Below are 287,599 nucleotides of genomic sequence, written 5' to 3' on the forward strand. Positions count from 1 at the left end.
ATGTGCCTTAATGGTGCAAGATCAAACCCTACCCACCGATTTAACTGTAATAGAAAGAATTCACTCAGGCATAGGTGCCAACTCCGTGAGTGCTCCGGGGCTGGAGCACTCATGGAAAAATAATAGAGGGTGCTCAGCACCCTTGCACAGCCCCACCGATCAGCTCCTCCCCATCCCCCTCAGTGCCTCCCACCTGCCAGCAGATCCCAATCAGTTTCTCCCCCCAATGCCTCCCTCCCACCAGTGATCAGCTGTTCAACGACATGCAGGAGGTGCTGGGGGCTGGGCGCACTTGGGGGAGTGGGCAGAATGGAGTGGGAAGAGGTGGGGTGGGAATAGGAAAGAGGCGGGGGTTTGGGGCAGGTGGTGGAGTGGGGGCGAGGCCTGGGGTGGAGTGGGAGTTGAGCACGCCCCCGGGAAATCACAAAATCGGCACTCAGGTTCCTTTTCTGACTGAATGGTCAGGAGCCTGGTGCAGGCAAGCAATTCCTCCTTGGGGATCACTGGAGCGGGATTAACTGTCCTCTCCCTTCTGGAACTGTGTTGACAGTCTTTAAAGCTTGGAACTCAGGGCTTCAGATGCAAGTGAGTTGAGTCAATGGAAGCCAAATCCTGGATCCAATATGCAGCGGTGGATTAGCCCCGGCCAGTTGGGCGCCCCCTTGCCCCAACCCACTCTACTCACCCAGTGCTCCTGCCAGGGAGGTGGGCAAGCCCCTGTGCCCTGACCCTGCTCTCTGGCAGGAGCACCGGGTGGGCAGAGCTGGCAAGCCCCTGCGCCCTGACCCCGCTCCCCAGGCGGGCAGGAGCATGGGGGGGGAGAGTGGGGGCAACTACAGGTGGAAGGGTGGGGTGGGGCCCCCACTTGCTCTGGCCCAGAGCCCCACAAAACTGTAATCCGCCTCTGCCAATAAGGACAGCTGCATGGTACATAGGTGCCAACTTTTCCTGGTGTCGGTGGGTGCTTGCCCCCGCCCCACCCTGAATCCACACCTGCTCCGCCTCCTCCCGCCCCGCCCCATCCCCGTTCCAACCCCTTCCCCAAAGTCCCCGCCCCAACTCTGCCCCCTCCCTGCCCCTATTGGATTCCTACCCAAATCCCCACCCCAGCCCCGCTCTTCCCAGAGCGTGTCGCATTCCCCCTCCTCCCCCTCCCTCCCAGCACTTGCCGTCGTGAAACGGGGAGAAGCGGGAACATGGCGTGCTCAGGAGAGGATGCAGAGGCGGACATGGAGGTGAGCTGGGGTGGGGCAGGGAGCTGCCAGATTTTTCCCCGTGGGTGCTCCAGCCCCGAAGCCCATGGAGTCGGCGCCTATAGGCTGGCAAGCAGGCTACAGGCAGCAGGAGAAATGAGGGGCTGTTTCCTCTGAGGCTTTTCTGCAGCTATACAGGGAGACCGTCTCTCTCCTTTGCTTCCAGCTGGTCTCTGCCACGTGGAGGGAACCTGGGCTAGCCACAGCCTCTCTCCTGGGACTCTGCATGGTGGGGTCAGAAACTGCTTCCATTCTGCCTGACTGTTTTCAGTCCTCTAATTGGCTGCTGGTGACAGCTGTGGTCTCCCCAAATCCGACTGGTTGTCAGGGTGACTGGGTGGGAGTCACAGCCCCATCCTCTTCCCTTCAGCTGCCAGGGGAAATCAACAGTGCAGGACTCTGTCAACCCCATGGGGCCCAAAAGGGGTGTCTTTTCTCTAGTGACACAGTCCCTTTGCTAAGGGGGGGGTGGGAGACTACTCATAGACTATTCATAAACTTTAAGGTCAGAAGGGACCATTATGATAATCTAGTCTGACCTCCTGCACAACAGGCCACAGAATCTCACCCACCCACTCCTGTATCAAACCCCTAACCTACGTCTGAATTATTGAAGTCCTCAAATTGTGGTTTGAAGACCTCAAGCTGCAGAGAATCCTCCAGCAAATGACCCATGACCCATGCTGCAGAGGAAGGCAAAAAACCTCCAGGGCCTCTGCCAATCTGCCCTGGAGGAAAATTCCTTCCCGACCCCAAATATGGCGATCAGCTAACCTGAGCATGTGGGCAAGACTCACCAGCCAGCACCCAGGAAAGAATTCTCTGTAGTAACTCAGATCCCACCCCAGCTAACGTTCAATCACAGACCACTGGGCATACTTACCTGCAGATAATCAAAGATCAGTTGCCAAATTAATTGCCAAAATTAGGCTATCCCATCATACCATCCCCTCCATATGCTTAGTTTCAAAGCCAGATATGTCTTTTGCCCCCACTACTCCCCTTGGAAGGCTGTTCCAGAACTTCACTCTTCTAATGGTTAGAAACCTTTGTCTAATTTCAAGTCTAAACTTCCTAGTGTTCAGTTTATATCCATTGGTTCTTGTGCCCACATTGGTACTTAAATAATTCCTCTCCCTCCCTAATATTTATCCCTCTGATATATTTATAAAGAGCAATCATATCCCCCCCTCAACATTCTTTTGGTTAGGCTAAACAAGCCAAGCTCTTTGAGTCTCCTTTCATGTGACAGGTTTTCCATTCCTCGGATCATCCTAGTAGCCCTTCTCTGCAGCTGTTCCAGTCGGGTGGCAAGTCCGTGCTGTGTAGTTACACAGCTGTTTCAGTGTGCTGGCTCAATCCAAGCACGTGCATGTAAGTCCATCTGGCTGGAAATTACACCTCCAGCTTCCATCTGCTGGGGCAAACAAGGAGGCTGTGGTGACACGGTGGCGTACTGCCTGGCGCAGCAGTGACAACCCCAAGTGCTCCAAAAGGGTGTGTGCCAGACCCAATTCCTGGGGCTGCTTTGACAATCAGCTAAACTGCCAAGTCCTGGGGCTGCAGAGCCTCTCCCCAAAGCCCAGCTCGCCACACGCCTGCCCAGCCTCACACCCACTCTGCAGGCCTTGGCCTGGTGACGTCACGTCGCTGGAATGAGGCCAAGGCGTAGTGACGTCACCCGCGGAGCCCGGGGCGCGCAGCGCTGCCCTCTGCCGGGGGCTCGGCGGCGCGCTGCTCCGAACGCAGTGCAGCAGGGCCGCAGTGCGCATGCGCATGCGCGGCCGCCTTACGCGCTGGCATTCGGCTGCCGGGTGGTGTCTGTAGGGCGGCGCGGCGAGATGGCGGGGCGGGTGAGTGCGCGTGAGGGGCGTCCCCCGAGCCCCGGTTCCGGGTCCCCTCCCCCCGGGCCGTGTCCCCCGTTCCTCCCCCTCCTCCCCACTCACCCCGGTTCCGGGTCCCCTCCCCCCCTGCTGTGTCCCCCCTCCCCCCGAGCCGTGTCCCTCTTTCCTCCTCTTCCCCCCCGCTCACCCCTTCCCCCCCCCCCCGGGCCGTGTCCCCCGTTCCTCTCCCCACTCACCCCTCGCCCCGGTTCCGGGTCCCCCCTCCCCCCGGGCCGTGTCCCCCGTTCCTCCTCTTCCCCCCCGCTCACCCCGGTTCCGGGTCCCCTCCCCCCCTGCTGTGTCCCCCCTCGCTCCGGGCCGGGTCCCCCTTTCCTCCTCTTCCCCTCCCCGCTCACCACTTCCCCCTGCGGGCCGGGCCGAGTCCTCCCTTCCCGCCCCGGGTCCCCCTCTTCTTCCCCTCCTCCCCACTCACCCCTCGCCCCGGGCCGAGTCCTCCCTTCCTCCTGGGTCGGGTCCCCCTCTCCTCCCTCTTCCCCCTCCGCTCACCCCTTCCCCCGGGCTGAATCCCCCGTTCCTCTCCCTGCTCCCCACTCACTGCTTCCCCCCCCGAACCGGGTCCTCCAGGTCACCCCTCCTCCCCCTATGTCATGTCCCGCTTTCCTACCAGTCACCCCTCCTTCCCTGTACCCCCAGTCACCCCCCTTTCCCCCCAGGGTGTCTCCTCCTTCACCTCACGCTGGGTCCCCCTTTCTCTCCAATCATCCCCCCTTCCCCCTGGGCTGCGTCCCACACACAGGAGGGGAACATGGGACTGACAGGTGCCCCTGTCCTCCCCTAGTCCCCCAACACTCATCCCTCATGTCCCCCTTCTCAGAGTCCCACCTCTCCCCTTCCCATCAGCGGATCCCCCAGCCCCTACCCCTTGTTCCCACTGGATCTTCCAATGCGAATCACCTTCCCCTCCCGGCGAGCACTTGCTTTTATAGTTTATTTTCTGTTCAGAAAAAAATTTCAGCGTGAATATTCTGTTGTCCTTAGATTATATTTTCCCATAATAAAGATCTCCCTTGATAGAGGCAGATTGGAGCAATATGCTTGCTTTTAATTTCAGATTCTTGTCCTGGTTGGGATTTGAACTCAGGTTTGATCATCCCTTAGAAATTAGATTGACCTAGTTTTGTCAAGGTTGTGAAAAATTAAACATGTTGAACCCTCTAGTTAGGTTTACCTAGCCTCTGCTGTAGAAGTGGGTAGGTCAGTGGAAGAATTTTTCTGTTGATTTAGCTATCACCTCTCGGAGAGATGGATTAGCTGCATTGGTGGAAGAAACCTCTTCTGTTCATGTAGGAATCCTCTACGCTATGACATTAGGTACAGCAGCAGAGTTGCAGTGATGCAGCTGTGCACTGTAGTGTAAATGTAGTTTTACAAGGCCTGGGTTAGAGCTGGGATTAGAATTTGATGGTTGTGATATTCCCAGATTTTATAATAAAGAGGTAACTTTCTCAATAGCTTCTTGGTCTGCACGTGCTCAGTTTAATTCTTTAGCTCATAATTCAGTGCAAGAGGCTTCTGACAGACTAGAGTAACAAAACCTTTTTCAAAGTTAAGTTTTAGTTTGATTTTTCCTTGGAGGGCTGGTGGGTGGCATGCACTCTGTGAGGATAACCTTCAAATACTGGAGACCCTGGTGCAATGGAGCACTTGTTTGATCTCTCCCTGTAAGCAACATTTGGGTGCCAGAATCTCTTAACATTAAGAAAATCTATTTTGTTCAGGTGCTGTATCTTGGGAGCTCCTTGTTCAAATGTCCTCAAATTTGGATCCCTAACAGAACCCTGTGCTGCCATAAGGCATACCAGATTTCAAGGCAACCTGTGCAACTGTGTAGATATCAAGCACTTAGATTCAAGCTTTAAACAGAAATCTGGTCTGAACTTTTACTGTAGTAATGTCAAACTTAACAGCTAGGTCATGAAGTAGAACACACAGTAGGTCGTTGGTGCCAAGGGGTTCAATTTTAAGAGAGTACTGAAGCAGTATGTAGGAATATGCAAGAGTTCAGCAGTAGGCACAGCTTCATGGTCATGTTTTCCATGGTGTTACATCCCTTATATTAGATGTGAATTTGGCTCTCAGTCAGCAGGCATCAGTAACTGAAGCCTGATTGTTCTCTAGGTTGTCTATTTGTGCGTATAGATCTTGGTACAATAGTGTCATGGAAAAATATTGTGCAGTACCCTTTAGTTTACTGAATAAGATTGTATTTGTAACAGGAAAATAAATCTGATGATCATTCAGGACCGGGTGTGCTGGTATTGTGGATAGTTCCTGGTGCTTTGATAAAACTAAGAATGGAGAGCAGTTGGTGAGCAGATACCTCATATGTTGCATACTGAGGGCTTGTCTACACTGCTGCCTAAGTTGATGTAAGTTATGTCGCTCAGGGGTGTGAAAAAAACTTACTTTGACTTAATGCGGTGTCTACACCATGCTGTGTCGGCAGGAGAGCTTCCGCTGCTCATTGAGATAGATTAATTACGTCGAGGTTGAGGATGATCTTTCTCAGGTTTTATTTTTTATGGGTCCTTTGGTGATTGAGGTGTCCAATCCTTGAGCCACAGGCTTGTTGGCAGAAGTTGCAGGTGGTTGGAAGTCAGGGTTGGGCCAGGATTGCTGCATGACAGTCATCTGACCTTTCTTTTCTGGTGTTTTTCTGCAAGCAGGGCAATGCAATTTTCCTCAAAAGTAGACCTTCCTTCTCGGAGACATCTTCGCCAGTTATCCCTATCCTGGGTTACTGTTTCCCAGTGTGTGGTGCTGATGCCACATCTCTTGATGTTTATTTTGAAGGAGTCTTTAAAGCCTTTCTTTTGGCTTCCCCATTTTCTTTCTCGTTTGGTGAGCTGGGCGTACAGCAATTGTTTTGGTAAATGTATGTCAGGCATGCGCACACAGTGCCAGCTCCACCTCAGCTGCTGCTGGATAATCAGGGCCTCAACACTGATGTTGGTCCCTGTGAGGACACTGACAGTGTGGCCATCCTCCCATTTTATGTTGGGGATTGTCCAAAGAAAGTGCTGGTGCTAATGTTCCAGGTTTTTCCGGTGTTTTCTATAGGTCACCCAAGTGTCTCAGCCATAGAGGAGAGTTGGCATTACCACTAGTTTATAAACTAAAAGTTTAGTGTGTGTTCTGTTGTAATTGTTAAACATCTAGTGAGACAGACTGCCACAGGCAAGCCTGGCACAACAGATTCTGTGCTGAATCTCAATGTCTGTGTTTGCTCTCTGTGAGAGATGGCTGCCAAGATAGGCAAAATATCCTACATTTTTCCAGTTCTTCTTTGTCAGTGGAAATCTTCCTTGCTGAGTATGATGATTGACCAGGAGCTGGCTGGAGGAGAACTTTTTTTTTGTTGCTGATGTTCAGAGGTAGCCCTAGGCTATTAAGCAAAGCAGTTGAACAAATGAACAATACAGAATCAGGCCTTTCCATATTTATCTGATATCGCGATAGAAGGGCAAGATGCACAGGAAGTGTTGTGGATTCTTTGCTAGGTTAGAATCCTGCTGGAGGCCCCTTGCTTGCTTAGTCACCTAATTTCAGGATACCTCTAGAACCTTGGAAGTGGTGGGGTCCTGTATATGATTGGAAGAATCAGTCTGCTTTATGGGCTGTTGTGCTTTTGGGGCAGGGGGAAGCACCTTTGTAGGTATTGCCTCCTATGCAGGTTTTAAATGTAATGGCCAGTTCTTCAAAATCTCTGTCCTTTTTAGCATTTAAAATCAAGTCAACAAATAGTGTCCTGTCATGCTTCAAGGGTTATATGACACAACAGATTTTACTGAAATCCATGCAGGACAACTGTTGTATTAATAAACTGCTTTAGTCAGGAGAATGAAGACTGTTCTGACCTTTAAATGAAAGATATCACTTGGATAGAAAAAAGAAAAATCTTGATGCCCTACCCTGCATCCAGGAAGGAGTACATCATAATTGTCTAGGACAGCGAGGCCTGGTATAAACTTTGTGCACTCAGAGTTCATCCCTAAAGTAACATTAACATCCGAGAGTGGACACAACTGCTTGTAGAAAAAAGGGTTGGCTTGTTCTTCTGCTGTTTTAATATTGTGATGTAGTGATGATGGGTTAGGTGTCAAACTCAGACTTTATTAACTGCTCAGTATCTGCGGGCCAGGGCTCAAAAATCTATTCACCTGCAAAACAAACTTTGGGATCTGAACCTACCCCTTAGAGAACCTCATGTAAAATATACCCACAGTGCAACTGGATAGCCTTTGAAACAGTTGTCAGTCTCTTCTTCTAGCAGTTTGGTATGGCTAGTTAAACCAGTGATGATGTAAATTATAGGTAAGATGTGGATGGTAGAGTCTCTCGGCTTTGGCAATAATGACCCTGGTCAATATTTTCAGTCTTGTTCCATGTGCTATTTATTGGGAATGATGAGTCTCTTGCGTAGACAGGAAGGACTTTGTATACAATATGTGTACTAGTAGCCTAAAAGTTCTCTGGGATGAAGAAATATTCCAGATTGTTACAAAAGTACACCCTTGAATATAGGGTAAAGTCTTAGTTTGGCCGTGCAATGGCTTGCTCCTATTTAAAGCTTTTCCTCTTGATGTGATGTTTCATCTGAATTGCCTTTAAAGTAGCAATTTGTTACTTTGTAACTAAATTATCAGAAATGGATAATCTTGGCTAGTGGGAGGAACGAGAAGTGATATTGTTTCAAAAGATGGATAAATTAAATGGTGATTCTTTGAGCTTTGCTGCTTTCGTTGGTGGGGTAAGACTAACAATAAGGGAGGAGTATAGGGTTATTTGATTCAATCTTGTAAAATGATGTTAGGAAATCCTTGCTTTCTAATTGGTATCATGGCACAGTACTATAGGTAGAAACTATTTTTGGTTGATCAAACTACAGTATTGTAGAGACCTGGCTGGTATGTATGCTGCACTTCCCTGCTAGGTAGAATCAAACCTGATCAGGTGGATCATAGACCCTATAATGCTAACAGCTGATGGAGATTATCCATTAGCTCAAGTGGTAGTGGTCTGTGCTTTTGTGTCAGAGGGACCTTAGTTCTGTTAGTGCCTTGAAATTCTTAATGGCTCTGATGTGCAGCTGTAGTGATAACCTTGCAATTACTAGATAGCTATAGACTTGTTACAAGATAATTATCCCTTCATTAAGAACTACTTTTTTTCTGGTTTTATCCATTGTGTTGTAATCATTTATGCAGAATCATGGCAAGGATTGCTTTGTAAATAAATCTATTGATTGACTATTATGTGGGCTTTTATGGCAACTTTACATTTATTTTTAAAAGTTTAATTAAATTTGAGCAAGAAATATTTGAATCACAAATTCTAAAACTTTTTAGGGAGGACATTTCAGATAGCTTTGCAAAATAATCATGAAAATCTTGGAGCCAAGCCCCCAAAATCTACTTGTGTGTCTTTACTACAATGAGAGGCAGAGGGGTAAATTATTATTTGAATTATGATTGGGGTCCTTTAGACACTATTGCGATGTGGACCCTGTTGTGCTTAGCATGGGGCATATGCATGTTAAGTGACAGTCCCTGCCCTAGAGTTTACAGTTCAAATAAGTAAGACAGGGAAATTGTGGGAGGGGAAAGAGAAGCACATCTCAGTGTTATAATGGTCATCAGAAAAATCACTTATCCTAGTGGCATAGTGATAACCAGTCCAGACCGAGCTGGAATGGAGCACTTCAGCTACGGCAAATACATACAGAACAAGTTTTAACCACAGCTTATGTAGTATGTAAAGAGAGGCTTATTAGGGTATGTCTGCACAGCATTGTGGAGTAAGTGGGAGTGAGTCTCTCAGCCCGTGTTGACACTCAAATTAGTGAGGCTTGCGCTAGCACTCTAAAAATAGCTGTATAGACAGTGCTTTGAAGTTGCAGCTCAGGCTGGAGCTTGGGCTCTGAAGCCCATTCCCCTCCCTAGGCTTCAGAGCCCGAACTGCAGCCTGCATTGCAACTTCAAAGCACTGTCTACACAGCTATTTTTAGAGCACTAACACGAGCCCCTCTAGCCCGGGTCCGTCGACCTGATCTGGGAGGTTGGCTCCGTCTGGGTAGATATATCCCTAGGGTCAACTATCGGTAATAATGTTATGTGGAGGAAACCCATCAACAAGGCTGATCCAGTTCATTTCACACAGACCTCAGTACTGATGTCCGATGGTAACAACTTTCAATCTGTGCTATCTTGATGCGGATTTGAAATAGTGATGTAGACATGGAAGGCCCCACACACAGGTACCAATTCCTGAGACATTCAGCTCCTCACCATTTGCTTTCTTGAATTGGAAAAAGAATGTACTCTTTCCCCCTTGTTATGCTCGCTGATTTTCTGCTCTGCTCTCTGGCTAGGGTAAACACGGGTAGCCAGTCCTGCTCATCTCTGAAGTTCAAATTTTGTTTGCTTTTGAAAATACAAGCAGAGGCTTTATGGCAGTGGAAGCACCTGGGTCAAGGGAGGAGTGAAGAGGAGTGTATACCACTCTATTTCTTGCCTGGAGTCTATTTTTTTATCTAAGGACAATCTCAGCAGCCCACTTAAGACACTTCACTTTCATGAAAATTAACAGTTATTCAAGTTTTTTTTAAAAGCTTGCTATTCAAACTCAGTGTAACTTAAAACCACTAAAAATCTCATTGTGATAGGAGTTAATATTTTTAGGATAATCAGGTAAAGACCTCAACTGTTCACCTTCAAAGGCACTAAATTTGACTTGATATTGTTGAACTTGTTACACATGCTTAAGGAGCACAACTCCTTCCAAACCAGAAGAATTTAATTTGCAAAACCTTTTTGAAGGATAAACAAAGCAGATGGAAATGGAGGCTTCCCAGCTGGAAATGAGGGTCACCTACCTGTGATGTTACACACACTAAACACTTCATGTCCTTTATATTGCTGATCTTTCAATAAAACTAAACTATTACAGATCTTGAGGGAAATCCTGATGATTTAGTGTCTTGGAAAAGCATTTGTGGTCAGGTTTGTCTTTTTCTTGGACAACAGGTGTATGATGTACCCCATGAAAACACAAACATTGCAGAGCACTTGCTAAACTCATATTTGTGATTTTTTTAATTCTTTGTTGCTTTTTAAAATAAGCATTTTGACTATTAAAATGTTTTTTAAAAGTTCAAAACCGTACATGATTAAAAACAGAAATATTTTTAGACAAGTGACAGAATAAAGTAGTACTATGAAACCCTTGGTACTGGTGGTTAGTTTCCCTCACTTGCCAGCAATGGGACCTACAGGAGAAAATTTCAATTCACTATATTTTGCATCTAGATCTATACATGTGATGTCATGTTTATGTATATGACCATACTGAGGCAGTGAAAAATTAAATTGGATACTTATTTTCTGAGGTCTTTTGTAAAGAAAGAGTCTTGACTATGTTAGTGACACAATTTGATTTTTTTAAAAAAAGTCTGAAGAGCTTACATCATGGTTTGATGGTCTGAACACAGAACTGGGTGTCAGAAACATAATTTTTATCCTAGCTCCAACATCAGCTCAGTCTTGGCCTCTGTTAACTCACTGGACTTCTTTTTTTCCCATCTGTAAAGTGGGGCTAATACTTTCCTACCTTCCTCTTAGTGATTTTGAGTTTTAATGAGTTGATGGATATAAAGTAATATGAAGATGAAGCTACTTAGGATATATTTGATTCTCCTGGCAATACCATGTTTGTTCTGGTTTGCTGATTTCCAAAAACTGAGCTACTGGAGATAGAAGGTGTCATGTACTAATATAGAAAAAAGAATGCATTATGTTATTGTTTCTAAACACCGTTCCCAAAGGATGGCTGTAGAGAAAATGTCTTCATATTTTTAAACTTCTAAAATGATTTTATTGATCTTAACACAAGGTCTGTCACAAGGCACTTGACAGGGTGGTTTTGATTTAAATCAAACTAGTCGAGAAGACTTGATTTAATCATGGTTTTCTACATAAAAGTGCATTCTTGCTGATTGTTATAACCTTAATACATATTCTTCACAGCTCAGAGATAGATGTAGGTTTCATTTTTAGAAGGTACACACTATACATTTTAAAATAGTGATTTATTTTGAAAACTTTTCAGATTAGTTTTACAGCTATATCAGAAAATGATTGGTTATTTCATTTACCAAAGATATTTGAAGCAGATATTTGTGAAGTCATTGGGAGATGAACTATCTCCAGTTCAACAGGTTAATCATTAATATTTGGAGAATTTTCTGGCCATGCTGTATAAGGAGGAGAACATCACCAGACTGACATTTAAATTGTTTTACTTAACTAAAACAACAATGTTAAGGGGGGAGGGATAGCTCAGTGGTTTGAGCATTGGCCTGTTGAACCCAGGGTTGTGAGTTCAATCCTTGAGGGGGCCATCGGGGGGGGAACAACTGTACTTGTTCCTGCTAGTGAAGGCAGGGGGCTGGACTCATTGACCTTTCAAGGTCTCTTCCCTTCCAGTTCTGTGAGATAGGTATATCTCCATATAAGTGTTCTGGATTTTTTTTCTTCAACAGCAAACTTATAATATTTTAACAAAACAAGCATATGTCCCATCACATCTCACATTTATCTCCAGACTTCTCCTTGTCCAGATCTGTTCTGCCCCCAACAATCTTCTATTCATTGAACTTTTTGAAACTTTGCACTTTTAGAGAGAGGTAAGGGATTGACTCTGTGTACACAAATTTGCAGAGGGACAACAGAGTTGAGGTCTGCTATTTCTCACCTTTATATATTATTTATTTATTTAAAACATTTTTGCTGTTAACAAGCATGTTACCTCTGGAGGCACAAATCCACAGTTCGAGAACTGGAAAACTAAGCATCTCTGATGGTATCTTCTAGACTGAGCACTGAGTCCCATTGGGTGGATTAACCTCAATAATCTATACAGAACCCCAGAAGAATAATCTGTGGAACCCCATAAGATTGGGTCCCTAATCCATGAACTATTGGAACTCATTTACAAAACTTTTCTTAAACATGACATGAATATGTTGTCTCATACTATGGAATTTGAATTTATAATCCCTATTCCAGGATGAGATATCTATGAGCTATAATGTATCTTAATTAAAACTATCTTTAGATAGGTTTTTTCCTCAAAAAGCATTTTATTAAAAAAATCCAATTTAAATTAAAAAAATCATTGATTTTTATCCACCCTGATAAGGCTTCATGTAAGGTGTGTTGTGACTGCAACATCACATGGTCACAACACACTGGTTCTTACTAGTTCCTTTCTTGTGCACCAACAGGTTGGAAAAACAGTCAGTTTCAACTCCCTGCTGGGTCACAAGCATCAAGTAAGGAGAGCACAGTATCATTACATCATAATTGCAATAGAAGCCTAGCCCTTTGTGCTTAAGACTGCTTCAGACCTACTTAAGGAGACTCAATAGCTTGCCATCAGGAATATAAATGAAAATAAAAAGGTAGTGAGGAAATAGGGGAATCTAGTTTTGCGGTTTCAAGGTACATTTTCAGAGTCATGTAAAGGAGACAGGAATAGGACTAAAATGCACAGGAAGAGGAACAGTTTTACTTTTGAAAGATCATAATTTTTTTCTGGTAAATTACAATATTTAATATTAATCTAGTTCAGGGAGCCTAGCATCAGGTTTTAACATCCAGTTCTCAGTGTAAGGAACAAAATCTCTCCCAGATTTAGATGCTCTTGCATAACCTGCTGTCAGGATCAGCAAGTTAAGCTTTCCTCTGTCAAATGAGGAGCGGCTTTGTCTATAAATACAAAAGTAGTGCTGATTCTCATATTCAGTAGAGAACTGACCATTAGTAACTAATTTCTTCTATGAATAACAAACTTGTCCCCGCTTAGGACTCCAAAAATGGAAAACACCATATCCAAGAATTCTTTTAATACCCTCAAGTTCTCTGTCTCTATAGAAATTTGACTTCAGATTTGTGGATGGTAACAACTAGGGCTGTCAGGCAATTAAAAAAATTAAGCGTGTGATTAATTGCACTGTTTAAATGGTATTCTATTATTGTTTTAAAAATATTTTTGGATGTTTTCTACGTTTTCAAATGTAATATATGGCAGAATGCAGGTAAAACAGACCAGGTGACATGCGATTCTCCTCCAAGGAGTTCAATCACAAATTTAATTAATGTGTTTCTTTTTTAATGAGCGTCGTCAGCATGGTAGCATGTCCTCTGGAATGGTATACAAACATTTAGCACATCTGGCATGTAAATACCTTGCAATGCTGGCTACAAAAGTGCCATACAATTGCCTGGTCTCACTTTCTGTTGACATTGTAAATAAGAAGAGGACAGCATTATCTCCTGTAAGTGTAAAACTTGCTTGTCTTAGCAATTTGCTGAGGAAGAAGTAGGGCTGAATGGACTTGTAGGCTCTGAAGTTTTATATTGGTTTGTTTTTGAGTGCAGTTACATAACCAAATAAAATCTACACTTGTAAATTTCACTTTCCTAACAAAGAGATTACACTACAGTACTTGTATGAGGTGAATTGAAAAATACTATTTCTTTTATAATTTTTACAGTGCAAAAATTAATAAATATACACTTTGATTTCAATTACAACACCAGTACAATAAATATGAAAATGTAGAAAAACATCCAAAATATTTAATAAATTTCAATTGGTATTCTATTGTTTAACAGTGCAATTAAAACTGACTAATTTTTTTGTTAATCGCGTGAGTTAACTGAGATTAATTGACAGCCCTAGTAACAATTTAATTGTTTTGAGTTTCCTTTATAACTTGGAGTTCACATTGTATTAAAATCCCAAGCAATAGCCTAGAAAGCTTATTCCAAGCTAAATTCGCGCTACTTCACAAGCACTGATGATTTTATTTTTATCACAAGCACCTAACCTTTGTTCTGGACCCTTATGCTGGCTTTCAGAGGGGAATAATAGATGTACCAATTTATATATAGGCTATATCTGAAAATGGTTGGAAGGTGATGCTTAACTATTTAAGTCCTTGGTTTGAAATACCTAGACTCCCTAGTATCACAGGTTCAGATCCTGGTAGGGTTGACTCAAAATTCCATCATTCTGTCGTGGAGAAATTGGGATCCTTACAGTTTCTGTTAGGATCTTTCAGGCAAGACATGAAGGGATTATTATTTATTATGAAGGCTTGTCTGTTCTGTATGGACCCTGACGTAATTCTTGTAAGATTACCATGCTGTCCTTATTTAAAGTAATAAAAAATGCCTTTCCAATTGCTGTGCAGTATGATGTGCACAGATTAGTTGCTGCCCTCTGTCCTGGTGGTGGCAAAATCTAAATGGTGCTGTATTTAGATGCACAGTGTCACAATTCTGGATTCTCCAGAATGAAAACTGCTGCATAAATGTTACGTGTTATCAACATCAATGAGCCTTCTGCCCCCTGTGTTGCTCTTTTATAGTTGCTTTTGTGTCTCCGATAATGGTTTGTTAATGTTTGGATTTGAAGTAGTACATTGTAAGGTAAGGGAGAGCACAGCAATTATCTTGCAGCATGAGAAACATCAGTGTTACCTGTAGTCATATTTATCTCCTGTCAAATTGGAGGGAGAATACAGAATTAGCCTTACATTAATGTAGTTCTTAACATAAGGGCTTTGGTCACTGCAGAAGAGGGGAAGGGAAGGCTTGCCGCTGAATGAACCTCAGTAACATCTCTTTGGAGAAGCTCATGCCCTGCCCCATCCACATACCCCTGTTCCCTGACTGCCTCTGGACTCCTGCCACCCCCTTCCAACCCCTCCTCTCATTCTTGATGGCCCCCTGGAACCCCTGCCCCATTCAACCCCTCCTCTCATTCCTGATGGCCCCCCGGAACCCCTGCCCTATCCAACCACCCCTTCTCCCTGTCCCCTGACTGCCTCAGGAACCCCTGCCCCTGACTGCCCCCTGCCACCTCATCCCAACCCCCCCCCTTCCTGACTGCCCCCCCGGGACCCCTGCCGCCATTCAACCCCCTTTCCCCCTCTATCCACCCCCTCCCCCGCTCCCTGCCCCCTTACCGCACTGCCTGGAGCACTGGTGGCTGACGGCGCTACAGCTGTGCCACCCGGCTGGAGTTGGGCCACGCTGCTGCCCCCACCACCACCACGCAGCACAGAGATCGGGTCAGGCCAGGCTCTGCAGTTGCGCTGCCCCAGGAGCTCACAGCCCCGTCGCCCAGAGCATTGCGCTGGCGGCGGAGCAAGTGAGCTGAGGCTGTGGGCGAGGCAGAACAGCGGGGGTGGGACCAGGGGAGAGGCTCAGGGGCCAGGCAGGACAGTCCCACAGGCTGTATGTGGCCTGCATGCCAGTAGTTTGCCCATCCCAATGTAGAGTATAGTTAGTGTTAGTTACAGGTTTCAGTTTTAGGTCTTTTATGGACCAAGTTTGAATCTTGGTACTGGTACCATAGTCATGCCTTACTCTCCAGAGTTTTAGTCTTGCTAGTCATGTGCCGGGCTCATGTTAGCAATAAGAAGGTGGTCAAGGAAAGTGTGGGCCACTTACGGAATGGGAGAGGCAGCCTAGTGACAGAGGATGTGGAAAAAGCTGAAGTACTCAATGCTTTTTTTGCCTCTGTCTTCACAGACAAGGTCAGCTCCCAGACTGCTGCAATGGGCAGCACAGTATGGGGAGGAAGTGAGCAGCCCTCTGTGGTGAAGGAACAGGTTAAGGACTATTTAGAAAATCTGGACATGCACAAGTCCATGAGGCCGGATGCGCTGCGTCCGAGGGTGCTGCAGGAGTTGGCTGATGTGACTGCAGAGCCATTGGCCATTATCTTTGAAAACTTGTGGCGATCGGTGGAGATCCCGGATGACTAGAAAAAGGCCAATGTAGTGCCCATCTTTAAAAAAGGGAAGAAAGACAACCCGGGGAACTACAGACTAGTCAGCCTCACTTTAGTCCCCAGCAAAATCCTGGAGCAGGTACTCAAGGAATCCATTTTGAAGCACTTGGAGGAGAGGAGGGTGATCAGGAACAGTCAGCATGGATTCACCAAGAGCAAGTCCTGCCTGACCAACTTGATTGCCTTCTACAATGAGATAACTGGCACTGTGGATATGGGGAAGATGGTGGATATATCTTGACTTTAGCAAAGCCTTTGATACAGTTTCCCACAGTATTCTTATATGAAGATATACCTATCTCACAGAACTGGAAGGGACCCCGAAACCACTGAGTTATCCCTCCCCCCCGCCCAGATTAAAAAAGTATGGATTGGATGAATGGACTATAAGGTGGATAGAAAGCTGGCTAGATTGTCGGGCTCAACAGGTAGTGACCAACGGCTCGATGTCTATTTGGCAGCTGGTATCAAGCGGAGTGCCCCAGGGGTCAGATTTGTTCAACATCTTCATTAATGATCTGGATGATGAGATGGATTGCACCCTCAGCAAGTTTGCGGATAATGCTAAGCTAGGGGGACAGGTAGATATGCTGGAGGGTAGGGATAGGGTCCAGAGTGACCTAGACAAATTGGAGGATTGAGTCAAAAGAAATCTGATGAGGTTCAACAAGGACAATTGCAGACTCCTGCACTTAGGAAGAAAGAATCCCATACGCTGCTACAGCCTGGGAACCGATGGGCTAAGCAGCAGTTTTGCTGAAAAGGACCTGGGAATTACAGTGGACAAGAAGCTGGATATGAGTCAGCAGTGTGCCCTTGTTGCCAAGAAGGTCAATGGCATTTTGGGCTGTATTAGTAGGAGCGTTTCTAGTGGGAGGGATAGCTCAGTGGTTTGAGCATTGGCCTGTTAAACCCAGGGTTGTGCATTCAATCCTTGAGGGGGCCACTTAGGGATCTGGGGCAAAATCAATACTTGGTCCTGCTAGGGGGCTGGACTCGATGACCTTGCAGGGTGTCTTCCAGTTCTATGAGATAGATATATCTCCATATATCAGATCAAGGGAAGTGATATCACATCTGGAGTACTGTGTCCAGTTTCTCCGCCCTCCCCCCCACTACAGAAAGGGTGTGGACAAATTGGAGAGAGTCCAGCAGAGGAAAATGAAAATGATTAGGGGGCCAGGTCACATGATTTATGAGGAGAGGCTAAGGGAACTGGGATTATTTAGTCTGCAGAAGAGAAGAGTGAGGGGGGATTTGATAGCAGCCTTCAACTACCTGAAGGGGGCTTCCAAAGAGGATGGATCTAGACTGTTCTCAGTGGTGGCAGATGACAGAACAAGAAGCAATGATCTCAAGTTGCAGTGGGGGAGGTCTAGTTTGGATATTAGGAATCACTGTTTCACTAGAATAGGTTACCTTGGGAGATGGTGGAATCTCCATCCTTAGAGGTTTTTAAGGCCTGGCTTAATAAAGCCTTGACTGGGATGATTTAGTTGGTGTTGGTCATGCTTTGAGCAGGGGATTAGACTGAATGACCTCCTGAGGTCTCTCCCAACCCTAATATTCTATGATTCTATTATTTCAGTCCTCGGGAGACTAAAATCCTTGGCGTCAATATAATGGTATCTGGGTGAAATTTAATGACCTGTGTATGCAGAAGGTCAGACTGTATAATCTAATGGTCCTGTCTGGCCTTAAACTCTGTGAAATTATAAAGAGAAGTTTCCCAGTAACTTTCAGTTAATAAAATTCACCCATTTTGGTCTCTGGCTTGGTTGAAAACATCAGAACTATTCATTGAACCATAATCTTTTTCCACTGCACAATCTTAAACCTTTCGTGGCACAGTAGGAGAGGGGTGGATATTCAGGTATTAGAATCCCAAACAGTGTAGAGTTTTACATTTTCCTGCCAACACCTCAGAAATAAATATGATGAAATATGGTGTAATAGTGCCAAGCAGATATATTCTTTACCAGTTGAGCCTAGGGCAGTCTTCTGTAGAGTGTACTGCAGTTGTCAGAACTAGAGGTTTCAGGGTGTAGAATGTGGCAATGTCTGCTTTAAAGAAAGAAACAAGGATAAGATGGTAATATCTTTAATTGGACCAACTTCTGTGATTTCTTCGGATTACTGAAGAAGAGCTCTGTGAAACTAGAAAGCATGTCTGTTTCACCAACAGAAAAGTTGTTCCAAATAAAGATATTACCTCACTTGCCTTGTCTCTCTCATATACTGGGACTTAGGAGGCTATAATCAACTGCAGACTTATTTTAGAGAGAAGCTGTGTAAGTGCCTTAGAAACTGTAAATGTAGAAAGGTGCTTTTTGCCACTGATGGCAAACTATGCATCCAAATGGCACATCAATGCTAATGTGATCTCAAGGAACCAATTTGCATTTCATTTAATTAATAAAGTTTAAGAAATGCATAGTTTATTAAAAAAAGATGCTTGTATTTTCTTGTGGCTCATTACTGATTTTTTTTTTTCTGCTCGTTTGTGTCACCTCCAATAGTCTATGCAAGCAGCAAGATGTCCTACAGATGAACTGTCATTAAGCAATTGTGCTGTGGTGAATGAGAAGGACTTCCAGGCTGGCTTGTAAGTATCCACTGTTATTCTTCTGTCTAACAAGACCTAGAGAGAGTGTCATTTTAGACCTGGAAGCAGTCAGCTAAATTTCTGAAACTGACTTGTTCCCAGAACTCACCCTGCCTGAGTTACTTGTATCTCTCTTCTTTGAGAATGTGAATGTGGCTTTGAGGTTAAAAGTGAGGGTGTGGCTTTATCCCCAAAGATGAGAATAAGGTAGGGGCCATGCTTGGACAAAGAGCAGGCCTTCTTTGCATGGATGCATATTTAGAGTATTTCAGTTAAGTCTTTTTTAAGTGTAATGCATGGAAGCAGAAAACATGTCATTTTTATCTACAGGAAACTTTTGTTACTAGGCTAGTCCATAAAATTCAGTTTGAGGAGATTTAAATGTTTGCCTCCTTGTCCTCTTAGCCCCACCTATACAGTTGCTAGACATGATCTCAGTTTTTGAGATTGCAAAATATTTTGCAGTTCAAAAATGTGAACCTAATGAAGCATACATATGCACTATACTTACTACTCACAAGTAGTAAGGAAATCACACATTCAAGGTTGTCCTGAGCAGTGTGTGTGCGTGCGCATGCGTGTGCATGTGTGTAGTGCTCGGGACAACCTTGAGTGTGGGATTTTCTTCCTATTTGTGAGAGCTTTCTTTTGCAACCTTAATGTACTTTTAACGTATAGGATTTTTTTGTGTGTGCAATGGGGTGGATTGATTATCTCAGAGTGATTTTAAGCAGGAAAACACAATTTAAATAATTGATTTTTGTATTGTTTCCTCAAGAGAGGTTAATTCTTATTGGTTGGTAACCATTAAAACATATTGATTTGCAACCAAATATAGCTCTTACATTAAATTTGGTACTTTTTTGGCTAGTCACAGGGATACACTGTATCTATATGCATTCATTGAAGCAATTATATAATTAACATATATTTATCCATATGCTTAATTTTTCCATTGTTAGAAAACAGTGGATGATGCATTTCTTGTTTACTGGATGATGATTTCTTATGCAGGATTTTTGTCAAACTGCATTTGGATGGAAATTGGAATTCAGTTAAAAATGTAAAAAAAATTATTTTTATTTAACTAAATAATAAATTATGCTGGATACGTAAGAAATATGTTTGTTAAAACATTTTGCATTTAAGGAAGTATTAATTGTACTTAGTGACTTCACTGTTGCTGGGCTAGATGTTCAAAGGTATTTAGGTGCCTGAAGATGCAGATACACACCTAGTGTCAAGTATCAGAGGTGTAGCTGTGTTAGTCTGAATCTGTATAAAGTGGCAGAGTCCTGTGGCACTTTATAGACTAACAGACATATTGGAGCATGAACTTTCATGGGTGAATACTTTGTTGGATGCATGTAGTGGAAATTTCCAGAGGCAGGTACAAATACGCAAGCAAGAATCAGGCTAGAGATAACGAGGTTGTTGTCAGATGCTACCGATGTGGTGCTCTGCTCTGTTCAATGTTGATATCAATCGGTTGCATGTGTGTGTGTTCCCTCTGTGTGCTGCCCAGCTCTGTGCAGATAGCTGACACAGCAGACCCTGAGAGAACCCCCCGTGACCACAGACTGTAGTAAGGTACAAAGGCACGTCGGCCAGGTTTATTGTCGAAGAGAAACACAGTCTCCAGCTCCCTGGCAAACAAGTCTAAGGTGCCGCTAGCCAGTGCTTATGTGCTCCCTGGCAATGGACTCAGCTCAGTCAGTGGCAGGACTTTCCGCTGCCCACTAGGCTGGACAAAGACACCGCCCCAGGGATGCATTCTTATGCACAGGTAGAAACAAGTTACACATCACTCCTGACGTAGCAAGGTACAACCCCTCTACGTAGCAAGGTGCCACCTCTCACCTTGTACATATTGGTTCAAACAAAACAACTCTATCCATCATATTACCCTTTTGGCCCTGTCATTGGGATGGGTCAGCCTGTTCCTTGTTATCTGTATGGAGTGTACAAGTATGCTAATGTTCTGATATCTGGTGTCCAATACCTTTTAGGTATGTCTCTTTTTGCAGCATCAGCCTTTTCTTGCCGGCTTCTGAGAGGTGGGCCTGCCTCTCGCTCACAGCTTAACTTTGCTTTATGTTAGCAAAGTCTTGACCATTACTTTAGTTCAGGCCTTAGGCCTCATACTGGGCCTTGATACCAAGGTTTATATGTCAGGGCCGCCTCTTACTACAGAGGTTAGTTCAATCAGGGAGGATGAGGCCCTCTTCTAGCAGCTGAGGTGTGATCACCAAGGGAGGAGAAACTGCTTTTGTAGTTGGCTAGCCATTCACAGTCTTTTTTTAATCCTGAGCTGATGGTGTCAAATTTGCAGATGAACTGAAGCTCAGTGGTTTCTCTTTCAAATCTGGTCCTGAAGTTTTTTTGCTGCAGGATGGCTGTCTATAAATAACCTAGTGTGATTTACAAAAGTGCCTAAGCATGTTAGGTGCCTAACTCCCTTTGAAATCAGTGAATCACTGTACATTTTGTATGGCCAGTGTCACGGGGTGTGCCTGCTCTATAGTGCTCCCTGGTGGCCAAGTGTGGCACTGCAGATACTCCCTGTTTCAATTTCCTGCTCCTCGGGGTTTTTGGTCTCTCCTAGGGTTCACATGGCTCAATCCTGTGGTTGCGTCATTCTCGTTTCTGTCCCCTTTCAGGGTAACAAAAGTCTAGACCAAACCAAAAATACTTTTGCCCCACTTAGGATCCTCTTCAGCCTGCTCTTCGGTTCAGTTCCCAGTCCCTTCTGGGTTACCTTTCAGTCCCTCTCTGGCTGTGTCAGAGAGCCCTGACTCCCCGACTACTTTCCCGGAGTCCTCTGACACAGTTATTTCCTTTGGCTCTGAGATAGAGCCCTGACTTCTAGGCTTCTCCCATAGAGTCCCCTCACAATCTCTTGCAGGCCTTTGCTCAGGGCCTTCCACAGAAACCTGCTGACTCTGTGTGGTTCTGTTCTCTTTAAAAGGGGTCAGAACTACTTGGAAATAACCCAGCTGGTCCTGATGGGGGGGCCAGCTAATCTGTCCCAAGTGTGGCTGAGCACAGCTACCCTAAAGGGCCAGCCAACCTGTGACAGGCAGGGCTCATCTTGAGAATCTGTTCATGAAAGTCAGATTTAAAGCTGTAGTGATTCCTATAGTTAATAATTGGCGTTTTCAGTGGAACATGCTGTTTTCTTCATAGATCTCTGGTTCCCGATCATGCTTGCTGTTGTCAGATGTTGGCTGCGTGTGTGTTCTCTCTGCATGCTGCACTGGCTCTGGTCATATAGCCCATACAGGAGGCTCCGATTGAGCAGTCCAATAACTACAGACCCATTAGTAGCAAAGGCACTTGGTCAGGTTTATTGTCGATGAAGCACAGTAATAGCACCCGGCAGACTCTGGGGGATACTAAGATGTCTATGCCCATGACAATGGACTCAGCTCAGTCAGTGGCGAGACTTTCCACTGCCCCCTAGGCTGGCCAAAGATGCACTCTCTGAGACTCCATTTTGTACACCAGTACATCCAAGTTATGTATTGCCCCTCTTATGTAGTTAGTTACTGCCCCTGACATGTTTTGTTACCACCCATTACCTTGCACGTGTTGGTGTGATCAAAACATCTCTATCCATCACACTGTCATCCTGACCTCATCTTTAGGAGGGGTCAGTCTGTGCTCGTTATCTGTGGGTATGGGTGTGTGTACACACACTAGACTTGGTATTGAGTGTTCTGGTACCACCCTTTTGGAATGTGTTTGCATGAGTTTACTGTGCCTAGTACTACTTAGGAATGTTTTTTTTGCAATACCAGCCCTGTTCTTGCCGGCTTCTGTGAACTTGCAAGTAGGCATGTTTTATAGCAGGGCCTGCCTTTTGCTCACAGCCTGCCTTTTGTTAACTTTGCTTTATATCAGCAAAACTTGCCCACTACTTTAGCTCAGGCCTCATACCAGGCCTCTTGTCTCAGGCTCTCTCTTTCTACTACATTTTCTCTCTCTGGCTACATGAGAGTAAGAGTGCCTCTAACCACTGTTTATGTGGCTACTGATGTTCTAGAGCCCCCAGCTGTCTGCTGACTTAAACACCTCCTGCAGCTCAGGCACTATCTGCCATGGCCCTTCTACCACTACCAGCCTGACCTTTTCCTGCTGCCCTGGAGCAACTTTGTCAGCAGTCGTCATTCCTCACCCTGTTTGTCCTTCCACTCGTACTTCCAGGAAAACAGTGCAGTACTTTTTGTTAGAAAAACAAGTCTTACTGCTTGCCGCATTTTGTATTGCACTAGTCTGCCAAATGAAAAATGTGAATGAGCTGTCTTGAGACTTCCAGCTGGTACATTAATGTTCACTTATGTCTTTGAGAGTTAGAGCTCTGGGGACTGGATGCTGGCACTCTGGAATTTTAGTCATCGTTTTGCCACTGTCTTGCTGTGTAACCATGTGCAAGTCCTTTCACTGCAGTGTGCCTTGTCTTGCCCTCTGTAAAATGGGAATAATGCCTGGATAACTTGCAGTGGAGAATGGAGTCTGATGAACTGTTTGATCCCCCGATGGAAAACATGCTGTAGAAGAGCACTGTAATATAGATCCATTTTAATTTTATACACTCCTGTTGAAATTATCACTTTAGACACTTATGAAGACTGTATTCATGTCTACTTAAATTTCAATATATCAAATGCAAGATTAGCTGCTTCCATTGCCTGATGTTTAGGAACAAGTATTTCTAGGTTATTGTGTTGTTTCCTCCATTACTGAATTTCTGTCTGAGAACAAATGCTAACAGGGCTCCTTTCAGTTTAGCCTGCTGTAGCTGCTTCAGCATCAGAACCTACACAGTTTTTGTCTAAGGCTTCTCTTCGCAACATGGCCACCTGGTGCTGCTCTGATGGTGCAGGAAAATGTGAAACGAGAGGCCTTGAAGAAAAACAGTATTTTTCATATCAGTCTTAAAAAAAATACTCCTTTAATATTTTGATTCCTACCATCTTTCCAGCAGGATAAAGGCTGTCTTCCTTTTCTGTAATGCATCTTCCTCTATTGTACTGCACAGAAGAAATAATAATGGTGATACTCATTGCTGAAGTGATGTGTATTGGGCCATAATATGTACAGGGCTTTTATATATTGTGCTACCAAACTGTTTTAAATTATACCACTGTGGTGCACTGTTTCTTGCTCCTGGGGAAATTCTGCACAACTACATTGCAGCAGAAGAATGCCACCCCCACTCCCGCAGATTCCCTTTGCTTCTTTGTAGAAAATGGTTTCTGTGAGAAAGCAAAGAGAAGCTGCACCAGTAATCACTTACCCTTCCTCAGCATCTCGGTGGCATAGATGCATCTGTTCAGCACCCGAGGGGGAGAGGTAAATCACTGTGGGGAGGGGAGTCTGGGGATGCCCTGGCCACGCAGGGACATTAGTTCCAGGTGGTGATGAGGGGGAGGAGATGGAGACAGAGTTCCCCCTGCCCCCCATCCCTAAATGGAGTAGCCAGGGCTGGATCAGATCAAGCCCCAGAAATGTCCCCTGGCTGCAGGAAGCCCTGCACCACAGGAGTGGTGGTAGTTGTGTCTGGGTTGGGGCGTGGCTCGAGGGAGGGGTTTTCAGGTGTGTGTGTGGAGTTCGGGTGCCGGGGGTCTGGATGCACAGGGTTGGGCTGACAGGAGCAGCTCCCTGTACAGCGACCCCACTCCATCCGCACACCCAGACCCCCCTCCACGGAGCCCCAGAACCCCCCCCACGAGCCTCCCAAACCCCCACCCCGTCGAGCCTCGCCCCCTGCCTCAGGCGCCCCCCATATCCGGACCCCTACCCCACTGAGCCGCAACCAGCTGCACCCTGACCCCCGCCCCACCGAGCCCCACTCCCCCCCAACCACCTTCACCCGGACTCCCCTGCAGAGTCCTGTACCCACTGCACCGAGCCCTTGTGGATCCAGATTCCCCCCTGCACCCAGACCCCCACCGAGCTGCCCACACCCTGATTGCGCCTCCCAGAACCCTGGTACTCTGGAGGGAATTCTGCACCAAACAATTAAAAAGTTCTGCAAAGTTTTGCATATTTTAATTGTCAAAATAACTCAGAAGCACAGTAACAATACAATCACACCATTTTCAATGATTTTGTTAATTTATTTCAAAATACTTGTCAGCAAATAATTGAAAATGGTGTGATTATATTGTGTTATTTTGACAATTAAAATTTGCAGAATTTTAAAATATTGTGCTCAGAATATTTAATTTTTTGGCACAGAATTCCCTCAGGAGTAGTTTCTGTTCACCGGCGTATGTGCTTATCACTAACAGATATGTACAAGCGGGGGGGACAGAATCACCTGAAAACTTGACAGTTACAGCTATATGAGTCAGGGATGGAAGCCCCTCCTGCCCACTAAATGATAGGAGATGGGATGTAGGTTCATACCTACATCATTAAAAGGGGGCTGTCACTCAGAGAAAATGCTTATAGTGGTGCTTCTGACTTCCTTTGTCCAGGGGTGCACACATTTCAAGTCTTGTCTGTCTGACCGTGTGCTGTGAGCTAGTCAATTTCTCCAGGTTTGTTTAGTTCTTCTCTACCATGGAGAGCTCCTGTCACAGAAGGAGCTGTCCCAGCCCTCTAGCAACTGCCTCTACTTGAATTGGATTGTGAATTTTTTTTTAATGGCTTTTGCAATTGTGCTAATACAAGCTAAACTGTGAGCAGGAGGTGGAGCCCTGGGTGAAGTGGCAAACCCTATGAATGGTATTAAGAAGTAATTAACAGCAGGTTTGCAGTGGCCAGTTGCCCAACCTCTGGGGAGAAAGTGTGTCAGGAAAAACATCTCTCCAGATGACTTCAGAGAACTGCTCCAAAATATTGTCTAGTTGAGGTTTTGGTGCAGTTTTGGTGCAGTGTGAGAGATTCAAAGAGGAAGTATAGTCCAGTGGTTATGGTGGTAGCTGGTCTCTTGGGAGATCCAGGTGTTTCTATCTCTTTCACAGACTTCCTGTGGGTACTCCGTTAAACCACTGAGCTGCTTTGTGCCTAAGTTCCCAACCTGTGAAATGAGGATAATGCTGCAGTCCTTTACAGGGGTGTTGATATCTTAAAAAGACTGAGGCACTCAGCTATTGCGGTAATGAACACTATACAACAGACAGATATTTGTTGGTAGGTTGTCATAGAATTATGTAAGATTAGGGTTGGAAGAGACCTCAGGAAAACATCTAGTCCACCCCCCGGCTCAAGGCAGGGCCAACCCCAACTAAATCATCCCAGCCAGGGCTTTGTCAAGCCAGACCTTAAAAACCTCTAAGGAAGAAGATTTCACCGCCTCCCTAGCTAACCCCTTCCAGTGCTTTACCACCCTTCTAATGAAAAAGTTTTTCCTAATATCCAACCTAAACCTCCCCCACTGCAACTTGAGACCATTACTCCTTGTTCTGTCATCTGCCACCACTGAGAACAGCCGAGCTCCATCCTCTTTGGAACCCCCCTTCAGGTAGCTGAAGGCTGCTACCAAATCCCCCCCCCCCAGTCTTCTCTTCTGCAGATTAAATGCCCCCAGTTCCCTCAGCCTCTTCTTGTTAGTCATATGCCCCAGTCTCCTAATCATTTTTGTTGCCCTCTGCTGGACTCTCTCCAATCTGTCCACATCCTTTCTGTAGTGGTGGGCCCCAAAACTGGACACAGTATTCCAGATGTGGCCTCACCAGTGCCAAATAAAGGGGAGTAATCACTTCCCTCGATCTGCTGGCAGTGCTCCTACTAATACAGCCCAATATGTCATTGGCCTTCTTGGCAACAAGGACACACTGCTGACTCATATCCAGCTTCTTGTCCACTGTAATCCCCAGATCCTTTTCTGCAGAACTGCTGCTTAGGCAATTGGTTCTGAGCCTGTAGCGGTGCATGGAATTCTTCTTCCCTAAGTGCAGAACTCTGCATTTGTCCTTGTTGAACCTCATCAGATTTCTTTTGTCCCAATCCTCCAATTTGTCTAGTTCACTCTGGACCTGATCCTTACTCTCCATCGTATCAACCTCTCCCTCCAGCTTAGTGTCATCCACGAACTTGCTGAGAGTGAAATTAATCCCATCATCCAGATCATTAATAAAGATGTTGAGCAAAACCGGCCAAGGACCAGCCGCTGGGGCACTCTGCTTGATACCGGCTGCCAACTAGACATGGAGCCATTGATCACTACCCATTGAGCCCGACGATCTAGCCAGGTTTCTATTCACCTTATAGTCCATTCATCCAGCCCATACTTTTATAACTTGCTGGCAAGAATACTGTGGAAAACCATATCAAAAGCTTTGCCAGTTATCTCATCATAGAAGGGAATCAGGTTGGTCAGGCATGACTTGCCCTGGGTGAATCCATGTTAATTATTCCTGATCACCTTCCTCTTCTCCAAGTGCTTCAGAATGGATTCCTTGAGGACCTTCTCCAGGACTTTTTCAGGGATTGAGGTGAGTCTGACTGGTCTGTAGTTCCCCAGATTCTCCTTCTTCCCATTTTAAAATATGAGCACTGTATTTGCCTTTTTCCAGTCATCTGGTGCCTCCCCCGGTCATCATTAGTTTTCAAAGATAATGGCCAATGGCTCTGCAATCACATCAACCAACTCCCTCAGCACTCTCGGATGCAGTGCGTCCAGCCCCATGGATTTGTGCATGTCCATATTTTCTAAATAGTCCTTAATCTGGTCTTTAATGACTGAGGGCTGCTCACCTCCTCCCCATACTGTGCTGCCCATTGCAGCAGTCTGGGAGCTGACATTGTCTGTGAAGACCAAGGCAAAAAAGCATTGAGTACTTCAGCTTTTTCCACATCCTCTGTCACTAGGTTGCCTCCCCCATTCAGTAAGGGGCCCACACTTTCCCTGACCACTTTCTTGTTGCTGACATACCTATAAAAACCCTTCTTGTTACCCATCACATCCCTTGCTAGCTGCAACTCCAGTTGTGCCTTGACCTTCCAGAGTACACCCCTGCATGCTCTAGCAATATTTTTATACTCCTCCCTAGTCATCTGTCCAAATTTCCATTTCTTGTAAGCTTCCTTTTTGTATTTAAGCATCGGCCCCATGGACTTACGCATGTCCTGCTTTTTCAAGCAGATGCTAGTAATGAAGTGACATGGCATTGCAAAAAATGCGATGCCGAACTGTGAGTGTTTAATCTGAAATCCTTGCCTCTTGCATTTTAAAAACTAGCACCTTCTCCTAAGGTTTCCTGAATTAAATAATGGTAGAGCCTAAGCGTTAGACCTGTAAGAGCTAACTGTGTTCACTTATGGCTGTGTGTAAGTAATAGTAACCGCTTGGTTGTAACCTTCTATGAGTTATGAAAGTATGCAGGAAACAACAACTGTAGATGTGTTGTAACCAAAAAAGCCCTGGACATTCTGCTATATAAATAATCCTGAGAAGGTTGCTTGTTTTGTAGAATTAAGGTTTACATAGAAATTAGCGTGTATGTTGGTTATGGAAAGAAACTGCAGATTGCTCTTTAAAGTATATACACCGGAAGTGTAAAGAAGTATTTCAGTATCAAATCAGAGCTGTAGGCTATGGTAATCTTGCTGCACTGCAGATAAACTTAGCCAGGCCATCCATACTGCTGCCTTGCAGTAAAGTGCATATGACAATAATCACCTGTCCTCTTCTGTTCTTTTAAAATCAGTATTTACCGTTCTGTTCTAGGCTTGATTAACTGTAAGGGAGAATTTATTGGATGTATAGCTTATAAGTGGCTTCCTTTTAATGTTCACATTTTCATGTGCACATATATGTGGATTTGATATTCAGATTCCTTCATGAAATCACCTTCAGACATGGGACTGGGAATCAGACTTTGGATCTGTTCCCAGCTGATTCACTGTGACAACTTCGGACAAGTCACTTCCTCTCCAATGCCTTTAGTTTTGACATCTGTAGAAGTTAGCACGAGTCTCATCTTTGCACTGATGTAGTGCATTGGATCACAGGATCTCAAAGCACTTTACCAAGTATTTACTAATAGACAGCGATAATAACTTACATTTCTGTTGTACGTTACATCCTGGGGGGATCCCAAATCATTTAAAAAACAATAAACGTGCAAAAAGCAGATAGCCAGCTTCAGGGAGGACATGACAATGGCCTGGTGGGTGTGAAGGGTGTGAGGAGGAAACACTTCTATTCTTTGGGACACCCTCCTTCTCTTGGAGAAAGTTCCACAAGGGATCGCTAAAATTCTTATGGTTTTAAAAAATGGTTTTAATCTTGGATGCTTTGCTGTTTTATCAAATTCAAACTAAAAGCTGCTTATGCCATTTAAATATCTCCAGATGACCATTTTATCACCTTTTACTGGCTAAAGTGTAGGAATAAAGTGGGGAAATTGTTCCATTTATAGTGCTAAAGCTTTTACAGTGCGTTTTGGAATCGTTTCTTGCCAAGCTGTGCCAGTGGTTAAGTACTACGGTTCCTTATTTTAAAAGGCTAATTAAATCATGGATGCTATCAATGAATGACAGTATATGGATGCTTACACAAAAGTTACTGTAAGAATAAGTTGACATTAAACATAATTGAGGTCAGGGAGCTTTAGCGTGATAAGCAGAGGCACCTCATGGGGGCACCACGTTCCCTCGCTCTGAGATTTCTGCAAGGGTTTGCTGGCCAATCCCCCTCCCTGTGTTGGCAGCTCCTGGAGCTGGTGAGCTGTGGCATGGGGAGAGGCAGCAGCAAAAAGCTGGGAGCTGCAGGGAGGGGCCACTGAGGGTGACTCAAGTTATCGTGGGGGAGGGAGGTGAACCTTTAAATTGTGCCCCTTCACTGTAAGCAGGTACCCACTTGTCTCTGGTGACAAGGTGGCTGAAGTAATATCTTTCATTGGAGGGAGGGGAGAGAGAGACTTTTGAGCTACACAGAGCTCTTCTTCAGGTCTGGGAAAGGTAGTGTCACAGCTAAATCCGAGTAGTTAACACATATTTCAAGAGACCGTTCTCGGTGGAGTGGCGCATTAACACCCCTCCAGTCCTGGGAGTGGGAGAAGGCAGTTGAGAGTGGTGGTTAGTGGGTTGTAGATCAGGGTGGCCAAACAATGGTTCAGCTTTTACAGTTAAAATGCAGCTCGTGGAGCCCTCCACATTTTCCACCTACAAGACAGGGGAAGTGGGGAGCTCGGAACCTCTGCCTTGCTGCAAGTTGGTGAGGCAGGGGCTTCTGCCTGGTGGGGAGGGGAGTCTTGGGGCTTCAGCCATCTGGGGCACGCATGCTGGGGCTTGGGGCTTCAGCAGGAGCAGGGCTGAAACCCCAAGCCCTGGCAGGCACCTCCCGAGGGGCCAAAGCCCCCACCCCCGGCAGATGTGCCCTGTCTCTCGGATGTCTGAAGATTGTCATATTCAGCTCGGCAGGTCAGTAAGTTTGCCCTCCCTTGTTATACATTGTTGTAATAAGCCACAAATCCAGCGTCTCTATTCAGTCCACATTTTTAGTGTCTAGCAGACTGATGAATTTAAGCTCCCAGGCTCATCTTTTGAAAGTGTTGTGCAGATTTCCTTTCCTCAGTCTCAAAGGGGCCCTCACCCATGTGGAGCCTGATTGAAGTCAGTGACTTCAGTGCACTTCTGCACAGACATCCTCCTGTTTACAGTGTGTTGCAGGATGGCGCCTTAGTTTTTCCATCACAGAAATTGAATGAAATCTAAGAATTGTTACACATGATTTCTCATAACATTGGAATCAAAATAAAATGCTGCTCTTTCTCTTCTAGGCATGTAGTTGTGAGGACTTCTCCAAACCACAGATACATTTTCACGTTGAGAACCCATCCGTCTGTTGTTCCAGGCAGCATTGCGTTCAGCCTGCCCCAGGTATTGTGTGGTCTCACTTTTCCGCCGGGAAGCAGGTGAAAGGGCTTTTAAACAGAAGAAGGCATTTGTATCATGTCAGTTTTTTAAAGTTAACAATTTCAGTGGGAAAAAAAATCCTGTGGATAAATATAAGTAGTGTGAATTAATGCTGCAAGTTTGGGTTTTTGCAATCAGAATTTCAAGAGAGTTTTTTCTGATAGACTGGACACATTTTCTATAAAATAAAATGTAAGAGGCATTTTTGGGGAAAAGCAGATAAGCAAATTATTTTTCATAATCTGAATGTGCTGAATCTGAAAATAATTACCAAGCTGAATTTTGAATATTTCACCACCTAAATTAGAACTCAAAATTTATGTAAAATTTGAAAAATTAGTAAATTTTCTATTTTTATTCTACTGCAAAGAGTTACTGTATATCTTGCACATTGCTAGACAAGTATAATTTAACTGTTCCTACATGTGCCGACACACCCCTTGCATTTATAGGCCCCAGTGCATGCCAATGTGATATTTCTGCAGCTACAGTGTTGTGATATGCACTTTTTGATACATACACAGGTTACAGTTTCTGCACAGCTGTCAAGGATTGGCTCTAGTGGCATTAGCTTGGGTAACATTTCTTCATTATGTTTGGTCCAACCCATCTTCTCTAGTGAGTGTAGTGTGGAATTGTTGCAGTTTGCCTGCCTACACTCCATAACTTGCAAGTGAGCTCTTTGAGTGCAGCGCAGTGCATTGCTTGCTGGGAGCAGTGCCTCTGGTGTCGACACTTGGAGAACAATATCACTCGGCCCTTGTCGCAGCCGTCCTCATCAGATAAATTGTACATGTTGCAGATGAACTTTTCTGCTGAAACGATCATTCTGTAGATCATCCTTCCTCCAGTTTCTTGGCAGTACGTTTCTCCATGAATATTGTCCAAGCAGTTTTCTTGCTGTTCCCAACAATATAGGAAACAGTATCACTGACTGTCTGTGCATGGCAGGAGAGTACTGTTTCTCTGTCTGCTTGAGGAATGCGTTTGGGTTTTTTTGATATTCCAACCTTCATCCACAACTTGCTGCAATGCATTTTGTCGTAGTGTTCCACTAACAGAAGATCAGTGTCTTGTGTTGACACAACGACACAGTCAACATCTGTTTGTATACAGTGCAGTACAATCCTGATGTCGCCGCCTTCGTGATCAGCTTGCAACTCATTTGTGTCCAGAGCTGGGTTTGATGATTTAACCGAACTGTGTTCTTTGAACTCTCTGGGTATGACAATTTTATGGAGCATTGACTAGGAGTTCTTCAGATAAGAAGCAAGCCAGATCAGCCTCATTTTTGGGATGGACCAAGAAGTCTGGCAAGCTGTTAGGAAGCGGAACAGATCTGTCCTCAATGATTTTCCAAATTTGCTTAGAATTTTTGGAGCCCTTCGGTCACGTCATTCCTTTAATAGAATTCTGTTTGTGTCTTTCAAAGACTACATCAGTCCTGCTGAAGTGCTGTCTGGAATGAAGAACTAACTCTACTAAAATCTTTGCAAGGTCGCCAGTGCCATTTCATGTGCTTGGCTGTAAATCACTGGACAGAATCATAGAATATCAGGGTTGGAAGGGACCTCAGGCCGTTATCTAGTCCAACCCCCTGCTCAAAACAGGACCAATCCCCAGAAAGATTTTTGCCCCAGATTCCTATAATGGCACTCTCAAGGATTGAACTCGCAGCCCTGGGTTTAGTAGGCCAGTGCTCAAACCACTGAGCTATCCCTCCACCAGGATGGATGTACTATCAAGATTATCTCAGGAAGAAACTGACTGTTCGTTAAAAACATCTGTTAGACTTATTTCCACTTCTGAAATGCCTGTTTACCTCAGCAAAAGCAAGAGGAACTGGCATTAGCTCATTATTTGATATTTTGTGCACATCCACTATCCTTCCTACATTATAGGCAGTAATGAGGCGCTGTAATATGAGATGATCAGCCATTGATATGACTACCTTGTCTTTGATTTTCTTTACTTTTGCAGCTGCATAGAGGGAGGAAAATGTCAGAGCCCTTGTCCTTTACAGTGGGTCATGGAATCTGGTATGGATACTTCATTCCTTTGGCATCATGAGCCTTTCCTGAATAAAGGTATTCAGCTGCTCCTGGCCAAATATTTCTGAATCACTTGCATAACCAGATCCTCCAATGAAATGTTTTACAGTTGGATGCTGGCTCACTAGTGAGTAATTTGAATCTTAAAAGTGTGATTAACACTTTATTTTCATTAATATAATCTCACTGCTTTTATGCTGATGTGGATTCATTGCAAGTTATTTGGTTATCAGGTCCAAGCCTGAACAATTTTCTGGTTTGGGCTGCACCTTGGGCACACAGATTGTATGGGAGAGAGCCCATCTGCTGAGGTCTGAGGACATTCTTACGATACTTTAATTCCTCCTCTTCCTCTTTTCACCAGTGGTATCAGGCCACTCTTGGAAGTGGTTCGGATCTATCTGATTGACAGAGACAAACACCTACAAGAGCTCTATCAAGCATTCTTAAAACTACAGTACCCACCTGCTGAAGTGAAAAAACAGATTGACAGAGCCAGAAGGGACCCAGAAGTCACCTATTACAGGACAGGCCCAACAAAGAAAATAACAGAACGCCACTAGCTGTCACCTTCAGCCCCCAACTAAAACCTCTCCAGCACATCATCAAATATCTACTACCTATCCTGAAAGACGATCAATCCCTCACTCTCTCAGATCTTGGGAGACAGGCTAGTCCTTGCTTACAGACAGCCCCACAACCTGAAGCAAATACTCACCAGCAACTACACACACACAACAAAAACACTAACCCAGGAACCTATCCTTGCAACAAAGCCCAATGCCAACTCTGTTCACATATCTATTCAAGTGACACCATCATAAGACCTAATCACATCAGCCACACCATCAGAGGCTCGTTCACCTGCATATCTACCAATCTGATATATGCCAGCAATGCCCCTCTGCCATGTATATTGACCAAACGCAGTCTCTACAGTCTCTATGCAAAAGAATAAATGGACACACATCTGACATCAGGAATCATACCATTCTAAAACCAGTAGGAGACCACTTCAACCTCTCTGGTCACTCAGTAACAGACTTAAAGGTGGCAATTTTGCAACAGAAAAGCTTCAAAAACAGACTCCAAGAAACTGCTGAACTAAAATTAATTTGCAAACTAGATACCATTAACTCGGGCTTGAACAGAGACTGGGAGTGGCTGGGTCGTTACACAAATTGACTCTATTTCCCCATGTTAAGTATCCTCATACCTTCTTGTCAACTGTCTGGAATGGGCTATCTTGATTATCACTAAAAAAGTTTTTTTCTCCTGCTGAGAACAGCTCATCTTAATTAATTAGCCTCTTAGAGTTGGTATGGCAACTTCCACCTTTTCATGTTCTCTGTATGTATAGATGTGTTCTTACTGTATGTTCCATTCTATGCATCTAATGAAGTGGTCTGTAGCCCATGAAAGCTTATGTTCAAATAAATTTGTTAGTTTCAAAGGTGCCTGTTCTTTTTGCTGATTGAATCTATGGTTGGAACCTTTCGTAACCCAGTTGCCTCTATGGAACTTTTCAGATACCTCAGAGGGAGCTGGTTCATTTCTGCTAAGTGCACTGATCCCCATCAAGCATAATTTGTGTGGTTATATTGGTGAAAAAAGAGAAGTATTCTTTGGAAGGTATGCAGCTGAAGCTCCCAAATTCCAGCCTGTTGAGCTCTGGTAAAGAGTAGGAGGATACACGCCATATCCATGTACTGCCACCAGTACAGGAAATGGCAACAAATTAATTATTTAGTACCTCTCCTTTACTGTCTGTCATTTTTTTCTAAGTTACAAATGTTAGCATTAAAGTTCAGAATTCAGCTTGGTAAACATCTTCAGATTCAGCACATTCAAATTATGAAAGAAAACAAGTTCGCCAACTTTTCTCCAGAAATGCTTTCTTTCTCATTAATATCAGATTATTTGGAGATTTGGCTTACTCTGAGATAGGTGCAGCGAAGCTCCCGTTTGCTCTTGACTACTTTGTCTTTATTTTTTTTAAAGAAGTTTTAATGGAATAAGCATACATTGTAGCTGCTTATTACTATCCTCTGTTATAGAGTCTAAATGTGAGAGCAAGAAAAGATCTATTATAAATCATGCAGTTCTTCTGGTTCATCTCCTATTCTCTGCAGTATGTTAGCCTCATGTCATAAATATATCGGTGTATGCACAAAAACTAATTTCTCACTCTTACCATGCTGATGAAAAAGTTAATATATGCTTGAGCAGGTGAGTGGGTGTACAGAATTTTGTAAGGTTGTCATATGTTCCATTATGTCTTAATTGGGTAAAACACTCCTTTCCTGCTGATGCTCCATATACTTCTTCTATCACAGCAGCCTGGAAAATAATTAGAAGTGTAAGATGCTTGGCAGCAGTGGGTTGCAGTATGTACATCATACTGTTCTGTAAGAATCCTTCAGACCTACTGAAATTCACTTAAATATCTTTTTTTACAGTACCTAATTTCTCGTTCACAGAAAGATCTCAAAAGGACATAAGCTATAATACAATGCATTATAAATATTATCCCCAATGAGAGTTTTCACACAAAGTTTTACATTGTTTTGAGAGCAGTTATGTAACAAAAAAACCCTACATTTGTAAGTTGCACTTTCATCATAGAGAGATTGCTCTACAGTACTTGTATGAGGTGAATTGAATAAAAAAAAATTCTTATCATTTTTACAGTGCAAATATTTGTAATAAAAATAATATAAAGTGAGCGCTGTACCCTTTATATTCTGTGTTATAACTGAAATCAGTGTAGTTGAAAATGAAGAAAAACATCCAAAATATTTAATAGATTTCAATTGGTATTCAATTGTTTGTGATTCATCACAATTAATTTTTTAAATCACAGTTAATTTTTTTGAGTTAACCGTGTGAGGTAACTGCAATTAATCGACAGCCCTAATTTTATTCTATCTGCTTTGCTGTTCAAACTGCGTTCCTACGTTTCCTAAAGCTCACCGTGAGGAAGTAGGCTCTCTTGTGAGCTGGTATCTATAATTTGGATGAGTGATTGCCTCTCTGCAACTTTTGTTTTTGTTTTTTACAGAGAAAATGGGCCGGCCTCTCCATTGGACAAGAGATAGATGGTAGGTCAAGAACTTAACATAAACTTATCAAAGCTGATTCTTTATGTGGTTTACAGACTAAAGCTGAACTGGCCTGGAACATGCCAGATTTTCAGCCTGACGCCTTATCTATAGTTATGGGGTAATTTCACCAATTACTCGCTCTGTGGTGTGGGTTTACACTTACATTAATCTGTGAGATTTAAGACCCCAAGGCTGACTACAGTAGAGAGGTTATCAGTAGAAGGGGGACCCCATGGGGCACGAAAGAATACATAATGCTTTTTCTGTAATAGTTATTTTATTAGCCAACCAAACAATCTGGTAAAGGAGAGACCAACCAATAGAGAACGTAAAGCATTTGTGTTAGTCTCACCATGCCTGTGGAAGAATCCAAAGTGTTAGTCATCATAGTCATCCTTCTCCTCACTATAATCACCACCAATGTTTGTCACACTGGTGTCACCCCTGCCCATGTGCACAGACCAGGATACAGCTTTTATAATGATGCCCATTGAACATCATGCATATTTAGGAAGGTTTTAACTCCTTTTGCTTACGTGAACTTCCATACCCCTCGTTTCTCACAGGCTAACTCATTAGTTCTCCTTATACTCATTAATACTTACTTCACTTCATCACCATAGTAACCAGCAGTTACCTGAAGGAAGTCTCTAACGTTTCATGAAGCTCTACCAATGGTCATCTTGTGATGTCTACTGATCTCATAGACATTATTATCCAAACACAGCAGTTATTTTCAAAACATTAGCATAACACAAACATTGACACAAGCTCAGAGGCTTATTATTAACTAACTTATCCTAAATACTAAGGCCTAATTTGGCTAAGCTAAATATCTTGCAGGCCTCCTGATGGCCTGTAGGCCCTATGTTAGAAGATTAATTAGTACTTATATTTCACTTATATCCTGAATATACCTGATACTTTTTGTCCTTGGCTAGAATCCTTCTGTTATCAGGCTTCAAGCCTTCTGCTCCCCCATCACTCTTAAAATTTGATTTCATGTCTGAGACTGTCCTGTTCAAACCTCATAGTGGTTGAAGATGAGGTTTCTTGACGTGACATATTGATACAAAATACAGCAACATCATAAAATAACCTGTTTGCTCCACGTGAGTGTCTTCAGGAAGCAGGAATGTATTTGCTAGGTAGATCATCGTCTAGGTAACTAGGTGGTTAGCTGTGAATATTACCTATGTCTAATGCCTCTGCATGCTGGTGCTGGGATACTTTTGGTGTCATGGATTGATACAATGTATCAGCGTATGTGGATTGCTGGAGTCCAGGTCTTTGTGAATGGCACAATTTTGGCAAATGTCCATCTAAAATACCTGTTGTTTAAATAGCCCCGGTCACCATAGCACATATTCATGAATCCAGATGATGCTTAGCCTATTCTTGAAAAGCCTTTTGTTATACTGGTGCATTGTGCAGTATGTGCACTTACGGGGCTTTGAGCCTGCTTACTACAGATATTAAATCGAACATTGAACATTGAAAAGGCATTTTTTTGGCCACTATTTCCCCCCGCCACCACCTGCTTTTTTTTTCTATTGTGCAAACTTGGGGCAAAAATGACTGGTGCATGCATGGCTCAAGGGCAAGAATGAATTGTTCCCGGTTTCAGCAGTGGCACAAAATGTTTCGCATCATCCCCATCAGGACCAGGGAATTAGTGTCAAGAAACTCTGATTACAAATCCCATTGTTAAGGTTCGTTATTAGGAGTTTGCTTTCTGTTCAGCCAGGTAGTTTTTCTGACTAATTTTTGGATCACCTGTCAAAGGCATACTCCTACAGTCTATGTCTGGGGAAGACAGCTCTCACAGATTAACAGGGCATCAAAATTGGGAGCAGTTAAAAAGTATCTGGTTTGTAAGCCAAGATTTTCAAACTAAATTTAGGCATCTAAATCCGCATTGGGGCACATAAGAGGCCTGATCTTTGGAAATGCTGAACACACATGTCTGGATGACTTGAGATGCAGATTGGGGATGAAATGGGAAGGTGAGTGTTGGCAGGGATTGGAGGTTTTGAGCCTTTGCAGCCTCTAGCATTTAACAACGTGTTGTCTTGTCCATAGGTGCTCACTGGTGCTTTACTAACTAGCACAAAGGAAAGGTTCTTCCTTCAAGAGGTTATAAACAGAGGTTCTGGTCCTGTAGTGGGATCCATTATTTCAGATTCTAAACACCTACATACTGTCTCATTGTCTTCAGTGGAAATCTTTTCAGGTGTATGGGTCTGTGTTAGCAGATCTCATTACAGAATTAGGTTTTAAGTTGATCTGAGCAATTAGGATTTGGCCTGGGAGTTCAGGCAGACTGGAGAAGAACAAGTAAGCCTTCCAAGGTGCACCAATCATAGTAAGTTTTAGTGGGGGAAGTGGCATAGTACAGGGGAGGAGGAAGCATAGGCAGCTTAATTTAATTTTAAATTGAGTAAGTATCAGGAGAAAAAGCCCTGACTGTCTATCTTCTCCTGTTCTCCCCCATTCCCAGGCAACATAGATCTGAATCTGACATTTTAAGTTCCATTCAATCTCTTGCCCATAATAATGTGGGTTAGATACTTCATTAGCAAATCTAAATGCTTACTCCACTTCTCCATTGAATAGGGTGAAAGATTCTGTTGCTCACAAATAAGCAAGGTGGGAACTGATGATTGATTCCCTTTCTCACCTCAATGCAGTGTCTTTTAAAAAGCAATGCTGTTATGGATAAATCACACGATTGTACTCTCTAAGCCAGCTAGAATTCACCCAGTAGAGAATATGGGAGCAGCGAGTGCTCTGCACATCTAAGGAGTGGGCCAAAAATGAGCATTTTATGTGACATGCATCAGAGAAAATGATTCAGACAATGTTAATCTTCTGGCATAACAGAAATAAAATGTCAGTAACTGAACACTGTCACAGAGATAATGACTTTGCGGCTACGTTAAATGTAGACGTCTATTCTGCATCCAGATTATTGCTTGATTAGACCAGGGTGTTTAGTCAGCACATATTTAGATTGATGGGTAGCTGGCCCTTATTCACTGATAAATTACAAAAAAAAAAAAATCCTTTTCAGCCAGTCAAAAAATAGTTTGTGTATAAAAATGCCTTGGGACAAGTTCATCTCTGGAGTCGCTCTGTTTGAATCAATGGCATTATCTTTAGGATTATCTTTAGGATCATCTGTAAACTGGACTTGTATTAACAGAACCACATAATGGTCTGCATTCTAAATCAGTGATTCTTCAGCATTTTCATTTTTGGGATTACTCAGTAAGAGACTCTGATGAATATTGTCCTGCCTGTTTGCATTTTGTATTAGACACCTGGTTGGTTGCTCAGACTACTGAGTACATCTCTCCACCTCTGCCTCACACTATTGCCAAGGTTTTCTCCCATAGTCTCATAAATATTTTGTTAAATATAACATGGGGTTGTGATCTTGGGGATTTTTTGTCTGCCGCTTCCTACCTATTCCACAGACAGTGCCATCTCCCTTTCAAATGGCTAAATGCACACTCCACTCCCATTCTTCAACCACTGAGCGAGTAGTTAAAGAGGTCCATCTTTCCGTCCAAGCAGGCTGTGAATGCCTCATTAACCAGGGAAATGGAGCGTAAACCAAGTGTCCCAGCATACCTGAGCCATGTCCACATTATTAATGACATAGGACTGTTGCCCCCAGGATAACTTCCTCCATTAATTCCAAAAGATCCTAGCATAGTGTAGACTCTTCCAGACCACTCTGCATTTATATCTGTGAATCTGCCATGGTAGTCTACAAATCCAGGAGCACGATAGAGAAAAACCTCTTTCTGTTTATGAATTCTGTGCCTTAAAGGTGGGAAAGGGCAAATGCTAGGCACCTAGGTCCCACAGTTGTCCATTACAGTTTAGGAATCCTACGTGTGCAAAATCATAGATAACACTGAGCTTTACCAAGCTTTATAACGTGGTGCGACAGTACCTTTTTCATGGCGTCACACACCTGCCTGACAGTGGCCCCAACTGTCAATCTCTCCACGCAGAGTTCGTTTGCAATGGACCAATAGCATTCATGGGTGTCCAGTCCCCAGATGGCAGTTCTGACCTACTTCTCCATTGCTATGAGGCGCTGCATGTTAGTAGGCTGCTGCTGTAGGTGCCGGTCAGTTCAGCAGATATGTCTAGGAGGGTTGCGTTCCCAATCTTGAAATTCTCTTGACACTGCTGGTCATCCCAGGTGTGAAGAACAATCCTTTCCCACCAATCTGTGTTGGTTTCCCAAGCCGAGAGACAGCGCTGCACATGGTGAAGCTGCTCCAGGAACAGGTTCTCTGTTGTCAGCTGCTCTGTGTGTTCCTCCTCTTCCTCGTCCTGCTTCCACTGTTGCTAGAGATCCTCTTGCAGCTGGAGGAGCTGCTGCCACATCATCTATTGGTGGTGCAGCTGGTGAAGTCCAAAGCCAAACTCCTCTGGCTTTGAGTGCTGAAAGACAGCTTTAACAGCCTCTGCACGTTTGCAGTTGCCAGCATAGCAATGCGGAGCATTGTTGGGTCCATGCTGGCCAACAGCAATTTGAAGATGGTGCTAGCTTACCCCTAAAGGAAGTATGGAGACAGCTGAATCATGGGATTATTCAAAATTTTGAACTAGCCTGGTTTCCACTAAGTATCCCACAATGCACAGCAAGAAAAATCCCAGAATGCACGCTGCTCGGTAGCAAAGCAAAGGAGCATGGTACACCCTTGGTCTGCAGCAAACTGCCAGCGTGTATATGCAGTGATGTGCATTGACAGAGGGTATATCGTCCAGTATGCATCCTGTCACTGCAGCTTGTGTAATGCAGTGTGCACCCCTCTGTGTTGACAAGCCCTCAGATACAAATCTGCCTCACACCATAGACTAACTGACTATCTATTAAGTAGTACACTGGCTTGCTATGCATGTTTCGATGAGTTTTGTTAGTTTTAATGTCAGGATAGATTAAAATTACTCGCTGCATTGCAAGAATGTTGATCAGTTTTTATAGCTAACTTCAGTTGCAAAGTGTTTCTTCCTTATGGTAGGTGTCTGGCTCTGCCCAGGTTTTCCTGTGTGGTGAAGGGGAAGGCTCCCCTTATGTACAAACACAAGGAGCCCAAGCTAAGATTTACGCAAACTAACTTAATTCTGGCATTTCCTATTGTTTGAATGCCTGACTACAGCTTCACCGTTCTTTTACATAATGTTTTGGGTGTAGTTATATAGAATACTGAGGCCTGGTCTGAAGTAAATAGGATGAAATTCAGTGAAGACATATGCAAAGTACTGTATTTAGGAAGGTACAGTCAGTTGCACACATACAAAGTGGAAAATGACTGCAAAGGAAGAAGTACTGCGGAAAGAGATCTGGGGGTCATAGTGTAACACTGTTGCAAAAATATGCAAACATCATTCTGGGATGTATTAGCAGGAGTGTTGTAAACCAGACACAAGAATTAATACTTCTGCTGTACTCTGTGCTGATTCAGCCTCAACTGGAGTATTAAAGGTCTAAAAAACATGATGTATGAGGGAAGATTGAAAAAATTGAGTTTGTTTAGTATGAAGAAGACTGACGGGGACATAAGTTTTCGGATACATAAAAGATTGTTACAAGGACAAGGGAGCTAAATTATTCTCTTTGACCTCTGAGGATAGGACAAGAAACAGTGGGCTTAAATTGCAGCAAGAGCATTTTCGGTTGGACATTAGGAAAAACTTCCTAATTGTCAGGGTGGTTAAGCACTGGAATAAATTGCCTAGAGAGGTGATGGAATCTCCATCATCAGAGATTTTTAAGCACAGGTTAAACAAACACCTGTCAGAGATGGTCTAGATAATACTTAGTCCTGCTTTGAGTGCAGGGGACTGGACTAGCAGACTTCTCGAGGTCCCTTCCAAAACTCCAATTCTGTGAAGGTCGCCTTCCTGGTAGCTATTAGTTCTGTAAGGAGGTAAGTGAACTGGGGGCCATGATAGAGGGGCCATGATGATGGACTCCTCTTTCACCATATTCCATAAGGACAAAGTTTCCCTGTCCCTGCACCCCAAGATTCTCCTAAAGGTTGTATCTTGCTTTCGTCTTACCCAACCTACACACTTATCTGTGTTCTTCCCAAAGCCGCACCCCTCTGTGGAAGAGCGGTGTCTTCACTCCCTCGACGTCCACAGGGCCTTGGCCTTCTGTCTGCAGAGGATGAGACCTTTCGGGAAGTCCCTAGACTGGTTATTGCTATAGCTGAAAGGATTAAGGGGCCAGGCTATCCCCACACAGAGGATTTTTAAGTGGATTCGGGATACATTGTGCTTTTCTATTGGTTATCGGGACTGCCTCTACCCCTTGGAATTGAGAGTCCATTGTACAAAGGAGCAAGCATTGACTACAGCTGCCCTTCACTATGTTCCGCTTCCTAACATGTACAGAGCAACTGCATGGAGTTTGGTACATTCCTTTGCTGCACGTTAGTCCTTGGTGTGCACGACTTTGCGACAGATGCCTCATTTGGGGCGCTGTCCTCCGTTCCACTGTTCCATCCTCATCCTTGCACCCTCCTCCAAATTAGTACTGCTTGCTAATCACCCTCAATGAAATGCAACAGGGACCACGCAGAGAAGAAGATGTTACTTACTTGTAACTGAAGGCTTTTTGGGATGTGTGGTCCCTATCTGTATTCTGCTTGCCCCCCTCCTTCCCTTCTTCTGTGGATTTGTTTGATTTGTGGTGGTGAAGGAACTGAAGGCGTGGTCAGTCTGCCCCACCCTTTATTGCCTCAAACAAAACCATGTGGCAAAGCAAGGGTGCATGCACAGATCAACGGACACTATTACTTTCAAATTCTCTGGCTCTAGACTCATGGCATCCACGTGTAAGCCCCTATTAGAATACAGATAGGGACCACAGATCTCGAAAAACTTCCAGTTACAGGTAAGTAACCTCATCCTGCTGAATCCCATGGACAAACCTATCTTCCCAAGCTATAGCTTCCTATGTGGTTGTATTTTCCTGTAAGATTGTTTTTTGGCTGCTTAACACAATATCATAGAATCATAGAACTGGAAGGGACCTCGAGAGGTCTCTAGTCCAGTCCCCTGCACTCAAAGCAGGATTAAGGCGCTCTTAAAAATCCCCAATGATGGAGATTCCACAATCTCCCTAGGCTGTTTATTCCGATGCTTAATCACCCTAACAGTTAGGAAGTTTTTCCTAATGTCCAACTTAAACCTCCCTTGCTGCAATTTAAGCCCATTGTTTCTTGTCCTATCCTCAGAGGTTAAGAACAACAATTTTTCTCCCTCCTCCTTCTAGCAACCTTTTACATACTTGAAATATGACACCTCAAATGCTCTAAAAATGCTTGTTTTGGTGTAACTCCCCTTTTCTCCCCATTTTCTTTTAACTTATAATAGGAAATATTGCACAGAGTTGTGGTAGGTTATTAATTAGGTGATTCCCTAGTCAACGGTTGCCATCCTCCAAGGCTAATATTTCCTGCAGAGGGTGATTGCTCACATAAAATACAAGTTTTATAGTGTCGCAGATTTTACCTATCTCTGAAAACTTGAGATTTTAAAAAATTGGCTACTCCATAAGAGGAAAAATGTGATTTTTTTACTATCCTGTCATTTCTCTCCAAAATTACTATTGTTCTCCAAACTTGTGATGGCTGTATTACCTGTTTCTTCAACCTTTGATATGGAAGACCCTGCCTCCGCTTAATTATTCTGCAACTACATCTTGTAGTTGCAAGAGTCGGCTTAGCTGTCATAAGGTGGCATCTTTGTTTCTTGAGTTTAAAAGGGTATTGTGTGGTTTGAAAACCCTTTTAAGTGCCTTGTGACAGCTGAAATTATTAAATGAGAGAATTTTAACAAACATTTCATAATTATGTTTATTTTTTGCCTTTAACCTAATCAACATAGCCAGAAGACTGATCAGATTTACTTTCTAGTTTGTATGCCCTGGCATAAAGTTAAACATTACAGAACAGTGTTTTGAATTGAGGCAAAACCTTATTGGTAATTGAATTAAAAGAAATCCAACACTAATGTTAAAATTTTTTAACTGTTATTACAAGCACTAGATTATGGACTTAAGATAGTTGACTTCTATGGGCTCAGATTCCATGTGAATGGGCTGGATATAAGAGCCTAAATAGAACAGATGGTTTTGTTTTTAATTTAAAAATTCTAAAAATATAATAATTTCCATCGATTCCAAGGCCAGAAGAGTCCACTGTGATCATCTAGTCTGACCTTCTGTGTAACAGAGGCCATAGCACTTCCCTGAAATAATTCCTGTTTGAACTGGGGCAGATCTTTTAGATCCAGTGTTGACTTAATTGTCAGTGATGGAAAATCCACCCTGCTTTTTGATAAACTGTTCCAATGGTTAATTACGCTTGCTGTTAAAAATTATATCCAGTCTGAATTTGTGTAGCTTCAACTTCAAGCCATTGGACCTTGTTAAACCTTTGTCTGATAGACTGAAGAACCAATTATCAAATATTTGGTTGTCATGTAGATGAGTACTTACAGACTCATCAAATCACCCCATAACCTTCTCTTTGTTAGACTTAAGGAGCTGAATCTATTTAGTTTATCACTAGTCAGCAGCATGTTTTCTAATATTTTTAATAGCGCTACCCTGAACACACTCTAATTTTATTTTTCCCTTTTTAAAATCTCCTTTGTGGATGTTAACCCATTTTAAAAACAAAACTCAAAGGAACACAGATATTCTACATAGGAGTCACACACACATTGTAGCGATGATCAATTTCACTCATTCCTTTGACCAAAGCACAGGACCATTTAGAGGTCATTGCCTGTTGTAGACTAACTCTCCAATTGACCATGTCGCCAGCTATTCAGAATTTAGCGGCTCTAATATGTAAGTTAAGATGTTTATTTCATGTCTGTAGAAGGCGTGGGTATTGTCTGGTTTTGTAGGTGCGAGAAATCAGGTACGAAAACCTGATTAGACTAGCTTTGCTTAAAAAAAAAGGTCTGTCTCAACATCTGGTTTTGTGTAGTTTAGTGGCCTAGAGAGATGTGAAGCACCATGTAGCAATTTCTTTGCCACTCACAGTTCAGTGGTCATGAGTGGACCCCCACTCATGTCTTTCAAGGGAGGATGGTAGCTTTGCCTCGTCTCAGATTCCCGTGCCCATTAGAATGTTGTGTACTGTGATTAGCTGAGCATTAAACTTACTTGTTTGCAATGGCCTAGCTGCCTGAAATAAAATTCTGGAGGGTACATATGTTGGGTATTTAAAGAAAATAACACTTGCGATTGAATTTGTTTCCATTGAAAAGTTAAGCTGGTAGTAACAGAATCATCTGCTGGTCAGTAACGTCTCTGACCATGGTGGTTTAGCAATGGCGAATGTATTCAGTTTTCTGTTTTTATACCTAAATTATATGCTTGAAGGAGTTTGGACTAAAAGTCAATTTTTTACAGTATGGGTGCTTTTTGTAAAAGGGTTCTTTACAGTTCTACAGCAGTTTAACATGGTCCCCTGTTTCATAAAGACAAACAGAGGTGTGACTACATAGCAGAAAACATATCCAGGAGCTCAAATGAAAATCTGTGGGATTGCATAGCTATTAGAAGGAAGAAAATAGCTTCTGTTTCTGAAGCATCCAGTTTGTACTGCTGGATCATTGGGTTTTTGCAGGAGTGTATTTTGTAGAGTCAGAGAATATCAGAGTTGGAAGGGACCTCAGGAGGTCATGTAGTCCAACCCTCTGCTCAAAGCAGGACCAATCCCCAGACAGATTTTTACCCCAAATGGCCCCCCTCAAGGATTGAACTCACAACCTGGGTTTAGCAGGCCAATGCTCTAACCACTGAGCTATTCCTCTCCCCCCCCCCCCCCCCCCCGTGACTGTCTTTGTGGAAGGACTGTCAGAATATTTATTTGTTATTGCACAGCATTCCATGGGATTTCATTAGGAAAGGTACACTAGATAATTTTTAAAGTCAGATGAATCTCTTCACAGAAAGAGAATTTTGCTCTGTGTAACTGATCCTGCTATACCTTCCCCTCAAATAATATAAGCAACTTATGCTTTAGATTTTAAAGCTTTCTCCATTTGAATGTTGGCCTGCACGCAGTCCTTAAAAACAAAACTCAGACTGGGTCAGTGTTGTGAATATGATATAAAAACTTAGATGACTGCCCTAAGGGGCTGGGACAGGTCAGAATTGCTTATTTATATTACATACAAAACAAAATCACTAGTTTATGTGATCTAAAAATCAGCAAAACAAGAGCGTTCTGTGCCTTACCCTCTACATTCTGGCTCTTGGGATAAATTCAGGAAGAGGAGGATGTTGGAAAGTTGGGACAAAAATGGGTTCCTGTGTAGCAAGAGGAGGACTAGCAGTAGGGAGCTAGAGCGTGTTTGGGATGTGTGGGAGTAAGGAAGTGAGGTATGGCATTAATAGGCAGCTGTTGGCAGAGAGGTAGATAGGTGGGGAGCAGAGACAGCACTGGAATCTCGTGGGGAGAGATGTCACCTGGTTATTGAGAGGACCTGTGCTGGGTTGATGTGGTTGCTTGTTGCATGCTGCTCCTGCTATGGAGGAGCTATGTCTTTTCAGCTGGCGGGGGAGGCAGAGCTGAGAGATGTTTGAGGAGGAGGAGCCCAGAAGAATTCTTTAATAAAAGTGTTTGTAGGGCACGGTCAGAACTGAAGGATTAGTACTGAGAATCGGGTATGGAATAGGTAGATTTCCTGGAACCACTAATTGTTATCTAGGCAAGGCCATTTCACTTCTTTGTACCTAGGGTGACCAGACAGCAAGTGTGAAAAATCGGGACAAAGGGTGGAGGGTAATAGGAGCCTATATAAGAAAAAACCCCAAATATCAGGACTGTCCCTATAAAATTGGGACATCTGGTCACCCTATTTGTATTGCTTTAATGTAGGTAACTTGGATTCCCCGCAGTTTGCAGGGTGTTCCTGTGTTTGTGTGTGGGAAGGGTTTCTTGATAATACCTCAAGCACAACTGCCAGCTCTGTTATTTCAAGGTGGTGGTGGGAGAAGTGGGGGAGGAAGGATGCATGTGCTTTTAGGTTCAGTGAGCCCCAGTCTCAAACCGATTCCTCCCATTGGAGACAGGAAGGCAACTGTGGCCCTTGTGGACTGAGCACATGGTTGGCAGTTATGCAGACTGTAAAATCAGAATGACTGTACGTAATGCCCTCCTTCAAACACTGTGGTTTAAAGGCATTATCTAAGTACGAAGTGTTAGCCAGTTGTACTACCATGTTAGCCCAGTGGTTTAGATGGCTTTTGTAGATATAATGCAGATCTTTTACACAGGTGTCTCTCTTGTGTTGTAAGCATTTCCAGTGATTTGTTTGAGAGTATTTAAATACCATTCTGGAAGCACGAGATTTATAATGTAAACCTATCATGCAATCACAAATGATTCTTCAGCATTAAACTGTGCATTTTAACCTTGATGAAGTTGTAAAATGGGATACTTGATCACATACAGTAGGGATTCTGGGGACTCTGATTCCAAATTCTAAACATATTGTAGTACTTTTCAATGTAAAGATCCGTTTACTTTGTTTTTTTTCTCTTATCTTCTACCATCAGATCAATGAAGAACTTTTATCTGAACAAGAAGACTCAATTTTTGCAAAGAATCAGATGATTATTATAGTAGAAATAAATTCATATACTGTAACTGGGATTTTTCAAGTGTTGGGTGAAATGTTTTCTATGAATCACACTTGCTAGGCTATAATAGTGGTATTCCTGTATATAGCTGGGAGAGTCTACAATCCAGTCTACAGCATGTTAGGTGCATTGTCAAGGTTATATTGGGATTTCAACATGCTGAAATATGTGGGTTTTTTCCAGTCTCCTCATACACTTTCGACAAGACCAAGCAATGCATCGGCACTATGACAATTGAGATAGACTTTTTGCAGAAGAAGAGCATTGATGCCAACCCGTATGACACAGACAAGATGGCAGCTGAATTCATTCAGCAGTTCAACAGCCTGGCTTTCTCAGTAGGACAACAGGTGTGTGAATTCATTGCTGTAGTTTCCATCACTTCCATCCAACTCTAGTGCTTGAGAAGACAAGTATTATATTGTTGGTAGGTTCTGTATTATGAAATATTAAGGAATGTTTAACCAAACTGTTTGTATTGCTGAGCATTCCCATCACTTTGAGAAGAGAGCGTGTTGCACTGTCAGAGACTGTATATAACAATAAGTGCTTCATTGTCTGTAGGGACAACGTGAGTGAAGTGGTACAAAACCTGACTTTTCCATAGCCCTCCCCATAAAGAAAATCAAAGCCTTATGAGATCTGGGTTCTGATGCCAACTTGGCCACAGATTTTTGGTCAAATTCAGACAATGTAACTGGTTGTAATTCTTGTATGAATCTGGGCAAGTCACTTAATTGCTTTGTGCCTCAATTTCCCAGATGTAAAATAGGAACATTTGCAGGTCTTGGAAGGTGGTTTAGACTTAATCTATTGCTTTTAAAGCACTTTGAGATCCTTGGGTGTAAGGTTCCATAGAGTTGCAAACATTTATTATTTTAAGATGGTTTAAATGTTATCTGTTATAAGTGTTTGATCACGGGTCTGTTACATCCTTGAGGAGATAATGACTTTTACGAATCCTTATTGTTTGCTAAGTACTATCACTGTGCTCAACTCCATGCCGAAGAGAGGACAGTGGGTCACAACCTCAGAGAACTTCTGTAATAAACTAATCTGCAGATAAAGATATTCTAAACTATCTGTTCCACAAAATATAGGTCAGTGGTTTTCTGCAGTTTCCCCCAAACCGTTGCCTGTGATGTTTTATTAGACACGTAACTGTTGGCCAGTTTTAAATTTGTCCATCTTTGAAGAATTTAATTGCAAAAGGTGAAATGTAGTTTTGTGTTGTATAGTAGGGTTTTAATTCTCTTGACTAGTTGTAGTCTAGGAGCAGAGTAATTCTTTTTCAGTCAACTATTTGCTTAAGATTTTGTCCTCCCCTCAAATCCTGTTCCTGTCCCTCCTACCCTACTCCCGCTGAAGTTCTAGCATCTTTTGAACAAGTTAAATTAATGTCAAGTATCAGAGGGTAGCCGTGTTAGTCTGGATCTGTAAAAGCAGCAAAGAGTCCTGTGGCACCTTATAGACTAACAGACGTATTGGAGCATGAGCTTTCGTGGGTGAATACCCACTTCGTCGGATGCATCCCTGGATGCATGCACCCATGAAAGCTCATTCTCCTAAATGTCTGTTAGTCTATAAGGTGCCACAGGACTCCTTGTTAAATTAATGGTTTTCTTCTTTATCTCCTTCCACAGCTTGTATTCAGTTTCAACGATAAACTTTTTGGCCTGTTGGTGAAGGATATTGAAGGCATGGATCCCAGCATTCTCAAAGGGGAGCCTGGCACAAGCAAGAAACAAAAGGTAGGGCAGATGGAATCCATGCTAGAAATGAAGCCCAAAGGACATGGGTCTTATTCTCTTCTCATGCTCATCAATTTTACTGACATGCTCGGAATGGAAATGCACAATCAATGTTCCCAAACAACTTAACTCTTATTTATAGTGGTACCAGGAGGGGGAAAAAAAGAAACAATCATTCTTCTTGGAATTCTCATCCATATGTTACTCCTGGTGGAATTTCGTGCCGCTGCGCGTGCAGTGAAAAATTAATAAATTACTTCTGATGGGGAAGCGAAGGGAAACTGCAAGAGCTATCACATGCCCCTCCCCAGCAGCGCGGGTGCATCATTTCAGGTGCTAGGAGGAGCTGGCGGAGAGGCAAATGACTGCATTGGGGGTGGGGAGCTGGGGATGCCCTGGCCAGTGGCTTCTACCCTGCGCCAGACTCAGCTGCTAGTCTTGGTTGGGCTGGGGCAGGGGAGGATGGGACTTGCTCTTCCCCTGCAAGGAGCAGCTGGGGCTGGGTCAGACCCACCCCCAGAAACCTCCTCGGCTATGCACCTCTCCTCCCCACTTCCTGCCCCCATTGCGCCTCAGCCGCAGGGGGATCACTGTAGGGACAGCTGCTCCCGCATCTGCCCAACCCCCATGCATCCAGACCCCCATGACAGGGTTCCCGGGGTGCAACCTGGATTGTGGTACCGCTGAATCCTCTCTCCCACCAGCCTGGGCTCCCTTTCACACTATGATGCTGTTTGCAAGCTACAAACCTCTGGCAGGTACTGCACATACACAGACATCCATAGGCAGAGACACACCCAACTGAATTACATGAATGCTTCTCTCAGCCACTCATGAAGCAACAATAGAGAGGCTCCAGCCAATTCCCCTTAGCTACGCAGCTTTGCACCCCAGAGCTGTGCCAGCTTGCCCTGGTCAGAAGCCTGGCCAGTGTAAGTTCATCATCCAGTCCGCCCCTCCTTCGATGTGGAGAGGACACACACTAGCCTTTGTAACTGAGCTGAGATTTCCCAAGTACTTCCACAAAAACACACTGTTTTAGGTAAAATATAAAACAGATTTATTAACTACAGAAAGATAGATTTTAAGTGATAATAAGTAGTAAGCATGGAGATCAGAGTTGGTTACCAAAGAAATAAAAGTAAATTTTCAATCTGAGTACTGTAAACTAAACAGGATTTGAGTCTAGCAGTGTCTCACCTGAATAGATGATACATACAGGTCACAGATCTTCAATACACAAGCTGAAACTGCCGTCCAGCCTGGTACCACCCTCCCCCGGTTCAAAGTCTTTGTCCTCCAGACATGTTTCCAGGTGTTGAGTTGTGGAGGGAGGGGAATGAGGCCAAATCATGTCACTTCCCTTCTTCATAGTTTTTTCCAGCTTGCTGGAAAGATCTTTTACAACGTGAGTTAAGCAGTCTCCATTGTATACATGCTCTTTTTGAGATGATCGTTGGGAGAGTGGATTCCCTTCAGTGGGCCATCAGTGCATCTGGCTATTCCATTATTGTGCCTGAAATGCTGGTTGTGGGTGTTCCCAACCTCACAACATATTTTAGTAGCACACACACACAGCAAAACTTTGTAACTTCATATACAATGATACAATCCAACAGGATATTAATGTTCAACAGATTGACTTTTAAAATGATACCTCACAAGGCGTACTCTGTACAAAACATATAATTATATGACAGTGATGAATATGGGGCTTCCAGTGTGCTGCTTTGAGTTACAGAGTGCCACGTATCCCCATACATAGATCCTCACCCTGCCAAGCTTCACCTCTTGCATCCAGAGTCACCCTGCCCCCAGATTCCCCCACTGAGCCCCACCCCTCCTGCATCCAGACCCCTTCCGAGCATCTCCCCCATGCATCTGGATTCCCACCCATGCACCCAGACTGCCTCCCGCACTCAAACACCCCCCCGCACCTCTCCAAGGAACCCTCCTTCACCTGGACCCCCACTCCACTGAGCCCCTACCAGCTACACCCAGACCCCCACCCCACCAATTCCCACTCCCCCAATCTCAGCTCAGTTACAAAGGCTAGTGTGCGTCCTCTCTTCTTGTTGTGAAGGCCAAGACTATAACAGGGTTTAAAACAAAAAACTAGATAAATTCATGGAGGGATAGGTCCATCAATGGCTATTAGCTAGGATAGGCAGGGATGGTGTCCCCAGCCTCTGTTTGCCAGAAGCTGGGAATGAGCAACAGGGGATGGATCAGTGACAAGCATTATCTGCTCAAAGGCTCTCTAAGTGAATTTCTGGATGTGTCCTCCTTTGCTACCAGTTGGGTCATCTCCCTTCCCCAGAAAAGGTAAATCCCTTCCCCAGTCCACTAGAACACAGGCAGCTTCAGCAGCGTCACTTTAAGATGCACCTATTTTAGATATTGCTAAAGCAGCTACCTGGAATTCCATCTACACCTTCACAAAACATTACGTATGATCCAGGCCTAATCTGCAAATGCAACAGCTGGGATGGTGGTGTTACAGTCATTTATACCAACTGCATCCTTGTACCCTCCTCCTCTCTGAGTGCTGCTTTCTAATCTCCCATGTTGGAATATACCTCGGGACCAGCACGTGAAGAAATGGAGGTTACTCACCTGTAACTGGAATTTCTTTGAGATGTGTGATCCTTATCTGTATGCCATTCTCCTCCCTCCTTCCTCTCTGATTCAGACCTTGTCTGATTTTCAGCAAGAGGAGAAACAGGAGAGGTGCTGCTATTTGTGCCTTTGGGTTAGAACATGGTGAGAATAAATGCAGGTGTGGATCAAAAAACGCTGCTTACTACAAATCTCTGGTCTCAAGCTCATGGAGTGCATGCATACCCACGTGTAGTGTACAGATAGAGACTACATATCTCGAAGAACCTGCAAGCTATAGGTCAGTAACCTCCATATGCAAGTTATCTGGACCTGCTGATTTAAAAATGTCATAAGTTTAGTAGCTTCTGTTTAACATCCTCCAGAGGTATTAGTGGAATGGAAAGAGTGTTATTACTATATGATGAGACTATATCACAATGGAAAGAGGTAAGTAGTGGGGTCCCTCAAGATTCTGTACTGAGAATTATGCTATTCAACATATTCATAAATGATCTGGAAAAAGGAGTAGACAGTGAGGTGGCAGAGTTTGAGATGATATTAAATTATTCAAGATAGTTAAGTCCAGAGTTGACTGTGAAGAATTACAAAGGGATTTCGCTAAACTTGGTGACTCAGCAACAAAATGGCTGATAAAATTAAATGTTAGTAAGAGTAAAGTAGTGCACATTGGAAAACATAATCCCAACTATACGTACAGAATGATTGGTTCTAAATCAGCTATTACCAACATCTTGTAGTCATCATGGATAGTTCTTCGTAAGCATCTGCTGAATCTGCAGCAGAAGCCAAAAATGCTAACAGAATGTTAGGAACTATTAGGAAAGAGATCACTGATAACACAGAAAATATCATAATGCCACTATATAAATCCATGATACTCCCACACCTTGAATATTGCATGTACTTCTGGTCACCTCATCTCAAAAAAGATATATTAGAATTGGAAAAAGTACATAGAAAGTCAGCAAAAATGATTAGGGGTATGGAACAGCTTTCAAGTGAGGAGAGGTTAAAAAGACTGGAGCTGTTCAATTAAGAAACGAGACTAAGGGTGCGGGGGATATGATAAAGGTCTATAAAATCATGAATGTTATGGAGAAAGTGAATAAGGAAGTGTTAGGTACCCATTCACATAACACAAGAATCCGGGATCACCCAGTGAAATTAATAGGTAACAGGTTTAAAACAAGCAAAAGAAAGCGCCGTGGAATTCGTTGCCATGGGATGTTGTGAAGGCTAAAAGTATAAGTGGATTAAAAAAAAAAAGAATTAGATACATTCATGGAGGATTGGTCCATTAATGTCTATTTGCCAGAATGGTCAAAGATGCAGACCCATGCTCCAGGTGTCCCTAAATCTCTGACTACCAGAAGCTGGGATTGGATGACAGGGGATGGGTCACTCAATTATTGTCCTGTTCTGTTGGAAGACAGGACACTGGGCGAAATGGACCCTTGGTCTTACCCACTATGGTCATTCTTATCTTTTTTTTTTTCCCCCCCAAGTACAGAACAGAAATATTTATTGATTACCTCTGCCTGTTCTGCATTAGTGATAATTCTACTGTTCTCATCTAATCAATACCATTGTTAAGAGTCTTTTTATTCCTAAAGTATTTAAAAATCTCCTTATAGTCCTTAACTCTGCTGGATATAGATTTTTCCTTGTATCCCTTTGCTTCCCTAATCTATTTTCTACAATTCCTAACTTCAGCTTTATATTTATTACTATCCTTTTGTTACATATAATTTTTTTTAAAAATTATAGCTACATTCACTTTCCCTCTAAACCAGGTTGATTTTTTAACTAGTACAACCTCCTTTCTCGATTGTGGGATGGTGGTTTTTTGGGCATCTATTAAGGTGTTCTTAAATGACTCAAATTATTGTTCACATTTTTCTGATTGAATTCTTCCTTCAAGATGATTTGGCTCATAATTGTTTTCAGTTTTGGGTAATTGGCCCTATTAAAGCACCAAGTTTATATGTTACTGGTATAGACTTTATTCTGTTTGCATGTTATGAATGTAAAAGATACTGCTACAGGGTGTCACTGAGAATAGTGTTAAGGAAGAATGAGAGATGCCTCTTAACATGACTTAGCTAATATTTACTTCCAAACATATCCCTTTGCAATGGAGCTTGTTTGCTACAATCTCTTGCCTTTGTTCAGAGACTTGCTAGGGAGCATCCAGAGAGGAATAATTTTAAGTTGAGTCTGATATTAAGGTTTAATTATTTTTGTTTCCTTCCACACAGATTGATGTGGGTCTGGTTGTTGGGAATAGTCAAGTTGCATTTGAAAAGGCTGAGAACTCCTCTCTCAATCTGATTGGTGAGTTCTTCCAAATCCAAGAAGCCGTTCTGAACTGATCCCAGGAATGTAAAGGGAACAGAATAACAACTGATCCAGTGTAGTATTGAAAGCGACTATTACTTTCCAGGGTAGTCATACAAGTCTTTATATCATGGTAGTTGTAATACCTACAGTAGAAGAAAGCCAAAGGTCTTTAATAATAATTTAAGATATACCTATCTCCTAGAACTGGAAGGGACCTTGAAAGGTCATTGAGTCCAGCCCCCTGCTTTCACTAGCAGGACCAAGTACTGATTTTTGCCCCAGATCCCTAAGTGACCCCCCTCAAGGATTGAACTCACAACCCTGGGTTTAGCAGGCCATTGCTCAAACCACTGAGTTATCACTCCCTCGTCTGTGGGACTCTAAATGGTAATAGATGATTTAACTTCCCGGCTGTGGTAGCCTTCTAACCACACTACGCTTGTAGGCCTAATTATCAGCTGTAACAACAGCAGGTGCTGGCATTCAGCTCAAAAAATGAAACCCAGATATGTAAACACTGAAGCTAAGAAGCCTAACTAGTATTTTTTTATTTTAACCTTAAATAATCTTCAATTAACTTTTCTCTATTCACAACCAGAGGGGAGCAATTTTAATGAAAGTGACTTAAATCACTTAAAAAAAATCATTGATTTAAATCTGATTGAGAGTTTATAAAAGCTAATCTGAAAAAACTGTGCTATTGAAACTTCAGATTAAAATTTATAATGAATTTAATTGTAAAAGCTATTATTTTTATATGCCATGACTGATAGGGTAACTTATATGAACTTTACAGAACTGCTATAGATAAAAACCAAAATATTGAAAATTAAGGTCCCTGAATCTGCAAATACTTAAGAAGGTATGTAGCTTTTCTCATGTGAATAGTCCCACTGACTTCAACGGGGATACTGATGTGCTAGAAGTTAAGCATGTGCATGAGTGTTTTTAGCACAAGGCGCTAAAATTGTATTTTATTAACAAGTCTCTTAGTGATATAAAATGTGACTTCAAAGCAAAATTGCTTAAGCATTAACAGTGAAGAATGATTTGGACTCTGAATTCATTAACAGTTATTGTGTTTATACACACAGGCTAAAATTTTCAAAACCAAAAGCCGAAAGTTAGGTTCCTAATGGCTTTTGAAAATCCCATCCTGTAGTGCAGGGATTGGCAATCTTTGGCACGTGGTTTGCCAGGGTAAGCACCCTGGCAGGCCGGGCAGGTTTGTTTACCTGCTACGTCGGCAGGTTCGGGCGATTGCGGCTCCCAGTGGCCGCGGTTCGCCGCTCCAGGACAATGAGGGCTGCAGGAAGCGGCGCAGGACGAGGGATATGCTGGCCACTGCTTTCTGCAGCCCCCATTGGCTTGGAGCGGTGAGCCGCGGCCAGTGAGAGCTGCGATTGGCCGAACCTGCAGATGCGGCAGGTAAACAAACCAGCCCGGCCTGCCAGGGTGATTACCCTGGTGAACCGTGTGTCAAAAGTTGCTGATCCCAGCTATAGTGCCTTTGGAGCACAAGTCCTATTGAGTTTGGAGCAAAAGTCCCGTTGTCTTCAAATTGCAAACCCTAAGAGGAGTATGATTGAAGCATTTCAGCTTTCTTGACTCGTGAAAGTGGTGGTGTTAGTTGCAAATATAGTGCAGGATATTTGCCTGTCAATTTTATACTGAGTTGTAAACACAGTAAAGATGTTAATGAGGCTCACGACTTGTCTTTTAAAGCATTGTTGAGCATTTTAAGTATGAAATTTATTGGCAGAAAAAATCTATGTAAAATCTGAAATTCTGCTAGCAATTAGGAAACTAAACGAGTTCAAAACAGCCATTTTTACAATCTTAAATTACTGAATGGGAAGAAAGTAAAGAACTAGGAACGTATAAATAAAACATCTGAATTAAATGTATTTTTGTGTCATGTGGATGAAGGAGGTGCACTTAGTTTGGCTGAAGTTCTGAAGCATCTAATTTTAACCTTAGTGATTGAGGAAAACAAAAACCTATGAATTCCGATATTTTTTAATTAATATTCAAAATTTGAATTAATAGGAGGTAATATTTTTGAAAATGTGAATTCACACACTAATCAGTGTTTGCTGCATTGGCCAATGGACTGTTGGTGCCTCGATTCTATGGTGAGGGTACCTTATACTTCCAAGAGTCAATAAATAAATGCATTTCTCTCTAATGTATCAGCTGATGTGTTAACTAGCTGGGACTAAAAATTCAAACAAACAGAAGTGTCTCTGAAAATGAAAGAGGAGATCCCGGAATGTATATTAAATTACAAAAGGAAAAAAAATCTGTGTTTAAAAGAACATTCATGTTGCAAGGTCAAACACTCAAAAGTTAGGAAATGCAAGAATTAAGTCTGCACATGCCCTTAATTTGGCCCCCTTGTGTGTATGCGTTCTTGGAATCCTTCATTACATATCACATGCTTCTTCCTCTCTACAGGATGCTTAGTGCACAGGGTAGACAGTATTCACTGAATGTGTAGCTATTCAAAATTTCCTTTTATTCTCATCAGTGTGTGGCCTCAGGCCTTAATTACTGAGCTGCATAAAGGGTAATAAAGTTATTTTCACAGCACTCCTATGGAATTAGGTAGTGGTGATATGCTCATTTTACAGATGGGGAACTGATGCACAGAAGTTAAAGCCAAGCTTTTGAAGTGCCCATTAATTTTGGGTCCAGTTTGACACTCAGAGCCTGATTTTTCAGAACAGTTAGAATTGTTACAGTACATTATATTTTCAAAGCACAGGTCTCTCTGGCTTAAATTGGAACTTAGACTGCTCTGCACTTCTGCAAGCCAGGCACTACGTGTCTCGAATTGGGGGGCGGGGGTGAGACGAGACATCTAGAAAATGAATTACTGGCCACCTATGGAAAGTTTAGTTTGTGCTAGGCACTCTAGCAGAGGCAGGAGATAGAAACTAGTTCTCTGGGGCGACATCCAGCTCCCTTAACCATGAGACTATCCTTTTCTCTTGCAGTCTCCTGCTTCATTCACTGCACACATTCCAATTTCTGCAACAGATGAAGCAGAGGTATTCCACTTAGCCACCTCATACACTACAGAAGTTTGAATAATTCTCTGAGCACTGAATAACACAGGGGTCCTGTGGAGGGAAAAAACTATGTGACCATGTAATTAAAGACTGTCTCATAAAGAATACATTTAGGGTGGCTGAGTTAAAGTTGAGCAGGCACTTATTACATATGAAATGTAGGAGGAATGACATAAAATCCACTTGTTTCATAATACAGTTCCGTAGGAACAGCTTAAAGGGGAAATGTAAAAACTTTTCAAGTTACTGCAGCATGGCAAGCAGTGATATTTTGCTAGCGTAATGATTAGGATCACAGTTGATCAGTGACCTCCAATCTCTATCACAGCACATTTCTTTGTGGAGTGTGGTCTAGCAGAGCAGAAGACTAGAAATTGGGATTCTTGGCCCTGCCCCTACAAGTGCGCATGAATAAAGCTGCAAGCATGTCACAGAGGTCTCAGAAGTCACCGATTCCCTGACTTTCCGTGACCTCTGACTCCTGCAGCGGCCTGTTCAACTGGCTCAGGGGCAGGTCAGGCAGCCTATGTGCCAGTCGCACTGGCTGCTGCGGGGGCAGTCTCAGGTCACCACGTCTCTCCCCCGTTCCCACCCCGCAGCACCAATGGGGATCGCAAGCTGTGTGCCTCTGCCTGCCCCTCGCAGCACCAGTGGGAGTCCTGGGCCACGTGCTGCTGCCTGCCCCCCCCCCCCCCCAGCACCCGCGGTTCCCTTGGGCAGCTTCCCCCACCCCAAGTTTTAGTTGGGTATGTAGTAAAAGTCATGGACCGGTCACGGGCAGTGAATTTTTGTTTACTGCCTGTGACTAAAACATAGCCTTGCCTGTGAACAAATCACTCAATCTTTTTGTGCCTTAGTTTGCTTATCTGTCAAATTGACACCTCATTATTAGCACCTTAATTGGTATGTTATAATAGTTTAATGTGCTCTGAGAGCCACTGATAGCCACTCGCCACTCGCTGTTCAGAGTGTTATTAATAGTTATTACTGCTGGGTAAAACTGACCCAAGTGGCAGCTGAGCACTAGTTTTTGAAGTGGGATCTGCCTTTTTTAAAGTACCGTTGTTCTTTACTTCATTTGTTTTTTAATTCCAGTTATGTTGCCATTTCTCAGCAGAGGTGTGTTAGGGAACTTCATATGTCTTCATTCTGAAACCACACTGCAAGCCTATATCCAGGCTCTGTATCTTTGAGGGAGTTAGTTTCTTACTGCTACATAATGAACACCACATGTGGCCAGCAGGGGGTAGTCTAGGCTAAGGATAACTAAAGGAGCGAGCAGTTTGTCTGAGTGAGTCTGCAATCTTGCTGATAGGTACAAGTAATAAGAAAATATCTATACAGTCAGCCTATGGAAACAGTAACCAAGAGATCAAATTTTCACCATTAATCTTTTGCTTCTGGATATTGCAGTTATTAGACATACTGTATTAGACTTTTTTGGTATCAGAGGAATTGTTGTATTGATTCTCAGTGTGCTTGTAGATCATAAAAGTTAATGGTGGTGCCTAATAAGACTCTCATCAACTGCAGGATGATTTCCTAGAATATACTTGCTACTCTCTTGTCGGCCTAATTTTAAAGGGTGTATTCCAGTGTCTTCATTGGCCTCGTCCAGACTAGGGGGGGAAAATCGATCTTAGATACGCAACTTCAGCTACGTGAATAACGTAGCTGAAGTCGAATATCTAAGATCGAATTACTCACCCGTCCAGACGGCGCGGGACCGATGTCCGCGGCTCTCCGTGTCGATTCCGGAACTCCGTTCGGGTTGATGGAGTTCCGGAATCGATATACGCACGCTCGGGGATCGATATATCGCGTCTGGATTAGACGCGATATATCGATCCCCGAGCAATTGATTTTAACCCGCCGATACGGCGGGGTAGTCTGGACGAGGGCATTGTCTCTGCACTTGGCTCTCTCAGTGATTTCAGTTGCCTCTCTTACCTATCTCTACCTTCAAAATAGCTAAAATAAAAACACCCTGAATGCTGCAAAGGGCCCAGTCCTGTGAAGTGCTGGAAGTCTATAAGAAAGTGCGGAGAACCCTCGACGCACATTGAAATCCATGTGACTTGAGGGTGCTCGGTACCTCGCAGGATCTGTCTATGAACTCTTAGGATTGCTACCTCTAGATGTTCTCTGTGAAATTGCCAAGAAACACATTTGCAAGGCAGAGGTCTCCGAAGAGTGTGGTGTTCCATACAGTGGCTGCAAAGCCCATTACAAATTGAATGGAATGAGTTTAAAATGAAATTACATTGTTTTGGCAGCTGGCAGCTCAGCTGTACTACTATTTTTTATTATAGCTTTTAGAGCTTAATATAAGCAGTCCTCTAAAATGAAGGCAATTATTTAAATTAAACTATTAAATGCACAGTCTCCTCAGCCCTCATAATGGGAGTAGGAAGTGCTGTGTAGTTTGTCCCTGTGGTGCACATGGACTACAAAACCTGCATTTTCTCCAGTATATCAGTCTGTGGCTATAATTTGGCTGTGCTTAATTCCTGAACTGGCAATGTCTTTTCTACAGGTAAATCTAAGACCAAGGAGAACCGCCAGTCAATCATCAATCCTGATTGGAACTTTGAGAAGATGGGGATAGGAGGTCTCGACAGAGAATTTTCAGACATCTTCCGCCGAGCGTTTGCCTCTCGAGTTTTTCCACCAGAGCTTGTGGAGCAGATGGGTGAGTACAGCACAGCAGAAATACATCTGAGGTACAGGCATTCAGTTCTATTTATGATTCAACAGATCAAATAAGAAGTAATTGTTTGATAATACTTTGACTCTGAAATTATTTAAGCCTGGGAACCCTGGGGAGAAGGAAGGTGTCCTCTTCCCACTGCCCCCAAATCATAGTACTATATTTTTTGATGGGACTGTGCACACTTAAAAACAATTGATATCTAACTTTGGAGGCTATCTTGTCCTATTTGTTTTTTCCTTTTGGGATCTCTGAAATCTCCTTTATTCTCAATGTGGGAATGTAACTGATTAATACTGATGGAATCATATGCAGTTTTCTTGGATTATGAGCAGTGGGTTTTCTGCTCAAATCAGATAGGGTCATCTGTTCTTTTTATCAACCTTGACTTCTGCATCATATCCTGTTACCAATCTGTTAGTGGTTTCACTACAAAAACTACATTCTCTGGCCCCTATTTGAGCTCAACAAGTCCCGATGCTGAAGAATGCCCATTTCTTGAAACTGTAGTTGCTGATGATGCCATGACTAACTTTGGTTCCCTTTATGTTGCCAGACAGTTTTTAAACCCTGGATCTGCAGCTGCCTGTTTTTGATACCTGTTTGTCAGCTATGCAGTCTTTGTATACTTACTTTTCATGAATTTTTCCTTAAAAGCAATGGGATTTTAAACACAGAAATCTCTTTGTGGCCTAAAGAAGTGTCCTGTTCATCTGTTGCTGCATGTACAGTTTCTTTTTTATTTCCAACACTGATGAGATTTATACAGAACATCGAATCTAATTTCACAGTGAGAAGCATGATCTGTCTTGAATTGCTGTCATAGAAAACCTGACCTGACCGCTCAGCTTTCACAGCTAATCAGAAACTTATGTGATGTCAAACTGGGACATTCCTGTGTGGAAACGCGGTGAAAGCCATTAACCAGTACTCATTCTCACACAGGTACTGGTGTGAAGATCATGTACCAGATTTAGCAAAACATTTGGGACGCCAGCTCCTTTTAGCATGAGCCAAAGTGCTGACCTGTGAACCAGGTCAGAAGCCACTTAGATGTCAGTATAGGCCAGATGAAACAAGCGGTTAAATTCTTGTGCAGCTTAGCCAGAAACTGGAGTCCCCGTTGTCAACCATCCAGCTGCGATACCTGATTTTTGTGGATGACAGAGTCTCCTAAGGAGTGGCTTCATCCTACCATGCGCATCATGAGCAAAGACCTTTCCAGGGACTGATGTCAATGAGATCAGCCTGTAGCTGCCACACTTGGTGTCAGATCCTTGGACAGGCAAACTGATGTCTTTCCATTCGGAGGGAACTCTGCCTGATGCTCACACTTTTAAAAACAGTTGATGGAGACCAATGCTCCCTGGTTACAAGGCATCTTTGAGCAGCTGGAATGGAATACCATCAGGTCCAGCAGCATGTCCATTCCGTAAATTTTGGATGGTCTTCCGTACTGAGTGAGAGAAGATCAGCATTCGTCCCTGGGTCATGTAGCCCTGGACAGTGATCAGCAGGGGTGTGATTCAGCATGCTTTCAAAATTTGTTTTCCATCTGTCCAGGACTTCATCTGTTGATGAGCAAGGAGAGCCGTGTGGTTTCATGGGGATGTTGGAAGACTGTTTATGGCTGCCAGCCAGGAGCGTGATAGCTCTATAGGCGAGATGCAGATTGTTGTGCTTTAGGCTGTCCTCCGCTTTGTTGACCAGAATGTTGATGTAAATCTCATGGTCACGTTTTGCCATGGCCCAAAAAACGCCGGTTAACCTTTACGTTGTTGGACGTCTCCCTGCTTCTGTGCTTCTACCTTTTTTGCTTAATATTCAGCCATCTCTTCAGAAAGCCAAGGTTTCTTATGTTACTGTCTGAAGCAGCGGCTGATTGTTTCAAGTGGTGGTGTGTGATGTAGCATTACATATACCACTCCAGGTGATGGCCGCCTCATCCAACGGGATACTAAGGTTACGTATGTGATCTTTGATAGCCTATGATGTGTATTTCACAGCTTCAGCAGAGCCCTTGGAAAGTCGCTGGACACTGTACTGTCTGGCTTGTGAGGAGTTAGGAGATGCAGTTGGAACTGAATGACAACTAGTCTATGATCTGAGTTTACTGGTGCTTCTGCACAGCTGAAGACTTTGTAAGATTTCACTGTGGAGCGATTTCTGATGATGATGAAGTCAGTTTCTTTCGTGGCATGTCCATTGCTTGAAATCCCTGTCCAGGGATGGTTGCTGAGATGCCAAAGGCGCTTGGTACTACTAATATTTAGCTCTTCCATTTATGTTACTACGATCAGATTTCTAGAGAGTGGAAAGCAAAGAAACCTAATCAGTTAAGTATAACTCACCTCTTTGCTCCCACTGTGATTCAGACATGTAGTTGTTCACTGAATAAAGTTTAGGCTTTTAATGGAACAGAGAAAAAATGATGGACTCTGGCACTAATCACCTTAAACTTTTACTTTTTGAAATGACTACAATGCATCATCTTCACACCAGAGATGCAAAGCCCTTTAACCCATCGCGTTTGAATGATGAATTCAGCTGAGTTTTAACAGAAACCTCAGAAGTAAACTGGAAAGTTTCATCTTGGTTCCAGTACAACTCCACCCACGTACCTCTCCCAGCTGGATATTGAATGACCGCACACTAACCAGTGGAACACCAAGGTAGGATTATATTACCAGAATATTCTCATTGGCTGAGAGTACCCTGAGAGCAAGACACTGTTACTTAGCAACTACATGGAGCAGCTAGCTCTACCAGTGTAACCCTTTCATGGGCATCAGTGTATCTGGAAGAGGTCAGAAACCTGGCTGCTAAATCCAGAGACCGAGGTGCCTGTATACATAATGTGTAGTGTTCAGACCCTTCCTTTTCTTCTTATATTAAGTGAACTTAAATTAATAAAATGATAGGTCTTTGAAAGAGCAATAGTATATTGGAAGGCAGTGAGCTAAAGGGATCGCCAGGCCTTAAATAAATAAATATAGTTACCAGCGCAAGTTTATCCAGACTATTCAAAGAGGCATTTCACAGGTAAGTGGATGTTAAGACACCCAGCGGAACTCCCCTTCTATCTATGACGAACCCTAGGGCTAAAAAGCTTATCTGAAATTTGAAAAAATGCTTTCTGACATTTTTTTTTCTGCATTAGTCATAACTTGCTCTTCAACTATATTTCAGATCTCAAATGCCAGTGTGACATCTGTTCAGGTCTGCATGTAATTTATTAGGGAAAAAAAGAAAACAATTGCTCACTGTCTGGACTGCAAAACTTACCCTTTCCTGTTTTCTGCTAAGTGCTCACAGATTATGCCTTATATGCAAAATGCAATAAATATGCCAGTCGCAGCCCTGTAACTATATAGATGCGATCTAGACCATTTGCAGCATAAAATAAAATATAAATTTCCTGTAACTGTGTGTGGTTCCCATAACAAGCAAAGAATGTTCTGGAAGTGAAGCATATAAGTCAATATTAGTCAGTCATACCTGCAGAGCACACTGGCACTGCACTGACTTCAGAACTATCTGGTGTATGTGAGCTGAAATCTTAACAGACAAACATTTGCCATGGGTTTGATTGGAATTAAGAACACCAGTGCTAAAATAGTCCTTTGGTTACCACCTGACAATATGAGTTAAACAACCTCACATGATCACTTCCCAAAACAAAATGCAATACTGATCTGGATAGACCAAGGGATATGGAATTTATTGGGGTAAATGGAGGACTTTTCAGTGCAAGTGCACAGTGAGGGAAGTAATCTAATTCAGAATATATTGGGCGGTAGGACAATTTCTGATTGGCAAGGTTCTGCATTAGCCTGTAGCTTCATTATTTGTATTGTGATAGCGCCTGGGAGCCTCAGTCACGAACGAGGACAGCACTGTGCAAAATGCTATATGTGTTCATATTAGATTCTTACGTAACAATCCATTGTATTTGCAGAGATGTGTAGAACAGGGTAGATTAGCCATCCAAAGGCTACAACAGTTCTGTGCAGAAGTGTTTATTTCCTGCAGTTTACAAATAATCCAGAAACAGAATGCGTGTGAAGCTCTTTAAAATTATTCTACCCTAAATAAGTCAGTATGCTAGGAAAAAAAGAAGAATGCCTCTAAAAATGACATGCATCTGTCGAAGTGGGTATTCATCCACGGAAGCTCATGCTCCAATATGTCTGTTAGTCTATAAGGTGCCACAGGACTCTTTGCTGCTTCTGAAAATGCTGTAATTCAACAGGAATTAATTCAGGACAGTTCTGCAGCCTGTCTTATGCAGGAGTTGGATGATTGTAATGGCTCCTTCTGGCCTTGGAATCTGTGAATGAATCTCCAGGCAAGAGCCTGACAAGAGCACTGGTTCTAGGAAATGCTTGTCTAGTTCAGCCTCCTGCTGGTTCTCTGAGCTTCCCCAGGGAGCCTTTCGTTGCTGCAAGCAGAACCAAACAGCCTAAAGGTAAACAAAAGCCCAGCAAGAGCCCTTCAGACCTGGACCTGATTGCTCTCTCTGCTATGGCTCATGTGTGGTTACTCTGCCACAGTGTGGTATGGATTTTGAGAGAGGCACTATGTGTCCAAACTCCTATCTTATTTACCACCCTTCCTGGATCTCCTTTCCTACACCATCTGTGCATGTTCACATCTTATTTTTAATTAAAATAATCAGTGGGCAAAACTGTGCCTGTGCGTGAGCAGTTTCCATTGAAGACACTGTGAGCTTTTAAGCCCGTGTTTGTGAAACCAACACCAAGGTTACTGAAAGGACTCACGGCCATCTTAAGAAGAATGGAAACACTAGAAGGAGTAAGAGAATCCATAGGGTTATCAGGGAACTCTCTGGAATCATTAGAGTTTGTGACAAAAACTTAAACATTCTAGTTCAATCAAAGTAGTGGCCAGAGCCGAAGGGCCTTCGACAGTAGCTTAGATACAAACTTTGACAACAGCAAAGCTGATAATGAGATCAGAGAAAAACACTAGGAGGAAAACAAACTGAGAAACAAGTGCTTGGTCCTTGTATCAGCTCTAGAAAGGGATGCCGAAAATGAAATTAGAATGAAAAACCATAGGAAGTGCACAATTGGATAGATAGAAGTGCGACTTTGGTCTCCTCTTCTCCATTTCCTACCCCACTCCCCAGTAAAATGCTGTCCTATTGATATGAAGTGCTGTGGAAAGTTGACTTTGAAGATAGCCTGGATTGATCTGAAAGATTGACTTTTAAATCTAAGATATCTGGAGCAATCAAGGTAGGCTTTGCACACACTAGATACTCAGCACTCCCTGTGTGTGTGTGCAGGTGATCACTTAGTATCTTCTGTAGTGAGATTCAAGCTATGATTGAAGACCTGAAACTATCTCATAACCTTCACTGGTAACTAGTCAGGTAGCAGTAAGGATGATTGTCTTTTGTGTGTATTATTGGTAAATAGTTGGGGAAATATTAGCAGTTATGTAAATGACTGATGTAACTTCTCATACTGTAATGTGCTACTTTATTTGTCTTTCAGTTGTGAGCCTCCATTCAGCCATCTGAGGGCTTTCCCAGGATCTCTGAGAGTAGAGGTTTCCTATAATCATTTTGGGCATAAGCTTTTGTGGGCTAAATCCCACTTCATCAGATGCATGGAGTGGAAAATACAGTAGGAAGATGTATATGACAGTACATGAAAAGATGGGAGTTATATCTTCCTACTGTATTTTCCACTCCATGCATCTGATGAAGTGGGTTTTGGCCCATGAAAGCTTATGCCCAAATACATTTGTTAGTCTCTAAGGTGCCATAAGGACGACTCATTGTTTTTGCTGATACTGGCTAACACGGCTACCCCTCTGAAACCTGTAATTGTTGATACTGAATCAGTCTTGTCTACAGCCCCATTTTAACTGGCACCAGAGCAGCATTGTTGAAAGATTACCAGACCTTCCTTTTTTGAAGGGAGTGTGGCTTGTGGTAGAGCAGTGAATTGGAAGTCAGGAATCCATGGCTCGGTTCTAGCTCTGCTACTAGCTTTAATATTAACAAAAATAATGCTGTAAATTTGCTTTACATTTTATGGAGCATAGATAAGGCATGTTTCTTGCACCAAAGAACTTAAAAAAATTCCATCATCATTCTGCTAGCTGGATTGCAGGTTACTTGGTCTTGCACTTAGCTGTAAACTTCAGATTTCATGAGACCGTGGCAAGCAACTTGTCCTCTGTAATCCTCAGTCATCGCTTTGTTAGGCGGCTTTAAAACATGTATTAAAGTGACAGCCAAGATCTATTTACTTGGGAGGTAAACAATTACCTATTAACCAAAGCAAAGCTAAGCTGATGATATGATCACTTCAGTAGAAGTCCTGTGTTGTTAGATGCAGCTGCCACATCCCTAGGTGAGCTGAGAAAGGGCTAAACCACTCCATTAGGTGGAAGAGAGGAAGGTAGCACTGAAATTGTCTGCGCTATCAGACCGGGGTTGGAGAGCTGGTAGTGATTCCTTGCTAAGATGCTGGGAGTGGAACAGACAGCTTTGCCTCTTAAGTGGGGAAAGCTGTGAAATGAAATAAAGGCTTCCAAGAGGGGAGGAGGAGAGAAGGGCTGCTAAGAAGAGAAGAAGAACTGCTCTTTAGTGTCCTTTGGGGGGCGACTCCTGAATTCGGCCCCAGTAAGGTGGGCAAAAGGAGTCTATAACCACTTTTGTGAACTGAGGAAAGTTCTTGCGCTGTCAGAAGCTGTAATGATTGGAAGGACTGTTCCTTTCTCCCCAAAGGGACCCTTGGCTGATTTGTGTGGACAGCCAGTGGATGTGTTGCATCGATAATGTCCTGAGCACCTGGCGGCTCCTTGATATCAGGATTTGTTTTGTAGTACGTTTGTGTTCACCTATTTAAAAAGTATCCGTGCTATTTACAGACACTGCGGTTTAGACTGACCAAGCATCTAGCATTATTCTAAAGATTGCAGAAAATGGCTGCGGAAGGCCATGATGTTAACACCCAGTTGAGGTATGAAATGTATAGATAAATATAAGACCCTGAGATCTGGAAGCCATCCAGTGATATTACTTTAATCTTAACTTAGCTATCTGGCTTCATTTTTATTATTAAGCTGTTAAAAGATGAGGGCAGTCTCTGTCTCTTGATGATGCAATGATTATTAAAAGCCTGAGATTAGGCTGTTTCATATCAACTCTGAATTTGCTATCGCAGTCCCATTTGGGACCACGTGTTTTGATCATGTAGCCAAAGGCACTGTATGTTTTGGGAACTCATACTTTGGGCTGATTTATTTTCCATTTTATCGCATTCCATCAGAAAGAAACTGATAAATGTTCCGTCAGTGCCATAAATCTCATCAGTGCCTTCTGTATGCAATATACATGTACTTAAAAAAAAAACAACATGGCCACGCAGTGGATAATGGTGACGGGAAGGAGAAAATTAACAGAGGCCTAATAAGAAATGTTTGGAGAAATATGTGATTTGTTTTGTCAGTCTGTTCTGCAGGGTCCATTTAAATTAAAACCTCAGCTGGCTGCTTAAGATCTAGCCCTGTGCATGTTCCTACTTTCTGAGGAAGAAGCAGTTTAACTTCATGTCAGTAGCACTTAAATCTTATATGGGGTCAACTGAAGGCAGTGGATCTAGGCAGCAATAATGGAAGGCATACGTTACTTGGGAGTGGAGGGGGAGATTTGTGTGTTAATGGAAAATCTTTTCTGTATGGCAGGTAAAGTCTTGGAACCCTAATCATACACTAACTGGCTTGGAGATCAATATATAAATCATCTTTCTCCCACTGTACACGAGACCCGGTACATTGTCTGCAGATGTAGATTTCATGTAGATGCACCTGAATGGTAACCTCATACCAGAATTCTTTGATTTTAATTCAAGGAGGAATTATGCCATAAGTAGGAAAGCCCCTTACCCGCTAAGGCAATTTTGTGTTGATCTTTTGAGAAGAGGTAGTATTAAGAGAGATAAATACATGGTTATTAAACTTAGTCTCATTGTGGCTAAATGTCATTCTGGCTCGAGCCTCCATTTATGATTTCTGTCACAGTTCCATTACAGGGGTGGCTCTGCCATTGTCTTTTGGGATCTTCGTCATCAGTTTTCCCCAACTTCATTACCTGTGTAGTTTCCTTGCTTTGCAGTTCCCCATGGCATGCCTATTGCTAGTCTGAATAGGTAATTAAATTGCATGATAATCCAGTATCCATTACATGAATGACCTTAGATTTAGTGGTAGTCCTGATGCTAAGCCTAGCCAGTTAGAAATGCTTGGTCAGAGAATAATTTGAGTTTATAAGATCTGCTTAATAGTGTTGACATTTGGCCACGCTGGTCTGATCTGGATAAATTTCAAAATGGAGATGAAACTTAATCAAAACTCCTGCTTTGTGTGTGGAACTGAGTTGTGATTTAAGATGTAACATTTGTGGTCTGTCATCACCTGTCGATTTTAACCAGGGCCTGTTTGTTTTAAATGTTTTCAAATTTTGGCCAGGTGTAGCTGTAGTTGTGCAAGAAAATCTTCTGATTGTAACAGCAGGTAGCATTTCTGTTTGAAAGGAATTCATTGCTTTGACTTCCAGAAGAAATGTTCTCACTTCATAGGGAGAGAATTTAGCACTCACATAGTGCGATTCAGCAACACAAACATCCCTGTGAAGCAGATGATTAGTAATGTCCTCAGTTGTCAGATGGTGAAAGCAGAGGCAGAAATGTGAAGTGACTTGCCAAGGCCACAGAAGGAGTTAGTGTTGGAGTGGGGATCTAGCACTTAGAATCATAGAACCGGAAGGGACCTCGAGAGGTCATCTAGGTCAGTCCTCTGCACTCAGGACAGGACTAAGTACTTCCGGGTCCTGGGCTCATAATGCTCAGTAAATAGCTTTCTAGTTGTGTCCAGATGGAGTATGGTGTATTGGAACCTGCCACTCTGCAATAGTGGTGAGTGGCGATGGTCTGTGATGTAAAGCGTGATAGTGGCTAGGCAGCTGGTGTGCTGAGACCATGGCCTGTCATGCTGACCAGCACTGTCTTGTTGTTTCCTTGTGCTCCCCAGTCTGTCAGGAGCTATCTGGTGTCTCTTGTTGTATACTTAGGTTGTCAGCTCTTTAGGGCAGGGACTGTCTTTTTGGTGCGTGTTTGTACAGAGCCTGGCATAAAGGGACCCTGGTCCTTGACGGGGGTACCTAGGTGCCATGAAAACATAAATAACATGCCATGCGCCATCCCTGTGTCTAGAGACTTCACTTTTCCCTCTCAACTGCTCTCTGTGCGGTTAGCCCTTTACATGGGAAACGTGCCTATAAATCCCACATGACTAAACTAGTGCTGCCAAGTGACAGCTCAGGAGCTCTGATTTTTCCTATTTCCCTGATTCAAACAATGTCAAATGAGTCTTATGAAAAGTGAACTGTCTGTGGTTGCTTAAAGAGAGGAGGAAACTGCTCCCTTTGCTGAGCAGCTGTCTGATATCCCGCCACCCCAAACTAACTCTCCTGCAAACCTGTTGGAGTCCCTGAGTAGGTTTTGGCTCTTGGTTTTCCATAGAGAATAGTCTTTGTAGTATTTTCTCAGAACTCCAGCTTTGGGCAAGTAAAATTTCTTTTTGGTACATTTCCCCCACACACCCCCCACAACCCAGTGCCATTATTCCCGTCACAAAGGATGAGGTGAGATGAGCCCTTTATGTATAAATTTCATGGGGAACAAGAGGTTTCCCTTCCTTGTAGCTGCAGAAGAGAAATCATCAACCCATATCTAAAAGCATGTGACAGGTTTGTAGCAAGTATGATGATGATAGGTGGAACTGAGCTCAAAACTCCAGATGTCCCTAAAAGCTCTACAAAAAGCATATAAAATGACAACCTTAGAGAAACTGAATTGGTCCGAAGAGAGAGAACTTGGCTAGTATGAGAAGCTTGTCTCCTCTCGTCATGCCCCTTTTTGCAGGTATTCTACATAAAAATGTAAGCATTCAATACAGCTGTTGCAAGAAACTCTCAAATGTTTGTATACACGTGTCCTGACTTGCCAGTAGCCTTTTGTTTGCCTTCCTCAGCTCTGAGCACAGTGGAGCCATCTAAGTGTATTTGGTTTTTGTGCTTGGGATTCCCCTTCGAAGCATCATTCATCATCCAGATCCTGCCTCTCACTTCTTGGCTACACAGGAGATCATATTCTCCCACAGATGTGTTAACAGTTCCTCTCCTGACACTAATTGGACAGGAGTCACTTGTAATTTATCATTTGCCTTGCTGGTTCCTGTGTAAAATGGCCTTTGCTACCAGTATTTTGTTTTTTTCTGAATCCAGCTTTCTTGATAACATCTTTGTTGTGGCAAAACAGTTTCATTGTTTTCTCAGCCCAGAAAATTTGTTTTGTTGCTATGTGTAACAAAACTGAACGGTAGTTTTCTGAGGTTGCTTGAGAGGGTTGGATAGTCTTCATTTTGGTATTCTTCTGTTCTGAAGCTACAGAATTTTTTATTCACTGTAGTATAGGCACAACATGAAAACATAAGACAGGCGCAAGAAAAACACAGCAGAGAAACCAACTAACACAGATCAAGGACAATGCCTTGCAACGCACATTTATTCAAATTGAAATTAACACAACTTGCCCAAGATTGCTCAGTTTGTGGCAGCACTAGAAATTGAACTCAGATCCTGTGGGTGCCAGTTTGGCACCTTAAAAAGGTGACCACCTTACTTCTCTATTAACCAGTATATTAAATGCTGCAAGAGTTTTAATATGGGGTTTACACTAGAAAAAATAATCTAACAATAAAGCAGAAAGTCAACATGGATAAAAGGAAACTAATCTCTGAAAATAAACATGATCTGTGTAGTTAGCTATATCTGGCACTGAACTGGTTCCAATGACTAATGGCTTTTTCTCCATAGAACAATTAAACACTCAAAGGTTTCTAAATATGTTTTTAGACTGATCTAATCTACTGGGACTCAAACATAGTTCTGAAACGTGTTCAAATATATCAGTACCAATTTTCCCAAGTAGCTTTGGCCTCCCAATTTTCCACTGGAACGGTGCATGGAGTGGGGCTGGCTCCAGTGAATCCATGTGTTCAAGCATTCTCAAGCTCACAGCAGCCATTCTTGCTGCTAAAAGCTTCCCTGCCTATAGGTGGTGGGGGTGTCATTGCTGGGATTCCACGCTTGCTGTCAGTCTAACCCTATTGTTGTATGGGGTCCAGAAAGAACTTTCTTCTGCTGGGCAAGATTGGCAAGGTGTCCAGTGGGTTTTTCCTCTGAGCGTACGTCTACACAGCAACTAGACACCTGTCGCTGGCCCTTGGCAGTTCAGTCAGGCTTTCGGGACTCAGGCTGCAGGGCTGTTTCATTCCTGTGTAGACTCCCGGGCTCTAGGACCCTTAGCAGTGAAAGGCTCTCATAGCTTGGGCTCCTGCAAGGTACACAGCAATGAAACAGCACTGCAGCTCGAGCCGGAGCTGGCAGATATGAGCCAGCCGTGGGAGTCTAGCTGCTGTGTAGACATATCCCAAGGGTCTTGGAGACCTGGTGGATGGGGCTAATAAGCATGAGACAGGAGCACTGTTTTCAGGATAGAGAAGAGTAGGGAAGGTTTGGGGAGCAATACATGTCAAATGTCAAGTATGGGTGAGGGGCTGGAAGGGATTCTGTTAGCCTGTGAGGTCTTAAGTCTGCACGTTCTGAGCTCCTGATTGTTCGTGCCCCAGCCTCCCGCACATGGGGAGGGTGGTGAGATTCAGTAGTGGACTAAATCACAAATTGAATGGCTGGGGTTTAGCCAAGGAAGGCTCCTTCGTGCCTTAGTTTTATGGTGTGCGGCCATTTAACCCTTCGCTGGAGCTACTTAATGCCTGGTAGTTTGGAGAGTGTCAGTCTCTGTCTTTAATATTACAGTTCATAAAGTTGCATTCTGCTGTTTAAAACCCATTTGTGTGAGTCTTTCTCTTTGCCCCCCGTTTGTCATCATCAGCTGAAAATTCAGGCTCTTGCAGCAATCCCTAGTATATGTGTAGTTTTTCACAGTGCTGCGTATGATGGAGCTGCGATAGGTTTAATTTTCAATTACAATGACTGGAATAGCTAGCTGAGATTTTTGTGTTTTGACACTGAGTGCATCACCATGCCATCTGAGCCCCTAAATCCTGCATCTTTGCTGGAGTGCTGGTTTAGGGTTACTATGGGAAGCCTTGGGACGTGCTTGTGCATGTAAAATCTCATCCATAAATAGAAATAGATAGCTACTTTGGTTTATTTCTTGCCTGTCTGGTACCAATTTTATTCTGCTATATCTGTGCTGCCAAGATTGTTCATGTTTTCCTAAGTTGCAGCCGTGCTACATCTAAGGATTTTACTTCTTCCTTTAGGGCCTTTTTGAGAAGCCGCCTAATGTAATGAAATCTTCCTTTAATGTTCAGGGTCGATCAGTTTATGGCACATCACATCTCCCTAGGAAGGGCATCTTAATGACTTTGCAGGCCCCTCCAAATTTGGCACCCCTATTATATTACAGTAGAAAATAAATAGTAATTATTGTCTTTAAAATTTTATTGTGAACGAAAACACAACATAGGGGTAATAGAAGAAAATGTATATTTATTTTGCTGGTTTAAAAGCATCATTTTCTAGATTTGTGAGCAGTAAAGTCACAAATGATATCTGCAAATTCAGTTTCCTGAAGCACTTCAGACTCAGTTTTCATCAGAGCCTGGATAAAATACCTTTTCATACATCGCTGCTGTGGTCTCCTTTCTGCAGGGCCCTGGGCACACGGCCTGTTTGCCCCTGCGTATGCTGAACCTGAGTCTATCGTGGTTGCTCTTACTTAATGGCTCAGCTCCAGTTAATTCTTGAATTAATTTATGAGTGTTTGTTTAAGCCTCTTCCCTTGAGTGCTCTAGAACTAGCTGTTCTAAGCAATCATTTAACATTTCACACTGTTGCTACTGTCAACTTTGTCCCATTGTGCCATTTGGCCAGTTTATCTGGAGGTAGTTGAATTCTATTATCATTTTCTTAGACGATGCTGCCTATTTGATCTCTCTTGACATTTTGCAGTCAATTTCCTTTTCTTTGTTTCGAGGCAGTATTTATAGCCCTATGAATATTTTTGCAACTTGGTATTTGTATCTGTCCTGATTTAGCTTGGTGGGTCTCAACACTCAGAATGTTTCTCACTGTTCTGTAGAAACTTTTTCAACCCAACATTCCTCCCCCACTTCTTCAGCCTAGTCTATAGCCAGGTATTACAGTATCCCATAGATTTTTTTTTTTAATTCCGCCATCTTTCCGTAATGGATATATCATGGTCTTCCATTGCAAGGCTCTCTAATTCATCTATTTTTACTTTTAAGCTTTCCATATTTGTATATAAAAGTTTATAGTTTTATTTTGACCAGATGCCCATTTTTATTTACCTGTCTTAGGATTTATACTGTCACCGATCATCATAGTATTTTATTGCATACATATTTTTCTCTCATATGGGTCATTAGCTATGTTTGAACCAACTGTATTCAAATGCGTAGCACAGAGTGATAGATTTGCCATCACTTAAAAACAGGCAGTGACTGGCTTTCTAAACTCTGTGTTCTAGGCCCACCATAAGTTCTGGGCTTGATGCAGGAGTCACTGAGTGAAATTCTCTGGCCTGTGCAATGTAGGCAGTCAGACTAGATGGATCCAGTGCTGTTTCCTGCATGGATGTGCTCTTGGCCTAATGCTGTTAAATATCTTTATCAGTGACGTGAAAGAACATAGGAATAGTCCGACTGGATCAGACCCATGGACCATCTAGTGCCTTGACTCAGAATGTGGCCTTCACCAGATGCTTCAGAGGAAGGAGCAAGAAACTCTGTAGTATGTAGATGTAGGATAATCTGCCTAAACCTAACACCTAATAGAGGGCTTGAGCTCTGAAGCACTCACTCACTCACGCCCGTCACCCCAATCGGGGTATGGGCCGCCAACAACAGATCTCCAGAGTCCTCTATCCTAGGCCATTCGTTCTAACTGATTCCAGGTATAGCCCATTTTTTTGCTATCAGCCTAAAGGTCACATCACCAGGTGTTTCTTGGACGGCCTCTTTTCCACTTGCCTTGGGAGTTCCACTGCAGTGCCTGTCTAGTGATGTTAGTTGGCTGCTTGCGTAGTGTATGTCCTATCCAACCCCACCTTCTCCTTCTGATTTCTTCCTCTGCTGGGAGTTGACGGGTCCTCTCCAAGAGGTGGATGTTACTGATGGTGTCTGGCCAGTGGATCTGGAGAATCCTTCTGAGGCAGCTATTTATGAAGGTCTGGATCTTCCTGATGGTTGTTTTGGTTGTCCTCCAGGTTTCAGCTCCATACAGTAGCCTCCTCTTTGCTGTCATTAGTTGGAGCATAACACTGAACAACATTCATCTTAATCCTCTTCATTTTAGTTCTGAAGGATGCTGTGATGATCCTGGGACCATGTGCCTCCCAACCAATCAGTGCTCTCTGTGCCTGCTTGGACAACATGAAGCCAACTCCCTGTGTGTGGGGTGCGTCGCTCTCTTCATGTCCTGAATACAGCAACAGCTCTCCTGTCAACAGTCGTCTCTGTCCCGCTTGCGTCCATTTTGTCTCGCTAATGCCTAATAGGGTCAGGTTGTTGCTCCTCATCTCTGCTGCAACTTGCGCCGTCTTTCCTGACTCATACATCGTCCTCACGTTCCATGTGCCTATGATAATCCTCCTGGTTGCAAGAAGGGTAGTAGGCTTAGTGGCTTCCTCACGGCTTTTCCCACCCAGCGTCATGCATCTTCAAATTGAAGACCCTTCTTTTTCCAGGGTAAAAGTCTCTGTTGTCTCTATTGTTGGCGTTTCTGTAGCAGGTTGATTTTTTTACAGGGTGGAGTTACTAGCCCCACGCCCAACCCTCCTCCTTTATCCTGACTTGGGACAGGCAGATGGCCCCAAAGGACCTCTCTGGTGGAGTTTGAGCTCTGAAGCATTGGTTTTATATTCCTTCCAGAAATTACTATGTTAACTATAACACTGGATAGTGTTGGTATCCATAGAAATGTCCAACCCCACTTTTGAATATTACCAAATTCTTGGCCTGAGTGATATCTTGTGGCAATGTGTTCCACAGTCTAATTGTGCGTAGTGTGAAAATATCAAATAATTGCTAGTAAAGTTTACAGATGACACAAACTGTGGGATTGGTCCTGCTTTGAGCAGGGGGTTGGACTGGATGACCTCCTGAGGTCCCTTCCAACCCTGATATTCCATGATATATATTCTGTGACTGGTAAATGAGAAGTCAGTTGTACAAGCAATCGGGATCACATGGTAAACCAGACTTATTTGAGCAACATGCCTTACAGTTAGAGAAATTTTAAGACGCTCACTGTAATTCATCCAAAAGAAGATTAAGTGATGACTTGAAATATGTACCTGGGGAGAAGGAAAGTTGAAGGCTTTTTAATCTAGCACACAAAGGCTGAAATCTAAAGGTGGACAAATTCAAACTAAAACTTAAGACAATAACCAGTAGAACAACTTCCCCGGGACGTGTTGGATTCTCCATCAGCTGAAATCTTTAAGTCAAGAATAACAAAACAGTAACTCAACCAAAAGTTCTGGGCTTGATGCAGGAATCACTGTGTGAAATTCTGTGGCCTGCGTTATGCAGGAAGTCAGGCTAGAGGATTTAATGGTCCTCACTGACCTTAAAAATATATTCATCTATTAAGAGTTTCCAGAATCAGAACAAGGAAAGGCCTAGTGTGTCAGGTACAGGAGCCATTTTTAGCAACACATTTTCTCTTCTCCCTGCTCCTATTCAAACTGCATAGGTAAATGCAACGGCCTTGACTGGCTCAGGGTTATGCTCACAGAAAAACTTCCATTTCCCATGAACAGTCACTCTTTTTTATCTTTAAGTTACCCTGCTTCTTATGCTTCATTTTTTTTTCTAGGCTGCAAGCACGTGAAAGGCATCCTGCTATATGGACCGCCAGGCTGTGGTAAAACACTGATGGCTAGACAGATTGGCAAGATGCTGAATGCCAGAGAACCCAAGGTGGTCAACGGTCCAGAAATCCTCAACAAATATGTAGGAGAGTCTGAGGCCAACATTCGCAAGCTCTTTGCTGATGCAGAAGAGGAGCAAAGGAGGGTAATGCAAAAATAAATAAGTAGCAAAGTCAATATGCCAATGTATGAAGAATGACTGAAGGTTTACTTTTCAGTAAGTCTTGGAACAGCAGGGAAGTTCCAGAGGACTGGAAGAAAGCTAACGTTGTGCCAATATTTAAAAAGGGTAAACGGGTAAGATAATGGAGTGGTTGATAAGGGGACTTGATTAATAGAGAACTAAAGGAGGGTAATATAATTAATGCCAATCAACATGGTTTTATGAAAAATAAACCCTGTTAAACTAACTTGATTTCTTTTTTTTTGATGAGATTACAAGTTTGGTTGATAAAGTTAATAGTGTTAATGTAAAATACTTGAACTTTTATAAGGCATTTGACTTGGTACTGCGTGACATTTTGATTAAAATACTACAAGATAGGAAATTAACATGGCACACATGAAATGGATTAAAAGTTGGCTAACTGATAGGTCTCAAAATGTAGTTGTAAACAGGGAATGATCATCGAACAGGAGTGTTTCTAGTGCCCCCCCCAATTGGTTCTTGGCTATTTAGCATTTTTATTAATAACATGGAAGAAAACATAAAATCATCACAGATAAAGTTTGCAGGTGACCCAACAATTGGGGGAGTGATATATAATTAAGGGGCAGGTCATTGATACAGAACAATCTGATCACTTGTGGAAGCTCACAATGTGTTTTTAATATAAATGTCCATATCTGCCTTTGGAACAAAGACTGTAGGCTTTACTTACAGGATGGGAGACTCTATCTTGGGAAACAATGATTCTGAAAAAGATTTGGGGGTCATGGTAGACGTTCAGCTGAGCATTACCTCCCAGTGTGAAGCTGTGGCCCAAAGGGATGATGTGATCCTTGGATGCATACACAGATGAATCTCCAGTAGCAATAGAGAGGTTATTTTACCTCTGTATGTGGCACTGGTGTGACCGCTGCTGGAATCCTGTGTCCAGTTCTGGTGTCCATAATTCAAGAAGGAGGTTGACAAATTGGAGAGCATTCAGAGAAGAGAATGATTAAAGGATTAGAAAACATGCTGTACAGTGATAGACTCAAGGAACTCAACCTATTTAACAAAGAGAAGGTTCAGGGGTGATTTGGTTACAGTCTGTAAGTGCCAAAACGGGTAACAAATATATGGCAAAGGGCTCTTCAGTCTATCAAAGATTTAACATGCTCTAATGGCTGGAAGTTGAAACTAAACAAATTCAAGAGTAGAAATAAGGCATTGATTTTTTGAAGTGATTATAATTAATCAATGGAATAACTTACCAAGAGTCATGTTGGATTGTCCATCACTGACTGTTTTGAAATCAAGATTGGATGTTTGTCTGAAAGGTCTCTTTTAGGAATTATTTTGTGGACTTCCTATGGTCTGTGCTATGCAGGTCAGACTGGATGATCACAGTGGTCCCTTCTGGTCTTGGAATCTAGGACTAATTGGAAGATTATTACCCTGTGGATTGAGAGAGTGACTCACTGCTCAGCATGGGGTGTTATTACTCCTGGGAGTCACTTTGTGAATCTGAATGGCAATAGTTTCCCCTATTAACAATTAAACTATCCCCGTTCTGTCCCTTCCAGGCTGTCCCTGTATCCTAAAAGTACTGCAGTTTCACTTATGCGCTGTCATGATTTGATCTGTAAGTAGGGTTGCCAACTTTCTACTCACACAAAACTGAATACCCTTGCCCTGCCACTTCTCCGAGGCCCTGCCCCTGCTCATTCCATCCCCCTTCCCTCTGTGGCTTGCTCTCCCCACCCTCGCTCATTTTCACCAGGCTGGTTGAGGGGGCTGGGGTGCGGGGTGAGGGCTCCAACTCGGGGGGGGGGGGGTCTCTGCGCTTGAGGGTGGCACCAAGGAGTTCAGAATATGGGACTGGGCTCCAGGCTAAGGCAGAAGCTTGAGGTGCAGGAGGGAGCTCCAGGCTTGGAGAGTGGAGCCAAGGGCTTCGGAGTGTGAAAGGGGGCTCTGGGCTGAGGCAGAGAGTTGGGGTGTGGGAGGAGGTATGGGCTCTGGGCTGGGGGTGCAGGTTCTGGGGTGGGGCCAGAAATGAGGGGTTCAGGGTGTGGGAGAGGGCTCTGGGATGGGGAAAAGGGATTGGGGTGCAGGGGAGCTGAGGGCTCTGGTTAGGCATGTAGTCTTTAATGTGGGGCTGGGGATGAGGGATTTTGGGTGCAGAAGGGGGCTCTGGGCTGGCGCTGAAGGGTTCAGAGGCTGGGGCACGGAATTGGGGCACGAAGGGAGTGAGGGCTCCGGCTGGGGGTGCAGGCTCTGGAGTGGGGCTGGGGATGAGGGGTTTGGGTTACAAGAGTGTGCCCTGGGCTGACGCTGAGGTTTTCGGAGGGTGGGAGGGGGACCGGGGCTGGGGCAGGTGGTTGGGGCCCAGAAGGGGGTCAGGTGTAGGCTTCAGGTGGCCCTTACCTGAAGTAGCAGCATGTTCCCCTTCCTGCTCCTATGTGGCGGTGCGGCCAGGCTACTCTGCCCAGTCCACAGGCACCACCCCCGCAGCTCCCATTGGCCATGGTTCCTGGCTAATGGGAGCTGCGGTGGTGGTGCTTGAGGCAGGGGCAGTGTGTGGAGCCCCCTGGCTACCCCTATGCGTAGGAGCTGGAGGGGGGAGATGCCAGCTGCTTCCCGGGAGCCGCACAGTGTGGAGGCTAGCAGGGAGCCCGTCTTAGCCCTGCTGCACGGTGCTGCCAACGGGACAGTAAATGGCACAGTCAGCAGTGCTAACCGGAGCTGCCGGGATCCCTTTTCAACCAGATGTTACAGTTGATAACCAGACACCTGGTCATCCTGTCTGTAAGAGCTTACAACACTTAGCTCCTATGGTGAGAGGAGATAGCCCTCATCCAGTAGTAGCACTCAAACTGGAGTAGTGGTAGCCATCTTGGACAAGTAAAAGAAGCTTCCCTGTCCCAAGTTTTGTAGCCACGCTCAGTTAGGATGTTAATGGCAGCTTCCTGGTAAATGTGGGAGCATTTGGAAGTATTCTTGTGGGGTTTTTTTTACTGGTTTTGCATCATATTTTTCATGACTGCATTGTAGCATGCTGTCTGATATCTGCTTCAGACAGCATCAAGAGCAAGGAAATGGGTCCCAAATTTTGCCCTCGGACCCTTTGAAGTTGGTGGGAGCTTTGCCACTGACTTCAGCAGTCACAGGATAAAGACACAAACGCCCAGTAAGCATAAATGCCTCAAATTCACATTTCCCCTCAATATGCTGTACCGTCGAAGTTTGGGCTCTCCTATTCTTTGTCCAAAATTGTATGATACCTTCATCTGTCACTAGTTTTTCCCACCAAAAATCCTGCCTAGCAAGCAGGACTAAGCAATGCAAAATTAATTTTGGTAAATTGAATTGCCCCATTAGGATGGGGAGTGGATACAGGGGACAAGGGGGTGAGTTAACTTTTTCTGTACCTGTTAAATTTTCTGTTCAGCCACCACAGAAGGCAATTTTTAATAGCCAGCCATAGCTTAAAAGTGTAAATACTGTTTATGTGCGATGCAGCAGAAATAGATCGTTAGAGGAGGCTCTTGGTAGTTTGTTCCTGCTACAGGAAAAGTGTTCTCTGTGATTTTGACAAGATCCTTTGCTGAAGGCGAGGCAGAATTTGAAGTTTATAAGGATTTGTGCTTTCCTCTGGAAAATATACTGATCAGCTACAGCTGTAGGGGTATCAGGAGAGTGTTAATTTGAGCCCCTGCAAGTCCCTTCCTCTTCAGTTTATTGCTATAAAGTTGGTTTCTGTGAGCTCTTTCTCCTTTGAGGTACACACCTGTTAACATAGACCTTATGCTGGCTGGAGGAGGTGGTCCTGATGACAAGTTATGAGATTATGAAAGTCTTGGAAAGGTCACAATTGTAATGACTTGTGCTGGGGGCAGATTGCCAGCACGACAGCATATTCACTCATACTGTTCACATTGTCTCCAGCTCCTTGCTAGACACAAAAGATTGTCTTTTGAAGCAGGTTTGTAGAGGGGAGAAAATGGCTTGACAGTGTAAATATGTGCAGAAAAAAGATGCTGCCTTATTCTCTCCCACTGGCATCTGGTGGATGTTTAATGGTTTGAGGGTTAGATTGAGGTTTTTATTGTGTATTTAGAGTTTGGCCAAGTTGGTTTGAATTAATATTCTCCTTTTAAAATGTGCTTAAGAAGAGGTAATTGGGGACAGTGTCATGTGGAACAAACAGTTTATAGGCCTCATTTACCTTAGGGTGTTGCACATATCCGAGCTTCTATAGGCTGAGCGCATTGCACGCTCCAGGGGCTCCTTTCATCCGTCTGTTGCCCCATGAGTTCCCTGTGTGGCATCCTCTCTGTAACTCCACCCAACCCCATGCTGGGGCTCTGTGTCCCCAATTCCCCCTCGCCCCCATGCAAGACTGTATGTATCCCACGTTTCCCCCTCTGCAACATACGTGGGGCTCCCTCCCATTCTCCCCCTCCCCACCCCACATCACTGTTTCTCTTATCACCACTCCCCAAATGTAAAAGTTGAATACATCTAGGAACTCAGAATACAGACTCAACTTACAGAATGGGAGCTGCTATCCTGGGAATCAATGATTCTGAAAAGGTATTGCGAGGTCCTGGTGGATAACTCATAGATTCCAAGTCCAGAAGGGACCATTGTGATCATCTAGACTGGCCTCCTGGGTAGCACAGGCCATTAAACTTCCCAAAACAACCAGCTCAACATGAGCTGTGCCCAAAGGGTGAATGCAATCCTGGGATGCATAAATGGGAATATCGAGTAGGAATAGAGAGGTTCTGTTCCCTCTGTATTTGGCGCGTGTGTCCAGTTCTGGTGTCCACAGTTCAAGAAGGATGTTGATAAATTGGAGAGGGTTCAGAGCACAACCACAAAAATGATGAAAGGATTGGAAAACCTGCCTTATAAAGTTAGTCTTATGGAGCTTAATCTATTTAGCTTAACAAAAAGAAGATTAAGCAATGATATGACCAAAGTCTATAAATACCTACCTGAGGAACAGAAATGTTTCTGCTATGCTTGTCCTTTTATACATGGTACAGTCTCCCTGTGGAGGTACTAATACACTGTAATCAAGTCACCTTAGAGACCAGACAATAGTGTAACAAAATCCAAGGGCTGCAAGTTAAAGCGAGACGAATTCAGACTAGAAGTGATGTACAGATTTTTATCAGTGCAGGTAATTAACCATTTGGACAACTCACCAAGGGTCATAGTGGTTTATTCATCGCTGGCAATTTTTAAATCAAGAGGTTATTCTTGTTGATCACAGTGGTCCCTTCCTCTTTGACTAATGGTCCCTGGGTGTATTCCAGCATTGGTGCTCATGCACTCACTTTGTGCGGCTGAGACTGGAAGATTCTTGCTAGCAGGTACATCTTCCAGCAAGAATCTTCTGGTCTCAGATGTGCAGAGCGCATTCAAATGTGTGCTCCCCATCTTTATCCATTATGGGTGTGCAGGGTATTACTATAAGCTATAAGGTGTAATGTTCCTTTCTGTCCTTAAAATCTAACACCCTCTCGCCACCCCCTCTGCTCTTGGGGTCCCTGCTTTGACCCTCCTGGTCCCTGCTTCTTCCCTTCACTATCAACACTCGCTCTCAAGGCCTTTCTGGGTCCCTGCTGCTTCCTCCTTTATAAGCCAACCTCACAAGGCTTTGTTATTTCTCTTAGAGCTCAGGCTGCTGACAAGCTCCCCAAGCAACAAGTTAAGATGCTGCTTCTGAACAGGGAGCAACAGAGAGATTCTTCTGCCTGCAGTATCAGATTTTCTTCTGAATTGGGCTTTTCCAGTGTTCCTGTTTGCAGCAGAATCACTGGGGTTGTGTCCATTGATGTCTAGAGTTTTTCCCTGAAATTTTGGAATTGATTGGATGTGGTTTTATATAGTTATCACATTAGACAGAGGGATGATGTTGAGTTGAGTGTAGGGCCTCAACTACACTAGATTGGACTGTTTTAGTCTTGTTTACTAAAGCTGCACTAGACTAGACTTTTGAATGTAGTTTTTGCTTTGTGATTCAAGCTGTAATGTGCGCAGGATCTCAAAGTGATAGTTTTATCTAAGTAAACACTTTTTCTTAATTATCTAGCTCATGGTCCAGGAGGGCAGAACTGATGTACCTATTTATTCTTGCTTGTGTGAAATATATAGACACACCTACTCCCCATAAGCCACAAAGGTCGTGTCTGCATATAGGCAAGCCCAAGGAATGCGATGACCCCATTGTTTGCACACACAAGGAGAGCTCCTGTGTCTGCAAAGCACCTGAAATCATAAGAATATAAATGCATTATGCTTCTGTAATGTGGTCAGACTAGGATGGCAGCCTGTGCCTTTTTTAGAGAATTTCAAATATGGAGGAAAATAAGAAAAAATCCCTAGGTGACAAAAATGTTTACTTCTCTTTAAAGGCCTCCTGGTATCCAGGGTCTTGTTCAGACTATTACTTAAGGGAGTTATCTTAACATGTGCTAACAGATTTTTAAATTATTCTGTAGACAAGGCACATGCTGCATTTAACATGCTAAATTGGTCAAATTAAAGCCAAAGGGGAGCCTTAAATTTAACTGAGCCAGTTTAACACATGACTTCATATAGACCTAAAATTAGGTAGCATGTTAGCTAACACATGTTATCCCTCTTTTAAATCCTAGTGTAGACCAGGCAATGGAATGTTAAGAACTTGACCTGCAGGGTGTCTGCCACACAGCATTTTGTAGGGATCACTGATAAAAACATACCAACAGTGTTCTCTCACCAACAGGAGCCAAGAAAGGGTAGAATATTAGCCATTTTGTCTGGTCAATTTCTTTGGTAACTTTGGGCATTCTTATATTATTTCTTTCCAATAGCTTGGGGCAAACAGTGGTCTCCACATCATAATCTTCGATGAAATTGATGCCATCTGCAAGCAGAGAGGGAGCATGATGGGCAGCACTGGGGTCCACGATACCGTCGTTAACCAGCTGCTGTCTAAAATCGATGGGGTGGAGCAGCTAAATAACATCCTGGTCATTGGTATGAAAACCTCACACGTGCTGCCGCGGTTTCTAAAAGTGCAGCTCAGGCAGGATGCCTTGGTTTGGAAATGTGTGTTATCCACCTCCGCTCCCACTGTGCTAGCTCTAATAGAAGCTGCAAAATCCCCTCCCACTAAGACCATGCTGACAAATAACTCCAGTTGGGCTGCTGCAAGGCATTCTGGAAACAAAAACTGGATTTATTCAAATGAGCTATGCCCAGAATGCGGCTTTTTGGCGCAGGAAAACTGTGGTGTAATGTAAGAGCCTCCAATTGCTGGTCTTAGTAAGAAAGGGGATAAAATGCACAAGAAGAAATAATTTGTATTGACAGGAATGTCAAAGTATGAAGAGCAATGAAATAAAGATTGAGAACCCACTGCTGAAAAGGAGAGACTTAGTGACTCAGACACTATAAAATGACAAACAACTGGGGTGGGGCTGTCTTGGCAGAGTGGGAACGACATATTTGGCTTCAACGTTTGAAATCTGAGGATTTCAGCAGCAGTCAGGAATTTAGTCCTGACAAAGCTCTCTATCCTCAGGACAGGTACAGGACAGATGGGGGCACTGGGAGCCCTCCCTGCCTTTCTCCACCAGCGTGCCTCAACCCTCATAAGCTTGTAGAGACCAAGAGTGATAGGAGCATTAAGTCTGAAGTGCCTGTTCATACCATAGCGCCTCTGCCAACTAAACTGTCAGCACTAGTGTTGTGGTACTTTCGAATATCCCTTTAATCGGTTCTCTAGTAATTCTTTAGTTATGTCAGCTTGCTTTAGTTTTCTTTCCTCTTAAAGGCCCCCATTTGGGGTGAGCCAAGACATCAGAGAGCCTTGTGGGTTCCCGTGTTCAGTCTTGTGAGGGAGCATGGGTAACCCAGTCAATGTGGTGCTCTGTCCCCCTCCAGTGGTACCTGGTAGACAGAGATTGGTGAGTCTGCTACAGCCTTGGCTAGCTGAGCTGGGTCTTGTAATTCAGGAATTGAAACTCTTGTGTTTAGATCCAGAGGTGCTAGGTTCAATCCTGGCTCCTGACAACCCACATGACGTTACTCAGACCTCCAAAAGTGCTGCGATTTTTTAAGTAGTCCTCTTTATTTTCTCTCTCAAAATCTTCTCCTTGACTTTATACGGCTGTATTTAACATTCAGGTGATAGATAGAAACTTAGTCTCAGCTAATGCTTCTTTTGGCTTCACCTTTGTTCTTAGGAATGACCAACAGACCAGACCTGATTGATGAGGCCCTGTTGCGACCTGGGAGATTGGAGGTGAAAATGGAGATTGGTAAGCGGGCCAGTTGGTGCTCAGTAGGCAATAGTCCATCGCTACAATGCATAACTGCCAAGTTTGGTGCAGCTCCATATGTGACATTTTATGTAAATTATCAAAAAGAACGAGGAGTACTTGTGGCACCTTAGAGACCGATGAAGTGGGTTTTAGCCCATGAAGGCTTATGCTCAAATGAATGTGTTAGTTTCTAAGGTGCCACACAAGTACTCCTGTTCTTTTAGCTGATACAGACTAACAGGGCTACCACTCTGAAACATGTAAACTATGTAATTAGCTTGTATATTTACATACAATCAGAAACACTGCTTTTCAAAAGAGTCGTTTTAGTGCTGGTGAAAGGCATTGGCTTGACAACAGATTCCCTTGGGAGCAGGTATAGGCAGGCAGGAACCTTAACAAATGGTAGAAAACAGCCAGAGAGGAGGGGAGAGGCCCCCCGTCTTCCTGTTTAGCAGGTGCCACTGTAGCCACCAGGATGAATTATAGCTAAGGCTTTGTTTTAGTCATGGGTATTTTTAGTAAAAGTTATGGACAGGTCACAGGCAGTAAACGAACACTCACTGTCCGTGACCTGTTCATGACGTGGACTATATACCCCTGACTAAAACTTGGGCTGCGGGTGCTGGCAGGGGTGGCACATGGGCTGGAACCTAAGTTCCCTCTAAGCTGCACGGCCGCACAGCAGCCTATTAAGTGCCGCGTAGGCACTCAGGGTTGCAGCAGGGAGAGGTGCCTCTCGCCCGGCCTGGACCTGCTGCAGCCAGGAGAGAGGCGCCCCTCCCCCAGCCCCAACCCAGCCTGGCCCGGACCTGCTGTGGCTGTGGGAGAGGTGCCCCAGCCCCAACTCGGCCCTGGCCCAGAGCTGCTGTGAGGGGAGAGATTTGGGGGGAGTCCTCTCTTTCCACCATAGCCCTGGGACAGCCTGCATCCCAAGCCCCTCGTCTCCGGCCCACCCCAGCCCTCAGCCCCCTCCCACACTCAAAAACCCTTGGCCCCACTGCCATCACATGAATGTTCACCAGTAGGAAGGTAATGTGTGACACATCACCTCTGTATTGGTGCACATAACAAAGTTCATTCTCCACATGGGTGAAAAAATTGGAGGGGACACTGCCTGGGACCCCCGCTGGTGCTGGGGTGGGGGGCTCGGTGGTGGTGCACGGCCTGAGACCCCTGCTGGTGTTTGGGGCGGGGCCATTAGAGGAGCTGGCAGGCTCCCTACCCAGCTCCACGCAGCTCCCTGGAAGCAGCTGGCATGTCCCTGCAGCTCCTGGGGGAGGGAAGGCCAGGGGACGCTGCATGCCATCCCCGCCACAAGCTCCAGCTCTGCAGCATCTATTGGCTGGGAACCATAGCCAATGGGAGCTGCAGGGTTGGGGCCTGCAAACAGGGGCAGCACACAGAGTCCCCTGGCCCCTCCATCTTGGAGCTACAGGGACATGCCGGCTGCTTCTGGGGAGCCCTCCCCACATGGTAAGCACCTCCCGGCACCCCAACCTCCTGACACCGCCTGAGCCACCTCCCACACCCAAACTGCTGCTGCAGGCCCAAGGGCTGCCTGAGTGTTCGGGCACCCCTGAGCCAGCTGCATCAGCCACTGCAAAAGACAGACATGCAGCCTTAATTGTAGCCCAAACTCCCCTGCTTTCCCATAGCCCCAACGAATGCATGACTTTCACTCTGGGCTGCAGGAATGCATGAGGCCAGCCTGCCTGCATGTGTGACACGTGGCAAGTGGGATTCAGGAATTGAATACAGGAGTTCCTGCTCTGCCAGTGACTTGCTGCATGACCAGGTCACTTAACCTTGTGTGTCATTTTCTCCATCTGTAAATGGGGGATAATTCTAGCTAAAGGTTTGCTAGACTTCATTTGCAGCAAGCTGGGATGTGACTCTAGCTTGCCGCACGCTAAGTGTCTGTGTGGACCTTGCTGCTGCACAGGAAAAATTCTGTACCGCGCTTTGATCTACCGCGCTTTGATCTACCGCCCTTTGAAATGGCAGTACGTTAACATGCACTAGGGAGCTTTTAGTGCACAGCAGCAGGGTGCACATGGGTTTCTAGTGTGGGGTACATTCACACCCTAGCTTGCCGCGAACTAAGTGGTCATGTTCACAAGCCCTAGTCGGAGGGGCTAAGGTGTCTTTAAAGTTTGTTGAGGTTCTCTCATAAGTCATTGTAAAGTATTCGTCTGCGTACATGAATGGAGGCTGCTCATGGAGCAATCACCTGCATGTTGGAGCTGTAAGGAGAGGCTGCCAGAAACCCTATTGTCCTGAAGTTGCTGCGTTGAGACAGCAGAGGCCAAGGACTGACACTTTCTGTTTACAATTCTCAGGTTTACCAGATGAGAAGGGCCGACTTCAGATTCTTCATATCCACACAGCCAGGATGCGGGAACACCAGCTGCTGGCTGAAGATGTAGATATTAAAGAATTGTCTGTGGAGACCAAAAATTTCAGTGGTGCTGAATTAGAGGGTCTGGTGCGAGCGGCACAGTCTACTGCTATGAACAGACATATAAAGGTCAGTCATGATTTCCCCCACCCAGGAAGCACACAAAAGGAATGGCTGTGAAATTGGTTCACTTGTATGATGGTTTTTGTTCTGGATGTATAATGGAGCCTTTACATCCCTCAGGAGTTGGGGATCTCACATGGATTCCAAGCTATGAACATGTAATTGTTTTTCATATGGACAAAATACGTCCTTTTCTCCATCTCCTGCTTGTGTCCCCTAAATGCCGACCATGCGGCCCTGAATGAACATGCAAGAGAACTGGCTTAGTGATGAATCAGATGCATCAGCAGATTCATAAAAAGGTTGAAAGGAAAGTGGTTAAGCAGTTACAGTGGTTTGGAGGAAGGGTGTTGTGTGTGTTTGAATGATCTTTGGGACTCGCGGAAGTTCTTCAGTGTCTAACAAGGTGGATCCACTAGTTGATGCCTGTGTGCCTGAGCTCACTCTGCTGAATAGCAGTGCTCTTCACAGACACGCACATGCCCGGTATTTTATTGTGCCCCATGTGAGGGCAATAAGGGGCAGAGGGGTCGTGGCCCCCATTGGTTCTGTCTTCCCACCCCAGCAGCAAGGTGAACCTAGTGAGCGTGTGACCTGTTACTTTCTTCAGAGCTTCAAAAAATGTGTTTTTCATAATTTTGTTGAAAAAGTCATCTTTTCCACTGGTTTAAATTGGATGTTAAAAACAAACTCACACCCCCAAAACACACTCCCTTCCTGTCCAGAAAAGCATAAGAGAATAGGGAGGAACTGAAAGAGATTGTAAAAGAGGACCAGATAGTGGCTGGAACAGCATTGCGAGCAGCCTTGGATGTGTCCTAGAGTATTAGGGATGCATGCTGGAGCAACCAAGATGGTTATGAGGTCAGTGCCTCTGCCATCACCATGAAGAGGTCCTCATGGCTGCCAGTATTGGGCATCCCAAAAGAGGTGCAAACTGCCAAAGAGGACTTCCCCTTTGAAGAGATGGATCTCTTCAGCTGCTGGAAAGATGAAGTGCTCCATCTGATGGGGGGCTACATTACAATCTTTAGGGATCTATATACTGGATCACTATTGAAAGCCATATAAATATCTAACTGAACAGAGGCAGAGGACAACATCCTACTCCCAGAATAGACAGCTGCCACAGAAAGACCCTGATACTCCAGGAAACACCTATTGTCATCATCCTCATTGGAGACCCGGGACCATCACAGAAGCAGCAGGTTTAGGAGCTGAATAAGAGCCAGTCTAAATCCTGTCACCACCTTTGGTGGCTGCCTAGCCACTTTCCACTATGTTCAGTTCACTATCACAACAGACGTCATCGCAGATGGCTGCCCTCTTCGTTTCCACATCTTCTCTGAACACCTTTCAGGGACCTTTCTGATGAGAACATATTACAATAATGGCAATCGCTGCTAGTAGAGAGAAAATCAAACCCAACTACAATGATGTGGTCTTGCCTTGGCCTGTTAGGCCATGTGTCAGCATTGCGTGTAAGTGACACCACCTGCTAGACTCAGACTCTGTCCCAGGTCAGTCTACTTCACAGTGAGAAATCTAGTAGGTGGGAAGGTCTTAATGGCACCCCATAGAACTAGGATAGTGGCAAGAAGCCAAGAAAGTACAATAAAGGGTAACATTCTCCACTCCCTCCCTGACAAAGACATTAATCAGGATGTGTGAGGGACAAGTTGAGGAGCTCACTGGGATAACCTGCAAATGCAAGGGATCCCCAGAAGACTTGGGATTGCACATAAATATCCTGAAACTGAGTAACCTGTCTGGCCTTCCTACTTGTCCTCTAAAATTTAGCAATGTAGATCCTGATGCACAATGCTTATGTGGTGCACTGCACAAGCAAACAAGGAGGCCCTTGCTCAGAAGTTGCTCTGTCTGGAAGCCATCAAACTCTGGATTTTGTGCCACTCTCAGGATAACCCCAATAGCTCTTCACCTCCCAGGAGTCAGCAACAACTTGGCAGACTTTTTGAGCAGATAATCCATGACCAGTCCTGAGTGGTCACTGTGGAGGTCCCTCATAGAGCCTGTATTCTGTTGTTGGGGGATTCCCATGATCGATCTCTTTGCAGCCAAGGACACATTAAGTGTCAGAACTTTTGTTCTTCAAGTGATTGCTCCTGTCCATTGCAATTAGGTGTGCGTGCATGGCAACCAGAAGATTTTTCCCCTAGCAGTATCTATTGGGTTGGCCTGGGCACCCCCTGGGGTCACGTCTGCATGGCGCTCAATATAGGGCCCTGCCAACCTGCCACCCCCTCAGTTCCTTCTTACAGCCAGTGATGGTTAACTGGAATTTCTGTATCTCTTGCTTCGGCAAGCATCTCTGCTCTAGCAATGACTTTCATACTTTGTATATAGTTATTATATTTTTAGTAGTAGTAGTTAGATAGCTTAGCTAGTTTTTTATGTAAGATTCATTTCTACAAGTTCCCCCGACCCCAAAACGCTCTTCTCAGCACTGGGGCATAAATCCTGTGAGGACTGTGGCAAGTTTATGTCCAGGAGTGACCCACACACGTCTTATCTGAAGTGTTTGGGGGAGAGCCAAAAAGAGCAGTACAGAATGTGTAGAGGGTTTCGTCCCAGGACTCTGAAGGACTGAGGCCAGCGTCTTAAGATCCTCTTGATGGCGGCTGCTCTCCATCCGCACTCGTACCCTGGGTCGGCAGAGCTGACCCTGAGCACCTAGTCGTCGACGCAGAGTGCGCTGGTACTGATGGCACATGAGCCGGCGCCAAGAAAGCACTCAGCCAGAGGCCCTCTGCACCGTTATGCCTCCGCCCACAAGGCCTTGACGCAGGCCATGGGGCAGCACCGTTCTCTATCGCCGGTGCCCCAAAAGAAGAGGAGACCGGAAAGGGGCTGCTATTCTCCAGTCAAACCGAAGGAGCTGGTGTCCATGAGGCCCACACTGGGCCATGTCAGCTCGGCCTCGCCACCAACTAGGGTCGTGTCGACTCCTGCCCCCGCAGGGGAGCAGTTAATTCTGGACCCTCAGGACTTCCTGGTCCATCAGAGCTGAGAGTTACAGCTCCCATCCACGCCAGAGGCGTTTGAGGTGGCCAGGAGCTTGATGGAGCTCACGGTGCCATCATCCCCTCCAAGGTTGGAGAGATCACGAGGGCCTTTGGCTCCATCGCTTTCTGGCACCTTTCACCCACACAGGGGAGCCACACCGGTCACCCAGCCCCTGATGCAGGTTTTTGGCACTGCGCCTCTGTGCTCTTCCTATTTGAAGTCCTGGGAGTCGGAGGTGGAGTCGTACAACTCCAGCAGGAGCAGAAGTTCTTGGTCCCGGTGTGATAGACAGTCCGACCTGGCACTGTGGCCGTTCTGGATGCCCTGGGTGTTCTGACAGAGCCAGAGGTCACACTCCAGGTCTGTGATGATCTTGATGTCGCTTGTGCCTCCACCACTCCAAAACCAGCTGGCACCAGCCTCGGATCCAACATCGGATCGGTACTGAAGGCACAGGTGGTAGCTACACCTCAGGCACCAACACCGTGGGCACCTGCCACAGCATCGACCACTGCAGCACCACTGGACATGACTGCGCTGGTCCTAACGTTGGTGACTGTGCCGGGACACCGGGGGTCATGAGACCCCCTCAGTGCTGAGGGCAGGGAATAATACCCATTGCCAGCAAGAGCTTTGTCCTCGCCTGATGAGGTGGTGGTGGGCATGTAAGTGGCCCCGGCCCTGGAGGAAAGCAGAGTGCTGCAGCAGCTGCTCAGGAGGGTGGCACAGAACCTGGGAATCCAGACGGAGTAGGTGGTGGAGGACGCTGACCCTATGGTCGACATCCTTGTTCCCTTGGGCCCCTCCCACACTGCCCTGCCAATAATTAAAACAATTACTGGGGCCACTAAGACCTTGTGGCAGACCTCTGCCTCCAACTGGAAAAAGGAACAAGCGCAGGTGCTTTGTCCCTCATAGGGCTATGAGCACCTGTACACTCACCCTCCGCCAGGCTCCCTGTAATAGGCGCAGCCAACCAGCGGGAGCGCCTGTGTTCCCTGTAAGCTGTGCGTTTGGGCGGCCTCGCAGGAGAGACGTAAGTGCTACCCAGCTGATAGCAGAGCGTGCACAGCTGGCAGCATGTGTTCAGGTGCCCCTCCCCCACGTTGTGTTGTCCTGCAGCTGCTCCCGGGACCCTCCTGCTGGCTGTGCAAAGCAGGGGTTGGGGTGGGGTGTGGGAGGGAGGAAGCTGATGCCAGGGTGTCCCCCTACCCCCGCTCCTGTACCCCATCTCCGCGGTTCGGAGGGACGAGGCCTCGGTGATACTGATAGCTCCAGCCTGGCCCTGTCCGCAGTGGTACACATCTCTCCTGGAAATGTCTGTGGAATCCCCAATTTCCCTGCTGCTCCTCCTGGACTTGATAACTCAGCATCACAGCTGTCTCCAGTACCCGAACCTCAAACTGCTGCACCTCATGGCGCGGAAGCTCCATGGCTGAACCCGATGGCGCTCGCCTGTTCGGACCAGGTCAGACAAGTCCTCCTTGGCAGTAGGAAACCTTCCATGAGGGCTGCCTACCTGGCCAAGAGGAAGAGATTTTCAGTCTGGTTGGCACAACACCATCAGTCTCCAACTCTTGTGTCCATACCCTTCATACTGGGCTACCTTCTTCACCTGAAGAAGCAGGGGCTATCCATGTTGTCAGTAAAGGTGCACTTGGCCGCCATTTTGGCCTTCCATCCAGGCATGGAGGCCCGGTCGATCTTTGCCAACTCCATGATCAGTCGTTTCCTGAAAGGTCTCAACAGGCTATATCTGTACGTTCAACAGCCGGTCCCGACCTGGGACCTCAATCTGGTCCTCTCCAGGCTAGTGGGGCCACCTTTCAAATCACTAGTGACATGTTCTCTGCTGTCTCTCTCAGACAAGGTGGTGTTTCTGGTAGCAATAACATCAGCCAGGAGGGTGTCTGAGCTCAAGGCCCTAACATCAAAGCCTCCTTACATGGTGTTCTGTAACGACAATGTTCAGCTCAGGCCCATCCAGCTTTCCTCCCTAAGGTCGTCTCCCAGTTTCATATTCACCAAAGCATCTTTCTCCCAGTTTTCTATCATAAGCCGCATTCAAGTTCTCGTGGCTGACCCCCCTCACACATTAGGTCATAGAGACCAGGTGGTGGTAAAACCTCACCCTGAGTTTGTTCCTGAGATGGTCTCAGAATTCCATCTGAAACAATCAAGTAGCTCGACTGTCTTCTTCTCAAGTCCCACTCTACACGGGGAGAGAGGACGTTACACAAACTGGATATTTCAAGAGCCTTGTTTTTTACTACATTTACAGAACCAAACTGTACAGACTGACTCCCCATTTATTTCCATCTGTAGCTAGTCATTCCAAAGGCCAGGCCATTTTATCACAGACAAAATCTTTAAGTGGATAACACACTGCATTACTAATTGGCTGATGTACCTCTCCTGCTTAAGACTCACTCCACCAGAGCTTAAGTAGTAGTCTTCATCTGCTTGAGAAATGTGTCAGTTTCTGAAATCTGCAAGCCAGCTGCATTGTGGAGTTAGCCCACTAACCTTTGTTAGACATTGAGTTGGACTTAGCCACAAGAGACGATGTGGAGTTCGGGAGAACAGTATAAAATTGTTTGACTAGTGCAACTGGTACTTCTCATCCCACCATCCAGAGGGGTTACTTCTTACCAGTCACCTGCAGTGGGATCTCCAGTGACATATACTTGGAGAGAATGGTTGCTGAACCCTACATAACTGTCCTTCTCTGAGGAGTTGTAGTCAGTATGGATCCTTCCCTCTGTCCCTGCTTTTGGTGTCCTCAGTCTTTGAATTGCGAGGGGACAGAGAGGGATGCAGTTGCTCCATCCTTCGTGCTCTCATGTGGGTGTATGACGCTGATGGACACTGCTGTTCAAGACTCCCATCTTATGTACCTGAGGCATATGCTCTCCCACACGGGGATCCACTCTAACAGCATCTAGAAGAATGACAGTTATTGTAGGGCAAGCAACTATTCATATAATCATAGAATATTAGTGTTGGAAAAGACCTCAGGAGGCCATCTAGTCCAATCCCTTGCTCAAAGCAGGACCAGCACCAACTAAAAGTTCCCAGCCAAGGCTTTGCCAAGCTGGGCCTTAAAACCTCTAAAGATGGAGGTTCCATCACCTCTCTAGGAAACCCATTCCAGTGCTTCACCACTCTCCTAATGAAACAGTGTTTCCTAATGTCCAACCTAGACCTCCCCCACTGCAACTTGAGACCATTACTCCTTGTTCTGTCATCTGCCACCACTGAGAACAGCTGAGCTCCATCCTCTGAAACCCTCCTTCAGGTAGTTGAAGGCTACTATCAAATCCCTCCTCACTCTTCTCTTCTGCAGACTAAATATGCCCAGTTCCCTCACCCTCTTCTCATAAGTCATATGCCCCAGCCCCCTAATAATTTTCACTGCCCTCCGCTGAACTTTCTCCAATTTGTCCACATCCCTTCTGTAGTGAGGGGACCAAAACTGTACGCAGTACTCCAGGTGTGGCCTCGCCAATGCTGAATAGAGGGGAATAATCACTTCCCTTGATCTGCTGGCAGTGCTCCTATTAATACAGCCCAATATGCTGTTGGTCTTCTTGGCAACAAGGGCACACCGCTGACTCATATCCAGCTTCTCGTCCCCCATTGTAATCCCCAGGTCCTTTTCTGCAGAATTGCTGCTTAGCCAGTCTGTCCCTAGCCTGTAGCAGTGCATGGGATTCTTCCGTCCAAAGTGTGGAACTCTGCACTTGTCCTCGTTGAACCTCGTCAGATTTCTTTTGTCCCAATCCTCCAATTCGTCTAGGTCACTCTGAACTCTACCTTCCAGCATATCTACCTCTCCCCCAAGCTTAGCGTCATCTGCGAATTTGCTGAGGGTACAGTCAATCCCATCATTAATGAATCATAGAATATCAGAGTTGGAAGGGACCTCAGGACGTCATCTGGTCCAACCCCCTGCTCAAAGCAGGACCAATTCCCAACTAAATCATCCCAGCCAGGGCTTTGTCAAGCCTCACCTTACAAACCTCTAAAGAAGGAGATTCCACCACCTCCCTAGGTAACCCATTACAGTGCTTCACCACTCTGAGTGAAAAGGTTTTTCCTAATATCCAACCTAAACCTCCCCTACTGAAACTTGAGACCATTACTCCTTGTTCTGTCATCAGGTACCACTGAGAACAGTCTAAATCCACCTTCTTTGGAACCCCCTTTCAGGTAGTTGAAAGCAGCTATCAAATCCCCCCTCATTCTTCTCTTCTGCAGACTAAACAATCCCAGTTCCCTCAGCCTCTCCTCATAAGTCATGTGCTCCAGCCCCTTAATCATTTTTGTTGCCCTCCACTGGACTCTTTCCAATTTTTTCACATCCTCCTTGTGGTGTGGGGCCCAAAACCAGACACAGTACTCCAGATGAGGCCTCACCAATGTCGAATAGAGGGGAATGATCACGTCCGTCGATCTGCTGGCAGTGCCCCTACTTATACAGCCCAAAATGCTGTTAGCCTTCTTGGCAACAAGGGCACACTGCTGACTCATATCTAGCTTTTTGTCCACTGTAACCCCTAGGTCCTTTTCTGCAGAACTACTTCCTAGCCATTCAGTCCCTAGTCTGTAACAGTGAATGGGATTCTTCCATCCTAAGTGCAGGACTCTGCACTTGTCCTTGTTGAACCTCATCAGGTTTCTTTTGACCCAGTCCTCTAATTTGTCTAGGTCCCTCTGTATCCTGTCCCCACTCTCCAGCGTATCTACCAGTCCTCCAAGTTTAGTGTCATCTGGGAACTTGCTGAGAGTGCAGTTCACGCCATCCTCCAGATCATTAAAGAAGATATTGAACAAAACCAGCCCCAGGACCGACCCTTGAGGCATTCTGCTTGAAACTGGCTGCCAACTAGACATGGAGCCATTGATCACTACCCGTTGAGCCCAACAATTTAGCTAGCTTTCTGTCCACCTTATAGTCTGTTCGTCCAGCCCATACTACTTTAACTTGCTGGCAAGAATACTGTGGGAGACCGTATCAAAAGCTTTGCTAAAGTCAAGGAATATGAAGATGTTGAACAAAACTGGCTCCAGGACCGACCCCTGAGGCATACCACTTGATACCGGCTTCCAAATAGACAGTGAGCCATTGATGGCTACCCATTGTGCCTGACAATCTAGCCAGCTTTCTCTCCACCTTATAGTCCGTTCATCCAATCCATACTTTTTTAACTTGCTGGCAAGAATACTGTGGGAGACTGTATCAAAAGCTTTGCTAATGTCAAGATATCACATCCACCACTTTCCCCATATCCACAGTGCCAGTTATCTCATCATAGAAGGCAATCAGGTTGGTCAGGCATGACTTGCCCTTGGTGAATCCATGTTGACTGTTCCTGATCACCTTCCTCTCCTCCAAGTGCTTCCAAATGGATTCCTTGAGGACCTGCTCTATGAATTCTTTAGTCTTTATGAATTGGTTGAGTTTGGACGGCTGGGAACACTTGAGTGCCCCCTGCAGATCAACTTATGGAGCAGCCTAGGTGACAATTGCTTAGATGCTCACCCTCTTCCCAGCCTCCTTCCTGGAGAAGAAGCACACTGAGGGCAGTATGACATCTCCAGACAGGGCCCACTTTACATTCCATGTGAGCAGCAGCTCCTAGGCAATAGGAAGGACGTGAAGGAAGAAGTTCTAGTCCTCAACTCTGCCTCTCTTATGACAGATTAGGGACATGGTTTTGTCTAACTATGAACTCTGTTTTGTTTTGTCACTTTGTTCCAGGAGGTCCGCTTTGGAGTCTGAGCTTTGTTATACTGAAGCCTCCATTGTGGACTAAGGCATCTATTTTGTAGTAAGTCGGAGCTTGACACCTAGTCTAAAAAGCTAAGTCGGAGCAATTTAGGGCCATCAGCTACAGACCTGTCCCCAAGAACAATGAACTTGGTACAGAGAAGTCTGGCAGGGAGAAGGGGCTGGAGTTCCTCAGCCAGAGCACATGGCCAAAAGGCCAGAGATTCATAGAGTTTAAGACCAGAAGGGACCATTACATCATGTAGTCTGACCTTCATAGAATCACAGAAATGTAGGGCTGGAAGGGGCCTTGAGAAATTATCACATCCAGCCTCCTGCTCTGTGGCAGGACTAAGTAAACCTAAATCCCTGACAGGTGTTTGTCTAACATGTTCTTAAAAGCCTCCAAAGACAGGGAGTCCACAACTTCTCTTAAAAACGTATTCTAAAACTTAACTACCCTTATAGTCAGTTTTTCCTAATATGTAACTTAAATATCCGTTGCTGCAGATTAAACCCATTACTTTGTGTCCTACTTTTTGTGGATATGGAGAACAGTTGATCCCTATCCACTTTGTAACAGCCCTTGACACTGTTATCAAGTCCCCTCAGTCGTCTTTTCTCAAAATTAACATGCCCAGTTTTTTTAACCTTTTTTCATAGGTCAGGTTTTCTGAACCTTTTATAATGTTTATTGCTCTCCTCTGGACTCTCTCCATTATGTCCACATCTTTCTTAAATTGTGGCACCCAGAACTGGACACAGTACTGCAGCTGAGGCCTCCCTAGTACTAAGTAGAGCAGGACAAAAACCTTCTGTCTCTTACGTTTGACACTCCTGTTTATACACTCCAGTATGATATTAGCCTTTTTTGCAACTGCATGACACTTTGTTGACATTGTTGACTCATATTCAATTTGTGATCCACTATAAACCCTTTCCTTTTCAGCAGTACTATCACCTAGACAGTTATTTCCCATTTTGTAAAAGGGCATTTGATTTTCCTTCCTAAGTGAAGTACTTTGCCCTTATCTTTATTAAATTCCATCTTGTTGATTTCAGAACTGGTCTTCAATTTGCCAAGGTCAATTTTAATTCTAATCCTGTCCTCCAAAGTGCTTGCCATCCCTCCCAGCTTGCATACTCTCCAATCCATTATCTAAGTAATTAATTCAAATTTTGAATTGTACCGTAACCAGAACTGGCTGAAGTGGGACTCCACTAGATAGTGTCCTCCCAGGTTGATAGCAAACCATTGATAACTACTTTTTGAGTATGGTCTTTCAACCACTTGTGCACCTACCTCATAGTAATTTTATCTAGATCACATTTCCATAGTTTACTTATGAGAATATCATGAGGGAGTGTATCAAAAGTCTTACTAAAATAAAGCACGTCTGTTGCTTCCCCCCGTCCATAAAGTCAGTAACCCTGTCAAAGAAGGAATTGAGGTTGGTATGGTATGATTTGTTCTCTTGCTCCAAGGGTACGTAAAAGGCAATACGATGTTGTTGTTTATAGCCCTTGCTAGGTGTAACTCATTCTGTGCCTTAGCCTTTCTGATTTTGTCCCTACATGATTGTGCTTTTTTTTTTTTTGTACTCCTCCTTAGCAATTCATCCATGTTTCCACTTTTTGTAGGATTCCTTTTTGATTTTCAGGTCATTAAAGAGCTCCTGATGAAACCATATTGGTCTCTTACTATTCTGCTTATCTTTTCTTTCCATTGGGATAGTTTGCAGTTGCGTGTTTTAATACTGTCTCCTTGACAATCTGCCAACTCTCGTGAACTCCTTTTCCCCTTCGATTTTCTTCCAACGGGACATCTGAGTCTATTAAAACTTTTTAGAAGTCCATTGTCCTTACTCTTCTGCTCTCACCCCTTTCTTTCCTTAGAATCATGAAGTCTCTCATGTCATGATCACAGGTTATTACGCTTCACCCCAGTTATCTCTGTACTGAGCCCAATAACTTGTGAGAATATTCAAGGGAGGAAGGCTCGCTGTGAAGGGGGGCAGGCCCCAACCACGAGGGGCCCAGACTAAAGAGAGAGGAGCACCAAAGAGCTGCCTAGCCTATGGAAGCTGACAAAACCCAGGACTCATAGGAGGTGTGAGATCAGACAAAGGGTATGCTGTGTTCAATATTAATTGTTTTTTCAAAGCTCTATAATTCTTGAGGGCTTTCAAGAGTAAAGTGTTGGTGGTTAAGACATCCATTTGCGAAGCCTGAATTCTTCACTGGCCTGCCATGTTGTCCTGAAAGGGTTAATCAAGAAGCTCAGGATGCCCACAGCAGCTGGGGACTCGGAGGACTTTGGTACTGACTCAAAGGTCTGGGCAGCTGGGTGCAGGAGCCCCACATCCCAAGGAAGGGGGCAGGCACGAGATCTGCACCTGGAAGTCTGCTTTAGAGACCTAACTCTAGGAATAGAGCCTCGGTTCTCCCCAGAGCCAGTGGGACTTTGGAACACATGAGATACTGCAGTTGATCCTCTCACAACAGACTGGTGTCTGTCCAGAGGCAGACAGAGCCACGATGTGACATCCTGTGTTAGGCCTGTATCAAACCATTTCCATGCATCTGAAGGAGGCCCAGGGTGGAGTCTCTTTAGATCTTATCAGCACTTTGTCAGAGTGTGACATAAGGCATTGCCTCCATCCCATGGCTGGGCACATGCTATCTCTGCCAGCTCAGAGATAAATTCCAGAACCAAGACTCATATGAACCAATTCTTTGATGTACCATTGAGCATTATGGCATGAGAGCTTTCCTTCCCTTGGGGCCTGCAGAGCACCCCACCAACTCTCAATGGACTTAGGAGAACTTGCAGATGAGAAATGGCTGTCAGAGGGCTCCATTTTATTTGCATATCACTGATTCAATAATCAGATGGTTTCAGTCTACAAGGAAGAAAGTTGTCCCCTCCACCATCCCCACCAGCTGTCAGATCTGTAGACTCTAGTGGGATCTGAGACACAAGCTGGCTCCTTTCTTCCTTGTGCACCATCAGTAGTAAAGGTTCCAGAGGCTAGGCTAGCCCCTCAGAGACATCTGTGCAGTCCTGGTGACTCTGGATTTGCACAAGTGTAACTGTGATAGCAACTTAGTAAACAATTCTGATGATGCCCAAGAAGTGGAATCCAGCCCACTTCCCAACAGTAGTACTGTTCTTACAAGTATAAAAAGTGGTAAAAGCTTACTGTAGTCATTAAAATCAGCAGATTCCTTTTGGATAGGGTGATACCATTTCAGAGCAGAACCACACTTGAATGCTGCCTAAGTGCATATAGAGCCCTGCAGCATCCATAATGGGTTTATAAATGTTCTCTTCATATAGGATTTCAGAATGAAAGAAGGATGTCCTGCTCTTACAGTGTTTGTGATTTATGAAGGTCGTTCTGTGTTTAACTAGAGAGGTGATAAGGACTGTGAAATGTCATCTTAAGAAGGCATGGAGATTAACCAAAATGTAAAAAGCGCCATTTGATATTTGATAGTGTTGAAATACAGATTTATTAGCTCATACAGGTGTAGGCTGAAAGACACAGACTCTTTGCTCAAGTGACCAAAAGATGGTGTGAATATAATGAAAAGGGAGGGCCTTTTACATTGAGACGTACGGATCTGATCTTTTAGAAGGAAACTAAGGTATTTAAAATCCTACTTGCTTTCTCCATTTGTATTTTAAGATAACCCAGCCGTCTTACATGTAAGCTAAACAAATCCTTTAGTTATTAGCAGGCGCGAGATCTGGGTTGTGTTAGTTAATCATGCATCTCTATTGGAGATGTTGTATTGAATGGGAAAAGAGGCTCCCTCATCCAGTCAGAACAAGCTATGAGCTAAAAACCCACTGAGTGGGGTTTTTAAATTTCAGAGTATAAAAAGCCGTATCAGTCAATTTTTTTTTTAGTGTAAGTGGGTGGGGGTGGGGAGGGAGTGTCAGTGGGTTTCTTCATGTTTAGTGTTGAATTGAGGAGTAATTAATGGGACAAACTGATGAGGATTCATTGAATCAAACTCATTGGGGGCTTCTCATCAGGAAGAATTCCCTATCGGTTTAGAACCAGTGTAAACTAGCTTGCAGTCAGTAACTATAGAGAATGTTTTAGAAGTGTAGTAGAACCTGCAATTAGCTTTATGACTGCAGAGCGTTAAGAGATTAAAAATTTGGGATAGAAAGGACTCATTAGATCATTTAGTCCATTTCCCTCATCGGTAAGACCCCTGAGACTGGACACATCAATGTTAAAATGTAAGGGTGTTGACTGGTTCTTTTTTAGATTTAAAAAGCAAATAATATCAAGCATCAAATGTAAGTTCTCTTTTTGGACATGTTATGTTTAAATTTAGTTACTCTTTATCACACGAATATAGCTGACCCATGCAGTCATCCTTATCCTAGAGCTGAATTACTTAAGTTCTTCAGACCTCTGTGCAAGTTCCAGTTGTTCTGATGAGAGTTTCAAATTGTCTCTTCAATTATAACTTTCTAAGGTTACCTGTGACACAGTCTGTTTCAGTCTGGCACATATGCATTTTCTTTGACAAAGGGTTCTTAAGCTAATCATAGAAAGGGAGTATAAATGGCCATTCAAGCAGTAAAAGAGACAAGGTGGGTGAGGTAATATATCTTTTGTTGGACCAACTTCTGTTGTTGAGAGAGACAAGCTTTTGAACTTACAGAGAGCTCTTCTTCAGGTCTGGGAAACTAACTCAAAGCAGTTGGTATTTTTAGAAGGCCTGATCTTCAAGTATCATTTTCTCAGATTCATCCCCCAGAGATGTTTTTCCTGAGCTATTGTCAAGTCTTCCAACCTGTTCACTTTGACAAGTTCACCTATTGTTCAGAGACACTTAAAAGTCAGTTAAACCTTTTTGACCCTGACCCCTTCCTCCAGCAAGTTCTCTGCAAACAGCTAGGTTCATCGTAACAGGATCAATGCTTAGTGAAAACTGAAAAGTCTAAGTAGCATAGTCAGGCTGGTGAAAGGTTCACTCACGGTCAGGCCAGTGTAAAAATCTGTGCGCTTATCATTGCCATTCCAAGCAGAATGAAAGCTGCAAGCCCGTCTTCTCTCTCCCTGGAGAAAGAACTTGCTGTAGTCAGATGCAAAGCTCCTCAATATGGGGAGTTTGGAGGGTCTGGTTTCCTCTTGGAGCTGTAGTGTTGGAGCTGAGCATCCACAGTTCTGGCTAAAATCAGTGCGTGTTCCGGCATTTTTACCTGATCTAATCATTGTCTCTGTTCGCTCTGCAGTTGTCGTGAGCCTGGCTGTACATGATGGATGCTCATATAATTGTTCCAGGGATGGAGGACATTTTTAGTATGTCTGATGACTGTGCTAGAGTTACTCCCTGATAGCATCAACAGTGCTACACAGAGTGAGACTTAAGTGCACATGCATTTTACAAAATACCACGTAAGGTGAAATCTACCAAGGAATCTAATTCAGACAAGAACAATGTCAACTTAATACATGTTACTACAAATATTTTTGATCCATAAAATTACTCAGACCCATTGATCTCTTGCTTTAAGTCATATGCTTATGTTCTGCTGCATCTTTCCGACTTGTCAGCCTCGCCTAATTTCTTCATGCAGAGAAAGTCTTGTAAGACTAAAATGAGATGGCAGAGCAGAAGAACTGCATCTTCTGTGCATATGGGGTGAGGTTTTGCCACTTCACTGCGATACAGGAAAATCAATCCGACTTTTGCACTGCCAAGAAGAGACCTTCACTGCAGTTGTTTTATAGAGACATTACTGCAGATTTATCACATCTGTTCACCTGCCTCCCTGGTGTTAAGTGCCAGGTTAGAAAGAGGCTGATGTCTTGCTGAGTGCCATCAGTTAGTGAAACTGATTTGTTGCTACGAGGCATTAGCAACTTCTCCCTTCCTTTTGTCTCTCAATGTGGTGCAGATGGGATCAGTCCAGTGCCTCAGGATGTATCTTATCCCTTTGCCAGTGAAACAGCTTCCTTAAACTCTTATTTCATCACCACGTCGTTAAAGCCCTTTAACTCCTTGAATCCCTAGGTTGTAGAGTACGTCAGTATATTCTATTCAGGCCAGCCTGTGTGTCCGTGTGGAGAGGTCTGCAGAATTATAAGTGGGTTTTTATTAACTTGGTTGGAAAATAGATGCCAGTGGAAGTACTTTGAAAGTCAATCAGGAAAAAAATGACATAGTGGCTGAATAGAAAAGCCTTTGGCCAGTCTTTTGGAAGTACACATGCAAAAGCTGCCCAGCAACATGCTCGTGTTCATAACTAAACGTCGGGTGTTTGCTGCTTAGAATTTCTCTTTCAAAATGTAGTACTTTTGAATAATTGTTGTTTTCTTTTTGCCTAAACAATTTGCAGTAGAGTGGTGTGCCTAAATATTCTGTACCTATATTATTTTATTACACAACATAAAATAGGGAGCAAAAATACTGGCTGGAATTTTCAAAAACACCTGAATAATTTAGGTGTACAAGTTCATTTAAAATCAGTGTGACTTGTGCTTCTAAGTCATTTAAGCTCTTTGGAAAATCTCCCTCAATATGTTTGTTAAAACCATTGAAGTTACAAACGTTAGAGGCAGTGACTAGAAGGGCAGACCTAATGCCCTGCTTTCGGCACTTGCTAAGGAGAAATACCCATAGAATGTATTCATTGGGCATGCTTTCTGCTTTTGCTTTCTGCTGCAGTGTGGAAGGCCAACCAACCTCTCCTAAAGGTTCACTAACTTAGTGTGCTTGATAGCAGCTGGACCTCTTTGAAGTTAAATTGTGAAATCTGAGTTTCTGTTTGCCAAGTTGTGGTAGTCTGTGAATACTCCCTTTAACTCAATCCTGTATTGTGGTTTTGGGGCTTTTGTCAGCTTGATTTTGCTGGAAGGGTGCCTTGCTCTCTTCTGTCCAGCAAGGAGTGAATGCTTTTCTGAAGCCCATGGCAATGCTCAGTTTGTTGGTTGATATTATTAGGCCTACAAAGCGGTGGTTATGAGCCAGATATAGTGAGCTCCCATTTATCGAGCCCTCTACGGTCACCACACAGTAGGACCAGTCAGCAGATGGTAGATTCCAGCACAGTTTTGGGAGGGATCAAATAAGTGTAACTTGTAGGCTACCCAGTCACGACCAGGCTGTGTTGTCTGTTGGGGAAAGTCATCGAGAATTGACGTTGTGGATGGTATTGGGTGGCCACTGATGTCTCATGACACAAAACAAAGGTCAGGAGTATAGCACTTCCTGCACTGGGCTGACCAGAATGTGTGTCTACATTTGCCATTGTAGAGGAAATGTTGGTCTTCAGTGAAAGCCCAGGATGCCAGCTGTTCTCCAGCATGGTAGTTCTTATAGCCATGTGGGCTGTGGTGGCTGTTGAAATCACTGATGTGGATGGTAGGATGACTTGGTGGTGGTAATGCTGGACATAGCTTTTCCATTGATGGTGACTTGTACATGTTTTTGACTGTCAGATCTCCAATCTCGATGGTGATTGAGTAGGGGTTTGTAATGGGCATGACCTGGATGGAATCCTTAAGGTCATGTTTTACGTACAGCGCATGCCCATATTTGGGGTGATGGCTTGCAGATACGAGAGCGTATCTGGTGATCTTTGATTGTTGGCCTTCACTCTCCAGGTGTGTTTCGTGTAGTACAATGACATCAATGGTTTAAGTCCTCAGGATCATTGCTATGTAATCACACTTTGCGTTAGACTGACCCTTGATGCTGAGCTGTGTAATTTGCCGCAGTGGGCCTATTTGAATGAAGGTATGGCCCTGACATGGGCCATTATTGCTGTTGTATTTCTGACCAGGAGGTCCCTTAAGAACATTTGGTTGCCAATTTGATGACATTTGTTGTGCTTTTGCACATAATAGGGGGGACCACGTGAAGGTTGTCATCTCCCCCGCAACAGCATTGCTTGAATCTTTGAACCCAGCAAGAAGAATAAGGTAGTGTTGAAACTGTGACGCACTAGAGTTCACAAGGTCAAGCTGCAAAGCCTGGAAGCTCCTTTGTCTTTTAGACAGTGCGGCTTCAGTAGTATACAAACCACCTCAAGTAAGTAAAGATGCTGTTTCTGCACAGTTAATTTCCAGCTCCTCTGTGCTGATGGATAAAATCATCAGGCAGCAAGTCCACAAATAACTTTTATCGCACCCTGAACTAGTGCCAGTTGTCTTCACCCCTTTCTGCCCCCTACACAATAGATCAAGTGGACAAGGGTCTCTCCAACACTAAGTCCAAGAAGGCCACAAGAATGGACGGAATGTATCCGGAATTCCTGAAGAATCTTTGCCCAAAGGCAAGAAGGTGGCTGGCAGACTTCTTCAGCAACATCCAGTCATCTGGCATAATAACAAGAGTGGAAAGTAGCCAAGATCATAACCATTTTGAAGTCCAAAAAAGAGGCCACCAATCCAAAAAGCTGCCAGCCCATCTCTCTCCTTTGCAGTTGTTATAAACTATTGGAGCAGCTCCTACTTCAAAGGTTACAGCCAACACTGGAGCAACTGGTCTCCAATGAGCAAGCCAGATATAGAACCAGTTGTAACTGCTGTGACCAGGTGCTGGCCTTAACCAGCTACATAGAAATCAGCTACCAGTGAAAATTAAAAACAGTGGCATCCTTCTTTGACCTTTCTTCTGCATACAGTACTGTGTGGCACAAAAGTCTCCTGCTGAATCAGGTTCCCATGGCAATCACCAACAGACTCATCACCGGATTGCTGAGTAACAGGAGATTCACCATTCCCCTTGGTGAATCTGCCAGTAAATCATGGAGATTGAACAACGTTCTCCCACAGGGATCCATTTTAGTGCCCACACTGTTCAGTTTCTATACCAGAGACATTGTGGTCATGTCATTCCATAAATTCATTTATGCAGAGAATTTTATGCTAGAAATACAAGTGCCCTCTCTGAAGGCCACAGAAAAGGTCATGAACAACCACCTCCAGATACTTGAGACATATTTCAAAGCTTGTTGACTGAAACCCAATAGTTTGAACACACTTGTCTCTGCCTTCCACTGGAATACGCAGAAGGCCGAAGTGCTGCTGAAAGTGGCCTTTTGTGGTCTGCCTCTTTCACATGACCACAATCCACAGTACCTTGGGGTTACCCTCAATTGGATGCTGAGCTATCAGCAACACTGAAAAGAAGATAAAGAAAAGGATTAACATCATCCGGAAGCTCTCTGGCACATCCTGGGGATGTGAGGTACACATGTTTTGAACATTTGTACAAGCTCTGGTCTTGCCAACAGCAGAGTATTGCATGCCAGTTTGGCGCAACAGCTCCACACCAATCTCGTTGACACTGAAATTAACGCTGCATGCTGGATTGTTAGTGGCTCTCTCAAATCAATACCAATACTGTTGCTTCCAGTTTTGGTGAGCATTGTGCCAGCATTGCAGTGGTCCAGAAACACAATTAAGGTCCTGGCTGCTCCAGACCTGCCAATACACCAAAACTGCAGTGCACTGCCACATTCCAGTGTACTGCTCAAATCGATGAAGCCTTTTTGGATACACGTGTCAATGCTATAGGCCAATGGAAAGGATGCCAGCACTCACTGGCTTGGATTGTGGGCCACTTGTTTGTCCCAAACAAAGATCTGATTGAAGAGCCAACAAAAGAAATCCTGGGATTTTGCCTTCCCTGTAGACAGTGGACAGTGGATTGTATTCCAACTGCATTTGGACAATGCACAGGAAGTGTGGCTATGTCCTTCACAAATGGAAAATCAAAAATCACCCAATTGTGACCACAAAGGACGGATTTAAAGTGATTATAAGGGATAGCAAAGAGATCAAAGCAGATTACTGAGCAAATAAAACAAAAATGCAAACTCTTCTTAATACACTAAAGAAACTGGCTACAAGTAGTAGTTTCTTACCCTAAATGTTGATTTAAGCAGGTTGCAGAGTTTCTTGTAGACAAACTGCTCTTGTTTTCAGCTTAGAACTCCAGATATTCCTTTCATAGGCCAGAAACCTTCTAGCCTGGGTCCAGTCCTTTCTTTCCCAGATCAGGTGTTTTCAGCAGTCATCTTGGGTGGGGATTCAGTGAAGAACTGACCTAGATTAACTCACTTCCCTGCCTTAAATAGGATGTACATATGGCGGGAGTCCTTTATTTCCCAGTTTGATGGAGTGCAGTACCAGTTGACATTACATGACCCTGCAGTGTCAAAGCGACATCTGAGGAAGCTTCTCAGGAAGGTGGGAGATTAGCATTGTCAGAGTCCCATTGTTTTCCCTAATGACCCAAGCAGGCTGATTGCCTACTGTCTGGTGGGCGTTCCCCAGGTCTAAACACAGTTCTAATTGTTACACAGTCAACATTCCTAACTTCAGATACAGAAATGATACCTGCATACAAATAGGATAATCATAGTCAGTACATCATAACCTTTCCAGTGATACCATCTTGCATAAGACTTATCTTAATTATGCCATATTCATATCATAACATTATCTCTATGAAGAATATGGGACGTAGTGTCAGAGAAGGATCTTCCACAACCTCCCTAGGTAGTCTGTTCCATTGTCATCCTGTTCTTACAGTTAGGAAGCTTTTCCTGAAATTTAATCTAAATCTGCTATGCTGGAGTTAGAAGCCATTGCCTCTTGTCCTGCCCTCTGTGTCAAGAGAGAACAACTTTTCTCCATCTTTTTTAGGGCAACTTTTCAAGTATCTGAAGACTGCTATCATTGATGTCCTCTCTTAACCTCCTCTTTTCCAAACTAAACATACCCATTTCCTTCGGCCTTTGCTCGTACGGCTGCATTTCATCCCTTTGATCATCTTTGTCACTCACCTCTGGATCCTTTCCAGTTTCTCTATATCCTTTCTGTACATTGGTGACCAAAATTTGACAGAGTACTTCAGCTGAGGCGTAACCAGCGGTACTATCACCTCCTGTGATTTACATGCTATCCTCTGTTAATGCAACCTAAAATTGCATTTGCTTTTTTTGAAACAGCATCGCAGTGTTGGCTAATTTTGAGGTTGTGATCCACCACAACTCCTAGATTTCTTCTCAGCAGTGGTGCTGCCGACCCATTTATCCCCCATTCTGGATTTGTGAATTTTATTTTTCTTCCCTAAGTGTAGCACCTTATGTTTCTTTTCTGAATTTAATTTTGGTTGTCTATAGCCCAGTTCTTCAGTTTATCAAGATCCATCTGAATTTTTGCTCTTTCCTCCAAAGCGTTGGCAACCACCCTGTCTTTCTGTCGTAGGCAAATTTGATCAGTATGCTCTCTATACCTACATCCAGGTCATTAATAAAAGAATTAAACAAAACTGGACCCAGAACAGATCCCTGCAGAGCCCCACTTGAGACGTCCCTCCAACCTGACATACATTCCAATTATGTATGCACTTCATGATAGTTATGCTAAGTTCGCATTTGTCCAGCTTACTCATCAGAATATCATATCGGACTGTTTCAAAAGCCTTGCTGAAGTCCAAGGTATATTATGTCCACCGCATTCCCTCATCCATCAGGTCAGTTACCCTGTCCAAAGAAGGAAATCAAGTTGGTTTGGCATGACTTGCTCTTAGTAAATCCATGAGGACTCACCCCTTCACCTTCCAGGTATTTGCAAATGGAATGTTTTATACATTGCTCTAGTAGCTTCTCAGGTATCAAGACAGGCTGACTGGTCTGTAGTTCCCTGGCTTCTCCTTTTCCCGCTTTTTAAAGATGGGCAGTACGTTAGCCTTTCTCCAGTCTTCCAGCACATCTCCTGTCATCCATGAGTTTGCAAATATTATTTGCCAGTGGCTCCGAGATTTCTTCAGCTAATCCTTTAGCACCTTTGGGTGAATAGTATCTGGCCCTGCTGGTTTGAATTCGTTCAAATTGGTCAGAAGATCTCTGAAGTGTTCTTTTCTTATCCCGACTGACATCCCTTCCCGTTTAGTGTCTATGAAAACTTTCCCAGTTGTCCAGTCATGTTGTTTTTTGTGAGAAGAGTGAAACAAAGTAGGCATTGAGCAGCTCTGCCTTCTTGTCTTCCATTACCAGCTCACCTTCTCCATTGAGCAGTGGTGCCCACCGTCCATTGGATAAGCTTAGTTCAGTTCTCTTCAAAGGTTTCTGATACAGAGCTCTGGAACGCATCTATCTCTAGTTATGCTGTGCCTGGTCTGTGTATGAGCCAGAGGCAATAGAAACTTCTACACTTTACCAGTGTTCAGCCCTGGTCTCATAATGCCATCTCGAGGAATCATAGGGGAGTCTGGTCTCCATGGTCCATCCATAACTCTGCCCCTCTGTTGACACTCAGTGAGGGAAAACACTCATTGATTGGACTTGTCAGATGTGTCCATCTTGTCTCAGGGTGCACAGACAGAAATTAAACTAAAATACTTACAACACATGCAGACAACTTACTCTCACTCTGAGAGTTAATGCTACCTTCACAAGTCACAGCATGAGATGTATAGGTGGTCATGAGTTTCAGGTACTGTCAGCACCTCAGCTGGATTTGGGCCCAGTGAAGGTCTTTGAATCCCAAATACTAATCTCCTGAGCCATCCAATCACCATGGTGCATTTAAATGTCCTTGTAGACGTTGCTGGTGCCTGGTGTAGTAAGGGTCAGAAGTCACTTTCACTGTGAAATATGTTCAGTTTGGAGAAAAAGAGTAAAATCTGTTTAAATCCCAAAATAACAAATATAAAACTAAAATAGTATATTATGGGAAATATATAGAAAGGATCACGAAATCTGTCCAAGGTATGTTGTGATAGACACATCCCCTGATGACAGTAAGTAAAATGAAGTTACTGTGTTTCAAACTTGACTTGTACTTCACCACTTAATAGGAAAATCATTTTTTTCACATCTTATTTACTTCTGTCCCACTTCATACTTACACCTTCTCCTTGTATCTGTGAACCACTGCTCAGGATCTGTAGGCAATTGTGGCAGTAGTAAGAACCAGTTCTTTTATCTGCATCATGTTAAGACCTGAAAAGTTGCTTTAAATCCACGTATGACTCCTCATTGCTGCCCAGGGCAGTCAAGATTTCAAAGTGCCGTCAGTGAGGATGGTTTGTACAGAAAGGAGCTGTTCACATTCTGATGAAATGATTCTACAGCCTGTGAAGGCTCTTTCCTGAGAATATGTTGACAGTGAGTTAAAATGCACTGTGTGTGTAGTGTGGGCAGCACAACATGACATAGCAGTGTCACCTGTGCATTTCATTGTGACTGACCAGCCATTTGTAAGGGATGAGAAGGGCCCCAGTGTCTCTGCCAGTCTACGATGTATGTACTCCTACTCAGTACTTTTTAAAGCTTGCCTGTTAGTTCTTGGGAGGGCTGAATTGAAGGAAACGGGACTCCTTTTTTCACCTGGAATAGGCAATTCTTGATGTGAGGATATGTGAGAGACTTCCCAGCTGGGTTCAGCTCTTCTAAACAGTATTAATTGTGCCATTTTTAGGAAGGCAGTCTGGTCCTAAATAAAAATGTGCTCTCAAGTATGGTTCATCTGATGTAAATATAGGAAAAGCAGCAAGAGATCAAATATTTAGGGTTTTAAAATTCCCATGTAAAGACAGTTCTTGAGGGATTGGGTGGGAGCATGGTCAGAGTAGAGAAGTGAGAGTCAGGAATTCCAGGACCACACCTTGTGGAGTGATGAACACCCTGCAGGATCAGGCCCTTAAACGCCATTCCTCCGTTCCCCACCCTGTAAAATGTTAATGCTTCACAACCTGAGATGGATGTGAGAACTAGGTAATGGCCATGCTTCACTCTGGAAATGAAAACTACTCCAAGAGTACTCAATATTTGTGTCTGAAATGTGTTAAAAAAGATTTCTTTAGGTTTTGTTGGTGTATAATTAACTACAGAATCAAAATCCTAAGAATACAGAGGATGATGTTGAACACAGTCCTTGAGATAACTTGTACTCTCAGACTGTATGTTAATCCATTTCCTTGTAATTTAACTAGGCCACCACCAAAGTGGAAGTGAATATGGAGACGGCAGAGTGTCTGCGTGTGACAAGGGGAGACTTCTTAGCCTCTCTGGAGAATGATATCAAGCCGGTGAGTGGGACCTGTTTAATTCATATAGTAAAGCAGTGCGCACTGGAGGAGAACACGTGCTTCCTTAGTCAACGAATACAGCAACCACTTCGGATCTGTGCACATGCAGAAATGTAATGTTGCAGCATGACTTTTGAGATCGTTTCTGTGGCTTAATGCAATTGAATACTGTTCAACAGGAATGAACTGAGACTCTGTCTCTTTCCCATCATTTTAGGGCTCTATTCTGCAGCTTCTCTGCGCATGGGAAATGTTAAATAAAGCGATTGCAAGAGTGGGCCTTTCCTTTTGCAGTACACACTAGTTGGTCTTTAGCCTAATCTCATTGAAATCAATGAGAGATTTGACATTGAATTCAGTGGCAGGAGGATTAGGGCTCTGAAAAGAACTTGATATCTTTTAGTAAAGCCTAGATAATTTCAGAACCTAATGGTAATTTACGTAGGGATAGATGATGATATTGTATTTGATTACAGAGGTTACCATATGCTAAATAAGACCTGAAAAGACCTGCATCTGAAGAAGTGGGTATTCACCCCCGAAAGCTCATGCTCCAAAACGTCTGTTAGTCTATAAGGTGCCACAGGATTCTTTGCTGCTTTTACAGATCCAGACTAACACGGCTACCCCTCTGATACTTGACACATATGCTAAATAGGCACTGACATCTTATTTTATGGTCCTTTAGGACAACCTGTACTACATCACTGGTAAATCTATGATTTAACTGCTCATTCAGCTAAAATGTGTACCAAAATCTCTCATAATTATATTTAAAAAACCCACTACAGTACCTGTCACTCTAGTTTTCCCTACTGTCCCATGCTGTGTTTTCCTTTGATCAAACAAGAATCACTACTGAGAATAATTTTTTCATTTTACGGAACACAGGCATTTGGAACGAACCAGGAGGATTATGCAAGTTACATCATGAATGGCATTATCCAGTGGGGAGACCCTGTAACAAGGGTGCTGGAAGATGGAGAATTGCTTGTCCAGCAAACCAAAAACAGTGACCGCACTCCGCTAGTTAGCGTTCTTTTAGAAGGTGAGTTTAGGGGTCCTAATGTCTGAAAGTGAGTAACACGCAATCCAGTCTGTGCAGTTATCACATACAAGTACTTGGACTAGGTATCCGGTAGTGTGTGAAGTCCACTTATCAGAAAGAAAAGTATCATTAGTACCTGGCCAAATGACTAGATGAATGAATGTTGCATCAGATATTAAAATAGGTTTATCTGGTTCTGAGGGAGAGTGGGACATTGTCCATCCTGTGCCTCCTCTTTGTAACTAATAACCTGTTTGGTTGATTTTGACTTTGAATTGATTTGATACCTTGAATAGAGGGGAATTGATTGATACGGGTGAGGCCACATCTGGAGTACTGCATCCAGTTTTGGGCCCCACACTACAAGAAGGATGTGGACAAATTGAAGAGAGTCCAGCGGAGGGCAACAAAAATGATTAGGGGGCTGGGGCACATGACTTATGAGGAGAAGCTGAGGGAACTGGGGTTATTTAGTCTGAAGAAGAGAAGAGTGAGCGGGGATTTGATAGCAGCCTTCAACTACCTGAAGGGGGGTTCCAAAGAGGATGGAGCTCGGCTTTTCTCAGTGGTGGCAGATGACAGAACAAGGAGCAATGGTCTCAAGTTGCAGTGGGGGAAGTCTAGGTGGGTGTGACTGGGCAAGGACAGAGGGCTATAGTAAAGTAGTGAGGAACAAGTATGTTAACCCCAGGCTAAACAAAACCCTGGTACATGGTAACCAAATGGCAGTTGTTCCAGGTTAATCAAGGCACCTAGGGCCAATTAAGGTCCTTCTAGAAGGCAGTGGAGATAGCTAGGTTGATTGGGACATCTGAAGCCAATCAAGGGCTGGCTGGAACTAGTTAAAAGCCTCCCAGTTAGTCAGTGAGGCATACATATCAGGAGTGGTAGGAGGAAGCCATGCTGTTGGAGGAATGAAGCAGTACAAATTCATATCAAGCACAAGGAAAGAGGCCCTGAGGTAACTGTGAAGGAGATATTGAGTGGGGGCTGCTGTGGGGAAGTGGCCCAGGGAATTGTACACATCCTATTTTCAAATAGTCAGTTACCATAGCTGTTACTATTAGAGTCCCTGGGCTGGAGCCCGGAGTAGAGGGCAGGCCTGGGCTCCACCCTCCCCTCCCCGATTAATCACTGAAACTGGGAGACAACGGAGACTGTGCGAGGGAGGGTAGCTTCTCCTCACTTCCGTCGCTGGCTTATGATGAAAATGGCTCACTAAGCTGTGACTCTTGCCTCTAGAGAGAGAAGGGCTACGTGGATGGTCACAGTGAGCCTCTGAGGCTAGCGAAATCCACCAGGAAATGTTGAACCCATGGAGACAAAGACGGAGCTTTGTCACATGGGATATTAGGAAACACTATTTCACTAGGAGGGTGGTGAAGCACTGGAATGGGTTCCCTAGGGAGGTGGTGGAATCTCCATCCTTAGAGGTTTTTAAGGCCCAGCTTGACAAAGCCCTGGCTGGGATGATTTAGTTGGGGTTGGCCCTGCCTTGAGCAGGGGGTTGGACTAGATGACCTCCTGAGGTCCCTTCCAACCCTGATATTCTGTGATATGTTACTTGAAGTTATTCACTGAATAGTTCCTGAGAGTAAGTCTTTAGTTTGTTGCTTGTTCGTGAGTAGTTTGTTGCTAGTGTGTGACCACCTACATTTTGTATTATTCGTTCATTTGGTTGGGCAAATAGGATGTATGTTGTTTTTCATACCTGGTTGAATTAGGTTTCTGGTGTGAGTTTCCAGTTACAAACTCCCCTTTTGCCTTCCACAGGTATTTTCTACATTTACACAGAATTTCTGCCAGCCATCTCATTTGCAAATGCACAAGGGGCATAGAAGTAATTTGAGAAAATTCATTTAAAATCCAAGCAAATGTGTCCAGTGTTTTGCAGTACTTAGCCAGCTCAATAAGACACGCAGGATCTTTTTGGTTCTTGCATTTTTTGCAAGTTGCACTCCTTGGAGTCCAAATAGTCTCTGTAAATCAGTGGTTCTCAAACTTTTGTATTGGTGACCCCTTTCAGCCAGGAAGCCTCTGAGTGTGACACCCCTTATAAATTAAAAACACTTTTGTATTATAAATGCTAGAGATGAAGCAGGATTTGGGGTGGATGGTGACAGGTTGCAACCCCCACATAACCTCGTGACCATTTTTGAGAACCCCTGCTGTGAATGAACCCATTTGGAAAGCAATGCTGTACAGGAGCTAAGGAAGGAGAGCAAAGAGTCACTTCAAAAAGTCAGGTCCCTGTGAATAAGATTATTAACTTGCTCAAGTCCATCTAGTTTACCTTGAGCCTTGCAAAATCTATTTTTCCCTCTTTCTGACTTGAATCTCTTGTATCTCTTCCTTCCAGGTCCTCCACATAGTGGAAAGACTGCCTTGGCAGCAAAGATTGCAGAAGAATCCAACTTTCCATTTATTAAGATCTGTTCTCCTGATAAGACAATTGGCTTTTCTGAAACTGCAAAGTGCCAAGCTATGAAGAAGGTACCGTGGGTATTACTGTAATTTTTCTGAACCTGATTCTTGTGCACTCTGACATGGGATTGAAAAATGACTTTGCCCTAAATTGTGCTCTCCATTCGGAAAGTAGACTTACCCCCTAGCTCCTCCCCTTCGTCATATGAATTCTCTTGTTTAGCAAGCTGTGGAGCCTGAGTAACTTGATACAGGACCCCGAAGAAGACAGTTAGCTGTTCTGAATGGCAGCAGGGTTCCCGAGGTGGGTGAACTAGGGAAAAGACCAAAATAAGGTCAACGGTTCAGAGGGCTCTGATAGTCTTGAACAGTTAAATTTTCAGGCCCAGATGCAGGTTTTCCTACACAACCTGGATAAGCAACAGGAACAAATCCAGTGCTTAAAAGACAGACAGCCATTTGATTGTGGCTAAGATGGGGCAGGTGAATCCACACACACACAAGCAAGTGAAACATTCATCCGAGGAAACTCCCAAGTTGGCCTCCAAGAAGCCCAATAGTTGAAGAAAGAACAGTAGTACTTGCATAAACAGGTGAAGTTTTAGCTGGAGGAAAAGTGAAAATCTTTGCAACTCTGGAACCAGAAGCTGCAACAGGATCGCAGGCAGCTGTGCAGTCTCTTTGAGGTGCAGGACCAATTGTAGAGCCAGCGGCAGGAGCAAGAGATGGCTCTGCAAGCTGGGACCAGATCTAGATGTTGAAGATCCAGGAGATGAAGCCGCTGAGGGACCATATCGTAGTGCTAAGCAGCGGCAGAGTGAATAAGAGATGCCAAGGGTACCAGAGGACAACCTCAACACTCAGCTGCAAGGATCCCTCTGAGCCAACAGGTGCATCATGGAACAGTTTAAGGCACTAGAAAGTCTAAAGATGATGACGCAAGAGAGAACAGGGGAACATAACAAGAGCACTAACACAAGGAAGAGATGGAAGAGCCCCAGGACTGCAAAGAAGGGCAGTGGTTGGAATTAGAGATAACATGCAGGAAACTTAAGAAAGACTCTACTGATCTGTGTGCCCAGAGTGCTGAGCTGCAGGCTCATATCACAGAGTTCATAAGACAATTGGCCAAGAAGGAAGCAGCTGTGGCTAAGGTGGAAGAGGATGCAACCGAGAAAAACATGGCACAGAAAGCAGTCCATGAGCTCAGGTCACTAAACTTCAAGGAGACCTGGAGTTGGAGTGAGCAGCCAGAAACAAAGTGGAAAACCAGAAGCAGGAGTGAGAGAGGAACCAGAAGCACTGGAAAAGGAGCCAGAAGGTACACTAGAGACTCCACTGTTGCACAATGGAATCTTTGGTCAAACTGGGAACAGGAGTTGATTTTTCTGAGGAAGACTCTGGATGATGAAGGTCTGATGTTTTCTCAGGGTGTCCAGAACCGAATGCCCTTGTTATCCCTCTGTGATGGGATCCCCGGCGTTCAGCCTTAAACTGTGGGACCACTGTGCTCCCTTAACTCTCCAGCCTGTTTCTCACTATGCTTTGCTAGTGACAAGCGGCAAACCCCTCCAGGTGCTGTGATCCCTCAGCACAGCAGCATGTGGAGCCCCACACCCAGCTGGATTGCATGAATGCTCCCTGACCCATATACAAATCACACAGAGAAAGGCACCAGCCCAATCCCCCCCAGATCCCAGCCTTGGACCTCAGGTATATACCGTCTTGCACTGCTCCACACACTTCTGGAGAACTCACTGGTAAAGATAAACAGTTCAACAAATTTGCTGACTACAAAAGAAATATTTTAAGTGATAGGCAAAAAGTCTGTTAGTTACCAAAATAAAATTAAAATATAAGCACACAGTCTAAACTCTCAACTGTATTAGACTGAGCAATAAATAGATTAAGCAATATTTCTCACCCATTGGATATTGTAGTCCTTAATATACAAGTTTGTCCCTCAAACCTGGGCCAGTCCCCTCTGTTGGAGTCTTCAGTCTTATGAGTGTCTTTTGTTGCTTGTACATAAATAGGGGCAGGAGAAGGCCAAGCATGAGGCCCTGTGCTCTGTTTTATACCCTCAGTCCATCTGCTTGGAGAACACAAGTCCTGGCATATCTGGGTGGGCATTGCTGAGTCACCAGGCAAGATTGAGCAATTCCCCTGATATGGCCTTATGTAGGTGAGTAACTGAATTGTAACTTCTCTGCTGGAGAATGGCTGGTGATGTCTGTTTAGCACCCATCCGGGCGTTGGTCACCTCCCTCGTCATTGTCTCTGGAGAGCTAGTATCTGGGTGCTTCCCAAACCCACAGCATATTTTAGTGACAACCATACAACACATTCTCATAACATCATATGCATTGATGACATACATATTTAGATGGAACAATGGGTTTCAGCAGATCGTAACCTTTCCCATGATACATCACATGTAATGCTTTATATGCAATATCACAATTATATGTAAATGAGGAATATGAGGGCTACAGGGTGCTCCCCCAAGGTATAGAATGTCTCACCCTCTGCCTTAACAAAAAAGAGATTTGTTGGTGTTAAACTGAGTGACAGCAACATGTCACCTCAGTGTGTTAGCCGAACAAACTTCCTAGGACTCTTTGCCTTGCAGGTAACCCGTGATATGCCCTAATCCCCAAACTCCTTGGAAGAGCATTCCTTTGCAGTATCCAGCCCTTGTCACTGGACGCTCACAAAAATTGCCAGGTTTGCTGTCTCCAGAGACAGTATACACACCAGCCTGTTGGCTCAGCTGAGGAGGATTCACACTTTAACATATTGCATTGGTATGAATTTATAGTAAAACAAGAAAAAGAGTTGATTATTAAAAGACAGAGATTTAAGTGATACTAAGCAAAGATAATATAAATTGAAAATGGCTACAAATAAAACAAAAGTATAATCATGATTAACCTGTGTCGTAGGTGAAGTATAAAACTGAACCTGCAGCACAGGTAAATCAAAATTCCTTTGTCTAGGAAAAAGCTGCTTGTCAACCCTGCCTGGGACACAGATTCTAAACATAATTTTAGTGCATGCATACAACTTTCTAATTGTTACCCATCAGTGAGTTTGTCGGGAGTCGCTATTACATACCAGAAAACCCTTTGCCAGTAGGTACTGAAAGACTCTTAGTCTCAGAGGCCAAGACTCAGACACACATCCTAGAGAGGAGGCAGTGTAAATACAAGCAGTGAAGGAGCTGTTAGAACTGCTGGAAGGAACCAAACAACTGATGGTGAACTTTGAGATGGCAAAGGAGGCTCTGGAGAGTGAGCGTGCAGAACTGTCCACTGGGGTGAGGATTCTTCTGCAGAGCAAAGAGAACTCTAAACACAAGCACAAGAAGGTGGAAGCCTAGATGCAAGAACTGAAAGTAAAATGTATTAAGTTTGAGTGTGCAGCTGGAGCTGGCTATGCAAGTCACCCAGACTGCAGGGTGAGCTGGACAGTGTCACAGGCCTTCTGAGCCAGAGAGCTGACCACTCAAGTCTGCATAAGATTTTGTTGCCTTAGAGTCACATCTTCAGGATACTTAGGAGCAGTTGCAGGAGGAGATGGACCAGGAGCTGAGGCAGATGGAGGAGGAGGAGGAAGAGGAAAATGGCTCCAAACACCAGCAAAGGGAGAGGAGGCAAGGCTGTGAGATCCACCTCCCGACTGAGGATCAGAGTCACCCAGCTCTAGGAATGGAGGAGTAAAGGCATAAAGAAGAGAGAACAGTGAAAGGACAGAGACTACAGGGAGATGTCTCATGGCAAGACAGCTGTCAGGCCTCAACGTGGTGTTCAGTACACACATTCACATCCCACTACGCTGGGGCCCTGCCATACTACAGACTGCACTTACTCTCACATTCTTGCTCCCAGCTCCACACTGATCACTGCTCGCTACACACCTACATTTGGAATACATATAGGGACCATCACTCAAAGAACAGGAGGGACATAAAACGCATGTGCAGGTCAGCAGGCACTGCTACAAACCTTCTGGGTCCAGTGCACAGTGCTCATGCGCACCCACATTTTTTAATACAAATTGGGACAGCACATCTTGAAGAATTTCTAGTTACAGGTAAGTAACCTCCTCTTCCTCCGCTGAACCCATCTCTCACAAAATGCAAGAGGATTGGAAATGGGCTCTCAAGTCATTTTTTGGAGGCTGCAGGGATGAGATGTGGTCAGTAGTAATTTGAAACTCGGACAGGAAGTTAGGCTGGATGGAGGATGATCTTAACTCTGAAGAATGTGCCTGAGAGCGTATCTTGCCAGGCTACTCTTGAAGACACCGGGAGTGGCCTTATGTTCATTCATCAATGGGACAAACCTGGTGCTCTTAATTATCTCCGATATGGCTGGAAGGACTAACCTTGAATTACAACATGTTCAAGGAACTTGTTTGATGTAGGAGCTACATGAGACATTGGGGAACACAACTTCTGGTCTCTGCATACTTTGGTGACAAAGATAAAAATATGGCCAATGGACTTAGACTTCCTCGGGGCTGCTAAGCAGGAGGTGCTTGGAGGAAATGATGCAGGGAAAGTTGTTGGCCAGCAGCTCTAGTGAAATCAACTAAGAAACTTGTCCTATTGAAGTGCCTGTATAGTCAGAAATGGACAGTAGACAGGACCTGGGAGGGAGGTAAGTGAAAAGAGTGCAAAAAAAAGGAGTGGGTACTCACTGTGTAAGGGACAGGCTGAAGCCTGCAGCCTCGGCATAATCAACAAGGCCCTGTCTGGCTTCGGACGCTGAGCTATATATGAACAGGAACAGGAGACAGAGAGAGAGAGGAGTACAAGCCAAGCAGGCTGCAGTGGGTGACCATTGCTCTCTCAGGCACTTGGAGACACACCTGACCTGATTCAGAGACTTAGGTCTCAACTGTAAGTTTGGATCTAGACTGTTTTCAGTGGTAGCAGATGACAGAACAAGGAGTAATGGTCTCAAGTTGCAGTGGGGGAGGTTTAGGTTGGATATTAGGAAAAACTTTTTCACTAGGAGGGTGGTGAAGCACTGGAATGGGTTACCTAGGGAGGTGGTGGAATCTCCTTCCTTAGAGATTAAGGTCAGGCTTGACAAAGCCCTGGCTGGGATGATTTAGTTGGGAATTGGTCCTGCTCTGAGCAGGGGATTGGACTAGATGACCTCCTGAGATCCCTTCCAACCCTGATATTCTGTGATTCTAAGCTTCTGAGATTCTATGGGGAAACCTGAGCCTGGATCCTGATGAACTGTTACATGATTCTTGGAGTGAAACTGGATTAAAATGGGAAGTTGTATTTTATTAATAGTATGTTGGCTTCTCCTTGCCCTGGGTGGTTAAAGTAAGTCTTGTGCTGCTCCCCTAGGGGAAAGTAAGGCAGTGCCCATCTGCAAGGCCACATGGGGCTGCAGTGGGGCGCTCAGTCTCTGCCTGCACCGTTACAAGGAAACAATGAAAAGGCAATTGAATTTAATATCAAAATAAATAAGATAAGCCTCAGCATAAGTTGGATTATTCATTTCTTCTTCGAGTGTTTGCTCGTGTTGATTCCATTCTAGGTGTGTGTGCGCCCACACGCAGTGCTTCAAGCCGCTGGACTGAACTCCGAGCCTACCTCCAAGGATCCTGCTTGTGAGTGACCTAGAATGGAATCGACATGAACAAACACTTGAAGAAGAAAAAATGGTTACCTGCTTTTTCATAACTGTTGTTCTTCGAGATGTGTTGCTCATGTCCATTCCGTTACCTGCCCTCCTACCCCTCTGTCAGAGTTGTCAGCAAAAAGGAACTGAGAGGGTGTAGGGCTGGCAGCGCCTAATATACCAACACAGGAGTGCAGCACTTAAAGGGGTGCTACAGCCAAACCTACGGATACTGCAAAGGCAAAAATTTCCAACAACTGTGCACGTGTGCGCGTGTGCACCTGGAATGGAATGGACATGAGCAACACATCTCGAAGAAAAACAAGTACCAAAAGATAGGTAACCATTTTTTCATACTTATTTCAATAAAAGCCTCCATTTTTAATTTAAATAAAGCTGCCACCTCAAAGTGCTGCAGATCACCATAGTTCTTGCTGTGATGGACATGGGGCAGATATGTAATAATTTAGAAATTGATTCATATTAATTCATCAGTACTGCATGTCACCAGGTCATGAGAAATATTTACTGAAATGTTTATGGTGTGGGAGTTAGTTTAATAATAAGGTGTTAGAGGGAAGGTAACACATTGGGTTCAGATGAAACACCTCCGGGTAAACAGTGCTGAAGGTTAAGACACAATACCTGTGCTGTTAAGCTGTGAAGATGCTATTTACAAGTGCCAGCTAATTTACAGAGCTGCTTTGCCTAAAACTAACCAATCAAAAAGACACTAAAGAGTTAAAAAGAGGATTCTGGGGAAAGTGGGAGGCAATTGTTGGGGAGCTGTTTTGGGGGAAACAGATACAGAGACAGGCTGGGTCTGAAAGACAGGCTCCTTCCTAAGCTGTCCGGGAGCTGGTAAGCTTTAGGTAAGACAGACAAGCATATAGGCCTTTTAATGTTTCAAAGCTCCTTTTTCCTGTTATGTGCTGGGATTTCGAGTTGCATGTTCATGCTCTGCCTGTTTGGTTGATAGACTGCCCTCAGCCATCCTGAAATTGTCTGAGGTGCAGTCTGACGCATAGCATCACAAAAGTACACAAGGCCATGTGTCCGAGGAACCTGAGGCATGTTGACATGTATATAATTGGACAGTCTTGGAGATCTCTTATGATGAGATTGTGACAATAATAAATTGTTTTTTCCCTAGATCTTTGATGATGCATACAAGTCCCAGCTCAGCTGTGTAGTAGTCGATGACATTGAAAGGCTCCTAGGTGAGTCATAGAATTTTGGTTGCACCGTGCAACGGACAACGTAGTGTTACAAACCAGAAATGATTCAGGAACCGTAAGTGCGTATAGAGTCTAATCTAAGTATGATGATTCAAGAGCCTTGAATTGATCCTCCGTGTTGGTCTAAAGATGCATCATTTCTGAACTCCAGCAGTAATATTCTTGTCTTCTACCTCAGTGTTGGCTTCATCTTGTTCTAAGGTATTTGAGTTGGTCGTGGTGCTCCAGCCTCCATATGCATCATTTTAAACTAAATGAGATTTATAGGCTTAATTAACAAGTCAGAAAGGGGCCTGATTCTTCACTGCCTTGCACCTTTCAACAGTCATGTACAACTGTGTAAAATACTACAATAGAACCTGAGAGTTACAAACACCTCAGGAATGGAGGTTGTTCGTAACTCTGTACAAAACATTGTGGTGGTTCTTTCAAAAGTTTACAACTGAACATTGACTTAATACAATGAAACTTTACTATGCAGAAGAAAAATGCTGCTTTTAACCATCTTAATTTAAATGGAACAAGCAGAGAAACAGTTTCCTTACCTTGTCAAATCTTTTTTTAAACTTCTCCTTTATTTTTGTTGTAGTTTACATTTAGCACAGTACTGTACTGTATTTGCTCTTTTTATTGTTTTTGTCTCTGCTGCTGCCTGACTGCAGACTTCCAGCTCCAAAACGGATGTGTGATTGACCGCTCAGTTTGTAACTCTGAGGTTCTACTGTACCGTCCATCTGAATAAGTGCAGAATTCTGACTTCCTAGCATTTTACACCCACTCGTCACAGCTGGAACTTGCAACAACAAGGGGCAAGGCAATGAGGCAGCTGTCCCAAGGTGTTTCAGGAAATATTCAGAACTAGAATATCGGAGGTGTCCTGCAGTGAAAGGAAAGGCTACTGCTCTGTAGGGAGGCTTATTGAGAAGCAGTTGACAGCAGACCTTCACAAGTGACAAGGAGATAGGAATAGTGTGATCACTGAATTTAAAATCCAGTATTTTTTCCTGTTGCTTCATTGTGGCTGCAAGGCTGAGCGTGAAGATTTCCATTTAAACCGCTCTGCTTTCCTTTGAGGAGCACAGTGGAATTTGAAAAGTGAACCAGAAAAGTTTGATTCCTGCTGTACAACATTATCCTGTTTATTAGTGTTTTTTCCTTTCCAGATTATGTTCCTATTGGACCACGATTCTCCAACTTGGTTTTGCAGGCCCTTCTCGTGTTGCTAAAAAAGACACCTCCTCAGGTAAGAACGTTATATGGGAGGATGAGAGTTTCCATGAGCATTGTCATTCCTAGAGCTATCCTACAGGAGAGGTCTTCACGCCTGGCTGACAGACAATTAATTGTAGCAGTGTCTAACTGCTATTTGCTGAATAAAGATTTTTAACTGAGTTTATCCTGTTTCATTGTTGTTTATTTAGCAACACATTCAGTCCTGGAGAGCTGCACATTGCTTAAGTAAAAAGGCAGCATGCTGAATACGCAGCAAGTTTACAGAGTGAAGATTAAAATTCTTTGGTCACTGATTTGTCTGAGAATCAAACAGAAAATTCTGATCTTCCCAAACTCAGATCTAGTTGTCTCTCTTATCTAATTTAAAAAAAAAATGAATTTCCTCTGGTGTATGTAAGTGTTTTCAGTTGAGCATGGATTTGTATCTTGTCTGCCTCAGTCGAAATCCCCAGGTACCTGTGAAAATGAATGTTTTTAAAGTCTGATGGTAGACTCCTTAGTTAAAAACTGGGCTTTGTACTTAATGTTCGCTGACATGGTGAAGTTTAGGTACTTTGCAAATGACAACTTAACTTGGTTTGCTTTAGAGGAGGCAAGGAGGGAGGGTCTCTAGCATCACTTCCTGGCTATTCATTTGAGTTCCACTGTATGAGCCTGTGAAATGTGGATTAAGGAGAAGTTGAAGAAAGGCTGTGGCAAAAGAACCAAACAACACACCCTGAATAAATTTGTAGCCTGTTCTCATTTTCACATGCTGGAAAATAAAGTAGTAATGCTGCACAAATCAGAACTTTTATTTAGGACAGTTCTTGGTTTAATTATACAAGTGGGTGACAAAATTCCCACTGGAGTACAGTACCTTAGTTCCAGGGCTTCTGCTAGTAACACCAACAAACTGCAAGAGAGAAGACTTCTACTAAAGAGCTTTTTGTCCTGTACAAAGCACTCACAGTGAGTGAGATAATATCTTTTATTGGACCAACTTCTTTTGGTGGAAGGTCAAGCTTTCAAGCTTCACAGAGCTTTTCGTTAATTCTGGAGAAGGTAAGCAGAGTGTCACAGCTAAGTACATGCTGGAACAGATTATGTATGCAGAATTAATACATGTAGGAGACCACTTAAGATGAAGTGAGCTCTTGAAACCTCGGATCTTAAATGGTCTCCTACAAACATCTCTGTAAACATCTTTAACTGTAGCCTTCCTAAGAATAAGAAAATAGGATTTACTCCAGAAAAAAGCCTTTTTTCTAAGCCTAGTTACTTACTTATTTTAATACCTGGCCATGTTAATTTAATCAAGTGGACACTAATATTTGTAATATTGTGTCTAAGAAAAACAATTCATTTAGAACATACCTATTTTACAAACAGTGAAAAACGAGGTATACAGTACAAATCAGTTAACTTGACTTGCTTGTTCTTTCTCTTCTCATGTGGCTTGTCGTCATTCACTGCGTGTTCTCCCCAGATGGCAACCTGCTATGTGCAAGGACCTTTTCTTCTTCTCTATGTGCAAAGTGCTAAGGAAATCATTTATTTAAGTAACAGAATTACTGAGAGTGCAGAGATAAGACAAATCGTTTCAGTTTGTTCCAGTATTTCTTGGGAGTTTTAAAATATGTTTTTACATTGTTTGGAATAAAACTAAACTTTACATTTCTGAACTTGGTTTTGAACTACATAGGGTGGTACCTTGCACTGCTTTATTACAGTTAGAAGCCATGGTTTCTTTCAATAAGCTATCTTGTTGTTTCCTAGTGTTTAAGATCTTTTCAGGATGCAGTAACTATTACACCCTTTCCTTCATCCTTCCTAACTTGGTTGTGAAAGTAACATAGCTTAAAAGAATCGGCCTGTGCAATTCACTCCTCAGGAGCCAAATGTGTTTCCATATTAGCAAGAAACTTCAAATAATATTTATAAAGATCTCTTAAATGTAAGCAAGGCTCTGGGGCATTAGTGCTCTTCCTTGGAAACAGACACAGGACTGTCCTTAGAATGATTGGTGGTAATATCTCATACCGAAAGAGATCGGTGTGGAGTTAGTTATGGAAGCAAACTCTGTCCAGCCTTACTGAAAGGGTCTCTTGGAGAAAGGAGCCGGAGAAAGTGCACCAGATTTGGATAGGTGTATCCACTGCTCATTTTTTGCCCCTACTTGCATTTCATTATCCCTGCAGTCTCCTAGGAGAAATCTGATGTGGTTCAACAAGGACAAGTGCAGAGTCCTGCACTTAGAATGCTACAAACTAGGGACCGAGTGGCTAGGCAGTAGTTCTGCAGAAAAGGACGAGAAGCTGGATATGAGTCAGCAGGGTGCCCTTGTTGCCAAGAAGGCTAATGGCATATTGGGCTGCATTAGTAGAAACGTTACCAGCTGATGGAGGGAAGTGATTATTTGGCACTGGTGAGGCCATTTCTGGAGTATTGCATCCAGTTCCCCCTCCCCCCCCCACTACAGAAGGGATGTGGACAAATTGGAGAGAGTCCAACAGAGGGCAGCGAAAATTGTTAGGGGTCTGGGGCACGTGACTTATGAGGAGAGATTGAGGGAGCTGGGGTTATTTAGCCTACAAAAGAGAAGAGTGAGTGAGGATTTGATAGCAACCTTCAAGTACCTGAAGGGGGGGTTCCAAAGAGGATGAAGCTTGGCTGTTCTCAGTGGTGGCAGATGACAGAACAAGGAGCAATGGTCTCAAGTTGCAGTGGAGAAGGTCTAGATAGTTTTTCCTAATATCCAATTTCACTAGGAGAGTGGAGAAGCACTGGAATGGGTTTCCTAGAGAGGTGGTGGAATCTCCATCCTTAGAGGTTTTTAAGGCCCAGCTTGACAAAGGCCTGGCTGGGATGATTGTCTGGGGTTGATCCTGCTTTGAGCAGGGAGTTGGACTAGCCCTAATCTATTATTCTATATCTCAAACCCACAGTGGGACAGGGAAAGGATGAGCAAATTTTGGAAAGGGTGTTTCCTTTCATCAGAAAGGTGATAACTGTGACATTGGCTTTGATCTGGGGAGGCTAGGGGGTTTGAGAGAGTCACGGCTTCATATGGAGGTTGAAAAACCAGAAGGGAGAGGTGGGGATTTGGAATGAGTACTATTGGCAGGCCATACTATGTGATCAGTCATTCCTACTGTGAATGATTAGTCTGCACTAGATGCTGATTTTGGTCATGATTCTACAGGCTTATGTGCCTAAGTCCCATAGCTGCTACTCACATGCATAAAATTAAGCAAGCACATAAGTCTCTGCAGGATTGACGCCGTAGTTGAAACTCACTCCTAATCAAAATACCCTGACCCTTACCAAGCATGTCCAAAGCACTCGTAAGAGTTGCCATTGAATAGCAGAAGAGGCAACCGTCATCTCTCACATTGCTGTCAAACAGGCCTTTTGGCTTTATTTTTTTGTCAGCATGCCATGCGGTGAGCACCATATCGTTTGTCTGACAGGGGTTTAGAGTTATAGGAACCACAAAGCTGGGGTGAGTGGGAAACAGCCGAACACGTACTCATGGTGTAAATTCGTAGGTTACACATTCACACAGTGTCATCATGTCACTCACAGAATGGAAACTTAATCTGCAAATAGCTTCCCACAACTACCATGGGCAAAATTAGTGTGTAAGAGGGGCATTTCTGGGCCACTGTATTGTTATGCATGAAGTTGCATGACTCTTGTGTTAAATTGGCTTATGGAAGCTGCCTCCCAGATCTCCCGTCTCCCCATTGAGGCTGTCTTAGTCTTTACACTTCCTGTGCAGGACTAAAAACGCTAGTCAAATAGCAGCCCCTGGGAGTTGGGATTTCTGGCTTGTTTGCTATTTAAAAAAAAATTGCAAATTAAATCTATGAGCAATAGAAAACCACTCTGAGTTTACTTTAAATTCTTTGTTGCACTCCATGATTCAGAGTTTCTTTGAGCAATGCTTAAAAAGTAGTATCTATTACCAGTTCAAGAGGACTGAAAAACATTGCGTTTTGTTTAGCATCTTTTTAAACCAATTAAAAAGCTTTTCTAAAATGGATTGAAGAGAAGAAAATAAAACATGTTCTCCTGGATCTTTATTTCAATCAGATTTCCCTGTGTTCTGCAACAGAAGAGATGGGGGTGGGGGAGAAATAGAAAGATTGAAAAGGGCTGTCGCAGCAGGGAGCCAAGTTGGAGAAAAGGACGTCTCTGAGAACTAAGCAGCAGCAGCTCTGAAAACCTAAGAAGCTGCTTCATCTACATGCAGAGTCACACAAGGCATGGGGATGCTCACCAGCACCACAGAGATTTCACATGTGCTTCCCTGCTGGTTCCTATGAAAAGCTAACAATCAGCTCGGGGAGTGAAAGACCATTGCAGCATCCCCTAACTAAGCTGGACGTACAATTTGTTCAGTGTTGTGAAATGTCCGGCTTAGCAAGATGCTCTCGGACACCCTCGCGAATGCCCTTCCTATGCTCCCTGAGGCCCCCTCCTCCTTTTCTGGGACTTGGCAGGCTTCTGCAGATTTGTGAAGGCTGGAGGGGGAGGGGAACATGCTCCTTGTCTGGTGTAGTTCCACATGCAGAATAATGATGTCCCAGCGTTGCTGGACATGTGCACATGGGACAGTAGGTTTAAAAAATAATAGAACCAAATCCTGCTTTCCCGTATACTGGTGTAAACTGGGAGTAACTTTATTTTAGTCAATAGTTATTCTGGATTTACGTCTGCGCAACTGAGAGCAAAATCTGGCCTATTGTTTGGGGAAAAACAACACCACAAACCCATCACTTGGGGAAGGATTCCAGTCACCCAAAAGGCCTGTTAAAAAGCTGTAAGGAACCAAGGACGAGTCAATAGTCTCTGTCAAACGTGGACACTTATGGAATAGCATAGCTTTATTCTCGCCCTCTCTTTTCTGTCATTGCCCAGCTGTAATGTAGCTGCAGCTTCTCAGACAGGCCCTTACCTACTCCTTTATCATGGAATGATCAGATTTGCTGGATTTGGTAGTTGCTTGGAACCCAGTTTGCTCTCTTGGGGATCTGAATAATCTTGTGTGTAACAGAGTCCCCAGGTAGTTTATATAGAATCCTGTCTGTGCATTGAAGTCATTTGAAGTGTTGAACACTGAAAAATCTATGTTGCTTCAGAAGAGGGGAAAATAACTCTGTTTAAAAATAATTAGCACTTTTTAAATTTGGGTAAGTATTAACAGATATACAGATCAAGCATCTGAGGCTCAGACAGGCTAAGAGACATGCCCATGGTCATTCAGTAAATCAGTGGCAGAGTCAAGGTTATTTACTCCCAGCCTCATAAAGGATGGCTCTGAAGCAAAACCGTCTGTGTCTCACCATTTTGTGGGATGCACTGTGCTGATTTCACCACCGCTGCTGATCAGCGGGAGATAATGTTCTGGTGACCAACTTGGAATTTCTTTTCTTTCAGGTGCTGAGCACCTGCAGCTTCTCTTGACTTTCCTAGGAATTTGCTGTTGCTCAGAACCTGTGGCAGCTGGTCCCTAGGTTTCTCAGGTCGGGCAGTGAAAATGGGGCCGCTTGTGAATATGTTGGCCGTGGACTTTCCATGCTTCAATATTCTCCACTGAATATGGGGATAATGATACTGACCTGCCTTACAGAGCAGCTGTGAGGCTTTGTCTGCCAAGTGCTTCAAGATCAAGTCAGACTCCGTTGACGTACACCACCTCTGTATTAAAGTAAGATGAAGATGGATAGAATCTAAGCTCCAGCATGTGGCTATAAAACGCTGTCGTGTGATTAGTCTCCATCAATATGGATTGCTGCTGTTTGGGTCTTCATTGTTAAATGCGTTTCACAAGCAATGCACAGAGTGAAGCACTCCTCACCGCTAAACTTACACAATAATGTGCTGAACAGAGTGGATGAAACTTCTGAAATGCAAGTGAAATCTACTAATATAACTTCTATTTAAATTATTGATTGTGGAAGATTCTTTTCTTAGAGACCTCTTGTTTTATGTTGATTAGCTGCCTTTACAGAGTGTGAGTTTAAAACAAAGTCCTAGAGACTAATTTCTGCTGTAGCGCATATCTTGTTCCCTCGCTGTCAGGTGCCTATCTCCAGAACAGGAGATGTGACACTGTCTGGGGCCAGCAGATGGGTTGCTTGTGAGTTTTTTCATTGGACAGTGTGAGAATCTGAATTCAGTATTTGCTAAATGGGCAGTATGTGAATCTTGGGAGTTCCCTGTTCCCTGGATGATTGATCCTGCAGTCAGCGGGAGCTGAGTGCTCCACTAATCTCAGCATCAGACCAGGGTGGGACCTTAGCTTCGACTTTCTGGTGACTGCTTAAAAGTGAGCTTGGTGATATGCTGCAGAAACTAATGGAGAAGTTTAATGGAGTTGTCTGTTGAGTAGCATGATTTATTTGGAAAATTCTTCCTTAGATATTTGGTTAGGCTGAAAAAAGTAGTGGCCCCAGACCACGGAGCATGAGCGCTCCAGGCAGAGTTTGTCTTGAAGCTCTCTTTTCTCTCCCTAGTACGAATCCAGCTTAGGGCCAGTCCGTGTGTGTGGTGTCTTCATCAGCCTCTGCCAGTTTTCTCCTTAACTCCTTTCTAATGGAAAATTGGCTTTCCTCAAATTTGTTTTGTTAGAAACCCAAAACGGGGGAAAAAAAATTAAGAAATGTTTCAGATTTTGGCCACCAACATTGATTTTTTTCCCCCTTTATGAAAAGCTGAAATCTTCTGCTTCACATTTCAATGAAAACGTTTTTTGTTGAAATTTTGTGTGGCGTAGCGGGGGAAATATTTTCCCACTAGTTCTACTCCTTGCATCCACCTAGCCAGCTGGATTTTTCCACTACTATGATAGATGTTAAAAGTGGTAGAATGCTGCATAATGCTCCTCTTGCAGGAGACCTCCAAGGGGTTGCAGTGGTAGTTGATAATCTGTAACAGAGAATCAACTCATTGTGAAATATAAAACCCTGCCTCCTCAGACGTGGTCAGGTAGTTTTCTACCATGTGCATCCCTGTCTGTCCTACACTGCAGCCAGCATCCATTTTCTTGTTAGTCTCATCTTTATACCACAGCAAGTAGCAAGAGGGCCTTGGGTGAGATTAGGAATACTTTTAAAAGGACCCAAACCAGAAAATGGAGTACCTGTTAGAGTGGTCAGTGATGTTATGGTTGCACATAACTTTGGCCTCACTGCTCACAATGTTCAGGTTAATTTTGGAAACCATATCTCTTGGATTGTAAGATCTGTGGGATAGGGATCATCTCTTATCTATATCTCTACAGAACCTAGTGCAGTGGGGTCCCAATTGGGCACTATCGTAATAGAAATGTTAGATGATAAGAAGGCTGGGTTGTGGTCCCTGTTCAGCACTTGGGTTACTCTTGCTTTGGTGATAGAGATGTTCAAAAATTACAGTAATTCATTAGTAATGGTAATTTATGTGCTTTATTGCAGCAAGTACCTTAACTACTGTGACTGTTCAACGTCTGTCAATGATAAACCCCTTTAACCTAGATCTGTGGTGAATCCTCAGCTTGGATTCAATTGGATCTATTGCTCTGGAAGGTGTTTGAAATTGCTCAGATGGTATCCTGCAGAACTCCAGACATCTGATAATCACATGGTCCCATGCTATCAGATGGGTCCTGTAAATTGACACTGACTGCCGAGTGCAGTCAGTGGGAGCAGTTTTTGGTGAGAGAGACAGACACCTTCGATTTATCGCATCACTTGTACAGAATAGTAGCACTTACTAAGTGTGTTTTATAGAATAGTTTATTAACATTACATGGTTATTATTTTAATCGCATGACCTATATAAATTTACATTTAATAGTGTACATTTCTGAATTATCACTAACCTATTAAACAGATTGGCTCCAGTAGTGTAATGTTACATGGATTTTGCTTTGTAACTCTTGAGACAGTGTGGTCCAAGAGGTCAGAGCGCAGACTCATAGACTCTAGGACTGGAAGGGACCTCGAGAGGTCATCGAGTCCAGTCCCCTGCCCTCATGGCAGGACTAAATACTGTCTAGACCATCCCTAAAAGACATTTATCTAACCTACTCTTAAATATCTCCAGAGATGGAGATTCCACAACTTCCCTAGGCAATCTATTCCAGTGTTTAACTACCCTGACAGTTAGGAACTTTTTCCTAATGTCCAACCTAAGTCTCCCTTGCTGCAGTTTAGGCCCATTGCTTCTTGTGCTATCATTGGAGGCTAAAGTGAACAAGTTTTCTCCCTCCTCCTGATGACACCCTTTTAGATACCTGAAAACTGCTATCATGTCACCTCTCAGTCTTCTCTTTTCCAAACTAAACAAACCCAATTCCTTCAGCCTTCCTTCATAGGTCATGTTCTCAAGACCTTTAATCATTCTTGTTGCTCTTCTCTGGACCCTCTCCACTTTCTCCACATCTTTCTTGAAATGCGGTGCCCAGAACTGGACACAATACTCCAATTGAGGCCTAACCAGCGCAGAGTAAAGCGGAAGAATGACTTCTTGTGTCTTGTTTACAACACACCTGTTAATGCATCCCAGAATCACGTTTGCTTTTTTTGCAACGATATCACACTGTTGACTCATATTAAGCTTGTGGTCCATTATGACCCCTAGATCTCTTTCTGCCATACTCCTTCCTAGACAGTCTCTTCCCATTCTGTATGTGTGAAACTGATTGTTCCTTCCTAAGTGGAGCACTTTGCATTTATCTGGTGGTCAGGATACCTGTATTCTATTTCCACCTCTGCCGCTGATTTCCTGTGTTCCTCAGTTTTCTCAACTTTAAAGTGGGGGTGATACCTTTTAAAGTGCTTTTAGATCTATGGATAAAAATCTTATCAGTGGATTAAAATACGATATTTTCAGCAAAATGGGCAGCTTTATTCATTACCAGGATTCCTATTTGTTCCAGAATTCTAATAGCAAGGATTTGGTATTTGCTTTAAACAGTGATATTTGTAAATTGACCGTAAACATTTTTTGAGAGCTGTATGTTGGCATTCAAAAATGGTATTTCTCTTCCCCATGTCCATGAGACACAGTGTTCTAATAGCTAAGACCCAAAAACTCACGGAAAGTCAAGAGTGAAGGCTGAGATTCTGTCCGTAGCCCAAATCAAGGTTATGTCCCAAGTGTCACAGGTTTTGAACACTGGGTAGGTTTTCATGGCAGTATAGTGCTGGACTTGCTTGAGTGACTTGAGGCACACTTTCTGCCTTAACTCTGAATTTGCTATCTTAGGGCAGTGTTGGCCCTCTGCATCATTTGAATATCACCTTTCTGTGGTTCATTGGGGGTTTTTTAAATGTCCTTTTTAGAATTAATGGCATTCTCCAGCTTCCAAGCCTTTGTTTAAATTCTGTTTTGTTAGGACTGAGAATCACAAAAGGGGTAAGGATTATTGGGTTAGTCTTGTCTTTTGTGTAGCAAAAGGCTTAGACATTGCTTAGTTTCTTTTATTCTTTTTGGCCTATAAACAAGTGCTTTAGATGAAGGATCAACACCTGACTGGTGGCTTATCTTTCTCGCTTTAATTCTTCCACCTGTGCTGCTTTTTTGCAAACAGGAGTGAGGATTCAGTCTCACTTAATATTAACACCCCATTGGACATTTGTCATTTTTCAGTCCACATGTGAGGGACCTGTTGGTCTAACGATCAGACTTTATTTATTTAAATTTGTAAAACAATTTGTCTCTGAGCTCTCTAGAAGAATGATACAATAAATAAAATAATATGAATAGCAACACAGCATGCTAAGATTTTGGTGGGTTTTCTGCCAGCGTAGGAGAGGGTCAAGGAGCAGCAACAGAATAGGGTAGTGCTTTTTCATATGTCGACATACTATTACTGCAGACTATTCTCAGCATGTTCACATACTGTGACTTTATTGCCAGTAACCGTGTGTCCTTATCAGGTGAACGTCATCTTCTCAGTGAAGCAGTATTCATTTATTTTTACTTTTAAACTGTAATTTTATTTTAGGCTTTTTCATAGATTCATGGGCGGCTGGCTACTCGTCTGCATTACATTGCCCAATATGTTTTACTAGATAACTTATCCGAAGATGTGATCGCTCATGCTAGGGGTACTTCTTGAGAAGTTGATGGTAATTAACATACAAAAGTACAAGAAAAGTGTCATTGCCTGATAATGCTTTTTGTGCGTTTTTGAAGGTCACATCTTACAAGTTGAGACCTGAGCTTGCCCTGGGCCATGAATTTCCTTGTACTGTCTTAGTCTTGTGTAACAAGACTAAAAGCAAAACTTAGCTCCACAATTAGTTACAAGTTTATGTATTTCCCAATCTTTCATCAGTCTGTGTAGCAATCTAATCTGTTAAAGTATGAAAATTAGTGAAGGAAAATGGCTAGCAGTGGAAAATAACTTCTTCTTTGAGTAGTGTCCCCCTATGGGGGCTCTAGGGTTGCCAACTTTCTGCTAGCACAAAACTGAACACTCTTGCCCTGCCCCTTCTCTGAAGCCCCGCCCCTGCTCACCCCATCCCCCTCTTCCTCAGTTGCTCACTCTCCCCCCCCTTTACTGGTTTATTTTCACCAGGCTGGCTCAGGGGGTTGGGGTACAGGAGGGGGATGCGGGCTCCAGGGTGGGGCCAGAAATGAGGAGTCTGGGTGCAGGAGGGTTTTCTGGGCTGGGCCCGAAGGGTTCAAGGTGCAGGAGGGGGATCAGGGCTGGGGCAGGGGGTTGTGGTGCGGGAGGGTGTGCAAGCTACAGAAGATGCTTACCTCAGGCAGCTCCCAGAAGCAGCGGCGTATTCGCCCCCTCCCCCAGTTCCTATGCAGAGGTGCGGCCAGTTGGCTCTGTGCATTGCCTCGTCTACAGGCACTGCCCCTGCAGCTCCCATTGGCTGCAGTTCCCAGCCTATGGGATCTGCGGAGCTAGCGCTTGGGGCAGGGGCAGCATGTGTATCCCCCTGGCAGCCCCTGTGCCTAGGAGCCAGAGGAGGGACATGCAGCTGCTTCTAGGAGCCATAGGGAGCAAAGGCAGCCAGGGAGCTTGCCTTAGCCCTACTGTGCCACCAGCTGGACTTTTAACGGCTGACTGGAGCCACCAGGGTCCCTTTTTGACTGGGTGTTCCGGTTTAAAACCAGACACCTGGCAACCCTAGGGTGCTCCACTTCAGGTGTGTATGTGCCTCCTGAGCCCTCGATTGGAGATTTTCCATTAGCAGTGGTTGTTCAGTCCATGCGTGTGCTCTATACAACCTCATGCCATGCAGTGAGAATATATAGGGCTGCGCTGGCAAACCACTCTCAGTTCCTTCTCAACTGCCCCAGCATGAGACAAAGCCCTAGAGTGTTTGCCTTGTGTGTGCTTCAGTGCTATTGCTCAGCTTTCTTAGAATTAGTGTTAGCAGTTTAGGGTTAGTTGTTGTTATAGAGTTAGCTAGTTAAGTAGTGAGAGGATTGAATTTGTTTCCTCTCCCTTCTCCAGAGAGCCAGGAATCTCTCCTCTCCCAGAAGTGTAACTTCTGCCTGGCTCTCAAATCTAGAGCATGGAAGAGCCAGGAGATGAAATTGAGATTTCTGATGGTGGCATGCTCCCTTTGACCAGCCTCCGAGTTAGCTCAGGAGAGACTTGACCCGTACATCTGTCTCCAGACAGATCCAGTGTCCCTTTGACCTTGACACAGATCTCTCCTAAGAAGGGGAAGGCTGTGGAAGACTCAGGGAAAGCTCCAAAGAAGAGGAGCTCAGTTTCTCACCAAAAGAAACCAGCTCACAAAAGACCCAGATCTCCCAGTAAGTCTGTGGTATCGGAAGCCTTGACCTCTTGGCTCGGTACCGTGGAAATGAAGGATTCCTCCTCCATTACTGGGAACTCCTGGAGCACTACAGAGAAGCATGGCTCCAACTGCCCGCCCCCCGGTGCTGTCTGAGAGGAATAGGGAACCCAAGGATATTCGCTCCTCCAGAATGGCACCCTCTAGCACAGACTCGCCGTCGGTACCTTCCCACTCGGCACGCTTGGTACTGGGCAAATCAAAGTGCCAGATGCCCTCAGTCCCTGTATTGACACACTCTAAATTGTTAGCACCGTCTACGTCAGCTATTGTGTCAGTACTGACCCACTGGGTACCTCAGGAATTGTGGTACTCCAGGGACTTTGGCTCATCTAAGATTGACGAGTTTTCACTACTTATGGTTACTGAACAACTCTCAGTACCGAGCCCCAGTGTCCAGATTACCACTGCTTCCTGATACCACAAGACTCTCCACCCTTTTCCACTGGTGCCCCCTCTCTGTTGGAGAACATTGAGGAGGAGGGAGGAGACATTCAGTCTCTTCCATATCACTTCAGGGGTCTCCTCTTATCCATATATGGGAACCTGTATTTTGAGAGAGATCCTTTTCCACACCAGGGGTGCTGGAATCAACCTGGGTACTTCCCTTTCTCCTGTATGCCCCCCCACCCACCCAGTGGGCCCCAGTTGGCGGGAGGGATAGCTAGGTGGTTTGAGCATTGGCCTGCTAAACCCAGAGTTGTGAGTTCAGTACTTGAGGGGGCTATTTAGGGATCTGGGGCAAAAATTGGGGATTGGTCCTGCTTTGAGCAAAGGGTTGGACGAGATGACCTCCTGAGGTCCCTTCCAACCCTGATATTCTATGACCCTGAGGCTGCTTATTAACAGGAATTTGCCAGAGCTCTGGCTCTGTCGCATAGAGAGCATAGGGTCGTACAGTCCCCCTAACCAGTCCTCTAGCACAATGAGATCTTTGAAGAACAGGAGTCTAGAACCGACTAGACTCCTGTTTGAGGCTGCCCCTCAAACTCCTATTTCATTCTCATCTCCAGATGAGGCAGTCATACCTCCACAACAATCTATGGCCAATGATTTTCAGCAATTCCAGGACCTTGTGAAGCAGGTTGCTGACACCCTTCAGATACCTCTTGAAGAGGTCAAAGACTCACAACTGAAGCTGCTGGGCATTCTACAATTGGTAACACCCATCCAGATTGTTCTACCCATTCACAGGGTGCTCCTGAGTCCAGTGAAGACCCTGTGACAAATGCCTGCCACTATCCTGCCGACTTGTAAACAGGTTGATAAGAAATATTATTTCCCCCCCAAGAAGTCAGAAATTTTGTTTCCCCACCCATTGCCTAATTCCCTAGCGGTGGAGGCTGTAAAGGAGTGGGGTAAATAGCATTACTGTAGGTCTACCCCATAGAACAAAGACCAAAAGAAATTAGACTCTTTTGGTTGAAAGTGTTACTCATTTGTGACCCTCCAGTTTTAGACTGCAAACTATCAGGTGATCATGGCCAAGTATAACTTCACCAACTCATATATTTGCAACTTTTATTGAGCATCTTCCACAGGAGTATAGAGAACACTTTCAGATCATCATCATAGAAGGTCAGTTATTAGCTGGAATCTCTCTTCAATGGTTCTTAAATGCCACAGACACCATCATCATATCCATATCCACAACGTTTGTTATGCACAGGGTATCAGAGTTCCCAAAAGTGGTTCAAAACCCTGTTGAGAACCTTCCATTTGAGAGTAAAAAGTGCTGCTTGGAGACCACGATGAGTCCGTGCACACATTGAAGGACTCCAAGGCCACGTTAAGATCTCTAGATATGTGCATTCCTACGAACAAACGGAGGTTTAGTAGGTCTCATACTGCCCAGGGGTTGCCTTCTGGCCAGTTCTCTTGATTTCATAGATCCCCACCGAACTCACTAGGAAGAGACAGAAATTCCAGAGCAAGAGAGCTACTCACCCTCCTTCAGTGAGTATCCAGTCATCATCAAAATAACAATTTTGTTTGGTTCATTCAGGGTTTGATTCCTTCCTTACCTCTAGTTCACAAGCACAACCATTTGCCCACCTTTCCACCTTTGGTGATCACCTTTCTCATTTTCAATATGCTTGGCATCACATTGCAATGACAAGTGGATCATAGAAGTCATATCATTGGATTACACCATCTACTCTACGTTCCTCCCACTCCTCTTCCCTGTCCCTCTTCAGGGACCCCTTGAACAAACAATACTGAGGGAAGAAGTTCACTTTCTCCTTCATTTAGGAGCAGTAGAGTCAGTCCCACCTCCTCACAAGGGGACAGGATTTTACTCAAAGTGTTTCCTTGTGTCAAAGAAGGACTGAGTATGGAGGCCAAGCTTAGATCTAAGGCTACTGAACAAATCCATAAAGCCTCAGAAGTTCGGGATAGTGACTCTGGCAGCTGTAATTCCTGCTTTAGACACAGGAGATTGGTTTTTGGCCCTCAGCCTCTGGAACAGCTATTTTCATATAGTGATACATCCCGTACATAGGAAATACCTACATTTTACCATGGTCCAGTAACATTTTCAATACCAAATTACTTCCCTTCAGCCACAAGCGTGTTCTCAAAAGTTCTAGAAGTAGGTAGCTGCTTATCTTTGGCAAGGAGCGATTTTAGCCTTCCCATATCTCAACAACTGGCTGCTCAGGAGCTGATCTTACAAAGCAGTACTGACTTCCTCCCAGACAGCCCTTTTTCCCTTCCTGGAATTAGGTTTCCAGATGAATGTTTTTAAAAAATCCATGTTAGCTCCTGTACAAAGAATACCATTCATAAGGGCATACTTGGATTTGTTGGCATCTCAAGTGGGGTTCCACGGGGATCTGTTGTGTGTCCAGTGCGGTTTAATATCTTTATTATTGACCTGGATGTAGGAATAGAGAGCATACTGACCAAAGTTGCAGATGACACAAAGCTGGTGTAGGGGGGCAGAGAGCATTGCCAACACTTCGGAGGACAGAGGTAAGATTCTGAGGGATCTTTATAAGTTAGAGAACTGTACTATAGAAAACATAATGAAATTCAACAAAGACAAATATAAGGTGCTATACTTACGGAAGGAAAAACAAATGCATAAATACAGAATGGAGCATGACTGGTTTAGCAACAGCCAGCTGAGAAGGATTTGGGAGTTGTGGTGGATCACAACCTTAACATGAGTTGTCAATGCAAAGCTGTTGCAAAAAAAGCAAATAGAATATTAGGTTGCATTAACATAGGCATAGCATGCAGGTCACGGGAGCTGATAGTACCACTCTAGTCAGTGCTGATTAGGCCTTGGCTGAGTACTGTGTCCAGTTTTGGTCACCACTGCATAGAAAGGATATAGAGAAACTGGAAAGGATCCAGATGCAAGTTATAAAGGTGATCAAAGGGGTGGAATGCAGCCATATGAGCAAAGGCTGAAGGAACTGGGTATGTTTTGTTTGGAAAAGAGAAGATTTAGGGAGGACATGATAGCAATCTTCAAATTCTTGAAAGTCTTTCCTAAAAAGATGGAGAAGAGTTGCCACAGAGGCAGGACAAGAGGCAGTGGGTGCACACTCCAGCAGAGCAGATTTAGATTAAATCTCAGGAAAAATTTCCTCACTGTAAGAACAGTAGGACAATGGAGCAGACTGCCTGTGGAGGTTGTGGAAGATCCTTCTCTGGAGGTTTTCAGAAGGAGGCTGGAGCCATCTGTCTTGGATGGATTAGACCCAACAAATCCTGCATCTTGGCAGAGGGTTAGACTGGATGACCCTTGTGGTCTCGTCTAACCCTACGGGTCTATGATTCTCTTTTAGGCATTATCCTTTTATTTAGATAGGACCAAGCAATTTCAGAAATCACCTCGACTGTTGTCTCCATTGCAGATAAATCCAAGGGGTCCACAATCTCTGCCCAGAGACTCTCAAGGTTGATCTCGGGGGGTGTCATCACTTGCTATGATGCAGCTTCTGCTCTACCCTCTGCACTCCCCGGAAGGCTAATAGCACATTCTACCAGATCACAAGCAACATCCACAGCTTTGTGCAAAAACCAAGTGTCTGAGATATGTGGAGCCACTCCCTGGGCCTCAGAGCAAACTTTCTGAACACTATGCCTTGATCGGCTGTGGCACTTGGTAAAGTGGGGCTGTCTTCAGTTCTGAACTCATTTCTGAAGCTCCTTCCTCCCCGTGAGGATATTGCTTGGAAGCTACCTAAAGTGGAACACCCATAGCAACACTACTTGAAGAAGAAAAGGAGGTTACATGCTCTGTGCATTAACTATAGTTCTTTGAGATGTGTGTCGCTGTGGGTAATCCACTACCCTCCCTCCTTCCCCTCTTCTCAGACTGTTCTTTGTTGGATGTTTGGATAGAGAAGGAACTGAGGATGGTTCACCCAAGCATCCCTGTGTACCCTTGATGTGCAGCACAAGGTTGTATAGAACGACTGCGTTGGCTGAACAGACACCGCTAATAGAAAATCTTCAATCGAGGGATTGAGAGGCTAATGCATACCTGAAATGGAGTACTGCTAGGGGGACAAATCTCGAAAAACTATAGTGACTGCACAGAGTGAGTAGCCTCATCATGTGGATATGAAAGTCCTTTTTCTTCAGCACAGATTTGTGTTCAGATGACCATTGTTTTCATCTCTTCAACAGAGAAGATGAAAAACCTGCACAAACTTAACCTTCCTGTGGAGCTGGGGTTCCCCATTTTGTAAACCAAGGCATCAAGAAGTGATGTGCTTGTCCAAGTTTATGCAGGGAATTGGCAGCAGAGCCCGAAATTGAGCCCCGGAGTCCTTATTCCCAGTTTACATGGCTACACCCACTGGCAACTCTAGTTTATGAAGCAAGAGAAAAAGTTGCAATAAAGATTTTTCAGTGTGAACCATTTGAAAGCAAGCAGTTCACAATAGCTCCTTTATTAGTGGTGAGGAGATTACCCGAAGGAGTTCTGGGGCATTTCAGGGCCAAAGCCTCTAAACGTTTACTATGACAAAAGCTGCAATGATGAAGAAAGAGAAAATGTGGGCAGAGGAAGGATGAAAGTTTCAGTAGCATCTTCCTATTGTCTCACTCCTGAGGGGAAAGTTGAAACTTAACATTATGATGTTGTCACATCAAAGTGTGTGTTTATCCTTATAGCTGCGTGGGACCTTGGAATGAGTCCTGGACCCCAGTGCGCTACTGCACCAAGAAGTTATTCTTTTGACAAGTTCACGCCATTAAATGGTGTCTGTTTAAATAGTCGACTTCGTGTTCGGTGCCCTAATATCTCTGGTTGCATTGGTGAGCTAGAATTGGTGATTTCTGGCTCTCATATTATGCCATGTCTTGTTTTGCCTGTTTTAAAGATTAAATGGAGAGAGAAGAGGGTGAGAAATAGGCAAAGGGATACAGTAAATACAGAAATGTATACAACAGCCATGTCTGAAATAATAGAAATTATCATACATATTGGGAGATTAGTCATAAAGAATTAAGCATAAAGGCTTTGCTATTCTTAAGTCTTTGACCAACTTTCCTCTGTGTGTAGTACACACCGCAGGCTGGTTTCGTAGGTGTGATGAGCACCCCCAACTGCAGTGGAAGCTAGTGGGAGATATGGTTGCTCATCGTGTGTGAAATCCAGCCCCATGTTTCTAAAGCTTGCAGATTAATTCAGTTCATTGTGCCATCCTGCTGTCTTAGCTTTCTCACTAATTTCCAGCATTTTAGTTCTCCTGGGAACTGCAGATTCTCTCAAGGGTTTTTCAGAGTTGTTCACGCTCCGTACAGGTTTCCAGTTTTTCTCTCCCATGATTTTTGAATCTGCAGGTATATAGCTACTAAAAACCATGATTGTGTTCTCCTGACCCTCTCTGATACTCCTTGTTATCCCAAGTATCAGAGGGGTAGCCATGTTAGTCTGGATCTGTAAAAGCAGCAAAGAGTCCTGTGGCACCTTATAGACTAACAGACGTATTGGAGCTTTCGTGGGTGAATGCATCCGACAAAGTGGGTATTCACCCAAGAAAGCTCATGCTCCAATATGTCTGTTAGTCTATAAAGTGCCACAGGATTCTTTGCTGCTTGTTATCCCAGTGTCACAATAAGTGAAGAAGATGCCTTTTTTTCTTCTCTTGCTCCAGTCCCAGCCTAGCCACAAATGAATATCCATGCCTCTTTCATTCATGTTGATGCCTTGTAAGTAGCTTCTAAATATCAGGCTTTGTTTAACCTGATGACTAGAGGTGAGTGAACACTTCAGAGAAAGAGATCCTAGATCCTACATTATTTTGAAATATAAGAGCTCTTCTAGAACTCAGAGCACCTCCCTGGAGGGAAATAACCTTCGGCTTCAGTCAGACAACACAACCACAAACGTACGTAAGTAACCAGGTAGGGACAAGGAGACCAAAGCAACAGCCAGAGGTGATGGAGGCAATGGAAATGTCAGAGTAGTCTCTCCTGTACCTCAGAGCGATCCACATAAAAGGAGAGCTGACCTAGAAGGCGAACTGGCTCAGGCAGACGCCAGCTCAGCACTTTGCAGTGGTACTTGAATCAGGTCTTTGGTCTAATCTTGCGGACATTATCTCCCTTCAGCTGGTTTGTTTTCAAGATGCAAGAACACAAAAAGCCCAAGGTACTCCCATCAGAGAGAGAGTTTCTGAATCCATGGCAACAGATGCCCTTTCACACAGATGGCCACAGGGCTTTCTTTATGCATTCCCATTTTCCTCTCCTGGGGAAAGTGATTCAGAAAATAAAAAAGGAGCAGGTGAAAGTCATATAGATAACTTCCATTGGCCAAGGAGACCTTCATTTTCCACTTAATAGACCTGACCTCCTCTGTGGCTACGATGGAGACTGGGTATCCTCTCCCAAGGCTCATTCTTCCATCCAGATCCAGACTGGCTTCAGCCAACAGCCTGGTTATTGAAAGGGAATCATTAATAATGCTGGGTCTATCTTCCGAAGGCATCAAGACTTTGCTAGTATCCAGAGAGGCTCAATTCAGTGTCTGGTGCTGCAAGCATGATGAGGATCCAGGAATCCGGGGACTCCAGCCATTTGGCACATTCTCCAGTATCATTTCACGCCAAGTTTCTGCTCTCAGCAGCATCCTTTTTGCAGGGTCTGCAGGATCCCTGGGAGGGAACCCCTAGATCTCCAGGTTCCTCGGGGCTGTCAGACTGGCCAGGATGGTGGTCTGGCCAATCTTCCCAAAATGGGATCTTCCAGTGTGTTTTGAAGACATTAATAGATCATTCCTTTTAGCCCCTGAGTTTAGTGACAGCCTTCTACCTGTACATTTAAAAACCTGTTTTCTGGTTGCTATCATATCTGCTAGATGTGTATCGGAGCTGGTGGCATTATCTATGCAAGAACCATATTTTTATGTTCCACAACAATAAGGTGTTGAGAATTCCAGAGTCCCTTCTTCTTAAAGTAAATTCTCCCTTCCATGCTTCCCAAGAAGTCGTCCTTCTTTCATGCTGTCCGAAGCCGCAGCATCTCACCGAGGGGAATATCAAAGAAGTGTTGAAATTCTACCTCCATCCACAAGAAAATCCAGTGCCCTGTTTGAGTCCTTCCAGCCTAGATGTAAAGAACTCAGCACTTCCATTGTCTATCACTAGGTGGGTTAAGCTCTATATTGCTGATGCCTACAAGGTGTGAGAGATCCTTGCTCTGGAAGGTATCAAAGCACACACCGTGAGATCGCTAGCTGCCTTGTGAGTGGAACAAGTAAGAGCTTCCGCACAGATCTGCAGAGCATCCACATGGTTATCAGCCAACACTTTCATCAGACACTGCAAGCTGGACTTACTATCGTCAGCAGAGGCCTCCTTTGGCAGAAATATGCTGGTAGTGGCCCAACAAGAATGTTGTCCTTTGAACAATTCTTACCAAAAAAAGGGGGGCGGGTTCCCCCCTCCTTTTTTCCTCTTTTCCATCTTATTGCTGGATTTCTTACTTTATCCTCCCAGCATCTGTTCACTACTCTCTACTTCCCAGATGTCTCAGAATTTGCGGAGCTGTGGGGCTGCAAAAGGGAAAGTTTCTTACTGTTAAACTTCTTTCTGATAGCAGCATCTCCCACAATTCTACCCACTCTGGATGGCATTATGCCAAAGGGTCAGACATTTTCTCTGTGTTTTAAGGCCTGGCTTGACAAAGCCCGGGCTGGGATGATTTAGTTGGGGATTGGTCCTGCTTTCAGCAGGGGGTTAGACCTAGATGACCACCTGAGATCTCTTCCAACCCTGATATTCTGTGATTATGATGCAGGCAGTATGTCAATTATACATAGCTGCTGTGTTCCCACTGAAGTTACTAATATCTTCCTGCAAATTCTACACAGTTTTGAAATGGTTTATCTGGCAGCAAGCAGGAGTAGGGGGCATGTGTGATGGGTTCCCCCCAGGGTGTCACCTGGAGCTGGGATACCTCTGAGCCCCCTGACCCACCAGCCTGGGCTCCCTCTCACACTGTGCTGCTGTGGTAGGTTGCAAAGCCCTCCCAGCCTGCACTTTCACCAGCATTCGCACAGCTAGGGACACACCCAGCTGCAGGTACATGCAGGCTCCCTAACCACCAGCCTTGGACCCCAGAGCAGATCCATCCTGCCCTGGTCAAATCAAGCCAGTATATGGGTTTAACACCCGGTCCACCTCTCCCTCAGTGTGAAGAGGACCATGCACACTTGCGGTAACCAAGCTGAGAATTTCCGCAGACATCTTAGTCAAACACACACTGGTTTGGATTAAAACATAAAATAAGTTTATTAACTACAGAAGAATAGATTTTAAGTGATTATAAGTGATAGCAAACAGATCAAAGCAGATTATCTAGTAAATGAACAAAACCACAAACTGATCTTAATATACTTCTCACCCTGAGTGATAGGTTGACAGATTCTTAAGGCAAAGGCTGCCTTGCCTTTACAGCTTGGGTTTCCCAGGTTTTCATACACAGGCTAGAAACTCTTTAGCCTGGGACCATCAATTCCCCCCTGTTCAGTCTTTATTCCTCAGGTGTTTCCAGAAGTGTTGTCATGGGGAGAGTGAGATCCCTTCATGATGTCATTTTCCTCCTTTTAGATCTTGTTACCACTTGTTTGAAAGCTCTCTTGCTGTGACCTGGGTCAAACAGTTCCCATTGTGCAATGCTATTTCTGAGAGGTTTCTGTTATACACAGTTCCGGGGTAATCCTTGTGCTTGTGTGCATTTCCTTAATAAGCCATTAATATTGTTTGGCCTTTTTACTGTTTTACTAAAAAAGGCTGGTTGTGGGTGTTTTCAACCTCACAACATGTTTCAGTGTAACACACATAGCCAAGCTTCATAACTTCACATACGACGATAGTACATACAATCCAATGAGATACTACTGTCTAGCATATCAAGATTTTTAGAATGATACCTCACAAGACATACTTTGTACAAAACATGTCCTCATTACATGATAGTGGTGAACATTGGAGTGCCAGGGTGTGTCATCCCCCCTTCGATTACTGCCAGAGGTTAGTCACCGACTAATGTGAAGTGTGCCTAATGCCTTCTTGGTTATACAGCTACCATGTGTTACCAAACATTGTAGTGACATCCACATGTGTTTTTGCAAAGTTCTGTGTTTCTTTTCACAAGTTGCCTGAAAACATTCTGGTGTGTGGCATTGTTACCGTAATGCAGATATCAATATCATGAGGCAGTGTGCCTCAGTTTCCCCTTCCACGCAGCAGTTCAGGTTTGTTATGGTTTCCCTGCTGTGACAAGCTCTAAGCCTCTTTACAGGTACTAGCTGAGAAGCAGTATTATAGGACTTCTGTGTTATCACTTCTAGCATGTTCAAAAGTTTTTCCCCAAAATCATGCGTTTTACACATTTTTAGAGGATTTACCATAAGTACCAAATTCTTTGTCATAACCAATAAACCGTGTATTATGAGACTTAACAGCACCAGCAGCTTCATGTCAGAGAGGTGTTTCCAAGTATGTTTACCATGCCACGCCTTCTGTTTAGACAGTCCAGTTTGTTCAATACCCATTGTGTTTTGCAGCCGCTTCCTAAACCACAGTATGTGTTCAGGTACCAGTCAGTCTTTCCCTTTTGTGTTTTCTAGTATCCCCTTTCTCAGATGGGTCATTAGCATTTTCACAGACATTCAAGTCTTTAGTAGGATTTCCATCCTGTCTTAAAGAGACAGAGTTAGTTTTCCACAAGTACATCAGGAGTAGTATTTTGCAAAAGTGGAATCTGGATTGAGGTACCCTCTGTTGCCCCTCTCTCTGCCTCAAAGAGGTCAGTTGTATATCTGCTCCCCTCCAGGAGATCAGTTACACAGTTCCCTCTTAAAACCTGACCCACAGGTTGGGTTCCTGGGAGCATAAACGCTGACCCAGCAGTTCTGTCCTGGGCTCACCCTCCCGTGTAATCAGTGAGGAGACATTCCTGTACTTACCCAAATTCCTTTTCAACTTCTCCCTCTGGGCCACCCTCTAAGACACACACACCTGTGCTCTCTAGAGTGGATCCATCCCATGTTCAGCTGTGAAGGGCTCACAGCTAGCAGCCAACAGTCCTTTCACTGGCGGGCACCACACCCTGCCCTCTCTCGGAGTTGGATTTGCCTCCAGCTACAGAGTCCATGGAACCCTCACCCACCTCAGTGATCTCTAGGATTCCATCCCCCTCACTGGGCTTCCCTCTAGGACACATCTTCCTATGCACCCTAGAGTGAGCTCTGCCCCCTGCTCAGCTGCAACCTGCTGGCAGCCAGCAACCTGGACCGTTTTCTCACTGACAGGCAACACGCTCCTCTGCCCCTCAGAGGAGATGCTGCCTTTAACCACGAGGCATCAGGAGCTGGTCTCAGCCACGCCTGCCCCTGGTAGCAGACCGTTTGCCACTGCTGCAGAGGAATTAGAGACACTCTCCCATTCCTCCAGCAGTTCCTGGGACTTCGCCCTTTCCTTCTGGGGTTTCAGCACCATATTCCTCCTTGCTGCTGGCAGATCCCTTGACAGCCCAAGCTACACTGAAAAAGTCATTTCCCAGTAATAATTGTGACGGATTATGTACTGCTGCCACCGTCAATTCAGCTTCCAAATCCTTAGTTTCTATGTGCGCTTTAGCCAAAGGCGCAAGGATTTTGTGACCTCCTAACAAAAGCTCTGCCGTCTGTCCTGGCAGTATGTTTTTCTCCCGAACAGTGTTTTCCCTGACCACAGAAATGTCTGCTTCTGTATCCCTCCACCCAAGGAGTTCCTTGCCATTCATTTTGATAGCCTTTATGTGCTTCCTGCCCCGCTATGCAGAGGCTGCTTTTACAAACCCTGTCTGATAAGCGGCCATTGCCTGAGGTGCCTCTGTGCTCTGGGTAGCAGCATTCCCATGAGTTGCTTGTTTGTTCCCAGCCAGCACTGGGCATTTATTCCTCAGGTGCTCAGTGAAATTACAGTGAGAGCACCTTCTGGGCTCTTCTGTTTTTACAGGAGATTTGGGACAAGGACTAGAGGAATGGACTTGGGGAGGTGAGCGTCCAGCCTCCCATCCACCCTTTTTCCCAGGGTAAAACGGGGACCCTTCTTCCCACCAAACAAACCCCTCTGCCTGTGATTTATTTCTGATAAGATGCTTAGCTTTGTTCAAATTCATCAGCAAGAGTAGCAGCTTCCTCAACAGTTTTCACCTTTTTGTCCCATAAACACTGTTTTACATCATCACTATGAATACTCAGGAAATGTTCCTGAGCAACAAGATCACACAGTTCTTCAAAGCTTGTAACACCTTTTCCTTTTACCCACTTATCCCTGTTCAGGGAGGGGCCCAAGACACTCAGTCACGAGGTGCTAAAGAGGCTGGTTCTGGCCTGGCGGAGCAGAGACCCCCTGGCCAGGACTGGGAGGAGGAGGATGGAGTCACTTAGCAGCAGCAGGGTGGCCTCCTCCGCAGCCTGGGACTGATCTTCCTCCTCGCGGCCCTGGCTGGGGCTCTCTGCTCTGTCCTGCAAGCACTGCAGACTTCTCCTCACCTTGTGCCTGCAGGGATCCAGGGTCTTTGGTCCTAAATAGATTGAGCTCCATGAGTCTAACTCTATAAGGCAGGTTTCCAATCCTGTAATCATTCTCATGGCTGTTTTCTGAACCCTCTCCAATTTATCAACATCCTTCTTGAATTGAGGGCACCAGAACTGGGGACCATATTCCAGTGCCAAACAGAGAGGTAAAATAACCATTCTTCTCCTACTTGACATTCCACTGTTTATGCAATCCAGGATTGCATAAACTCTGTTGGCCACAGTGAGTATGTGGGTATCTACTCAGGGATAAAAAAACCTGTGGCTGGCCTGGGTCAGCTCAGTTTCTAGGACTGAAAAATTGCTGTGTACATGTTCAAGATCTGGGACCCTGAAGGATGGAGGGTCCCAGAGCTCTGGCTCCAGCCCAAGCCCAAGTGTTGACACAGCCATTTTTAGCCTCACAGCCTGAACTCTGCAAGCCTGACTCAGTTGTCCTGGGCCAGCTGCGGTCATGCTGTGGGTCTTTTAGCCTTGTGTAGTTTGAAGTGGGGCTCATGTTCAGCTGATTATCCACCACAACCCCCAAATCTTTTTCCTACTCACTGCATGCACCCAGTCATGTGAACTTGGGAGCTGTGTTACTGAGAATGCATCAGTGGGGGCCAGAAGTGTGTTACCTGCACCTACCGTTACTAGTGTTCAGACCTGTTCACTTTATTCAGGAGTCCAGCACGCTGTGTCCTGGGAGGAGGGAGGGTGTCTTCATCACAGTGTTGTGTCTGACACGGTAGAAAGAACTATGGTAGGGTGAGGAGATGCCCTGGCTGTGCCAGACTGGCTCCTCTCTGCTACTCAGATCGTTTTCATCAGAATTAAAGCTTTTGTGTTGACTTAAAAAAATAATAATTAGGTTTTGTCCTTCCTGGTTGTGGAAAATGCTGCTTCAGAACATAATCCAATGAAGTGCTGTCTTGTTGGCCTTGTCTCCAGCCACATTAGCTGGAGGGGAGAGGGAGGGAGTTCTGTATATGAAGCTCTGGCAGCTTCTGACCTTTTTACATTGACCCAGTGGTAAAAATGCTGAAAGGGGCTGGAACTTTTCGAACTAGGTTTCACAACAGTCATCACAGCCACAGCATCATCAGGTAGAAACTATAGCTCTGTGAGGTGTAAGTGCCCTAATTCAGCTCAGTGAGTGTTAAGTGTTCGAGTAGGGGGTTGGACTAGATACCTCCTGAGGTCCCTTCCAACCCTGATATTCTGTGAGTCTATGAACTCTGAACCCTTCCTAGAAAAATTCCGATACGCAGGCTTTATGGATGGGGCTTAACAAACCATCTGTTTTGGTCTCTTGATTCTGATTGGCAGGAAGGATTCTGATTTCCTTATCCTTATCCTTAGATATTGTCTTGTTAAAGATTTGTGCTGGTGACTACCACTATTTTAAATCTGACGTCTTTCATTTTTCAGTCTGTTAGAGAGGTGTTGTAGGGCTTTATGCAGCATTTCTCACCGTTCCCCCCCTTTGTTTTCCTAGCAGTTAACCTAATCTCCCCAAGAGTGATGCCTGTGCTTTCCTTTTTTCTTTCTTTTCGTGACATTTATTCCTTCTTATATGGGCAGGGTCGCAAGCTTTTAATCATTGGAACCACTAGCCGTAAAGATGTCCTGCAGGAAATGGAGATGCTAGATGCTTTCAGCACCACCATTCACGTACCCAGTATTGCGACAGGAGAGCAGCTGATGGAGGCCTTGGAGGTAAGGAGACCCCTAAATGTCAGCACGGCTGAGACCATCCAAGTTACTCTGTTAGTGTGAGTAATATCCATGCGATAGAGCACTTCATTAATGGAATCAAAAGCTCCATTTTGAAACACTGACCTGCTTTGCTCTGTTGGCCCAAGACCAGTAAGCAGGTGTCAGTAAATGTAATGTTCCCTATAACAGGGAAAGCAGGAAAGGTAGATCGTGCCAAACCAATCTGATCTCCTTCTTTGAGAAGGTGACGGATTACTTAGATAAAGGAAATGCGGTAGATATAATTTACCTAGATTTCAGTAAGGCGTTCGACACGGTTCCGCACGCGGAGCTGTTAGTTAAATTGGAAAAGCTGGAAGTGAATATGAAAGTTGTAATGTGGATAAGGAACTGGTTAAAGGGGAGACTCCAGAGGGTCGTATTGAAAGGTGAACTGTCGGACTGGAAGGAGGTCACCAGTGGAGTCCCTCAAGGATCGGTTTTGGGACCGATCTTATTTAACCTTTTTATTACTGACCTTGGCACAAAGAGCGGGAATGTGCTAATAAAGTTTGCGGATGACACGAAGCTGGGGGGTATTGCTAACACGGAGAAGGACAGGGATACTATTCAGGAAGATCTGAACCACCTTGTAAACTGGAGTAATAGAAATAGGATGAAATACAATAGTGAAAAGTGCAAGGTCATGCATTTAGGAATTAATAATAAGAATTTTGGATATACGTTGGGGGCGCATCAGTTGGAAGCGACGGAGGAAGAGAAGGACCTTGGGGTACTGGTTGATAGCAGGATGACTATGAGTCGCCAATGTGATACGGCTGTTTAAAAAAGCAAATGCGATTTTGGGATGCATCAGGCGGGGTATTTCCTGCAGGGATAAGGATGTGTTAGTACCGTTGTATACGGCGTTGGTGAGACCCCATCTGGAATACTGTGTGCAGTTCTGGTGTCCCATGTTCAAGAAGGATGAATTCAAACTGGAACAGGTTCAGAGACGGGCTACGAGGATGATCCGAGGAATGGAAAAACTGCCTTATGAAAGGAGACTCAAAGAGCTTGGCTTGTTTAGCCTGGCCAAAAGAAGGCTGAGGGGGGATATGCTCGCCCTATTTAAATATATCAAGGGGGTTAACGTTAGGGAGGGAGAGGAATTATTTAAGTTTAGTACTAATGTAGCCACGAGGACGAATGGGTATAAACTGGATATTAGGAAGTTTAGACTTGAAATTAGACGAAGGTTTCTGACCATTAGAGGAGTGAAGTTCTGGAATAGCCTTCCGAGGGAAGTAGTAGGGGCAAAAGACTTCCCTGGCTTTAAGACAAAGCTTGATAAGTATATGGAGGGGATGTTATGATAGGATCGTTAATTTGGGCAATTGATCTTGAATTACCACCAGACAGGTCTGCTCAGTGGTCTGCGGGGAGATGTTGCATGCGATGGGTACTGAGTTGCTGCGGAGAATTCCTTCTTGGGTGCTAGCTGGTGACTCTTGCCCACATGCTCAGGGTTTAGCTGATCGCCATATTTGGGGTCGGGAAGGAATTTTCCTCCAGGGCGGATTGGCAGGTGCCCTGGAGGTTTTTCGCCTTCCCCTGCAGCGTGGGGCACGGGTCGCTTGCTGGTGGTGTCTCTGCAGCTTGAGGTCTTCAAACCATTTTTGAGGATTTCAATAACTCGGTCCTGGGATAGGGGTTGTTATAAAATTGGATGGGTGGGGTTCTGTGGCCTGCCTTGCGCAGGAGGTCAGACTAGATGATCAGATTGGTCCCTTCTGACCTATGAGTCTATGAGTCTAGGAGAGAGAGGGAGGCAAATACAGAGAGAGAAAAAATACAGAGGAAGTGACTTCATTTTTCTGCTGGCTGGAAATGGTTCAGAAGGCATAGAAGAGAGAGAGCAGCGTTGTCCTCAAAACACTTGAAATTTGAATCCATGGGGCCCAGTCCTGCGAGGCACTGACTTGCCATTGAGTTGGCTAATGGGGGCTGAGGAAGCTGAGCACGTCCAGAGATGTTTGGCCTCCACAGGATCAAGCCCATGGCTGGCTTCTGCTCTTCACAACTGTGCAGTTTGCAGCAGATGATGTAAATGTTTTAGCCTGTTAATACAACCTTGCAAAATGGTGCTCCACAAGGCAAATAAAATAGTGTTAGTATTTTCATTATCATCATCATCATGTCTGATAATTTTTACCACAGTTTTGCAAGGTTGCTGTAGCACACATTACTATGTTCCTTATAGACTCTCATACGGGGAAGACTAGCCTAGGATATAAGATTCAGGAAGTAAATCAATGAAAGGTTGACTCTGTATGATACTGTTGATAACAGCTATGTCATACAAGTATCCTGGTATGACTGTTCCTATAGCATCTCCAGGCAGTTTCTCAGTTACTCTTAACTGTTTCCAAGACTAAGCTAAGGACTGTTTTCTAATGTTGCACTCACCAGTGTGGCTGGCATAGTTGCCCTTCTAATGCTGCTGGCTGTCTTCTGGGTTTCTTTCCAGCTTCTTGGTAACTTCAAAGATAACGAGCGTAGCACCATTGCACAGCACGTCAAAGGGAAGAAAGTGTGGATCGGAATCAAGAAGCTGCTGATGTTGATCGAGATGTCACTACAAGTAAGAGGCTTTTTGCTTCAGGGGTGTATAAGAGAGACTAGAACATTCTTGAACGCACCTTTTGGCCCACAGACCCTTGTCTCTGTGAAATTGGGAGCCCTGTATTGTGTCTGGTATGGTTTGAACATGGTACATTTCCAAAAAGGCAACAGTGTTACTTGCAGATTTCCTTTCAGTAGAGAGAGTGCCATGTCTCAGTCCACTGAGAGATCTATACAAAATGGAGTGCCCATGAGCTGTATAAAGTTACTCTGCAGAGAAGTATCTGCAGCCCAGAGGATCTGGGTTGACTTACCTTTAATGAATTGCCTTCTCAAGCACAAGTGATAAGTTAAGATTGCAGATAGTGATAATTGAGGATTTTGTTATGAAAAAGTTTCCTGTGCAGGTGCAGCAGCTCTTTCCCTGAAAGAAGATAAATCTGTCAAGCTGTTCAGCTGCTTTCTTCATTTTCCACTTTCAGCACTTTAAAGAAAAGAATTGCCTAGGGTAGAAATATGTAGCTCTTAGCCCCTCACTGTTGCATCTCCTGTGCCCGCAAGCTAGCGATCAGGCACATGCTCCATTGTGTTTGTGAGTTAAAAAAAGTGTGTAGCATTTGGACCTAATCCTCAGTGGCTGATGTTTCAGAGCCCTTCTACATTTGAACCCTTCCCTCCCATTCCCCCTTTTTTCATCAAATGGATTTGGTGCAGCCAAATGTACTGTCTTTAGATCTTCCTATGAGATGCTGAGCATAAATGAAACAGCGCATAGTTTAGCAGCGTACAAGTCATGTATCCCCTCTGTTCACTATTCACAATTCTGTTAAAACTTGCACAGCGCTGAGGAGCTGCTCTAACTAGATGTCACCTGAGGGAATAAAGTCATTTATCTAGATTACTTTTTCCTCTCTTTCCCTTGACTTTTAATTCCATACCTACAGGCAAGTCAATGCTCACACGCATTAACTGTGTTTAATGGGCTCAGACCTGCCAGGGTACAGTTACAGCCAATTTTACTTAAAATCTTGACAAGAGATGCCTCTCTAACCTTCTTCTGAGACAGGGAAATGACTTCAGTTAGATTGTGACCTTGAACATGGGTGCTTTTAAAACTCCAGGATTAAAAATGTGCAGAGTAAGGGCAGTTCTGAAATGGGGGAGTGGGAATCAAATTGCATCAGATTTTCCCCACAGCTGCATACCTACGTGGTGAGCGGTGTCGCTAGGGGGTAGGGTGTTTTCCCCCTTGGAAACAGGCTGCTGTCCTGAAATGTTTCAGAAGAATGTTGTCACTTACAAGCCAAGTGCACGGTCAAGCATTTAAAAGTGATTTTGTTTAACAAGGTGGTCATTTTGTAGACAATTTGAATCCCTGACAGACCAGCCTGAGGGAAAGTAGGCAGCATTTTAACTTAGGTTCAAGTCATTTTGAATACATTAAATAGAGAGGTGGCTAATGAGAGCAAATTGCAGCTTATACAGATGTTGGGTATGCAATTGGTTGGTAGCAATGTGATCCACGGCCATTAATTAATTAAAGTAATTTGCATTCTGCGTAGCTCCTTTATATTCAATCTCCCACACACATGAAATCTTTGTATTGCAAAAAGTCCTCGCTTTTCACACAAGTCTCAGCTGTACTTTGTTGCCATAGATACAGGAAAAAATTCACATGTTCGCAGCTGATAAGAGAGAGTTCATATTCAGAGATCTTGAGGGACCATTGTGCTGCTCTGGCCTAGCTTCCTACATGGCCAAAGTCATGGAATTTCACCAAGTGAAGTGACGCTTCAAGTCCAGACCTTCTGGTTGAGCTTGAATGTGTCTGCTAGACAGACATCTAATCCTGCCTTAAAGACTCCAAGTGATAGTGAATCCACCACATGCCGAGGTATTTTATTCCCATTTTTTCATGTCCTCTGTGTATATACATCTTCCTACTGTATTTTCCACAGCATGCATCTGATGAACTGGGGGTTCGCCCACGAAAGCTTATGCTCAAATACATTTGTTAGTCTCTAAGGTGCCACAAGTACTCCTGTTCTTTTTGCTGATACAGGCTACCACAGCTTCCACTCTGAAACTTCACTGTTAAAAATGCGCACCTGATTTCTAGTCTGAATTTGTCCCGCTTCAGTTTCCAGTCACTGGATCTAGGTGTGCCTGTGTCTGCTGGAGCCCTAGAATTGGAAATCCTCTCCCCATTCAGGTACCTCTTCACCTTCTCTTGGGTAAACCCAGTAGATTGAACTGCTTCAGTCTCTTCCTGTAAGCCAAGTTTTCCAAACCTTGAGCCACTCTTGTCATGCTTTTCTGACCCCTTTCCAATATGTCCACATTCTTTTTGAAGTGTGGACATCAGAACTGGGCACAGTATAGAGTTGGTGTCTCACCAGTGTGATGTGTACAGTGTCGGTATCACTCCCCCCCTTGCTTCATATTCCACTGCTCAGACATCCAAGGTTTGTTTGCTTTCTCAGCCACTGTGCTGTACCATGAGCTCATGTTCAGGTGTTTGTCCTTTGAGCCTAAAGTTCTTCTCTGAGTTGCTACTTTCACAAACACTCCTTTGTCCTATACGTGTAACCTACATTCTTGCTTCTAGATATGACCTTATAGTTGGATTGGATCAAAATACATTTTGTTCAATTGAGCCCTGCTTACTAAACGATCCACATTGCTCTGTATAAGTGACCTGCCTGTCTGATTTTTTATCACTCCACCAATTTCTGAGTCATATCCAAACTTTATCAGTAATTATATATTTTTTCCAGATCATTGATAGAGATTAAATGGTATTGGGCCACGAATACAATGCTGTGGGACCCCATTAGAAATAATACTCTCATTCACTGACTGTTTCCCATTTAAAATTAGTTTTTAATCAATTTAATATATACTGCATTGGTCTTGCATAATTGCTATTTTTTAATCAAAATGTTGTGCAGGACTAAGTCAGATACCTTACAGATGTCTGATATCAGTTAACTTTGTCTACAAAACTTGTAATCTCATTAATTATGCTTCTGTTGTTTAATTTTTTAACCATGCAGGATCAGTGTCAAGCTAACCAACCCATAGTTATCCAGGTCATCCCATTTATCCTTTAAATAATGACACAACAGTGGTTGGTTTTCTTTTTCTAGTCCTCTGGAATATCCTCAACATTCCAAGATTTGTTAAAAATCAACGTTGGTGGCTCTGAGCAACTCAGCTAATTCTTTTTAAATTCTTGGGTGCAACCATTCCCACAGTTTGAAAAATAGTCAAGTATGGTAGTTGCTGTTTAATATTCTGCCCAGTTACTGTTCTCATAGAAAATATTTTCACTGTGAGATATGAATGTATCATCCAGCTCCTTTCCAAACATGGAACAGTATTAGTGATTGAACTAGTCTGCCTTTTCTTCATTATTATTGACAAGTTTACTATCCTTGTCTAGTATGAGACTTATACCATTGCTAGGATTTATTTTGTTCCTGATATATTTTATAAAACCGTCTTACTGTCCCTAGTCCTACTGGTCAGGCTTATTCACTCATACTTTTAGCTTCCCTTATCAGTAGTCTTCATTTCTACAGCACCACTAATTTATAGTCATTGCCATCAACTTCCCTCTCTTTCCATTTGTTACATTTTGTTTTTTCATAAATCTGGAATCAATAGACAATTTTCTTCAACTATAAGAACATAAAACATACAGTAAAGGAACTGTTAGCTGTAGTTTCCCTTCTGGCACTCGTATGCTCATCAGATTAAATATTATCCTATATCTATCCAAGTGTCGGTCAAGAGGCCAGTGAGCGTATTGCAGCTAGCCCTCCTTTTGTGTTTATTTTGCTAAGTGTGGGTCTGAGTGCTCCCTTCAAAGAGAATATTTGGTTCCCTAGTTCCAAAATTACAGCGTTTGTTAACTTTGGCCTGTCCATGTGGAGTATTTCCAGTACTAGCCCACCATACTTCACCAACCTCCCTGAAGACTAAAGAATAAACAACTGAATATGGAGCTTATATTCAAACTGTGTGAGATGCAATAAAATGTAAATAAAACATTAGGAAGCTGCAATCTCTGATTTCCAAGTGGTTATAACTCAAACTCCTCCTACTTGGATGGGATGTAAGAAACAAAGCCTCTCCCATCTTCATAACAAATCAGAAGTCTAGCCTTCATTTCTTAGTCCCAAGCTGTGTTCAGTCTTAATGGCTGAGACTTAGTGTCTTAGGGCTGGTCTACACTACGGGGGAAAATCGATCTTAGATACGCAACTTCAGCTACGTGAATAACGTAGCTGAAGTCGAAGTATCTAAGATCGAATTACTCACCGTCCTCACGGCGCGGGATTGATGTCTGCGGCTCCCCCTGTCGATTCCGCAACTCCGTTCGGTTTGGTGGAGTTCCAGAATCGATATAAGTGCGTTCGGGGATCGATATATCGCGTCTAGATGAGACGCGATATATCGATCCCCGAGCAATCGATTGCTACCCGCAGATACGGCAGGTAGTGAAGATGTACCCTCAGTTTTGTTCATTTCCCTGTTATGATTGCCTGGAGAGTGCCTCTCCTGTTTCCTATGGGACTTCTTTCATAGAACCACAGGGTTAGAAGGGACCGCAAAGGTCATCTAGTCTAACCCCCTGCCAAGATTCAGGACTTGTTGCATCTAAAACATCCAAGACAGATGGCTTCATCCTTCTTTTGAATACCTCAAGTGAAGGAAATTCCACGACTTCTCTAGGCAAATTGTTCCATTGTCGTCCTGTTCTTACAGGGAGGAAGTTTTTCTTGAGATTTAATCTAAATCTGCTCTGCTGGAGTTTGAACCCACTGCCTCTTGTTCTGCCTCTGTGGCCAGAGACAACAACTTTTCTCCATCTTTTTGGGGCAGCCTTTCAAGAATTTGAAGACCGCTATCATGACCCTCCTAAATCTCCTCTTTTCCAAAGCAAGCATACCCCATTCCTTCAAGCCTTTGCTCATATGGCAGCAAAGAGTCCTATGGCACCTTATAGACTAACAGACGTATTGGAGCATGAGCTTTTGTGGGTGAATACCCACTTCATCGGATGCATGTGGCTGCATTCCACCCTTCTGGTCATCTTTGTCACTCACCTCTGGGTCCTTTCTGCTTTCTCTATATCCTTTCTATATGTTTGTGACCAAAATAGGATACAACTCTCAGATGAGGCCTAACCAGCGCTGAGTAGATCGGTACTATCGCTTCCTGTGACTTGCATGCTCTGCCTCTGTCAATGCAACCCAGCATTGTATTTGCCCTTTTTGCAACAGTTTTGCATTGTTGACTCATGTCAAAGCTGTGATCCACCACAACTCCCAGATAGTCCTCAGTTGTGCTGCTGCTGCCAAGCCAGTTATCCCCCAGTCTGTATTTGTGCGTTTGGTTTTTCTTCCCTAAGTGTAGCACCTTACATTTATCTTTGTTGAATTTCATTTTGTTGTCTGTAGCCCAGTTCTCCAGTTTATCAAGATCCCTCTGAATTTAACTCTCTCCTCCAAAGTGTCTGTAGCCTCATCTGCAGCTTTGATTGATGTGGTCTCTAGTCCAACATCCAGGTCATTAATAAAGATGCTAAACAACACCGGACCCAGAACAGAATCCTGTGGAACCCCACTTGAGACCTCCCTCCAACCTGACATCATTCCATTAATAGTTACTCTTTGTATGCAGTTGTTTAACCAATTATGTGTCCACTTCGTGGCAGTTCTACTGAGCCCACATTCCCGCAGCTTATTTATGAGAATGTCATGTGGGACTGTGTCAAAAGCCTGCTGAAATCCAGGTATATTATATCCACCGCATTCCTTCTTTCCACCAAATCAGTTATCCGGTCAAAGAAGGAAATCAAGGGGTGGTCCACGCCTGCTGCTAGTGACCACCCTTTCATCTTTCTTTTGTATCTAGATGGATCCTGAGTATCGTGTGAGAAAGTTCCTGGCACTCCTAAGAGAAGAAAGGGTGTAAGTACTTCTAATATTTTAAAGGCTGATCCAGGACCCAGTTCTGCTCTCAGATGCAAGGGTGCCACTCCCCCTGACGTCAGAGGAATTGCAAGAGAGTATCTGACAGCAGTGTTGGGTTCTGGGGTAGCAATACCTCTTTTAAATTCCATTTTGAACCTTCCCTTCCTACTCCAGTATCATTCTGTTCCTCAGTGACTCTCTAAAGCTATTAGGGACCCAGAGCATATTTGAATTCTCTGCCTTCCCTGAATATCCAGGGGAGGCATTAAACTTGTGCCTTATCTGCTATCTCTGACTAGGCTAAATCAGGAGTAGCTCCACTGTAGCTAGTGGAGTTAAACCCTATGACATCAAAATCGGGCCATTTGCCTGTTGGCACTATTTATTTTTCTCTCTGTGTCCTGCTTTGTCAGCCTTCCCTGTCCCTGTGCAAAGGGCCCAATCCCACTCCTGTTGAACTGGACATACAGCCAGGCCCTCACTGGCAACATCGTTTCACAGAAGGCTGCTCTCCAGGGCATGCACTGAAATCTCTGGGGCAATGTTCCCTCTCATTTTTTATGTCCATGTGCAGAATGAATTTTGTTAGATGCACCAATATGAAGGGTGATGAGGGTGGGAGTGGGGCCAAGGGGTTAAGAGTGTGGGAGGGGACTCAGGGCAGGGTCAGAGGGTTGGGGTGAGGGCTCTGGCTGAGGGTGTGGGCTCTGGGGTGGGGCTGGGGATGATGGGTTTGGGGTGAAGGCTGCTCCAGGGCTGTGATGAGATGACTTCCCCCAACACTCTCTCACTGCAGCAGCTTGGGGCTGGGTGAGAGACGTCTTTCCCCGGCTGCAGCAGCTCCAGCTGGGCTGGGCTGGGCTGTGCCAGGGTGGGGGCTCCCCTCCCTGGCATCTCTGGCAGGGCTGGGCTGGGCCAAGAAAGGGACTTCTCTCCCCACCTGTGCAGCCGTTGAGAGTCTGCTGCGCAGCTGACCGGGAACTTAGGTTGGGAGGTAGCAGTTTGCAGATATGTCTGCTGTGTCTGGGTGTCGGTGTCTGCAGAGAGACATGCTTTGTGGCTGTTGTGGTCTGTTTTTCAGTAGTGTGCTCGACTGAGTGGAGATGGACTATGTGCAGAGCTCAATGGCTGGAGAAGTGACCAAGCTGGAGAATACACTGGGATCTGTCTTCTTCTGTTCAACACACTGGACAGAGTGAAATGTTCATCATCCTTCAACATTCCACTTGGAATTTGCATGTTTAGCAAAATAAAATATCCGTTCTTTGCTCTTAAATATGCTGGTGTCTTGTGGAATGGTCAGTCTCCTTTAGAATACCTTGCTTCTGTTTCTGTGCACGCTAAAGTACATTCTCACTGGTTTATCATGGAGGACGTATCCAACGAATTTTGAAGCTAACACTTAATGTCCAGCATTAAATTAATACCACAATATGGCACCTTTTCTGTAGAAAAGTTCTACTTCTAACCTACAATGGTGTAGTCTGCAGGTGTATTGCAGTGTGTTTGTGATATCTTTGTGATGGTGATTGCTTTCCTGTACAGGTGTCTGTCGTTATATGATCCAGTAGGATTGGCTCAGTCTGGCCTGATATGATGTCCTGTAATGTTGTTTCAGCCAGACTGATAGCCAGCACTAGCTTTTCTGTGATGATTCGAAACACGAGGCAAGGCAGTCGCTGTCTTTGACAGCAAAGCTCAGTAATAATGAGGCTACAGCACACTTTGAGATTCACTCAGTTTGGGACACAGTGGGGCTAACAGCAGTAGTCACTGCAACGGGCAGTGAGTGGCATTAGGCAGAGGTGGGTTCCTTCCCTAGCCAGATAGACACACAACAATCATTTTTGTAAAGCTTTGACAATTTTTTTTAGTTTTCTTACTCAAGCATCTTTGGATTCATAATGTCAATTGAGAACCTAAATTTTATTAAAAGCCAGTGTGGGGGGTATCGAAGCCAGAACTGGCATTAACCAGTCTAACTACTTCTGCTTTCCTGATGAGCTACTAAGGATTGGACAAAATGATCTTTCCTCTCATCCTTTGAAAGGGTAGGTATCCGCATTCTTTTCCTGAGTTCTCCAGGTTCTGCAGGCCCCCTTGTGTTGCCTGGGCAGGCTCAGTTTGCATTCTTGCACTGTGGTAAAGCAATGTACCAACCTTTGGCTGCAAAGTACCTGCACGCTACCCATTTACTGATCACTGAATGAGAATTCTCTTCCCCAGTCAATGAGCTCAGCCCGTATTTTAACAAAGCGCACGGAGCATGCTGCTATATTTTCCCCACCCGTGACAGGGTGAGGCAGGCAAACAGCCATTTGCAGGCTTACTGCCAAAGGCTAGCAACTCAGACACCCCTAGGGGTTTGGGAGCAACCTCCTTCTCTGCGAATGTCCTTTGGTCTCGTGGTTGAAGGCAAACCGTTCCCTAGACCTTGCTGTGTACTTGAACTTGGTCATGTGTTTTAGCCATTTAACTTACCTCCTTGAATTTTTCTTCTTTTGGTCAGTGCTGCTGTACTGTGATTTTGTGAGTCCCGGTGGCCAGTATGCACCCTCCCATATTTGTGTATGATTTTGCAACTTTCATTTGTCCCCTTCTTCCCCCCCACCCCAAATCCTAGCGAACGCAGCACACAATGTATTAATTTATGTCTCAGATTAAATTATGTAAACATTTTATTGTGTTTTTTTGTCCAGAGAGATATTGAAAAACATAAATATTATATGGTTTAAATGTAGCTCGTGGATGCAATAAAAGGCACCTACTTGGAATGACTTGGGAGGCTGACTTGTCCTTGGGAGAGGGATGTGTTGGTGGCGGGAGCTGGTACATATTGAGAACTGGGTATATTGAATGCATCCAGGCACAGGCCACAAACTGCTGTTTCTGGGGTCTTACTTTAAGATACAGCTGTGGAGATCTTTAGAAGCAAAGCTCAGGTTCTTGGAGTTGTTCCCATACCGGTTACAGGGAGTGATCAAATGGATTTTGCATGCAAAGAGAAAAACAGATCAAGGGCCAATATTTTCAAAAGGGAATAATCTTTTGATGATCAGTATTTTGGTGCCCAACTTGAGACAGTATGAAGGGTCCTGATCTTCAGAAAGCCTGGGCACGACCCCTCTGAGCATCAGGTCCCTTTAAGGCATCTCAGGTCAACACTTTGGAAAATCTTGGCCGAAATCATTAACTCTTTGACCATGGGCTAACAAGGAAATGTTACCGGATTCAATTTGATCTTTAAAACCACACTGGGGAGTGTTTAACTAAAGCCCTGGCTTTCACCGTGTCACCTCCCAAGTCCCACTCTCTGCATAGCCTATGCAACCTGGCACTTCCATCACATGTTGCCCTAAGTGGTTAGTAACATTGTGTTACAGAGCTGGCCTGGGTGTCAGGCCCTTGGGGATAGAGGCGTGTTTTCACAGGAATTGCTCTTTCGATATATTCTCCTTTTATGTAAAATAAGTAATGCCCATGACTTTTGTTATACACATTCCGGCTGCTAACTTAATTATTTCCTTGTCATCCTCCTAGCGCTTTCACTTCAATTGAAGGTCCCACATGAACCACCCAAGGCTGCATTTCAACCGTAGAACATTCAGTACTGAACTGTTAAGCAAATGGGTTTTATTCTAGCATCCCATGATGCTACACTACATCTCACGCCACAACACAAGCAGGTTCAGAAGCCAAAGGACTGGGCTAGCCATCTGATGCTATAAGGGCGTGAGAGAAAAGGAATTTATTTGGTTTGCGGCACATGTATCAACCAGTAATAGAATTCTGCTTGATCTAGTGTTCAGAAATTGGTATGTGTATTCTGAAGGCATTTGCCAAGTTTCTTGTTCTCTGACCATCTCTGCTGGACTAATGGTAAAAGTTTGACTAGGCAGACAGTGTGGTTCTCCCTACAGTATTTCAGCTTTGAAAAACCCTACTAGGCACCCATTTTGTTACCTTCTCCAATCTAATCTCTCTCTGGTTGTATTCTCTGCCAGATCTTTGCTTGTTGATTTGAATGTTTAGAACGATAATGATTAGCAAACGGGGGCTGTGGAGTGGGCGGATATCAGCAGTTACCCAGATAGGAAGGGTCCACACTCATGTGTGTGCTAGATACTGGAACTCATTTCCCATGTCTCAGACACAGAAACGGGGGCAGACTCTGGTCTTTGGTTTCCGTGGTCTAGTGTTTAAAAGGCCAGTGATTGCGTGTACATCTTTTCCAACATATAAATAGAAACTGGTGGTAAAACCTTGGCGTAAGCTAGCAGGAAATTCCTTTAGCTAACGGAGTGTTGCTCTGAAGCCCAGACACACTGGGTGTGTGTATACACATCAGTGTAAGCCTAGGGCTAGTGCGATGCAAGTCAGCTGACCCATGTCAGGGAATCCTGGCCTTGAGCATCTACATTGTATTTTAAACCTAGGTTAAGGATTTGCTGACCAATGCTCGAACCTAGGGCTGTGGCATCCACACCAGATGCAGAGACTCAAGACACAGTAACCCTATCCTGGAGTGCCTAGCACCCCCCAATGTCGACCCACTAGCCCTACTTACATGTTGCAGTGTGGAAAAACGACTGCCCACCCTGTTTCCTAACTGTAATGGCAGGTGCCGATAAGGAGCACGTGAGTGCCCCAAAGTCGGTCCTGGGGCCAGTTTTCTTCAATATCTTCATTAATGATCTGAAGGATGGTGTGGATTGCACCCTCAGCAAGTTTGCAGATGACACTAAATTGGGAGGAGTGGTAGATACGCTGGAGGGTAGGGATAGAAAACAGAGGGGCCTAGACAAATTAGAGGATTGAGTCAAAAGAAACCTGATGAGTTTCAACAAGGACAAGTGCAGAGCCCTGCACTTGGGATGGCAGAATCCCATGCACTGCTACAGACTAGGGACTGAGTGGCTAGGCAGCAGTTCTGCAGAAAGGGACCTAGGGGTTACAGTGGACGAGAAGCTGGATATGAGTCAAGTGTGCCCTTGTTGCCAAGGAGACTAACAGCATGTTGGGCTGTATAAGGAGCATTACCAGCAGATCAAGGGATGTGATCATTCCCCTCTATTCAACATTGATGAGGCCTCGTCTGGAGTACTGTGTCCAGTTTTGGGCCCCACACTACAAGAAGGATGTGGAAAAATTGGAAAGAGTCCGGCGGAGGGCAGCAAAAATGATTAGGGGGCTGGAGCACATGACTTATGAGGAGAGGCTGAGGGAACTGGGATTGTTTAGACTGCAGAAGAGAAGAATGAGGGGGGATTTGATAGTTGCTTTCAACTACCTGAAAGGGGGTTCCAAAGAGGATGGATCTAGACTGTTCTCAGTGGTGGCAGATGACAGAACAAGGAGCAATGGTTTCAGGTTGCAGCGGGGGAGGTCTAGGTTGGATATTAGGAAAAACTATTTCACTAGGAGGGTGAAGCACTGGAATGGGTTACCTAGGGAGGTGGTGGAATCTCCTTCCTTAGAGGTTTTTAAGGCCCGGCTTGACAAAGCCCTGGCTGGGATGATTTACTTGGGAATTGGTCCTGCTTTGAGCAGGAGGTTGGACTAGAACCTCCTGAGGTCCCTTCTAACCCTGATAGTCTATGATTCTAGTGCACAAACTGCAGAATTACAGAATTGCTGCACCCAGAGAGGCTGTTAGGAAGTTTGGAGGCTGGCTCCCACTCACTGCTCTCACAGTGCACGCTGCCTGGGCTCCTCTGCACATACAGCCCCATGGAGCAGAGGTTGGGCCCAGGAGCAAGGAACAACGTGGGACAGGACCAAGTGGCTGTCCTGCAGGGAGGGGGAGCAGCACAGTTCGTGGCTCAGCACGGTGAGGAGGAGGAGAGCCCCCAACATCTTGGCAGCCAGGAGCTGCCTCCCATCTGTCAACTTTGCTCCCTGCTCTGGGCAAGCTTTGTGCAGCAGTGAAAAGGAGCAGGAAACACTGCCGTAGGAGGCTGCAGGGAGGGTTTGGGCCTGGCTACCACTTGCCGCCCTGACAGTGCATGACAGAGCACCCCTGCATATGCAGTTCCGGGGGCAGAAAGCAAAGTGGGGTCCAGCAGCTGCCCTGCTGGGATGGGGTAGCTCAGCCAGGAGCTCTGCTGCTGCTCCTTCCAGCAGGGCAGCTGCTTAGTCCCTGCTCTGCTCTGCTCTCTGGCCCCCAAGGCCGTCCCTGGGGCTGTGCATGCAGGGGCGCCTGGGCAGCACGCACCATGCAGCAGCTCTCTGCAAAAGCTGCTTTGGCTCAGTCTCGATTGCAAACCCTGCAGGCATCCTGGTAGCGTGTGTGCAGACTGGCTTTCAGCAGACAAAGGGTTAACGCTGATCCGAGCTGCTGCGCCAAGGTTGCTGTTTGCCAACAGTCTGTGGTGCAGCCTATTGCATAGAAAGGACTAAGGAAGTTGCCCCAAGGAAGTCGGGGATACACCTGGAGGACTTCGAGGACCCAAGTCAAGCTGGGGCCATGTGCACACAGGAAAGCAACAGGGCTCAGACCCAGTTTAACATGGGCTTGGACCCTCTTGTAGGGGTCTTGGACCCTAGGTTCAAGCCCCAGGTTAACCCAATTGGAGTGTGGATGCAAGGGGGTGTGTTATATTGCTGGCTAGACAAGCCCACTGGGGCTCGCCTGACTGTTGGCTTCTTCTGCACGCTCCATTTAAAGGCGTTGTGTGTTCTGGCCTGTGCTACTTAAGAAAGCCCAGGAGTGGGTATGTACTGGTGGGGAGCAGTTTGATGTGTGACCGCCAAATCAAACCAGCACCTGTCCAACTGTTCCCCAAATTGAGGTCCTGTAGCGGGGTGAGCACCCACTCCAGCCCTGAAGGAGTGGGAAAAGCCTGGCTGGGGCAGGGAGCAAAGCCCTGGCTGATTGGAGGAAGTGGCTGCAGCTGGGGCCATGCCCCAAACAGACTCAGCTGGCCCTATAAAGGCAGGGAAGCCAGGGGCAGAGAGACAGTCACTCTCTGACTGGAGAGGGAGACAGGCCTGGCTGCTGGGGAACTCACCCAGGGGACCTAGAGGGAGGCAGGGCTGGGGAAAGGCCTTAGGAGCTGGGAAGCGCTAGGCCAGCAACTCCCCAGGTTCAGGGCTTAGTTCTAGGCCCACCTAGGGATTGGGCTTGCAGGGGGGCAGCCGGAAGGTGGGGAAAGACAGCCAGTCCAAACCCCTTGTTGTCTGTGATGATCGGCTGATACACTGCAGTCTGCCCCAGGGTGCGGGGGCTAGATGGAGACTGGCAGTAGCCACGACTGAGGTGATATGGGGATGGGGGTGGGAGGTTTCCCTGGGGTGGGGAAATCCTGAAAAAGCGGGGTACTGCTGGGGGGGCAGCACCCAAGACAAGGGCACTGGGGTCCTGCGAGGGACACGAGGGCCAATGGCAAGCAGATCACCAGCCTGCAGAAGGCACTGATGGGTCGAAGAGCTAATTCCCGAGGATGACCAGCGGGAGGTGCCACAGGGGTGAGCCCGCACCGTTACAGGTCCCCATGCGCTAAAACATTGCTAGAGTTTCTAAAAATTGTATAATGCAAACGGGATTGCACCCAACACAAGATGATGCTATTTTGGAATAAATTATGATGGGTAAAGATGAATTAATCACTGGACTGAAAGTTGGTGGTTGCCATGGGACCTGCTTACATGCAAACACAGAACAGTCCCAACCAGTAATATATAAAAGTGGTGCTTCAATATCGCTAACTTCCTAAAGCTGAGGGATTTTGAGTGAAATCGATTGGACGGAAAAATTTAGATAGAAAAATGTCAATGAAAATTGGGAGTTTATTTGATGCCCCAAAAATGACAATTCCACAATCAAAAAAGAGGCCGGGGTTAGCTAAAACCCTCCCTGGTTCAGTGGAGAAGTGAAGGCAGGAATTAGAAATAAAAAAAAAATGGAAAAAAGGGGAAATAACTTCTAATTTACATTGATTGCTATTCAGTACGGGACACTGATAAAAGCTAAATATACCCAGGAAGAATCCATGACTGGCAGGGCTAAGGGCAGTAAGAGGGAGTTTAAGTATATTAGGAACTAAAGAAATCCTAGCGATGGTGTTCGCCCATTACTAGGTAGAGATGGTAAAGTTGTTGATACAGAAAAGGCAGAAATGTTTAGTGAATCTTTCTGTTCTGTACTTGGAAAGAAAAAGGATTGTGTAGTCATGTTGCTTGGGGATGATGAAGTACTGTTCTGTTAGTAACTAAGGAAGACCTTAGGTAACATCTACTAGGGATAAATATTTTTATATCAACAGGCCTGGACAACTTGCCCCCAAAAGTTCCAAAAGAGTTGGTAAAGGATACCTCTAGCTCACTGATGTAGATTCTTAATAAATCTTGGAATACTGGGGGGATTCCAGAAGATTGGGAAAGTGTTAATGTGTCAATATTCAAAAAGTGCAAGCAGGGACGACCCGGTGAGGAAAAGCCAGTTATCCTGACATCCTGGATAAAATGATGGGAAAGTTGATATGGGATTCAGTGGATGAAGAACTAAAGGATAGGAATATAATGCCAGTCAACGGGGGTTTATAGGAAATAGGACTTGTCAGACAAACCTGATATCATTCTTTGATGAGCTCACAAGTTTGGTTGATAAAAGGTAACTGCACAGCTGTAATGTGCTATATGTTTGTAATGCATTTGACTGGGAACTGCAGTATATTTTGATTAGGAAATCAGCACTATGAAATACCATGAAAGCACGCATTAACTCGGTTAGGAACTGGCTAACTGACCGATCTCAAAACGTACCTGTCAATGGGGAACCAGAATTAAATGTAGGTGTTTCTGGGAGGTTCCACTGCGATTGGCAACTGGGCCTGATGCTATTCAACGTTTCCATCAGTCATGTGGAAGTGAATACAAAGCCACTGCCGATTACAATTTGCAGATGAGACACAGATTGGTGAAGTGGTAAATGAGAACAGGGCAGTCATACAGATCGAGCTGGGTTTCTTGGTAAACTGGGCCCATTCAAAGAAGATGCACTTTAATACAACCAAATGTAAAGTTACTTATCTAGAAACAAAGAATGCAGGTCCCACCTACAGAATGGGCGGCTGTATCCTGGCATGCAGTGACTGGAAAGGCCTTGGATGTCATAGTAGGCAAGCAACTGAACACAAACTCCCAGTGCGACACTGTGACAAAAAGGGGTAACAGGATGCTCCGGTGGATAAAAGGGAGTAGGGAGATAGTTTTACCTCAGTGTATGGCACTGATGAAATTGATAATTAAACATTGTGTCCAGTTGTGGGGTCCACATTCTGTAAAGGTTTTTGAAAAATCGGTGGGAGTACAGAAAAGAGGCCAAAAATATTTGATGGCTGGAGAAGATGCCTTACAGTGAGAGACGTGGAGAGCTCAGTCTGTGTAGATGGAGAGGTGAGTGGATCACAGTATAAGTATCATCACAGGGAGAAAATAGCAGGTACTCCGAAGGGTTTTTTAGTGCGCTGGAGAGAGGCAGAACAAGAATCAATGGCTGGGAAGCTGAAGCCAGACATTTGGCACATTTTTAACAGTGAGTGTGATTAACATTGGAACAAACCACCAAGTGACATGGGAATTCTCCCCTCTAGAAGGATCTAGTCTAAATCAAGGCTGGAGGCCTTTCTGAAAAAGGTGATTCATCCCACACACAAGTTATTGGGCTCAATACTGGGATATTTAATGGATTGTGTCAAACAACAGGTCAGACAGTGGTTCTCAAACCTTTGTACTGGTGACCCCTTTCCCATAGCACGCCTCTGAGTGCGGCCCCCCCTTATAAATTAAAAACACTTTTTTCTATATTTAACACCATTATAAATGCTGGAGGCAAAGTGGGGTTTGGGGTGGAGGTTGACAGCTCGTGACCCCCATGGAATAACCTCACGACCCCCTGAGGGGTCCCGACTCCCAGTTTGAGAACCCCCAGACTAGATAATCTAATGATCCCTTCTGGCCTTAAACTCTGTGATTCTATTTAATCTAATGCCATTGAGGTCTGTGTAGGATTAAGCTACATTGGACACTATCAGACGCTGTCTTGATGTTTGCTTACTGTGATATTTCATGGTAGAAAGCTGCTTGTGATAAGCACTATCACAATATGGCAAGTGATTCGTTTTTAGTATCAGTTTGTGTTAATTGAGGTGGTGTCTTAATGCAGTCACCAGTCCATCAAGAGAGTTGACCATTGCTGTGGATATCAGTTGACACTGATCTCACAAGTGTCCATAACAAGTGAACAACACAGGCTCTCGAGTGTGTCAGTTTAAGTTCATTTACTTTCTCTTTAATGTCTGTCTTAACAGGACAACAACAACAAGCAAATTGAAATATATTTATCTCCAAATATATATATCTCTATATCTCTATATATTTATATAATATATAATCTTAGTTAACTCAAAGATATATACATTGTATAATAAATAATGCTTATAAAAAGAGAATTTTCTGAATATAAAATTTAAAAAATCAACAACCTCTACAACTTTGTACAAACTTTGGATACAGCAGGTTGATGGGAAGGATTTTCCAGTCAGTGCTAGAATACTGGGCTACAGGGGAAATAATTACAAGGCAATAAACGTGCTATTTATTTATTAAATACCTTTTTATCTTGATTAAAAAAGCAAGGAATTTTGTTTCAAGTCAGGTGTCTGAAGTATTAGGAACATCCCTACAAGTGGTGGTGTGGGGTAGGGAGCAGCGGGGCTGGGTGTGGAAAGGGGAAGCCAGCCGGTGTTCGCATACACTAGCAGTGGAGACAGGAATGGCATCAGGGGCTGTGGTAATGGCCAGCTGGAGAAGCAGCTGCTAGGGAAATAGCTGGAGAACCCACTAGACCAAGCAAGAGCTGAAGGCGTGCTGGGGAAGCAGTGAGGAAACCATTGCTGGCCATGCTCGGTTCTGAGAGTGGCAGAAGGGTTGGCTTTCCTTAAGGGGGAAAGGAGGAAATCTACGTTTTCCTACGTTTCAAACTGTTAAATCCATATCTGCTAAAGCCCAATGTTAAAAGTTAAACCAAGCCTGCACAGCTGCTGTGCCAAGGCACCTCCGTCTTCACCTGAAACACCCCATGTGTTCCCAGTTATGAGTCCATTACACACCTCTTCCAATACATCTCAGTCCTGACCTGTGTCACACTCCCCTGCCCCTTGCCAGAGCAGATTGCCTGTCATGTTGAGGCTTGTCAAACAGAGTGGAACTACCAAAAAATCCATAGATATGTGACCTAAAGTGGATATGGAATGTCTGAGCCATTGAGCTGCCTGAGAGACATCGGTTAGGTTTCGAGAGCCCATGGCTGAGTCTCCCGTGCAGAAGCTAGACTTCTCTCAGTTTGGCTGTGGTGTTCATGAAGGGGACACTTGACTCCATATACATCATGGCACAGTTTATCAGGTACATTGTGGTCTTCGGCGCCATCCTGTGACACGAGGCTGCCGTGTGAGGAATGATGCTCCCAAGTTCAATGACGCTGGCCCCCGGCTCTGGCCTAACATCCCCTACGTTAGTTACTTGCAGGTGTGGACGTCGTAGATGCGGATGCACTCCTGGCAGCTCACGTAGCAGCACCAGTGGAAGATGCAGTGGCACTTCTCTTTCCGCTTCTCAGTCCTGGTGTTGTGGCCACGCCCACAGCACAGCAAGTCGCATCCGTCGATCCCGTGGGAGGTGACGTTGCATGTTCTGTCCCTGGTCCCGAAGGAGCCGGTCTCTGGGTTGGGCTCACAGAAATTGGGGGAATTTTCATAGTATACCAGGTCTCGCTCGGTTGGGGGTTTGAAGAGGGCATACTTGGCCCGTAGGGTTTCCACCCAGCCCCGGGACTCACGGTGCTTCTCCACCACCATCTCAGAGGCGCTGTCATACTTGTCCTTCAGGTAGTCACCAATTGCCCGAAAATCTGGCTGTGCCCACCAGCAGGTCTTCACCTCACAACTTCCTGAGAGGCCATGACACTTACACTTCAGGTGCATGTGATCCAGGATCGTCTGTCCAGAAGACAAGAAGTAGATAATCAGCCTGGAAGTTCCAGCCCCACTTGCTTGGTTTCAAATCGCTCTTTTGAGGTTGCATGGATTTAGCCCAGCTCTGATCTGAGCCTGGGCTGAAGCCTGCCCACGTCTGATTTCTAAATGCCCTCTGCAATATTGCCTATGGACCCATCGCTGCACGATGGCTGCATCAAGGAGCAAGCGTTTAGAGTTAAGGGAGGCAGGAAACATGAATTCCAATCACAGCTTTGCAATAGGAACATAAGACTTGGGTCATCAAGTCCAGTTCCCTGCTATTACGGGCAACCCCATCATATAATCTGGTTCATAAATGTATCAAAATCCATCCTAAAGCCAGGTAGGTCTCTTGCCCCCACTACTTGTTAAGTGGCTGTTCCAGAGCCTTACTGCTCTGTGAGCCCAACAGACTTGCTGTGTGTCCTCAGACAAGTCATATGTGCCAAAACTCTCCAGCTGACCCCAGTTTGGGCTGCCCATCCTGAGATCGCTCACGACCTGCTTTCCAGAAGCCTCAAGCACCAGCACCTCTCCTTGACTTCAACTGGAGTTGCAGGTACTCAACTTCCGAAAAATGGGACCTACTTGAAAAATGTTGCATAAGCCTCTTTGTTTCCTCAGCCATAAGATGCAGGTAACATCAATCTCCAATTCTGATATGTGTAAAACACAATCTTTAAAGCCCAGGATTAAATCCTGCTGTCACAAAATCTTGGTTTAGATTTATCTGGACTATCCTAGAGCAGCCAGCTTTGCTTTTGACATTTGAAGGCTGAAGGAACAAAAATATTTTCTATTGGAGAAGCAGAAGTAACCACATTAAATATCTGTCCAAATCTGAATATTCAAGACCCTGTACATCAGCATTGTTTGGCAGTATAGAGAGTGATGATTCCTGAGTGCCTCTCTGCTGGCTAAAAATCCAACCCCGCCTAGAGAGAAAGTGGCACAATTCTAATCTGCACTTATCTGGGGCCTTCCATCCAAGGGCTTTACAAACACTCAGGGATTTAGACTCATGCCCCTCCTATTAACCTGCTAATACAGTTGGGGAAACTGAGGCACAGAGCAATTAATCGACTCACTCAATGCCAAGTAGTGAGTCTCTGGGAGAGCTGGGAATAGAATAGTCCTGATTCCGTGTGCCACATCTTAACTACCATGACAATCCTTCGTTCTTGTACACTCAGTCTGTCAGCCTGGCACAGAAGGAGATGGGGACTTGTCATTCTAAGGATTGGTCTCTGCAAGAAATTTCACGGGGCAAGACTAGCTGCAAAGAAATCACCCCAGTGTGAAGCAGAAAATCCCTGGCTATCTGTTAAAATCACCAGCCTTTTGCAAGTTTCTTGAGAGTGAAAGATTTGAGAGTAGAAGAGAGGAGTTAAAGAGAACCAAGCGTTCCCATGTGCAGGTGCTGTTACAGCCTGCAGGGGGAGTAACTCCTTCACTGTGTGTGTTTTAATGGTTTAGATGGTACAGCTGGGCAAAAAACCCAACCCAACTCATCATAAATAACCTCTCTGAGTAATGCTGCCTGTCTGAAAATGGCCTGTGAAGAGAATGCAGTTACAATACTCACAAAATTCCCATGTAGCTCAGGACATGCTTTGCCTCAGACCTGGAGGAAAGGGGAGAGCTCCAGTGACCAGCACCGAAGACTATATCTTAATTTGGATTTCTCCAGCAAGTGAAGAACTGCAAACCCTGGCTGGCTTTCCCCTCCCGCTCCCTGTGCCACAACACCCTGCCATGGAGAGTGTGCAAAGTACATGATCACCGTGCTCTACATGTTAGTCTTTCAGTTACTACCTTAGAAGTTAATAATGTCCCTTGCGTCTTATCTGCTAATGTGGCCAACACTGACTTACTGAAAGGCTGCTATCCTTGGAGCCTGGGTGGATCAGTGGGGTAGAGCATGGGGGGTTGGGTGGCTAGCTGTGCCAAGTGCTTTACCCCCCTGGTTTTAATCTGCCCCAGCCTGAATGAAGAGAGCCATTGGCTCAGTAACTGGAGATGCTCGGCTGGTACACTAGGGCTGCATGCATGGCAGGGTTTATTCATGGCTGTACATGCAGCCAGGGCCTGATCCACCTTCCATTAAAATCAATCGGAGTCTTCCCATTGACTTGTTGGGAGTTGAATCAGGCCATCTGCATATGCCAGGGAACTACAGTACGTGCAGGTTTTGTGGCAGAGACGGGTGGGGTGGGGATGGCACTCACCGTTCTGCCTGCTTCATTATTGTGTCTGTTCATGGCTGATCGGGCATCCGGACGGTTCTCTCGGGCATCTGCAAACTCCCGGGAAACCAGAACGCCAAAGTCAGCATCCTCACTGCAGCCCCCCCATTTCCAGCCATCACCTGGGGGTCCCTTGTGGTGCGAGTCGCAGCCGCAGATGGTGGAGGTGCCCTCAGCACAGGAGCGGGTGACAGCGAAGGCCACGCCGGCCGAAGCAATGGCGTGGACAAAGGCAGACTCTCGCGTAGCTGTGAAGAAACAGGATTTTTGTTTGCCAGAAGCCGGGAATGGGCGACAGGGATGATTCCCTGTTCTGTTAATTATCTCTGGGGCACCTGGCATTGGGCACTGTCGGAAGACAGGACACTGAGCTAGATGGACCTTTGGTCTGACCCAGTGTGGCCGTTCTTATGTTCTTGTCCATGGGATTATGTGCTAAATTAACGTTTAGCCGCTTCCCTTCCCCAAGTATCCACCAACTTCTGCGAATCTTTTCTAAAAGGTTATTTATTAATTTTTCAAAAAAATAAAATCCCAAACCCGAGCAGTTCCCTAATGAACAAGAGCTAGAGCCAGGGCATAGCCGGGGCAAGGGGGATATTGTGTTGGAATTGTGTGGTTCTAGTCCCTCTGTGTATGGCATTGGTGAGACTGATACTGGAACCCTGTCTAGTTATGGTGTCCACACTTCAAAGAGATAAAAGTCTGAACCCTTTTCAGTTTGACGAGCTACATGAGTGATTCATGGGCTGGAACAGGTGCTTTTCAGGGAGACACTAAAGGCCCCCGGCCTCTTGAATTAAGCCAAGAAAAGGTTAAAAGTTGCCTTTACCATGGTCTGTGCATATATGTAAACAGGCAAACGCTGTCTGATGATAGGGGACAAACGTATAACAAGATCTAATGGCTGGAAGCTGAATCTAAACATCCAGACTAGAAATAAAGTTCTGTTTTGTTAACGGTGAGAGTGATTAATCATTGAAACAGCTTCCCTAGGGTGCAGTGGATTCTCCATCTCCTGCAGTCTTTAAACCCAGCCTGCTTGTCTTTCAAAAGGACACACTCTAACTCAGCCGGATGTTCCAGGCTCCATGCAGGAGTCACTTGGTGAAATTCTCTGGCTGGAGTGATGCAGAAAGTGAGACTAGATGATCAGAGGTGGGTAGATTCCAAGGCCAAAAAGGCCCATTGTGCTCATCCAATCTGACCTCCTGCATAGCACAGGCTGGAGAACTGCTCCCAAATAATCCCTAGAGCAGATCGGTTAGAAAAACAGCCAGTCTGGATTTAAAAATGGTCAAGGATGGAGAATGGTCCCTTCCAGCCTTAAAATCTCTGAATCAGAGAAAGAGAGTATGGCTGAGGGGCTTCCTGGCAGAACAGCTCCTCACCAGACAGTCCCTCCTTGTGTTTGATTCAAATCTCAAACCTCACAGTCAGGGAAATGAATCTCTGCAGCAAAGGAGATAAAGCGGAAATCTCTTCCCTGAATCAGAGCAAGGGAGAAACTGGACGACCTGGAAAATAAACCAAAGAGAAGCAATCTTCATATTCTGGGCATTTCACGAGGTTTCAAGAGTAGAACTACCCTGCCTTTGCGTCCATGAATGCTCCCAGAGGCTGAGTGCAAACGGTTGAACAAGGCAGGAAAAACCAACCTCTGTCCCCTCTAGAAAGGATCAGTGGAAAGAAAAGGTCAATTGGCAGCACTCTGGACAGACAGAGAATGGTGATGAGGCAGCGATGGCTGCAGGGACCAGCGCACAGGATGAGAAGTCAGGCCCGGCCTCTTCCACCTCACTGTGTGACCTTTGGCAAGTCCCCTCTCTGGCTCATCTTTCCCCAGCGTAGCAGGTACAGAGCGGGGAACCAGTTCTCTGCAAGCCTGTCAGATCATTGCTGAGCTGTTCCTATTCATTCCCCGAAGCTCAGCAACAGCACAGGAGCCTTTTCACTCCCAGCTCCAGCAAGTCACCATCCTTCACCCTGCTGCAGTTCTAAGCGACCGGCATGCTGCTTTTCTGTGTACTGCACCTTTAAACTGCTGAGGCTCTGCTGCCTGCTCTGTTCTTTGCAGGTTGGTAGGAGGTGCTCAGTGCATGCTCTCAAGCCCATGGAGATTTTACTTTTTGGGTTTATTTTGATTTCATTCTAAACTAAAATTAATTCAGGCTGAAAGTCTGTTTTCTTGTGTCTAACTCAGCGAGCTCTGCAGACTACTGAAAATACATGGGGTCAACTTTCACTAGTGCACAATCGAGCCCTTTAAAGAGAAACCAAAGCCTGCTGCCTTCAGACTGGACAAGAACATGCCATTTGCTTCTGTAATTATAGCGGTGTCGTGCACAGACAGTAATTTGTGAATCACCAAGTTTATTAGAAACAAAATTCACTTGGATAAGTTGTGCTTGGGCACCTGGAGGTAACTTAGAGATGAGCTGGAGGGCTTGATTCCTGAGGGAAGAGGAAAAACTGTCTCCCTAGCTGAGCTAGGAGATTGAGGGGGCCAGGCTAAGCCCTGATCTACACTACGAGTTCAGGTCGAATTTAGCAGTGTTAGATCGATTTAACCCTGCATCAGTCCACACGACGAAGCCATTTTTGTCAACTTAAAGGGCTCTTAACATGGATTTCTGTACTCCTCCCTGACTAGGGGATTAGCGCTGAAATTGACCCTGCTGGGTCGAATTTGGGGTAGTGTGGATGCAATTCGATTGTATTGGCTTCCAGGAGCTATCCCAGAGTGCTTCATTGTGACCGCTCCGGACAGGACTCTCAGCTCAGATGCACTGGCCAGGTAGACAAGAAAAGACCTGCAAACTTTTGAATTTCATTTCCTGTTTGGCCAGCGTAATGAGCTCATCAGCACAGGTGACCATGCAGTCCCAGAATCGCAAAAGAGCTCCAGTATGGACCGAATGGGAGATACTGCATCTGATTACCATATGAGGAGACAAATCTGTGCTATCCAAACTCCGTTCCAAAAGACGAAATGCTGGAATATTTGAAAAAATCTCCAAGGGCATGAAGGTCAGAGGTTATAACAGGGATCCGCAGCAGTGCTGCTTGAAGCCTACCAAAGAACCTGAAAGGCAAACGGCAGCTCCGGGTCAGAGCCCCAGACTTGCTGCTTCTATGATGAGCTGCATGCCATTCTAGGGGGTCCCCCTACAACTACCCCACCCCTGTGCTTCCCTCCTCCCCCACCCCTCTCAGGCTACCTTGGCAGTTATCCCCCCATTTGTGTGACGAATTAATAAGAAATGCATGAATTTGAAACAACAATGACTTTATTGCCTCTGTAAGCAGAGATCAAAGGGGGGAGGGGAAAGCAGCTGGCTTACAGGGAAGTAGAGTGAACCAAGGATGTGGGTTTTCATCAAGGAGAAACATACACAACTGTCACACCATACCCTGGCCAGTCATGAAACTGGTTTTCAAAGCTTCTCTGATGCACAGAGCGCCCTGCTGTGCTCTTCTAACTGCCCTGGTGTCTGGCTGCGCATAGTTAGCAGCCAGGTGATTTGCCTGAACCTCCCACCCTGCCATAAACGTCTCCCCCTTACTCTCACAGGTAGTGTGGAGCACACAGCAAGCAGTAAGAACGATGGGAATATTGGTTTCGCTGAGGTCTAACCAAGTCAGTAAACTGCGTCAGCGAGCTTTTAAACGTCCAAAGGCACATTCTACCACCATTATGCACTTGCTCAGCCTATAGTTGAACTGCCCCTTACTACTGTCCAGGCTTCATGAACCATGGCAGCAAGGGGCAGGCTGGGGTAGGTGCGACCGCGCGGTGCTGCCGGCTGAGAGAGCAGCCTGAGGCAGAAGCTTCCAGCTCACACGATATTCCAGGCAGGACTGAATCTCCATTAGACAAAACTTAAAAAAGAATGAGCTGGAGTCACTCCCATTTATGTCCAGGCGCCCCCGACTGACCTCACTGAGACCGGCCCAGAGCACCCATGTCTGCCCGGGCACCCCCGACTAACCTAACCGAAGTTGGCCGGGAGCACCCACGGGATGACAACGGCTGAAAGTCATATTGTACTGTCTGCCATCCGCAAGGCAAGGCAAGGGGATGCTGCTGTGTAGCACTGCAGTACCGTGTCTGCCAGCAGCACCCAGGAGACATACGGTGATCTGAGCGGACTTCATGCTTGCCATGGTATGTCGTCTGCACGAGTAACCCAGGAAAAAAGGCAAGAAATGATTTTTTTGCCATTGCTTTCATGGAGGGAGGCCTGACGACATGTACCCAGAACCACCCGTGCCAATGTTTTTGCCCCATCAGGCATTGGGATCTCAACCCAGAATTCCAATGGGCGGGGGAGACTGCGGGAACTATGAGATAGCTACCACGGTGCAATGCTCTAAAAGTCGACGCTAGCCTCAGTACTGTGCACCCACGCTGCCGACTTAATGCATTTAGTGGGGACACACAATCGACTTTATCAAATCGATTTCTAAAAAACCAACTTCTATTAAATTGACCTAATTTCGTAGTGTAGACATACCCTAAACGTCTGCAAGAATGGAGAGGAATTAGTCATGGCAGAGCAAGGAGGGATGGGTTAAACCAAGGGAGACTATTGGTACAATGAGTCTGCTAAGGAGGGACCTACCATTCCCATCAACGCACTTGAGGGTAGGGGAGAGACATGGAGGCACATTCCCATCCCGGGTAAGGGAGCAAAAAGTCTGTGGAAGGCCTTGATGCAAAAAGAAACTTTGCAGTCGGGGACGTGGTGGTGGCTTGGAAGCCAGGAACAGCAGGGAGGCAAGGCGCTCGATACCCATCAGGGAGACGTGTGCAGAGCAGGCTGCAGCAGGAGCTGGGAAACCACGTGGGGAGCAGGCTGTGACTGATGGACACTGCAGCCAGGAGCAGGTTGGAGCAGGACTTATGGGAAAGCAACAGAGCTTGGGCAGGGAGCCAGTGCAGAGAGGCCCCAGCAAGATACACTATTGATCAATCCTGACCTGGAACCCTGCCTACATCTAAATTAATGGAGTGCAGAGGGCAACCCAGACATTACACCAGGAGAGCTCTAGCCCTCTCCTGGGCCTCTCCCCAGATGTCCAAATAGGAATTGTTCTTTTGACTTTGAGCTGTGACTATTTAGGCCACTGTGCACAGAGGATTTCCCAATCTGTTCCTTTCTTGCCAGCCTTCATTTGGTCAAGTATCTGAGCGGTTACTGGGACCCACGAGGGTTCGCATCTATGGGGTCTAGCAATTGAAGTGCTCGTAGCACTTGCCACCAACCTGTGGTACATCTGGCCATGCTACTGGCACCTTAGGGACTTGGTGTCCACCAGCCTTGAGCACCCCTAATAATGACAAAGGTGCTAGCAGTGGAGTCCAAGGAGAATGGCCCCCAGCGCGAAGGACAAAAAGGAAACATTCTACAAATATATTAGGTACAGAAGGAATCCTAACAGTGATATTGGCCCATTATTAGATGGAAATGGTAGAATTGTCAGTTGTAATGCAGAATAGGCAGAATGGTCAGTAAATATTTGTGTTATATTTTTGGAGGTGGGAGGAGATGATGAGGCATATTAGATGATAAGAGGGATGAAACACTTTCCACTGCAATAGTATCTCAGGCAGATGTTGAGCTGAAACTACTGAAGTTAGACATTTTTAAATCAGCAGGTCTAGATAACATGAAACCAAGAGTTTTAAAAGAGCTGACTGAGGAGCTCACTGGACCATTAATACTGATTTTTGATAAGTCTTGAAACAGTGCAGAACTTCCAGAAGACTGGAAGAAAGCTAATAATGCACCAATATTTAAAAAGGTGAAACCTGATGACATGGGGTAATTATAGGCTTGTCATTCTGACACCTATCCCAAGTAAGGTAATGGAGTGAGTGATGTGGGACTTGATTAATAAAGAAGTAAAGGAGAATAGTATAATTAAAGCCAATTAAGATGGGTTTATGGAAAATAGATTCTGTCAAACTAATTTGATATAGTTTCAGATGAAATTACAAGTTTTGTTGATAAAAGTAATAGTGTTGATACAACAAAATTAGATTTATGTAAGATGTTTCACTTGGTACCACACAATATTTTGATCAAAAAAATAGAATACAAAATTAACATAGCACATATTAAATGAATTATAAACTGGTTAACTGAAGGGTCTCAAAGTGTAATTGGAAACAGAGACTCATCTTCCAGCAGGTGTGTTTCTAGTGGGGGTCCCACGGGGATGGATTCTTTGGCCCTTTGCTATTTAACATTTTTATCCGTGACCTGGAAGAAAACAAAATCACCACTGATAAGGTTTGCAGAGAACACAAAAACTAGGGAAGTGGTAAATACTAAAGAGGACAGGTCACTGATTCAGAGGGGTCTGGAACACTTGATAAGCTTGGGCATAAGCAAAAAATATGCATTTGAATATTGCTAAAAGTACACCTCTAGGAACAAAGAGTGTTGGCCATACCTATGGTATGGGGGATGCTATCCTGGGAAGAAGTGACTCTGAAAAAGATTTGGGAGTTGTAGTGGCCAATTACATTTTGAGACCTATCAGTTAGCCAGTGAACAGTGCCAGCTGTTGGATGTATATATGGGAATTCTGAGGGCTAGAGAGGTTATTTTACCTCTGTTTGGCTCTGTTGATGGCTGCTGGGGTACTGGGTCCAGTTCTGGTGTTCACAGTTCAAGACGGATGTTGATAAATTGGAAAGGGCTCAGAGAAGAGCCACAAGAATTATTAAAGCCTGATGAGATCATTTGTATAGCACGGTGGAAAGCTAGCTGATCATACAGAACAAAAAACGTTTTATCAAACCATGATTTAATCCAAGCGAACAGCGGGGCTTGAACCATAGTGCTGTTGTGGCAAGAGTCAGTCAATAGATGTCACTGTTCTATGTAGTCTTACTTTTAGTTCTTTTTCTTGATTTGTGAGCAAGTGGTTAGTCTTTAAAGAAATGCTGCTGTGTTGTAAGTTTTGTTCTGTGGTTGACCTTTAGGAGAAATTCTGGGAGACAGCAGAGTTTGTTCTCTGCTTTGTGCTCTATATTTGGCGCAGTTCTGGGTACAGAGTAGCTTAGGGGAGAGGGATAGCTCAGTGGTTTGAGCATTGGCCTGCTAAACTCAGGGTTGTGAGTTCAATCCTTGAAGGGGCCATTTAGGGAAGTGAGGTGTTTAAAAAAAAAAAAAAAAAAAAAGTCTGTGGATTTGTCCTGCTTTGAGCAGGGGGTTAGACTAGATGATCTCCTGAGGTCCCTTCCAAGCCTGAGATTGTATGATTCATGGGGACTGGGCATTGATATGCAGTCTGGGATTTCTGGCAGAGGGGGTGTACAGCATGCTGTTTGGGACCATTTCTGTCCCAAGACTGGTGCATATGTATAAATGAAGCAATTTACACTAGGAATATTTCCAGACTCCATGTCCCTGATTTGTCCACCATTGGGAAGCCAATCAGCAAGGCCCCAGATTTGTTATACCTCTCGGCAGAGGGACACCAGTATTAATAAAAATCACTGCTCCTGTGGGTCACAGAAGTCAGAATCTAGCTTATGCTGTGGCTCTAGACTGTGCTCCAGCAATTCAGTTCGTTGTCTAGTAATCTATCCAGCCCAGGGGGGTATTTTCAAAGTGGTCAGCTTTGCTCTACTCTGTTCCCACTCAGTCAGTGGAATTTTTACCAGTGGCTTCACTGGGACCAGAATTAGGCTAATGCCAATGGTTTTTGGAATTCCATCCCCCAGGTGATGGGATTTTTCCCAACTCCCTTGGAGGGACTAGTTCAGTCTTTTAACTCTCACTATTTGGCCCTACTGACATCGGGAAGAAAATGGTGCTTGAGTCCCATCTCCCACTCCACTAACTCCTAACTTGGTTTATCTGGCCCTTGAGAATGGGTCAGAGGGTTATGAAATCATTTCCCAAGCTAGCCTCAGGGAGGGGTTCTGGCTGGGCATCTCCTTTTTACCATTCTGCACACAGACTAGGTGACGATCCCCTTAGGAACCAGTGTTTTAATCCAGTTCAGAGTTAGGCTAAGCAACGGTTCCTCAGCATTGTTATGTGTACTCTGGGCCCTGCCCTACATGCAGAACCAGATGGTCCCAGCCTGAAAGACAAAGGATGCAAGGGGAGAGAGATGCAGCAAAGTGAAGTGACCTGCTCACAGTTACCCAGCCAGTCATTTGACAGAGGTCTCACACCCAGTCCAGGGCCTTCTCAGGCACCTTGCTGCCTCTGAGTTTCAGAAAGAGATTTTTTCTGTCCACAAAGGCAGGAGGAAACATGAGTGAGCTGCAGGAGCAGCAAACGTGGTGATTCCGCCGTGTAGACAGGCCTCGTGCTGGAGCAGGTCCTAACGTTCTCACCCCAATATAAAAATCAGCCTAAAGGCCACCTACACTTCTCTCCCCACCAGGGCATGGGCCGGGGTTACAGAACTGTGCACCATGGTTAAATGTTGTGATGTAGGTGGGACCTAACCTGGTTTGGGGAAGTGTGTCCACCATGTGTGTACAGCCCCTAGCACAAGTCTGCCTCAGGCCTCACTGAGCCTTTGAGTGCTAGAGTAAAAATACATGTAATACATGAACTCCAGTGGGACCCTTAGATGCCACCATAACATAAATGGTTAATAACGGCACCCACTGAGTGGGTCATTGTGTCTTGCAGACAGGGCCCTTCGCACGGGACAGAAACATGGGCCTATGGAGTGGAACCAGGCTGCCTTGGTTTGAGTGATCATGAGCTAATTCAGTTAAAACTAAATGGAAGGATAAACACAAATAGGTCTGCAACTAGGGGACTGGGTTTCCAAATGGCAACCATTAAAAAATTCAGGGAATTAGTTAGGGAAGTGGACTGGACTGGACTGAAGAACTCAAGGATCTGAATGTGGAGGAGGCTTGGAATTAAAGTCAAAGTGGCATAAGCTCTCTGAAGCCTGCATCCCACGCAAGGGGGAAAACCATGTAGGGAAGGATTGAGCCCAAACTGAACAAGAAACGGCGCAAGTATTTCCAACAGGAGCTGAAGAGAAAGCAGAAAGCCTACAGGGAGTGAACGAAGGGATAGATCAGCAAGGAAACCTTTCTTGGAGGTCAGAAAATGGAGGGGAAAGTGAGAACTGCCAAAAGCCAAGCAGAGTTGGACCTTGCAAAGGAAATTAAAAGGTTCTTTAGCCATATACATAAAAAGAAAGAAGAAGTGAGACAGCTAAACACTGAGAATGGGGCAGAGATTAACAATAATCTAGGCCTGGCCCAACACCTCAACAAATACTTTGCCTCAGTTTATAGTAAGGTGAATGAGGAGCTGAGGGATAGTAGCTGGGTGGCTAATGGAAATGAGGACATGGCAGTAGAAATGACCACATCCGAGGTAGGAGTCAAACTCAAACATCTTCATGGGGAAAAATCAGGGGGCCCAAATAATCTCCATCCAAGAATATTAAAGGAACTGGCTCATGAAATTGCTGGCTCAATAGCAAGGATTTTTAATGAATGTGTAAATTTGGGAGTCATGTATCAGAGGGGTAGCCATGTTAGACTGTAGCAACAGACTTGGCAGTTGTACCCTATGGCTGGAGAATTGCTAATATAGAACCTGTTTTTAAGGAGGGGAAAAAAGTGATCAGGGAAACTACAAGCCCATTAGTTTGATCTCAATTGTATGCAAGGTCTTGGACCAAATTTTGAAAGCAGTAGTAGTTAAGGACATAGAGATAAATGGTAATTGGGATAAAATTCAGCCTGGATTTATAAAAGGTAGATTGTGCCAGACCAACCTGAGCTTTTTCTTTGAGAAGATAACTGATTTTTTTTGGCCAAGGGAATGCCTAAAGGTCTAATCTACCTGTATTTCAGTAATGCAGGTAGATTAGATCTATTCCACATGGGAAATGATTAGTTAAATTGGAGAAGATAGGGATTACTATGTGAATTGAGAGGTGGATAAGGAGCTGGTTAAAAGGGAGAGGCCAGCGGGTCGTACTGACAGGTGAACTGTCAGGTGGGAGGGCTGTTATTAGTGGAGTTCCTCAGGGAGTGTTCTTGGGACCAACCTTATTTACCATTTTCATTAATGACCTTTGCACAAAAAGTGGGAATGTGCTGATAAAATTTGCAGATGACACAGAATTGGGAGGTATTGTCAATACAGAGGGGGACTGGAATATCATACCAAAAAATCTGGATGACATTGAAAACTGGAGTTTATAGAAAGGGGATGATATTTAATTGTGCAAATTGTGCACTTAGGGACTAACAACAAGAATTTTTGCTATAAACTGGGAACATATCAGTTGAAAGTGACCAAGAAGGAGAAAGATTTGGGTATATTGGTTGATTGCACGATGACTGTGATGTGGCCATGAAAAGGTTAATGCAATCTTAGGATGTACCAGGCGAGGTATTTCCAGTAGCAGTAGGAAAGAGTTATTTCTATTGTACAAGCCCTTGGTGAGACCTCAGCTGGAAGACTGTGTGCAGGTCTGGTCTCCCATGCTGGAGAAGGATGAATTCAGACTGGAAAAAGTGCAGAGAAGGGCTGCTAGGATGATCCAAAGAATGGAAAACACACCCTAGGAGAGGAGACTCAAGGAGTTCGGCTTCTTTAGCCTAACCAAACAAAGGCCGAGGGCAGATCTGATCACTCTATAAATACATCAGAGGGATAAATGCCAGGGAGGGAGAGGAGTTATTTAAGTTAAGCGCCAGTATTGGCACAAGAACAAAGGGCTATAAACTGCCCATTAACAAGCTTAGGCTTGAAACTAGGCGAAGGTTTCTACCCATCAGAGTCGTCAAGTTCTGAAGCAGCCTCCCAAGGGGAGCAGTGGGGGCAAAAAAATGGTTTCGAGACTGACCCTGATACATTTATGGAGGGGATGGTCTGATGAGGTTGTCTACGTGGCATATGGCCTGTCTGCAACTTCTCATAGTAAATATCTCCAACGGCCGGTGATGAGACACTAGCTGGGGTGGGATCTGAGTTACTACAGAGAATTCTTTCCCAGGTGTCTGGCTGGTGGGTCTTGCCCGCATGCTCAGGGTTTAGCTGATCACCATATTTGGGGTCAGGAGGGAATTTCCCTACATCAGCTTGGCAGAGACCCTGGGCGTTTTTGTTTTGTGTTTTGTTTTGCCTTCCTGTGCAGCATGGGGCACAGGTCACTTGCAGGTTTAAACTAGTGTAAATGGTGGATTCTCTGTAACTTTAAGCTATGGTTTGAGCACTTCAGTAACTCAGCCAGAGGTTACAGTCTGCCACAGGGGTGGGTGGGAGGGTGAGGTTCTATGGCCTGTGACATGCAGGAGGTTGGAATGGATGATCACAATGGTCCCGTCTGGCCTTACAGTCTATGTAACCAAGTCTGGAACACCTGGGTTGCACCTGGATCTTCTGACTCATTTAACTAGTCTCAATGGGACCTAAAATGATTCCTTGATATTTTTTCTTGCATGTGTGGCTAGGAAGGAGACATGGGAGAACTCAGCTGGGTTACTTTTTATTTCAATGTAGACATGACCTTATGGTGACCAGCAAAAGGGGAATCTGCCTTGTGCCTTCTCAGGGGGACTGATGTCTGAGACCTTTGGTTCAGAGAGAGAGAGAGAGAAGGGTTTGCTCTACGCCTCCCTCCACCCCAGTCAGCTCTTGTCTAACCTGCGTTTGCTAAATACAATTCTGCCAGTCATGCTAGGAAAGCCCGAACGATGACTCTCCGCCCCCCCTGCAACCCCCACCTCTATGGACGACCAGAGCATCAGTAGGTAGCTGGGTAAGGGGGCAGGAATTGGTATTTTGATGATTTGTAACTGTAACTCACTAGCTCAGGAAAGAAGCTGGCCAGTCTAGAATGGGATTCAGGGGACAGGGTCATTTTCTGCCCTGCTACAGCCTTCCTGCGTGACCCTGGGTGAGTCACTTAGTGCTTGCTCCGAAGCCGACAGGTGGCTCTGCTGCACATGGAGATAATAGTACCGACCCCTGTCCCAGGCGCACTGAGAGGGGCTCAGCCTATAGTGCTGAGGCCATGTCAGTTCTGAGAGGGAAACCCTGGGGAGAAAAGCTCCTTGGGGTTAAAGATTCCACATGCCTGGCCCTGGGCCGAAGGGTTGAGAGACCTTCCACTGTGCACGTGAATTATCCCAGGGGAAGAAGTGGAGAGCCCAAACCCAACAGATGGCAAGTATCAGAGGGGTGGCCGTGTTAGTCTGATCTGTAAAAGCAGCAAAGAGTCCTGTGGCACCGTATAGACTAACAGACGTTTTGGAGCATGAGCTTTTGTGGGTGAATACCCACTTTGTTGGATACATGCATCCAGCAAAGTGGGTATTCACCCACGAAAGCTCATGCTCCAATACAGGACTAATAGAGGATGTTTACTTTTCATGTTTAAAGCAGTGCAACATCCCCAGTGAGAACAAACTCCAGCCAAAGAAGTAACTGCTTTAAGCTTGGGAGTGTCAGAGCCGTGCATGGTTCTTGTCCGTGGCAGGGGAATGCACGTTAAGCCACGGTCAGAACATGCTTTCTGTATACACAGGCAAGAACAAGGCATGCTCGACCACAGCCACGTTTACTCCTGGTTTGTTTTTGTCCTGCAGCCCCAGAGCCAGCTTGGCAGGAGCCCTGTTCAACCCCAGCAGGCCAATGGGGGGGGGGGTGAGAAGAGGCTCCCCGGCGGGGAAGGCCTGGCGCTATGAATGAATCACTTGAAAATCTCCACTGGGTCTGCACAAGGCGTTGGGAAGAAATTTCCCAGCAGTGAAATGAGCAAGCGAAGTTCCCAGAACCAGGGAGGGGCCAGGAGGGAGGATTAGCGAGGGCTTGACAGTGCAGCGCTGCAACTGTCTCCCAGCTGGGCCTGTTACCTGCTGGGCCACTCAATTTGCCATTGTTCCCTCGGTGTCACACTGTATTACCAGCATAATGCAGAATGTTTCCGCCACCCAATGGCCCCCCAGCACAGAGCGCTGGCATTCCCCGAGACCCCGCGTAGCAACGGGCCAGTGTCCCCGGCCTGCTGGCCCCGGCCAATCCTGCCAGCCCGGCTGGGAAAGCCCTAGTGATGGCTCCCCCCAGCCCCCACCCCTAGAGCAGAATGGTTAAAGGGCGTGTGAATGGTGCAGCACTTTGAAACCACGGTAGCGCTGGGCCGTATCACTCACCCTGCTCACAGTAGGGGAGGCAGCTTAGCTCTTTCTCATCCGTCTAAGCTTATTTTACTCTCTCCCTCTTTCTTTTCTCTCCCCCTCCTCTTAAGTCTCTGGAGTTGATACTGAGATGGCCCCAGACCCCCTGATCCCATCCTATACACCCCTGTTTAGATGCAAATGACTGCAAGTGGCATGGCTGAGAAAAGCCATGGGGTTATCGTGATGCTGTTGGCCTTTTCACAGCTTGTGTCATGGGCTCTGTGCTCCCTCTCACTCAGCCAGAAGCACCAGGATGCCCTGACTCCAGCCCCCTTCCACTGCATCTGGTCCCCTTTCTGCTCCTCGCAGCCTGGCAGTGCCTGTCGTTGCTAGCACAGGATCTGGGGCTGCCTGGGGGAAGTGGCACCCTTTGTCCAGGGGAATCACTGAGTGGGCGGGGAGCAAATCCAGCCCCTGGCAAGGGTGGCTGGGAGTTTCCCCACAGGGCAGCAGAGGTGCTGGGGACCAGGCTGGGGTGCTGAGTCTGACCTACAGTGTGTCAAATTCCGAATGCCCTCCAGCTCTGGTTTCAGCTGGTTCTAAATCCTTTGACCTTCCCTGGCACAGGCATCAGCCTCCCTCATCAACATTACTGAAGACTCCCAGCCACTCTGTGGTCAGGAAACATTAACTGTCCCCATTTCACAGATGGGGAAACTGAGGCACTGAAGGGGAAATGACTTCTTCAAAGGCTGTGCAACAAATCAGTAGCAGAGCTGGAAATGAGTTGCAGGAGCTCTGACTCCTTAGTCCTCTGTTTCAGTGCCCAGAGCAGTTGTCTTCTCAGAAGCAACCGGATGAGGGGTTCTAGTCTTTGTGGGTAGGGAGGTGCCTCACATCCCTGCTATTAACAGAGGCCTGAAGGGGGCCCAGCTCAGCCCAGAGGGAGTCTTGGAACAGAGAGGGGAGATGAAAAAAGCAGCTCCCGTGAAGGGGTCCTGCAGACCTTGGGGCCTGTGGGCTCTGGCAGGTGGTCCTAGGCAGCCCCTGTGTGCAGCTGGGGCGGCTCTGCCCTGGAGTACAGCACCGGGAGTCTGAGCCAGAGGGACTGAGGATCTGCACCGCTGAGCAAATTAAGGCAGCAGCTGTAGGACCCCCCCATGGCTCTGGCCAGGCTGCAGCCTCCCCTTGCTGCCACTCCAGCCCACAGGCCAGGCCTTCAGGACTAGGGGAGGACACGGGGCGTTGGCTTTCCTCCCTCCAAGCCACTTTCACAGAGTGCTGCTGCCAAAGCCTCTGGCCAAGCCCAGCTGAGCCTCCCGCTGTCCTGTGGTGCCTGGGGCCGGAGGGCTGGGGTGACCCTGGAGCCGTGGGCCTGCGTGGTGTTCACCGACTCCCTTGGCAAGGCCAGGGACACCCTGCCCCAAAGACTCACACGGGGCAGGGGGAAGGGGGCAGGGGCATTTCTGCTTCTAGTTGCAATCTGCCACCAAGGCAAACTCCCTAGCGGTGGGGACTTGTCTGCTGAGAGCTGCTGTCATGAGCAGATCTTCCCTCTCCACAGCCCAGCTGGGACATTCAGCAGGGCCTGGGCAGCAAGGCCAGATCCCTGGCATCTGCCACTGAAGACTAGCTTTGCAGGGGCTGGGTGACCGTGGGCACGTCCTGTCCCATCTCTGTGCCTCTGTCTCCCCTCTCACCTTCGTGAGCTCCTTGGGCAGGGCCTATCTCTCACTGGGTCTGTTCGGCGCCCGGCACGATGGGCCCTGATCTCAGCTTGTGCCTCGGCATGGTCCTGGAATGCAGCTAAATGGAAGAACCTCCCCCGCCCAACCCGTCAGCCTTTGCCTGGTGCGGCAGCTGCGTGGCTCCCTTACCTTTGTCCAGGACGGGCCCGAAGATGGCTAGGCTGTCATCAATGGTGGTGCAGTTCCAGCGCCGGCCCCGGAACTGGTGCTGACATTCCTGGATCCCCAGCTTCACCCCCTCGGCCACGCTGGGCATGATTTCAAGATAGTTCCGGCAGAAGCGGAGCTGCTTGGGCACCAGCCCGGGGATGGAGCCACACAGGATGGGCTGGGACCCCAGCGAGGTGTATTGCTGGCCCAACGCGAGGGACCTAGGAGGGGAAGCAGAGACCACGTAAGGGCACTTGGGAATTGATGCCACCACGGGGAGAAAGCCGGCTGGACTCCCCCCTCCCCTGACCCTGACTGAGCCTCACCAATCTTCCATTAAACTCACTGTATGTTTTAGAGAGGTGACAAGTGTCCAGCCAGGGTTACCAAGGCAAACAGAGCAGGTGTCCTGGGTAATGGCCTTGCTATGAGAAGTGCTGGGGGGCCGCCCAGGCTGACATGGGCTGGGTGCAATGAGTGGCCATTATGGCAGAGAAAGGTGAAGTTACTCGCACGCTGTCACAAGGGTTAGCGGGAGCAGCATGGCTCACTGGCCAGGGGGCTGGCCAAGCTCTCTCCTCCCCTGCTCTGCTATTGCTTTGCCGTGTGACCTGGGCTGAGGCTGACACCCTCCCCCTGCCGTGTCTCACGAGGCTTCCAGTGCAAGTGGGTTACAAGCTCGGCTGGTGGGGTTGAGGTGCTGCTGTGATGCAAGGAGAACAGATCAGTGCCAGAACTGAGACAGGCCCAGGAGCCCTCACTCCACATGCTAACAGCCTGGCCCCTTGATTTGATTCAGTCAGCTACCCAGTGAACTGTCTGTTCGCACTAACAGAGCTGGACCTCCCGGAGAACTCCCAGTGGAGCAGCCCCCACCTGCCATCAGTTCTGTGTGTTGGGGCTCTGGGGCTGGGGGATCAGCATTGCCCTTGTTCCCTTTAGGGTTGGGGGATAGGTCGAGAGGAACCCCTTAGGGAAAGGTGCAGCGTGAAGCAGGCGCCTCCAGCTGGAATCACTTTATGGGTGGGAGGGCAGCTGTCATCCCAATGTGCACACAACATCCACCCCTGGCAGGAAGGCAGCAGCTGACCCTACTAAGGATCAAATGTGTGACCATCAGTGGGTGCTGGATGGATTAAACAGGAATCGAAGGGCTGCAGGTCTAAGGAAGGGACTAGAGAGGAGAACAACTGGGGCCAGTGGGTTGAATTTTTGTGACGCAGATGGATGAGACAGGGTCTTTCTGAGCATGCTTCTAGCTGGGCATTGGCCATGGAAAAAGAGCCTAACTGACTGCTGGAACCTCCCAGACACTGGGGAAGGCCAGTGTTCTCCTGCTGGTCAGAGCCAGATGTGGAGCCCATGCGCTTCCTAGAATGCCCAGCTCCTGCCCCGCAGCTGCCTGCCTGTTGCAGACCTGGCTCACAGGGGTGGGCTGTTGCAGGGCATGGCAGAGCCGTGAGTGTCTGTGTTCGGGGCCCAGGCAGAGCTCACAGCACAAGGCTGTTGCTGCAGCAGGTAGCACCTTTTGACAAGTGCTCTGCTCTGGTGGCTTGGTACCAACAGGGCCGTGCCTTGAACGCAGGCACCAGAGACTAGGGCTGATGGTCACGCAGGGCAAAGCCCCAAAGTCTACAGCTGATGCTGCAGCCTTGGGCAGAGTGTGAGGCCAGAAACATTGGGCGGACATGTTGCACACGCAGTTCTTACATGCACAGTGCCCAGATAACGCCCACTCCCTGGAAGGACCAGCCACCCCATCCTGGGCGTTAACTGCACCCTTGGGTTTCACGAGCAGATGTGGCTGAGCCCTGCGGGGGGGAGGGCAAGGAGCCAGTTTAATGCTCCATATTCACTCAGCAGCCAGAGTCTCTTTCTACTGCTGCTCATGTTCTAAGCCCTCACCTGCCAAAGAGAGACCAGCGAGCTGTTGCAGCTGGAGCTGCTGGGCCTATGGCATGCCACCCCCCCTGGACACCAGCCTCCCCAAGCATTTTACAAGCCCCTAGTCCAACAGCTGGGTGCAAATCCAGGGTCCGGGTCAGGCTGACATGCTGACTGGTGCCCCTGTTTCTCCCCACTGTGGTTGGGACGCCCCAGGTATTGCTGGCAGCTCTCTCCTCCGGACTCCACCCCACAGCCTAGTGGTTGGAAATCATCCCTGGTCCCAGCCACTGTGCGGGGCACAAAGGGCTGCTCCAGGCGGCCCCGAGCCCCTTGGTGTCAGGCGCACTGGGTCAGAAAGTGTTGCTGTGGGCGGGAAAAGCTGAACTGCTGGTGCAGGATGAGTGAGATGCCAACCTACTGCATGCACACAATGTCCCTGCACAATGACCTACTTCCTTGGGTGACCCCCAGGCCTGGTCCCCACTGCCCCTAGAGAAGATGTTGCAATGTCTATCCATTAGAAGATGCAATGACATAGTACTTGTTACGAATGCGGCATAGGTTCCAGTGTGGAACTCATAATATGCCGCTCCGAACAGAAGGCCGAAGAAAAAGAGGGTTGACCGATTTAGCGTGGCTTACAAGAGTTGGTGGGGGTAGGAAAAGCTCAGCTGTCATTAAAAAACCCATACGTGTCTGTGGGATGTGCTGTAGCAGTCAGAGCTGGAACTTAATCCAGCTCTTGACACCCACTGCAGCAGTGAGCAAGCGAAGGAACAGCTACGGAAATGGAAAGCGGTAGCAAGAGAGGAGGATATTCACCGCACACAAAATAAAGGCAAACACAACAGGGGGCTGCAAGGACGGGCAAGCAAAGCCTGTATTACAGGGACAACAAAAACAGGAAAAAGGCAAAGTCCAGTCCATGATGCCCCTGGAGCTTATTGCAAAAAGCTAAATCGTTCTGTAAAGAGCGCTGGAAACAGCCCTGTACCGTACACTGGTGGGGAGTGACAGCAGCACAGATTGTCTGAGGCCCCACGCGCTGTGCTGGGGCTGTGCAGAGCAAAGGAAAAAAAGTGGTTTTCACAACTCAATCGTCTAGCGTCACCCAGGCCCCCAGCAAAGACAGAGGCTCTGCCTGCACCAGAACGAGCTGCACCGATCACTGCAAAATTGTACCGGATAAATTCCTCAAACTGCTGAAGCAACTCCCAGCTAAAATTCAACAGTGGCCAATGAGTGCCTGGGGCACGCTGACATGTCCATGCAAGGGCAAGCACCACAAACTAGCCTTTGAAATAATTGCAACACCTCGTGCCTCTGTTCTCAGCGGATTGAGAGGAAGGCAGGCTGGGCCAGGTGGTAGATGATGCAGTGCTATACAATGCAATAGCCAGCCCCACTCATAGCCAAAGGGGCAAATACTCAAAATGTCCTTCCTGGAAAACATCGCTGGAAATCAACCTGGAGGTGACATCACCACCACAAGCACCATGCAGAGTAGCAGCTCCTTGGAAGGACAAATCACCTCCCCACTCCTGCTCACCACCCCCCTGTATATCCATCCGAGACTGGCATTAGCCATGTTCTCGCACTGGGAGCTCATGTTCAACTATTTGTGAACCCCCTGCCCGCAGAGTCCCTGCGTTCTGGGATACAGGCCCCCAGTCTGTAGGGCTGACCTGCATTGCTTCTGCTGGATTATAACTTTGCATTTGGCTGTATTAAAATGCATTTTGTTTAAATGAGCCCAGCAAACCAAGCAATTGAGATAGGTCTGGGTGACTGCCCTGTTCTCACCCTTATTTACCACTGGCTCGGCCAGTCTTTGCATTATTCACAATATTTATCAGCCGTGATTTCTTTATATTTACTTCCAGGTGATTGGTAAAAATGTTGAACAGTGTTAGGCCCTTTTGATGATGATTCCCCCATGGACAACTACATTTTGAGTGCCGTCAATTAGCCAGTTCCTAAGTCACTTAGTGTGTGCTTTATTGATACTGTGTAGTGCTAGTTTTTCATCAAAATCCAATGCCTTACAAAAGTCTAATTATATTACAGCTCCTCAGTTACCTTTGTCACTCAAACCTGCAATCTCATCCGAGAATGAAGTCAGGTTTGTTTGCCAAGACCAATTTTCCGTAACACCGGCAATTGTGGGGCAAGAACTTTGAAATGAGTTCACTTTGCCGCAATCCTCAGGCCTTGTTAAAGGCAATGCCAAAGAACCAGCTGCCTCTAGAGTTAATTGGGTGCAATTCTCTGGCCTGGGTTATGCAGGAGCTCACACAAGAGGATCCTAATGGTCCCTTCTGGCCTTGGAATCTAGCAGCACAGAAATCTCCTGAGCCAAAGAGCAACGTGAGGAACTCAGACTAAAACTACCCAAAGCAGATACAGGAGCAAGCTGACTCAAAAGACTATTAAAAGAAACTTAATTAATGAACTTAAAAGACTATTAAATGAAATTAGTCAGTTTCCATTATAGGAAGGGAGTTGCTACAAGAGTCCCATTATGGACATGTTTGCACACATGTAAATGGGTAACAAAAAGAGCACCGTATTCAGGGGTATAGGAATATATATATATAGCATTATCTGTTAGGCGATTCATTCAGGTTCTCGTATATATGGCTAATGGCTTCTGGTGGGCAGCTCTTCTTGTGCCTTGGTTTCCACCCCCACATCTGGGCCTATTTCCTGTGTCTTCTGCTCTACTGGGAAGAGGCAGTGGCTCGCCGTGAGCTGAAAGCAGAGCCATGGGATTTTAGGGCTTTTCCAGTGTAGGCTTGTGGATAGTGTATTGGATCGGTATTCAGTGGACCGGACTGTTAGACCCCGTTTGGCCACGGATCTGCTGTGTTGCCTGGGGCACACCCATTCCCTCGCTGGGCCCGCTTTCATCTCCCCGTCTGTCAGACCGCGAGATCTTTGGGGCAGGCACTGTGTGTTTTGTACAATCCCTGATGCAGGTGAAAGACAAGGTATCTAAATGTAAGAGCAATGCAGAAGCCCATGGACGAGGAGCCTCAGAAGTTCAGGCCCTGCTCTTTCCAGGTCAGGATGAAAACGGCGTTGAGCTGAGAGGACTAAAGCAGTTCCAGAGCAGGTGACATTCGGAAGGAGCAGTGGGATCTGTCCGGGAGGGTCTCTGGCAGAACGAAGCTCAGGAGCTGGAATCATTTTTTCTATTTCAGAATTATACACTTTGTAAAAGTAGGATCAGATTTACAGAAGGGCACTTGCAGAAATGAATGTGCCCAATTTACAGACCTATTCATCTTGATTTGCTGATGAGTGACAGGTGTGTGCATATGTAACTCCAGGTTTATGTGCATCAAGAGTTGCACACCCGTACCAGGGCACACACAGCTGTTTAAATCTGGCCCATGCTATTTTAGAGGAAGGAATGTGAAGTACCGGCTGCTTTCTCCATCAATGCACCTCAACACGTCTCACTCCTGAACTGCTGCACCCCGATATTTCTGTCCTGGGATTCATCAGAGCAGCGATCCTCCACTGTCCTCAAGCCCATTGCATGGAAAATCTAGGGCTAGATCCACAAAGGGACATTGCCGGGCTAGAGCCATTCTTGTGCTCACTCACTCTGGCCCAATGTTTCTTTAGTTGTTTACCCTTGGGGACCCCACGCCTATGTGTCTTTGGGAATCTAGCCTTCATCTAGAGCAGCCTGCATGGGGGGGCGGGGGTGTCTCACAAGCTCTCCTGTTGAAGCTGTTCCACTTTGTATAAAGGTTTGTTGGTCTTTGATTCCCCACCCCTCCAAGCCACAGAGTCCTTCTCAGCCCCTCTTTGGGTACTTAACGTAGCCCAGGGCGGGGGCGCTCACCTGGACTGGCATCTGGGTCTGGTGCCTGCCGGGGCATGTCCACACACCTGCCTGGGCTTCAGCCCTTACCCCGAAGCCAGCCATTCCGGTGTCCTGCACTCTCACCCCATGTGGTGTGTGGTCGGCTGTCACAGCCTCGAAATGGCACAGCCAGCTCTCATGGCTGGCTGGGGGAATCGCTTTCACCTTGGAGTGTCCGTGTAGGGGAAGATGGGCATGCGAGGTGTGGGTGAGAGATGAGGGCTTTGGTTGGATGGAGGTGGGCACGGGAAATGTGTGTGTATAGTGGGAGGGATAGTGAGTTCATGGGCAGGTAAGGGATGGTGGCCCAGACCAGAGGAAATCCTCGAAATCCCTTTGGAAGAGCTGATGCTCACTGGGGAGCCAGCGACTCCCTTTGGGCCGATCCTAGCGAGCTAGTCACAGGGGCAGGAAGTCAGTCCCAGTAGTGGCTTGGGGTGACAAGGCAGGTGCCCTGTGCCAACAGGATATTCCATATCCACTTGGGGCCAAGTTTCCAAAACCTCACAGGAAATCATCACTCCCAAACTCTCCTGCTCCCGTCACCGCAGGAACCATTCTCCACCTGGGCAGAGGTGTTGGGGGGGTCCCACCTACATCTGTTGTGGTCTCCCCATCAGTGCCCTTGCCAGGGAGTTTCAGGGCTTCAGCACGAATCCACAGGCACCATCTGGCCTGCGCCTTCAGCAGAGAGGGGACGAGAAGTCATTGCGTTGGCCTCACAGAACTGGTTTCACTGACTGGAGTCCTTCCCAAGACCTCACCCTATAAGGCAAGCCAGGTGTAGCTACAGCACCCCAGCTTGCAGTGTGGTAATGTCCTGTGTGGACACGGCTCCAGAAAGTGAATGTCCTGCAGTGCACCATGGGATGGCATGCCCAGCATTGACGTGGGATGGCAGTGCACCGCAAGATGGGGAACTGGTGAGTTTGGCTTGCCATGTAAACAAGCCCTTAGATTGGATATGCCCAGCGTGAGGAGAAGCCTGGTTTGTGAAGTCAGGAACTGGAGGGAAAGTCAGACCCCGACCATGAGATAGGAGTATGATAACGCTCTGGACACAGAGCCTCTTCGTGCACAGCCAGGGGGTCGGTGTGCATGACATGGGTCTTTGGTGGGTCTGGTTTAATTAATTTAGTGCATGTTTGGGAAGATAAATACCACCCGGGGAGAGATGGTTCCTCTTGTGGCAGGCTTGGACTTCCCTGGGTGTCAGTGTACTGCACAAGACTGATGGAGGAGCACTGCCGGCCCTGGGATGTCCAGCTGGCACTTGACTAGAGCCAAAGTGTCTCCAGCAAACCTTTGATTTAAAACAATGGCTTTTCAACAAAAAGTTTGGAAGTTTTTTTAATTTTCCGTTTTTTGGATGAAAGAAACAAAAAGTGGATTTTCTGCCATGAAACTTGTTATATCCTTGGGGGCAAATGGCCACAAAACATTTTGAAAAGAAATAGAAGATTTTTGTTTCATTCCAGAAGGGTTGCTGATCATTCGTACAGGTTTCTGAACAGCTCTAGACCTGGCTCCAGAATGAAGTGAGGGAACCAGTTGGGTGAGAGCGAGGGCCAGGGTCTGTCATGGCAGCGTCTGCAGGAGGTGTGTAAACCCAGACAGTTCAGCTCCGAGCAGATTAACCTCCCTGCCCCGTTCCACTCCAGCGGGACTTGGGGTGGTCTCTAGGCCAGCCAGTGCAGGAGGCGGCGGATGCCAGCTCTGCACAATAGCAGCACCTTGTCCCTTGGGGCTGTCCTGCATTCCTCACATTGTTGCTTTTCCTCTCCTCCTCTGAAGAAGCTCCTTATCTAAAGGGCAAATGCAGCCATGTTACATGCCTCTTTAACCCTGCTGTGCTGTTTCCCCTACTGCCTCCTTAAAAAGCATTTATAGTCTCAGCCCAGGAGCTCCCAAGCTCAGCTCCAGCAGGGCTCAGCCAGTGTCCAATCCATCCAGGAATATGTGACTATGTGCCTCAGGCAAAGCCTGGAGAGTGCAGCCGAGTCTGGTAGGGTTAGACTTCACCTCCTCCCATTCCGGCTAGGAGGGCACACGGGCAAATTCCCCATGCTGGAAGGGCCAGGCCTATGGGCCGTCTAGTCCAGAGTCCTGTGTCTGACAGAGTTCGTGCTGAGTGCTTCAGAGGGGCAGACCTAGCCATACAATCCGATGCCACAATGAGAAGTTTCTTCCTACCCACCAGCTAGCAATCGACTCATACCCAGAAGCACGAGGATTGATTTGCCAACAGCACTGGCCTAGGGTGTAGGAGATCGAGGTAAATTCCTGGCTCTGCCACTACCCTGGTGGGTGATCTTGGGCAAGTTGCTATGCTGCTCTTTGCCTCAGTTTCCCCATCTGTAAAATGGGGTTAATGACACCGCTCTCCTTTGTACTCTGCCCATGAAAAGTGCCCGAACACTGAAGCAAAATTAATGGCCACCTCTACGAATTTGAGCCTTAATTTCTATTTCAGCTTGCTACCCTCCCCCATATAAAGTGGGGATAAAGCTACAGAAGCACTGAAATGTAGAGCTTCCTTATGTTAAAGTGCTTTGAGATCCTGTGGCTAGAAGGACAGCATAAGAATTGCATTTATGGATGCAAAGTATTAATAGCAATAGAGCGAGTGCTGTTTTGAGCTGGGCAGAAGTTCTCTGACTGAGAGAGAAAACACACCCAGAGACTGTGCAAAATGAGAATGTTGTGTTTCAGACTGATAACAAGATTTGGGTTGACCTGAAATCAAATATTTTCCAGTTTGTCATTTTGCTGAGAAAACAAAAACAAAAAGTTGTTATTTTCCAAGATGGCCAAAAAACAGAAAGATCGATTCTTCACAGAGCTATGGCCAAGATACCAATCTGCTTTCCTCGGGAGTTCCCAGCCTGCATTCCTCACCAGCATTGTCTTTGGACATACAGACACCGGGTAAAGTAGACAACTAATTGCATCTTTTTCTGGCCTCAAGCACTGCTGCCCAATAGAAAAACCTCAGCATTAGTGCAGTTATATATATTCTATGCTTATTAACCCTTTAGCTCAATATTACAACACGTTTAGCAAAATCTGAACTTTAAGAGCAGTGACCTGTCCTCTTCGTTATTTGCTACTCACGCAGTTGGAGCTCCCCAGAGCGAGGACAATCCTCTTAACTGTTTGGGAACCCTCTCGCCCCTAGGGGGTACTACTGCAGGTAGGTAAGAAAGCTGGAATAGGTCAGAGCAACCCAGTTAATTTGTCTCTGCTGCGGACGAGAGGGAACACTGTCGCCATCTGGGACCTCTGATTGTTAATGTGCACATCTCGAGGTGGCTAGGTAGTGTGCAGAACAATTATGCGTTGAGTTAGTGAAAATGTAATAATTAGTAACCATTTGAGGCATTTGCCCTGGCACAGCATTAGGGGGTTCTGGTAATCCCGTGGCAGTTTCATAGGCCAGGAGGTTAAACTGAGGCCTGGCTGTTGCTAATTGAAAACTTAACCCGGTTATCCATGCCCGTTGAGGAGTCCGTGCCACTGGACTTTCGGCCTGTCTGCAGGTTGCTAGAGACCATCTGGACTAGCTGTAATCTGGGGGGCAGCGGGTAGCTGTGCACATCAGGCGCCAGCCAGGGCCTCAGACGCAAAAATATCAGTTGCACATGGAAAATAATTCTGCAGCTAGTGCAGCGGAAGCGTTTTTGCACATTCAGGGCCCTGATTTCAGCACCCTGGGAACTCCTTTTCAGAAGACGGTAGTGTGGCACCCTGCAGTATTGCAGGCTGGTGTTTGCCTGCCCTGGTCTGAGGCAGGATTGCACAATTGCTGCCTGGTGCTGAAGGCTGGTTCCAAGAGCATCTTTTTGTACCAGTTTTGCCTATTGAGCTAAATGTTTTCCATGTGTAAATCTCACATCTGAGCGTTGGCACCTGAGAGCCGCTTACAGCTGCCGTGTATTGAATATAGCCTCTGGTGCACTCACACACCCAGGAGGTCCAGTGCTGGTTGGTACAACTACTGGCAATGCTGCCAAGTCCTGCGAATAAGGAGAGTTTGGCCCCTGCTACAAGCAGTGGCACCACGAAGCAAGAAGCTGCTGCCTTCAAGCAATTTTCAGATTCTCCAAGGGGAAAAAGAGCCCTTCCAACTGGCTGCCTTCCTGACCCCACCTTCTGGGGAAGAACACACAGTGAGAGCTGGGGAAGGAGGAAGGCAGAGATTCTCTCCCGGCCTCCCCCACCGCCACCTCTCCTCAGAAGCCAAAAGAAGTTTTTGGGTAGGGGGAAGGCAGGGGCAGATACCATTTTCACAAGGGGGGATGGAGCAGAAAACGCCCAGCAGCTCAGGGTGGGCCTTCCTCCTCACCTCCTCCCTGCCCATGTAATGGCTCAGGTCCTCTTTGCTCCTCCTTCCTCCCTCTCCTCATCCTTCCTGCTCCACTAGACGTGGGAAGGAGGAGAAGGAGCCCTGCTGGAGCAGCCTCCATCCACAACTGCAGGAGGAGCAGGCATGGTGGGGAACAGGGGGCAGAGGTGGAGCCTGATGTGAGGTGTAGAACTAATGTGGGGTTGGGGGGCACAGAACACACTGATGAATTGGCATTCGGGGCAGAAGCTGGAAGCTCTGCACCATCAGGCTGAATCTCGGTTAGTTCTCTAGTGCCAGCTCCTGCTGCAGGGGCCAGAACGCCCTTGCCTCCCACGGCTGAGCGAGAGCTGGCGTGCTAGCACTGGTGCACCCTGGGGGGCAGGGGAGATCACAACTCAGAGCAAAACCCACAATCCTTTTTCTAAAAAAAGTCATGAATGTGAGGCCGGTCTCAGGACTGTTTGGGTCTGATTCGCGCTGCTTGAGCGTAGGGGTGGTGATATGGAGCTAAGCTCACTGGGCCTTCACTGAGCTTCTCCACAGGACCCTGCACATCTCTTGGAGAATCCCTCTACTGCCGACTCGTGGACTCAGTCCAGAAGCAGGATCATCTCTTGTGGGGCTGAAGGGAAGCTGGGTCCCAAAGTCCCAGCCTGACCTGCTCAGACCCAGACATGGATGCAGCGTTTGGGGCATGGAAGGCCTTTTCTTACACAATAAGCTGTGACAAGAGATGGGGTTCCTGTTGAAGAATTGTGCCCATGAGGCTCTGGAAAGTGCTTGGTTAGACCCTGAACCAATTTCCTGCCCAGAAATTATTTCTGGATAACCACTCTTTCCCGGCTGCTGCCACTTGATTATTGGCAGGACAGGACCGTTGGCGTGGGCAGCAGGGTGAGGTGTTTTGTTCACACCTGGGGAAGGTGTGGCTCCTCAGCCAAGACAAGATGTCTTCAGTGAGATCCCCTCCTTGTGGGATGTTTGCTTGCCTATTCAAATGTTTCCACAGGTCACAGGCAAGTAAGGCAGGAGACTGACTGGAGGCCAACCACAGATTTATTAACAACCCATTTACCTCTATCTCTCTTCCTAAAACCATCCCCGTTGCCACTGTGAATCCCAAGATACTACCAAGACCTGAGTGTGACCAGGAGGGTTATGATGGCCTTTCACACAGCTCTGATGGCTCTTACTCTTTGCCCGTGACAGCAAGGTACGGTGCACGTTAACCAAAGGGGCTTTGCTGCCTCAGGATGACCTGGAGCATTGACGTCTCACTGCCGAAGGTCAACATTCAGATCCTGCCAGGATGGAGAGGCCCCAGGTCCTGGATTCAAAATCTATACAAACTTTGGGGCCCTTTGGGTCTGACACACAGCTCCTGCTTTGAAAACAGGCTGAGTCAAACCATTGGTTCCAAAGACGCTGATCTTTGGGAGAGTTATAGATTTATAGATTTTAAAGCAGAAGGGATGTATCACTTCAGAGCTATCATGCAACTGACAGCCTCTGCTTGAGGGTGAGCTGGGTCCCGTGGGTCAGGACTGAAGCGAATAGCAAGAATTCTGGGATGGAGGCCTACAACTTGAATAGCAGGGAGTGAGGAGGGTCTGCAAATCAGGCATGACCCAGATGGGAACATTACCAGAATGGTGCAAGGCTTATATACTGCCTGCCTCCATCATGCATGGCTCTGGTCACTTAGTTCCCAATTTTGAGCACCTGAAATCACACTGAGAATTTCCTAAAAGATTTTCATCATCCTCTGACTTGAATTTTCAGACTAATCACCTTGGTTAATAGGAGCTGGTTGAAATAACCATACTGTTTCCACAGGAGCCTTTAGCGGGAAGTAGGAATCAGCCTTAAACATTATGTCACAGTTTTCTCCTTTTAATGTCTTCTAATCCATGCCACTCAAATCGTCCATGGCACTGGTGCAATTGCTCCTGGAATAGTGTGTTCAGTTCTGGTTTCCACAGTTCAAGAAGGATGTTGATAAATTGGAGAGGGTTCAGAGAAAAACCCCAAGAATGATTAAAGGTTTAGAAACCTGCTTATACTGATAGATTCAAGGAGCTCAATCCGTTTAGCTTAACAAAGAAAAGGTTAAGGGATGGATAAGTGATCTATAAGTCTCTCTATAAGTCACCTATATGGGGAACAAATATTTGACAATGGCCTCTTCGATCTGGCAGAGAAAGGCTATAATACATGACCAAAGGCAGGAGGCTGAAGGTAGCCAAGTTCAGCCTGGAAATAAGTCATACACTTTTAACGCTGAGCATAATTAACCACTGGATTTATTTACCGAGGGTCGTGCTGGATTCTCCATCACTGACAATTTTTAAATTCAGACTGGCTGTTTTCCTAAAAGCTCTGCTCTAGGGATAATTGTGGGACAGTTTTCTGGCCTATTTATACAGGAAGTCAGACTAGATGATCACAATGGTTCCTTCTGGCCTTGAATCCATAAATCCCAACCCCGCAATGTTATCACACACCTCAACGGCCAGACTAAGGTGGACTAGAGATGACCATTCTCTTCTGTGAGAAGCAGCCTTCCTCTTCAAGCACTGCCCCTTCCCACTCTTCATTTATGTCTACTTCTGTTTCTGGATTCACACATCAAACTTATGTCCCAACAAAGACTGGAGAAATGTTAATGGAGCTTTCCAAACAATGAAGGTTACGCAGCCATAGATATTACAGCCATGGAGTCTAGCTGAACTGAGAGTTCTTGGTCCTCCAGTTCCCAGAGTGGACCACGATAGGCTGTAGGCAGAACTTAACGAAGCAAGACACTCGTGCAGGAAGGGATTCTTTATCTCACAGCCAAAGCTCACAGAGTCTCTGGAGGTCCTTTCTCACTACAGTAGCCATCACAGCACGCAGGGAGTTAGGCCTCAGAAGATGTATTCACATGTTTGTAGTTGGTTAAAGTTTGGAATTCCTAATCTGTGGGCTAATAGATTGGAGAGGCATGATTTCTCTTTACAAAAAACATGTTGACTCTTCCCCAACAAATTGTGTTCATCTCTCTTGACTCTGGTTCCTGTTGTGCTAAACACAGGACACACAACTGAAGACTGTCCCTAGAGATTCAGTTTGTACATTATAGAGGGTCTGATCCTGCAGGGTGCACTTAAGCTCTCTGGAAGCTCTGAGACCTCAGTACCTTGCAGAACTGAGCCCCTAGTTTGCAGCGTGGTTTGAGGTTCTTTGGGGTGAAAGACACTACGCTGAAGTGAAAACATTAGCAACAGTAAAAATAAATCCAGAACAAGAATACACATTGACTTAAAAGAAGTGGCTGAACAAGCCTCAAGGTAGATGGATGCCAGAAGCTAATGGAAGCTCTGCAGATTCTGGGCATCTGAGATTAAGTTGTCCTCTAAAACTCCATGGTCCAGTGTCTAGGAAACTATGCTGAGCTTCAGGAAGCCCAAGTTCTACTCCCAACTCTGTCCCTGGGTGATTTTGAGCAAGTCACATCAGCTCTGTGTGCAGCAATAATGCTTTCTTGACTTGGTAAAGCATTTGGAGCTCCATGGGCAGCAAGCACTCTGAGTGCTAAGTATATATAGGGTGAGCTTAAAAGCATGAGGAGGGAGAAGCAGATGACGAGTCTGGCTATAACTCTTCTCCAAAAAAAATCTTGGTTTGAGCTTTTAGCTCGATCGACAGAGTTCAAGTAGCATGTTGATTTTCCCCGCAATTTCTGCTACCACCTCTGCACTTTCTGCTGGTAGCAAATTACTGCCAGAGTGGTGCTACTTTCAGGCAGCAGATATTTGGGAAGCACAGGACAGAACCCATGTGCATAAGATTTCCAGCCCATTTTTCTAGAGTTGAGGAGCAAAATTCAGATATAATCCCATTGACTCAGCACAGTAACTTATGTACCAGCTGGAATGCCAGTCAGTTAAATGTGTCCAAAAACATTTAAAAGGTTTGGAGAAGGTCTGCAGTGAACCTCGAAACCCTTCAACATTCATCCGTTAGCTACCTCAACCCTGTTTCTACTAGTACGGACAAAGTAGTATCCAGTGAAGAGGAAAGATTGTTAAGGGTGCCACACATGAAGGTTACCAAGACATTCTCTGTGAGACTCTGAACCAGTGACCATGCGGGATATCTATAGGTACCCAGCTGATCTCTGTTCTTTCCTTAATAGGCCACAAGCAACACTCCGAGCACTTTAGTACCCTTGATAATTTCTTGTGTTTGAGCTCAGAGCAGGTTATCCCATTGCTGGAGCTGGGGAAGCTGAGGCAGAGGGGAAGTGACTTACCCAAAGCCACACAGTGAGTCCGTGACCGTATCAAGAACTGAACTCTGGAATCCTGACCACAATGCCTGTGTCAAACCACTAGCCAACAATCCCGCTCACTGCTCTCTGCGCCCAGATATGGCTTGTCAGTTACGAGTGATGCCCAGGAGATGTGGAAACCATCTCTTCATGGTCACATGTAATGGAGGATGTGGCAAGCTGGTCATACTTCAGCAGTATAGCAAGTATTCCTGCCGCATGTGTAGCTGAATTGAACAGACATTGAGGCCAATTTAGACTCAACTCCAACACAAGGCTTTTAAAAAAATCTCAGCGTGAGTCTATTGTCCCTCTTTGGTGTCATTTCTTTGCAATACATGAAATATAACCTCTCTGCTCACCCCTGGAGGTGCTCCCTCACCCCGCCAGAGCTGCACATACTCTGCCTGTTTGGTGGCTGAACAGCACATTCCAGCATCCAGGGCCCCACAGCCAGCCAGAATGGAGCGAAGCTTTTCGGACTCCCCAAGTCCACCCTCCTCTCCTCACCTCCTGTATCAGTGTAGCCACCGACAACAATTGCCAGGGGGACAAATTGCCTCCACAATTATTACCAGCAGCCAAACTGGACATTTGTTAATTACAGGCAGAGAGTGAAATTCACAAATGTTAGGGGCCAAAGGTACCATTAGATCACCTAGCATAGGCCAAAGCATTTCATCCATTGAGCCCTGTATCAACTCAGTAACTTATATTTGTTGCCAAAAAGTCTTGATGTCTTGGAGATGGAGAATCCATCACATCCTTTGATGGATGTTTCCAGTGGTTAATCAGCCTCAGAGTTAAAAATCTGTGCCGGGTTTCTAAACTGAATTTATACAGCTTTTACTTCCAGCTACTGATTCCTATTACACCTTTCTTCACTAGCTCAAAGCGCCTTTGGTACCCAAGATTTTCTCCCCAGGGCGGTACTTGCACACTGTCATCAAGTCACCTCATCTTTTGTTTGCTAAGATAAATGGATTGAGCTCTTTCAGTTTCTCACCGTAAGGCATCTTCTCAAATCATCACCTCTTTTCTACACTCTCCAGTTTTACAATATCCTTTTAAAAAATGGAGACACCAGACCTTGGCTGCAGTATCTAGTACTGGTCCTGCCAATGCCACATAAAGAGGTAAAATCACCTCTCTGCTCCTACTTCACTGCTCCCAGTTTCTACGTAACATGAGTGCCAGTCCTACATGGGCTCTGTAGTTGAATGCGATGCAAGAGAGAGGTTGGTAGCACTAGTTTAAGAAGGATGCGGTGGGGCCCTAGGCAAGGAACTGCCTCGGTTTGTCTATCTTTAATGCAGGAGTGCCAGGAGGTTCCATTTTTAAATCAATATCACTGTTTAAAATAGCATCGTGAATGGCAGAGTGAGAGACTTGGTTCTGGAAAGCTCCAGCCCTGGTGCTATGGGTTAGCGGTTGCCTTCAGCTTCCTCCAGACTGTGCTACCATCCATTTTGTGCGCGTGTGAGGGGAGGGGGAGCTGTGGCCCTACATTCAGAGAGGAGCACTGTTTTGGAAAGCAAAGCTTTCTCTCCCCCACCTCTTCCCCTTTGCTAATTACCCTCCCTGGTTGCTGTCTGAGCCAAGAGTGTTTTCTATGATACAAAGAAAAGGAGCATAAACATTTGTCAGGAGCCCTGTCATCTCTTATCAGATCAGCCTGGAGCACCAGGTTGGGAGCTCAATGTGCTGCAGCCCAGCAGAGTTCACATTCCACAGACTCCAGTGGAAACCTCTCCCTCCCTGCCACCTCAAAGCTATGCCGGCCTGTTCCCCTCCCACACCCTCAACAGCTTGTCTCCTGCTTTTTCCTCCCTGTGAGGTGTCACCCCAAACAGTGCTCGGCCTTTTGCTCACTGTCCAGAAGGGAGCTGTCCCCTGCAACGGGAAGGAGGGTTTAGGGTTAGGGGTCTGGCGTGAGACTCAAAAAGTCTGGGCTTCATTCCCTGCTCACCCCCAGATTTCCTGTGTGCCCTTGGGCCCTCTGGCCTAGATCCACAAAGGGACTTAGCTGCTGCAATGCTCAGCGTCATGACACCGACCTTCGAGGTGCCTCGCAAATCACAGGAGCACCCTGGAACTAACAAAGCCGGAGTTGGGTGCCCACGCTCCCTGCACTATCATAGAATCATAGAATACCAGGGTTGGAAGAGACCTCAGGAGGTATCTAGTCCAAACCCCTGCTCAAAGCAGGACCAACCCCAACTAAATCATCCCAGCCAGGGCTTTGTCAAGCCTGACCTTAAAAGCCTCTAAGGTTGGCGATTCCACCACCTCCCTAGGTAACCCATTCCAGTGCTTCACCACTCTCCTAGTGAAATAGTTCCTAATATCCAACCTAAACCTCCCCCACTGCAACTTGAGACCGTTACTCCTTGTTCTGTCATCAGGTACCACTGAGAACAGTCTAGATCCATCCTCTTTGGAACCCCCTTTCAGGTAGTTGAAAGCAGCTATCAAATCCCCCCTCATTCTTCTCTTCTGCAGACTAAACAATCCCAGTTCCCTCAGCCTTTCCTCCTAAGTCACGTGCTCCAGCCCCCTAATCATTTTTGTTGCCCTCCGCTGGCCTCTCTCCAATTTTTCCACATCCTTCTTGTAGTGTGGGGCCCAAAACTGGACACAGTACTCCAGATGAGGCCTCACCAATGTCGAATAGAGGGGAATGATCACATCCCTCGATCTGCTGGGGACGTGGGAGTCTGGGGAGAGGCTGCAATCTGCCAAGGGGGAGCTGTTTTAGCTGGCTAGTGAGAGATACTGATGAGGGGCGGTAGCCGGGCGCCGAAGGGGACATCCACACAGCAATACAAGATCCCTGGCATGGCTGTGGCTGGCCCAGGTCATCCGGCTCTGGCTTGTGGGCTCAGGCTGCTGGCTAGAAAATTGCAGGGTGAAGCCTGGGTTCTGGAACCCTGGTAAAGAGAGGGGCTCAGAGCCCAGACTCCAGTCCAAGCCCAAACAGCTACATGGCTATTTTTAGCCCGGCAGCCCGAGCCAGCTGACCTGGGCTCTGAGCCTCTGCTGTTTGCAGTGTAGACATGGGTTAGGCTGCAGGGAGGCACTTGGTGCTGTCAGTGAACCAGCTGGGAACACTTTTTGGAGCTCTGGGCTTCAGAGTGTATTTTGGAAATGGCAGCGCCCAGGCCCAGAGGCAGAGCCAGAGACACCCAGGGGACATTGTGCTGTGAACCCTCCGGCACGGAGGGAGCTGAGGGGCCTACGGATCCAGGGGAGGTTCTGGGAATCACAGACTTAGGAGTCTAAAGCCCAGACTAAGGCACCTGGGCCCCTCTGTGAAACAGGTCTCTGGGCCTTCGTCCCTGTCTGTACAATTCGGATCACAGCTCCGCCCTTCTTCACTGTGGCGGGGGGGTAGGGCGGGGGAATATGTTAGAGACTGTGTGGAGCTCAGCTGCTGCCCTCCAGGTCACAAGAGGAACCCTTCGGGACGCACTCAGAACAGCCGTCTCCCACACCCAGCTTTCCCCTGTGGCCACGTCCCTTCCAAATGAGGCTGTTTTGTGTTGTACGTGCGAGTGGGGGGTGGGCAGAGCAGGGCTTCTGTTTTCTAGCCCTGGCTCTTTAGAAAATTCTGTGTAACAACGGCCTCTTTGCTGCGTCTCCTCTGAAGGCTGGCAGCTCCCGCAGCACAATGCCCCCAGCACCTGCTGGGGCACCAGCTCAGGCAGAGCCCACTGAGCAGGGCTGCTTCCCGGCCTGTTGTTCCTTGAGGGTCTCCTGTTAGGTACCGACCCAGCCCATCCCTGCACGACTGGAGAGCACAGCTCAGAAGAAGTCAGCGTGACTGCAGTAGGACACAGGAGACTAAAGCCTCCTGGGCAAACAATGCAACAACTTGCCCTAAACTCACTAGGGGGCTTGGCCTCACTCATGAACAGTTGAGAGAAGGCAGGTCAGATGTGTCTGCCCTATGACATAAGAACAAGATGACATTCAATGACTGAAAAGGCAGCAAGTGCAAAGTGAATAAAAGGAAATACTTTCCCCAGAGTGCAGCCTGAGACAGCAGAACTCGCTGCCCCAGGACGCTGCAGAGGGGAACCCCAATGGCTTGAATCCATCTGGTATTTGCTGCCCTTTGCCCAGCCTGGCCCCCTGGTGTGGTCGGAGAGGCTGAATTGCCTTGCAGCCCTTTATGGCAAGGACAGTGGATTTCCCCACACCACATTTGTTCCCCACAGCTCCCTAACGATCTAGGGTGTCAGGTTTCCATAGGGTAATTGCTGCTCACTTCTCTGTGCCGAGGGCAGCCCTCACCTGGGTAAGCGCCATACACAATTCCAGGAGCACGGGCTTCTGCGTCTGGGAGCCCTTTAGCTCTTGCTGCTAATCCTAAGCCACATAACAACCCGGTCCCACTGTTCGCTGACTGTTAGCCGGGCCTCAAATTGTCACTGCTCTGAGAACCGATTCGAAAGGAACGGCCTCAATCCCAGGGTTCTCCTCTGGTGAGTCCAGCCACCTGCGGGACCCTGCCCTGTACAATAGGGGCTGCTTTCCTGTCATAGCAATAGACAGGACACTGTGTTCCTCTGGCCTCATCCACCTGAAGGTCCAAAATGGTACAGCACTGCCTTCCGGGAGACAGTGAAAGGAGGATGCATGTTTGCCCCCTACTCTTGCAATTTCCTCATGCTAGTGGGTATCCCCCAGTCCATTGTGCCCATTTTGCAGAAGGCGGTAACCCTATGGGAAGCGCAAGGGACCTGGGATACCCACCCACACTGCGCCATGCTCACACCAATGACGTGTGCTGGGGTGTGCACACGTGTCAAGCACAAGAGTTCGCCTTCCGCCCCATACCTGTCCTCCCCTCATACCTGCCCCCTCACACACCATCAGCTGCCTCTTCCTGGGGGCTGCCCTCCCCACTCAGAGCTGGGCTTCCTGTGTGGCAGGGAGAGGAAGGAGCCACTGCTTCCTCCTGGGTCTGGCTCATCCTTAGGGCCCTACCAAACTCACGGCCAAAAAAAATGCATCACAGACCATGAAATCCGGTCCCCCTCGTGAAATCCAGTCTCCCTCCATGAAATCTGGTCTTTTGTGTGCTTTTACCCTATACTCTACAGATTTCACAGGGCAGACCAGGGTTTCTCAAATTGGCGGTCCTGACCCAAAAAGGAGTCGCGTGGGGGGGTCACAAGGTTATTTTAGGGGGGAGGGTCACAGTATTGCCACCCTTATTTCTGTGCTGCCTTGAGAGCTGGGTGGCCGGTGAGTGGCAGCGGTTGGCTGGGCACCCAGCTCTGAAGGCAGCACCCCACCAGCAGCAGCGCAGAAGTGAGGGTGGCAATACCATACCATGCCATGATTACTGCTACGCTGCTGCTGGCGGTGGCTCTGCCTTCAGAGCTGGGCTCCCGGCCAGCAGCCGCTGCTCTCCAGCTGCCCAGCTCTGCAGGTGCCCACAGCAGCACAGAAGTAGGGGTAGCAGTCCCGCAACCTACCCCACAACTCCTTTCTGGGTCAGGATCCCTACAACTATGACATTTCAGAGTGAAATAGCTGAAATCATGAAATTTACTATTTAAAAAATCCTATGACCATTAAATTGAGCAAAATGGACTGCAAATTTGGTAGGGCCCTACTCATCCTGGCACTGGTTGGGCAGGGGCCCAGGCAAGGAAGGAGCTGAAGGCAGACACCACATCTGCCAGCTCCCGCCTGCCCAGCTGAGAGGCAGTGCAGCCCCATTTAACTGAGGGGAGCAGCTCCTACCTAGTTGCTGAGTTTTGTGCTGCTCCCTGTGTCATTTTATGTAAATTATATAATGGGCCAATATACATATTTACAACTACTTTACATATAACCGTATCATCCAGTTTAAAGGGAGTTGTGTGGCTTCATTGCTAGCAGCAGGTATTGCCCTGACTGCCCTGGTTATATTCTCTCTTCTGGGCAGCTCCAGGGCATGCCTCCCACAGCAATGGCTGGCCAACGTGCCCCAACCCTGATGTTGGTGGGTGTGTCCTCTTAACATGGGTGAGAGGCTGTTCAGTCTCTGCGGCCCGTGATATTCATGGCCTCTCCGCTGATAACACAAATGGTGAGTTGCTCGAACTGAGGCCAAAACTCCTCTCATGTTAGTGGCCACCATATAGCCACAGATGAGAACAATTTTTAATGCCTTCTGAAATGGTCTGGATTCAAACCAGTCCAAGGACTGGAGCCAAGACCCAAGATGAACCTCTAAGATGGGATAGGCAGCCGTAGCTGATGGGCAAGGATCCACTGGTGATGGTTCACATCAGCACGAATGACGTTGCATTGTGGGCTATCTCACAGACAGCAGATGACTTCAGGGAACTTGGAACTAAGAAAGTCCAAGCAATTTTCTATGAGATCCTTCCTGTCCCATGAGCCAAGGATGACAGAACATTGTGGAAGTGACTCACTGGCTAGGTAAGTGGTGAAAGGTTTGGGTTTTGTAGAGTACTGGTCCACGTGGATAGGGAGAGGGGTCTATATAGCTTGGATGGTGTTCACCTCAGTAGAAGGGGGACCAATCTCCTTGGGGACAGGCTGGCTAGAATAGTCAGGAGTGAGTTTGATGAATAACAAACGGGGAGCATCAAAAGAGGGATGATATGAACACTGGGCACAAAATCAAGCTGTTGAGAACAAAATGAATCAAGATACAAATGGACAGGAAGAGAAGAAATTCTTGAATTGCTTTATAGCGGGGTGGTTACCCGCTCCTGCCCTTCAGGGTGGAAAACAGCCCAGGAGAGGGTTGTGGCTGGGGCAAGAAACCTGGGCTGATTGGGGAAGGCAGGCTCAGCTGTGGCCATGCCCCAATCAGGCCCAGCTGGCCCCTATAAGAGGCAGTGTTTGTAAAGAGAGAAGGGCCCTGGCTGCAGGGGGCTAGAGACAGGGTACCTGAGTGGAGTAGGGCTGGGGAAAGGCAGAGGAGCTGGGGAGCTCTAGTCTGTAAAGCCCCAGGCTGCGGCCTAGCAGAAGGCCAACAGGTACTGGGTGTTGCAAAGGGCAGCCCAGGGGTAGGCCAAGGCAGCAGGTCCAAACCCTCCTTGCCAGTGATGAGTGGCTGATACTGCAGTCTGCCCCATGGGGTGGGGGCTAGACAACGACTGGCAGTAGCCATATACTGAGGTGAGGGGGGGGTGGGTGGGGGTTTCCTGGGGAGGGGAGACCCTGAGAGAAAGTGGTTATTGCCATGGGGCAGCACCCCAGATAAAGGGGCACTGGGTCCTGGGAGGGACACTGGGGCCAAGAGGCAGCAGATCACTGGCCAGCAGAGGGTGCTCTGGAGGCTGGAGAGCTAATTCCTAGAACAGACCAGCAGGAGGCGCTGCAGGGGTGAGTCCGTGTCTCTACATGCTGCTACACCAATGCTAATAGCCTGGGTAACAAACAAGAGGAATTGGAATTGTGCATAAATATGATCTAGTTGGTATTACTGACACCTGCTGGGATGAGTCACAGGAACTGAATGTTAAAATCAATGGTTATAATACATTTAGGAAGGACTGAGTGGGCAAAAAGAGGGGGCAGTGGCATGCTGATCCATAACCATTGAAGGTATTTTTCCTCCAAGCTATCCATGACTCAGAAACTGGTAATGACATTTTTAACAATCTCCTAACAGGTAAAGCACAGGAGGAAGTATTAGGTTGTATCTATTACAAATCGCACTAGGGAATAGGATGGCTGCTTCCTTATGCACCTGTCTAAAACATGTAGGAAAAAACATATCTGATCATGGGGGACTTCCATTTGAGTGACATGCTGGAGGTATAATGCTGCCAGGACTAAAACATCCTTGGAATTTCTAAACATAATAGATGACAATTTCCTAACTCAAAAAGTGTTGCAGCCAACATGGAGGAATGTTATGTTAGATCTTGTCCTAACAGATAAAGAGGAACTGATCACAGAACTGAAAATGAATGCAGCAAAGAGTCCTGTGGCACCTTATGACTAACAGATGTACTGGAGCATGACTTTTCAGGGGTGAATACCCACTTCGTCAGATGCATGGTATGAATAAATGGTAGCTTAGGTGCAATTGATCATGACTTGCTCCCATTTATAATGTGCAAGCAAAATAAAATCCAGACCAGTTATAGATATACTTGGTGCTTTAGTAGGGCCAGTTTCACACTAAAAACAATTAGCCAGATCAGCTGGGAGAAAGAATTTAATCAGAGAACTGTGAATGATGATTGGGAATAATTTAGGAACACATTACTAGATGCTCCAAAAGCCACCTTCCCACAACTGAGGAAGAAGGGCACGATGGTTAGAAAACAGAAATAATTCAGAGGGAAAGTGAAAGGAGCTATATAATTGTTTTTAAAAAATATAACAAATGGAATAAAGGGGAAATTGGTAGTTATGAATGTGAATCAGAAAGTAGGAATTGTAGAAAATCGATAAGGGAAGCAAAGGGACATAAGGAGAAATCTTTGGCCGGCAGAGTTAAGGCTAGTAAGAAGGAGTTTTAAAATATATTGTATCAGAGGGGTAGCTATGTTAGTCTGGATCTGTAAAAGCAGCAAAAAGTCCTGTGGCACCTTACAGACTAACCGATGTATTGGAGCATGAGCTTTTGTGGGTGAATACCCACTTCGTCGGATGCATGTAAAGCTTATGCTCCAATACATCTGTTAGTCTATAAGGTGCCACAGGACTCTTTGCTGCTTTTAAATATATTAAGAACAAAAAGAATCCTGACAATGGAAGCGGTCCATTACTAGATGGAAATGGTAGTATTTGCAATAAAAATGCAGAAAAGGAAGAAGTATTAAATAAATATTTCTATTCTGTATTTTGGGAAAAACAGATGATATACTTTCCTTCATGATGATATCACTCGTTCCATTCCACTAGTATCTCTGGTGGCTGACAAATAGAAGTTATTAACATTTTTAAATCAGTAGGTCCAGATAACTTGCATCCAATAGTTTTAAAAAAAGAGCTGACTGGACCATTAATGTTGATTTTCAATAAGTCTTGGAACATTGGGGAAGATCCAGAAGACTGAAGAAAGCTAGTGTTATGCCAACTTTTATAGAAGGTAAACAGGATGACTCCAATAATTATAGGCCTGTCAGTTTGACATCGATTCTGTACAGGATAATGGGAGGAGGGGATATAGGGAACAGCTGGTGTCTCACCACCCAGGCTTGGTCTCTCCTCACTGGGATGCAGCAGTGCGCTGGCTGTTCAGCCCCTGGGTGGCAGCAGTAGCGCAGAAGTAAGGGCGGCAATGGGGTACTAAGTCTGCTGTGAAAAGTGATATTGACAAATGTCACTTTTTACAGTGCCACCCTTACTTCTGTGCTGCTGCTGGTGCAGCGCTGTCTTCAGAGCCGGCCGGCAGCTGCCGCTCTCCGCTCCGCCCTTCAGAGCTGGGTGGTGATAGATGTACTGAGGGGGCGGGGGGGGGCATAAATGACTACAGAGACAAAGAAGGGGGCCTGATCACGTACGTTTGAGAACCATTGCTCTAACATACTCCTGTGACTCCAGGAGCTGTGGCTCTAAAAAAACCAAGAAAATCACCAAATATTGCAAGACTCCCAATAAAAGCCACAAGAGCTGCAAACCTTGTGAGCTCTTTGGGCAGGCCCTGACTCTCCCTGTATCTTTGTGCAGTGCCCAGCAGCATAGAGTCCTTCTTTTCTGGGGGCTAGGGACACCTCCTGCAGCAGAGGCCAAACCTGGCACTGCCTGTGAGTTGGCAACATTGTTTCACACACACATTTGAATAGAATCATAGACTATCAGGGCTGGAAGAGACCTCAGGAGGTATCTAGTCCAACCCCTGCTCAAAGCAGGACCAGTCCCAACTAAATCATCCCAGCCAGGGCTTTGTCAAGCCAGACCTTAAAAACCTCTAAGGAAAGAGATTCCACCACCTCCCTAGGTAACCTATTCCAGTGCTTCACCACCCTCCTAGTGAAATAGTGTTTCCTAATATCCAACCTAGACCTCCCCCCTGCAACTTGAGACCGTTACTCCTTGTTCTGTTACCTGCCATCACTGAGAACAGCCAAGCTCCATCCTCTTTGGAACCCCCCTTCAGGTAGTTGAAGGCAGCTATCAAATCCCCCCTCACTCTTCTGCAGACTAAGCAAGCCCCGTTCCCTCAGCGTCTCCTCATAAGTCATGTGCCCCAGACCCCTAATTATTTTCTTTGCCCTCTGCTGGACTCTCTCCAATTTGTCCACATCCTTTCTGTAGTAGGGGAGCCCAAAACTGGATGCAGTACTCCAGAGGTGGCCTCACCAGTGCCAAATAGAGGAGAATGATCACATCTCTCGATCTGCTGGCAATGCCCTTACGTATACAGCTCAATATGCTGTTAGCCTTCCTAGCAACAAGGGCACACTGCTGACTCATATCCAGCTTCTCGTCCACTGTAATCCCCAGGTTCTTTTCTGCAGAACTGCTGCTTAGCCAGTCGGTCCCCAGCCTATAGCAGTGCATGGGATTCTTCTATCCTAAGTGCAGGACTCTGCACTTGTCCTTGTTGAACCTCATCAGAATTCTTTTGGCTCAATCCTCCAATTTGTCTAGGTCACTCTGGAGCCTATCCCAACCCTCCAGCATATCTACCACTCCTCCCAGTTTAGTGTCATCTGCGAACTTGCTGAGGGTGCAGTCCATCCCATCATCCAGATCATTAATAAGGGATTAATTAAGGGAAAATAAAATCAGAAAACAGATCAAAAAAGCAAAATGTCATTTAAAACAATCTCATGGCTTTTTTAGGGTCAGTCTCATGCCTTTTGGACTCTTGAAGCAGATCTACACTAGGAAAACAGCTGTGTTTTTAACATGTGTTAGCTAACACACCTTTTTTTCCCAGTGTCAACAAGGCCCCATTGAACTTTATGGTGTCATAAAACGAGTTGTTGAATGCTGAGTGTAGCACAATACCAAACATTCATCAATTAAGGTGAGAAGGGACCACTAGATCATCTGTATTGCAGGCCATAACACTTCACCCACTTAGCCCTACGCTGAGCCCACGAACTTGTGCTTGGCTAAAGCATCTTCCAGAAAGGCTCCAGTCTGACTCTGAAGATAGCAAGAGATGGAGAATCCCTCACTCCCCTGGGGAGTTAGTTCCAATGATTAATAACTCTGATATAATTTTTTATGCCTAAATCTAATTTGAATGTGTCTGATTTCACTTCCAGCCAGGGGTTCTTGTAATGCCTGTAGTGCCTGGTGTTTTCTCCCTTTGAGAGGCAATTTTTGACAAGCTAAACAGATTGAGCTCTTTAAGTCTCTCGCTGTAGGGCATTTTTTCCAGCTGTTGAATAATTTTTGTGGTTCTTTTCTGCACCCTCTCCAGTTTTTCCATGACACCAGCCTGGGACACAATGTTCCAGCACTGGTCCCAGCCCTGCCATGAGCAGAGGCAAAATCACCTCCCTACTCCCCTAGTTACACAGCCAAAAATCACACTAGCCCTCTTTGCCACAGCATTGCACTCACGTTCAGTTGTTTGTCCACTGTGACCCCGGAATCCTTTCCAGTCCCTGCTTCTCAGGGTACAGTGCCCCCCTCTGTAGGTCTGACCTGCAGTCCTTGTTCCTTGATGGGTCACTTTGCACTTGGTTTTATTAAAGCACCTCCGTTCCTGTAGCCAAAGTGCTATTGTTGATGCACTGCCTCACGCAGAGCTGGCATGTATCCATCTACATGCACTGGGAAGCACCTACCTGGCCGCTGGGCCAACATACCTAAGCGTGGGATTGGCCTAACTCTGCTCCACTGAGCTTTGCACAATTCCCATCCAACCCCCAAACAGTTGGGCCCCCAGTGACTCACGCTAGACTCAGAGTCTCATGTTCTTTTGGGTTTCTTGGAGCCTGTCTCTGAGCTGTGGTTTAACACTGAGGTGGTACGGGGGCCATAGGCAGGGTGTGCCTGGCCACTGCATGTACACCAAAGTGGGCCAGATCCTGAGGTCCTGACTCAAGCTGGATCCCAGTGGCAGTTTGCCTGAGGAAAGCTCCCAATGGTTGGGCAGGATGACAGAGAATGTAGGAACATAGTCTATCGCTGTAGATGACTTCAGTGCCTCGGTGTCTGATCATGGCACAAAGCAAACACATCTGCCGTTGCATCCATTACATTACCACGTTGCCCACTCGTGAGTGGATTAGGGTTGCTGCAGCAACACCATTTTGCTAAGATGAGCCCATCTTGGAGGCTTGCTGACATTTGGGTGACTCTATCATGGGTGTGAAGTGATTTGGCATCTGCCTGCGTCCCTTTGTCTGGGCACTGCACGTGACATATTCATCTGCTGGGGGAGGACCTGGGCTATGGCGTCTGTTTCACTTCATCATGAAAACAAGCTGAATAAAGTTACTGACAAGGATGTATGTGTGCGGGGGGAATCGGGGCTCTTTTGTGCTAATCGTATCAAAATAGAAATGTTATGTTCACATGGGCAGTTCAAAGCAATGTCACTCTGTGTTTAGAAAACACAACTGAGTGATTTGCTATGGGAGGGAACCTATTCTATACGGCCTGTGATAATATTATTCTCTCTGGAATTTACATATTTGCATATGTAAATCAGGGCTCCCAGGCTGTGCACATTATAAGCACAGTGAGATTTTCAGCGCAGCTGAAACTTTCCTTGGAAGAGTGAGATGCTGTTTCCAAAATGCACACGGAGTCTTGCTTTCCCCACACTAGTGAGACTGGGCAGAGCTGCTAACAGGGGATTTGCATACTCACAGAGTGCAGCTGTACCCACCCCCCCACGGCTCAGCGCCAGCTCCCGCCCCCCACTGGCTGGCAGGCAGCTCTGCCAGCCTTTCCCAGGAATGGGAAAATTTAAAAATCACATTCTCCTCCAACCCCCTCTCCCCAAAACAGAGCTGAAGTGGAAAGACAAAATTCCTGTGACCAGGGAGGAGAAAGGGGACAGTGGGAACAGAACTGGCTATCGTGGAAAGGAAGGGAAAATTCTGAGGTCCAGCCCACCCTCCCCTCCTCAATCCTTGTCTCTCTGAAAGAACAATAACAAGAGCTTGCTCCTGGTGAGGTCAGGAGTTCTGGGCAGGCTCCTGCTCGCTTCTATAGGCCAAGGGTCTCAAGTGTGATGCGTGGCTGCCTCCATTTTGGGGTGCCCAGCTGGAGACTCCTTGAAGGTAACTAATTTCAGAAAGTGCTGAGCACCCTCTCACTGAAAATCAAGCTTCTACACTGTGTCCAATCGGGCCCCCACAATCACTAGCCTTAGAATGAGCCTGTGGTGAGAAGAGCATTAGATTAGACCCGGCATAAACCATCAGCCGCCAGTCATTTAAAGGCAGCCTGGACAATACACAAGCAAATATACCTTCGGGAAGAACCCTTCTGCGGCCCAGGAAAGCAGTCGGAGGCCGTGTGTGTGTTATGGGCTGGCACTAAACTTCCATCTCCAACTTCAATTTCTAGGCACTATGGATCTGGATTTGTTGCACCCACATCTGTGGTATCTAAGTGAATTCATCCAGGTACCTAATTAAAGGGTCACAATTAAGTCCATGGGAAAATGGACCCATTTGAAATGCTCTAGGATTGATCTTGAGAGTTTTTTTGTGAGGGAAACATTGCTGGGCCTTAATCTTCCTCTGTCAATGGCGGGACAGGAAGGCCTTGCATTGGCTTTTACAGGTGTTTAAGGCCCAAGATGCTCCTAATCTCTATTGCTCAGTCCATGAAGGCTCTTTATCGGGCAGGACATCCTCTACCCTCAGCCTCCAGCCTGGCAGAGACACAATTTTCCCAATGCTCATGCTATTCAGTGTCTTTTTTAAAAAATCCAGCTCTTGGAGTCTTGTGATTATGGCTCAAAAAACTGATGGAAACTAAATTGAGTTGGGTTAAATTAAAAGATTTTTTTTTTTGAAATCATCATTGTTGGGCCTGATTTTTGAACAGGTGGGATTGACTATACTGCGTTCACAATTGAGAGCAAAGCATCATGGTAATTTTGTGATGTGGGAGCTGTAAGTGGGAGCCACAGCTCCATTAGGTGGGAATGACTTTTAATCCCAGCTGAGCTGGGCAGGATGCAAGCTGGTGACCTACAAGTGAAAGACTGAGATGGGTGGGAAATGGTTTTCCCACCCCTTGAACATTTTCAAGATTTCAAACAATTCACACAATCTGCTTGGGAGAAAAATGGAGACTATGACATGTTTCATGAAAATGGAGAGACAGAGGCAGCGGGGGTTGGATAGAGGGCAGGGGAGTTCTCAAACCAAAAAGTTTGCCTGCCCCTGTCCTAGATGATTGGAAAAGGCTAATGTAGTTCCCATCTTTAAAAAAGGGAAGAAGAAGAATCCTGGGAACTACAGGCCTGTCAGCCTCACCACTGTCACTGGAAAAATCATGGTGCAAGTCCTCAAGGAATCCATTTGGAAGCACTTGGAGGAGAGGAAGGTGATCAGAAACAGTCAACATGGATTCACCAAGGGCAAGTCATTCCTGACCAACCTGATGGCCTTCTACGATGAGATAACTGGCTCTGTGGTATGGGGAAAGTGGTGGATGTGATATACCTTGACTTTAGCAAAACTTTTGATACAGTCTCCCTCAGTATTCTTGCCAGCAAGTTAAAGAAGGATGGATTGGATGAATGGACCATAAGGTGGATAGAAAACTGGCTAGATTGTTGGGCTCAACGGGTAGTGATCAACGGTTCTATGTCTAGTTGGCAGCTGGTATCAAGCGGAGTTGGTCCTGGGGCCAGTTTTGTTCAACATCTTTATTAATTATCTGGATGATGGGATGGATTGTACTCTCAGCAAATTCACTGATTGTAGATACACTGGAGGGTAGAGAAAGAGTCCAGAGTGACCTAGACAAATTGGAGGATTGGGCCAAAAGAAATCTGATGAGGTTCACCAAGGACAAGTTCAGAGTTCTGCACTCAGGAAGGAAGAATCCCATGCACTGCTACAGGCTGGGGACGGACTGGCTAAGCGGCAGTTCTGCAGAAAAGAACCTGGGGATTACAGTGGACAAGAAGCTGGATATGAGTCAACTGTGCCCTTGTTGCGAAGAAGGCTGACAGCATATTGGGCTGCATTAGTAGGAGCATTGCCAGCAGATTGAGGGAAGTGATTATTTCCCTCTGTTTGGCACTTGTGAGGCCAGATCTGTAGTATTGCATTCAGTTTTGGGCCCCCACTACAGAAAGGATGTGGACAAATTGGAGAGAGTCCAGCAGAGGGCAAAGAAAATAATTAGGGGTCTGGGGCACATGACTTATGAGGAGAGGCTGAAGGAATTGGGATTGTTTAATCTGCAGAAGAGAAGAGTGAGGGGGGATTTGATAGCAGCCTTCAACCACCTGAAGGGGGGTTCCAAAGAGGATGGATCTAGACTGTTCTCAGTGGTAGCAGATGACAGAACAAGGAGCAGTGGTCTCAAGTTGCAGTGGGAGAGGTCTAGGTTGGATATTAGGAAACACTTTTTCACTAGGAGGGCGGTGAAGCACTGGAATGGGTTCCCTAGGGAGGTGGTGGAATCTCCTTCCTTAGAGGTTTTTAAGGCCTGGCTTGACAGAGCCCTGGCTGGGATGATTTAGTTGGGGTTGGTCCTGCTCGGAGCAGGGGGTTGGACTAGAAACTCCGGAGGTCCTTTCCAGCCCTGATATTCTATGATTCTATGACTACTTGCAAAACTACATCATTTACAGCTGGCAGAGAAGAAAGGCAAGAACTAACTAAGAGTTTAGATGCTGTACAATAATACTTTTTGCCTAAAAGAAATATAATCAATCAGAGGTCTACTTTGTACGTCAGTTCAAAATGAAACATATAGACTACTATGAACATAAGAACGGCCATACTGGGTCAGACCAATGGTCCCTCTAACCCAGTATCCTGTCTTCCGACAATGGCCAATGCCGGATGCCCCAGAGGGAATGAACAGAATAGGCATCATCAAGTTATCCATCCCCGTCGCCCATTCCCAGCTTCTGGCAAACAGAGGCTAGGGACACCATCCTTGCTCGTCCTGGCTAATAGCAATCGAGTAATCATATATAATCAGGCTGCATTGTTTACCCTCATCATGCAATTCTGACACACTTGCTGACAAACCAGTTAGACACTGTATAATTTTAGATGCCAAATATACTGAAACTGGAGCATATACTTTGCAACAGTTATAGCTGGAAATTAATCAGGCAGTTGATATCCAATGCAGCAGTGAACAAAGGAACAGCTATGGAAATGGAAAGCAGTAGAAATAGAGGAGGATATTCACCATACACAGAATAAAGGCAAACACAGTGTAAACAAAGAAACACAGCAGCGATCCGCAAAGAAGGGCAAGCGATACCTCTATTGTGGGGAAAATAAAAAAAAAAAGGCAAGTGTCCAGTCCATGATACCACAGGAGCTTATTGCAAAAAGCTAAATTGTTCTGTAAAGAGCATTGGAAACAGCCCTGTACCGTACACTGGTGGGGAGTGACAGTGGCACAGATTGTCTGAGGCACCACGAACTGTGCTGGGGCTGTGCAGAGCAAAGGAAAAAAAGTGTTTTTTCACAACTCGATCGTCTAGCGTCACCCAGGCTCCCAGCGAAGACAGAGGCTCTGCCTGCATCAGAACAAGCTGCACAGATCACTGCAAAATTGTACAAGATAAATCCCCCAAACTGCTGAAGCGACTCCCAGCTAAAATCACCAGTGGCCAATGAGTGCCCGGCGTGGGACGAGCATACTGACACGTCCATGCAAGGGCAAGCACCACAAAGTAGACTTTGAAATAACTGCAACACCTCGTGCCTCTGCTCTGAGCGGATTGAGAGGAAGGCAGGCTGGGCCAGGTGGTAGATGATGCAGTGCTATACAATGCAATAGCCAGCCCCACTCATAGGCCTCTAACAAAGGCACCAATACTCAAAATTGGAATGTTTTTAAATGCCTTGGTTGTCTTCCTGGAGAACATCTCTTGGAAATCAACCTAGAGGTGAAATCGCTAAGATGAGCTCCATGCAGAATAGCAGGGCCTGGGAGGAGGACCCTAAAAACTAGTTGGGCAAGTTTGTGGAGCTGGAATCTTAAAAGAAAGTTACAGGACAAAGACACTGGATCCACAGTGGAGCAGTCATTTAAAAAAGAAATCGGAAACTTCACATATGTATCAATGCCTTGCACCTCAGTAAAGCTCTAAAATGCTTTAGTAACAATTGAGAGATGCCAGATATGGGTTCTGCCAGGTGAAAATGGAAGAAAAAAGCAGCTCTTTGACGACCTTCTACTCTCCATTTGGCAGCTATAGATGGCTGAGAATGCCATTTTGGTACTCTTCTAGCGCCAGAGAACTGCAGAGAGTCACCAGGACGTGTTAGAGGGAAGCCAGGGCGTGATGTCATTGCAGATGACATTCCTAGATTCCTAGCTTCCAAGGCTAGTAGGGATCATTGTGATCAAGTAGTCTGACCTGTATAACACAAGGCAGAGTACTTCCTCCAAGTGATCCCTAGAGTAGATCTTTTAGAAAACCATCCAGTCTGGATTTAAACATTGTCAGTGAATGAGACTCCACATGACCCTTGGCAAATTGTTCCAAGGTTTAATTACTCTCACTGTTAAAAACGTGTACCTTATTTCCTGTCTGAATTTGGCTAGCTTCAGTTTCCAGCCATCGAGTTGTGTTACACTTTTCCTGCTAGACAGAAGAGCCCCTTATTCCATATTTACTCACCAAGCAGATACACAGAGTGTAAACAAGTCACCCTTCCCTTCTCTTTGCTAAGCTAAATAGATCAAGCTCTTTGAGTCTAACACCAGAGGGCAGGTTTTCTAATCCTTTAATCATTCTCATGGCTCTTCTCTGAACCTTCTTCACTTTATCAACTTATTTCCTGAATTGTGGGCACCACAACTGGACACAGGATTCCAGTGGCAGCTGTGCCAGTGCCAAATACAGAGGTCAAATAACCTCTCTCTACTCCTATCCCTGTTTAAAGCATCCAAGGATTGCATAAGCCCTTTAGGGCACAGCATTGCACTGGGAGTTCATGTTCCTCTGATTATACGTATATACACACATACATACATATACCTGTCTCACAGAACTGGAAGGGACCCTGAAAGGTCATGGAGTCCAGCTGCCTGCCTTCACTAGTAGGATTAAGTACTGATTTTGCCCCAGGTGCATAAGTGGTCCCCCTCAAGGACTGAGCTCACAACCTTTGTCTAGTGAGGTGATGTGGTTCCCCTCCACCCTGGAGGAGGAAGAGCCTATCTAGAGGCCAGAGTGGGCAGAGCTAGGGAGGTCTGAGCCTGCCCCTCAAAGGGTCAGATGGCAGTCTGGAACTATAAAGGCCGGCCCTCAGAGCTCAGTAGGAGCCCAGCTGCTGGAGAGAGCAGATGTCCCTGGGGGAGCCTGAGACTGGGAAGCTCCTGTAGCGGCCGCCCAGATTGGTCAGAGCTACCCCGCGCCCGCTCCCCAGAGAAGCCGTCGGAGCTACCCCGCGCCCGCTCCCCAGAGGAGCCGCCGGAGCTGCCCCGCGCCCGCTCCCCAAAGGAGCCGCCGGAGCTGCCCCGCGCCCGCTCCCCAAAGGAGCCGCCGGAGCTGCCCCGCGCCCGCTCCCCAAAGGAGCCGCCGGAGCTGCCCCGCGCCCGCTCCCCAAAGGAGCCGCCGGAGCTGCCCCGCGCCCGCTCCCCGGAGGAGCCGTCGGAGCTACCCCGCGCCCGCTCCCCGGAGGAGCCGCCGGAGCTGCCCCGCGCCCGCTCCCCGGAGGAGCCGCCGGAGCTGCCCCGCGCCCGCTCCCCAAAGGAGCCGTCGGAGCTGCCCCGCGCCCGCTCCCCAAAGGAGCCGTCGGAGCTACCCCGCGCCCGCTCCCCAAAGGAGCCGCCGGAGCTGCCCCGCGCCTGCTCCCCGGAGGAGCCGTCGGAGCTGCCCCGCGCCCGCTCCCCAAAGGAGCCGCCGGAGCTGCCCCGTGCCCGCTCCCCGGAGGAGCCGCCGGAGCTGCCCCGTGCCCGCTCCCCGGAGGAGCCGTCGGAGCTACCCCGCGCCCGCTCCCCGGAGGAGCTGTCGGAGCTACCCCGCGCCCGCTCCCCAAAGGAGCCGCCGGAGCTGCCCCCCCGGCGCTAGCTACCTGGAGGAGCTGCTGGAGCCGCCCCATGTCTGCTACCCGGAGGAGTTGCTGGACCTGCCAACCAACCCTGGCCCCGATGAACCTATGTTCCTGGACCCCCCAGAGGCCAACGCCAGGACCCAGATAGGGCCCAAGGGGGGAGTGTGGAAGTAGCCCGGGGGCAGCCGACCCCAGTCTGGTTGCAGCACTACCAGAGCCGATGTTGGTGTGTTGCGGCCAGGATCCCCACTGACTAAGCAGTGGATCGTCAGCCACTGCTAGGGCCTCGGGCTGGGACTCAGTGGAGTGGGAGGGCCTGCGTCCCCCCTGCCACCCAACCCCTGGGTGGCAGACTCCCTCTCTCCCTGGCCTGAGGGGGCCAAAGCCTGTTATTACCGCTCAGCCCTGCCTGGGGGCCTGAGCCTCCTGACTCAGTGGTTGTCGCCCCGCTGGAGCCAGGGCCAGACTAACCACATTTCAGCTGACCCCAGGCCGGACTAATCCCCCCGACCCCTCGGGGTGTAGTGAGCCAGCAAGGCTCCCCTCCACCCCGGAGAGGGTCGAGCCCCGGTGAACTCTTGTACACCTGGGTTTAAGCAGCCTAAATACTCAAACCACTGAGCTATCCCTCCCCCCATTATCTACTATGACCTCAAAAACTTTTTCAGAGTCGCTGCTTCCCAGGATAAAGTCCCCCATCCTGTAAGTATGTCTGATGTTCCTTGTTCCTAGACATATACATTTACATGTAGCTGTACTAAAATGGATACTGTATGCTTGTGCCCAGTTTGCCAAGTGATCCAGATTGATCAGAATCAGTGACCTCTCCTCTTTATTATTTACCACTCCTCCAATTTGTCATATCTGTACACTTTGTCAGTGATGATTTCATGTTTACTTCCAGGTCATTGATACAAATGTTAAATAGCATAGAGTCAAGAACTGATCCCCACGGGTGCCACTGGAAACACACCAGTTTGATGATGATTCCCTATTTATAATTACATTGAGACCTATCGATTAGCCACTTTTTAATCCATTTAATATGTGCCATGTTAATTTAATGTCATTCTAAATTTTTAATCAAAATGTTCTGGAGTACTAAGTCAAATGCCTCAGAGAAGTCTATGTATATTACATCAACACTATTATCTTTATCAGTCAAACTTCTCATCAAATCAAGTTAATTTGACAAGATCTATTTTCCATAAACCCCTGTTGATTTGCATTAATTATATTGCCCTCCTTTCATTCTTTATTAATAGACATATCAGCCACTCTGTTATATTGCCCAGGACTGATGTCAGGCTGACAGGTCTATGATGAGCCATCCTGTTTAAACTTTTTAAAAACTGGCACACCAGTAGCTTTCTCACAGTCTTCTGGAACTTCCCCAATGCTCCAAGGCTTGCTGAAATCAACATTAACAGTTCAGTGAGTTCCTCAACCAACTCTTGGATGCAAGTTTTCCGGACCTGTTGATTTTACAAATATCTGACTTTAGTAACTTCTGTTTAACATCCTCCAGAAATCCTAGTAGGATGGAAAGAGTTCTGTTTTCCCCCAAATACAGAACAGAAATATTTATTGAACATTCTGCCTTATTATTGATAATATTACCATTTCCATCTGGTAATGGATCAATACCATTGTCAGGATTCTTGTTATTCCTAAAGTATTTAAAATACTCCTTATTGTCCTTAACTCTGCTGGCCATAGATTTCTCTTTGTGTCCCTTTTGCTTCCCTTATCAATTTTCTACAATTCCTAACTTCTGGTTTATTTCATTACTATCAACTTCCCCTTTCTTCCATTTGTTTTATTTCTTTATAGCTGCCTTCATTCCTCTCTAAACTAGGCCAGTCTTTTAACCAGCATAGCCTCCTTTCTCAGTTGTGGAATTATGGCTCTTTGGGCATCTAGTAAGGAGTTTTTTAATGATTCCCAATTAACGTTCACATTTTTCTAATTAAATTCTTTCTCTCATCTGATTTAGCTCATAATAATTGTTAGGTTTATGAAATTGGCCCTATCAGACACCAAGTACATATATTGCTGGTCCGGACTTTATTCTGCTTGCACATTATAAATATGATCAAGTCATGATCATGTACCTAAGCTACCATTTTTAGTTCTGCAATCAGTTCCCCTTTATCTGTGAGGACAAGGTCTAATAGGGGATTCCCCTATGGTGGCAGCAACACTTTCTGAGTTAGAAAATTGCTATTTATAATGACATCTTAGTGTTTGGTTGTGGAGATGCCCATGAAGAGGTTAAAATCCTAACCTGATAGCTCTGCTCAATAAAGCACATCACATGCGGCTCAAACCAAATGAGAAATAAAGGAGACTGCATCCGTTAGCTATGCTGCATATCACACAGAGGGTGTAAAAACAGACCCTAAGCAGGTTTGAAGCAATTTTGGACATTCCTTGCCCACAATTGGGTTTTGTTAATGATCTGTTCAAGTTCCTGCCATACCTCCCCGTGTCAGTCAATGTTAGATGATTGACAGAGATGCTGGATGGTGTTGGGAAACCCAACAGCAAGATGCTTTCAAATGGATCCAAAAGTTAGTGGCTGGGCCTAATTAGCGTGAGGTAAAGAAAATTTCACTATTCAATGTGATGCCACAGAATGTGGGTTTGGTTGGCGCACATATCCCCTTCAGAAGACATCCCCAGACTGGCTTAGGGATACTGGTGTGACCTCACCTTGCAGCCCCCAAAGGAGGAATTGGGGGGACTAAATGGACAGTGCCCCTCTCTATCTGAAGCCTAGCAAGGGAGGTACGTGGATCCCACCAGAATTTAAAATGAAAAGTAAGGGAGGGGAGGCTCTACTGGACCTGGGCAGCTTTAGATACAGTACCATGCACGTAGGAGGATTTCCACTTCTGAGCCATGGAAGCAGAAGTTGACTTTTCCTTTCCAGATTTAGCTAATATTCAGAAAGGGAATCTAGCACCTGCCTTCCAGATTTGAACACCTCAAAATTCAGGAGTGCTCAAACTCAGTTTGGGCAGCTGTTACTTCATTTCTCCCAAATCAAATATACTGATCCACTGTAACTTGCTGTAGAAAAAGTAGGGTAAAATTGAGCAAGAAATGCTTCCCAGTGGTTATTAGGACTGGAATTGCTATTTTCAATTGCCATTGCCGTTTTTTTTTTTTTTAGTTTTGTTTGTTTAAGAGGAAGACAGTGCTATTGCATTGGCAAATTCCCCATAGAAACAAAGAGTGGGACAAAAGAATAATAAAGGCACCTCAACTTTTCCTCATTTATGGAGGACAGTCTTATAATATGCACCCAGATACCCTCCAATCACACAAGCTGAACGTTGTTCCACTTTACTGCAGTTCTGTAACCATATGGGAACCAATCCTGTCTCTGTTCTGTGCACATCCAAAATTCCTGCTGAATGACCCACCCTGGGAGCAAGTTACCAGTGACCCAGGGCTGGGGCGGAAGGAGGGTGCAGGTGGGTGGAGGAGAGCCCAGGACTGGGGTGGCAGGGGGCGCGGGTGGAGGGGGCAGAGCCCAGGGCTCGGGTGGCAGAGGGTGTGTGGGTGGGGAGGGGGCACTGGTGGAGGGGAAGGCGGGTGCCCAGAGCTGGGTCAGCACAGGGTGTGTGGTGGGGGAGAGCCCAGGGCTGAGGTGGCAGGGGGGGGCACAGGTCGGGGGAGCAGAGCCCAGGACTGGGGCGGCAGGGGGTGCGGGTCAGGGGCTGCAAGGTGAGATCACACCAGTATCCCTAATCCAGTCTGGGGATGTCTTCTGAAGGGGATATCTGGGCCAAAGCTTTCTACTCCTTGGGCACACTTGTTCCCCATTCACAGTGCCCCCCTGCTCTAGCAGCGAGCTCTGCATGCACACCAAGCTGCAGCATGAGGTTTCAGCTACCACACTCCCTTCCCCTCCCTTTCCTGTTGATAGCGGCCAAGGGAATGCTGGGAAATGTAGTTCTTTCCCTGCTCCAGGGCTGGCTCTATAGGCAGGGAGATAACCAAGGAACTACAGCTCCCAGGGATCCCTGTTAGTTCTCAGCTCCCAGGCTCTATCCTTGCCGGCTGCTGCCCCTGCAAGTGGGCTGCTGCAAACACCTGCTGGTTTTGCTGGTTCCTAGAGCTGCCCTTGCCTGGCAGGATTTTATAACCCTGATAACTGGATCCCCTCCTTTCCCAGGATTCCTGAATACTCCACTTCTCAGCTAACCAACTTCGTTTCATACAGAGAGCCAATGACTTATGTTCAAAGAGCAGGCCCCTAGCATTTCCTAAACACCGCCTTATTGTAACACCATTACTGCAGTGCATATTTGTCAGCTATGATGGACAGGGGTTGGACTAGATACCTCCTGAGGTCCCTTCCAACCCTGATATTCTGTATTCTGTGATGTACCCTAGCAGGGTTTCATTGTAGTGTCTTGCAATATTATTACCAGGGTTAGCTGCTATTACAAACCCTGGCAGCTGCAGTTCAGCGTGCCCTGATGGAAGGAGAGGGCAGTGTGCAGGAAGCTCTGCAAGCCTGGGACCAAGCATCAGGCTGTTTCTTCCTCTGGATTCCTGGGCTCTGAGGGCAGGGGGGTGCAGGTATCTCGGCTGGGGGGGCCCTGTGGTTGGGCTCTGGGGCGGACGGGGTTGGGGTATATTGGCTGGGGGGGAGGCTGTGGTTGGGCTCTGGGGCGGAAGGGGATTCGGGTGTATTGGCTGCTGGGGGGCCCGGAGGTGGGCTCTGGGGGGGAGGGGTTGTGAGTCTCTGGCCCCCCGGCTGGGCTCTGGGCAGGGGAGGGGGGCAGAGAAACAGGAACTAGGCTGTCAAAGGGATTTCTTTAACTCTCTGCTCCTGGAGGAATTTGTGTGTGTCTGTATTGCTACAGACCTACTTGCTGACAGGTATTCTGAAATAAATTACAAAAGAATTGAAACTGGCATGATTATATAGCGTTATTTTGACATACATTTTGCAGAATTTTAAGATATTGTGCATGGAACTGAGGAGGAGTGAAAGGCTCTGAGCAGGGGTTTGCCCTCTCAGATGAGTGCTTTCTCCACCGGGCTCCAGAGTGTTCTGGGTGGGGCTCCCTCAGTCTCTCCTGTTGAATCTGTTCCACTGTGAATAAATCATCGGCATGATCAGAGCAGGAGAGCAGCCCCGTGTCTCTCACCTCACAGGTGGAGAGTCTCATGCTCACACGCTGTCAATTGTTATTCACACTGGAATAGCTTCAGCAGGAGAACTGGAGGAAGCCCTGGATCACTATATCCATAGCTCAGTCACTAGGGCACTCATGGGAGAAGTGGCCCATACCTGTTCAAAGCCTTTCTCCCTTTCAGGCAGAGGGGGACTTGAGCCAGGGGTCTCCCACTTCCCAGGTGAGTACCTTTCATGGCCAGGTCCTAGGCAGCCAGCCCTAGCGGTCAGAGTCAGGCTGTGCAGTCACAGGACAAGAGTCAAAAGAAGGGCAACTCAAATGACAAGGGGGTTGGAACGGGTCCTATATGAGAAGAGATTAAAGAGACTAGGACTTTTCAGCTTGGAAAAGAGGAGACTAAGGCGGGGATATGATAGAGGTATATAAAATCATGAGTGGTGTGAAGAAAGTGAATAAGGAAAAGATATTTACTTGTTCCCATAATATAAGAACTAGGGGCCACCAAATGAAATTAATGGACAGCAAGTTTAAAACAAATAAAAGGAAGTTCTTCTTTACACAGCACACAGTCAACCTGTGGAATTCCTTGCCTGAGGAGGTGGTGAAGGCTAGGACTATTAACAGGGATTAAAAGAGAACTAGATAAATTCATGGAGGTTAAGTCCATTAATGGCTATTAGCCAGGATGGGTAAGGAATGGTGTCCCTAGCCTCTGTTTGTCAGCAGGTGGAGATGGATGGCAGGAGAGAGATCACTTGATCATTACCTGTTAGGTTCACTCCCTCTGGGACACCTGGCATTGGCCACTGTCAGTAGACAGGATACTGGGCTGGATGGACCTTTGGTCTGACCCAATCTAGCCATTCTTATGTTCTTAAGAGTCAGCTGGGTCAGGTTACCAGGAGATCAGAAAGGGGAGACAAACTGAGACCAGAACCACTGATAGGTGACCAGAGTCAAGCTGGGTCAGGTTACCAGGAGATCAGAGGCAGGAGTCAAACCAGAGATTGGAACCACAATTCAGACAGGAGGAGTCAAGCCACAGGAGCAAGGAGGTCCCAGTTCCCTGGACTACTTCCTGGTGCTGTGCTGGGTTTACAGAGAAGCTGTGAACCAGGGGTCGGCAACCTTTCAGCAGTGGTGTGCCAAGTCTTCATGTATACACTCTAATGTAAGGCTTCGCGTGCCGGTAATACATTTGAATGTTTTTTAGAAGGTCTCTCTATAAGTCTATAATATATAACCAAACTACTGTTATATGTAAAGTAAATAAGGTTTTCAAAATGTTTCAGAAGCTTTATTTAAAATTAAATTAAAATGCAGATCTTATTAGTTTAGTGTGATCCTTGCCCTTGCTTCTCCTTGCTGAGATTTGCAATGTCTGGTGGCACCTATTTAGATACTTTAAGCTGCACACAGGCTTCTGAGTTATAAGTTGATAACCGGCTGGCAGGAGGTCAGCGGCTGGAACCCCAGATCGGCAGCTGAGGTGAGTGGAGCTCGCGGCTGGTAGGGCTGAGCAGGGCCGGAAGCCTGGACCCTGTCTGGCACGGGGCCTGCCCTGGAACTCCAACAGGAAGCAAGGTGGGTGAGTGGGGCTGCGGGAACCCCAGTGGCAAGAGGCCAGCAGCCAGAACCCCAGAGCAGCTGCGGGCTGACCACCTCCGCTCTGGGGTTTCACCACCAGCTCCTGCCAGCTGGGGTCTCAGCCCACCGCCAGCCTGGGGTTCCTTCCCCCAGGCCAGTAGTGGGTGCTGAGTGGGACCCCAGCTGGGGTTCCCATTGCTGGCCCCTTGCCAGAGTGGTGGCGGGCTGAGCAGCTCAGCCCGCTGCTGCTCTGAGGTTTCCACCACTGGCTCCTTGCAAGCTGGGGTCTCAGCCCACCACCAGCCTGAGGTTCCTTCCCCCAGGTCAACAGGGAGTGCTGAGTGGGGCTGCGGCAGGGGGAACCCCAGTTAGCAAGGGGCCAGCAGTGGGAACCCCAGAGTGGTGGCAGGCTGAGCAGCTCAGCCTACCGCTGCTCTGGGGTTTCCACCACCAGCTCCTTGCCAGGTGGGGTCTCAGCCCACTGCCAGCCTGGGGTTCCTTCCCCTAGGCCAGCAGCTGACACTAAGTGGGACCAGCGGCAGGACCCCGGCTGGCAGGAGCTGGCGGTGGAAACCCCAGAGCAGCAGTGAGCTGAGCAGCTTAGCCCGCCCCCGCTCTGGGGTTTCGGCTGCTTGATCCTTGCCAGCTGAGGTCTCAGCCCGCTGCCAGCCTGGGCTTCTTTCCCCCAGGCCAGCAGCGGGTGCTGAGTGGGACCGGGCGGGACCCCAGCTGGTAAGGGGCCAGCAGTCGAAACCGCAGAGCTAGGGTGGGCTCAGCAGCTCAGCCCGCCCCACATGCCATGAAAAATGGGCTTGCATGTCACCTTTGGCATGCGTGCTGTAGGTTGCTGACCCCTGCTGTGAACCAATCAGCCCCCCCAACAGCAACCTGCCACTCTGATTCCAGGACTGGAGTGCTCTGATGGGGTCCAGCTTCTGCCCTAGTGACTGTTAGCAGGTCACTGGGTGGCTGGTTGGAGCTTACTAGCTCCTCAGAGCCCTGTGGATCCAGCGAAAGACCCACAGTTCCTGACATCACCCTAACCTCTGGGCTGACAGGAGGTGGGGGCCACTGCTGCAGCATGTACACTTGCCCATAGGGGCTAAGCCAGGCAGTGATCTCTGAGCATGTGTACTGGATCGGGCCCTGCAAGTGAGCTCGGCAGAGGAATGACTGTCTTCCCCCCACTTCAGGCATCGCTCTGGGCTTTCGGTGTCCACATGCCTGGCCTGGGGTGCCAGAGGCAGAAATAGGCCTGCAGGGAATTTTCACTGCAAAAAACCAGGCACTGAGCAAGTTTAGCCAACTACAAGATTCAGCAGCAACTGGGTGTGGGTTTTGGGAATCCCAGTAGGGCCTGATTCTGGGATTTAGTTGCCTAAAGCGGCAGTTGGGTGCCCTGGGAGTGAATCAGGGCTGTGTAATGAAGGAGGCTCTTGCCTGTGGGATTCTGCCTTATGTATTGTAGAAGTTGGAAGGAGTGGGATGAATGAGGCAGGGGGTTACTGGAGGAGTAAGGAAGGTCTTGTGGTTAGGGCAGCTGACTAACACCTTGGAGAAGTGGAGCCTGTCCCTGCTGCTACCGCAGAGCCTCTGTGTGGGGCTGGCCAAGTCGCGTACAGCAAACTTTTCCCCGAGGCCCCCAGCCTCTGGCTCCGGCGGCTGCACAATTAGCCACACAGATTTGCAGACATGCTGAGCACCCCAGCTGCCAGAGGCGGTCACTGAGAGCTGTGCTTTGAACCTACGAAGTGCTGGGTAATGCAAGGTGCTCTAAAAACTCAAGTCCGTCGTATCTCAAGGTTGGCCAAAGTTAGTGGACACTTGACGCTTTTGGCCTTAATCCCTGTAATTTTTAGGCAATTAGAAAATCACTGAGTCACAAAGCCTGTGTTCGCAGCCAGGCTCCCTGTAACATTAATACTGTAGGGAGTGATTCACAAAAGCCGGCAGGTATGTAGGGAGCTGCCTAAGCTAGCCAGTGGGAGATGCCAGCATGCAGGGCATGTCCTCAGCCCTGGCCCTCTCTGCTTGGGATTCTCAGCTGTAAACCCTCCATTGGAGTTAGGCAGCTGTGCTGGTTTTGCAAGAAGCCCCCGGGTGGGAGTGGGAAGAGCCCCCCCCCGCTCCAGCTTTTAGCCCAGTGCCTGGACTATTCACCTGGAATGTGGGAAACTCCAGCTCAAGTCCCTGCACCAGCTGATGGGGAGAGAGGATTTGAAGAGGGCTCTGAATGCTCCAACCACAGTCATCCATGTCTGCACTCCCTCTCGCCCCCCACCAATGGCGCTGTCAGAGACTCAGAGGCTTTAAGGGACAGTCGTGATCATCTAGTCCGACCTCCTGCACAGCGCAGGCCACCAGTTCTCCACAATGGGACAACTTCAACGGGGGAGATTGAGGCAGCCCCATATCAGACTATCCCATAGCCCAGGTGTCTGCTGCTGCCATATGTAAGCTTCCCTGCTGGAGCTGATCCAGCAGGTGAGCACTGAGCATGTTTACTGGATTGGTCCTGCAGGCATGTTAGATGGAGGAACACCTGTCTTCCCCCATTTGTGCATCGCTCTGGGACTTGGGCGTCTGAATGTCTGGTGAGGAGCTGTATTGTGCAGACCCAGAGACAGCAACTTAGGTGCACAGGGAGTTTTTACTGCAAAAATATAGGCTCCGAGTGAGCTTAGATGCTCACAGGATTTGGCAGCAGCTGAGCAGGAGTTTTGGGATTCCCAGTGGGGCCTGATTCTGGGGTTTATGCACATAAAGTGACAGCTGGGTGCCTTAGTCCTTGTGTGAATCTAGCTAACTATGCCTCAGTTCCTCCTGTGCAAAGAGGACAACGGTACCATCTCACCGCTCACCAATGGGATAGTGATGGCACTACAGAAACACCCATGAGGAGTGAATGACTTTGTATGCAGAGCAGGGTTTGCATGGTGGACGTAAATAGGGCCATACACTGATTGAATGGGCTAAAAAGAAATTTTGACTAGCTGCCCAATTAGTGGGCACCTTCCCTCTTGAGAACTGACTGAGGCAGGGGTCCTGTGGGAAAAGCAGCAGGTGACCCTGTAATTAAAGGCTCTCATAGAATCATAGAATATCACGGTTGGCAGAGACCTCAGGAAGTTCTAGTCCAACCCCCTGCACAAAGTAGGACCAATTCCCAGCTAAATTATCCCAGCCAGGGCTTTGTCAAGCCTGACCTTAAAAACGTTTAAGGAAGGAGATTCCACCAGCTCCCTAGGTAACCCACTCCAGTGCTTCACCACCCTCCTAGTGAAAAAGTTTTTCCTAATATCCAACCTAGATCTCCCCCACTGCAACTTGAGACCATTACTCCTTGTTCCGTCATCTAGTGCCACTGAGAACAGTCTAGATCCATCCTCTTTGGAACCCCCTTTCAGGTAGTTGAAAGCAGCTATCAAATCCCTCCGCTCATTCTTCTCTTCTGCAGACTAAACAATCCCAATTCCCTCAGCCTCTCCTCATAAGTCATGTGCTCCAGCCCCCTAATCATTTTTGTTGCCCTCTGCTGGACTCTTTCCAATTTTTCCACATCCTTCTTGCAGTGTGGTAACCAAAATTGGACACACTACTCCAGATGAGGCCTCACCAATGTCGAATAGAGGGGAATGATCATGTCCCTCAATCAGCTGGCAATGCCTCTACTTATACAGCCCAAAATGCCATTAGCCTTCTTGGCAACAAGGGCACACTGTTGACTCATATCCAACTTCTCGTCCACTGTAACCCCTAGGTCCTTTTCTGCAGAACTACTTTCTAGCCATTCGGTCCCCAGCCTGTAGCAGTGCATAGATTCATAGACTCTAGGACTGGAAGGGACCTCGAGAGGTCATCGAGTCCAGTCCCCTGCCCTCATGGCAGGACCAAATACTGTCTAGACCATCCCTGGTAGACATTTATCTAACCTACTCTTAAATATCTCCAGAGATGGAGATTCCACAACCTCCCTAGGCAATTTATTCCAGTGTTTAACTACTCTGACAGTTAGGAACTTTTTCCTAATGTCCAACCTAAATCTCCCTTTCTGCAGTTTAAGCTCATTGCTTCTTGTTCTATCATTAGAGGCTAAGGTGAACAAGTTTTCTCCCTCCTCCTGATGACACCCTTTTAGATACCTGAAAACTGCTATCATGTCCCCTCTCAGTCTTCTCTTTTCCAAACTAAATAAACCCAATTCTTTCAGCCTTCCTTCATAGGTCATGTTCTCAAGACCTTTAATCATTCTTGTCGCTCTTCTCTGGACCCTCTCCAATTTCTCCACATCTTTCTTGAAATGCGGTGCCCAGAACTGGACACAATACTCCAGCTGAGGCCTAACCAGCGCAGAGTAGAGCGGAAGAATGACTTCTCGTGTCTTGTTTACAACACACCTGTTTATGCATCCCAGAATCACGTTTGCTTTTTTTGCAACCGTATCACACTGTTGACTCATATTTAGCTTGTGGTCCACTATGACCCCTAGATCTCTTTCTGCCATACTCCTTCCTAGACAGTCTCTTCCCATTCTGTATGTGTGAAACTGATTGTTTCTTCCTAAGTGGAGCACTTTGCATTTATCTTTATTGAACTTCATCCCGTTTACCTCAGACCATTTCTCCAATTTGTCCAGATCATTTTGAATTTTGACCCTGTCCTCCAAAGCAGTTGCAATCCCTCCCAGTTTGGTATCGTCTGCAAACTTAATAAGCGTACTTTCTATGCCAACATCTAAGTCGTTGATGAAGATATTGAACAGAGCCGGTCCCAAAACAGATCCCTGCGGAACCCCACTTGTTGTACCTTTCCAGCAGGATTGGGAGCCATTAATAACTACTCTCTGAGTATGGTTATCCAGCCAGTTATACACTCACCTTATAGTAGCCCCATCTAAATTGTATTTGCCTAGTTTATCTATAAGGATTTATCATGCGAGACCGTATCAAATGCCTTACTAAAGTCTAGGTATACCACATCTACCGCTTCTCCCTTATCCACAAGACTCGTTATCCTGTCAGAGAAAGCTATCAGATTGGTTTGACACAATTTGTTCTTTACAAATCCATGCTGGCTATTCCCTATCACCTTACCACCTTGCAAGTGTTTGCAGATGATTTCTTTAATTACTTGCTCCATTATCTTCCCTGGCACAGAAGTTAAACTAATTGGTCTGTAGTTTCCTGGGTTGTTTTTATTTCTCTTTTTATAGATGGGCACTATATTTGCCCTTTTCCAGTCTTCTGGAATCTCTCCCGTCTCCCATGACTTTCCAAAGATAATAGCTAGAGGCTCAGGTACCTCCTCTATTAACTCCTTGAGTATTCTAGGATGCATTTCATCAGGCCCTGGTGACTTGCAGGCACCTAACTTTTCTAAGTGATTTTTAACTTGCTCTTTTTTAATTTTATCTTCTAAACCTACCCCCTTTCCGTAAGCATTCACTATGTTAGACGTTCCTTCAGATTTCTCAGTGAAGACCGAAACAAAGAAGTCATTAAGCATCTCTGCCATTTCCAAGTTTCCTGTTACTGTTTCTCCCTCCTCACTGAGCAATGGGCCTACCCTGTCCTTGGTCTTCCTCTTGCTTCTAATGTATTGATAAAAAGTCTTCTTGTTTCCCTTTATTCCCATAGCTAGTTTGAGCTCATTTTGTGCCTTTGCCTTTCTAATCTTGCCCCTGCATTCCTGTGTTGTTTGCCTATATTCATCCTTTGTAATCTGACCTAGTATCCATTTTTTGTATGACTCCTTTTATTTTGTAGGTCATGCAAGATCTCGTGGTTAAGCCAAGGTGGTCTTTTGCCACATTTTCTATCTTCCCTACCCATCGGAATATCTTGCTTTTGGGCCCTTAATAGTGTCCCTTTGAAAAACTGCCAACTCTCCTCAGTTGTTTTTCCCCTCAGTCTTGATTCCCATGGGACCTGACCTATCAGCTCTCTGAGTTTACCAAAATCCGCCTTCCTGAAATCCATTGTCTCTATTTTGCTGTACTCCCTTCTACCCTTCCTTAGAATTGCAAACTCTATGATTTCATGATCACTTTCACCCAAGCTTCCTTCTACTTTCAAATTCTCAACAAGTTCCTCCCTATTTGTTAAAATCAAGTCTAGAACAGCTTCCCCTCTAGTAGCTTTTTCAACCTTCTGAAATAAAAAGTTGTCTGCAATGCAGTCCAGGAACTTATTGGATAGTCTGTGCCCCGCGGTGTTATTTTCCCAACATATATCTGGATAGTTGAAGTCCCCCATCACCACCAAATCTTGGGCTTTGGATGATTTTGTTAGTTGTTTAAAAAAAGCCTCATTCACCTCTTCCACCTGGTTAGGTGGCCTGTAGTAGGCTCCTAGCATGACATCACCCTTGTTTTTTACCCCTTTTATCCTAATCCAGAGACTCTCAACACTTCCATCTCCTATGTCCATCTCCACCTCAGTCCAAGTGTGTACCTTTTTAATATATAAGGCAACACCTCCTCCCTTTTTCCCCTGTCTATCCTTCCTGAGCAAACTATGCATGGGATTCTTCCATCCTAACTGCAGGACTCTGCACTTGTCCTTGTTGAACCTCACCAGGTTTCTTTTTACCCAATCCTCTAATATGTCTAGGTCCCTCTGTATTGTGTACCTACCCTCCAGCATATCTACCACTCCTCAGTTTAGTGTCAAAATGCATACACATGAGGGGGTTGAATTATGGTGGCATTGGGAACTGTAAATCTGGCAGTTTTAACTTCTGGGTGCTTGACTTTGCAAACGTAACATTCTTTTCAGGTCATAGTTTGTATGTTGCAATACAGCTACGGACCCTCAAGACCAATTAAGTGGTTAGCTCTGGGACGGGTCAAGGCCTGACAGCTCTGGAACCTTCTATTTAACCACAGGATGGGGACCGCACAGATGGCGGTGGTAGCAACAGCAGGGAAAATAGACTGTCAGCGTATTTCCAGTCCTGTCCACTAAATACTATCCTGCGGCCCCCTCAGTTCACCACAGCCAAGGAACTGTCACCAGTGGGAATGAATATTAGTCACTGAACTGCTTAATAAGCCATAAATCAGGGAATTAACACTGAGCACAATCTAGTTGCAGCCGCTAGACTATGTTACTGGAATGTTAGTTATAAAAAGCATAGAATTTTGATAGACATTCTGCTTTTTTATATCATCATAACCCTATAATAGGGCTTCAACCAGAGACTGTCAGAGCTAAGTGCATGTGTCTTACTTGAAATGAAGCCACTAGGGGGAACAAAGACCTGTACTAGGCGAGAGTGGATGATACAGCTATTGGAGACTCTTCCAGTCCATTAAGACAACAGTTTCACAAGTGGTGTCTGGTTTTTGGAAGCCCAACTTGAGATAACCTGGGCCTGATTTTCAAAGGGGTTGAGCATCCACAACTCCACTTGACATTGGGAGGAGCTGCTGGTGCTCAGCACCCATGAAGATCAGGCACTAGTTCAAGACACCACATGCAAGCGGAGTCATTTTCAGATCCCATTAGTCAGCTTTCAGGTTCACTGGAGTAATAACAGAAGATCTTTCATAATAGCCCCAGTCCTAAGGACTAGAAAGAGTTGTATTATGGACCTCACTATTAACCCTTTGGGAGCATTAGGAAATTCTATTCTTTACGCTGCCACTAATCTGTTGTGTAACCTTGGGTAAGTCACCTTCTCTCCCACCCTTTGTCTTTCTTGGGAACCTCGGAAATCCTGCATCTTGACAGGGGATTAGACTGTATGACTCTTGTAGTCCTTCCGACCATACGATTCTATGAATTGCCAGACTGCATCAGATCCAAGGTCCATTTAGCCCAGTATCTTGCTCCCAACATTAGGTCTCACCCTGGTCTCTAATAGTTAGAGATTAGCTTACATATCCCTTCCACAATGTTCATTTTCATTAACTCGGGACTTTCTTGGTATCCATATAACTATTCGATCTCTCTTTGAATCTTGGCCTCAACAACTTCCTGTGGCAGTGAGTTCCACGTTCTAATTACAAACTAATTACAAACTGTGGAAAAAATATCTCCTTTTATTAGTTTTGAATTTTCCACCTTTTAATTTCAAAGTATGTCCCTTGTTCTCACGTTCTGAAACAAAGAGAGCAGAACTTCCTGATCTATCTTCTCTAGACCCTTCAATATTTTATATATTTTTTTATCTTATTTGTTTCCTTTCCAAGGCAACAATCCTAATTGTTTCAATCTCTCTTCATATAAAAGTCTTTCCTGGCTCTTCATCATCTCATCACTCTTCTCTGAATCCCCTCTAACTCTGCAATAGCCTTTTGGAGATCCTGGGCTGCACACAGTTCAAAGGCGAGTCTGCAACATTGCTTTATAGCATGGCATTAGAATATTATGTATTATTCTCCATCTCATTCCTTATACATCCTAGCCTCTTGTTTGTATTTTTGACCACAGCTGCGCATTGAGCAGAGGTTTCACTGAGCTGCCAACAATGATACCCAGGTCTTTTTCTTGAGTTGATACCCTTAATTTATAACCCTGTAAAATATGTGAGTAGATTATTTTTCCCTCCAGTGTGAATTACTCTGTATTTATCAACACTGACTTTCATTTGCCAAAATGTTGCCCATTGACCAAGCATAGTCCAGTTTCTCGGAAGTTCATCACACTCCTCTCTGGTGGTGACTAACCTAAATGATTTCAAATCATCTGCAAATTTTGCCCTCTTCCAACTCAATCCTCTTTCCAGATTATTAATCAATGTATTAAACAACACAGGAACTAGTATGGAAGCTTGAGACCCCCACTGTTAACTTCTTCCATGCTGAACATTAACCATTTCATCCTACTCTTTGCTTTCTGTCTTGGGCCATTTTTTGATCCCTGATAATACTTTGCTTCTCATGCTGTAAGTACTTAGCGCCTTTTGTGTAGGACCTAGTTGAATGCCTTTTGGAAGTCTAAATAAATTCAACTGGTAACTCCAGTGGGTTCTCCTTTTTCCACTATTTTATTAACATGTTCAAAGAATTCTAAGAGATTAGTGAGCCACAATTTTCCTTTAAAGATCCCATCAGAACATGATCCAGGTGTTTTGTTATTCTGTTTCTAATTATTGTTTCACCCAATTTGTTTTGTCTATTTAGAATGTAAGCCTTTGGGGGCAGGACTGTCTCTTTTTTTATTAAATGGTTGTTATGAGTGGGTGGGTGGGAAGGAGACCCAGCGAGGTACTTTAGCATGTCTATAGTCCCATTTACTTCCCATTCTCTCCAATGTTTCATGCATGCTGAAGAACCTTGGTGAATCAGGGCCTTTTCCAGAAAGGTTTATATATAAAATGTATGTTATATGCATATGGGCTGGAACCATTTACCTCAATCCCAGAGAACTACAGAATCTCAGATAAAATGGAACCTGGATCCCAACCAACATTTAGTCTGGGTTTGACTTTGCAGACTGAAAAATCATCCCAGTTTCCCTGCCCTGTCTCACATGTTAATTTTTAGAAAGAGAGACCAACAGCCCAGTCCAGAAGCCCTTAGTGCACGAGAGTGACCGTCAACTGCAAGGGGAGATTTGCTGTGGTAAGAACTATAGGATCAAGCCTTTGAAGATTCATTCGTCAGACGTGGATACTGGACTCAATTTTAGTATGTGCCGTATTGACCCAATAGACTGGTTTTGGGAATACTCTGTCGTTCGACTCTTCTGATTGGTTCTTTTGTGGCTGTGATAGACTGTAACAGCTCCAGATATTGGGAGGTACCTTCTACATCTAGGAATGCCATCTCTGAGGTACAAAAAAACAGGACAACCAGGATGATCCTGAGCCCATAAAACTAGACAGCTGGCAGTGTGTACTGACCACCCTTACAGATATCTCAGGATGGATACATTAAAAGAAGGGACAATCTTGGGAAAACCTGGACAGACCTTATCTATCATGTCTATCCAGCTGCTGCCATGAGGCCTAGGTGTTACAAAACTTTGGGACATGCGAGTCCCTCAGTGGATTTTATCTTTTTTTATTCTTATTCCTTGTTTGAAAGACATTATATTGGTTTATTTCCAACCCGAACTGAATCCTTTAGCTGAGTTGCAGAAGAATCAGAATTGTTCTAGAGACCTTGGATTCTGCCTACTATTCACTTTGGCTCTGTTTCTTAGTGTATTTTCCTAGCCTACATTGACACATTCTGTGCACACAGTAGGATCCAGTTTGGCCCCCATTTATAGTGGCTCAACCCCATTGACTTCAGTGGAGTTGGCCTACTGCAGATGGAAGCGGAATGTAGTCTGAGAGGCAAATATTCCAACACAGGATAGGGAAATGCCCCATGGGGTTGCTCTAGAATGACTACACCCACTAGGAAGTTTAGACTTGAAATTAAGTGAAGGTTTCTAACCATTAGAGGAGTGAAGTTATGGAAGAGCCTCCCAAGGGGAGTAGTGGGGGCAAAAGACATATCTGGTTTCAAGACTAAATTTGATAAGTTTATGGTGGGGATGATATGATGGGATAGCCTAATTTTGGCAATTAATTGATCTTTGATTATTAGCAGGTAAATATGCCCAGTGGCCTGTGATGGGATGTTAGATGGCGTGGGATCTGAGTTACTACAGAGAATTCTTTCCTGGGTGCTGGCTAGTGAGTCTTGCCCACATGCTCAGGGTTTAGCTGATCGCCATATTTGGGGTCGGGAAGGAATATTCCTCCAGGGCAGATTGTCAGAGGCCCTGGAGGTTTTTCACCTTCCTCTGCAGCATGGGGCATGGGTCACTTGCTGGAGGACTGTCTGCATCTTGAGGTTTTTAAACCACAATCCGAGGACTTCACTAACTCAGACATAGATTAGGGGTTTGTTACAGGAGTGGATGGGTGAGATTCTGTGGCCTGCATTGTGCAGGAGGTCAGACTAGATGATCATAATGGTCCCTTCTGATCTTGAGTCTATGAGCCTTGAGGTCTGGTGAAACCCAAATCAAGCACCTACCTAAAGGTCTAGCAATTATTCATCTCACAGAGGTTGGTGTACAGCTAAAGGTCACTGGGTACTTCATGAGGGTATTTTAGAGGGAGTGCTTAAAAGGAGGCAGCTGCCTTTTAAAGGTGCTTCTCAGCGTAGGCACTATTGCAAAGTAAATTAGAACACAGTTCAGCAAAGCATTTAAGCACTTGACTTAAGTGAGACTTAAGGACATGCTTAAAATTAAGAGTGTGGTGAAGTGTGTTGCTGAACTGGAGCCTTAAGTCTGGAGCTCTTGTTTATTTCCTCTGCTTTGGAAGGCATGGTCTTAGCAGCAAGAATTCTCAAACTGCCAGGGAGTCCTTGCTCCAGATAATCATTGCCTGCTGCTACTCAGCCTGCAAAAAGTCTCTCAAAAGCTTTAGCCACTTTGTCTCCCCGCCCCCATTTTAAGACTCAGTCACCCCATCATATCTGTGTGGCAGAGACTCCTCTAGTACTCTGAACACTGCCAGGGAACAGGGCTCTCCTAAACGATGCAGGGTACAGATTACTTGAATTGTAGGCAAGTTCTATATTGATTGATTAACTCTCTCCACTCCCATTGTCGCTGCTTGCCGAGCCCAACATATTTGTGTGACTGACCATTGTTTGTATGATTTGTGCCTGGGGAAGCCAAGGGCCTGGGGAATGCACTCTCTGTGGTGTGTTTCTCTGCCAACAGGGAGAAGACTCATTCTAAGGAAGAAATCTCTACTTGAGAAGGAAAACAGATCTATCTCTTCCAGGGGATTTTCATTCCTCAGTATGAAAATCTCAGCAGATGGCTCCTGACTCAATTATTTAACCCTAACTGAGTTATGTCAGAATCTCATTCAGGGTGAGAACCCAATTGGATTCTCAAACAGTTGGTTGCACAACAAAGTCCAATCATCCTGTGCAACTCCAAAGGCATTTTTTCTCTTTAGACACAGCCACCCAGCAGGCACCCCCCTCTCCAGACGCATTGCTTCACAGTCTTGATTATTAAACGAGGAGGAGAAGGGTCTAAAGGAATCTGACAAGGTCTTCATTTTGGTGGACCTCCAATGCCAGGCATAGGCCCTCAAGTTCAGCATTCGTGATCAGGATAGAGAATTTTATTTTGCAAAAAAAAAAACAAAAAAAAAACACAGGCTGAGATTTTCCCGGTTTAAGGGGTCTGCGTATCTTTTAAAGGATTAGAAATTATATACTCATAGTCACATTATTAGACATGCCTTGACAGCAATAATTGAAATTTTCATTCTTAATCCCCATGATAATTAACAGACTTGTTTAATGATTGTTCCCCTTCCTCTTTCCCCAGACATGGCAGCCCAGTTCTAAGTTCACTCCAACCTACTTCTCTGCATCACCAAGTCTGCATAGAAGGGATTTAATTAATTAATAAAAAAAAAGCTTTTCTGGAAGGGGGAAAAATAATTCAAATATTTTGACATAACTAGTTTCTGCCTCTTGGTTCCATACATACCCAGTCCCCTACCTACATTGTATAGAGACATAAGAGACTCATCCCAATGAGAAATCATATGTGATAAACTGAGAAATTGACTGAAATATTGTACTATCTTATACATTGTACTAAACATCTTCTAACTTCAAGTGATCCATGATTGTTTGTTTTGCATTTCTGTTCTTCAAGGAGGGATCTAACCTTTGATGACATTTTGTCAATGTTTTTATTTTTAAAAGGTTGAATACTACAGGTCAATTATCAGCCACATTCTAACTGGTTTCTTTTATTTTGGGGTAAGAGAAAATAAGGGACGTATCTGCAATATAACATATCTCTCGGGTGTCATTTGTGTCCTCTGCATATTTTCTGGACTAAATTCACATGAAGGACCAAAGAAAACAAAAGGAGAAAAAGAAGACCCAAAACTGCAGCAGTCCAATAGAAATTAAAAAATAATAATGGATAAAGCCATATTTAATAAGAAGCGGAGGAGAAATCTACCTACAAACAAAAGCCAGAGTCCTGTGACAGATGAATATTATATTGCACAGTGAATAAAAATACATCCCTGTATATTTATTTTAAATACCACCACAATTGCTGAAATTGGAGAATGAAGGGGGTTGGAGAAATCCCCCGTCATTCAGGGATAAACCTATACATTGTCCTTTAAAAATGACCCCGAAATGTTTAATGAATGATCAGGCAAAGCTACAGAAATTGTGTTTTGGAACCAAACATGCACACACACACAAATCCCGTCGCTAATAATTAATGAACCCATCAATTAATCATAAAAACTCGGGGGGAAATCTTACCACCAAATTGGGTACCCGGCTAAGACCTTTGTGCCACTGAAGAGAAAAGATAAAATTAATCCAAGCAGGTGGTAATCCATTAGTCCAGACTGGTGCAAGGGAAAATCTCAGTGAAGTTTTCAGAAAAACATTAAGGGTGAAAATGAAGTATGCCCCCCCACCCCAAACAGTCAAACAAAGTCCCTTGAAGTGCAGAATGACTTTCTCTCTTGTCAGAAACGCACCTCTCCAAGCCTTTCCCCCTGTAGATCATCCAAAAGCTTCTATTAAAAAGTGCAGGGCTGGGGATGTCAGCAGGCAGCCAATCAGACTGCATGGCCTAAGGTAAGGGATGATTCTATAGTTCAGGGCTGTCAGTCATCCCTCCACCTCCCCCCCCCCCCCCACAACTTTGTTCCTAGCCCTCACTGGGGAAGGGCACAGAGAAACCCTTTTGCGAGAGACATTGATGGGATAATCAGATTTCTTTTTTTTTCTTTTTCTTTTTCTTTTTTCTTTCTTTCTTTTTTTTTTTTTTAAGTTCACTTAGGAACCCGGGTGCACTGCTTCTGCACGTGGCTTGTCGTGATGAGACTTCAAGGTAAGGAAGAAGGATATTTCTGATTTCTCTCAGTCTCAGAGTGGGGAAGGGAAAAATGACCTCTTTAGTTAGTGATGGAGGTAAATATAAACCCCTCGCAGGGGGGAAGCAGAACTTCAGGAAGGGAAGGTTGCAAGAATTAGTTTTGCTGCTTTGCAATCAATCTATTTTTTAAAGTTAAATAACTGCATGCCCCAAACTAGTTAAACCTTAAATCAAGGAATCAGTGCCTAGTGGTCAAAGCAGGAGGGCCTGGGAGCAAAGGCTCCTAAGTGGGAGTGCAGGCGGTGCAATGGGTGGAGCGGGGCAATTGGAACTCAGGACTTTTGGGTTCTTTTCCTGACTTTGCCACTGACCCACTGTGTGACCTTAGGAAAAGTCACTTCCTGTCTCTGTGTCCCTGTTGATCCACCTGTAAAATGGGTATAACAACACCTATCACACAGTGATGCCTAAAAGATCCTTGGATGAAAGGTGCTATAGTAGGGTAAAGTCTCATTAAAGTAATAAGTTACTATCATGAGAAAACACAACTCTTCACCAGCTAGCCCACTTCCAACATAGAGAGCCCATGTTCTGAATAGACACAGTGAAAGGCCAATAAGGACACCTCACTAGTGACAGTGGAGGTGCTTTATTGCCAGTGACCTGTGTGTCAGCAGAATAAGGTGATTCAGGAAAAACAACACATGGGAACAGTCAGTAATATCCTCAACTCGTGTAAATCTGCATCGCTCCACTGACTTCAAATGGAGCTGTGCCAGCTTATACCAGCTGAAGATCTGGCTCCTTATAACCAGGCATCAAAACAAATGATCACGGAGAAGTGGAAATAACAGAAATATGGGGTCTGGTCTCAGGCAGCCCAATGTGTGGGCTTGCTGTTAAAAGCTGTAAGACTTCTTCCCAGAACCCAAGGCCGTTGGCGCCAAACTCATTTTTGAACATAGATAACTACTGAAATGCACTGGGCCAAATCCTGCAGCCTTTATTCATTTCCATGAGTTCAATGAGTAAGAATGCAGGCTTTGGCCCAGAGATAGTGCATCGCCCCCTGCAAACTTCATTTGGTCTAACATCTCCATGACCAACTTACTTGATCCTGATACCAAACTCCCTCTCTCTCTGGCCAATTTACCAGGCATCATGCAACAGTGAGAGGACATTCCTCCCCAGGCTAGGCACTGTACACTGGCTTTTCACCCATTTACTGCTCTGCTTCCAGGTCTGTGGTTCTGATGTTCTGCCATCCTCAGAAGGCAAAACAACATGCATCTCTTAGCTTTTCATTAGGATTAGGATAAGGGCTCTTTAATGAAGCCTTTAGTATGCCTGGAAACGTCTCTCTTGGAGACAGCCAGGCATAAGCAACCCAGCTTAAGAAAGGATACAAATGGTGGCGTTAGGGGGACTTGATGCTATTCCAAAATATGCATACTATGGTGATGGGTGCATTAAGCTTAACCACGTATGTAGAGCCAAATCCTGAAGACCTTGACCATTGTTTACTTAGGACAGTCTGTCACTGAACAGAGATAATAGAATATCAGGGTTGGAAAGGACCTCAAGAGGTCATCTCATCCAACCCCCTGCTCAAAGCAGGACAAATCCCCAGCTATATCATCCCAGCCAGGACTTTCTCAAGCCTGACCTTAAAAACCTCTAAGGAAGAAGATTCCACCCCCTCCCTAGGTAACCCATTCCAGTGCTTCATCACCCCCTAGTGAAATAGTATTTCCTAATATCCAACCTAGACCCCCACTGCAACTTGAGACCATTACTCCTTGTTCGGTCATCTAGTGCCACTGAGAACAGTCTAGATCCATCCTCTTTGGAACCCCCTTTCAGGTAGTTGAAAGCAGCTATCAAATCCCCCCTCATTCTTCTCTTCTGCAGACTAAACAATCCCAGTTCCCTCAGCCTCTCCTCATGAGTCATATGCTCCAGCCTCTTAATCATTTTTGTTGCCCTCCGCTGAACTCTTTACAATTTTTCCACATCCTTCTTGTAGTGTGGCACCCAAAACTGGACACAGTACTTCAGATGAGGCCTCACCAATGTTGAATAGAGGGGAATGATCATGTCCCTCGATCTGCTGGCAATGCCTCTACTTATACAGCCCAAAATGCCAATAGCCTTCTTGGCAACAAGGGCACACTGTTGACTCACATCCAGCTTCTCATTCACTGTAACCCCTAGGTCCTTTTCTGCAGAACTGCTGCCTAGCCATTCGGTCCCTAGTCTGTAACAGTGAATGGGATTCTTCTGTCCTAAGTGCAGGACTCTGCACTTGTCCTTGTTGAACCTCATCAGGTTTCTTTTTACCTGATCCTCTAATTTGTCTAGGTCCCTCTGTATCCTATCCCTACCCTCCAGCATATCTACCACTCCTCCTAGTTTAGTGTCATCTGCAAACTTGCTGAGAGTGCAGTCCACGCCATCCTCCAGATCATTAATGAAGATAATGAACAAAACCGGCCCCAGGACCGACCCTTGTGGCACTCCACTTGAAACTGCCTGCCAACTAGACATGGAGCCATTGATCACTACCCGTTGAGCCCGATGATCTAGCCAGCTTTCTATCCACCTTATAGTCCATTCATCCAGCCCATACTTCTTTAACTTGCTGGCAAGAATACTGTGGGAGACCATGTCAAAAGCTTTGCTAAAGTCAAGGAATAACACATCCGCTGCTTTCTCCTCATCCACAGACCCAGTTATCTCCTCATAGAAGGCAATTAGGTTAGTCAGGCATGACTTGCCCTTGGTGAATCCATGCTGACTGTTCCTGATCACTTTCCTCTCCTCTAAGTGCTTCAGAATTGATTCCTTGAGGACCTGCTCCATGATTTTTCCAGGCACTGAGGTGAGGCTGACTGGCTTGTAGTTCCCTGGATCCTCCATCTTCCCTTTTTTAAAGACGGGCACTATATTAGCCTTTTTCCAGTCATCTGGGACCTCCCCCGTTTGCCACGAGTTTTCCAAGATAATGGCCAATGGCTCTGCAATCACATCCGCCAACTCCCTCAGCACCCTCGGATGCAGTGCATCTGGCCCCAGGAACTTGTGCTCATCCGTTTTTTCTAAATAGTCCCGAACCACTTCTTTCTCCACAGAGGGCTGGTCACCTCCTCCCCATGCTGTGCTGCCCAGTGCAGCAGTCTGGGAGCTGAGCTTGTTCGTGAAGACAGGGGCAAAAAAAGCATTGAGTACATTAGCTTTTGCCACATCCTCTGTCACTAGGTTGCCTCCCTCATTCAGTAAGGGACCCACACTTTCCTTGACTTTCTTCTTGTTGCTAACATACCTGAAGAAACCCTTCTTGTTACTCTTAACATCTCTTGCTAGCTGCCACTCCAAGTGTGATTTGGCCTTCCTGATTTCAGTCCTGCATGCCTGAGCAATATTTTTATACTCCTCTCTGGTCATTTGTGCAAGCGTCCACTTCTTGTAAGCTTCTTTTTTATGGTTAAGATCAGCAAGGATTACACTGTTAAGCCAAGCTGGTCGCCTGCCATATTTACTATTCTTCCTACACATTGGGATGGATTTTTCCTGCAACCTCAGTAAGGATTCTTTAAAATACAGCCAGCTCTCCTGGACTTCTTTCCCCCTCATGTTATTTTCCCAGGGGATTCTGCCCCTCAGCTCCCTGAGGGAGTCAGTCTGCTTTTCTGAAGTCCAGGGTCCGTATTCTGCTGCTCTCCCTTTTCCCCTGTGTCAGGATCTTGAACTCAACCATCTCATGTTCACTGCCTCCCAGGTTCCCATCTACTTTTGCTTCCCCTACTAATTCTTCTCAGTTTGTGAGCAGCAGGTCAAGAAGAGCTCTGCCCCTAGTTGGTTCCTCCAGCATGTGCACCAGGTAATTGTCCCCTACACTTTCCAAAAACTTCCTGGATTGTCTGTGCACTGCTGTATTGCTTTCCCAGCAGATATTAGGGTGACTAAAGTCTCTTATGAGAACCAGGGCCTGCGATCTAGTAACTTCTGCTAGTTGCCAGAAGAAAGTCTTGTCCACCTCACCCCCCTGGTCTACAGCAGACTCCCACCATGACATCACCCTTGTTGATCACACTTTTAAACTTAATCCAGAGACTCTCAGGTTTTTCTGCAGGTTCATACTGGAGCTCTGAGCAGTCATACTGCTCTCTTACATACAATGCAACTCCCCCACCTTTTCTGCCCTGCCTGTCCTTCCTGAACAGTTTATATCCATCATTTACAGTACTCCAGTCGTGTGAGTTATCCTACCAAGTCTCCGTTATTCCAATCACATCATAGTTCCTTGACTGTGCCAGGACTTCCAGTTCTCCCTGCTTGTTTCCCAGGCTTCTTGCATTTGTGTACAGGCACTTAAGATAACGCGCTGATTTTCCTGCTTTCTTGGTCTGAGACAGAAGTCCTCCCCTCTTGCACTCTCCTTCTCGTGCTTCCTCCCGGTATCCCATTTCCCCACTGTGATGAACTAGGAATGTTCTTAATGTTTGCTCTGAATACTGTGTTGGTGCCTCAGTGTCCCCATGGCAGTTCTTAAGTATCTGGCAGAGCAAAGGGCCAGTGCACCTAAATGCCTGGCACTCTGTCTCCTAGCAACTGATGGCCTGGGCCCCTCCTCTGCAAAGGTGCCAGCTGAAGGTGTTGGAGACAAAGGGATCAGGTGACCTCCTGGCCCGGGAAAGGGGCTGAGCAGAGAGGAGGGGCTGGGAGGGGTTGTTAGTCTGGAGCTGGCTGGGGTCAAGGGTGGAGGGCAGACCTGGGGGTCTGGCTCACTGCCCCCCAGAATGGACCCAGCCGAGGGGTCCGGTTCGCTGTATCTACAAGCTCTGTTTTAGACCCTGTTCCTGTCATCGAATAAACCTCTGTTTTACTGGCTGGCTGAGAGTCACGTCTGACTGCAAAGTGGGGGTGCAGAACCCGGTGGCTTCCCCAGGACCCTGCTGGGGTGGACTCGCTGTGGGAAGCGCATGGAGGGGCAGAGGATGCTGAATGCTCCAAGGAGAGACCCAGGAGGTGAAGCCGTGTGAGCTTCTTGCCCTGAACAAGTCTGCTCCAAGGGAGAGGAGGCTGCCCAAAGTCCTGACTGGCTTGGTGGGGAGCAGTTCCAGAGCATCGCCCGGGGACTCCGTGACACCCACTTACCTCAGGGCTTTGGTCTCCTTCCCCCAATGAACCTAGTTTAAAGCCCTCCTCACTAGGTTAGCCAGCCTGCTTGCGAAGATGGTCTTCCCTCTCTCCGTTAGGTGGAGCCCGTCTCTGCCTAGCACTCCTCCTTCTTGGAACACCATCCTGTGGTCGAAGAATCCAAAGCCTTCTCTCCGACACCACCTGCGTAGCCATTCGTTGACTTCCACAATTCGACGATCCCTACCCAGGCCTTTTCCCTGCAGGGGAGGATGGATGAAAACACCACTTGTGCCTCAAACCCCTTTATCCTTCTTCCCAGAACCACGTAGTCTGCAGTGATCCACTCAACAACCCTCCAGTTTCATTCCCAGGCTCCTTCTTAGCAATTCCTTCCCTCTCCTTCAGCTTCTTCATGACTCCCCCAAGCCTTTGCACTGCTTCTGAGAGGTGTGGGAAATATATTTCTGTATTGTAGTTTAAATGAATTATTACTCAAAGTTCTGTATTAATATGTCTAGTAAGGAATCTATTTGTCTAAAAACATTTCCTGAATCCTTTTTGTTGTCTGTAGTTACAGGCATACTTGTTGACAGGTATTCTGAAATAAATGACTAAAATAATAGAAACTGGGGTGATTATATTGTGTTGTTTTGACAAATAAAATATGCAAAATTTTGCAGAATTTTAAAATTTTGTGCACAGAATTTTGAATATTTTGGTGCAGAATTTTTAATGTTTTGGCACAGAATTCCCCCAGGAGTAATCTTTCCCCACACTCTTCTGTCTCCTCTCCCAGCACTCAGACTCCCACTCGCATACGACATTGCCCAGCTTTCAAAGGTTCAGACATTGAGGCTCCTTCGTACCATTCTTTGGATGAGAGGTCTTGGCTGGTCTTGTGGCCAAGGCATTAATTGTTTGTTGTACTTTGTATTAAAGCAACAAGAGATTTATTTAAAAATTATATTATTTTAATTTTTATGTAAGAATTATATAACACTGAAAGAAGAGCCTGCTGTGAACTGCAACCTGCCACAGTGGGACCTGCCCTTCCCAGTCTAAACGATGCCCCCTTCCACAATGAAGATTGCCCTTTGGCCTTCGCAGCCAGACCCACATTGCTGTGCACAAACTGCAACTCAGAAGATCTGCGCTCTCTTCCTGTGCGACTCTGGGCAAGTCCCATCACATCTCTGGGCTTCTGTTCCTGGCCTGTCATTTCGGTATGATAACCTCTCCTTTGCCTGTCTTGTCTCTTCAGACTGTGAGGTCCTGGGAGATTGTCCCTGATTGTGGGTCTGTGCAGTGCCCAGCACAATGGGGGCCTGATCTCAGGCAGAGCCTCCAGGTGCTTCTGTCATACAAATAATAATAATAGATGTCAATCCCGCGTACTGAAGTTTCTCGTGGAACCTGGTATTGCAGCCCGGGTGTTCCTAGGGCAGACGAAATAACCAAATGATGATCAGTCGTCCAACTATTTCATCCTGGGAACCACTTTATAAGAGAGAGACCCGCATCTGGAGCTGACTCTGTAACACTCGCCCTTGATTGGCATCTCTAATCCTTGTTACATGATGGGAATACTTAGAGGCCCATTCAGAGATCAGACCTCTGTTGTTCACAGTCATAGACTGAACAGACAATTCCTGCCCTAAGGAGCATTCAGCTGAAATTCAGGAGCTATTGATACTCCACAGACCTAATACCATCCCTGCCAATGACCTTCCATGTCTAGCCAGTCTCAGTAAAATTCCCAGGTGCTTCTGTCTCGCTTTGCATCCTTCCCCATTTCAAGCTCTCTGCTCTGAAGCCCTCTGCGTCTCTTGCTGTGACAATGACCTTTGCTAGTTTGGTTTTGTGTGGAGAGGGCTGGTATCACTCTGATTCCAGACTTTTTGATCCTCTTAAACATATACATCTTGTTTTGTAGCCAGGGCCCTGCTGCTCTCCTGTCATGTGAGAAGAAACCCAAATTTGATACACTGGAGGCTGCTACTAGCACCAAACACCTTGCGCTCTGCCTGCCTGCTGAGCTGGGACTATCAGAACTACTGGCCAGAAGGGTCCCCAGGATGCTTGCTTCACGTCATCATCTGTATTACTTCTTTCAGAACCATCGGACCCTAGCAGTTTGAACCCGGCTTGCTTTGTGATATTCTGCTCCATCATGGAGAAGTAGAGATAGATCTTGGAGAGACCAGAGGAAGTCAAACAAAGACACTAACTTTCTAAGAATTTTCCCACCGAATTAATATACAAACACATAAAGCACCAATAAGCTGCTACTCTTAGCAGACTATAGGGGCCATGATCCTCATGCTACAATAGATGTCAGATTGTCCAATGGGGACACAAGGTGAGTGAGGAAATATCTTTTATTGGACCAGCTTGTGCTGATGAGAGACAAGCTTTCGAGCTTACACAAAGCTCTTCTTCAGGTCTAATTGTTTAATGATAACTCCTTCATTTTTTATGGCAACTTTTATCAGAAAGATCCCAAAGCACTTTTCAGAGAATGCCGGGGTCAATTCTGCCCTCACCTACACCAGTATAACCACACTGAATTCAATGGAGTCACACCAGTGTAAGAGAAAGCAGTGTGGCATACTTTATTGTTACAGCGGGAGTCACCAGATGGCGCTCTTACACATGGTTTTACATGTTCTTTTTCCTAGCATGAGCGCGCTGCAAAGAGCACAAGTACCTAAACCACGAAAGGTACTACTCCATCTTTATGCAGGCCCTGGTCAGCCACGGGGGAAATTCATGGGTGCCAGCATGGGATGAACTGGCATTTGCATGGTGCCAGGGTGTCCTGAATATCAGGACTTTACATTCATGGACAAGCTGGGACATTATTCCCACCAGATGACAGTGTTATAAATGGAGTCACTGTCCCCATTTTTATTCCAGAGGAACCCGTTTACCCTCCGTTGCCCTTGGTTTATGTACCCAGATTTAAGAGGACTGGCAAAAGCAGGTTCAACTACTCTTCGGTAGTTTTAGGATGGTGGTGGAATGTGTGTTTGAGAGACTGAAATCCCGTTGGCGCTGCCTTCAAAACTGTTTGGATGCCAGTCGTCAGTGCAGTCTGTATTATTGTGGCCTGCTGTGTTGTGCACAATGTCTGCGAGGCGAGTGGGAAGTTTGGAGAGGGACAGGCTGGGAAGCACAGTCCCAGGAGATTATGAGATAGTGTTGGTGGACACTCCAGACCTAAGTCTGGTGACTCAGACTTGAGTTGCATCCACATTGCAAAATGCCTCAGCTTTGACCTGTGTCACAGTGGGACTCGGACTCTGACCCTCATCCACATCAGGGTACGTGGGCCTAAGTCCAGAGGGGCTCCTGGACTGATTAAGACTGATTTCTGTGTGGAGAGAAGCAGGGTTTGGGCTTAAACCTGAGTCTTAGCCCAGGCTCAGTGTGCTGTGTAGACATATCCTGCATGACCTGGGCACCTGTCCAATTGGAAATAGGCTGAGACCCATGAAACTCATTTCACATAGGCCACCAAACAGATGCCAGATGGTAATTACTTTTGGTCACTGGGCATCCCTTACTGGAGTCTTGCACCACTTATTAGGCCAGTTCTTCAGGCAGAGGTTGCAACTCCTCAGCGGTGACCCTGGCTTGCTGGGATCACCAGGCTCAGAGGGAATTATGGGAGGATGCCCAAAATGGACAGATCTGATGATAGAGTAAACCAAACTGGGATTGGCTCTGTGCCCATGCTCACAGCAGCATCACAGCAGTTGAGAAGAGCTCCTATTCAGAAATGATATGGCAGCATCTCACATTAGGGGACTGTGATGGGATCCCTGGGGTGCAGCCTGGGACTGTGGGACCACTGTGCTCCCTTAACTCTCTAGCCTGGGCTGTCTCCCTCAATGCTTTGCTAGTGACAAGCAGGAACCCTTCCAGGCACTGTTATCACTCAGCACGACAGCATGTGAGCCCCCCACCCAGCTACATTGCATGAATGCTCCCAGAGTCACTCATGAGTCACAGAGAAAGGCACCAACCAAACCCCCAGCTCCCAACACTGCATCTCAGGAATATACCGTCTTGCACTGCTCAAGATGAGCAGTGCAGATTTATGAATTGATTCCTCACTTCATCAATGGAAAGTGGATATACACCAGCCTTTGCAAACCTGAGCACATTTGCCACACACTTCATACAAACTCATTGGTAAAGAGAAGCAGTTAAATTTATTGACTACAAAAGATAGATTATAAGTGATATGCAAAAAGTCAGTGTCAGTTACCAAAATAAAATAAAATATAAGCCCACAGTCTAAACTCTTAACCCTATTAGACTGGGGAACATCTAGATTAAGCAGTTTTTTCTCATCCCACTGGATATTTCAGTCCTTAATATACAGTTTTGTCTCTTAAGCCTAGGCCAGTTCCCTCTGTTGAGGTCTTCAGAGTGTCCTTGTTGCTTTCAGTGTAGGTGAGGGAAATAGAAAAGCCAAGCATGTGGCCCTGTGTTCTGTTTTATACCCTCAGTCCATGTGCTTGGAGAACACAAGTCCAGGCATGTCTGGTATCATTGCTGAGTCCCCAGGCAAGGTTGAGCAATTCCCCTGGTGTGGGTTTTTGCAGGTGAGTCATTGAATTGCAGCTCCCTTGTTGGATAATAGCTGTTGGTGGTTGTTTGACACCCCACCCAGGCGTTGGTTACTTTCCTTGCTGTTGTCCCTGGGGAGATAATATCTGACTGTTTCACCAATTTATAGCATGTTTTAATGACAACCATACAACACCATTCTCATAACTTCATATGCACTAAAGATATACATATTTAGATAGAACAGTGGGTTTCAGCAGTTCATAACCTTTCTCCTGATACCTCACATGACCTGCTTTATATGCAATATCGCAGTTATATACGGATGAGGAATCTAGGGGTTACAGGATGCTGCCCCAAGGTATAGAATGTCACAGGGACAACAGCGCTGCCAGATGACCAGGAGTCACCACTGCCAGCCAGAACTGCCCCATATGGGAGCCCATGGGCAGTGACTGGGGACATGCAGCATTGGAGTCCACACAGGCAGCTCTTTATGCTTCAGTTGTGTGTGCACCTGCCTACACCAGGGCTGCACTTGGCCTGAGGACTTCAGGTTACAACACAGTGGAAAGTTACAACCAGCAGCAAAAATACCAGGACTCATTTTTTGGTTTTGTATCCTCTTCCCCTTAGGACATCCCCAGGCTGAGCCCCTAAGAGAGGAAACAAGCGAGTGCGCTGGAGTGTTCCATTTGTGCTGCTTTGATGCTCCTCTCCCGCTGCAAAATGGTGAGTTCCCTTAGATCTGGGGCAGCTGGAACACTAAATAAACCCTCCGTGTGCCCTTCCTAACAGCAAAGTCACATGTACTGCAGCCCTTCCAGTCACACCTTGTCTGTGTCTAAGATGTAGTCCCCTAAATTCATGACTAAATCACAGAAATATGACACAGGCTCTGGAAACTACTAGGACTTTGCTATCACCAAGCCTCTCTACCTGGAAGAGCGCAGATACTGCGATGATAGATGGCAGTAAATCTTGAGAGAGAGGCAGATGTTTTCAGCCGACGCAATCAGGTATAACACTTAACAAATCTACAGCACTGGGCAACATTCTTTTCCTGTCTCAGAAGCTAAGTAGTGTTAGGCCTGATCAGTAGTTGGATGGGAAAGTAAAGGGAGAGCTGAATGAAATGGTGGTGGGGTTCACCCAAGGACGCCTTACTGAAGTAGTGTTCCAGCATGGTGCACAGGGCACTGTGCTGTCTCAGGTGTCAGCTTCCTAATGGAACCTAACTGCAAAGTTGGGACCCCTTGTGCTCACTGAGAGTATCAAGCTTTTCCCATGAGAAATGGGTGTCGGTGCCAGAACCCTGATTAACTTAAATGGCCATGATCGCTTTCAAATGTTGTTTCAGTTGGATATGGGATATGATGTGGAGAAAGTGGATAAGGAAGAGTTATTTACTTATTCCCATAATACAAGAACTAGGGGTCACCAAATGAAATTAATAGACAGCAGGTTTAAAACAAAAGGAAGTTCTTCTCCACGCAGCATGCAGTTAACTTGTGGAACGCCTTGCCTGAGGAGGTTGTGAAGGCTGGGACTATAACAGGGTTTAAAAGAGAACTGGATAAATTCATGGAGGTTAAGTCCATCAATGGCTACTAGCCAGGATGGGTAAGGTATGGTGTCCCTAGCCTCTGTTTGTCAGCAGGTGGAGATGGATGGCAGGAGAGAGATCACTTGATCATTGCCTGTTAGGTTCACACCCTCTGGGGCACCTGGCATTGGCCACTGTTGGTAGACAGATACTGGGCTAGATGGACCTTTGGTCTGATCCAGTATGGCCGTTCTTATGTTCTTATGTTCTGCACTTCCTCTCCATTGCCTGTTATGTGGCACACAATGTACTGTTAAACCGCTGCAGGGCTCCACCGTAGGGGTGGCTGCAGTTCAGTGGTTGATTACATGATTTCTGTACATAATGTGGTATCGCTAGAAAATACCAGATACACCAGTCCTTGAACAGAAGTGGTCAGTTTACGGACAATTCCTTTTCCAAGAATCTCAGCCAAAACACCCTCTCTGGCTCCTATGGAGCAGCTCTGCCTCAGGAAATTACACTAGCTAGAGAGATTAAGGCAGAGAGCAACTTTGCTCATTGCTCACCTCAGCTGACCCAAAAAGCATCATCATAAAACAAAGGCTATGTCTACACAAGCTAGGCGTGTGATTTCCCTGCTCATGCACACATACTCGCACCAGTTCTCATCAAGCTCGTGCATTGGTGCCAGCTCCAGCCCTGGAGCACCCATGGAAAAAAATTAGTGGGTTCTTAGCACCCATGGGCAGCCAGCTCCCCACTCTCCCCTACTGCCTTCAGCCCGCCGGTGGAGTGTCCGGTCAAAGAGGGTTAAAAGTCTGCTTGACAGTGCAGCCGGGGGCCCAGGGCTAAGGCAGGCTCCCTATCTGCCTTGGCTCCACGCTGCTCCTGGAAGTGGTTGCCAGGTCCCTGCGGCCCCTAGGTGCTGGGGCAGCCAGGGACTGGGCAGCTCCACATGCTACCCCACCCTGAGTACCGGCTCTGCAGATCCCATTGGCTGGGAACCATGACCAATGGGAGATGCAGGAGGCGATGCCTGTGAGCGCAAAGGCAGCACACACAGCCTCCTGGCCACGCCTCTGCCTAGAGGTCCCAGGGACCAGGTGGTCACTTCCTCGGAGCAATGGTAAGTGCCTCCCAGACCCCACATCCCCTGCACCCCAACCCCCAGGCCCAGCCTGGAATCCCCTCCCACACCCCAAACCCCTCATCCCTGGCCCCACCCCCATTCAGAGCCCTCACCCCCCCCTTCACCCCAACCCCCTGCCCCAGCCTGGCGTCCCCGCTTATGGTCCAAACCCCTATACCCCAGCCCCACCCAAGAGCCCACACCCCAGCCACAGCCCTCACCCTCCTGTATCCCAACCACTGCCCCAGCCCAGAGCCCCCACCTGCACCCCAAAGCCCTCATTCCTGGTGTCCTGGCACTGTAGGATACAAGCAAGCTGATCACGAAGCACTAGGAACATCTGCTTCCCCATGTGAAATTTCAGGAGCCACAGTTGGTCATCCCACGTGCTGGCTGGTGAGTCTTGCCCATATGCTCAGAGTTTAACTGATTGCCATATTTGGGGTCAGGAAGGAATTTTCCTCCAGGGCAGATTGGCAGAGGCCCTGGAGGTTTTTCACCTTCCTCTGCAGCATGGGGCACGGATCACTTGCTGAAGGATTCTCTGCAGCTTGAGGTCTTCAAACCACAATTTGAGGACTTCAATAACTCAGACATAGGTTAGGAGTTTGTTATAGAAGTGGATGGGTGAGATTTTGAGGCCTGCATTGTGCAGGAGGTCAGACCAGATGATCATAATGGTCCCTTCTGACCTTAAAGTCTATGAGTCTATGAGTCTGCATGACAATGCAATCCTACCAGTTTGTGTTTGTGGTCCTGTACCAGAAGTGCTGGTTTGCACACAGGGAATCTGCAGCTAAGACCACTGACATCAGCTGGGTTGTGACTGGCATGTGAGCAACCCCTTTTGGCAGTTCACAAACTGCCGCCAAAATGTCAACCAGCATCTCCCAGATGCTACTTGTGATTCCTGGAATGGGATTGACAGCATGAATCGGAAGTCTGGATCCACTGGCTCAGGATCCACATTGATGGCTCAGGCTGCTGGGAGCGTGTGAACACAAAATGGTTCAGCTGGATTTATTGGCAGGCAAAAACCACCAAAAACAGTTCTGATTGACTCCTACGGGACAGACAGACAAGTTCACCCTCAACCCACTGTAAACCAAGCCATAGAATCATTTCAGCTGACAAGGGTAGTAGGAGTGCTGGGATATTATGTTATGTGCTCATGTAATGCCGACAGACTGGGGCATTAGCGGGCAGGATTGAAACGGGGTCCTCTAGAGCTTAGTGTATGAGCCTCTACCGCATGAGCTAAAAGCTAGCTGGCTGTTAGCCAAGGCTGTAGAGCAGACTCATTTAACTTTCTCCCTAAGTGGTCTCAGTGCTACTAGATGGGACAGACACCACACCCAGGAGGTGTGTGGGTTACACTCACAGAAGCTGAAGTTCTGACTCGGCTTTGTGTACTGCAGTATGGACGTGCCAGCCAGGTCATAAGGCTTGGGTTTCCCGTGCAGTGCAGACACTCAAGCATAGGCTTGGAAACACCAAATCCACAGGTGCAGGTCACACAGTACCAGGCTCACTAGGCTGTGTAGACACATCCAAAAAGGCTTCTCACTGGCAGTCCGAGCAAGGAGGAAAAGGACTGAAGGAGCCTGAAGACTGAATTTACCCTTCAGGTGAAGGTAGTGCCATATTGGTGAGGCAGTGAAGAAGAAGCTTGCCTTGCCACGCCTCAGGACATGCTCTTCTGGGAAATCAGGATGCTCAGCACTGCTCAGAGTTAGGCACATTTAGCCTTCACACTAACTTCTCCAGTTCGATGGCTCCCACTAAGTGCGCTAGTGATTGTACCACGTGTAAAGGATAATGGACCAGAGACTACGCTTCCTTGCATCTTGGGTTGTCATCTACATCCATCTTGAGTGCAAATTGGTGTGAAACTGTGACCATTCTGATCCAGTAGCAATTCACCCACACACTGCACCAGTGTAGGCAATGATCCAAGCTACAAGACAGTGGGGAATCAGCCTCTCATGATCAGAATTTTCAAAAGAGCTCAGGGCTCAACATGCTGAGCTTTCTTGTAAAATTTGGCCAGGCGCAATTTTGAAATTTTGCCCTATTGGTCTGCACGTGGGGCAACAGCATGAACCATGAGTATGACTTCTAGTGACATCTCTTCTGAGAAAACACTCTGCATCTTGGTTTGGGAGTCCCAAGCACTGGGATATGTTTGGGCTGGCCACGATAAAGCTTTTGGTCCAAATTCCAAGGTGAGTCTAAGGAAATCTAAGGGAGACAAAATTGCTGGGTTACATCCTGAGGGTCCCAGAAGAAGGTCAGTTTAGGCCCCATTAGGGTAACGCAGACTCACTACTGGCGCTGGCCCGTTATAGCGAGAGATGGTCCAGGATCACAGCTTTAGGTTGTACACATCCAAGTTTTGGGTTGGGCCCATCTGGTTATAAATGTAACAGGCTGCACTGAGTGGCTTTTTGGGGCTTTTGGGGGGGAGTAGGATCCGTGCACACAACTTTATTCTGGGACTTTAAGAGACCCGAAGGCTTGAGGACAGTCTATGGGGTAGACTGAGAAAGAAGGACCCATGGGGGCTGGAAAAGACCCCCTACCCAAAACCATCAAGTCTTTGCTTCCATCCCCACTATCCTGGGAGTGGCCACTAGAGACCTCAGCAAGGGCAGCTGCTCTGGAAAGGAACGAGCTGGGCAGGAGACAGGCAGAAGGGCTGAGGCAGCGGCTGTGAAGCCGCTGGATAGGGATTCAGTCCTGGCCTTTGGGGAGGGAAGTTTTAATGACACAACAACAACAACAAAAGAGGAAAGGGGGAAAGGAAGAAAAGGCTCCTGCAGGGATGGTTGCCACGGAGACCACAAGGAAGTTTGAACCAGTCCTGCTCTTTTCACAGCCGCCTTTGAGCCAAGGAGGGAATTATGGCCAGTGATAAAAGAAGACATGTGGCCCTTTACTTATAAGGACCAGCCTCTGCGTTAAAAGGCTTCAGCTCATTTTCTCTCTTGTCTCCTCCCACAATTATACATTCAGATCTCAGGCAAAAAACACCCCCAACAAATCTAGGACAAACCTCCGCATCTCTTCCCCTGGGGACCCACCCTGGCGCCCAGACAATGTCTCTTTCAGCTGATTGTTCCCCCAGCCGAAGGCCCCCGCCCCCACACACTTCCTCTATAGTTATGAAATTTTTACACGTTCAGAGCTGATAAACAGCTAGCGACGCCCGTCACCTCAGCAGCCCTTGCACACACCAGCTCAGAACCATCCCTCTCAGAGGTGGGGGCTTCTTTGAGGGATCGAAATAAACTCCTGCTTGCAGTGGCTCTAAGGTCTTCCAGAGACAAGCTCTTCTTGTTGACGTGTGGATCTGACTGGCCAGCAGCCAGAGAGAAACTCTAAAGGGCCAAATTATTCCTGGCATGGTGACGTGCTCACTTCTTGGATTTCAGGGGAAGCTTCGCTCCATTAAAGGTCTGCAGAACTCAAACTCTAAGGGCTTTTTTTGCCAAACAGCTGCTGTGTTGTACCCCCGGCTAATACCATTTAGAATTTGTATTATGGGAGCACCCAGAAGCCCCAATCTGGATTGGTCCCTTTTGTGCAAGGAGATGCATAAACACATTCTAACACACAGTCCCTGCCACAAAAAAGCCTATCATCTAACCAGACAAAGGGTTGGAGGGATAGTGACTCACACCAAAGGTAAAGCCAGTGCAGGGAACAGAAACTACCCCTTCTTGTACTACTACCATCGAGCATATGTTGTAGATTTGCTTCCATGCTGTTACAAGAGGTGCTAATAGCAACCTCTTGTGCTAAGCTGCCTACCACTGTCTGCAAGGGATTCTTGTGACTTTTCTCTGAGATGATCTCACTCCTCCAGGGTTTGCAGCAGGCCCCTGATATTTGCAGGGGGAATCCCCTCAGGCTACAGAAGTTCCACAAAATTCCATTCAGATTTGGCCAAGATGTCAAGTATTAAAAAATTACCATTCCATGTCTGCTAGTTGTATTGTCTGGGGAATGTTGACAGCCTGCCAAAATCACCGACTGTTCGGAGGCTGAGCTGACATCACCCCCTAAAGCAACAGCAGCAGCATATTCTGCCCTAGAAGAGCAGGTGTAGCCAGGGAGTGGGGGTACATAGGAGAGCGAGCCTGGCACCTCCAACCCAGCACATTGTCCCAGCAGTCCACTTCCATCTCATAAGGGGCACGACATGGGCAGAAGCTCCCCCAACACTGGGGGTGGGGGGAAAAGAGAGAGTCAGGCTGGGCTCCCTGTCCCCAACCACTCCACAAACTCAGCACCCCATTCCCCACCTGAGATAACAAACTTCTCTTAGTGCTGGCTAATACAGCAAGTCCTGCGGCTCAACTGCTAGCAGAGGGGGCTGAAGGTTCTCGGTTCAAGCAGTGATTATGAGACAGTAGAGGGGGTGTCACAGATGCACATAAATAACACTTCCTTATTTACTTTCTCCACACCACTCATGATTTCATAGACCTCTTTCATATCCCCCTAGTCGTCTCTTTTCCAAGCTGAAAAATCCCAGTCTTATTAATCTCTCCTCATACAGAAGCTGTTCCATACCCATAATCATTTTTGCTGCCCTTTTCTGAACCTTTTCCAATTCCAATCTATCTTTTTTGAGGCGGAGCGACCAGATCTGCACACAGTATCCAAGATGTGGGAGTGTCATGGATTTATATAGAGCCAAGATGATATTTTCAGTTTTATTATCGATCCCTTTCTTAATGATTCCCAACATTCTATTTGTTTTTATTGCCACTGCACATTGAGTGGATGTGTTCACAGAACTGTCCACAATGACTCCAAGATCTTTCTTGAGTGGTAACAGCTAATTTAGCCCCCATCATTTTATATGTATAGGTGGGATTATGTTTTCCAATGTGCATCACTTTGCATCTATCAACAGTGAATTTCATCTGCCATTTTGTTGCCCAGCCACTCAGTTTTGAGAGATCCTTTTGTAGCTCTTCGCAGTCTGCCTGGGACTTCACTATCTTGAGTAGTTTTGTATCAGCTGCAGATTTTGCCACCTCACTATTTACCCCTTTTCCCAGCTCATTTATGAATATGTTGACTAGGACTGGTCCCAGTACAGACCCCTCGGGGACAGCACTGTTTACCTTTCTCCATTCTGAAAATGTACACCTTTACCGAATATTCTCATGTACTTTTCTTTCTCCCTCTCTTTTCCACCTACTAATGATCGCAGAGCACGTCTGGTTGCATTCGCAGAGGCAAACCATCTCCATATAATGAGCACGATATTTCAAAAAGAACAGCATTGGCAGTGGACATGGAAAAGCCCGGACGGAGTCACACTAAATCAGATTGATTATGTAATGACGGATACCAGAAGAATCTTCAGTGACAATAGGAGAACGAATCATTTTCACAGGGCTCAGACCAATGTATGTTGTGCTCAAAACTATGTGTTGACAATGTCTATGAAGACTGAGTTAAGAGAAGCAAAAATGGCTCTTCAATGAAGAGGCATTTGCACAGGACGCGAGTGAAATGGACCTTGAGTATAAGATCCACAAGGACATCAATGAGGATTATGAAGAGTTTATCTCGCAGATAATCTCAGCAGCTAAGAACGCAAAGACAAGAAGAGGATCAGTGAGGAAACTGAATATGATGGCGAGGAGGCTGCGCATGAAATTAGAAGGAAAAATGGGCAAAGAATACAGACCACTATGCAAAGAAATTCATGTGACGAACAAAGAAGACTACGAAGACTTTAGAAAGAAGAAATTGAGAGAGGCAGCCGAAAAGAACGAGAGTCTGTAGAGGGTAGAAAGTGATGTTAGGCTGAAACAGATTATCCTGGCAGCGCTGAAAGATGAAAATGGTGAAAGGACATCAGAAAGGAGCAAGGTGAATGAAATATGTACAAAATTCTACAATGACCTCTACTCCTCACATGTCAATGTCCAGTGTACACTGTCAAGGCAGCAGGTTATAGAAGAAGTTCTGACGTTATGTGGGAAGAAATTCAATAAGCAGGTCGTAACATAAAGAGAGAGAAGAGTCCAGGAGTGGACGATGGTTGACTGGAATATCTCAAAGCAAGGGAAGATACTCTCTTCAAAGCATTGGCGCAATGGCTCACCATCTACATCAATAGCAAGCGTGTTCTAGATGCATGGAAGAAATCAAAAACAATACTAGTGATGAAGAAAGGTGATCCAGAAGAACTGAGCAACTACCAGCTGATCACACTTCTCTCCCAAGTGTATAAAGTCTTTAACCGTGTCATACTCAATCGGATTAAGAAGGATCTTGAAATACACAAAAGCAGAGAACAAGCTGGTTTCTGTTCAGGATATTCGACAATTGATCATATTCACGCAGTTTCGCAGTTCATAGAAAAATACAAGGAATACAAAGTACCATTGTGTATTGCATTTGTCAAGTAAAAAAAGGCATTTGACTTGGTAGAGATTAACGCTGTACTCAACACGCTCAATGAAATCAATATCGACCCGAGGTACATCAACCTGCTGGAAGAAATTAACCGCAATTGCTCGATAGATATAACATTATTCAATGTCCCCTGCATTATTACTATATGCAGAGAAGTCAGACAAGGTGACAAAATCTCACCGAAGCTGTTTGCAACAGTACTGGAGTTTCTGTTCAAGAAATTGAACTAGGAAGAAGAAATAAGAATTGACAGAGAACAGTTAATGCATCTTCTCTTCGTTGATGACTGTGTAATATTGGCAAAGGACACAGCAGAGCTGAGAACAAACTGCAGCAACTGCAAACACTTTTACATGATATCGAGTTGGAAGTGAACACATAGAAGACTAAATGGATGTGGAATGAGCACTGTGCAGAAGGAATCATTACTGTAAACAGGAAAGAAATTGAGAGGTCGACAAATATATTTACCTGGGTCAGCAGCTGAGCAGAGACAACTCATGCGAAGGGGAAATGCAGTAGGAGACGAGAGGCGGGGTGGGCAAGTTTCAACAAAATAAAGACGTCTCTAACAGATGATGAACTGCCCGTGAAGAAAAGGAAAGAACTGTTTAACTCTACTGTTCTGCCAGCAATGATATATGGAGCAGAAAGCTGTCCAAAGACGAAAGCAGAGGAAGAAAAATTAGCTGTCACCCAGAGAGCAATGGAAAGGCGAATATGTAAGATATTGCACATTGCTCATATATCAAATGAGGAGATCATAAGGCGTACAGAGATGACCGACGGAGTGTGAGCAATGTATGATACAAAGTCATGTGTATGGGCCAGTCATGTGATCCACAGGCAAGACAATAGGTGGACAACCCGCATCAGTGACTGGATCCCCAGAGACCACAAGCGACTGCTGGGCAGACTGAAAATGCACTGGGCCGATCTCATGATAACACTCTTTGGCCAGAAATGGAAAGCATGTGCTCACAACAAATAGAAGGGTGTGGCGTCGACTTGCGTTTGTGAAGGGATGGAGGAGGACAAGCCGGACAAAGGTGATTCTGAAAACTGACCATTTATTCCTACCCTTTGTTTCTTATCTTTTAACCAGATACCAATCCACGAGAGAACCTTCCCTTTTATCCCATGACAGCTTACTTTGCTTAAGAGCCTTTGGTGAGGGACCTTGTCAAAGCCTTTCTGAAAATATAAGTACACTATATCCACTGGATCCCCCTTGTCCACATGCTTTTTGACACCCCCCCAAAGAATTCTAGTAGATTGGTGAGGCATGATTTCCTTTTACGAAAACCATGTTGACTCTTCCCCAACAAATTATGTTCATCTGTGTGTCTGACAATTCTGTTCTTTACTATAGTTTCAACCAGTATGCCCAGTACTGAAGTCAGGCTTACTGGCCTGTAATTGTTGGGATCGCCTCTGGAGCCCTTTTAAAAATTGGTGCCACATTAACTATCCTCCAGTTATTTGGTACAGAAGCTGATTTAAGTGGTAGGTTACATACCACAGTTAGTAGTTCTGCAATTTCACATTTAAGTTCCTTCAGAACTCTTGGGTGAATGCCATCTGGTCCTGGGGACTTATTACTGTTTAGTTTACCGATTTGTTCCAAAACCTCCTCTAATGACACCTCAATCTGGGACAGTTCCTCAGATTTGTCACCTAAAAAGAATGGCTCAGGTTTGGGAATCTCCCTCACATCCTCAGCTGTGAAGACCGATGCAAAGAATTCATTTAGTTTCTCTGCAATGGCTTTATCATCCTTTAGTGCTCCTTTAGCATCTCGATTGTCCAGTCGCCCCACTGATTGTTTAGCTGGCTTCCTGCTTCTGATGTACTTTTTTGCTAATTCTTTTTGAGTCTTTAGCTAGCTGTTCATCAAATTCTTTTTTGGTCTTCCTAATTATACGTTGAACAAGGGCAGAGAGGCTAGAGGCGTGGCTTGTCGGTGACCGGGCACAGATCTTTGGAGTTCTGCACCCTCCGGCAGGGGTTTTGGAGTTGGCACCCGGAATCTCCATGGCACCAGTACTGCTCCAGGGACAGGTTGAGGGACTGACAGTACTGTTCCCCAGACCATTGCCGATCCCCCAGGCAGGGCCGGCTCCAGGCACCCGTGCAGCAAGCAGGTGCTTGGGGCAGCCAACAGAGAGGGGCGGCACGTCTGGCTTTTCAGCGGCAATTCAGTGGGAAGGACCGAATTGCTGCCGAAGAATGACGCGGCGGTGGTAGAGCTGCCACCGAAGTGCCGCTGATCGCGGTTATTCTTTTTTTGTGCTGCTTGGGGCTGCAAAAATGCTGGAGCCGGCCCTGCCCCCAGAGTGGCATCATCATGTGCGGCTGCATCTTCATGACGCCGCGCCTGCTCTGGTTCCTGGTCCTGCTCCATATCCCGGTACCGTTAATTAAGTGTGAGGCATAGTTTACTGACCCAGGGTTGTCGCAGATCCGCCGAGTGCTGCCAGTCGCCGAGGCCCCGATCCAGGCGCTCGTCTAGGTCAGCCAGATCCAACTCCAGGAGGAGCGACTGATACCGATTGGGACAGAGCCACCACTCAGCCCCGTCTTGGTCGTAGGGGAGCGACCGCTCAGGCTCTAGCTCAGATTCAGAGTGAGGTTCCCTAGTTGTGGGACAAGCTCCAATTCTGTGCAGTACAGGAACAAGGGGTTCTGTTCCCGATACTTTTTAATCCCCAAAGCCAAGCGTGGTCAGCAGCCCATATTAGACCTACGGGGCTTGAACTGCTACTTAGCAAAACTGAAGTTCCGCATGGTCTCCTGGCCTCCATTATCCCCTCCCTGGATCCGGGAGACTGGTACACCGCCTTCGATCTGAAAGATGCATACTTCTACATCACCATCTTTGAGGGACACAGATGCTTCCCGACCACTATCAGTTCGTGGTCCTCCTGTTTGGGCTAGTGACAGCACCATGGCTATTTACCAAGTGCACGTTGGTGGTGGCGGCTTACCTCAGATGTCGGGGTATCCAGATCTACCAGTACCTCGACAACTGGCTCGTCAAAGGAAACTCCAGGTCCAAGGGGATGTCATGGTGCTGCTGGCCACGTGCCGTCGCCTCGGCCTGTTGGTGAACGACAAAAATTCCACATTAGTTCCAGTACAAAAGACAGAGTTCATCAGAGCAGTGCTCAGCTCGACCTTCACCAGGATGCTCCTGCCGCTGGAGAGATTCAGGGCACTAATGGACCTCATCACAGAAATCTCCGCATTTCCCTTGACCACGGCCAGGGTTTACCTTCACCTCCTAGGTCACATAGCAGCGTGCACATACGTGGTGTGCCATGTCAGGCCCCGGATGTGACCCTTGCAGCAGTGGCTGGCGACATGAGTGGCTTTGGGTGCCTTCATACAACAGGGCCACCCAGGGAGGGCAAGAGGGGTAATTTGCCCCAGGCCTCGCAGGGGCCCACATGAGAGTTTTTCGGGGCCCCTGGAGCGGGGTCCTTCACTTGCTCTGGGAGCCGCGGAAAACTCTTGTGGGGCCCGGGCCCCAGGAGCTTCCTCCTCTCCCGGTCTTCGCCGGCGGAGGGTCCTTCTGCTCCGGGACCCGCCACCGAAGTGCCCCGGAGACCCTCGGTAGGGACCCCCCGCTGCCGAATTACCACCGAAGACCCGGCTGCACTTTGGTGGCGGGTCCTGCTTCAGTGGTAATTTGGCGGTGGGGGGGCCCCCACCATGGGTCTCCGGGGCACTTCAGCGGCGAGTCCCAGAGCGGAAGGGCCCTTCACGGCCGAATTATTGCCGAAGTGGAGGCCTCCGCCGCCGAAGACCCCAGGCCCCCGAAATCCTCTGGGTGGCCCTGTCATACAATCTAGCTGGGACTGGGACTCCACCTGTTGTTGTGATGAGTGACAAAAGCACCTGGAGGGGTTTGCTGCTTGTTATTAGCAAAGCATTGTGCAACACAGCCCAGGCTGGAGAGTTAAGGGAACACAGCAGTACCCCAGTTGCAGGTGGTACCCTGGGGATCCCGTCGCATCCAAATGCACTGGATTTTTGCACTTACTGGAAGGTTATGAAGGGATGAGTGGCTAAAGTAGCAGAAGTTGCCCTACCTTACATCATCTTCCCTGTCAGCATTTTAGACACAGAGAGAAGCTTTAGTAAAAAATAAAAATCTACCTACAGACAAGAGAGAATCACTTTCTGAGGAAAACACTAAAAGGCTAACTATATTATACCACAATGGAAATGTCTGCCAGAATGGCAAAAAGACTGACATTTACATTTGTCAATTTGTGATGCTTCTCAGCAATAAACGATTGGTTTGATAGTTTGAAATTATTTAACCAAATTTGAAATCAATGTAAGCATTCCTTCAAAATATGGGCAGCTTGAAAGTGCTGAGTTTAATTTAAAATGGCACCCATGACAGCTGCAATGGTGAATTATTTTATGTTTAGTGCATTTTTAAATTTTTTTTATTATTCAAGTATGAATTCAGTTAGATTGACACCAGAAGAGGCTCTTACTGCTCGGGACTTCCTGTTGTACTGTTCAACAAAGTCAGTTTGGTCATATTCCAGAGTGCTACTTTAAAAAGTAATTTTGAATGTGTGACTTTTACTGCACACTGTATATCTGCAGGACGTTTTCCTTAAATTGTAGGATTTGTTTGTAAAATCAGTTTTCCCCATTGCAACCCAATTCTGAACATTTTCTATGCATTTATAGTAAGGCTACTTAATTGTTGTACATGTATCAAATAATTTGGATTAAAAAACCATAAAGGCAGAATTATTATTTTTAATGGAAAAAACAAAATCAGAAAATAATAAATCCTAAAATTCACAATAATAAAATGGATTTCATAGGGCCCTACCATATATTTTGTACCCTGGTATTACCATGTCCCACTGATTATCATCATTCCACCAAGTTCCTGTGATGCCTGTTATATCAATATCCAACTGAATACCAAGCACTCACGTTCACCCATCTTAGTATTTAGACTTGCATTTGTATAGAAGCACTTATAAAATTTGTCAATATTTAGTTGTCTGCCTTCACGTGATGTAATTGAATGGGACTCTTTTTCGTCTGTTTCTTTCCAGTTCCTACCTGTACTTCACCAACTTCTATCCTCTTCTCTTTTCCAGGATGTAGAGCAGAGGTGGGCAAACTATGGCCCGTGGGCCACATCCGGGCTGGGGGACCATCCTGCCCAGCCCCGAGCTCCTGGCCCAGGAGGCTCGCCCCGGCCCCTCCCCTGCTGTCCCCCCTCGCCTGCAGCCTCAGCTCGCTTGCTCCACTGCTGAAGCAATGCTCTGTGCCTCGGGGCTGTGAGCTCCTGGGGCTGCAGAGCCCAGCCTGACCCAGTCTCTGTGCTGTGCGGCAGCGTGACCCAACTCCAGCCGGGCAGCACGGTTGTAGCGCCACCAGCAACCAGTGCTCCAGGTAGTGCAGTAAGGGGGCAGGGAGTGGGGAAGGGGTTGGATAGAGGGCAGGGGAGTTCAGGGTGGTGTTCAGGGGCTGGGGGTGTGGATAGGATTGGGGCGGTCGGGGGGGGAACAGGGGGTTGAATGGGGGCAGGAGGCCTGGCGAGGCAGTCAGGAAGGAGGGAGGGTTGGATGGGGCAGCAGGGGGCAGTCAGGGGACAGAGAGAAGGGGTGGTTGGATGTGGCCAGGGTCCCGGGGGGGCCATCACAATGAGAGGAGGGGTTGGATGGAGCGGCAAGGGTCTGGGAGTGGTCAGGGGACAGGGAGCAGGGCTGTGTGGATGTGTGTCCCGGGGAGCGGGGGAGGGCAGATAGGAGGTGGGGGCCGGGTCACAATCCCCTCTCCTAACTGGCCCTGCATACAATTTACGAAACCTGATGCAGCCCTCAGGCCAAAAATTTTGCCCATCCCTGATGTAGAGTATCCCCTTTAATAAATTCTCCCTTAAGGGATGTCTCTGTTGGAACCATGTGCTCCTCCTCACCTGTCAGCTTTTCCTCAGTTTAAAAACTTTTCTACAACTTTTTCAGTTTTACAGGCCAGCAGACAAAGCCCATCCTTCCTGTATAAGCTCCTTCCTCAAAAGGTCCCCCACTTCCTAATAAACCTTAGACCCTCCTCTGAACATCATCATCTCATCCATGCTTTGAGACCCTGCAGTTCTGCTTGTCTAACTGGCCCTGCGCATGAAATTGGGAACATTTCGGAGACTATTACTATGGAGTCCTGGACTTTAGTCTCTTACCTAGCAGCCTAAATTTGGCCTCCAGGACATCTCTCCTGCCTTTCCCTATGTCACTGGTACCTACATGTACCACAACAACTGACTCCTCCCCAACACTGCAAATAAATCTGTCTAGGTATCTCAAGTTGTCTGCAACCTTAGTACCCAGCACGCAAGTCACCACATGGTTCTCCCAGTCATCACAAACCCAACTATCTGAATTTTTAATAATAAAATACCCCATCACTGTGACCTGTCCCTTCCTAATAACTGGGGTCTTCTCCCCTGGAGATGTATCCTCAGTATGAGAAGATACCATGACATCATCTGGAAGGAGGGTCCCAATTGGAACAATTGTTTCCTTCTGCTCCATCTTGATGTTCTCCTTCCCCAAGACTTTCATCTTCCTCAACAGCACAGAGGCTGTCAGATGTGGGGTGGGGCCTCTCTGCTGTGTTCCAGAAAGTCTCGCCTATGGACCCGTCTGCCTCCCTTAGCTCCTCCAGTTCAGCCACTCTGGTCTCCAAAGCCTGGACTTGGTCTCTGAGGGCCATGAGCTGCTTGCACCGAATGTGCGCCTATGTCACCTGCCACAAGGTACATGCTGCTTTCAGTGCAACAGATTGGAGAGCCCCTGCTCTGCTGCTGGACGTCTACCTGAATTGTTTTTACTTTTGCAGGGTTTGTCTGTTCTTTGTGTTTGTGTTTTGGAGGGAGTCATTTTTTTTGACAGGGAGGTGTTATTGGCCTAAGTTTATGGTGGGGATGATATGATGGGATAGTCAAAGACCAATTAATTGCCAAAATCAGGCTATTAGCAGTAAATATGCCCAATGGCTTGTGATGAGATGTTTAATGGGGTGGGATCTGAGTTACTACAGAGAATTCTTTCCTGGTGAGTCTTGCTCACATGTTCACGGTTTAGCTGATCGCCATATTTGGGGTCAGGAAGAAATTTTCCTCCAGGGCAGATTAACAGAGGCTCTGGAGGTTTTTTGCCTTCCTCTGCAGCGTGGGGCACGGGTCACTTGCTGGAGGATTCTCTGCAGCTTGAGGTCTTTAAAGAATGTTTATTGGGTGTATCTGGCTGCCATGCTCCCTCTTTAAACTCCCTTGCAAAACTCCCTGATCGCTAGTTACCCTGGTCATTATAACCCTCTTCTCCATGAGTTAGCCCCGCCCTCTTGTCAAGTGACCCTAAAGGAATTAGCATCAAAGGATGGCAGGCTACAGCCACCTTGTCTAGCAGGCTGCTAGGCTCAGCACACAGCCCCCTCACAGATCGCACTATAAACTTCAATCAAGGAAGCATATGGCACGCAAGCAAGCATGTAGCTCACAACAACAAACAAACTCACTCACCACAAGGTCCATCTTCTGTTCTTATGACCTGTTCTGAAAGGAAGAGCTTCCATTAACCAAATACAGATCATGAAAACCCAACAGACACTAGCACCACCGCCTAGCTCACTTCTCAACATCCTGCTTTGCAATATGGGATAATTCCAAGTCATTCCAGGGACACTGTGTGACCCACACACCTCCTGGGGGTGGGGCTCTGTCCCATCTAGTTGCGAGAGCGATTAATGAGTCTACTCTACAGCCTTAGCGAAGAAGGCCTTGGCTTTTAGCTCATAATGTGGAGGCTCATGCACTAAGCTCCAGAGGTCCCAGGTTCAATTCTGCCTGCCGACGACCAGGGTCTGTCTGCAGGGGCAGCTCTAGGCACCAGCAAAGCAAGCAGGTGCTTGGGGCGGCCAGCTTGCAGGGGCGGCAGCGATCCAGCCTGGGAGCTGAGAACCAACAGGGATCCCTGGGAGCTGTAGTTCCTTGGTTAGCTCCCTGCCTATAGAGCCAGCTCTGGAGCAGGGAAAGAACTACATTTCCCAGCATTCCCTTGGCCACTATCAACAGGAAAGGGAGGGGAAGGGAGTGTGGTAGCTGAAACCTCATGCTGCAGCTTGCTGTGCATGCAGAGCTCACTGCTAGAGCAGGGGGGCAGTGTGAATGGGGAACAAGTGTGCCCAAGGAGTAGAAAGCTTTGACCCAGATATCCCCTTCAGAAGACATCCCCAGACTGGCTTAGGGATATCGGTGTGACCTCACCTTGCAGCCCCCAAAGGAGGAATTGGGGGGACTAAATGGACAGTGCCCCTCTCTACCTGAAGCCTAGCAAGGGAGGTACGTGGATCCCACCAGAATTTAAAATGAAAAGTAAGGGAGGGGAGGCTCTACTGGACCTGGGCAGCTTTAGATACAGTACCAGGCACGTAGGAGGATTTCCACTTCTGAGCCATGGAAGCAGAAATTGACTTTTCCTTTTCAGAGTTAGCTAATATTCAGAAAGGGAATCTAGCACCTGCCTTCCAGATTTGAACACCTCAAAATTCAGAAATGCTCAAGCTCAGTTTGGGCAGCTGTTACTTCATTTCTCCCAAATCAAATATACTGATCCACTGTAACTTGCTGTAGAAAAAGTAGGATAAAATTGAGCAAGAAATGCTTCCCAGTGGTTATTAGGACTGGAATTGCTATTTTCAATAGCCATTGCCTTTTTTTTTTTAATAGTTTTGTTTGTTTAAAAGGAAGACAGTGCTATTGCATTGGCAAATTCCCCATAGAAACAAAGAGTGGGACAAAACAATAATAAAGGCACCTCAACTTTTCCTCATTTATGGAGGACAGTCTTATATATGCATCCAGATATCCTCCAATCACACAAGCTGAAAATTGTTTCACTTTACTGCAGTTCTGTAACCATATGGGAACCAATCCTGTCTGTGCTCTGTGCACATCCAAAATTCCTGCTGAATGACCCACCTTGTGTACCAGTGACCCAGGGCTGAGGCGGAAGGAGGATGCAAGTTTGGGGGCGGAACCCAGGGCTGGGGCAGCAGGGGGGTGCAGGTGGTGGGGAGGCCCAGAGCTGGGACAGCAGGGGGTGCAGGTGTGCGGGGGAGAGCCCAGGGCTGGGGCAGCAGAGGGTGCAGGTGTGGAGGGGAGAGCCCAGGGCTGGGGCAGCAGGGGCGAACCCAGGGCTGGGGTGGGGGCAGCCAAAATTTTTTTTTGCTTAGGGCACCAAAAAACCTAGAGCCGGCCCTGTCTGTCAGTGTTACAATTTTTATACCTAGATGGAGATTGTTTCACTGTCAGATGGCTCATCGGATGGGTTTGAACACTCAGGCCTTGAAATCCACAGCACAGACTTTGTCTTCTCTGTAAGTGGCAGAACGAAAGCCGACTGTTTTCCTTGGCAGTTTGTTACCAGCTGGCCTACTTTTAAAGGGCTGAGGCAACGAAAATCTTGAATCGGCAACAGGTGACTTTTGGGGCTACAAATTATTTTCTTTTGGGGAAATGTGGGCAATTTTAAGGAGTCCTCAGTCCCTGTCTCTTTGCTACCATCTGGTGGCTTTTTGAATGCGCAGCCACATCGGCTGCTGCACCATGTTGCCAACGTTGGGGATTTCTTTTGAAACGGTGAGGATTCAGACTTTTAGAAATAAACTATTGTTTGGTCAGCTGTGGGCTACTTTTCACAAGTGACTGGTGAAAACCTGAGCTTTCATGTTTCCCCGTACTGTAAGAAACAGCATACCCCTGGCCAGTAGGCTACAAAACCGTATTTGTGGAACAGAGCTGGGATGTAGGGCATGAGGATACCTGGTTTCTATTCCTGGCTCTGGGAGGTATATTGTGGCTTAGTGGTTACAGAAAGCACAGCCACATGTAACACTGTCCCTGTTTGGGTCATCTGGGAGGACTGAACATGGCACTTCTGTGTGTAAAAGAATAAGCCTTGAGCTGAAGAACCAGGCCTTATTACAGGCAAGCAATAGCACAGACAAAAACAATATGTGGTTTAGCTGCTCCATTTTCCATAAGGATGATGATGTAAAACATGGGAACAAAGGCAAATGGGACTGAGCATAGAATGGGAATGAGCATAGAAATGGAAGTCACTACATCTGAGGAGGAAGCAAAACTCGTCGCGCCCAATGCAGGAGAACTGGGTAATCGTCACAGAAAACTGCAAGGACTGGCACACAAGACTGCAAGTCCGGTAGCGAGGAATTTTAATAAATCTATCAAACTGGAGGGTGGTATTCATAGACTTTAAGGTCAGAAGGGACCGTCATGATCATCTAGTCTGGCCTCCTGCACAGAACCTTACCCGCCCACTCCTCAGATTACCTCTCATTTTCATTATGATAAATTAGCCAGATTGAGCTTAAGTCTCTTATTGTAAAGCCTTTTCCCACTGTATGACTAGAGAATATTTAAGAAAAGGCAAAAAAGTGATCCAGGCTACTACAGATCTATTAGTCTGACTTCAGTAGTATGCAAGGTGTAGCAGGGTGGTCACCCAGCTCCTGCCCTGAAGAGGGCTGTGGCTGTGAAGAGCTAAGCTGATTGGGGGAAGCAGCCACAGCTGGGGCCAAGCCCAATCAGGCCATAGCTGGCCCTAGAAGAGGGCTGAGGGCCAGAGGCTGAAAGGGAACCCTCTCTCTGCAGCTGTAGAGAGAGGAGGACTGGACTGCCTAGGAGCTGAGAAGGATCCCTCAGGTGGAGCAGGGCTGGGAAGGGCAGGCGGAGCTGGGGAGCTCCAGCCTAGTCAAACCCCAGGCTGCAGGCCTTGCTAAAAGGCCAAAAGGATACTGGGGCTGCAGAAGGCAGCCCAGAAATAGGCAAAGGCAGCAGTTCCTAACCCCCTTGCTGATGAAGAACAGTTTACAGACTGCAGTCTGCCCCAGTGAGCAGGGGCTAGACGATGACTGGCAGTTGCCATTAAGACAAGGTGGGGATAGAGGGTTGGGGGTTCCCCTGGGAGGGGAAACCCCGATTGTGGGTTGTTTCTGGGGGCAGAACCCAGACACAGAGGGGCACCGGGGTCTGGGAGGGACACGGGGGCCAGCAGCAGGCGAGACACCAGCCTGCAGAGGACACTCCGGGATGGAAGAACTAATTCCCAGGATGACCAGCAGGAGGCCCCGTGCCACTGAGTCTAAAAGGTACTAAAGCTCATTAAAAGGGTTGGACAAATATTTTCCATCAAAACTTTTTCTGGATCGAAAACTAGGGGTTTTTAAAAGCAGAAAAAATCACGGACAATGTCTGCTTTCCTTCAAAATTTGCTGTGGTTTTTTATAATTGAAAAACTGAAATTTGTCTGCCAAAACCTGACCATGATTTGGGGTTTCAGAAGTGTGTGGCCAAATATTTGCTGCTTGCTGTATTTGATTATTTAAAGAAACAATACAAAAATTCTGCTTTAAAAAAATGCAAAAATTTTTGAACCACCTCAGCTTGTGACCAAATGCCTGAGCCCATCCAGTCAGAGAGTTTTCCAGGTTCTGATACTCTTCTGGCTTCCTTGACTCATATCTGTCTCCATAACTTTGGGTTCATTTAGGTTAGAACATAAGAACATCCATACTGGGTCAGACCAAAAGTCCATCCAGCCCACTATCCTGTCTACCGACAATGGCCAATGGCAACTGCCCCAGAGGGAGTGAACCTAACAGGTGATGATCAAGTGATCTCTCTCCTGCCATCCATCTCCACCCTCTGAGAAACAGAGGCTAGGGACACCATTCCCCACTCATCCTGGCTAATAGCCATTAATGGACATAACCTCCATGAATTTAACTGTTTCCTAGAGACTGGATTGATGGGGTCCTTCACAAACTGGAGACGGTTACTGTGGGTTTTTTCTTTAGTATAACTTATGTACATACTCCACTAACTGAGCATTTGAGCTTGTTCCAGAATTTGGGATGAGCCTATGTTATGAAAACTGAAATGCTCAAAATAGCACATGCATGTGAATGGACATAGGGTGCTAAAATTAAATTAACCCAGGGGTCTCAAACTGGGGGTCGGGACCCCTCATAGGGTCACGAGGTTATTACTGGGGGTTGCGAGCTGTTAGTCTCCACCTCAAACCCCTCTTTGCCTCCAGCATTTATAATAGTGTTAAATATATAAAAAAGTGTTTTTAATTTATAAGTGAGGGGTCACACTCAGAGGTTTGCTATATGAAAGGGGTCACCAGTACAAAAGTTTGAGAACAACTGAATTAACCCCTCTGGAGCCTCAGGGAATGCAGAGGAGTTGGGGGGTCTCCCTTGGTAGGGTTGGGAAGGAGGTAGGTGGTGTAGGATATTGCTCTTCTCATGTGATCCATCCCCCATGGCTTTCTTGGCTCTATCACTGTTAATCTAAAGTGGCTAATTTTAATGAAACTACCCTCCCCGACATGAATCTCCCTATGGCACTGAAATTAAATGTAGACTATAATTTGGCATTTGAGAAGTGAAAGGGATGGTAGCCTTAAGGGAAAAGATAACAGCTTGGCTCTTTGTGTTAAATAGCTGTCTGCAAGCCTCAAACTGTTGAATGAGCTTTAGGGTAGGGAAGGCTGTGCCTCCCCAAACAGCCTGGCCCTGCCCCGTATCCGACCCTCACCAACTTCCTGCCCACCAACTGCCCCCCTCAGAATCCCCGACCCATCCTGCTCCTTGTCTCCTCACCACCACCTCCGAGATGCCCCCCAACCACCACCCCGGGACCTCATCCCCCACCAACCCCCCTGCTCCCTGTCTCCTGACTGCCCCGACCCCTATCCACACACTTCCACCGAGTCCTGACAGACCCCCAGAATGCCCATGATCCAACCCCCCGTTCCCCATTCCCTGACTGCCTCCCCAAACCTCTGCCCCCTCCCTGTCCGCTGATTTTTCCCGGGACTCCCTGCCCCTTATCCAACCGCCCTGGCCTCAGCCCCCTTATCATGCCGCTTACCCCCGCCTGCCCCCTTTCCCAGAGCCTCAGCGTGCCGCATTCAGGAGTGGCCCTGGACAATGCCGCAGTGGCATGGCCCCAGATGAACCTGAGCTCCCGCCGCTTGGCTGCAGCTCGCCGCCCTGCCCCCTTACCACGCAGCTCTGAGCGGGAGGAGCTCAGGCCCCACTGGAGCCACACTGCTTTAGCTCTGTCCAGGGCCGCTCCTGGACATGGCACACTGAGGCACCTGGGGATGGGGGAAGGCAGGGGTGGGGCCAGGTAGGGAGCCTCAGACATTCTCATGGGGGCCCCTGCAAGGCCTGGGGCAAATTGCCCCACTTGCTCTTCCCCACTCTCCCCCAGGGTGGCCCTGTCTGGTCATGGTGCAAGGTCAGGAAGAATACCTTGTGAATCCAATCTTTGGTTCCAAGATCCTCTGAGAGAAGCTCCTGTACCTCCCAGACTGGGAAGATGGAGTGCCATGCCCCCATCAACCTCCGCTCCAACCACCAGGCCTGACAGAGGAGCTGGACACTGCAGGGGGATACTGGGAGCAGTGGCGGATTACTGCAGGGGCCAACAGGGCCCATGCTCAGGGGCCCCGGCCAATTTGGGGCCCCCCACAGGATCCCAGAACTCGTGCCCTGCTCCTCCTCTTCCCTCTCTGAGGCCTCGCCTCCTGGCCAGGCCAGAAGCCGGAGGCCGGCTGTAGTAGGGTAAGTATATTCCCGCCACCCCGACCTGCCTGAGCCACTCACCCAAACCCCTCTCCTCAGTCCCCATTCCCACACTAGAGTTGCCAACCCTCCAGGATTGGCCTGCAGTCTCCAGGAATTACAGATGAATCTTTCATTAAAGATTATGCCATGTGATGACATGTCCAGGAATACATCCAACCAAAATTGGCAGCCCCTCCACTCCCTGCACATGGACCTGGCCTGAGCCTCTCTCCCCCACCCAGGGCCGGCCTTAGGGAAAATGCTGCCCTGGGCGAACTTTCATTTTGGTGCCCCTGGCCCCCTGGGGCTCCCAAGTGTCCCTGAGCCTGTAACTCCTGCATGCTGCCCCCTCCTGTGCCCCTAATCTCTACACTGTGCTCCTAACCCGTACACCACTTCCTGTGGCCCTAATCCCTGCAACACCTTCTGCACCCCTAACCTATGCACCCCCTCCTGCATCCAACCTCTGCACCGTACCCCCTCCTGCACCCCAACCCCTGAAATCCCTTCTGTGCCCCTAACTCCTACACAAGTACAGCCCTTGGGGTGGGGTGGCTTTAACAGTCTAACACAGACTTCTGCCACCTAGGACTCCCAGACCCAATTGCTCAGGTTCTCACTCATCTGCCTGCAGCTCCTGAACTGCGAAGAGTTACTATGGGACTGTGGCTCTGGGAAAAGGCCCGGCTGCTCATGGTGTGGGGTGAGAGTGACACCTTGTGGTGAGATAGAATCATAGGACTGGAAGAGACCTCGAGAGGTCATCTAGTCCAGTCCCCTGCCCTCATGGAAGGACTAAGTATTATCTAGACCATCCCTGACAGGGATTTGTTCAACCTGCTCTTAAAAATCTCCAATGATGGAGATTCCACAACCTCCCTAGGCAATTTATTCCAGTGCTTAACCACCCTGACAGTTAGGAAGGTTTTCCTAATGTCCAACCTAAACCTCCCTTGCTGCAATTTAAGCCCATTGCTTCTTGTCCTATCCTCAGAGGTTAAGAAGAACAATTTTTCTCCCTCCTCCTTGTAACTACCTTTTATGTACTTGAAAACTGTTATCATATCTCCTCTCGGTCTTCTCTTTTCCAGACTAAACAAACCCAATTTTTTCAATCTTCCCTCATAGCTCATGTTTTCTAGACCTTTAATCATTGTTGTTGCTCTTCTCTGGACTTTCTCCAGTTTATCCACATCTTTCCTGAAATGTGGCACCCACAACTGGACATAATACTCCAGTTGAGACCTAATCAGCATGGAGTAGAGCAGAAGAATTACTTAAATAATAATTGGAGATATACCAATCTCCTAGAACTGGAAGGGACCTTGAAAGGTCATTGAGGCCAGCCCCCTGCCTTCACTAGCAGGACCAATTTTTGCCTCAGATCCCTAAGTGGCCCTCTCAAGGATTGAACTCACAACCCTGGATTTAGCAGGCTAATGCTCAAACCACTGAGCTATCCCTCCCTCTCCTGTCTCATTTGCAACACTCCTGCTAATACATCCCAGAATGATGAGACAGTATCAAAAGTCAAGATATACCACGTCTACTGCTTCCCTCCTATCCACAAGAGTTGTTACCCTGTCAAAGGAACCTATCAAGTTGGTTTGACATGATTTGTTCTTGACAAATCCATGCTGACTGTTACTTATCACCTTATTATCTTCTAGATGTTTGCAAATTTATTAATTATTTGCTCCATTATTTTCTGGGTACAGAAGTTAAGCTGACTGGTCTGTAATTCCCCTGGTTGTCCTTATTTCCCTTTTTAGAGATGGGCACTGTATTTGCCTTTTCCAGTCTTCTGGAATCTTTCCATGACTTTTCAGAAAAATCACTAATGGCTCAGATATCTCCTCAGTCAGCTCCTTGAGTATTCTAGGATGCATTTCATCAGGCCTTGATCACTTGAAGACATCTAACTTGTCTAAGTAATTTTTAACTTGTTCTTTTCCTATTTTAGCCTCTGATCCTACCTCATTTTCACTGACATTTACTATGTTAGACGTCCAATCACCACTGACCTTCTTGGTGAAAACCGAAACAAAGGCAGTAAGCACCTCTGCCATTTCCACATTTTCTGTTATTTTCCACCTCTCATTGAGTAACGAGCCTATCCTGTCCTTGGTCTTCCTCGTGCTTCTAATGTATTTGTAGAATGTTTTCTTGTTCTCCATTGTGTTTTTAGCTAGTTTGATCTTGTTTTATGCCTTGGCCTTTCTAATTTTGTCCCTTCATACTTGTGTTATTTGCTTATATTCATCCTTTGTAATTTGACCTATTTTTCACTTTTTGTAGGACTCTTTTTTGAGTTTCAGATCATTGAAGATCTCCTGGTTAAGCCAGGGTGGTCTCTTGCCAGACTTCCTGTCTTTCCTATGCAGTGGGATAGTTTGATCTTGGGTCCTTAGTAATGTTTCTTTGAAAAACTGCCACTGTCTTCAATTATTTTTCCCTTAGACTTGCTTCCCATGGGATCTTATTTACCAACTCCCCGAGTTTGCTAAAGTCTGCCATCTTGAAATCCATTGTCTTTATTGTGCTGTTGTCTCTCCTACCATTCCTTATAATCATAAACTCGTATCATTTCATGATCATTTTCACCCAAGCTGCCTTCCACTTTCAAATTCTCAACCAGTTCCTCCCTATTTGTCAAAATCAAATCTAGAACAGCCTCCCTCCTAGAAGCTTTCTCCACCTTCTGAAATAAAAAATTGTCCCCAATACATTCCAAGAAGTTGTATGATAATTTGTGCCCTGCTGCGTTATTTTCCCAACAGATGTCTGGGTAGTTGAAGTCCCCCATCACCACCAAGTCCTGTGCTTTGGATGATTTTGTTAGTTGTTTAAAAAATGCCTCATCCACCTCTTCTTCCTGGTTAGGTGGTCTGTTGTAGACCCCTACCATGACATCACCCTAGTTTTTACCCTTTTATCCTTACCCAGAAACTTTCAAAAAGTCTGGCTCCTATTTCCATCTCAACCTCCGTCCAAGTGTATATATTTTTAATATATAAGCAACACCTCCTCCCATTGTTCCCTGCCTGTCCTTCCTGAGCAAGCTGTATCCTTCTATACCAATATGCCAGTCATGTGTATTATCCCACCAAGCCTGTGATGCCAACTATCTCATAGTTGTGTTTATTTACTAGCATTTCGATTTCTTACTGCTTATTCCCCATACTTCTCGCATTAGTATACAGACATTTAAGATACTGGTTTGATTCCCTCCCCACAAGTTCTGCCTTGTCTCTCCCTTATCCCTGCTATAACAGCCCTTGCTTCCCCCAAATTCCGACCCTTCTCCCAGGTCTCCATGTTTTTGACTTACCTGTGGGCTTGGTCACCCTTTAAAGCCCTCCTCACTAGGTTAGCCAATCTGTATCCAAATATGCCCTTCCCCTTCCTCAGTAGTGGACCCCATCTTTGCTTAGCAGTTCTTCCTGGAATAGCACCCTATGGTCAAGGAAGCCAAAGCTTTCCTGGTGACATCTTCGCAGGTAGGCATTCACCTCCAGGATGCATCTGTCTCTGCCTGGGCCCCTATCCTTGTCCAGTAGGATTGAAGAGAACACCACCTGTGCTCCCAGCTCCTTCACCCTTACCCCCAGAGCCTTATAGTCACTGATGATCTGCTGAGGGTCATACCTTGCAGTATCATTAATGCCCACATGGATGAGTAGCATGGGGTAATTGTCAGAGGGCCAGATGATCCTCAACAATCCCACCGTAATGTCTCGGATACGGGGCCCTGGCAGACAGCATACTTCCCGGGATGCCATGTCCAGGCAACAGATGGGTGCCTCTGTCTCCTTCAGAAGAGAGTCACCCACCACCACTTACTCTACGTTTCCTCCTGGGAGTGGTGGCGGCGATACTCCCAGCCTTGGAGATACATGGCTTCTCCTCCTCCACCTTTGGGGGTGATTCCTCATCGCTCGTTGCCAGGGCAGCATAACGGTTTTTCATCACCATGGTGAGTGGGTTGAGAGTAGAGGTGGAGCACTGCCTGCTGCCAGAAATAACCAGAAGCTAGTGTCCTCCCTGTGACAAAGCCATATCCTCCTTCCCTGGCAGCATGAGAGCATTCCTCTAGCTGGATAGCTTCCTCAGCCTTGGATGTCTCTATATGAATACTCTCGAGGAATTCCTCATGGGCACAGATGCTCCTCAGCCTAGCCACCTCCTGTAGCTCTCCCACCTGCTTCCTGAGAGATTCTACCAGCAGGCATCTCTCACACTGGATGGTCCCCCCAGCCTGGCTTTCTTTGAGTGGGAAATGAAGACCACAGTCTTTGCAAGTCCACACCAGGATCTGGGCAGAAGCATCCATGGTTAGGATCTCCGTCTTGATATAGGTGCAGGTAGAGGAGACACGGGCAGTGTTGGCACTGGCGATGCGGCTCTTCCTCCCTCCCACAAACTCCCTCTCAAACTCCCCTGTTTCCTAGCACCACTTGGTCGCTTAGCCTCTGACTTTTAAGTTCTTCTCTCCTAGGTCAGCCCTACCCCCTCGTTAATCACATGCGGGAGGGTGATCACAAGGCTGATTGAGGATGACCAAAGAGAACAAAGGCTCATACAGTCCCTAGACACACAATCCCAACTGACCCAGTAACTGAAATAACCTGAAAGAGAGAGAAAAACACAATCAATCAGCTAAACAAATTCACTCACCCCAAAGTTAGTGCTCGCACCTTGTTCGTTCAGGAGGGGGATCTTCTTCAACCCCTCTCAAATTCCCCTGGTGGTGGTCCCCTGTTCGCTAGCTCCCCTTGGTCAAGAGAGGGACATTTAACTTCTTAACAGTTGAGCCTCAGTTTTTGAGCGTCTGGGGCAGCAAAGGTGCTGTGCCGATGCTCATGGCTCGCCCAGAGGAGCTGCAGTGAGACAGCCTGGCTGGTGGTCAGGCTTTAAAAAAAAAAAAAGTCATGAGTTAAGGCTGCTCTACTTTACTGTAATACGATTTTCCTCTTGTGCTGAAAAGCTAGGAACTAAACACCTCAGATCACAGCCACACTGGCCTGGCTTTACCTGCAGCAGTATAGAACCGCGGGACTCTTCCCCACTGCCAGCCTCCTTCCAGAACACGTTATTACCATCCACGGCTTTCTGAGCTATGCACCGGGCAGCCTCCCTCCGACTCCTACACAGAAGGAGACGTAGGTTAAGAGTTGTTCTTTATTTCTAAGGAATGTGGAGAGAACTATTTCCTCAAAGGGGCCATGCTGTCAATAGCTGTCTCCTTCTTGTCGCAGTGTCAGAGTTAAGGTCTGGGGGCTAGATCCACACAGGGATGTTGCCACGCCGAAGTCTAACGTTTAGGAGCAGGGCCGGCTCCAGGCACCAGCCGAGCAAGCTCGTGCTTGGGGCGGCAGATTCCAAGGGGCGGCATTCCGCCTGCCCTTTTTTCTTATTTTTCGTTTTGGTTCGCTGCTCTGGCCACCCTGTAGAGGGCAGTGGGGCGGAGGAGAGGAGCGCCCTGCAGCAAACTCAGCAGGGCAGCCCATGTCCTTCCCTCCCAGCCGACCGGAGCAGCACAGAGCCCTCCTGGCAGGCGGCACAGCAGGAGGGGCTGCAAGGTGAGTGCCCCACTGAAGCCCTGGCCACCCCACTTCTCTCTCTCCCCCCACTCCCTCCCCCTCCCCCCCGCTAGACCGGGCGCGCACTCTGCTGCACATCTGCAGCACAGGGAGTCCCCCTGCACCCTGGCTCCGGCCGCCCTGCAGGGTTGTTTTTTTTCTGCTTTGCTGCTCCGGCTGCCCCACAGGTGTTTGTGTTTGTTTGTTTGTTTTTTTGCTTCATCGCTCTGGCCCCCCCTGAATTTTTTTATTTTTATTTTTGCTTGGGGCGGCAAAAAAGCCAGAGCCAGGAGCTACTGATATTCTCAAAACCACCGTTCAGCCGCCGCCCAACCCTGCCAGCACCTACAGTCCCCTGGGCACAGAGGCTTCTGCTGGGTGGCAGGTGCAAAGCCGGTTAAGTGCTGCTGATGCCCTCCACCTAAGGAGTTGTGCTTGTTGTCCTCACTAGCCCAAAGCCCCAGCAGGATTCTCAGCCTTGGCTTCCCTACCTGCCTCCCTGCCAGGGCCCAGGCCCTGTGTGGATCTAGCCCTGTGTGAATTTCCCTAGTATTTAAAGCAACGGTGTAAACTGAAGCTGTAAAATAAGAGGCAGATAATCCATGGCCTCACAGAACGTGACAATATACTGACCTCTGAGCTGCAGAGAGCATTCAGCTTTGGAGCAATGTCCACATTCGATCACATGTGGCCAATGGGCTGCCATGTGTGTCAGTTTCTGGGCACAAGCTAGCAAAGCGGATCGTTAGTCAGCGCTGTGCTTTGAGGCTGGTGCCTCTGGAGTCAATAGCCACAACAGGGCTATTGGGCTACAGGACTGTGATGAATCTGCTGCCGTGTACAGCTATAGGTGGCTGCTTTGCAAACAATGTTATCATATCGTTAATGTGGCAATTTCAAAGTAGTTCCGCTCAAATCAGTTCTGAAACGAAATCATAAAATAGCATAGTGTGAACGCTTGCTGCCCACTAATCTCCAGCAGAAGCTGAGAATAAAATCTCCATATATAATCTTTGCAAAAGGCTTGCAAAAAGCAGCCAGACACTAGAGATCCATTTTCAAAACCCATCTGTTTTTCCTCCCCAATATTTGTAGTGCCACCACTTCCCTCTGAATTGAAGTGCACAGAAAATCCATAGCCCTGATGCTCCATTGTGTGATTCCATTTTTTTTCCAGTAAAATTTCTCCCTCCCGCCCCCCAGGCTTTATTCTTACTCACAGCTTTTCCCATTCTATTCCCCATTAGGCTCTGGTGCAGATTTAAACAGGGCTTTGCTACCGCTCCCCACCCCAGGAGGAACAGTGAGAGATTCCCCTTCCTTCTGGTGCCAGACCTAAGAGTACCAGGTGGTGGGGCTTGGCAGAGACAGAAGCGGTAGTGAGAGAGTTCTCAGGGCCAGTGTTACTGCACAGACCCGGCCTTAGCCACCCCCATTGGACAACTCTCACTTTACACCCCACTCCCCTCAGAAGCACCAATCTCCTCCCCTCCCTTTTCTATGCCAGTTTGCCAGCTATTTTGGAGGCCATAGGGTGCTAGATGTCTTGTGGGGAGCAAACTCCCCTTCTGTGGCCCTCTGCCTCCCATGCTGGCCTTCTGAGGCTTGCTGCTCCTGGGAGCAGTAGCCGTTCCTTGCGTGCTGTGTGTAGGCAGCTTCTGCCAAACCATGCTGCTAGCAGCGCAGCTGCAGCAATCTGAGGTCTTCGCTGAAGCACCCCAAAGCAGGGCTAACATTTGCCCTAGTGCAGGGCAGTGGTGGACGCACAGAGTACCCAGCACCTTAGGTCCAGCACTGCCTGCTTTGATCAGCAGGGAAACAGTGAACCATGGTGACATTTAGTCTGTCATCATGAGGCCTCAGAGTCAACACTGCATTGAGATGAATGGGAAGAACTCCCACCCCTCAGAGCTATTGTTTCAGGTGTCTGCAGACACAGGCAGACATCACTGAATTGGTTTCTAGTTGGTTCATGTTTCAACGGTTACGTCTGCAACTAAGGGCTAAGCTTTGAGTCTGATTCTCACCAGGAGAAATATACCAAGGAAATATACTACGACCCCTTTATACACTTGAGTGGTGTACAGGAACCTTACAGATACACCCACTTTAAAACCCCTTTTCACTGCCAGAGCACAGTTTAAATGACAATCGGACAGAACATCTTTTTATAATGAAAGCTTCGATTGTGAACTACAAGCACCAGGGAAAAATACCAGGTCACTGACCCACCACAAATTGGCCCTGTAAAACTCCGGGACAAAATCTTCAATAATATGCTACAGAGAACTGCCCCAGGAAGGCTCTAAAAGACCATTTCAATCTCTGGTTTCTGTAAGTCACTTGCTTGTCCTCCGCTGTGTCCGTTTCTTCCTTTGCCTCCTTCCACTGAAGCTGTTTTTTCTCTGATGATGCCTTAACAAATGACAGGGGGGCAAATTTTCAACAGAACTTGGGGGAGATTTTTGAATGTTGAGCCCCCAGCATAATGCGCTCTTGGCTATCTGGGTTGCGATTGGAGGTGGGGAGCTGGTTGGGAAAGTCTGGCTTTAAGGTCACAAGCAGGGTGGGTGGACAGTGGAAATAAACAGATTCAGGAACAGTTGTTGGATTTGTTGCCCTAAAATCCGTGGCCGGGTCCATGCACTTACCACTGACTCAGAGAAAGCACCTGTACAAACCGCTACACACGGCAGAATTTCACTTGGCAATGCGAACATCACTAAGGGCTCATGCCCTATCTATCCTGTCTCCTCCCCTCATCTGTCCTGCCTGGTGAACAATCCCCTTGATCCCCGAACCCCTCATTCGCCATCTGAAAATGGCAGCCGGCTCCTGGCACAAGCCACAGCCTCCACCTCCATCCCATGACAGATTTGAATAATGAAGCAGCAAAGAATCCTGTGGCACCTTATAGACTAACAGACATTTTGGAGCATGAGCTTTCGTGGGTGAATACCCACTTCGTCAGATGCATGCATCTTAGTGATGTTCGCATTGCCAAGTGAAATTCTGCCGTGTGTAGCGGTTTGTACAGGTGCTTTCTCTGAGTCAGTGGTAAGTGCATGGACCCGGCCACGGATTCTAGGGCAACAAATCCAACAACTGTTCCTGAATCTGTTTATTTCCACTGTCCACCCACCCTGCTTGTGACCTTAAAGCCAGGTCTGTTAGTCTGTTAGTCTAGCATCTGACGAAGTGGGTATTCACCCACGAAAGCTCATGCTCCAAAACGTCTGTTAGTCTAGCATCTGACGAAGTGGGTATTCACCCACGAAAGCTCATGCTCCAAAACGTCTGTTAGTCTATAAGGTGCCACAGGATTCTTTGCTGCTTCTACAGATCCAGACTAACATGGCTACCCCTCTGATACTTGAATAATGAAAACGTTCACTTGGGCAAAATTCACCAGCTTATTGAGACAGTAGTGCCAGGACAAGTAGCCTGGTTAGTGTTCTCAGTTGACGTGAGGTAGACATGGACAATACATGCCTGCAAAGATACAAATCGACTACTCCCTGCAGAGGTAGACATCCCTATAACATGGATTCTTACAGGAAAAGCACTGGCCATCATTGCAGAACCTGGTCTATTTTTTTCTGCATTTTCACCATGTCTGCAGGCAGATAAAACAGAACTTAACCCAGGGCCGCCCGGGGGGCGGGAGCAACTGGCGCAATTTGCCCTGGGCCATGCAGGGGCCCCCATGAGAATATAGTATTCTATAGTATTGCAAAAAAAAAATTATGGAAGGGGCCCCCGAAATTGCTTTGCCCCAGGCCCCCTGAATCCTCTGTGTGGCCCTGACTTAACGCTGAGAAATTGCTCCATTTTTGTCCAGCCATGATGGGGATAGCCACACAGTGATTCCCCCCAATACAGCTTGCAATGCCCTTTGTCTCCTGCAGCACTTCTCGGGGACCATCTTACAGTCAGAGAGTTTAAGGCCAGATCACTGACTCTGATCCCCTGTATGTCACAGGCCACCAGCCCCACCCAGCACCTGCCCACTAACCCAAATAGTAACTTCACAGTGTATCTCACTGGTCGTTGTCTTTGCCTAGTCCTCCTAGGCACTCACCTCAGCATAACATCACTAAGAGCCAGGTGAGCCGAAAGGGGATGGAGAGGGATTACTAGCCAGCTCCCCTCCAATGCCCCCAGCGTAATTCCTTCGACCGAGAACATAATTCCACCTCTGTGACCCTCCAATGCACTGCAGCAAGGTCAAACCATATAAACTGCACACACAAAAATCCCAGTGTATCCAGCACCCTCTCCACACACACACATACCACTTACTAGCTCTGCGTTTCCCCCAAGATTGGTGAGAATCTCAGGTAGCTAAAGGCACAGATGTACATAAACAAATACTACCATGGTCTGCCTGTAATATGAACAGTATCTGACTGGTTTTTTCATACCCCCCCAGCCATGGCGTCTGCAATGGCCACACTCTCAAGGACAGGGCCTCTCTCAACTGCGGAGCAGCTCACCCACGGAGGGGGTAAAAATGGAGAACTCTCAGTGAGATGTCTGTGCAGCTCACTGCAGAGCCCCACAGGAAAACCAAACTAGCTGAGTGTGGAAGTCATATTTGCGGACCCAGAGGGAAAGGAAATGGACTCTGCAAGGAGACTGTGGCAGTTGCCAAAGAGAACATGAACAAAGACAGGAAGATGCAAAAGCAACTCATGGAGGCAATCCTAAGCCAACATTGCGGGCTGCTGAGAGGGCAGCAGGCATGCCAGGGCTGTACACCAGGCACCCGCCATGTTCTTCAGCCCCCGGACAACGCAGGTTTCTGGGAACGCCAGCAACTCCACCTTTCTGTGCCACTGGAACCGTGTGCCCAGAGGCCATTCCACTCCCAAAGCCAACCTTCGGCTGCACCCGTTAGCCCAGCTCTTCTGAACTCTCCAGCACCCTGGATAAATGTGAGCTGTGTCACTCAACCCCAGAAGCCCTGTGAAAACGACCTGGCAGAACCGAGGTGTGAGTTGACGACCTCCCCGCCAACTTTCTTCTGCTCTGCACTGTTACACTTTCAGTTTGGCTTCAATGTTGTTTTACTTCAAGGATTCTTTCCAGTGTAACAGATTATTTCAAAATGCATTTCGCCAGTATTAAAACACGGTTGTGTTATTATTGGTTATTATTATGTTTGTTTTCCTGCTGAATTGATTGTTGGTTTATGATGAAAAACCATTTAAAATTCAAGCATAATGGCTTGTCCCTGCATTTAATGCAGAAAACCCTTAAAATAAAACTGAAAGAATCTACGGGTTTTACAAAAGTATATAGCCAACCTCCCACCCTATGCTCAATACTGCACTGCTCACAATCTGCCCCAGGTACCTTTCCAGGCATCCCTGATAATATTGCCTCGGCTGTTTCTGTTTTCTATGGGTTGCCACGGCAGCTGCTCAAACTGCTGGTTTAGTCTGAGATGGCACTTCATCCTCCCACCCATCTCTCCCTTACGCTCCCAAACGCTGAGCAGAATACAACGTGCTGCTGTAACAGTCGGAATGGTTTCTCCTGCTGCTTCCAACCTAGTCCACAAGAAGTGTCACCTGCCTGTCAAATGGCCAAACGCACACTCCACTACCACTCTGCAGCTACAGTTCCTTCCTTCCTTCCATCCCAGCGGCTTGTGAATGGCTTCATTAACCAGGGAAGCGAAGGATAAGCCGAGTCTCACAGGATAACTGGAGCAATGTCATGCAGACAATTGTGTTTACTCCTTTAATGTGAACTGAGCTGAGTTTTGACAGACCCTAGCATTGTGGACCCCTCCAGGGCACCCAGCATTTATGTCTCGGAGCCTGCCACGGTAGGGAAATACCTGCACCCTGACTGGGGGGCAAACGCTAGGTAGGTGAGTTCCAATCAGCTGCCCCAAGCTCGTTTGGGAATTCAGTCCATACCAAGCCATCAATAATCTCCTGAGCACGGACTGGGTTTAGGACGCATGACAGCTCCTGGTCCATGGCATGACACACCTGCAGTCAATCTCCCCGTGCCAAGTTGGTTGGCTCCACACCAGTGGCCAGCTTCCAGATGGCAATGGCGAGCTGCTTCTCCACAAGCATGAGGCCCCACATGCTGCTACCCTGCCACTTCAGCTCCAGGCTCCGCTCTGCACATATCTCCAAAAAGGGGACCCTCCCCAACCAGAAATTCTCTTCCACTGCTGCTCACCCAGGTCTGCAGAACAGCCCTTTCCACATTGGCAGTGCACGGTGTAAAGCTGCTCGTGTGCCAGCTGGGGGGTGTCTTCCTTTTCTTCATTGCGCTTGGCCCATTTCCTCCGCCACTGAAGACCGTCCTGCTGCTGGAGGAGCTGCTGTCGCTGACACATTATCTGCTCAAGGATGGGACAGGTGAAGCCATAACTGAATTAATCCAACTCTGAGTCCTGGAATACTGTCCAATCAGCCTCTGTGTTTGCTACCATAGTGCAGAGGATCATCGTTGGGTCCATGCAGGCCAACAGCAATTGGAAAATGACGCTGCCCCTCCCCAAGAGGAAGTAGGAGTCAGAAACATGGGATTTTAAAAAAAGTTTAAACCCTCAATGTGCAGCCAGAGAAATCCCTCGCCATGCCCAGCACAGAACCAGCTGGTGACAAGCTTGACTATTGTTCTCTCCTGTCTTTCCTTTCTCTGTGCCCTTCCTCTCCAGCTATAACCCCACTTAACAGAATATACACGGATAGAGCCTGGCACGGCTACAAAGTTTGTATCCGCATCCGATCCGCCACCTGCAAACACAGGCTGCGGATATCCACGGATTGCAGGGCTCTATACGTGGAAATAACCAAGCTGGCCAATTCTTCCCCAGGGTCGTTTGCTTGTCGGCTGTAGCTATCTCCTTGTGATTCAGACTGTTCCCCCTGCCAGCAGGGAGTGTCTCTTTTGTGTACAGCCCCAGGCACAATGGGGCCCATTCTGAACGGAGCCTCAGGGTGCTACCATCATACCAGTGTTTCCTACCACAATTACTGCCACTAGATCCGCTAAGCAAACCTCGTCTTTGGCTTTAACTGCCTTTCTCTCTGCTCCTAATAAACCGGCTTTGCATTAGATTGCTGCTGCCTGGGTGATTTCACGCAGACCTCCCCCCAGAGAAGAGGGCTCCACGGTTCATGACTAACACTTTTAGGCACTAGAACAATACAATTAAATAATTGTGATCACTAAGGGAAGGTTCTGAAGGATAAAGCCAGCCTGGAACCTCCATCCCCAAGGGGCATGGCCAGAAGGGTCCTGTCGCCAGGGACCGAGGCCGTGTACCGAGCAGGAGCCTAGCGCTGCGGGAAGCAGTGGGCAGGTAAACAAGGCCTAAGTATTTCCAGCCTCCCTCATCCAGCCATCTGCAGGCGCCACGGCAGGGTTTGTGAAGATTACAGATTGGCCTCGGCACTATTGCCTTTGTGCCTTCCTTAAACATTGTGATGACGGGCTGCAGTTTAATGGCTTGTCCACGTGTTTGCTCTCGATGTTTGCAAAGCAACGTGGATCAGAGGCACAAGCAGATAGAGACGTGTATGTGAAACAGAACAGTACACACATCGCCTCGGCAGAGTGGCCACTTCTTGTGTATTGACTGGTAAGGGTTTTTTTTATACACATGTGTGCGCGCAGGCACGTGTGCGCGTCTTTGCATATGCCCATATGTGAGCGTGCCTGTGTGCATGTGTGTGTGTGGTGTACACAGCTCTCTGCTTGTGTACTGTGACATTAGGGGCCAGCTCTTTCAAAAAGCTCAGGACACTGGGTGTTGAGCTCTGTTAAAAACTGGTCGCCGGGGGAGCTGCCAGGAGCTGGGTGCTGCTGGAAATTTGGCCCTAGGGTTTCTGTATTTGGTGACACTTGTCTCTGTGTGTGTGTGTGTGTGTGTGTGTGCGCGTGCACATGCACCTCTCTACATGGGTGTGGCTACATAAATGTGTGTATATGGGTGCTTGCCTGTGAGTGCGTATAAGTGTGACTTTGTATATCTGCACTAGTGTGTGTGTCTCTCAGAGTGTGAATGTGCATGTGTACACGAGTGAGTCTAAGTGTACTCAGGGGGGTGTATGTGCATTGACTCTCCCAGAAGGTGTTTGTATGATCATGGACACATCCACAGGCGCAGACTTTCCAGTGTGCCGGGGCGGGGGAGGGCTCAACACAGGCTCTGCCTCCACTCCACCCCTTCCCCCAAGTCCCCACCCTGCCTCTTCTCCCCCTCCCCCAAACATGCTGCATCCTCACTCCTGCCCCCTCCCCACCCAGAGCCTCCTGCATGCCACAAAACAGCTGATCATGACAGACGGGAGGCATGGGGAAGGAGGGGGAGGAGCTGATTGGTGGGCCACAGGGGGGAGGGAGCAGGGGCTGATAGGAGGCGCTGCCGGTGAATGCTCAGCACCCACCATTTTTTCCCCATGGGTGCTTCAGCCCCGGAGCGTGCACAGAGTCAGTGCCTATGGACACACCATACGTCTCCTTACCTAGTTTTACCTTGGTCTGAGATCTTCCTCTATCAGTTTCCTGCTATATACAACCAGCAGTCAGTGGTGCTGCTGCACAGCCAGTGACAGTGCAAAGTGGGGCTCTTCTGAGCTGCACCCATCACTACAAGGTACATTTGGAAATGTTCTTAGTCCCATAAAAGGCCTGCTGGCCCTGCGGTAGCTGCATTTCAGCGCTGTTATGTGTAAAAACTACTCACATTGTGACTGTGCTGACGGACTGTACAAATGTCAAGCACATAGCTGCCTCCTCACCTGTTTCTTCCTTAATTCCTGCGCATTTATAGATTAAATTGTAAATGAGCAGGCCTTGTGCCTTCGGTAACAGACATGACAATATTCTGCAACCTCCTGGACAAACCTTGTTGAATTAAGTGTAAGTATTTTAGGAGTCCGTTGTCTGAGAAAAGCAAGTGTTTCTGTACTCCTGAGGGGTTGTACGGAACCCCATGGAGGAGGGGGAACCTCCGCCCTCCAGGAATGAAGAACAGTGGGCCGTTGTTAAGACATTTCACTCTGGTCCTATCAACTCCAGAGAGCTCTCACCACCTGGAAAAAGGCTCACACCTACTGGTTCAAATGGGGTTTTCCAGGAACCAACAGACAAAGTAAGGACTTCTGGTTAAACAGCCTGAGTTCCTACTGACTTGGGGCCTGCTTTCTGATCCAGCAAACAGAGGAGGGGCGGTCCTTAGGGAAAGGTTGGCAGGCCTTTGGCCCACTGAGTTCCCATAACACTCAGCAGCTTTGATGAACTTGTGACCACAGGAAGAACCCCTTGAAAGACTGATCACCAACCAGAGCCCTTCCTGGAGTTGGGGGTGATCTCTGGTAAGTTTTTTAGCATGTATAAATGTTCCTTTGTGGTTTTTAATGTTTTCCTGTGATGCTTTTACCTATAGAACAAATGTGCTTGCTTAGAAACAGCTGTGCAGTTAGGTAACTATACTGTCTCTGAGGAAAGAAGCAAAGCAGGCCTGCTTAGGCAGTCTGGCTTGCTGGAGATATCACACTATGGTCAGGGGACTGTGCAGTCTGGAAATATCCCAGTCAGGAGGAAGAGAGATGCAGTTTCCACCCAAGAGAGGTGATGGCTGAGGAACCAGGAGCCCTTGCTGGGCCATAAAGGGGGAACATAAGTACAGGTGCCCTGAACTGTGACACCTTCATCTCCCTGTTTTGATTGGTAGGCTTCTTCCATGATCCAGTGCCCTGAATGCCTCACATACATTAATAGTTTTGCAATGTCCTATGCCAGATGGCACTATTATTATCCCCATTTTACAGATGGGGAAGCTGAGGCAGTGCCAAAGAGATGAAGTGATTGCCCAAAGTCACACAGGGAGTCAGTGGCAAAGTTGGGAAGAAAGCCCAGATTGCCCAGCCAGTGCCCTAGCACAGAATTCATAGATTCATAGACTTAAGGTCAGAAGGGACCATTATGATCATCTAGTCTGACCTCCTGCACAGTGCAGGCCACAGAATCTCACCCATCCACTTCAATAACAAACCCCTAACCTATGTCTGAGTTATTGAAGTCCTCAAATTGTGGTTTAAACACCTCAAGGTGCAGAGAATCCTCCAGCAAGTGACCCGTGCCCCACACTGCAGAGGAAGGCGAAAAACCTCCAGGGCCTCTGCCAATCTGCCCCGGAGGAAAATTCCTTCCCGACCCCAAATATGGCGATCAGCTAAACCCTGAGCACGTGGGCAAGAGTCACCAGCCAGCACCCAGGAAAGAATTCTCTGTAGTAACTCAGATCCTTCCTCTCCCTCCTGTTCATACAGTGCTGAGTGCCCCATGGGCACCCCAGAAACACTAACGGAATGAAAGGATCAAAAGCTGATTACAGGTGGCCTGCTGGACAGAACAGTGGCAACTCTACACATCAGAGAGGTCGGCAGCACTCGGATGGACTTTGGGGTGGGTTGTGTGGCTGGGCAGAGATGGGGGGAAGATGCTGGTTATGGCAGCCACTGCCTGGTTAGAGTCTGCAGAATTAGGGAGCAGGTGCAGAAAGGGGGCTAGGAGGCCCATGCGGCGGGT

The 287,599-nt window shown here is 46.2% G+C and overlaps 2 protein-coding genes and 1 pseudogene across 3 annotated transcripts; 2 read left to right on the top strand and 1 right to left on the bottom strand.

The window, feature by feature from the left end:
• Positions 1 to 2,996: 2,996 nt before the first annotated feature.
• NSF (N-ethylmaleimide sensitive factor, vesicle fusing ATPase) lies at positions 2,997 to 158,254 on the top strand. 2 transcript variants are annotated; one of them, XM_050934943.1, is made up of 21 exons: positions 2,997 to 3,106; positions 18,541 to 18,626; positions 30,365 to 30,464; positions 35,613 to 35,652; positions 47,537 to 47,703; positions 48,997 to 49,104; positions 53,985 to 54,060; positions 59,677 to 59,832; positions 75,818 to 76,017; positions 82,887 to 83,052; positions 84,264 to 84,338; positions 86,684 to 86,871; positions 109,649 to 109,744; positions 110,636 to 110,792; positions 113,152 to 113,285; positions 120,018 to 120,084; positions 121,266 to 121,345; positions 146,758 to 146,892; positions 149,402 to 149,515; positions 155,422 to 155,477; positions 156,562 to 158,254. In XM_050934943.1, the coding sequence occupies exons 1-21, from the start codon at positions 3,095 to 3,097 to the stop codon at positions 156,575 to 156,577; spliced, it is 2,229 nt and encodes a 742-aa protein (XP_050790900.1). In that variant the 5' UTR covers positions 2,997 to 3,094; the 3' UTR covers positions 156,578 to 158,254. The 2 variants fall into 2 exon arrangements, with proteins under 2 accessions (XP_050790900.1, XP_050790901.1); XM_050934944.1 differs by having other exon boundaries at positions 156,565 to 158,254.
• Positions 158,255 to 166,999: 8,745 nt separating this feature from the next.
• Positions 167,000 to 238,454, bottom strand: WNT3 (Wnt family member 3). The gene is made up of 4 exons (XM_050934977.1): positions 238,335 to 238,454; positions 184,759 to 185,000; positions 169,726 to 169,991; positions 167,000 to 167,479 (listed from the first exon to the last, which is right to left on the bottom strand). The coding sequence occupies exons 1-4, from the start codon at positions 238,412 to 238,414 to the stop codon at positions 167,000 to 167,002; spliced, it is 1,068 nt and encodes a 355-aa protein (XP_050790934.1). The 5' UTR covers positions 238,415 to 238,454.
• Positions 238,455 to 256,829: 18,375 nt separating this feature from the next.
• On the top strand, positions 256,830 to 258,732 carry LOC127040774 (uncharacterized; annotated as a pseudogene).
• Positions 258,733 to 287,599: the final 28,867 nt, after the last annotated feature.

This window comes from Gopherus flavomarginatus, chromosome 25 (genome assembly GCF_025201925.1).
Source record: "Gopherus flavomarginatus isolate rGopFla2 chromosome 25, rGopFla2.mat.asm, whole genome shotgun sequence".
NCBI lineage: Eukaryota > Metazoa > Chordata > Testudines > Testudinidae > Gopherus > Gopherus flavomarginatus.

Excerpts from the sequence above, each read along its gene's own strand:
- NSF (XM_050934943.1), top strand. Across the intron at positions 84,339-86,683 it reads GGAGGTGAAAATGGAGATTG|GTTTACCAGATGAGAAGGGC; the intron begins GTAAGCGGGCCA and ends TACAATTCTCAG. Across the intron at positions 121,346-146,757 it reads TAAAAAAGACACCTCCTCAG|GGTCGCAAGCTTTTAATCAT; the intron begins GTAAGAACGTTA and ends TTATATGGGCAG.
- WNT3 (XM_050934977.1), bottom strand. The coding sequence starts at position 238,414 with ATGGATTACCACCTGCTTGGATTAATTTTATCTTTTCTCTTCAGTGGC. Across the intron at positions 169,992-184,758 it reads CGGGCCCGTCCTGGACAAAG|CTACGCGAGAGTCTGCCTTT; the intron begins GTAAGGGAGCCA and ends GTTTCTTCACAG. Across the intron at positions 167,480-169,725 it reads ATAATGAAGCAGGCAGAACG|ACGATCCTGGATCACATGCA; the intron begins GTGAGTGCCATC and ends TCTTCTGGACAG.